Source organism: Temnothorax americanus, unplaced genomic scaffold (assembly GCF_048541705.1).
Source record: "Temnothorax americanus isolate GAGA-0224 unplaced genomic scaffold, ASM4854170v1 Scaffold24, whole genome shotgun sequence".
Classification (NCBI taxonomy): Eukaryota; Metazoa; Arthropoda; class Insecta; order Hymenoptera; family Formicidae; genus Temnothorax; species Temnothorax americanus.
In genome coordinates this window covers 2,257,753-2,491,466 of record NW_027509381.1, presented here as the reverse complement: position 1 = coordinate 2,491,466, position 233,714 = coordinate 2,257,753, and the positions used below count along the sequence as shown (strand labels likewise).

General features: G+C 37.9%; 16 protein-coding genes and 3 pseudogenes across 27 annotated transcripts; 1 reads left to right on the top strand and 18 right to left on the bottom strand.

The window, feature by feature from the left end:
• Positions 1-428: 428 nt before the first annotated feature.
• LOC143898736 (insulin receptor) lies at positions 429-81,677 on the bottom strand. Of its 5 annotated transcripts, none has more exons than XM_077408410.1 (9): positions 81,187-81,677; positions 62,420-62,560; positions 21,301-21,691; positions 20,086-20,612; positions 18,481-18,913; positions 17,708-17,870; positions 17,390-17,567; positions 16,633-16,795; positions 429-16,540 (listed from the first exon to the last, which is right to left on the bottom strand). In XM_077408410.1, the coding sequence occupies exons 4-9, from the start codon at positions 20,361-20,363 to the stop codon at positions 13,481-13,483; spliced, it is 4,275 nt and encodes a 1,424-aa protein (XP_077264536.1). In that variant the 5' UTR covers positions 20,364-20,612; positions 21,301-21,691; positions 62,420-62,560; positions 81,187-81,677; the 3' UTR covers positions 429-13,480. The 5 variants fall into 5 exon arrangements, with proteins under 5 accessions (XP_077264536.1, XP_077264537.1, XP_077264539.1 ...); XM_077408411.1 differs by lacking the exon at positions 81,187-81,677 and adding an exon at positions 79,845-79,984; XM_077408413.1 differs by lacking the exon at positions 81,187-81,677 and adding an exon at positions 78,917-79,264.
• A 2,511-nt stretch (positions 81,678-84,188) lies between these two features.
• Positions 84,189-92,149, bottom strand: Ugt50b3 (UDP-glycosyltransferase family 50 member B3). Its single transcript, XM_077408321.1, has 7 exons — positions 89,009-92,149; positions 88,202-88,468; positions 86,952-87,150; positions 86,621-86,800; positions 85,823-86,140; positions 85,296-85,524; positions 84,189-84,892 (listed from the first exon to the last, which is right to left on the bottom strand). The coding sequence occupies exons 1-7, from the start codon at positions 89,252-89,254 to the stop codon at positions 84,751-84,753; spliced, it is 1,581 nt and encodes a 526-aa protein (XP_077264447.1). The 5' UTR covers positions 89,255-92,149; the 3' UTR covers positions 84,189-84,750.
• An 8,277-nt stretch (positions 92,150-100,426) lies between these two features.
• Positions 100,427-111,144, bottom strand: LOC143898750 (rhodopsin). The gene is made up of 6 exons (XM_077408436.1): positions 110,942-111,144; positions 107,717-107,811; positions 106,647-106,757; positions 104,043-104,302; positions 103,719-103,834; positions 100,427-103,334 (listed from the first exon to the last, which is right to left on the bottom strand). The coding sequence occupies exons 1-6, from the start codon at positions 111,140-111,142 to the stop codon at positions 103,083-103,085; spliced, it is 1,035 nt and encodes a 344-aa protein (XP_077264562.1). The 5' UTR covers positions 111,143-111,144; the 3' UTR covers positions 100,427-103,082.
• Positions 111,145-114,122: 2,978 nt separating this feature from the next.
• Positions 114,123-115,483, bottom strand: Prosalpha7 (proteasome alpha7 subunit). The gene is made up of 4 exons (XM_077408437.1): positions 115,302-115,483; positions 115,128-115,210; positions 114,554-114,945; positions 114,123-114,471 (listed from the first exon to the last, which is right to left on the bottom strand). The coding sequence occupies exons 1-4, from the start codon at positions 115,320-115,322 to the stop codon at positions 114,203-114,205; spliced, it is 765 nt and encodes a 254-aa protein (XP_077264563.1). The 5' UTR covers positions 115,323-115,483; the 3' UTR covers positions 114,123-114,202.
• An 810-nt stretch (positions 115,484-116,293) lies between these two features.
• LOC143898752 (uncharacterized) lies at positions 116,294-119,544 on the bottom strand. Its single transcript, XM_077408438.1, has 4 exons — positions 119,371-119,544; positions 118,892-119,003; positions 118,541-118,694; positions 116,294-117,912 (listed from the first exon to the last, which is right to left on the bottom strand). The coding sequence occupies exons 1-4, from the start codon at positions 119,542-119,544 to the stop codon at positions 117,768-117,770; spliced, it is 585 nt and encodes a 194-aa protein (XP_077264564.1). The 3' UTR covers positions 116,294-117,767.
• On the bottom strand, positions 119,445-124,867 carry LOC143898755 (odorant receptor 13a-like; annotated as a pseudogene). Its single transcript, XR_013257287.1, has 4 exons — positions 124,413-124,867; positions 124,022-124,121; positions 123,706-123,828; positions 119,445-119,582 (listed from the first exon to the last, which is right to left on the bottom strand). The product of XR_013257287.1 is annotated as an odorant receptor 13a-like (transcript).
• On the bottom strand, positions 124,842-127,374 carry LOC143898870 (uncharacterized; annotated as a pseudogene).
• A 1,562-nt stretch (positions 127,375-128,936) lies between these two features.
• LOC143898869 (odorant receptor 13a-like) lies at positions 128,937-129,970 on the bottom strand (annotated as a pseudogene).
• Positions 129,971-132,502: 2,532 nt separating this feature from the next.
• LOC143898748 (odorant receptor 4-like) lies at positions 132,503-137,440 on the bottom strand. Of its 2 annotated transcripts, XM_077408431.1 has the most exons (7): positions 137,351-137,440; positions 135,886-136,155; positions 135,223-135,694; positions 134,690-134,789; positions 134,396-134,515; positions 134,188-134,343; positions 132,503-133,826 (listed from the first exon to the last, which is right to left on the bottom strand). In XM_077408431.1, the coding sequence occupies exons 1-7, from the start codon at positions 137,364-137,366 to the stop codon at positions 133,773-133,775; spliced, it is 1,188 nt and encodes a 395-aa protein (XP_077264557.1). In that variant the 5' UTR covers positions 137,367-137,440; the 3' UTR covers positions 132,503-133,772. The 2 variants fall into 2 exon arrangements, with proteins under 2 accessions (XP_077264557.1, XP_077264558.1); XM_077408432.1 differs by lacking the exon at positions 134,396-134,515.
• A 229-nt stretch (positions 137,441-137,669) lies between these two features.
• On the bottom strand, positions 137,670-143,129 carry LOC143898747 (odorant receptor 4-like). Its single transcript, XM_077408430.1, has 7 exons — positions 143,001-143,129; positions 141,409-141,678; positions 140,793-141,273; positions 139,536-139,635; positions 139,227-139,346; positions 139,010-139,165; positions 137,670-138,192 (listed from the first exon to the last, which is right to left on the bottom strand). Exons 1-7 carry the CDS (start codon positions 143,014-143,016, stop codon positions 138,139-138,141), a joined length of 1,197 nt encoding a protein of 398 aa, XP_077264556.1. The 5' UTR covers positions 143,017-143,129; the 3' UTR covers positions 137,670-138,138.
• Positions 143,130-144,403: 1,274 nt separating this feature from the next.
• On the bottom strand, positions 144,404-149,655 carry LOC143898744 (odorant receptor 4-like). Its single transcript, XM_077408426.1, has 7 exons — positions 149,567-149,655; positions 147,924-148,193; positions 147,277-147,757; positions 146,263-146,362; positions 145,958-146,077; positions 145,741-145,896; positions 144,404-145,127 (listed from the first exon to the last, which is right to left on the bottom strand). Exons 1-7 carry the CDS (start codon positions 149,580-149,582, stop codon positions 145,074-145,076), a joined length of 1,197 nt encoding a protein of 398 aa, XP_077264552.1. The 5' UTR covers positions 149,583-149,655; the 3' UTR covers positions 144,404-145,073.
• Positions 149,656-152,260: 2,605 nt separating this feature from the next.
• LOC143898746 (odorant receptor 4-like) lies at positions 152,261-156,984 on the bottom strand. The gene is made up of 7 exons (XM_077408429.1): positions 156,891-156,984; positions 155,211-155,480; positions 154,576-155,056; positions 154,065-154,164; positions 153,696-153,815; positions 153,225-153,380; positions 152,261-152,478 (listed from the first exon to the last, which is right to left on the bottom strand). The coding sequence occupies exons 1-7, from the start codon at positions 156,904-156,906 to the stop codon at positions 152,425-152,427; spliced, it is 1,197 nt and encodes a 398-aa protein (XP_077264555.1). The 5' UTR covers positions 156,907-156,984; the 3' UTR covers positions 152,261-152,424.
• Positions 156,985-157,088: 104 nt separating this feature from the next.
• On the bottom strand, positions 157,089-165,696 carry LOC143898743 (odorant receptor 4-like). 3 transcript variants are annotated; one of them, XR_013257286.1, is made up of 8 exons: positions 164,958-165,692; positions 163,388-163,657; positions 162,746-163,226; positions 162,230-162,329; positions 161,881-162,000; positions 161,405-161,560; positions 160,544-160,663; positions 157,089-157,205 (listed from the first exon to the last, which is right to left on the bottom strand). XR_013257286.1 is itself a non-coding variant. In XM_077408425.1 (7 exons), the coding sequence occupies exons 1-7, from the start codon at positions 164,971-164,973 to the stop codon at positions 160,610-160,612; spliced, it is 1,197 nt and encodes a 398-aa protein (XP_077264551.1). In that variant the 5' UTR covers positions 164,974-165,692; the 3' UTR covers positions 160,469-160,609. The 3 variants fall into 3 exon arrangements, 2 of the variants coding, with proteins under 2 accessions (XP_077264551.1, XP_077264550.1); XM_077408425.1 differs by lacking the exon at positions 157,089-157,205 and having other exon boundaries at positions 160,469-160,663; XM_077408424.1 differs by lacking the exons at positions 157,089-157,205; positions 160,544-160,663 and adding an exon at positions 160,678-160,952 and having other exon boundaries at positions 164,958-165,696.
• A 1,485-nt stretch (positions 165,697-167,181) lies between these two features.
• On the bottom strand, positions 167,182-171,111 carry LOC143898745 (odorant receptor 4-like). The gene is made up of 7 exons (XM_077408428.1): positions 171,050-171,111; positions 169,521-169,790; positions 168,884-169,364; positions 168,321-168,420; positions 168,017-168,136; positions 167,800-167,955; positions 167,182-167,343 (listed from the first exon to the last, which is right to left on the bottom strand). The coding sequence occupies exons 1-7, from the start codon at positions 171,063-171,065 to the stop codon at positions 167,290-167,292; spliced, it is 1,197 nt and encodes a 398-aa protein (XP_077264554.1). The 5' UTR covers positions 171,066-171,111; the 3' UTR covers positions 167,182-167,289.
• A 1,324-nt stretch (positions 171,112-172,435) lies between these two features.
• On the bottom strand, positions 172,436-183,005 carry LOC143898740 (uncharacterized). Its single transcript, XM_077408419.1, has 4 exons — positions 180,566-183,005; positions 176,769-177,838; positions 174,864-176,522; positions 172,436-172,577 (listed from the first exon to the last, which is right to left on the bottom strand). Exons 1-4 carry the CDS (start codon positions 180,578-180,580, stop codon positions 172,454-172,456), a joined length of 2,868 nt encoding a protein of 955 aa, XP_077264545.1. The 5' UTR covers positions 180,581-183,005; the 3' UTR covers positions 172,436-172,453.
• Positions 172,443-203,034, top strand: LOC143898741 (uncharacterized). Of its 2 annotated transcripts, none has more exons than XM_077408421.1 (6): positions 172,443-172,579; positions 198,931-199,425; positions 199,609-199,856; positions 200,345-200,936; positions 201,178-201,398; positions 201,848-203,034. In XM_077408421.1, the coding sequence occupies exons 2-6, from the start codon at positions 198,931-198,933 to the stop codon at positions 201,954-201,956; spliced, it is 1,665 nt and encodes a 554-aa protein (XP_077264547.1). In that variant the 5' UTR covers positions 172,443-172,579; the 3' UTR covers positions 201,957-203,034. The 2 variants fall into 2 exon arrangements, with proteins under 2 accessions (XP_077264547.1, XP_077264546.1); XM_077408420.1 differs by having other exon boundaries at positions 201,173-201,398.
• On the bottom strand, positions 190,646-194,492 carry LOC143898673 (uncharacterized). 2 transcript variants are annotated; one of them, XM_077408300.1, is made up of 4 exons: positions 192,425-194,492; positions 191,515-191,622; positions 191,223-191,441; positions 190,646-191,124 (listed from the first exon to the last, which is right to left on the bottom strand). In XM_077408300.1, the coding sequence occupies exons 1-3, from the start codon at positions 193,348-193,350 to the stop codon at positions 191,255-191,257; spliced, it is 1,221 nt and encodes a 406-aa protein (XP_077264426.1). In that variant the 5' UTR covers positions 193,351-194,492; the 3' UTR covers positions 190,646-191,124; positions 191,223-191,254. The 2 variants fall into 2 exon arrangements, with proteins under 2 accessions (XP_077264426.1, XP_077264425.1); XM_077408299.1 differs by having other exon boundaries at positions 191,259-191,441.
• A 218-nt stretch (positions 203,035-203,252) lies between the features above and the next one.
• On the bottom strand, positions 203,253-233,072 carry LOC143898738 (uncharacterized). 2 transcript variants are annotated; one of them, XM_077408415.1, is made up of 5 exons: positions 228,749-233,072; positions 227,909-228,166; positions 213,762-213,841; positions 212,555-212,657; positions 203,253-207,096 (listed from the first exon to the last, which is right to left on the bottom strand). In XM_077408415.1, the coding sequence occupies exons 2-5, from the start codon at positions 227,929-227,931 to the stop codon at positions 203,934-203,936; spliced, it is 3,369 nt and encodes a 1,122-aa protein (XP_077264541.1). In that variant the 5' UTR covers positions 227,932-228,166; positions 228,749-233,072; the 3' UTR covers positions 203,253-203,933. The 2 variants fall into 2 exon arrangements, with proteins under 2 accessions (XP_077264541.1, XP_077264542.1); XM_077408416.1 differs by lacking the exons at positions 227,909-228,166; positions 228,749-233,072 and adding an exon at positions 219,050-219,696.
• Positions 208,855-212,543, bottom strand: LOC143898739 (uncharacterized). Its single transcript, XM_077408417.1, has one exon. It carries the CDS (start codon positions 212,377-212,379, stop codon positions 209,395-209,397), a length of 2,985 nt encoding a protein of 994 aa, XP_077264543.1. The 5' UTR covers positions 212,380-212,543; the 3' UTR covers positions 208,855-209,394.
• Positions 233,073-233,714: the final 642 nt, after the last annotated feature.

The following is a 233,714-nucleotide window of genomic DNA, read 5'->3' as shown; positions in this document are numbered from 1 at the left end:
CAGGATGCCGTGCCACCGGGAAACAATAGAAAGATTCCGATGTAAATTCTATGCAAGTTTTTACAACGTAATATGGAATACAGTCACCGATATAAACGACCAAGAAATGTTACATAATAATATAAATAATGTTACATAATTTCTTTATCATATACTGAACGATCAGTTTTTCGAAACCGTTATAGGATTAAAGTTAAACAATTTTGTTGACTTGCGGAACAAATGTACTGACTCGAATCGGTAACGAAAGAAGACGATAAAATCACTAAACAACAATTAACTCGAATCATTTTATATAAGCATGTAGTTAGCGGCAAATTCATGGACAAATACGGTATTACGTTGATCAGCAACGTTTCACTGCTATCGGTTTCATCGAGGAACGTGGGAAGGCGAGAGCGAGAAGGTCGAAAAGAAACGCCATGACATTCTTCAGGTTTTTCTTATCTTCCTTTATTTTACAAAACTGAAAAAAAGAAAACTTCTGCGAGAGTAACAAACTTTTGGCTTATGTGACTAGTTGTAATACTTAGCGGCAATACTAAATTAGTGCAGTGTAAGTATGTACATTTGTGTTTACAGAGTGTCTCCGACTGCGAGAAACCACGCAGGCTCAGTTTACAGAGCGATTACAGCTTCGACGATAATTTCTTATCCTAGTTACAAGACTCCGTTTACGAAGTTGTGTTCTTATACGTGATAAAAGGAGAAACGCCAATTTTTTTTTCTTATCTCTCTCGTTCGCGCGGAGAGCGTCAGCGAAGAATTTAATACGACAAGGGAGGACAAAATATATCGCGAATAAAATCGGCAAATCTCGTTTCGTCCTCGTAATTTATCCGCCCTGTATATACGTCGGGATTAATTTTTCTAGCCTACAGGTATACAGAATGTAGTAACAAGTTATATGCGTGTACGCGTGCACCGTCGGTCTTGGCGGATGAAAGCGAGCGGATAAAATTTCGACATACACGAATAAACGGACGACACACACACGCGCTTTCACTCGGCACATCCCGTACATTTCGTCGATCTGCCCGACCATCGGTACATCGTACGCGTCTTAAACGGGATAATGAATAATTTAACTTACGGATTACAAATGTTAAACTATTGTAGGATAACGTTCATAGTCTCTCTCGTGGAAGACGCGGTATGGCAGGATTTTTTTTCTTCCTTTTTTAAAAAAAAGTTTTTTTACTCGTTTATTTATTTAGGAATAAATCTTTCTCTCTAGCGCAGGCCGCGATCCTGGCTTTCTTCGTCGCAGAAATCGAGTGCCTCGAATAATTGGGTTCCTGTCGAGTCGACGTTTATTTCATTTTACCGTCCGCGAAAGAATGATTGACAATTTCATTTGATAACCCGAACAATTAGTACACGTATACCGGAAAACCACGAAGGCCTGCCACGTAAATGCAGTAACGTTTACGTATATATGTGTATAAGAATTATATTTAGAGAATATAATGTATTTATTTATCGAAGAACGTTTGCGATAATAGTGGTATACTTTACAGACCTATGTCACTATATTTCATAATTTTTTTATTTGCCACTCTGTAGCAATGCATTACGAATTTTATTTTATTGATAAAGTATCTCAAACATCGCTAAAGGAAACATCGCTGATTTGTCGAAAGCATTTTTGCATTAAAAAAATAGTGACGCAAAAATTCTACATTTGATGCGATCAAATATTAAAAAAAATTGAGTTGCATTCCGGACAGCGTGAATTGTATATGGGCATGGGAATTGTACGGTGAGAGGAAATGCACACGGGCACGCAATTGCGTGTGAATCTCAATAAATAATTCACGCGAGAAATTACAAGGACGAAAGCTCGGTGCGTTTTACACGCAAATTTTTCCCTCTTTCGAAACCGCGGAATCGCCTTCGTTTCCGTCGAGGAGATTCGTTTGTAAGTCTTTGTCAACATCTGATGCAGACAAGAAATCATCGTAAATTTCAAGCTCGTAAAGTTAATCGAGAAATCGGACAGGCTCGTAAATCAATTTGCAACCGCTTATACGAGTCTCGTTGCTCGATATTAAAATTGTAAGCTGCGTAGTTTTTCCCTCCTTAGAATACGAGATGTTTTTCTGCCTGTTTCGCGAAGTTGACGCGCCTCGAATCTTCTTTCGCAAGAAGTTAAATAACTCCTGTTATTCGCCGGGTGCTTTGTACGGATGTATATAATCATGAGGAAATGTGTTCAAATGAAAGTAGATACTTACTTTTGCGACGAGATCACCGATTGCGCGGGCGCGCGACAGAAGTATTACAACATTTAAACGAATATTACAATGCGCATCAGAAAAAATTGTATAATTGTCCCATATTTCAATATATTTTTATAATTCAAATGCCTTTTGAGCACGAGTAGTAGTCTGGCGATCGTAAAATTAAATTTTCTTATTACAGCTTAGAACTATAGATTCGCGGGTCAAGTCGAATTAATAATTCAATTAGCGAAATAATCTTATTCAAATACGCGATCTACATAATTACGTCCGTTTCGTCCTCGAATTTTACAAATGTAGGTAATTCTACTTAAAATTAATATATATCTCTCCCTTTCTCTCTCACACACAGACACACATTCTCTTTTTCTCTCTCATAAAATTTCTTAAAGCCATCATATACATTTTAAGATAAAACTAATATGCGTATACATGTGTGGAATATATTTCTAACAATTAGGTTGCGTAATTTTATTAGCAAAATATTAACAACAAAAAATTAATTCGAAGAAATTCGCAGAGTATATATCATGAGCTTTTATGAGCAGTGAGTGTTTCACGGTGTTTTCTAGGAAAATATTAATAGTGCAATCTGACTTTTCTCATATTCGAATCTTTTTTAACAGTTGTAACCGCCATCAGTATCATTACACGATTTGCGACGAAAATTAAAATTGATAGGTACTTTTTTATACAAAATCAAAAGACAAAGTTCTCTTTACAGAAAAATTCATTAGCAATTTGGACAATTTAGAGACAAATATGTGTATTAAATGTGTATCAATAATGAGTGAATTCAATTTTTGCTCCGTTTTTTGAATTCACGTTTACTATGGGGACATAATAATCTATTTTCAATATATAGAACAAGCCACATAATTTTTATAGTTTCCGTAAATTCGTTCCTTCGACAATTTTTAATCGAATCTACAATAATAATATTAAATACGTTACAAAAAATCGTGTAATGATTTTTATCAGTTTTTCAGTATTACAAAAACTTATTACCGTGACGCTAGTGATTCGTCTCACACGACATTTACGTATGTCATTCGGTCAGGACAACCTGTATATACATAGATTTTTTTCTCGCGCGTTTCGTGAGCAGGCAATGTGATCGATGCGAGGAAGGAAAGGAAAGAAACCATCGAGGACGATGGCGACGGCTAATTTAAAGCTAAAGTCTTCAGTATCAGTCCATTGAAGTTTTCATGCGCGTATAAATTAGGACAATTAGGTACATGGTGTGCACATGTGGTCGTGCAGTCAGTACTGCAAGTAGAATGGTAATTAACCGGAACTATTTCGGACTTGCCACCTCGCGCAGTCCCTTTTTTTTTGTAGTTCGTCGCGACCGAAGAATTCCAGCCGATCTAATCCCGACGGAATTGATTCTGCCTGTTACACAATATGTATAACGTTCGCGGATAGTAAATGCAAGAACTGTTTCTTCTAAAACTCAATTAGTTAGTTTGTTCAAAACAGTTCGACTGTTTTCTGAATCAAGCGTTCATAAATTAAACCTTGAACGAAATAAAATATTGAGCGGAAATGTCAAAATAATCAAAAAATTTGATTTTTGAAGTTTCTTTGAAGGGATATATTAAATTCTATTAGGAGATCTAGCAATTAATTGTACAGTTTCGAATGTATGTTCGTTACTTCCTTTTTTATGATTTTTTTTTGAGAATTATACATAAAAATGTATCAATTTGATTGATTTGACATTCAGCGATGTAATCGTAGCAATATCCCGTAATTCAATGACGATATAAACGCGACAATTCGCGTACACGTTATCCCGTTCAATTGCGGAGAAAATCGAACTCGTCGGAAATAGCGGTCTGAATTCTGGTAAACCATTCTGGATGTTAATGTTCGCCGAAATGACGCCATTCGAGAAATTCGGACGTGCCATGACAAGAGTTAAACGTACGCTCGATATAGGACGCGACCAACGACATATATACATAAATCGAGCATTCTATTTATAGAAAACGGAGCCCGGCGTCACTCGAGTCGGGTTTTAAAATTGAATGAAATTGTTCAGTCAGTGCCCTTTTCGTTCTGACAGCAAGAGCATCGTTTTACTCGCTCTGTCGATTGTTCTCGTCGTCTCTGTTATAAATGCACAATAAATACAACTACTTTGTAAAAATGAGATAGAATGTATAAAAGAATTTAGTAAATATGCAGTATTGTCAAGAAAGGAAGAAAAATAGAGAAAACGGGACGAGAGAGCATCGGATTTGCTCGTGCGGATTCAGTTTTTCACAACTCGAGACACATAAAGGTGGCCTGGTTTCACATTGACGCTCGACCCTCATTTTCAGCGAGCAAAAATCTTCAGAAATAATATTTTTTATTTATATATATCTGTAAAATATTACTACAAAGATATTACTTGAAAATAATTAATATTTTACGTACTTCGAAGTCAACGTGAAAAGGTACCTTAAAATGTAGAAAAAAACCTACAATGTGGGGAATGTTATATATATTATTATCAAACATCCCGTATTACCTTACTATGTATTGTCAATACCGCACTGCACATTTACCGAGGATCTTAGCAGGCTTAAAAATAGTGGCAGTTTGTTTGTTGTATATATGTCGTTGCGGACGAAACTGATCTCGTTGGGAATAAAAATACAAAGTAACGACGACAATGCTATATAATATATGAAAATAAATTAGTCAAGTTTCTTCTTTTAAATATACGCGCAGTTTGTCGTGCGGCTACGGGGCTTCGTGTCATCCTTGCGTCATGGCGTTGTTCAAATTATATATCGTTGCACGCACGCATTATCTCCCGAAGCAAATAACATTAACGAAACCTGGAGAACGGCGTTACTCCGCGACTCGCTCCGATTAAATAGCGCGATTAATTGAGCTTAAATATAGCTATCGTTAATTATACATACCTAATTACATACGGGTAATTAACTAATTTAATTAATTAATTAATTAATTAATTAATTAAAGTGCTATACAGGTGACGATGGCGCGATGCGCCGCGATGGGGAGCTATGAGGGTGAAGAGTTTTTTCAATAAATACTCCTTAAATTACAAATCTTGCGCGGGGGAGGGAGGGTTCCTGGCATATACTTAAAGTTAAGACGTCTTGGAGCGACAATTATACAGATTGCGGATGCTCATACGCAAGCTCATACGACGCGCGCGTACAATACAAGTGTAACGTTAATACAGTGTGTTATGTGCGCACTGTTAATATGTTATCGATAGTGTTAGTCGTGATTGGACCACTCGAGACTCGTAGTCAATCAATAGGTGTGCAATATATTAATCAGTTGTTAATTCTCTAACTAAACGTCCCCCTGAAATCGCCGCGAAATCGCAAAAGGCAAATACGACGGCGCGGGCGAGGCGGCCGACGATATGCGCCTGTTCCAATCGGTGGCGTTATTTTATCAAGGGAAAGAGAAACATGAATCGACGAGAATAAACGAACGAAAATGCTCCTCCTCTTCGCTTTCCTTCCCCTCTCGATATCCGCGCGAATTTCGAGGAAACTCGCGAAAATCGACTTTTCCTCCATCTCTCGCCTCGTAAGGCAATATATACTAAAAAATGGTCTGCAAATATGAATTATTTCTTTATACTCGGCTAATCGACTATATCTATTCGTCCAAACGTTTCCTAGTTTCCTACATATGTACAGGCTTGCGTTGACGCGATGGCAAGGAGTTCGGATAACTTGTATTCCTCCCCTTTTTTTTTCTTTTTACATAACGTAGAAAATATATATAAGCCACAACGATATCGCGCTGCTCCTTTCGACGTCCGTGCGGGATACTGAGGGATATACGATGAGTGAGACGAGAGTCGCAAGTCTTTCTATTCTCTACCACGCGATCTCGTAATTACTGAGCCGACTTCTTACGACTATATGATTAACTGGAAAAAAATCCGATATTTTTTTTTTATATAATATATAATACTCTCCGAGAGTATTTCATCTACGCTACGTTTTCGTGTTCGTGGTGATACGAGGACAAGAAGCGGCGATACGTTCGTGGCCGATCGCGTGATTGCTTGGGGATTTGTGGCTTTGAATATATTTGGCTTCGCCAAACGGCGGGTCCGCGCACGAATAAATATTTCGCTTTTATTATTACCACACTTCGACTAGCCGAGGTCGAACAGAATGATTTTACTATCGCTGTCGGTGAAGCGGGCCATATGAAAACCGGAAAAACGTGCGTCTGGATGAATAAAAATACGCCTTGTGCGTAACGAGGATGGGAGCGGGGCCATTAGGATTCTCGACATTCTCGATTAAATTATACTGAAATTATATCGGGTATATGTCATAACGCTGTCGTCTATATTCAGTTAGATCGATCGCGATCAGCGCCAAAGAGTAAAATTACGAAATCTGAATTCTTCGAAATTTACTATTTATATTGTTAAGCAAATGATATTCCTATAGATTCAGCGATCGTTTCCTCGTTTTGTTCGTCGACACAGCATCACGGAGTGATTTGTGTTCAGCTGTGATCGTGAAAATTAGGATGACGCATGTATGTACAACATGATTAATCGCGTTCTACGGGACTGACTAGGTGTATATGCGCGCGTGCTTCGCAGGAACAAAATGATTGTAGCGGCAAGCGGGTGTATACATACAACGAGAGACGCTGAGTCGACGCGAATCCTTGAATCGTCAACCCGATGATTCATACGATCGACGTTCTTGCTATCAGCGCGCGCCGTTGGTTATCCCTTTCGCTCTTTCTACGCTTCTCTTTTCTTCATTCGACGCGCGTCGCCGCGCCGCGCCGACCAGCTCACGGCCTTTGTGGATTTTTCGCGATCAGCTCTGCGATTAAACGAGAAAAACGGAGCAACTCTACGACGCGAGACGTACAATTTCGATAAATATCTATGCTTAACGGGCAACCGCGAATAAATAATTCGGTGACTCTAAATACGGCGATTGGCATCGAGCTTTCCTGATATCCGGTTATCGATCTGCTGGAAGAAAGACGAATCTCTTATCGGGAGAGGATTTAAGAGGGAACTCTGACCTCTCAATCGACGTGCTCCCTTCCCCCGAGGGGATCGATACTCCCGTTCTTAACGATTCGAGACTTCCGGGCGAGCGAGTAACGGAACGCTCGATAAACGATAATCCATCCTCGGGGTACGAGAAAAAATATTTCTGAAACTTCGTACGGCACTTATTAGGGTGACGCATGCACACTGAGAAAAAGGTTTCTTTGGACCAAATAAAACTCGTTAACAGATAATAAATGGCATGGTTGGATACCGGCGAATCGAATATTTTGTTGAATCAATGGAATCGTTGGTTTGTGATAATAGTAAATATTCTGTTGCCCCAAATTAATGTACTTTAATAGTTAATGAATCTGATTTTGGCACAAACGAATATTTTTTTGCATCAATTGAATATTTCTTAATAGTTAAGGAATATAATTTTGGCACAAAGATATATATTTTGTTACATTAACGGAAGATTTATTATTAGGTAAGGAATTCGAATTTAGCACACAAAATAATATATATCAATTAAATATTTTTTAATATTAAATATTTTTATTTTGCTGTGAAAATCCGCGCCAACGTTTGTAATTATATATATATATATTGTATATATACATTTGGTTATGTCAGAGGCCCTCCTAGTGAGCACGCTCTGGCGAACTAGAGAACGCTGGAGAAGGAGAAGTCCCGCTGGGGGCTACCCTTTATATAGCAGTCGATGTCGAAGTTTTCTTACGAGAGAATTAGCCGGCGATGAGCCGCGTAGCGGGCGCGCGCCGAACTTTCTCGCCGCGCGAACCCGCGCTGTTTGGTTGTGCTAGCAAGATTTCTTATCTATTAAGAAATATAGAGTTGGCTCAACAAATCGCATTCGTTTCATTCAAAAGAACGAACTTTATTTGATCCAACATCTACACACATTTGTATGAAATAAATCATGTCAACTATATCGCCGAGTTGACACAAATATGAATGATAAAGTAAATTAGCAATACCAACAAAAAACGTTCATTTATATTAAATATAATTCGATTTAAATTAAGTATATTCGGTTCTGCTCGTTATGCCACCAGAGCGCCGTTTGCTATCCGCGGATTACGTTTGACGACTTCGTTTCGACTTTGACTGTCTTACAGTTCGGACGTTGTGCCTCGATATGGCTGGTGACGTTTTGATTCCACCGTTTGTTTTGGAACGCGTAAGAATTGTAAGCTTTTAACTAATTTTTACAGTGTTATTTGATTTTATTGTTTTTGACTAGCGCGATATTGTAATGATTTTGTATAGTTTTTTATTGTTAAATGTATTATTTTCTCTTTTGTTTAGTTTTGCGTTTGTCTTGGCGTTGTCAGGACACCACGTCAACGATGCAATTAAGTTTGTTACGCGGATCGGTGTAACTTGAATTAAAGCACTTGATAAGGACCGGAATTCGGTCGAAACGTCGTGCAATCTTGTTTTAATTGGCCAGTCGGGTCGAAAATAAAACGACTTATTTGAATATTCGCTGGCGACGGAAATTGTTTTGTTTATTTAAATATAATTCGTTTGCTCTTGAAATAAATATTTTAGAAAAGTGTCAATCAAATATATTTAATTGGCATAAAAAAACCTTTTTCTCAGTGCAGTAATCTCGGTTATATTTATTTGCACGTAATTCTCCCCGAGCTTCGTATTGCTGATTGCTGCCCTACCTTGGTCAGCAATACGACACGATTACATATTCCCGCAAGCGCGAACAATAAATTTCGAGCTATTATTTATCCAGGTCAGCGCGGCTCTCGTTCCCCGGGAATCCGATATTCGACGTAAAATGCTTTCGTTATACTCCAGCGATTCAAGTAGCTCCCCCTTCGACCGGTCGAAATATCTCGACTGGGATCAATCTTTAGATGAAAAGCGTATAATATAAGGTAAAAAGATCAGCGACCAAAAAACCTACGAAATTACTTTTACGTTCCTCTAATATCGCTGAAAACGCGTCGAGGAAACGTGCTTTTTCTTCGCGGAAAGAAGGCAGAAACATGATGCATGTGATATCCTATTTCCTAAGACCCTGGTAATTATAACGGTGCGCCTTCGTTAGTGAGAGTTTCATGGAGAAAGCAAACAGTCGATGCTAAGAGTATATACGTTATTACGACGTAGTGTACGACGCGTTTTGCTGTCTCGTGGGAAAAGTGAATCTAAGTCTAAGAGCGCGTACAATATGATATAAAATATAATCTCTAATAGGAATAAATATATATACTTAAATATATGTGTATATTTATATATGTATATTATATATTACTTTTATATAGCGACGCTGCGGTAGGATTATAATGTTACGAGGGCGTTGATAAAGTGTTAACGTCTCTTAAATATTTAAAATGACGTACATGTAGCATAAATAATTTTTTCTTATCGAGCAATGCGACAGAATGATTATCGTTATATCTAAACGATGTGAGAGAGAAACGCGTCGTCGTACCGCGCCGTTTGAAGGATCTAGCCAGCTGGGCGAAACCTCGAGATGAACATTGGGAGCCGTTCTAACTCTCGTTAAACGTAACTGTACAATCGTCTAAACTTTATTAACGTCGTCAATGGTACCTGCTATTATTCTCGTTATGCGCGGTAGAAGCATTATTGTGTAGCGAGACTGCTAATCGTATTGCTATAAAATTTTCCGAAGAGCAAAGCCGTGTTCGAGTTTGCGCGAACGTCAATTCGTTCCTATACGCTCGAGATACGCGTATTACGTAACGTTTTTACACAAGCAAATTTTATCCCCGCGGAAAGCTGCGGAAATATCCGCTCCGAATTGCAAGAACCATTTCATTCCTATTTGCGCGCTTATCTCGCTTACGAACGCGCCTCAATACCGACAGTTTACGAGTCAGAAACGTGATACGTTTATATACGTGGTTTTATATATAGTTTTCGATTTAACTACATCGTTATAAAAAACGCTCGCTACATCTTCTTTTATTTTAACAATGCCGAAAGAGTTGAACAAGCAAGCGGAGTAAAATCGGATTCTATGCGCTTTTACACGGCTCGTCGTCTTTTTACTACAAGCCGGTTTGCCTGTCGCGCCGGAGACAAAGAGAGATTCAGCTGATACATGTATCACTCGCGCGACGTTAACGCATGGACATTCGGAGAATTCCGTAATTGGAAATTTAGAGTTCGGAATTCGGTACTCGGGGAGGGGACCGAATCAAGTTTGCCCCCGTCGGCGTCGCGGTCGCGCGCGTCGCAGTTAAACCGGTCGTTATCACTAATTACTCAGTACACTCAGCCTTGCGCGCGACCCATTATTACTCCGGACGAAGGGGTATAACGAAACAGTTGGAAAGCCTATTTGCAAACTCAATCCGGGAAGTCCGTTCCGCGGAGGAGAGTTCCCAGAATTTCGAGACTCTTCGAAGTTCCGCAGACATACAATCCACTTCTAGTTATTGATGAACTCTCTCAAGTCTCGCAATTATCGGCGGTCTAGACCGATCACGTCTCTCTATCCTCGATCCTTCAAAACGTCTTTACGTATCGAGATTTTTATTGTATCAAAATACTTTAGATTTGCCATATTTTACACAGTTAGCACTTTCGTCAACCAATGCACCCAATGCACATGTTTTTTTAAAATATTTTTTCTCTCTCTTCAATATTGATTTCTCTCCTATTAGCGAGACGCGATCTTCCTAAATCACGCGCTCGTCTCCGTACTCTCTCTCGTTATTCCGCGACACGCTTTCCGTTACCGTTAAATACCGAAAGATTGGCTGCTCCCTTGCCGGGATAACGAGATGATAACTTTTTTTACTATATAATCACCTGGGAACGCGGATACGATATATATCGTAAAAATATTCGGGGTGTTATACTTTCTTTTGTCTCAAAAGCACTTCTCTATTATTTCTATACATGTGACATGCTCTCTCTCTCTCTCTCTCTCTCTCTCTCTCTCTCTCTCTCTCTCTCTCTCTCCCTCTGAAATCTCCAGAAAGATGGATAGATACTGTCGAGCTGGAACGAATCTTGCATCTCGAAGATATGAAAAATATTTGTACTATGAGGCAAGAAAAGAAATTAAGATTCTCGCCTAAGTGTAGATAGAAATACTCGCGATATGGATAGCGATATACGGAATAAGTATTAATTTTGATAACCTTCTTTTAACTATTTTAATTGCTTTTCATAAAATAGAAGATACTTTGTGTACCTTCCTTTTTAAAGATTAAAATGCGATATTCAAGCAAATCTGATTTATTACTTGAAATTGTATTATTTATTCGGATTAGTTTCGCGCTTGATAAACTTGCGAATCGCATGTTTGGCTTGCCATTCTTATACACTGCCGAAAAATTTGTTTGACGAATTTTAAGTCAAATTTCACGCGAATGAGCGAATTGTTTCGTGATGTTAATTAATCTCCACTCAAAATGTTTATTGAATCGTTCGCGTTTCAAGGTACGAAACCGTTAACGAGATCCAAATTGGAGCAAACGAGAGCGCGCGATTGGATACGAAGCGCATTGCGCTGGAACAATATTGACTTATGATGAATAGGACAGACAAAAGAAAAATACAGAGATGAGAGCTGAGAAGTGCAAGAAGTGTAGATTATCTCGGTGCCCGACAAGATCCGTCCCAGAAAATCTCAATGTATTGCGTTTATACATCACCTACTTTAGTTTGTCGTTACTACCTACTGATTGTTTACGTCACCCGATTCCGTATCTATAATATTCGAGGCTAAAATGTCGAGATCTACGATATCTGTGCCGAGTAGGAAACTGAAACGTGATCAGGCTGGGGCTAGGCCCCTAATTTGCAACCGTTAGTCTTCCTCTCTCTTCCCTTCTTCCTCCTTTCCTATCCGTCACGCTAATTTTATTGTGAAGATTGTGTGTGGCTCGTGGATTGTAGACACGCTCTTATTGCAATAATTTACCTACAAGGTACCCGCAACTCTTGAGGAAGGGACTTGTGACTTTATTTACATGCGAGGGTGAAGTTTGTCTTTTTTTTTCAACACACACATTCTCTCTTTCTTTCTCTCTCTCATTCTCTCTCTTTCATTCTCTCTCTCTCTCTCTCTCTCTCTCTCTCTCTCTCTCTCTCTCTCTCTCGTTCATCTTTTTCTCTCGATATAAATTAATATGTGTTACAAGACTATTCGCGGCATATATTGCATCCAGTTCTATTTTAACTTACCATATACGAACTGCAAGTTAGAGTTAAATATTTACAATCTTGAGATTACGCTGTAATGTGCTACAGGTGTGTATACGCGTGTGACAAGGAACTCTGGTTTATAGAAATCATTCTTCCGCTGTGTGTCTCGATTTGGTCCTGAAACAACATTTCCCGAATTCGAAACGATAAAAAATAAGAGCGTCTCTAAAAAAAATTGTTATTTAATTTAATCAATTAACGAAAGCAAATTCGGAAATGCAGATTTTGGATAAGTGACGTTTTTTTACATTGTTCATCAATTAACAAAGAGGGGGGGGTTGTTATAATTATTCTTAACCAGGATTGTCTAACATGAAATCGAAAAAGATCGAATTCTATCGAGAGAACAGAGATGAATATTTTGCGATTATCGTTAAATGCTGAGCAAAGTTCGGGAATAATTGCTTCAGAATCAATTCTCTGTACGAAGGACAAAGAAAAGTAATCCCACAAGGAAGGAATAGTTGATACATGGCAGAAAGAACTTCGGGCGTGTTAAAGAAAAAGAAACACGGGTCTATGAAGCCACGGCTTTCGATTATCGAAATATTACGCGTCTACGTTTATTTATCTAATTGTTCGACAGCTTAGCTTCTATTACGAACACTATTTTTCCCATACGCCGTCGCGATGATGCGCGCAACGAGGTCTTCTCTCCGCTATCCACCGTCAAGATCTGATCACGTTTGATCCGTAACAAGAGAAGGACATGAAACACTTGTCGCCGCGCCAGCGAACGAATGAGTGCACGAACGAACGAGAGAGCGAGCGAGCAAGTGAGCGAACGAGCGTGCGAGCGAGCTTGGTAACATTTTAACATATTTTTCAACAGCTACGTCAGACCACTTGCGTATTGCCCTGAGTATTGTTTGTACGTTAATATCTATCATGTCCTTCTCTCTTTGTGACTGAAGACGGTTTCAAGTAGGTAATTACATCTCGTCCCGTTGAGTTTATCCGCTCAACGGCACACCGACTAATCTCATCGATCGAGTGGAACGTCCTCGAAGTTCGTTACATTACCGAAGTGCTGGAAGCCGTTCTTGAAGATCCGCCCCCGGCTGGTGCCCGCCTTCGTCTGATCGAGCAACGTCACGTTGTCCTCGAAGTCCTTCACCCATTTCGCGGTTTCGTGGCCCCAGTGAAATCGTATCGGCGCGGCGTTGTGATAGACCTTCTTGATACCGAGGCTACGTATCTCGATGCCCTCGTCGGAGTGGTAGAACGACTTCTCGCAGAAGTCCTGGCCCAGGAACGGCTCCAGCTCGGAGACGATCTCCATGAAGGTCGGGCGTTCGCTGGGCCGCCACTTGAAGCACTTCTCCATAAGCTTCTGTATGGTTTCGGGACAATTTCGCGGTATATTCAGCATGCCTTTGCGTAACACATGATGCAGCACCTCCTCGTTCGAGAAACCCTGATACGGTATCTCGGCGAGGGTGAGTATCTCGTAGAGCACGACGCCGAACGACCATACATCCGAGTCGGACGTGAATACGCCGTCGGAGAGATTCTCCGGTGCCATCCAGCGTATCGGTAGCAGGCCCTTCTTACCGATCTTATAGTAATCGGTCTCGTAGATATCTCTCGCCATGCCAAAGTCGCCGATCTTGCAGACCAGGTCCTTGGACACCATGCAATTGCGGGCGGCCAGGTCGCGGTGCACGAATTTCTTCGATTCCAGGTAGGCCATACCGTCGGCGATTTCCGCGGCCATTCTCATTATCCTGGATGCGTTCGGCACCATCTGGGTGTCACGTATCCTACGCAGGTACGTCTTCAGATCGCCGTTCTCCATGAGCTCCATGATGACGAATGGCGGATTGCCCATGGAGACTACGCCTAGCAATCTAATGATGTGCCATGTCGAAAAGTTCTTCATGACCGAGGCCTCGTTCAGGAACTCGTTTTTTTCCCGCTGGCTGGCAGTCTCGGAGATCGTTTTGATGGCTACTTGCCCGGTGCCGTCCAGATATCCGCGATACACCATGCCGAAGTTACCCAGACCAAGCTCCTCCAGGATTTCGACGTTCTCCCTGGGTACTTCCCAGCTATCGACGACGTACTTGGTCTCGATATAATCTGGATTTACGCTGGCTATCAATCGTTCCTGCGTCTTCTTCTTCTGGTGGCTCCTGATAAGGAACACTATCGCGGTCACAGTGACAAACAGCACAACTAAAGTCAACAGCGTTGCCACCATTATTCGATTGTTATCCGATAAACCAATTGAGAAGTAGACCACATTGGTGAAGGTGCCATCACCCGCTAGCGACGTGGAGCGCATTCTCAGGCTGTATCTACCCGGACTGAGGTTTCTGATGTAATGATTGATGTACTTCTCCCTGCGGCCGATGTACGGTATGCACTCGGTGCTCCTCTTCGCATCCTTCACGTCCAGATTCGTGTACTCTATGATGTATGAGACAGTGAACGCGTTTGGATCCTTGACCGATTCCCAGGTGACTTCGACGATTGTATCATTAGTCACGTGGACCTTCACGTTGTTAATATCGTCCGCATTCGGTCGCTTCAGCGTCCGGACATTCGTATACTGAATGGTCGAGCACATCGGCGCATCGCTGTCCATCTTGACGCCGCATGCGGCAATCGTGATAGTGTACAAAGAATAATGGCGCAAGTTCTTCAAAACGTACGAAGTATTTTGCGCACTGACATTGTATATATATCCTTTATCATTCGGATGGCCGATCGTGGTACCGCTACCAGCGTCAGCTAAACCGTCTCTCTCAGTTTTCTGCTCTTCTCGTGTTGCGGTGGATAAATTATTCGTCACGTCATAAAACTTATTCTCCGGCGAATTGTAACTGTTAAAGACGCAGTGATCCTTCCAACCGGGCGACAAGTAGCTGATGGTCATATTCTTGTGACAGAATATCTCGAACTGTTTAGAGGTCTTTGCGTCCTTGAAACAGCAGGAATTGGGATTCGAGATCAGCGACGTCTTAATCGTCACCTCATGTATCTCCTTCTTGGCCTCGCTGACCAAAGTATCGACACAGTAATTCCGCGTGGCGACCAGTTCCATGTCGTCCGGTAGAATCGTACTGGAGATCATGTAGTAGCCTATGGGACCGTTCGTATACACCGGCGGGCCCCATTTGAGTAGAATTTTGCTGTCGCTTATCGCGGTTGAACTCACATTCGTCGGTACTGAAGGTATCGCGTTCTTTGTCTGGAAGAAGATAATTTCCGATTGCCCCACCGGAGTTACGAAAGAATTTGAAGAATTCTTGTTCCTCGCCGTGAACGTTTTCACATAGGCGGCATACTTGGTGTACGGTTTCAAATTCCCGATATATTTCGAAACGATCGAATTCGAGTTCATACCGACGTCCATGATCTGCCACGTGTTATTACCGCAAGCGTTCGCCTCGTACGTTATATCCTCATTCTCAGTCTCTATGTAATTTAGCAGATAGTTGAGAAGTTGTTGGCCCTCCGGCGGCTTATAGCTGTCCCAATTCAGAACCACGTGATCCGCGTCCCGCTTTTTTACCGTGATGTTTATGTTAACAATATTGCAGGCAACCTTATCGCCGTTCGATTCTGGCTGAACCTCGAGATCCGTGAAGTTCGTAATATTTACCATTTTACCGAACTGCTCTATTTTCGAGAGGCAGAGCTTGGGATTGTAATGAAAGAACAGCCTGCCGTTCTCTATCGTTAGGTTTTGGGATTGCGGGAAGAGGGAGGAGAGATTCGGATTATCCAGGACCACCAAACTCGCGTTATTGATGTCCAAATTTTCACCATTGATCAATTTGAGTTTCTTGAAAAAGTTCAATGATGTGATCGGAAAAGAATGCGTTATCTTCAGGTATTCGGTTATCTCCTCGATTAAACCAAACGCGTCCGCCAATTCATTCATTATATTTGGGTTACCATTTCTTATTTGAAACTCCAGAGCCCCTTTCACTACCGTTATACCACGAAAACTCTGAGCGTCCGAAATGTGGCGTATGATAGCACCGTTTGCGATTTTACGGCACCGTCCTTTGCACGTCCGACAAGCTGTTACCTGTAATGTAAAATAAAAGAATATAGAAAGAAAAATCAATAACAGATAAATACGGATGTATGTGTAGTAGTGAATGCAAGAAGCTATCGTACATTTTTTTCGTTGATGAAATCCTCGAAACCATCAGGACATTGAGTGACACAGGCGTTCTGGAAAGGTCGCCATGTCTGTATTTCCTCCAATTTAGAAACTTTTCTGCGATTCATGTATAGGCATTCGTCCTGGCTGATGCATCGTCTCGAGAGATATGCGAATCTGCGAACAGAAAAACCGTCGTCACAGCAGAACAGATTTTCCAACCCATAGATAGGATATGCAGCATATTTATCATCGGATATTCTAGAATTGACAAGTCGCAAGAACTTTGAGTGCGTTGCGTCTAAAATGTAATACGCAATATCGTATTGCGACATATTTCGACATAACGTTACAAAACGTCTTGTTTTGAATTTAAAATTTTCCAGGTTGCCTCTTTCTAAAATCCTTTAATTTACAGCTTTGTATATTTCGAAAACTTCAATTTAAAATAAAATTTATTTGAACACATATTTAATTTTTTAATAAGACGTTTAAAATTGAACATAAAGCTGCAAAAATAACGATCTCAAGCAAATGTTTGCTAAGAAAAAATTTAATTCCAGCGTATTAAAAACTCGATAAAAAAGATTGGTAATCCCCTCAAGGTAATCTACATAATTCAAATTAAGTAATTTTAATTTTAAACTACAGAGCTGCATTATTCATGTTACATTTATGTAAGATACATGTATAAGAGGAACGTATATAGTATCTATATAATATACTTGTTTTCTTATTCACGTCATACGCACTCTCACAAAAGTTACTCACAAATTGTCCGGACAGCTTTCAATGCATCTTCCTTTGTGCCGATAATGCTTGCACACGTAACAATCAGTATCATTTGGACCGTAACATTCTCCGAGACATTGTTCGTGGCATCTTGGTCTCTCTAATTTCTGGCAATGTTGGGCAGTCCAGCAATAACTGCCAGGACACTGAGAGCATCCTGCAAAGTATTATTTTTAAAGGAGCATTATTTTTTGCATTACCTCCTTAATTCTCTGGGAAATAATGTTTAATTATTTCTCAGCACATTTCTATCTTTGTTATGTGTTTATATTTGGAATTAAGACTTGCATGTATCACCTTTCACGTGCGGGCAATTCTGCTCGTTTCTGTTATCTTTGATGAAGTTCTCGCCGGCCGGAACAATGAGACTCCAGTTCACGGTATTTGTAAAACAGAGAGTGGGATTCTTCTCTATGCGTACGCCACCCCGGGATATCTTTGTCAGGTTGGTGAGGCCGATCTGCGAAAATGTTTCGCAGGATTAGCCGTGAAATTACGAGTCAAAGGTCGAACGGCCGGTTAATTTGATTGACTGATTGATATCACTTGACCCGAACATTTGACCGGGCCCTAGGCAGCAGACTGGGCCGTATACTCTCAAACCGAGACACGACTTGATTCGGCGTGGGAATGACCGATTGTGATATAGATTGTACGTGACGAACGTCATGTGCGCGCGGATAAAAATCTTTTTCACCATTCGCACGGTAACGAAAGTTGCACTCGATACAATACCGCTTGTTTTAACACGTCAACATTGGATTCGATAAACTAAACATCAGAAACTGTTGATTTCTCTATTGGATCTCTTACAATTTTTCTTTTTATCGAACAATTCAATAAATATAAAGCTCGAAGTCTATTTTCACCACTTATTGTTAGATGAAAGTCAACGTTGTCGAGATAACGTTAAAATTACACACAGACCGTTATGACCCAATTAAAATCTCGCTTGGGATAATTTTATTATTCGAGAAAACAGAACGCAAAGATAAGACAGCGAAGTTAAGAAATAAGAAGTTAAAGAAGCAAGCAGCAAAGGAACTGCACGAAGCTCGAATGGATCTTACCTCCTGCAAGTTCTTCATTTCGTAAATCATGAAGGCATAGTCCGTGAGGAGTATATCGCCCCTGATGACCTCGAGATTCGGGAAGAGTTTGTTGAGGCTCTTCAGACTGTCCACGCGATACAAAAGGAGGTAGCCGGTGATTTCTCTCAACTCCGGAAAGCTAACATTCTCGAAATCCGCCTCGGTGTTGTTCTCGATCAGTACAATTTGCAGAAAGCCCTCGATTACACGGCACGGATTCAACTGTTTAAAGCTGGCAACGTCATTTCTGATGTCTATGCTCGGACAAATACCGTCCACGATCGTCATATTCTTGTATTTTCGTCCTTTCTCTCCCTTCTTTCCTACCTCCTCGCTCGATTTCGTGTGCGACTTGGGCAGATTCGACGACTGACTAGACTGCTGATTGTTTTTAGACCCGACATCCGTAGATCTGAAACAATCAAGTTTTATAATTCGTTTTACAGTTTCGAGTATTGACAGACGTCGATGGAATTCTTCCAAAGCGAGATAGCTTCTTCACTTTTTTTCTAGAGAAGTCAAAAAGGGTTCGCCAATACAAACAAATTTATCGATCCTCTTTTCGCTTTTTCCTTTTTTCACGAGTATTTCACGGGTTTTCGCGGCGAGAATCCTCAAAACGTCCATTGGAAGCGTGTAATATTCCTCGAAATAATAAAAAATCGAGCTTTTTCAATAACTTTGATTATTTGACTCGATACAAATCGCAAATTTTATTCAACGATAGTAAAATGAAAAATGCATGCATTTATTTTCCGCTGAATTTTTAGCATTCAAGTGTTTCACTATTCAGAAAAGATTCAAATAGAAATACGGAGGGTTGAAAAGGGCCACTTGCGTTTAAATGATATCCTTTGTACGCAGTGCCATTCGTTCAAAGTAAAATTAGCAAAGCATTTAAAGGCCGCTAATAACTCTAAGAAGATCAAAGAGAATTTTAACAGCGACGGTGCGCAGAGACATCGCAATCCCGACCGGCGATACTCGGCGATAACAAATTTGAGGGGACTAATTGGTGAAAATAAAATAAAATCATTTAGTACTTAATTAACGTCGGAGCGCGAAAGCTTACACCTAAAATCCACCACGCTTGAGATGTTTCAACAAGGCGATCAGCAATTTTCGCATACGTGGACGTCTTCCGCGTTTCGAAAATTTGCAAACGGATATCGCGTACCTCTTTGATTACGAAAGAATTTGCTGATATATCGGGTGAACGCGCACAAAGGTTCAGTTTACATAAAGGATCAAGCAGTTCGTTCATAAGTAAAATTATTTATTCAATCGATCTCCCAATAAGCTCCGCTCTTTCCTAGAATTTCTCGTCAACATTCTTTAACAATGTACATTAGCCATCATTCTTTAGCAATATATATTTCACCTATTTAAAAAGACTATATAAGCACTTTATAGGAATAACAAACAGTATTCAGCAATACATTTATTAATGTTTGAAATACCAAGTTTATATGAATATCAAATTCCGTATCTTTATAGATATATTGTTGCGCGATTATAGAAATGCCAAAAATATCAAGAGGACCGACAAATTCATACATATCTCTCGATTTTTGGATGACATACCTGGAATTATCGATCGCTCTGTTGCTTCTGTTAGCGGCCAAGATGTCCAAAGATTCGGAGTCATAGTAGCCCTTGGCCGCCGAGCTCTGATCATAGTAAAACTCCGCGGAGTCCTCCTCCTTCGTCCTGTCCGCGTAATCAGGGTCGTATTTGCCCTTGGCGCTTTTATCCCGGTGCTTCGTGGCCGTTTTCGGCCACCTTTTCTCCTGGCAGAGCGCCAGGCCCACTACCGTGACGCACAACAGAACGATCGGCAGCAGCGATTTCCTCGTCCTCATCTCCTTGTCTCATTGAACACCGCGCGCTTGAAAGCCTCCCGTTAAACGTTCCCGATCGTCGTATCCCCACGTGCCGCCCCGACCACCACTTTCGTTTTCTTTGATTGATCGACGACTGATAGTCGACCCTGCGAGAACTCGTCCCTACTCTCCTTCGTCCGCTTGTTCCACCCCTCGCCCACAGCCTCGATCGCGTCCGATTGTTTGACCTTTTTTTTCTTCGGCTTCTCAAAGGCGCTAATTAGCAGACTGCAAAACGGATCGTAGTTGCCTATTCAGTTCAAGGAAGGAACGCTAATCGAAACTATGCGCGATAATAATGTTTTGTCTCGCTACCGTTTTTAGTTTGCGATTTAAAAAGAAAGGTATATATATATATATATATATATATATATATATATATATAGCAAGCTAGAATATTAGTCGTTTATTGCGAGTTATGCCGTGTGAAAAGGAATGAACAAATAAGCGCTATATGAGTTCTGTAGTAATTGACCCTTTTAACCCACGAGTCCTATATTGGAATTAAATGCTTAAGCAATTCATAAAGTGTTGGAAGGAATGTGCACAGCCCTATTCCTCTACTTTCCTATTTCCGAGGTTTAATAATGAAATAAATCCGAGTAATATATATATATATATATATATATATATATATATATATATATATATATATATATATATATATTACTCGGATTTATTTCGGTCTAATATATATATATATATATATATATATATATATATATATATATATAGTGCGCGTAAAAAAGAAACGTTTCTTTTCTCCTGTCTGGAATTATATCCAAAACTCATTAAAACTGGTTGGCTAAAGCGCTATCTCGTTAACCCGAGAAGACATAAAAAATCCGGGTTAGATTTATATTCCGTTTTATTTTAAATGAACACCACTCGTACACACAATTCTCCTGGCGCGTACCTGCGGGATTAAAAGCGATGCGGTTTTTACCGCGAGAAAAACACTCTGGTGTTACTCCCGCGCTCTTGTCCTGCTTTTCCTCCTCCTCCTCCTCCTCCGCCTCCTCCCCTCAAGAAGGTAATCGATCGATCGTCCGCGTTCGTCCAGGCTCGCGTGAACCGATTCTCCCTCCCCAGTGCGGGCTCCGGTTAACCCGGTTTCAAACTCGCGGGGGTGTTTCCTTTCCCGGAAGAATCAGAAGTCTTGAGGCCGCGCGAGTTTCCGCAAAGGGTTGCGTACAAGTGAGGCTGACCACAGAGCTGACGCCTTCCAAGTAGCTTCACAGTACCTTATCGAAAACGACGTACATTTCGGCCATCATAATTGCGTCGTCGTCGCACGCCGTAATTATCTGTCGAAACAAAAGTCGAAACGTAACGTTTTAGCATATGGTATAATTTCGATCTGTTCTTGCGAGAAATTGAAAAAACGATGAATGAGATTGTCACCTCAATAAACTTAATACTACAGGTAGATTAGCACTTTTAAGAGTGCTAGAAGCTTAAAGTATATAACATTTAGCAGACCCTTCAAATTTATTTCCTGGACGTCTTTCTCATTTCTTTTTATGTATGTCCAATAAGTGCCAAGTAAAATATGTATGTACGTAAGAACCATACTGTACATGCATATGCATATATTTAATTAAATAAGGTTATTTGCATAGGTTGCTTGAGAGGATATTTAAACGTATACGCTAATTAAAGTTACATAAAAAGACGACGTCGAGTTCTAAACTAAACTAATTCGCAAATTAATGCCGAGGACACGCACAACTGCGCTCGATATAATTTCTTTTTGACTGGTGCGTTTTGCAACTGAACATTCCCTTGATACCATCAAATAAGCTATTTAAATAAAAATAACAATATTAATTAATTAAATAACATAATTAATTCTGTTAGATAATAAAAAATAAACGATAACTTGATTGAATGTAAAATGTAAAAGCGGAAATTTCTTTGAAAATATTGAAACGTTGAGTAAAAAAAAGAGATTTAAATTCAGGAAAACATGAAACCTGCGATACAATTAATTATAACTAATTATACGTGATATAACCAATATAATTATAATAGTTTCGCTATCGATCGGTTTTAATTAAATGCCGCGGCTTAAATTGCTAGTGACGCGTAGCCACAATAGAAATGCGTTACATCGAAAATGACGTCGGCGCTATGTGAACGCACACATATCATTTTACTTTAAACATAATGCTAATAATATATATTCTCGGATTTTCATCTGTTATCTCGCGTAATAACTTTCATTGTGCGTTTGTAATCTGCATCCGTTATACGTATACGCACACGATGTAATTATCATATTTCATATACGCAAAATAACTGCACTAGCTACCTAGCTATATTATATCACAAATAGAGATCTGGTTAATTATTAACTCAGGTGCAAATGTGCACGTTGTTGAAATTTAAATCTAAGCGCGTCTATATCAGTCGTCACGATCTTTAACGTCTATATTAACATTAATATCAGATATCCGCGACTCTATCGTGGTGAAAAATCGCGAACTTTTCAATAAGGAAACGGAGGGAAATCCAATTTTGATTTTTCGTGAAAACCAGTCTGGATTATATTTAATATTAGCGTCGTTGCGCAACATGTTGCAACATGTTGCAAATACTAGTTTGCAATATTTTATCGTACACGAATGCTTCTTCATCTCAAAGTTCCGGATCCAATTACAGTAAATCAAACTGATTCTTTCTTTGGATTGCCACCGATGCTCAAGTGTGCTTGCTAATTACAGTTAGGTAAACTTACACATAAACGACCTATTCGACATTTTACCATCGAGAGTTCTTGCTACTAAAAAAGCAACGAGAAATTAAACAGGAAAAACTTTTATCTGCTTCTGTTGTGCATAAAGTATAATTTTGAACTAACAAGGAAAAGTACGGAAGTGTCCTCTGATTTTGATGAGCTTTCACCTTTTTGTTTTCTAGCCGAAAATAAGAGACACGTATTTTTTTATACGTGCCGCATATATATGCCATGCATGTTCAGGGGCTGAAACACCCTTTTGAAAAAAATCGACTTTTCTCTTTTGGGTCAAATATCTCTGAAATTATAAAAGATAGAAAAAAAAACTTTTTCAACAAAAGTTGAACGGTTTGAAGAGTAATTTAAAAACAATAATAAAATTTTAAATTTTATTTTTTAATAATAGAAAAAATAAAATAAAAATTATTTTGTCATTATTCTAAAGTGCTCTAACAAACCATTTATCTTTTGTTTAAAAAAATTTGTTCTATCTTTTATAGTTTTGGAGATATTCGACCGAAAAAGAAAAACTGATTTTTTTCAAAGAGGTGTTTCACCCCTTAAACATGCGTATAGGCACGCATATAATAGAGACGCGTATAAAAAGAATATGTGTCCCTTATTTTTGACAACAACATATTAAAAGCTCATTAAAATCGGAGGGGGACACTTCCATACCTTTCCTTGTAAGTAATTTTGAAGCAAGTATAATTTTGAGCCTCATAACGCGAAGCTCTTTAACAAATTAAGAGCTCAAGTTTTATTAGACTAATTTGCATACAAAGTGATTCTAAAACAGAGGTTGTTAAAGGCAAGACGTGCTCTTTGACACGTTCGAGGACGCTGTTCCTCAGCGCGCGTCCTAAAAGCCACGTTTGAGGACGCTCCCTCCTCGCGATCTTTTAATTTTCATTATATGTAACTTCGTGGCAGTCTCAAATTACAAATCTGTTCCTGCTAAATTCTGTATCGCAATTTTACTTGAAATCAAATCAGGAATAACGCCTTTTACATCCATATCCGAAATATAATTGGCGAAAAGTGTACTTTCTGCTACGTTTACAAGAAAGGTCGTTAATGCTTCTTACTTCTTAATAACATTAAGAAAAAGTCAACTCAAGATTGGAGAAGATATACGATTGACGGCAAAGTTTAATGGCTTGATTTCGAATCACGTTAGACTTCCAGACCCCGGAGTTTGATTCGTTTCTCTCATTTACCCCTCCTTCACGTCTTATAAGTTAGAGGAACAAAGTGAGCAGAATCGATTCTAATTAATATTTTTATTTGTTGCTCATTTGTTGCTAAAAAGTTGCCAAAAAAAAATTTGTTGCTTTGTAAGTGTTCTTAAAAAACGATGTTCCGCTAAAAGAAGATTAAGTTAGCGTGACAATGTTCATATAATAACAAAATTACACATAACAATAACGTAAGATTTTGTTGCTAATTTGTTGCTTGCAAAATAAGTATAAACAATAGCGGAAAACCTCAGCGTGCAGCTAGTTACAAGAGTAAAGTATTGGAAAAAAATTTGTTGCTCGTTTAAATTTGGTACTGGGTATTGTCTGAATTTGTTGCTCTCAAAATATCCGAGTTCCGAATTTGTTGCTTGCAAAATAAGTATAAACAATAGCGGAAAAACTCAACGTGCGGACAGTTATAAGAGTAAAGTATTAGAAAGTTTTTTCGAGTTTTTTTGTAACTGCATGCTGAGATGTTTTCCGCTGTTATTTACATTTATTTTGCAAGCAATAAATTCAGAACTCGGATATTTCGAGAGCAACAAATTCAGACAATACCCAGTACCAAATTTAAACAAGCAACAAATTTTTTTTCTGATACTTTACTCTTATATAACTGTCCGCACGCTGAGGTTTGTCGCTGTTATTTACACTTATTTTGCGCGCAACAAATTAGCAACAAATTAGCAACAAATCTTACGTTATTGTTATGTATAATTTCGTTATTATATGTACATTGTCACGCTAACTTAATCTTCTTCTAGCGGAACATTGTTTTTTAAGAAAACTTACAAAGCAACACATTTTTTCTTTGGCAACATTTTAGCAACAAATGAGCAACAAATAAAAATATTAATTAAAATCGATTCTGCTCACTTTGTTTCGCTAACTTATAAGACGTCCCTCCTTCGCCACCCTTTGTCGACGACCTTTCGGTTTTTCTCTATATACTCGGTTTCGCCCGCTCTTCGCTCCGGCAATACCGAATACTTACACCGTCTATTTCGGATTACGTCAGCAACGAGAAAAATCGTGCGGACAGTTCTTGGAATTTAACGTTCGTGAACAAATGGTCGGTCGTCGATGAGGTATTCTCTTTTTTTTTGTTCGATAAAGCAGCCTCATGAGAAACGCCGTAAACTCCACCCGTGTAAACAATTACTTCAACGTATCGTATTAACCTAGAGTATTAGAAACCGTGTGGAAATTGCAGTTACGACGTCCGGATCTCGGATCGTTAGCAGTCACGACGGCCGCGTATCATATTTCGTCGTTCTGCCGCATTTTATAAGACCGTTTTATGAAACCAGAGTGATTCTTTGCTCGAGGAGGAAGTTATTCGTGTGAACGTTGCGAGAATCGTAAGTAATATTCTTGTCGTCGTTTCTGCCGTTTCGCTCGCGTCGGGCGGAAGTCGAGACACACACGACTACACCGAACGTCGATTACTTATTTCGTGAATCCTCAGTGGACTCCGACGATCGTGAGACCGTCTTCTATTTCTTGATTTCCAACCCGCAGAATCACCGTATCGCGGTTTTTCTAATATCTAATTAAATGTATAGATTGTAATACTTAAATAATTCTCAAAGGTATTATATTCCAGCATGGAGAGCTAGAAATAAAAGCCACACATAAAGGAAGTTCAATTAGGAATTTAAATTAATTATTATACAATAAGAGAGAGTGTTCGTGGATTAAGTTTTGATCCTTCTATAAAAGAGCAAGGATACATTTAACTATTATAAAAGCCACACATAAAGGAAATTCGATTTATAGGAATTTAAAAATGATTGTACAATAAGTGCTCCTTCGATAAAAAGAAGTAAAACTTTATATTTTACCATTAAAGTTGCTAAATAAGTATTCTCCTCGCGACGGGAAACGCGGAAACTGATAGTTTAGAAGTTATTCTGGATTCCGAGGGGGTCTTTCAACAGCTGCGGTCATTATTCACGGTTCTACCGGCAATACCGCATCTCGAAGGGCGCCCGTTTAATAAATTTTCGAAAGTGGTTTCTCGTCGACGACGAAAGGCGAGTTAGGCGAACGATTCTCTCGCGCAAGAAGAGGCAACTCGCGAAGACCGCGATGATCGTCGGCGCGAATCTCCGCGCTTCTGACGTCATAATCTTACTAGCCAGTGGTTGATGCGTAGATAGACGGATATTGGCGACGGACAGAAATCTCAGGAATAAGGGGAAGGATATTTAATGCCGAAAATCGAAGAAGTTTGGAAAGAGATGACGCTTGGACGAATGTTTCTCACGCGGATTCTCGTTTAAATCACCACTTGAGCCGCCTACCTAGGAAGATAACTATGTCGTCGACCACTTAGCCGCTCGCGCGACTCGAGCGAATATCTTAATTCGTCGTATAAATATCGCGATAACCATCGCAGAGAAAAGGCAGGGAAAGGGACGAGAGAGAGAAAGGGGGGGAAGGGGAGAGGCATCGTCGTCGGCGGCGGTGCCGATTAAAAGCCGGATACACGTAAAACACGAGAACTTGTTCCGCGATAAGCCCGCACCTGAGAAGCGGAAGAATCTCTACGTCCGTAAACTTATTCTTTTGGGAGAAGAGGCGGGGGTAGTGGAAGAAAGAGAAAAAGAGGGAGGGAAAGTGCGGAATTATGAGCGGCTTTCGCGATAAGTTAAGCACGCGTTGCATAAATATAAATTCAGCCGGTTTTATGCTCGTACGTGTTGTGAAGTAATGTGTATCCTTTAAGTTAGGTCTTATTTAAGAAAAAACAAATTGCATCTTTGTACAAGATTACAGAGATTTTTCTTTATCGTATTTTATGCCGCGAGCCGAGCGCGCTACGCCATTTATTTCATTTCTCGAGTCCGGCTTGCTAAATGTGAGCATAATAAAAAAGGAAAGGACAAAATGATGGAAAAAAGGAAATAACGAATAGTGAAAACGAAACGACAATACTGGAGTAGAGTACATTCGTTTCAGCGCATTTAAACGGCAGAGTTATACCGATCGTAATCATTTGTTAAAAACAAATAAAGGCGAAAGTAAAAATATGCGTCTTTAATTTCTCGAGCCTTTTCAAAAGTAAGAAATAAAAATTTGTTGAAATAAATTAAAATTTAAATTATAAATCAGCGTGATATTTTTCGCGCTGAGGAGCATATATGGGTTACGTAGAAAAAGTAAGACGGATTAATTACAACTTATTTTTTTCTGATTACAACGACGTGGTGGTGTCAAAACCGACACCTGCAAGCGGATTCCCCGCCGTATCGGAACAAAGTAGTCGGAATCCAAACGCCGCGCCGCCGTGCACTTCACCTCTTTCTTTTTTCTCCTATACGATGATCTTCGTTCGAACACGCGTAAGCGAATGAAGTTGGACGTTTTTTGCTGGCCGATGGAATGCTGCCGCATCGCGCCAGCGAAATAGACAAATCCCGCTGGCGACCCAAGATCCGAGAGAAGACGAATGGTCCGCCTCACAAAAGTCCGACGAATGCTTTGAATACGTATCGAATAGATCGAATACTTGGGTAGCTTCTGCAGCTGGCCCGACTGTGCGCGCGGCGAAGTCAAAAGAAGTCGGGGCCGCAGCCGTGCTCTTCTGTGGTCGCACCGGGTAGAGAATGACTCACACACGGCACAACCGGATTCGCACGAAGTGTGACAGGCGAATAGTTCCAAATGGTTTACGACATGGGAAGTGTGTTTTTCGGATCCCCATATATTTTGCGTGAAGATCTCTAAGCATGTGCCTCCGCGCGAATCATATATTATTTACGAGTTGTTTACTATCATTCACCTTATATCACGGTCTAGAATGTGCGTCAACGAGTAAATGTATATTTATTTTCCTTCACATTATTTTCACACTCGATCACCCTTAACAACGGCCGGCCGATACGCGCGATATATTTTTTGTATACATATAACGCGTATTAATCATTCATATAAATTTTCATCGCTGCGTTGCCGCGATGAAATACGGAAATATTTCTCCGATTTTAAGCGACACCCCGCAATAACAATGGAACGAAGGTGTTGATTTTTACAGTTATATTTCCTTTCAAATACATTGATGCATGGATGAGTATAACAACGATTGATGGCAACCGCGCAAATGTTCGAAAACATTTTGCTTATTAAATTGATCGAAAAAAGATCATCCGGCTTTTACGTTAATGAACAAAAAAAAGAGGATCGCTGAAAGCTCGCAATATAATACTTTCGTGATGCACACTCACGCGTTGATCGCTATATACATTGTCGCTCTGCTCGTATTAATTTTCCCTGATACCGATACAGGAAAGATGGCGCGTCGACACCTTCCCCCGGGATCTTAAGTATCGATGTCCGTATTATACTTAAGTACTTAGCACGCACATGCTGTGCTGATGGATGGCTACGATGAGCGACCAAAATGTCGAGCGAAAAAAAAAATACCAATAACGGAAAAGGAGAATCGTCGACTGATATTGGCAATCACGCGATAAGATCGGCATCAACGCTATTCGCACTTTCGATGATAAATGACGGCGATTTTTGAGACTCGCGCTCGGTGCCATTATGCGACGTCCTCTCTTTGTCATTCTCTTTCCTTTCTACATTGTGGCTCACGCTTTTTCTTGCGCGCGCCCTCTCTCTCTCTCTACCTTCTTCGCTATCTCTTTCTCTCTTTCCTCTGTCTGCCCTTCATGTCGATTTTTCGCTCGACAGCCGCCAACACGCTCTCCTTTTCTTCATCCCGCGTAAGAACCCCCGGCTATTCCCTTTATCCTGCTTTTTCTGCACACTTAGATACGGCGCATCGATTAATAATGAACCTGCTTACAGTGTTGCAGCGCAGTTTCGACGCTGGTCGTTTTATTCGTGCGATCGTTATTACTATGTTGCAGCAGCCACCACCAGCGCAAAACCAGTTTCGATCCTGGCACTACGGTAAGTTGTGCCCGGCATCCACTCGCTCGTAAATATAACGCGCGAATATTTTCGCGCGCCCCTATATAAGAACGCTCGCGAATAACGGGACATTGTCTACATCGTTACGCTCGCGATCGCAATTTTTTTTTCTTTTCCTCGCTGTCAGCCATTTAGAGTCGACAATATCACAATAGAACACGCGTCTAGGAATGTCAGCGATATACTCCGCCAACATCGCGAATCCAATACTTACACTCCGACTTCGGTATACTGACAAAGAAACTTCGCTACAACTCGAGGAAAACTTAGGAACTTGGCACAAATGCTCACAACCGTTTTTCATGGCGCTTGAAAAACAATTTTACGAACTAGTGCATTTCATCTTTGAAAAATGGAACAACTTTATGACAACTTTCCACGCAGTATCTACGGGATTATCGTTGTTTACGACCGAAAACAATATAATTGCCAAAAGGAAAAAAATCAATTTTCAAGAATCTTGATTACGGGTTGCCGAACTTTCCCGTGTATTTTTTTGCACCGACACGGTACCTTTAATATTAATAATAAGGTAAGTATAGCATTAAGAGGCGCTTTTATAATGTAGGTATAATTTCGTCTTGATTATTCTGACAGACGCACCGCAATGGATTTCGAATATCGAAAAATATCGCTATTTTATTCGATTCGAAACATTTCTGTTCACGCGTTGGATGTTCATTTTTTGATCATTCGCCTCTCTCTTTTCCGCGCGCGTCATCTCCATTTCGTCGGAAGTTTTTCGCCGGACCCCTTTTACGAATCCGTTGTCCCTTGCTTCGAAGTAGAGATTGAATTCTGCATCGCGCTAACAAATGCGCTTCAACCGGCTGTTGCCTGGGAAGAAAGGGATCCAGAGACGTATGAGGAATATATGGTGCCCCGGAGCCAAACAATGTAGTTGAGACCCTCCCATTCCCGCGCACGAATACGATGCGATACGATGCGATAAATATATATTTCCGGAGTCAAAAATTAGACCGTAACCTTGATCTAAAATTTTCTTTTATTAACCAGTGTCGATAAATCTAATGTATTTTCTCACGTAATGAATTAACTGCTCCATTAATTATTATTTTTTCGACTTCCCGTACTGTGCTATACAGATTACTTTATCGGGGTTTATTATTATCGAGTCGGTTGACGAAAGGAACAACGTCGTTTCTCGTCGCATCGGCAATCCGGAATTTAATTACAATTTGCGAAGGCGATTAATTACCATTTCAATCGACAGCGACATCGTCGGTTTTATAAGAGAGAGAGAGAGAGAGAGAGAGAGAGAAACTCAAGAAACCGTTGCAAATGAGTATAAAATTAAAATAGCGACAAAAGGTGAAGAAAAATATAATTACTCGCGATGATATTCTTCTTATGCTTTTTTTCCAACTGGTACAAAGTAGGAGCAAAAAGTTTTGCCGTCCTTGCGGCATTCCCATAGACTGACACCCGAAGGCATCTGCGCGCCCTCCTGTCCCCCTTACAACATCTCTGAAGGGACCCACCTCCTTGCAACCTTGTAGCCGCCATGACGACCGCATGGTTTCATAATGGTCGCTGAAGTTATGCGAGATCGATAATTTTGAAATAACGCTTGACAATGTTTCAAAGCCACTTTGGCCGTCCACGATCATTATCTTCCCGGCATTTTATCGTTTAAATTATTGCCAAGCAATCTTCTCTCTGATATTATGCGATATCTTTAATTCGATTACTGCGCAATTTCATCGAAATTCTCGTCAGGCGATGCACTTTCGTTACGGTATATTACGGCATTCTTGTGGAATGTACCGAAACAAACGAAACAAACTTGCACCGCAATTACGACGTGTTGAGAGCGGTCTTATTGTTTTTGCATAAACTACTGTAGGACGCGTTGGAATTTGACGGTGGGAAGCCTTGACCGAAACTTTTATTATTACGGCTTTCTTTGTGTTCTTATTGCTGAAAATTCTCGGAACAGTTGGACGGTATATGGGGTGTTCCATACTTTCCATGCCATTTTTCATTTGTGTGTAACTCCCTGAGTTGCATTTTTTTTCTCTATAAAGTATCAATAATTTTTCTGTCCCAAACTAATTAAAAATAAAAGATCTTTATCAAGGATTAATTATTTAAGATTCGAACAATTGAGAGAAATAATTAAATTTTTCCCTGAATAAGTATCTTCTGTAAAACTTTTCTCTTTGTGTAGATGATTGCACAAATGAATTTTACTTGAATGAAGTATTAATTCGAGATTTATCGAAATAAAGTTTACCCAGGTAAGCTACAAAAGAACCACTCACATGATTTTTAAAATAAAGGTTCCTATAAATAGTTGTATTTATGTATAAAAGATACTTTAGAGAAAAATATGAAGATTATGTACCGTCTTCCATCTTATGTACCATTTCTTTGAAATAACTTCTTTTACAAATATAGGATAAGCAGATTATCCGTGATGCAACGAATTTACTTCGGTACCTACATGTATATTATAACAGTTTGAGTTTTGCAGCATTCGCTGAGAGAGAAAAAATATAAGGAGGATTTTTCAAGGAATAATTTACGTATTCAGAGCACACGCAGTAATGCTGAAAATAGGGAAGATAAAACACATTTTAATCCATGAGATTATATCATATGCCGGCCATACTTTTAATGACTGCGATGGTATTTAGAAAAAAAAAACACTGAACTAAGTAGATTCCAAGTGCTCCGTTAAAAAGAAAAAAGAAAAAATAGAAGTAATTCCTTAAATAATCCTAATGCACTATCCAATTAAATATAGAGCTCGTGCAATTAACGCTAATCTCTAAAATGACTTAAGAGTCAACGTATATATATTTTTAAACCTCGTAAACGCCACTCAGATTATAATTTATTTGTTTCTTCATCTGTGTTTGCGTGTCCGTGCAAATTTCTTATTTTCCATCGAGCTTAATCGCGACGTGCGTAATGTGTAAAATTTATAAAATACCTCGCAATAATTCACTCTATCGTATAAATCATGCAATAAGTATTATTAATGCGATGAGACGACTCGCGTCCTTTCTATCCACCGCGAGTCCCTCACCAAAGCGGGGACTCGGCTTCGTTTTTTCGTTTAAAAATTCGATCGGGAATTACCATTTGTCACGCTTTTTAAATTTTCGATATCAACACGCCGGGCGTTACATGGCCATCGGTGGGATATATTTGTTCGTCTCTGTGAGAGTCACCACCGGCGGGGGACATATGCATTTTGCCTTTAGCGCGTCATGGTCATTCGTGACCGTGGGTTTTATATAGTGTAACACCAGTTATATATATGGATTTCATGTACATCAATCAAACGTCTGGCCACTCGACGTAACATTAGTTACCAGACAGCTGGACCAGACAGTTCTGTCATGTTATACGTATTTGCAAGAAATTTTTTTGTAAAAATTTAAGAGAGCTCTGAACGGTAGAGGTTATTTTAATCAACATTGTATACGTGCTACGTCCAATCATCCGACCATTACATTTTTGACGCGCAAAATACGAGGGATATCACGATAGCATTTTATTTATACTTTTTACACTTTTACCACGAGATGCGTTTATTCCCAGGCTCGGTATCCAAAAATTGAAGCGCCAGATTAACCAAGAACCGTAATAAAGGAAACGCATTTTAAAAAGGTAAACACCGAGCAGTAAAGCAATGTTGCAAAGTAACATATGTAGCAAAGCTCTGTAATCAGTTCTTGAACCGTCTTGCTAAACAAGATTGTGTTGCATATTTAAATCTCGATTCGCTCTCTCTCCTCTTTTTCCTGCGAGCGCCTCAATTATGATCACGCTCTGTGTGGGACGGGCATCGAAATGAGTTTCGCATCACAGTGGCGAAAGCCGCCACCGCAAAGAGCCTGAAGTTTACTCCATCATCTGGGGAGATGAAATTATTCTACTTCGCTGCATACACGAATATTTTCTCCGGTTTCAAAATTATTTCATGCGTATTTTGAACGCTTAATTGGTCTGAAATGTAAATTTGCAAAAGTGATTGCATTTTAAAACGTTTGCGTCGATTTAGGCGATCACGCGATATCATATCCCTGCAGCCTAATAAAAGAAATAAAGGGTGTTATATTGATGTATTGCCGTATCGTACAGCGATTGAAGATTACCGGTTCAGTCTGGCTTAAAAATGCTTCACAGCGCTTTTAAAGGTATATTGAAATGCCAGTCATTTTTAAATCTTTTGAAAATTCATAAAGCGGAATGACAAATATTCGGAATTTGTGGAGCTCGGAATTGCGGAGGTAAAATGGACGCAACCTCTTCTGACATTTTGACGTATACATATTTTTACATATATGCTCGCACGTGTCCGGTGTATAATAAAATATGAAACAAGAGGTATTGGAAAAACCAGTCAAATTTTGTTTTCTCTTGTTATAGAATAGCTATAGCATGCTGCATGCAGTAATGCTTAGACATATGCAGCGATTAAAATTTTGCATGCATGCAAAAGGAAGCATTCTCTCTAATAAATTTTTAATCAGCTTTGATGAAAAAATGCTGCTAATATAAAAATATTATTCAGCAATGTAAAACTGCGTGGATACTTCATACTTTCATTCTCTTCTTCCTCCTCTCTCTCTCTCCTTTATACATTAAAAACTAAGAAATTCGGTTTCAGCAGAATAATTATTCAATCGTTTTTGCTTATGTCGAAAAAGCTCCGTTTTTTTTCGCGTCGGAATTCGGAGGGACGGAGCTCCATGTCCAGACAGCGATTCTCTCTCTCTTTCTCTTTCTCCCCTTTCCGCAAACTGGTTTTTTTTATCACCGCATATTCCGCCTTTTAATCCCACGTTTTAATGGCGCTCGGGAATACGTCGTCGACGTATCAATTAAAAAATTGTACCGTTGCATCCACGTTGTATCGCCCGCTACATGTCGCACGGGTTGTCGGAGGAAAGGTTGGAATTTCGAAGAGGGGACGCGAGAGTGATCTGAGTATCGGAAATTAAAAGTCGCCTTCGAGAGAGGTAACTGTATCGAAATATATTGTCTCCTCTTCGGGCCACACGCCTCGTTTCGTTGATATGAAATATAAATTCTCTTTTCTTTCCTTCGATAAGCAATTTGTTTTATCAGCATAGTTTTTAATCACGCGTATTTAAAGGTCCTTATATTTTTACGAATAACTCTTAGGCGTAACATCTTCTTCGACCTTAATTTACCAATTTGTATCTTAATTGCGCAAATAATAGCCGAACAATTCCTATTCATATAGTGTTTCTAAGCTGATGCGTTGTGTTTACAATTCCCCCCGTAATAAGTTGATTAATTAAAATCTCTTAATGCAGAAAAAACTTTTTTTTATGTATTTTTGTGTACCCGACAAAATGCTTGTAAGACAAAAATGTCTAATAACGATCATTAAGGGACTAAAAAAAATGAAGAATAACTTCGGTGTACCTCGGGAGGGCTTCATAAAAAAAAGCTATAACCACGGTTTTTCTTTTTTCTCACAAGAAGAAGAATACGGTGGTAAAGGAGACCCCCCGATGCGTGAAGTTCGCGAGTGGCGAATGTTTCAGACAGAGGCAAAATCTTACGCTTATTACGAAAATATTAACTGCTCGTAGCATACGTAATGCGTTATTATTCAATAATTCGTATTTTGTGATGTTGATTATAATACTGTTATGCGGAATAATTAACGGCAGAACAGGAGATTTTAGTCGGCAACCGGGCGAAGAAAAACGCCCAGATTTAGCGATTAATTAACGAACGGCCGTTTATATCAAAGCGATTATCATCATATCCGCTGCGGAAGTCGGCGATCGGTATCGCCGCTTAATTAACCGGTCTATAATAATAACGGGGGAGGGGAAGGCGAGAGATAATAGAAGGGAGAGAAAGAAAAAGGTTTCGTATTAAGAACGAATCGTCGCGCCGCGATAACAGGAGACGTTCCTTTCCATCGGGAGCAAATAAAGAACAAAAGTGGTCCCGTTAAAGAGCCGGCCCATCCCGTTTCCGCCTGCCCCATTACCTTCCCCCCCATCTCCCCTCCTCCACGTGGCGCTAATTTGCCGCGTACGAACGCGTCCCTAACGGAATTGATTAATAATCTATTTCGCGTGCCATCGATCCCGAGCCGAAACTCGGCAAACTCTAGCTGCTCTTCGGGATTATCGCAGACACACGCGCCACACGTATATACGCACACTTGTCGCTACCCCTCTCAGATGCTACCGGATAAATAAGTTGGGTACGTTGGGCACGTCGATTTATGGCGACGCGACGTAAAGCCTAAACCGCGTGGAACTCGAAGTTGTTTTCGGTATGGGGTTGTTACACCCCGAATGCGGCAGTTGAACGAGTTTCCCTGTTCGCGCTGACTATACTAATCGAACATTCCCCTACGGACTTTCTAAAAAGTTCACGCGTGATTTTTGGCAATAAAAGCGCCGGCGCGACATTTCGTATTGCGTGTGTATGTGTATCACACCGATCGATAGGGAGCGCACACATTCAGCGTTGCCTGTTAATTCGCAATTTTCTGAAGAGCTACTTCGATTATGGATATTCTGATTAGAGGGGTTCCTCAAATGAATTTCAAGTGAACATTATAGAATCTATCTCATTTTCAATTATAAAGTAACGAAGAAACAAATTAGAAACGTTGTATATAAAACTTAAAACACCAATTCGATGAAAAATCAGTATAATTAGATAACGTTCAAAGGACTCTGAATTTTGTTGAATTATGCAGTTTTTTTTCCAAATTTGCACTAACTTTGTCAATACCTTCGTTTTAATTGTCGTATATCTAAAAGCGAGATCCTAAGTATAAGCGATGAGAGATAGCAGGGCGTGTGAACCTCGAAGAATGTTTCGTGTGGCGAGACTTAAAGGGGCAGTGACCTCTCACAGACCTTTTCCATTTCTAACGACTCCAGGGGGATATACACTATCGGAAACATGCCGCGCGTGGATCAATTAATAAAAAAAAAAAAAAAATGCGCCGTCACCGCGGCAGCCATTGCGGATTTACCATCATTTGGACGGGAGGTCGCGGATTCTGCGCGCGGAAATAAACGCGCGCGGCCACAAAGAAGGTTCATAATTAACATCACATAGCCGTGGGCACGAAATTTGAAAACCTCTTACGGGCGCATTGTCACCCGGCTCGTTATGCTCGGCACTGCAATATCCGGAAGTACACTTGCAATCCAACTTCTCCCATTAAACGGCGGAAAAGGAACGTTGGAACGTAGACGAGCGTTCGCGCCTTTCCAATCGGCTGAAACGCTACGTCAACAACTCGCAACTTTGTTCGCAACATTTTCACGTCGTCCGTGAAAATGTATTTATTTGTACGACGTATAAGGATAACATCGCGACTACATCTCGCGATGCAACGACGCAGCTGGGTGCCGTGCTCCTTGACCCGTGCGAGTAAAATGTATATAAGTACGCGTTCTCGAGCGAAAAGAAAAAGTTCCTCCTTCGTCGCAGTGCGGCGTCATCTTGCAAATTACCTAATCCATCTCTATTCTTAATTCGCCGGGAGATATTACTCGATATTACGAAAGTTAGCGTTATAACTTTAGCGAGGCGTTATCACGGAATGTTAAAGAAAACTTTCGTCAGTGTGTGTGTGTGTGTGTGTGTGTTTCCTGCCAAAATGTTAAATAAATGAAAATGGAGCGTCAAGTTCGCCAGTGTTTCAAACTCGTTCGCGGCATCTTTTGCATAATTTACGAGCAAAATTTGCCAAAAGTGAAATCTGTTACGTTATATGGCGACGCCGAGAGGGATCGACGATGAAATAGGAAACGTTCAAAGTTTATCCCCGCGCTTCGGGCAGAGGCAATTTAACTGGACCACTATACTTCTATTGTCGCGAGCATTTAATTGAAACGTACTGCGTCGCGTCGCTCCGCGTCAAAATCGATGCGTAGTCCATGACATAAAGCCGATAGAGACGAGTTCATCCGTGAAATATTCAAAGACGGGACCATTAGGGGGGGGGGGAGTGATATAACGTACGCTACGAGACAGTCCTTTTACTCACCGCGCGGAGTTGGCCTGACTGCTGTGCGCGAAATCAATACCCAATATCGGAAATAAAATATCGGCGGTAAAAGCGCTTAATAAAATATTTTCACTCACTGAGACTAGAGATGCTTTCACTCCATCAAGTGTCTGACTGGTAATGCTCGATATTAATTAAAATTCGATTAAGATCAAAATTGCCTTGATCGACAAAACCCTTGATTTCTGAAATCTAACGTGTTTTTTTTTTGTATTTTTTCATTCGTAGCAGGAGAGAGATCGAGGATATATAAATTTCGTACTGAAATAACATTGAGAAACGATTAGTGTGCGTGTTATTCGGTGTACGCGTATCTAGCGATGCATGCATGTAGAAACCATTGGTCGACTGAGAAAATGAATACAGCCGAAGTCATGCAACGGTTATCGTCGTTGGATCCGCAACTTCCGGGAATATACCGTACACGTTTTAGGTTTATTTGCGTTTTCTTCGTTATACCTTCTTCTCCCGGTCGTTGCCGGAATTGATTAAAAATGCATCGATTCGGTCGCGCTTCGCGCGGCGTGCCCGTTTCATTCGCGACCGAATAAAAATATTCCTGACGAAGCAGAGTCGCCCGAGCAACGCGCGCGACCCCATTCCTCCATCCACCTGGAAAGGGTGGAAAAAAGAACTTTCTGTGCGTAAACGCTCCCGCACAAAGGGTGAGCTCAATAGAATAGAAAGTTTACGGTAATTCGATAAGAATGCAGCATCAGGCGACGTTTCCCTTTTGTCATCGTGAGCGTTTTTTTGACATTGATATCCTTTAAAAAATATTCTTTAAACGCTCATCGATGCCACAAAAGAATAACAATGGAGAGTGAAAGATAAGACTATTCAACGTATCTTTAGAAGAATGGAGTTACTTATTGAAAATCTAAAAAACGAGAGCAAATCGTAAACACAATTGGCAGTATTAGTCACGATAAAGTTCGTATACACGCGTTCTTTACGTGATAAACACTGGTTTCCCTTCGCGATGCACTTGCGCGATGATTAACGTTACACATCTCGCATAATACATACTCTTGGACATTTCCGCTTCGATCCTCTTTCTCTCAACGGCGCGTCGACAATGATGCTCAGACGTGTCAATTAATAAATCACTCTCTCGGTTGCGACCCACACAGAGGGTGCCCTCGTTCATCCGTGCAACCGTGCCGGTTGTTGCGGCAGTATGTTGCTGCTGCGACCGCAGGTTGCGGTCGGTCGGTCGGTCGGTCGGATCGGATCGGATCGATTCGGTTCGGGACCCGCGACACCAACAAGCTTCCAGCCTCGATGAAAGCCGAGAGATCCGGTCGACGATCCTCGGCAGCTTCCATCACGTAGCATATAACGGATCTGCACAGAGTGGCTATGACGGCGATACAAGTTGACGTTACTTGCGTGTCAGGCCGCCGGTCAACGCTGTACCCGCAATCTTTCGCCCGTCCCCAGCCCGTGCCCGCGGGGCAATTCACAAAGTTGCAATCGTTACGCTTCAATTCACTTCACTTCACACCCACGCTCGCTCGTAACGCGCCGCGGTCTACTCTCCTTCGCCTTATTTGCATACTCCCGGTAACGGTATCTAGAACACGTATATCAATTAGCGATTGTTTTATCCGTCGTAGACTACCTGTTATCGCGAACGGGTTGTAAATGTTGGGCAGCTGTTTCGGTTCTACCTGCCGCCGTTCCGATTGGCCCGATCGGTTGCTCGAGAAAACGGGCAGGAACAAGCGGGCGCGACGGTATTAATTTCAAGATAACAGTTATTCAGGTTGCGCCGTTATTTGCACGAAGTAAATAAAGTTGTACCCGCCTCTACAATGTAGGCGCATATTTTCTCCGCATATTTCTCTTCTCTCTTCCCCTATTTTTATATTTACCACACTGTGACAGGTAGACTCGTGATATCTAATCCTGATACTCGACTCGTGATTTCGTTTTTGTTCAAAAATTTAAACCAGATTACAGAACCAAGTATAAGTAGTAATCAATGTTCGATTACTACTTACTTGGTAAGTAATAGCTATTTCAGATATACACAGTAACGACATAGATATCTCCGGATGCGTCATTTATTAATCGTAATTATGATAAGCATAAAACTGAATTACTTCGCATAATGTAACGATAACGATAATCTCGAATATTATCCAAAACTTTTAAAAAAATTTCTTGAAAATCTAAAAAGTTTTAAAAATAAATTTTTCTTCTGTAATTTTTTTTACCCTTTATCATTACAATTCATTCTTTATTTTACATTTTTATTTTCAAAGGATTTGAGTCTTATTGTTAGTTATTCAAACGTTTCTAAGGGAAAATTTCCAAAGACTCAGAAAATTTGACTTTCAAATAATATTCGAAGCAATTTTAATCTTTGTATAATGATTGAATTGTCCGAAAGTTTTAAAAGTAGAATGTAAAAATTTCTAGTCGTATTTGTAGTATTCAATGCCAGAACGCAGCAATATAAAATAATAATAATAATGCTAATAACTTCTGAGACACTATGTATATCTACAAACTGACTTCTCCATCTGGATTTTTGCTTCCATCGCTCTTAAAGTCCTAAAAGTGCAGTGAAATAAAATTTCTTTCCTCCCTCAAGATGCAAGCCACTTTCATGTGCGGATTGAACTTACGTTTTTTGAAAATTCTTTTCCTTCTTTTTTCCCTTTGCTACTTTCTGTCGAGTGTAGCGTGGGATTAGCAGCGCATTCGGCGCGGACGACAACAGCGTCGCGCCTTTAGAAGCCACTCTTGCACTTACGCCACATTCTTAGCCTTTAGAACTACCGATGGAATTCGCTGCCTCAGAAAAGAAGTTGAACTTGTCACGTTTCCCCAACTATCTGTAAATGTCTGCGCGAACGTGTGTGTATGTGTGTGTGTGTGTGTACGTATATGTATGTATGTCTGGTTTCTCCAGCCGATAATCAACGCGTTCTATCGGGCTGTGTAGCGCAGCTTACATTCAGCTTCTTTGAATAGTAGCCGTCGTACAATTAACGAAGCATTCCGCTGGGTCAAGGGAGGCATTAACTATCGATCCGGTAACTTCTCGCATTCCGGCGACAGCCTCGATCGCCCGTTAACCATGCGAATTGCGGAGATTGCGATTATAACGTCGCGGCGCTGACTTATCGCCGGATTCGCCCAATTATCCGCGTGCACACACAATTCCAAGCATCGAAAATGATTTGTTAATCAATTGTGGCCCGGGCGCGCTTTAACCGAACATACAAATCTACGACCGCGCGCGAACTATGTACGTACATACATAAATCTACCGATTCGCGTAAAACTGTCGTCATAAAATACCGTGTCGGATGCAAAGCGCGTAAAGATATGTTGTCAATCTTACATACAAGCAAAATAATATCGCCGCGCATACGAAGCAATGAATTTCAATAAAATCATTTGGTAAAAATGGTAAAAATGGAAAAATGGTATACACGCAAATGTATACCATAAAAATTTCAGACAAAGAGATTTCGTCGTGTGGATTCCGAGAGTCACGTATAGAGTCGCAATAAAACACTCCCTGTAAACGATACGAAAATGATTGTGCGGAACAACCGAGAACCCGAACGCCATTAGCACATAGATTGCCACGTTTGCATATTCTACACGCACGAGAGTTCTACGCATAAGTAGTTCTACGAGAGGCAATGTGGAAAACAATCTACGGCGCGCTCGAGAAATCTACAGGGATTTCTCGGAAGCGATTGACTCTGATGGCATTATAACTCCATTAGCTTCCGCAGACTTTTTATAGATTTTATCTATTAAAAATGTATGTATATACGCGTGTACACATACATACGTATTTAAATTTTATATATTCTAATTTTAATTATATATATTCATATATGAAGAAAAAATTATATATTATTAGTTTAAAATAAGAATAATTTGGATGAAAAAAGTGAAAGAACGGCTCGTTCAAAAATAATGTCTCATATGCATTTTGCTTATAACTTAGTAGAGATGCGTTTAACAGGCATGACAAATTGTTTTACGCAAAGATACAGAACCATTTCCGGATACGATTAAGAGTAAACACCGTGACAATAATAAGGCGAAGAAGAATATGACATTAAAACGCACGTTATCTCATTAAATTATATAAGATTATAAAAATTACGCAAAAAAACTTTTCAATTTTATCTTTTTTTCGGTAATTTTATCTTTTTTCATTCAAAAGGAAAGGAAAGAGGCAGGTGTCAGGGTATATAATCTAGACAATTAAACTCACATTAAACTACGACCTCAAAATTACCAGGAATTTTTCTCATTAAATAATAAAAAAAAAAAAAAAAAAAAAAAAAAAAAAAAAAAAAACGATTACGCGCTGTATTTTAAAGCGGCACAAGTTATAGAAGCTCTTTTTCAAACTTAGCGTCATGTGAGTGTGCTAAACCGCAAATGGACCGATTAAGAGAAGCCTTTACGGCCGCAGCGTAGCACTTGCGCCGACGTAGACCGTAATTGTTCACCGCACCACGACCCTTCGTGTTTTTATTACGGCTGCACTTCCTGCGCGTCGACAGTCACTCTCGCTTATAATCGCAACGAAGAAGATGCGCACACGAGACGCACTTGAAATGAAACGGCAGACGAGTTTCGAATATACGGCCTACACACGTTCACAGGATAAAAGAGTACACTTTACCGTCGACGTTTGCGACCACGATTATTGCTTCGGTCGTATTGCGGTATTTCCTTCTCGAATTACGTTAATTGCACCGGCAAGTAATACCGTGCGATAATATATGGCCACCGAAGATATAACATAAATATCGCACGAAATTAGAAACCACAATGCGCGGCCCCCCCTCGATCGGTTCGCAACACTCCCAAGTAAATAAAACATTGCATGTGAAAAGCGCGATTGCTATTATATGCCTGTTTATCCCGCACTTTGATTCCGCGCTCCGTAATTACTTATTGAATACCGCTAATTAATCACTGAATGAAAATAACACGTTGTAATGCTCTATCATAAAATTTCCTGGGTGAGAGAAATATACGAAAGTGTAATATATATAATTCCAAAACTCGATAAACTCGATTATAGTTATATATAGAATAGAAAATTAGGAATCTTACATGTTAGAATTAACATTTTGAATAACGGTAGAAAAAACTGTTTGTCTTCACAATAAAACTTTTGTGTTATGTAAGATGACAAGAATAACGAGTTAACGAAAAGACCAAGAGACGTGGTATTTTCCATAACGAGAGAATTCTATCTAGCTCCTGAAGCATTCGCGATATCATATTATTTAAGGCGACGCACGCGATGCCGCAATATACCGTGACCGCGACGGAGTAGCGTTGCCATTGGTTGCCATCTCCAACGTGTAAATAACAACAGATTCAAGAAATCGTAGCAACAACTCTCGTGGAGATTCGCACAAGTAATTGACGGTAAAGTGCAAGCACGAGCCCTCCGGAGTGCTGCACGCTGGCCTTTGGTTCTTACCTCGTTCCAACAAGTTTGTTGCCGCCGAGCCCGTCTCGCTTCAACCGTGCTGTACGTCAGCCGTAATGCGCACACTACTTCTCTCGTAGCAAAACCTAAATTATGCCTGACAATATTTCAACGCTGAGAGTTATCTCGATGGCGTCAGACTCTCACCGCGACGCGGCGAGCGCACGTATTCTCCGTTCCCATCCTCTCGTCTCTTTCGTTTGTGTTTGCGCATCTCGGGGGAAAACTCCGAATATCGAGTTGCACGGGTAGCGCGAAAACGTCGCACGGAAAATGAGGAAGCAGACGAAGGAGACGTGAACAAGAAATCCCCGATTTATATTCTCCCTCCGCTTTTCCGGTAATGGAAAAAAAAAAAAAAAAAAAGATCTCCGCGTTGAATCTACAACTATTTCAACGCGAAACTGTCCGATATTCGAAATTTACTTGATTTAAGTTTCAAATTGAACGAATTGTATCAAGAAACGACGAATCTTTTTCCTGCAGTTTGTCGCAATCTCGAATGCACTTTAATCGATACGTGATTTGAGAGGTCAGCGTGCGAGAAGGTTTAACGTTAAAAATTCAAGACAAATTGCCGCGGGATAATCAGCTTTAATTATATTTTCTTTAAGACGTAATCGGCTTTATAAATTTGATATACGCAGGCTAATTATTTTATTATGCTTTTATCTGCGTCCCCGTATATTATTGAATTATCATTTTACGCGTCGTAAAAAGAAATCAGGAGTAACGCGTACGCATATGCACCGCGATTATAATACGGCCGGTGCATGGTTAATCGTGGTCCTTCAAAATAGCGGGTCGAAAGCGGGCGCAATTATCAGCCGACAGTGGCGGCGCGCAACGTTATTTCTTTTTTATAATTTCGTAGCGAAATACGCTCGTACGTTATGAAAGACATTCCCCCCCCCACCCCCCACCCCCCGAGTTGCACAGTCGTGGCGCGTCGCGATCCCGCCCATTCATAACTCGGCGCGATAACGATAACAAGGTGATAAGACGGGCTTCGCGCTCGTGCCTCGCTTGTCCGTTATCGTCGCCGAGAAATCGGGAATGACGTCGGCAACAACACAATTCTACCTCTCCCACGATCGTTCCACTGGATATAATTTTTGGGAGCTGATTACCATGCGTTCGATAAGTGACATGCGTAAATGGAATGATCATGCCTCTTTGAAAAAATTAAGATAATCTTTCTCTATCGAAGCTCGATCGAGAGGCAAACATCTTTTCTTGCGATTTTTAAACGCTTCTGTTCAGTTTAATTGTTTCCAAATTTAATTATTAAATTGAATTTAATTAACAACGTTTTTATAAATCAATACAGAATAATTGTTTTAACAATGACATTTGAAAATAATTATACATATACATTTAAAAAAAATTAATTATGAGAAACATTGTTTATCGATTAAAATGCTCTCTAATTAAATAACAAATGTAATTATATATATTTTTCGTATATTTAGCAATAAATTACGTTTATTGAGTTAATTACATTTAACAAATTTTAAAAACGAGGTATAAAGGACGAGGTATAAAGGAAAGAAATACATCTTTGTGTGTGTGTGTGTGTGTGTGTGTGTGTGTGTGTGTGTGTGTGTGTGTGTGTGTGTGTGTGTGAAAGCTAGTTCGATCATTCTATATTCTAATATCAAAATATGCTCCCCCGATTTCTTTACAGTGAAAAGAATTGCGAATTCTATCAACTTTCACGAGTTGCAAATTGAAAAGGTTCGAGAATACAGCTGCTTTTATGAGTTCTTCCATTACATTGGCTAACCTTTCGACGCGAGTGCTGGTGCTTTTCATCGGTAATATACACACATATATATACGTACGCTCAACACACGTATATGTACATAAAATTACATTAGATATAGATATATACGTACATATACATATAGATTACACGTATACATTTTCATGCAGCTTTACTTAGCATAAATTTATGCGCACTCAACAGTTAATCTTCTTGCGTTTATAGCACAATCGGGCATCTCCTTTAATTTTGTTGCAAGTCTCGCACGTAGAAACGAATTAATTACTTAGGTATGTGAAATAAAGAAACCGCAAATCGGAGAACTTTCCAAACCGTCCTTAATTCCTATTCGAAAAAATGAAGATTATGTATCGCGAAGTTATGGGGTGATCGTAATAACTCTACGAAAGTGCGCAAATTAATATTCTTTGGAAGTCTGAGAACGTATCGAGGTTAAAAATCGGCTTGGAACTAAGCTTCTCAATCGCAATTTGATTGAGCGACCAATCAAATTTTCGCTGAAAGGTAAAACGATAGGGATAATCCAAGGTAATCCTCGTGTAGACTGTATTATCAGCGGCGTATTACAGCGTAGAACAGCGAAGTGATCTAAGAAGTGCTCCCTTCGAATTGCAGACTTCAATTTAATTTCGACAATGGAACCGCAATTGCCTTCGATAGCAACCGAGATAGAAACTAAACTAGCTTCACGTGTGCATTAAAAAAACAAAAAAAAAACAAGCCACATGAGAGAAACGTTACTTCTTTTTCAGAATAACAACAAATTTTTTTTTACGAGACTCGTCGAAAATTTTTTTCAAATGAAAAATGTATCGCGCTACCGAGTTGACTGGGCAAGTGGAGCACTTTGAAGTGAGAGTAAAACACAATAAAGCTAACGTACCTCTTCCATCGATACTTTTTTGGGACACAGTTTCACAGAAATTCAGAAAATGTAGCCGATACTATTGAGTGTCGCGTCAAAATAGGCGGAAATTCTATATCGATTATTGACGACAGATTCTGCTGCAACTAGGCAACTATAATAGGCTAACGCGAATTAGAGATCATTAATAACGTGTTTGTGCGCGTTTAAACGTTTATCATCGATTCTCTCGTTGATACTGAACGTCATTCGATATATTCGATACGTCCAATGTATGATAAAACGTTATATTGAAGATATCGCAATACAAACGATATGAAGTTTTGCATCTTTTTTTTTCTCTGTCACGGGAACGATACCTCCATCACTTGATGTACTTTCTTTGCATCGTGCGTTTTCCGTTTCTAAATGACGGGTTTCAAAATGGATAAAAATATGATGACCTGGTTTCGCGACCGCCTAGGTCACGAGTTTTAGCAGCAAGGGATTTTTTTTGCGGAATAGCGTAAAACATCCAGTAGTGATTATTGGATATCGCATTAATTTGTTGAATTATTTTGCGAGTTAGCAAAGCATATCGGAAGCTATGTCGTTTCCCGGCCATCAAATCGACTTTTCCCGTTTTTCACTAACCATTAAAAAAAAAAACCGCGTCGCTATAGTTCACGTTTCAATAGGTATTATGACACTCGACTGCGCGTCACGAACGTCGAGAATTTACCTGTGACTAAAACACTCTTTGATGTCATCAGTAAATATGAGAAACGATTGACGCAAACGCGCGAAAAATAGCTGTAATTATCGCGAGTAAATTTGACGTAGAGATAATCGACAATCCAACTGGGATTGCCTAACACTGTAGACAATGCTACGTAATTTCGAGGTCCCAATTAATAACAGCTTTCAAATATTAAAGTGCAAAAGAAAATAAATAGAAATCAATATAACAATTCAGCGGTAAATTTAATAAATAAATATATTTTCCACCAGTAATAGAGTTTTGATAAAGTATTGAAGAAATGATTCTTTTGGTAAAACATGTAGACGTTGAATATAATAAATTCTAAAATAATTTTACAATAAAGCGTTAATAAACTTCCAAAAACACTCACTTTTTAAAGAACTACGTTAAGGTTTCTTTTTTATTAAAATAAAATGTAACCTGCGAAAAATTTTATATCAGCATAAATTTAAATTAAGTTTAATTATGTCTCTCCCTCTCTCTCTCTCTCTCTCTCTCTCTCTCTCTCTCTCTCTGAGAAATATTAACGTTGGAGAAAAGATTTCCTTTAAAATCAATACGATTTTTTCAAAAAGAAATAATCCGGAAAAATTAATTAATTTTGTAGTGCTTTTTGCACAAGTTCCGACATAAATATCGGAATGTGAATGGAAGACCGGCACAATTTGGTTTTAATATTTCAATGTTTCACTTTGTTGCAAAGCATTACACGGTATTTCTGCGTGTTTTCGCAGGTATTCGAGGTATTATCGGTCGCACTTTATCAATAAAAATAATTAATTGTTCCGCATGCGAGACCGGTCAAATCAAAGAGATCATCCACGACGAGCGGTCGAGGGCGAGCGAGCTGAAAATGTCACGAAAAGTCATCGGCGGTTAGCAAACGCAATTGGCTATATATATCGCGGCAAATAATTTAAGTGTATATAGCGCTTGCGAATTATAACCCCGTGAAATTTCACGTCAACGGAATTATAGAGCGCTTTTGCAAGCAATTTATAAATTATAAATTCGATTCCCGAGCCCTGTTTACAGTGGCGTTAAACGCATCAATTTATCAAAATTCGCTATGTACGATATTAGTTAATATAATATTACGACCATTAATTATTTTTCGGCATCAAATATAAATTCTGGTTGAAAAATGTTTTGATTTTCGCGGCGTGTTGTAACTAACACCATAATTAACGGAGTCACAAAATCACAATCAAGTATACAGTGTTTCTGAAATGTTCCGCGTTGCGTAAAGCATTGTTAAGAATGCTTAAGAAGAAATAGAGAAAATTCTTAAAATGAATACCGTTCTTTCTCCCGTGTTAAGAGAATTGTTGAAAATAACCGATCTACCGAAGCACGTTTCATATCCGATCGACATTTAACAGACTGATAATCCACGCACTTACTCCGATATCCATTGCTAAACCATAATAACACCAAGCGAACTTATCGAATCATAACAAGTACTCTTATCATTTATTCCAACGGAAAAGAAATGATAATAGTATTTACAATATAAAGTCTCGCCAGGCAATGCTCGCAAAATCTTGTCGAAGACAAAAAACAGAAAAAGAGAAATCGTGAACGTACCTCTTTTTATTTTTAACCCTCCGAGAACACACCTATTTTTTCATTCACGGAGAACACTCTGGGTCAATCTGACCCTACACACATTTTGATCGTCCACCATTTTAAATTGACGAGTGTGATCACCTTGAAAAAATTTCCAGATGTACTTGTGGAACATTGTTAAATCAATTGATATAAATAAAAAGTGCCGTTGAAATTATTTACATATTTAAAAAAATCAAGTTTTTTTTTTGGAAAAAAAAACGTAATTTACGAACAAAATTTTGTTTTTTATTAAAAAATAAAAAAATAAAAAACGGTCAGATCGACCTAGTGTGTTCTCGGAGGGTTAAAGTGAATAGAACACATTGACCTGACCTATTTAAGAGCACGCTTGTTACATGATTATCGTTTCTTATAGTATTCCGTAGATAAAAGAGAACAAGACATCTCTGATGTCATCACATGTGTGACATATTCACAGCTAGAGCTAGGGTAAAAAAACAAAAAATCGAAAAATCTTTAAAAATAGAAAAATGTCTAAAAATAAAAAAAAAAAACTAAAAATTGTGTAAGGCCGAAAGCTTTCGTGAAATAACGTTGTGCCGCGTGCGGGGAAATTCTTCCATAAATATTTTCACCGAGCTTATCTTCCGTGTATCAGAGATTCATCTAACTCAGCCTTTGAAACCGCCAAATCGTGTTCTCTTTTCATATTCAAATATGGAAACGAAAGATTTATCTCGCCAAGAATATCACGCTACTCCGTGCGATCCATAATACCAAAATTTCGCCTGGAAAAAATAGAGCTTATATATTTGCATTATAAAAACCTCAAGTCACGGCTGGAAACTATCGGTACACAATAGTAAGCTTCAAAACCAATTTCATCTATATCGAGGTAGATTTAATCGAAAGACCACGGCAAATATTTATGCAATGTAAGCGAGACACATCCGTCGCAATAAAATGCCGCCAAAGCCTCGCACAAGATTTGAATCGAGCTCAAGCAAGATAATCTTTTGGATCGTCCACCGTTCCAAAATATTTATAAATCTCGCGACAGTACTTTCTATATTCTCTCAGTGTCTAATGTCAAAGGCAAAGTAGCGAGAGCCCTCATTGTCAGATCGCTCGGACTATTACACAGACGGTGCCGAAGAGTATCACAAGCTGTCTTCTATACTCAACCCGATCGAAGTACTTATATTTCCAAGTAGATGCTTCTACTATATAGTGGTTAGCAAATAGTTGGTCTCTCGGGGAGGAGGAAACCCAAGAATCTGTTTACCGCGATTGGTGGCACGTACACGCACGACGGTCCCGAAATGCGCGACGGCCCACTGATGATACACCGATACACCGATACACCGCCACGATTTCGCGCGTTCCCGGCGCGCGGCGATAGCGCGGAATATATTTACGAAGCCGCGCTTTCGGCGATCCGTGATCCGTGACATCGATTTGGCATTCCATTGTTGTTATTGTCAGTCGACCGGATTGACCGACCCATCCGTCCGATATCGGCGGGGCAAGGCAAAGGCGCCCTCGAAAGAACGTCAACAGTTGACTCAGAAAGATAGATAGAGAGAAAAGAAAAGGCGTCGATCGTGCCGCCGAGAGAGTTAATAACACGACGCCTCGCGCGCGAGCGCGTACGGAGTGTTAAGACCGACCCATAATTAGATGGACGTGACGTAAGACGCGACGCCGACGGCTCGATTGAACGCGACCGAAAGCTTTCGATCGTCGTTTTCCGTACGCGCAAACAGCGCGAACGGAGAACGCGCGGCGTGTTGTTGCGTCATCCATGGCCGCGCCGCGCCGACACGCATTTTAGCGATACGTCGTAACTTGCGCAGCCCGGCTGTTCGAAAATTGCCCACGTCGTACATAATCGTTTTTATGTCCCGTGTCGGGAAGGGTAAAAATATACGTCGCGACGCCTTGCCGATCGCACGTCGCGCCGATTAATGCGCGACGAGAACCCGGGTAGAAATAATTTTCTTACGCAGACGATTTTGCGAAACATATTGTCTCGTAATCTACCGAGTGTCTCTCTCTTTGATCATCCGCCGCAGGGCACATAAATACTGTATTTAACCCTTAATTAATACACTTTCACATTGACCGTCGCGCGCCTTTGTTCCATGCCTCGTCCATTCTCCTTATCCTGCCGGCTTGTAAAGGAGGGTCCACATTATCGAGCCAAACCGCGAACCGAGCCCCGAACCGAATCTCGAGCAGAACTTGCAGACGAACCTCAAATCGAACTCCATCGCGAACCGCGAACATGAGTTAAAATTTTTTGGAGTTAAATCTCGTATTGAAATTTATAATAAAATTTATATAAATTCTTAATACATGTATGCAAAATGCATATTTATATTTACAATCGTATTTTTTAACATTGCAATATATATATTATAAATTTATTGCGTATTTATCACAGGTTTAGAGTATGTTTATGCAATATTAATTCTAAATTTTGTTTTATGGTTTGAAAAGGAATTAAGTTTTGAATACAGAAAAATAATAAAAGCACATATACATATATTCACTCACCTCTTTTCCTGTTTCCATACATTTTTAATTTTTGCTTTTTCTTTTTGCAGAGATGCCAATATAATGTCGTCATCTTTTTGTCACTATCACATGTCACTATCACATTCGAGTTCTTTACTTATTTCTTCTTATAAAAAAAGTATGAAAACAGGAAAAGACGACTAAATATGTGTATACATATGCGTGCTTTTATTATTTTCTTGTATTCAAAGCTTAATTCCTTTTCAAACCATAAACTATATAATTAGAGTGGTTACAACTATATTTAATATTGCATAAACACATACTCTAAATCTATGATAAATACGCAATAAATTTATAATATATATTGCAACGTTAAAAATACGATTGTAAATATAAATATGCATTTTTTTAATTGTTATAATGTTCGGGATTTTTAGCGTCCCGTATATAATAATCTTTTCTGCTCATAATCACTAATTAATTTTAAACATTTTTTATCAGACCATTCCATTTTCTCTATCAGTAGACGTGTAGACTGCACATACGTGGATAGAATCAAATACAGCGACTGGGCAATTACTCACGTTTTCTTTCATCGTTCATTTTTTGTTTTTTGTCATTATTTGTCTAGCTCGAAGCTTAACTACCAGTCTACCACCCGACAAAGCGTGTAATCTGATCATAAATAGCATCTTTTGATGTTTCGTCGAAATACCGACTTTTGGTGGGACACTGCGAGCCAAACCGCGTATCATCAAAATCCTTGTAAATTCGTGGGGTGAGTACGCGATGGTTCGCACTGATGTTCGATTCGAGGTTCGCGAGCCTCGCGCGAGCCCGTTGGCTCGACAATGTGGACGCATGATCGGCTCGCGACGAAGTTCGGCTCGCGGTTCGGCTCGATAATGTGGACGCATGATCGGTTCGCGGCGAAGTTCGGCTCGCGGTTCTGCTCGATAATGTGGACCCTGCTTAAACCGTATCCCATCGCACCCATCTTTTACTTTGGTACTCTCTCCTCTCTTCTCTGTCTCGACAAGTTTCTTTCCCTCGTAATAATCACAGCGACACGACAGAGAGAACTAGGCCATGCCGGTTAAACAGAGAGGATTAAAGCACGTTAATTAGACGCGAAAAAAAGTACGCGGACGCTTGTTACATACTTTTATACCAAAGGCGAAAGGATACTTCTGTTGAATGACTTTTTTCTCTCAGGGAAAGTTTGCAAAAGTTCAGAAATTAGTTTAGAAATGTCGAGTCGCGAGATAAATTAGATTTATAAATATGAAATCATTTCTCAATGTAAAAGCTTGTAAAACAACATGGATTTTTTATCGAGCACATTGCATTCAATTCGCTACATTGCTTTCAATTGTTTGGAAAGAGCTTTCATTGAATTCACTTTATTCCATTAATTACAAAGTTGGCGTTCTCTCGATTGAAATAATATAAATTATTCCCTCTCCTACTCGAATATAGGATATTGTCACTTTAACTTGAAATATGCGACACGAACGTTATTCTTTCGTTTTGCCGTGGAAACATAAGAGATGTATCGCCGCGACAATCTCGTTCAAACGCGACCACCACTATTTTTTTCCATTTGCAGGATAATCGATCGGGTATCTTGTTTAAATTGTAACAGCACTGAATAACTGTCGATCACGAAAGCGAATCGATTGTTTGACTAATGAAGCGCCGCGTCCGTGATTACCATTATTACGACGGGTAATTCGAGCGCGTAGGTGCCCCAGTCCCCACCGACAATGTTCGGTGTCGTATGGTATACGATAACGCGATACGAGTTTATTGTTGCGCGCGCGACCAATCTCGAGTCTCGAGTTGCGAACAATAAGATACGTAGACCAGCACTGGCGTGGTTATTGTATAAGATATATGTGATTAAACTTGGATTCAGTTCAAATTCGTCGCGCGAATCCACGGCGCTTCACGGCGAATTGAATAACGGGCGACTCGAGGATTCGGCGAAACGCGTCTCTCTCCCTCTTAAAAGTAGACAACGCGCCAAAATGGGCTGTTACACGAAGCGGTCTCGCGAATGAAGAATCGAGTTATCCCGACGTTCGTCTCTTCAATCGCGATAAGCGGTTTTCATACATCAGGCCAAACATCTCGCTCCTATATAAACCCACATTTATAATTCAATATCACAAGGTGCAAAAATTGACATTCACATTTATTTTCATTAAATTCAACTCGCGTGCGGGAATGTTTAACTCTTGCTGATATAAGTTGCCGTGAAAAAAAGAGCCGTTTTTTTTTTTTATGTCAAATATTAAATTTTAGCTTTCCGTATCCACGAATGCATACACTCTTTACATTTGCTGCTGTGATTTTTTTCTCTTTTTGCGTATATAAAAGGGAAAGGGATTACACGGGGGGAATTAAAATGGCTTCTCTTTCAGCTCTCGTGATTTAAAAATCTGTTCATTTTTTTTCTAGGCATCTACGTCGCGAAAGGGCTTTAATTAATAATATTAATGTTGCAAATATTCCTCACTCGCGCGGTCAAAACCGTGGCGAAGGTTGAATTGAAATAACATATTTATCACATTTTTCGCTCGTTCGTATAACGCGCGTTGCGGAAACAAATAGTTTAGTTCGTGCCTCCTTTCTTTAAAGTAACCGTTCGAATACGAGAATCATCAGTCTTAACAATAAGATCGATCTTTCAAGATAACGTCGTTTCGTCGTTTTAAATTTAGAGGCAGATTTATGAGAGGAAGATCTGGCGAACGTGCGGTCATTCGTCTCAATCAGCATACTATTTTGAGAACCGCCAAACACCGAGGATCGAAAAATAGATATTTAGGCGCGAGACAACGCTGCAAAAAAAAAATCGATAATTGACACACCAAACAGGTTTCTGCCGCTGCAAATTTAAAGTGGGCTAAAAAATGTACTCGGGTTTCAGATGTCAAATTTATGTTATATACTCGTATTGTTTTTATCGGAAATATCGACAATTTATTGAAACTCTCTCGTTTATCTTTAACCAACATATCGTATTAACAGTATCAAAATCGATATCTCTCTAAAGCCTCTTTGTTATTTTCTCTGTTCTCGAAATCACGTTTAGCGCAAAAAAGATAAAACGAATCACAGGAACCGCTAACTTCATTTCGATATTTTCGTGAAAGCGAAGCAGTGAATCATCACGAGGATTATCTTCGAACCCGTCATCATATATCGGCGTCGACGGTAAATGAAAAGCGAACGGGGGCTTGTGAATACTTCCAAAATTATGCCGAGGTGATTTGAATGGTTTAAACGCCGCGAACCGAGTGTGCCGAAAACAAACGTGACGGTAATAACTTTCCGTAAACAAGACGGACGGCGGGTTGTATGTGGTGCAATTTACCTTCGCGAGAATTGGAACAATTATAGAATTTAGGCCGCCGTGTTCGATGCGAGAGAGCGAGATCGCGACGCGCTAGAACACACCCCCGTATGACCTTCCCGAAACGAAAGAGCGAATCGTATATTGATTCGCTGGCGGTATATATACCGCGGTAGTACGGCGATAGAGCACGTATAGCGCGAGCGTTTCGCGCGAATTGCATGTGCCATGCATAAGAAAGCGGGAGACTCGTGAAATGACAATGCGTTGTTTCGCGTTCTGCGCGCAGCGATAGCGGAACACGTCGGATCATTTCGAGGAACTCGGCGGTCGTTTCAGATAATGAAACTATAGAAGGCTTTTAACAATTCTGAGTCTTGAATATTTCGAAAGTTTCAAATTTCGAAAACATCTTTTCCTTTTATATCTCATGTCATTATTTCATGTGATTTTTTTCTAGAATTTCTGATTTCAAATATTTTCTCGGAGCAATTCACACACACACACACACACACACACACACACACACACACACACACACACACACACACACACACACACACACACACACACACACACACACACACACACACACACACACACACAACCACACACACACACACAACCACACACCCACACACACACACACAAACACACAACCACACACACACCACACACACACACCACACACACACACACACACACACACACCACACACACACACACACACACACACACACACACACACACCACAACACACACACACACACACACCACACACACACCACACCACACACCACACACACACACCACACACACACACACACACACACACACACACACACACACTAACACACACACACACACACACACACACACACACACACACACACACACACACACACACACACACACACACACACACACACACACACACACACACACACACACACACACACACACACACACACACACACACACACACACACACACACACACACACACACACACACACACACACACACACACACACACACACACACACACACACACACACACACACACACACACACACACACACACACACACACACACACACACACACACACACACACACACACACACACACACAAATTTTTAAATATATAATTAAATTATTTAGAAATTTTCTCAAAAACGAAGTTCGAATGTCTGAAAGATCCTGTAATATGCTTGTAGATAAACAAAATACGCGTAAGAAAAATAAATCAAGTTATGTATCATTAAATGATAAAGTTATATATTGACTGTAATAATTTAGTAAACTAATTTAGTAAGTTAGTGTGCAGATAAAAAATAAAAAGTAAGTTTTTATTATTCTATCCGCTTTAAAAAAAAAATTGCATTTTTCGTCACATTGCGTGATAAATGTTATGTCTATAAAAGTATCGGCGAATAATCCAAGGATTAATTTCAAATAACGTTATTAGTAACCGGAATTAGTGAGGTAATTAAGAGGAATACTGTTGTATAATTTAATTATTCTGCTAAATGAGAATTATTAATTCATTAGTATAGTTACCTACCTTTTTAGAAAATTGCATAAAGCTTAAATTTTCAAAAGCTGTTATTATCAAAAGTTTATACTATTTGAAATTAATAGATAATAACTAGTGAATATATTCTACTTTGATTTGTAAGATAAAAGATACAGTTATCATTCACGTACGTTCACATTGGTCCAGGATATATCGAAGGTAAACAACCGATCAAATATTTGTACATTAATACCGCAATACACGAATACTAAATAATTTCCATCAATACTGTTATTTCATAAAATAACGATAATATGTAGAACTGATAAATAAAAAATCAGATAAAATAAAAAACAGATACGCGGTTCCAAGTGTTTTATATTATACTTTTAAGCTATACCAAATATTTTCTTAAAATCGAAAAAAATTCAATATGCAAAGCTTGTAATAACAAAATGAGTATTACTTAAATGCGTACTATATAATATGCCAGAAAAAATTCTGAGCGATTTTTGCCAATAATCTTGTTACCCACGTTCAAAAAGAATTTAGTCAAAAGACTAAGTGAATGAAGGCAGACACGATTGAATAATAAATCGCCAATGCAATTATCGATCGAAAAATCATTTTCGCAAAAATTTGGCTTTCGAAGTCGAATAAATCAAATCATTAAAAAGATAAACGTATTTTCGGTTAATGCAATTAATAGATTTAATCGTCGGTTATCGAATTTCCGATAAATTTGATGGAGCTCTGCGGTTTCTGGCGCTACTAAATATCGATGAATCGTCGTCATGACAACCGCTGTGCAAACAACCAAAGCATACCAAAATTAGCCAAATACTATGGTTAAATTCGGCTCTTCCCAAATCTCGAACCGCGTGCGAAACTCGAGCGTAACAATAAGTCGGAGTGCATTTACCTCGTTATTTCGAATATGGGGATATAAAAGTTCGTCTAACTTTCAAAACGCCCTCCATCGAATTTCCTAAATAAAAAAAATAAAAATAAAAAAATGGCGCAAACTGACAGCTTTGTTTGCCCTCTAACTGGCAGCGTTGGCCACTTTTTAGCAAAAACCGAATCGGATATCGGATTTAGTTGAGCAATCGCAGAAGCAATAGAAGAATTGAGTCACTGTTGCAACGGAATTAAGCGCGTAACTGCAAACGGCAAGGTTGCTGGATCGTAAATTATACCGGTGGAAATGCGGTATAAGGGCGCGTTTCACATCGAGCGACCAAAAAGGAAGCAAACCGCGGTGGAACAAGCTCGAGAATGTCGCGCGTCATTAAATTTATTTAAAGTACTACGCGCCAAAAGAGAGTTGGAATTAACTATACAACACTCACCGATGTTCATTCCTTTTGCATTCCGGCTTCCAGTTTTCCGCTGTAAACGTGTACCAACACCGTTAACGCTATACGGGAACCGAGCGCGTATATCGCAAATTCGTTTCTCCGATATCCCAGCGTCGCTCTCGAAACGCTTGAATATCATCTCTTCGAATGCCTGTAAGTATCTCTTCTGAAACGATCGAACATCGTTTTCGAAAAACGAAAACTCGAGGATCTCTCGCGAGATTTTGCATTGTCAGCGTTATCACTTCCACCATTTCGAACTATTTTACACGTCTATAATTTTATTCCGTTCTTATCTTTTGAAGGAATATATTTTTTACTAGCGTAAATGTAATCACAAAACACACGCGCGCGCACACACATATACATACGTCTCTCTCACCCAATTACAATACGCGGAACTTTCCAGATACCGAAGCCTCATCGTCTCTCTATCGCGCAGTTTTCAATAGGCGAATCTCTTATGAAATACCAACGCGTTATATGAATCATGTTTGTTTATATTCATTCATGCGCGTTCATGCGCGTTCTTATATATCGTATACACGTTGGACTGATTTGCGACGTTCGCAGATGTTTCGCGTGGTTAAGTTCGTTTCAGCTAAGTAGGTTATATTTTCCTATACGTGATTATCAGCAACAGGAAAACAACAGGAAAAAAGCTGGGATATTTGCAATTTTTAAACGAGAAGCATAACCGCGATGTATTGATATTTCCTTGCATTTTTAGTGATTTATTTTCCTTTAAGTCATTTTATGGTTGACTATCCTAGCCGCTACGTTGTAAGCACACAGTTTTTTTGAGCAAATTTAAAATAAACTCATAAAAACTAGAACAACGTACATGTTATCGGCAATAATTTAGAATCTTGAAGGTTTAGTGAGCAAAATAATAAATGGACTGAAAAATGTCTCTTGTGTATTATAAATATAAAACCCCATCGTAGAACACATATTAAAAAAAAAAAAAGAATAAAAACGCCTAATATGCTAGAAAAGTATATGCAACTCGTATATGCATAAATATATGGACGTAAAAAAGAATTGTTCGATTAACTATCAACGTTGCACGAATCATTATCTCGAGCGAAAAACTTCAAACTATACAATGATGAAAGATGCGATAAAGTTATATTCCTTTATAAGTTCTCTTATTTGGCGAATCATCCTAGATTGCAACATTTGTTGTGGACGCACCTTAACAAAAAATCCAACAAATCAATCTTATTATCCGTACTACATTGTGGCAACATCGAACATGATAAGGCTACAAAGCTGAATAGGCTGATCAATACCATTATCAGATTGATTTACACAATATCCGAAGAAAGGGTAATATTTTTAGAGATTTATTTTTGAAGTCTCTTTCCGGGTAACCTATTTTTTTCAATAGTCCACAAATGTCAATCTATTTTCCAATGTAATTACATCTTCTAGCATCAGCAAAAAAATGACTGGATTGAATTGAGTAAATAAAATGGAAAGGAATGAGAAGAAATAAGAAAACTTATATTGAAATATATAACTTTATCGTATCTTTCATCGTAGTTTGAAATATCGTTCGAGATAATAAGTCGTGTAATATTGAAATATTGATATAATTAATCAAACAATTCTTTCTCACGTTCACTTATTTATGCACGCGCGAGTTACAACGTTCGTTGCAACAATAGCTGGTACTTCCTCGTTGCTGACGTTCGCGCATCGTCTATTTTCTTGATGGCTAGTTGTAAGTAGACGACCATTTACGATAAGGCGAATTAAGGAGCAATCTTCGCTAAAAACTTCCAAAATAACGCAAGTGAACGGTTCCGGAAGAGTTTTTTTATGCAACAGCTTGTTTCAAACTGCATAAATATTTTAATGTCACATCAAGCCGCCCGTACATGTCTTTCTAAAATGAAAGTTGCCATGACAAGTCGCTGTTACTTCATTAAGGCTGCAATATGTGTCGTGTTCAAACAAAGTTTCTACACAAACAATATGTGGCTGCAACTTTTTGATGAATAACTTTTTAGTAAATTTTTTATTAATCCTCACGGACTAAAAGATAAACTAATAATTTCTTTCAGTAGAAACGAGCAAAAATTGAGTATAAAATACAACAATGATGGAATTAATAAACCTTAGACAAGATAATGATTTCGTTATCTCTTATCGGCATTCTTTTTTTTCTAAGCATCGCTTATAATGCTCATTACGTCGATAAATATGGCTGATAAGCTAAATAAGTCGTTATCTCGCTCCCAGTCATCGGCGACAGCAAATTCTATAGGTTCGCAATCTCCGGGACCCATTGCGGTATTCCTTGACTTTTTCCACTTTTACGGTTTTCCGAATTTACCAGCAACTTTGCTGCTGACAGTGGCAAACCTATCGTAAAAGAATCTCCTATTATTGCTTACGATCGCGCCACGTCTGCAAGGCCAATGATGTTCTCTCGATCGCATCGCATGTATATGTTTAACGATCGTACAGCGATACATACACGCTTCGTTCTTATCTCGATTGCGCAACATTCACAAACATGCGAGTCGCTTCCCATGTTTCTCGCGACTCCCGTTTTTCGCATTTCCGATTTGTTCCGCTCATTTTCAGGAGTGACAAGCACCTCACGTTCGATTACGACTCGCTTTTTAGCAGGGCTGTTTTAGCGACGTCAAGTGTAAATCAAAGGTATCGGTGTTAGAATCAACGTTTCCTTCGTCATACGTCGTTCCGATGTAAGCTTTCTACTTAAATGCTATCCACGTTTGAAATTCAAACGAGTTCTACGATCGAGATAGGACCGTGGAACAAAAGCATTACATGTTTTTTCCTGAAGATACGATGGAACATTAATGTCAAGAAGTGTAAAAAAAAAAAAAAAAAAAAAAGGGGAGATATCAGCGAGCGCGTAGATTGGAGATTCTCATAAAATGATAACAATAACATAACATCTCATAAAGCTTTTGTTCGTAATAAAAATTGCAAGAATATAATTATCACGGTTGAAATATTCGTAATTAACATATATATACATTAACTTTATCTGCTTTGATTTACATTTGTTTTTAATTAATATTCATTTACTGCGCATAACATGTATACATATATATAGATACATATATTTGTAACGCGTATCGGTAGAATCGCGAACAAGTCTGAGCACAAAACCGGCAAATCGATTACACGACTGAACGCTGAACCGCGTCAACGAATTTCTTCACGATTGCGCTTACGCTAGAACTGCGAGCGTTCGTTCGTTCGTTAGTCACAGCGCAATTCTCCACCTTGTCAGCAAGATATTTTTGTATACACATGACGCAACGCATTGACACAATACGGCAACACAGATTTCCTGTTGAACATCAAACAATCCCAAAATTACTACGTTTCCCCACAAGTAATATCGTTATATCGAGCGATGGACTTGTGTGCATAAGCATAACGAAATGGAACTTCGAGCGATATAATTCCGTCGAATGGCTTAAAAGCCAGCTGGCGCTCCGTTTATAACTATAACGTAAAAACGACCGTACTCAAACGACAATGATAAATACTATATATGCTAATCATTACTGCACCCCATCGGCAGATATCGAATTCACGCGAAATTCTGGAAAAAATAGATTTTTTTCCGTCACAGCGAGACCAGGCCAGCTTCACTTCGATCGGGGGTACATACCCCGCGGTATTTTCCAATCGGAGGGATTCCGCGGTAAACAATGAGTTTTTTTTGTGCAAATAATTGATAACGCGCGTCGCAATCACGCTGGCGGATGTTTTCCGTTTGCGCGTCCGCCGTTAAAACGCATTAACTTGCCGTCGTTCGCGACTAAGACGCCGCGCCGCGACGAAAGGAAGGTCGAGAGCGCTTGGAATTTGGGAAATAATTGGAAGATTACAGTGATCCGGCGTAAAAGCAGCGGACTAATGCGAAGACAAACAGGTGAACGTCGCAGTCGCCGATAATCCATACTCTCTTATTCCGCATACGCGAAGTATACGCTGCGTGTTTGGAGGTGATCATTACGAACGCCCGTCCGAAGGATCGAATTATATACCGTCGATTTTCCAGTTTCTTTTTTTGTCCGCCTTTTACCCTTAATCTCTGTACGTCGCGTATACCAGTAAAGTCTCTTCCTTAAGCCGATATTATGGAAGTCGTGTAGTATATTTATGCCGCTCATTACCATTCGACGTCGGTAATTATTGAATTTGGCAGTAATTATTGGATCTCAGCGATATATTTCGAAATCTCTCGAGGATTTGTATAAACTTGCAAGGATATTAAAGAATATCTTCAACAATTTCTGGAGTATACGCGTGTCTGAAATTGCGCGGCTTTTCGCCAAACCATTTTCTCGGAGGTACCAGCTAAGTAATATAAGGCTTCGCGTTCTGTATACACAATTTCGAAACACGGATATTATTTTAAGAGAACTTTACTTCACCAGAGTCGGTAGTGGATATACCGCAAACTGCCTGCGGGCAATCGGTTTGGCCATTATTATAATAGAGAGTTTTAAGAGCTGAGAAATCTCCTGGAGGCTTTTATAAGTTCTCTATCCGATAATCAATTAACAGTTTCGATAAAAAAAAAGTTTCCGTATACGTCAAACGTATCTCACATTCCAAAACAGCCGAGTATCTCGAGAACGTCGAGAATATAATTTACGGACAAGTCACGAAACACTGTTGGTTCGAAATTAACAACAATCCTGCATTGAAAAAAATATGATATTTTGCGTAAAAACCAAAGAGGACCTTCTTTTTTCCTCTTTGAGTCAAAGTTATGGGACACAGACCGCGATATTTTTTTTACGCGCAGGCGTTCGCAAAGTAAATTGTTTGCTTTTAAAACAGCGCTGCGAAAATAGTTCGGATGGCATGTTTACACGCGATCCTACGGCGACTGACTGGTAATCGAATATCAGCGCCGATTATTCCATGGGCATTCATCAGTGACACGTCATGCATGAGGTGTACTTCATGCGCGGCATAAAGAAGTCGCCGGCGAAGTCTTGCGTACTTACTCACGGCATATTCGATTCGAGTTTAAAACTTGGGACAAGTATCGATCTTGCAGGAAATGGATATACAAGGTGTACCGTGCCTAGCAGAAATTTCAACCGCGGCGACAAATATTTGATTCGTCGTTACATCCTTCAAAATTTCTCTTTCAACACTAAATGTCGCAATTAACTATAAGTAACTTTTAGTTGATCACAAGCGAAATAACACGTTAACACTATGCGGACACCTTTTAAAGTACAGTCGATTTTTAATTTATGATTCCCATGGGAATGGGGACAAAAAATTGCAACAATTTCGGCTCATGTAAGTATAGAAATCACTTTTTGAAACCTTAAAGATGATACATGAATTTTTATAGATTTTTTGTAACACTGAAACGCTTTCAAAAACCTTTTGGACTTAAAAGTTCCAGGAAGTCCGGGTGAGTGCTCCAAAAACACGGTGCCCGCGCAGTGTTGATGAATAATTCAAAAGGATTAATACACTGACATTGATAAAAGTATCACTTTAATAAGTATAAATTTAATAAATTATTAATATAAACTTTATATAGCCTTTAATAAATCTTTAATAAGTAAAAGATATCACACAGATATTGTTCTCTATTCTTTCCTTCGAATGTCTGCCGAAAGTTTTGTTCCGTGATACTATCCGATGATTTCGGAACCACCCTATATAAATTCATTGGCCATTTCCTCTAATAAGAGGAGATAATCAAGACGAGCGCGTCCCCAAAGGAACGACGCGGCTCATTGGGTACGAAAGGGTTTCATCCGTAGAAGGGTATTCGGGAAATGTTCGTGGAGGTACTTACGTGGGCCGTAGGTACAGCGTCGTTCCTCCGGCTGAAAGTGGACCTAGACGACGTCGATGGCGCGTCGATAATAGAATCACTAGAGCACTGCCACCGTTGCCGTGTCCCACATTACTTGCCATGCTGACAGTCCCGAAATCACTGCGCAAAGAAAAAAAAAGGCGTGTACAAAGGCGAACTGTCCCGTTGGTGCGTAATATAATATCTTGGGTAATTTACGTGCATGTTACGCAACAACGGTATATCGATGTCGGGCTTGTTGCGCCGTCTTTTTCTTCGGAATTGTTTTCCACAACGGACTTCCGAGAAAATGATGACGATATTTATAAAATTGATATTTACAAACGTTATATTACATCATATATTTTCACGTTGGATATATTTGATGAAAATATTTGTTTACCGTTCCGGTAGAGAGTTACAGTCTAGTAATGTAATACAGCAGCGCTTGCGAAATCAGTCGGTCAGACAGACTTGTGCGTGTTGTTTTTCAATTCGTTTCTTTTCGTTTAGCACTATTATCAATGAGCGACGACACGTCGGCACCGAGCGTGCGCGTGCGTGCGTGCGTGACGCGTGAGAAAAAAAACCTATTTTGAGAGCGGATTGTCAACAATTTTCTTTCGTATATAATCGCTACCTCGAAAATTCACTACATCAAAATGCGATCAAATAAATATCTAAGCTTCTTTATGTTTTAAATTCTTTTTCAGAGTTAATTATTTCGCGCGTTTGATCGATATGCATAGATATGCATGCGAAAAACGAATATGAAACGGTCGATGATAATATCTCGCAATTAAGGTCGTCCTTTCGTGAGAACAAGTATTAGATAAGTACCTAACGTTGATATATGTTAAATATACAGTAATAAGGGACATGTGCACGAAAAATCAAGTGAGGTTACCGACACTTTACAAGAAATAAGTCATTCTAAATGTGCGTTCGCGGAGCGTGCCATTGTCATTCTATCCTTGTTTACATCTAACGAACGAGAAAGATAGAACGATGCAAATCGCCACGGCCGAGGTTTTCAACGAATAATACATGTACTTAGCGATCAGATGAATACATTATTCGTGTCTTAAAATATTCCCTGAAGTTTCCGGATTTCGTACATACTTTGAAAATAAGGGCTTGCCGAATGTTTTGCTCCGATATATGAGGTTAAATAAGTAGTGGATCCTCGCGCATCGTGCTTTACTCGTACTGTCATGCCTGACCTAACCTAAATCGAGTCCAACCGCACTACTAAATAATTAAATACGATTAACGCGTGCGTGTAAAATCATGTTATATTATTATAATTATTGGGATGTTGTGTAATGTTTGTCATTGTTTGTTTTCAATTACCTCATGACGGACTGTTACTTGACTAACTGGGTCCGCGAAAGGACCACCTTTAAGAGTTAAGTAAATTGACTTACTATATACTTGTATCCTGATATCATTGCGCGAAACGTATAATCAAATAGAATCTGTTTATGCTGTATTAGTTATCACATATTTAGTCGTCTTATCTATGCGACGTCATTTGAATTTTCAAGTTAAATTGATCGTGGAATATTTCACATTCGTGTTCTAAATTTTAAATTTTACTGTCGCGTTACATTTTGTAAAACTCTATTAGCAAGTACTTGTGAATTTAAATAAAAGTGCCTCTTGCGGTAGGCTTTTTCCACCGTATTGTTATGCATGACGAATGAATTACGTTTGAATATTGATTTATTCACGGCAAACTGATAATATTTGAGATTGATTTATGCAAAAAAATTTTGCTGTCGCGTCGTATTTCGCTAAACTCTATATATTAGCAAGTACTTGTCATTTTCTAAATAAATTAAAAAAAAAAATCTATCTAGCGATATATAAAAAGCTTTTCCCTTCGTATTAAATTTGTGGCGGACGAATAGCGTTCAAATATCGATTATTGATTCATGGAAAATTGATAGGGTTTATGATCGATTTATGTATATAGGTAAAAATAAAACGGTATAAAAAAGGCAAGGAAGATAGGTATAGGTACGAGATTTTCTAAATATCGCAATAAATTCGACTGTTCTGAATAAATTGTAAGTGTAACGTTAAACATTTCATATCACGAAGCGCGTTTATCGTAAACGTCTATCTAATACGTCTAGTTTTTATATTACAGAACTTTACAAAAACCCAGAGCCCAGAGTGAATACACATGTACACATATTATTCTACGTGAGTTGTAAGTCTTTTAACGTCCAATTGTTTAGCACAATCGGACCTGATTGAAGGTAATTGGATAGTATTTGCGAGATGAACATTAGATCGTGTTGAAATATTGCGCATATGTATGTATGCTGTCATCGCTGTAGATTTTATACGACGTGCATATACAATTTCCTCTCTTCCTTTTGCTCTCTCACTCGTGCGTAAAAAGTTTATCCTATAATTATGGGATGAATATACGTTCAAACGAAAGCAAATTTTGCTAGATGTATATATAATTTTGGTGCTCAAGGGCAGCCTAAAACGTGAAGTACATATTCCATTATAATCAAAGTAATATTATATTACTTGTACATTGTTTGTAATTATTATTCAATAAGTAATAAAACCTTGAATTAATTATTCTTGATAGTGCGTAGTTACATATTTAGTGAAAACCTTGTGTGTATATACCTATGTATTGCGTCTATTAAAATGAGAAGTGCGAGATATATAAAATGATCATTAAAGATTATATATGTAATATAATCTAATTGATTTCATTAGTCGACCAGACATAATTTTATGAAAATATATGTTACAAAACCACATATCGCACGTGCGTAATATTAATCACCAATTAAATTCGAATAAAATTTAAAATGTTTTACGTGCTTTTTTATAACAGTTATAAAGTTACAATGATTAAAAATAATGTAGTTTCTATGCAATGTAGTAATATAATGTTTCTGTAGCCGCATTTAAAAAAATGCGATTTAAAAATAAAAGAAGGCACAATATTTATTCAATTATACTCCCAAGTGAAGTATTTAATGTTATTTTCGTAAGTTTGTTGGCATTTTTTTTTTTTAAATCCGATAAGTAAATTCCTGATACGAACAGATATAAGAAAAGTCTTGATATGAAAGCTCTGATATCTTCAATCCACTATCCAAATGAAAGAAAATATTTTTCGTTATCGTATAATAATCGATCCAATATCGAGAATTGCTGGAACTATTTGAACTTGACCACGATAAGTTGATTCTCGTGTAAAGCAATGTTAAATAATTCAGATACCCGCAACTCTCTCGATACCTTGTTCTTTCCCGTTTCGGTTCATTCTTGATGAGAACTACGCTTCCTTTCACGAATGTTTTGCTCTCTTACTACGAAGAGCGAGGGCGACGTGTTCTCGACGAAACTAAATTATGGAAGCTCGACGACGGCGGCAGCGAACAAATGTCCGCGGCTTATGTGAGTCGCCGAGCCGACCACGCGTGTCCGCTCGTTTACTTCGTCCCACATTCAAGCAGGTTGTGCGCACACTTTTGCGACGGAATCCCAGTTATTTCGAAGGCACGCATACGCGCGCACAGCGCGTTCCCGTTGTTCCAGGTTCGGCGTGCGCGCGTTGATCGTGCTCATCTGCGCTACGCCCGGGGCCCTATATAGAGCGGCGCGTCGACGAACGCGCGACATACGTTCGGCATCGCGCGAATGCATCTTCCCTTTATTCCCCGAACCAATGCGCGCTCGCGCACCTCCGTATACCCTCGTGCATTATGCATCGATTCGTATTACGCGTCAAGTATTGGACCTGCGGGAATTTTAGGGCGCTTCAATGATGCAGACATCCTCTGGAAAATGGAGCTTTTGCATACTACCGTATATAATTTCAGACGCAGGTGACTCTTCAACGGCTTCGCAACGTTACAACGACGACTCGGGTTACGATGGAGCACGCACAGAGAATTGAAAAAGACGTGCAAAGTTACCTTTAAAAAATGAGACGTGACGTGTTACAGAAATACGGCGCACCGCAGAATTTTCACACTTGTAAGAAGAGTCGTGACGTAAGAAAAATGGAGGTATTAGAATACAAAATTTGACATTCGAGAAATAAGAATGCAAATTTATTCGAAATTCTCATCTTTTTTCTTGTTTTTTTTTTTTTTTTAGTTTAAATTAAAGTGAGATTATAAAAATCGACGCCATCAAACCACGAATTTTCTATTGTTATAATAACGATTGACGAAAAAGTTTTGATATAATTATAAAATACTGTAACGATTTTCCCACGTTTCTATGGAAACTGAAATAAAATATTGAATAAAGGAAGAGAAGAACGGGGGGGAGCAGAGAAGAGAAACAATGATATTGTATTCAAAAATTTTTTCGCCATAGAGCGTATTAAAACCCGACGGTACATATGTGGTTTTGCGAATAGAAATTCCCTGTGTGCCATACCGGAATGTAAACGAAACTCGATGGGGTGAAACGACGACGCTAAACGTGGTGCGTATACACGTATACGAATATCCGTATATATCGTTAGAACTCCACTTTGCAACGAAGAGAGACACTTCGCGATGTCCCGCGCGAGTACAAACTCAAACTTTGGAGAAGTCCAAAGCCTTATCCTCCACCTGCAGCAGAGTGCAACCGCCGTCACGGATATTTGTATTGCAACCGTTCGCTCGAGGATATAGACGCCGCCGCGACAATATTTCGTGTCAACATAAGCACGGTTTCGAAAATTTCGCCCCGCGTCGCGTATAATATTGTTGCCGAGTACCCCGTCGACCCTATCTTCGCGACGGGAGCCATTTCCGAATCGGTTCGCCCGGGTGCATCCGTTTTCAAAAATTCATCTCTTTGCGGTGATATTCTTGCCAGTGCAGCGCGGGCTAACTAGGGCGTGGCACCAAAGTGGAAGCTCCTATAAATTTCAAGTCTCGCGGCTCTCCCAACTACTTCAATTGAACTACCAATACTACCATACGTGCGACAAGATATTTATGACAAAACATTTTTCACGAGATATCCCATACGTAATTCAGTCTTTCCATAAAAAGAGCCTAACGCCAAAAGTGTCCTCGAAAATAATTTATCTCTTCAGAGTGTGATCGATAAATAAAAATAAATAAAATGTTTTTGACATCGTTACTATTAATATTTCAAACATCAATTATATCTTTATATAAATTCGATTGCTGGACATGGAAATTTATTCGCGTCACGAACGCAATCAGTCCACAGACGATTTCTGTTATGGCTTTGATTATTATGTATTGCCGCACGATTCTAATTTACAGCAGCCAATTCTCTCTTCTGCAACGCGACAATATCATCTTTAAAAGTGTTCTAGGTGCCACGATATTGCACATTTCATCATAAAATTTCTTCTTTTTCAACTTTTTCTACTTTTCATCTTTAATTGCAAAATATGTAACATAGTAGTTACAAAGAACAGTCCTATATAAAAAATAAACCAGAATATTCATGCAAAATGTATAATAATATACAATTATTTTTAAAATTGAAATATTTTCAATTATTATTTACTTTGTCTGAATAAAGTATTTTTTGTGATAATAAATTTTATTTAATATCATTGTTTAACCCGACGTTACTAAAATGAAAGTATGTAGCATGATTATTGAGCTGGCATTTATTAAATCTCAGCTAATATTAGAGTTTAATAACATAAAATGTTTAAATTAAAAAGTTTTAAATTAAGTTTGATCCTTCAAATCAAATTATACCGATAAAATCGTCAAAGTTGTAAATCATAAAAAAAATTGTATGGTAAACATGAACGTTATTTTCTGCAGTTGTAAAAATAATCTTACTATGTTTATATAGTATTCGGAATTTGTCATAGTAATAAACTGCGTCTAGCACTCAAATATATCTATGTATCTAACTTTACGGATAATTTACACAACAATTGTATATAATGTATTTATTGTCTTTGGAACGTAAAACTGGCAGACGTTCGACGAAGCGTATTTTGACACAAAGGGCTTACGAATATTTGTTTCGCAACGCGAAATATCTATGTTTAACAAAAGGCGAAACATTCCGCCGACTCGATTTAGAAGTTCTATTAATGGAGTAGCGTTAAAGACGCCGCGGCCAATGATAAATTCCGTTTCACCCAACTTCATTCACGAGACCGGCCGGCTATGTAGAAATGACATTTTACGGTGACATTTTCGTGACATATTTATTTTCGGGGCTGCTGTAAAACTTTTTGAAATAAAAAGGAAAATTTTCCACATATTTTCATGTTCGACACATGTGTAACCGCTTCAAGCGTAAATATCAAATGAGAGAACTATTTCAATTTCTGTTTGTGCACGAGATACCGTAAAAATATCATCTGATTTTATTTTTTTAATTTACACGTTTGAATGTTATTTCCTTGTTTAAATAAAATGTCAAAATGTGTAAAAATGACGCGGAACTCGCGCGTGTAGAACGGGGTTCTCTTGTGTGTGATTTAATGCAACACCTGTCTGTCGATCAACCGGATTATTATCGGCAATTTAAATTATATTATAGCGTATCGTTTTACCGATATTTTTACGAGAATTTCATATTTATAGGACTTTAGCGGAAACAGTTATTTGTAAATTCGTGCTATTTATTTCATGCTGCAAAGCTTCGTGTTCCGAATTTCTTTTTATAAAACAAATTGTTTGAAAATACGAGGACTATTTAAAATCGACCGGGAATATGTTATTTGAAATAGGAAAACGTTAAACATGCGTTACCACAGCACATCAATCTAATATTTAAGGAGGTTCGATGGCTTCATCGGAGGGAGTAGTGGGACGCGGAGGGTTCTGGAAACAGCGCACTAGCGTTTGAAGTAGTGGGAATGAAGGGGATTGCTCTGATTGGTCGCCGCGTGCGTATAATGCGTGCTGCTGTTCACGTCGTTCACGACCGTGGCAGTCTAGCAGACGAAAAATCAAGCAATTTATGCTTTAATAATTAATTTTTCTACGAAATGTGCGGTAACCTTCCCCTTTCTTTCGCTCATTTATTTGTAAATTATTAAGTTACACGTGCATATTTTTCTTTCCTTATCATTTGCATTTTTTCTTGCACTTATTTCATTCTGAAGGTATATATGCAATATATCATTTCCCATAAAAACCTATGTTAAAAATGCAGCCGTTTCATGAAATTTTAATATGTTGTTTTGGAATGCAAAATAGAATTATGTGAATTTTTTGGGAATTTTTTACCGTCCCGTTTTGAAAAAAATCTAATCCAAAAATTGTACTCTTTAAGTTTTTGGAGTAGATTTTTTTCAAAACGGGACGGTGAAAAATTCCTAAAAAATTCACATAATTCTATTTTGCATTCCAGAACAACATATTAAAATTTCATGAAACACTCTGCATTTTGTTGTAGCCATCGAACCTCCTTAATATACATAAACGTCAGAATAAGGTAAAATATGTAAATTGCTACCGCGAGAAAAAAACAAACATTAATTATCTAATTAAATAGTGATCTTGCGATCGATAACTTTAATAATGCTAATGCAGGGGAAATCATTAGTCTTCTGTGTACGTTTAACGCGCAAAAACGCAATTGTTTCACCGCTCGATACCATTAATTTAAAATATTCAAAATTGATTTATGCATCGTGTGGAAAAAAGAAAAGAGATCTAACCTGCAAGAGATATACGATTTAATAATGATTCAACTCGCGTAGAATATTTAACTAGGCGTATTCTCTCGCGGGACCGTACTCTCTGAAAAGCACTCTCGATTACAAGAAAGTCTGGAAAACAGCTACTCTCCCCCCCCCCCCAAGGGACATTTGAGTTTTACCGAGAAATTACATTCAACGAGGAAACAATCTGGGGGCCGTCCCTCTGTAATTTTACCGAACTGCGTACACGTCACGGAGTAATTTAAAATAAGAAACGTATAAATGCTCTCGCTTTTTCACCTCGCCGCTCATAACTTGAAAGAAATGTTCGCAGCCTAGGCTTCAAAGAGATGGCGAAAAAGAAGGGCTGCAAAAAAAGATACTCCCCTCCTACTCCGCCCGCTGAGCAAAATTGGCGAGTGCAAATTCCGGCTGTTTTCTTTGGAAAATGACTCTCGACGTCAAAATTCTCAAGTGGACACCTGGCTCGACACAGCTTGAATTCGCTATGTAAACAAACGATTAAGGCCGCGTAAGCTCATAAGCGACGTGTCCTCTCGTTTAGAATCGACTATATATAAACCGAAGGTTTTTTCGTCTCTATTTACGTCGGTGTCGGTATCGTATAATTAGATCTACGTGTTGGATTTTTACGTTTTACGTCTACGTGCCATTCTCGTACAATGCCTATATGTGTCGTATCTGTTCCGTACGTGACGTAGACTCGTTTTTCACGTAAACCGAGAGCTGTACCTTATATAATAAATGAATGAGTCGCGTGTTATTTTTACGTTTCGCCGTGGCGTTATAGTCAGAAAATAAAACGCGTCAGAAATATTACTAGTTTAGATAAAAAGCTTTTTAAGTGGCAGAAAGCTAATAGCGAATTTTTCGTGGTTAAGGCCCAGCTTCACAAGTGTCGGTTAACTTTTAATCTTAGATTAGCTCATTCTTCGTCTCTTTCTAAGGAGGACGTTAGAAGGAGACGAAGAGTGAGTTAATCTAAGATTAGAAGTTAACCGACACTTGTGAAACTGGGCCTAAACGTCGGTTCTGCACAAGCCTCTCGCACGGTTTTAGCGAGACATTACGTATACTACAACGTATAAAGATTATTAATTGGACGCAGCTCTGTCAACTCCAAAACCTTACTTTTTTCGACTAGAGTAACTTTCGCGAAACGTTAGAAGGAAAATTATTCTGCGCCAACGTTATCTCAAATATATTTCCCGTATTACAAACTTCCTGAAATACAATTCCATATGTATATGCGTTTTTAGAAAATCTCCCGTCCTCTTTATGACAATTTTGCGATGCAAAACTGAAAATAACGAAAGTGGCGTTTAGTTCCTTATTGCACAATGGCATTCAATTCATAGAAAATCTCTCAACGATTCACCGACATCGAGGTCAAACGCATGAATAGAAATCGAATATTTCGTTAGATCCGCGGCCAAGACCTGAAGAAAAACCCCGTCGAGATAAATTATGTTAACGAGAGACTTATAGGCTGTTTATAATACACGATTCTTAAATTACCATATATCACGCGAGGGATCTAATTCGCGTGTATAAAAATCGCGATCTCGCGTATAGTGCCGCGTTTTTATCTGAACCATGCAGTCGCAGTGAACCTGCGACATTTCGCACATTCGCATACAATATACGTACGGTATATCAAGAAATACGGTGTCTCGCGCCAAGTACACGCGGAGCGAGACCGACCGTGACTCTTTTACGCGATGCGACGGCCGGGTTGCGAGTACCCGAGATGTTGAGATCTCGATAACGAGTGAACGGATCAAGTTCTATAAAGATATACGAAATCTCAACAAGGAGTAAAATGTGTGGCGAAAAGCAAGAGAAAACCGCTCGTTGCTCCATTCTCCCATTAAATTCGCTCCAGACTATGCGCGATTAGTAATTAATGACTCGCTATATATGCGATTCGTAGTAGATTCGCAGAAATTCATTATTCGATACGTATCTACAGTCTCTACACTATATTACTCATGGTTCACTGTTTGTGCGGTATAGTTCTACGCAAGAACCACATGAATCGATTTATTCGTGGTGACTCGCGCTCTTTAATTCCGGAAAAAAAAAAAATGCTCCATCGATCTGCACGAATGGCAAACAATGCAGATTCGACGAGCGGACTGTCACAATTCGCGCTGTTCGCGAGTAGTGGAAACTGCCGCAGCATCTCGAATCACGAATCGAGCATAATCTGGCGTTAGGTTTAATCAAGAATTGGCGCACCGCAAGAAGCGAGATTATAGTTTCGTGTGTTATATACGTTACTTAAACGCCCGACGCTATCGTAGGCGCGACGATTCTCCGCGGTAAACAATGTAAACATGAAAACAACACGGGGCAACACACCTTCCACGGCCGTATCGCACGTGGCGGATCGGCGCGCGCTCCCGCCCTCGCTCTCTTACGCACACGTCAAAACAGGAAGGCCACCGCTTAGCCGGCGTCCTTAGTCGGCGAAGATAAATAGCGATACTAAAACACATAGGCGCGGCGCGACTCGGCGGTCGCCTTCGGAGAATTCCCTACTATTGCGAGACGAGCACGCGCCTTTCGTCGATCAGAGTCGCCATCGACCGTCGACCGTTCACCGTTTTCATCCGTCGCGTCGTTGAGAAAGAACACCGAACGGCGGCGCGGCGCGGCGCGGCGCGGCGGCGGGACGACGGTCACGTGTGACGCGGCGTGGCGCGACGACGCTCCCAATCTATACCCAGCAGCAGGGAGAAGAAACGACAACGACGACGACGACGACGGACGACGACGACGGCGGCGGCTCTCGTCCAGATCGTAGATACTGCGAACGCTGTCGGCCGAGCCGCTGGCTCGTACCCGTTCGAAAACACGGCCGCGCCGCACGCCGATTTATGTCTCTCCACCACCGCTCGAGATACGAAGGAACGAGGAGAGGGCGGAGGAGAAAGAGAGACAGAGAAAGAGAGAGGTGGTAGTGGGGCGCGACTTTCCGGCCGGGAGCGACGGATGGGGGAGGGATACGGCGCGAGGGTCGAAAGCGCGGGCGCGTGGTAGGGGGAAATCGACGGGACCGGGAACCGGGGCTACGCACGACGATGAGAGAGACAGAGAGAAGCGTAGCCGGGAACAAAAGTTCCGCGACGCGTCGCTTGGCACCATAAAAATATTTCCGTGTTTCGGTGTGCGTCAACGATCGTCGGGGCACCACACTGGGACGATACGAAGCGACGGGGCATCCGCCTCTTTTACACAGTCTTGGCTTCCTCACCTGCCTCTCCCTCCCGCCGTCACCCCGCGTGCTCGGTTGTCCTTTCGTACACTTACGACGAGGAGCCGAACGAGGGAGCGCGCGCGTAAATGGCGGAAGGCGACGACGGGTTGGACGGCACAATGAAGGGCGGCGCGAATGGAAATGCTAACCTTTGGACGATTATAAACCATTGTACAAACGCGTATCACGCGCGTGCGATATCTCTTCTTTCTCCTCATCGAGCTTGGAGCGCGACTTCGGACTTTACACGCTGCATCGCGCAGTTTTCGATCGGCCACTACTTATCGTAAACGGAAACGCGAAGTAGCGACATGTCACGAGGCGCACGTGATGCGTTCACGCGCGACTCGCGGTATCCTCCTTAAACATTTCACTTCCTCGAAGGATATTCTACACTCTACAGCCTCCGAGAGCTATCTGTACAAAGTGCCCATAAAAACGTCTCCCTTTTCCCGTAACGTAAACCCTCTCGGCAAAAGAAAAGCGATGTGTACAACCATATGGGATCGGCGCCAGTTAATAGAAGGAGAACGGAAATACTCCAATGACGTGGAAACGCGAGATTACCACGTATGAAAAAGTGGTGGATTCTGTCTACGATTCCGTACGCAAATGACTTTATCGCACGCGACGCAGAAGCACATTTTTAATTTTCGAACGACAATTATAAATACGGCCCCGTTCACACGGTACTCAACAATTTTTATCGGTAAATTTTATAAAGAACGATCTCTTATCGCATGTAATAGTTTATTATTTATACCTATTTGTAAGGATAGCCGAGTGTATTCGAAATAAGGATGGAGTAGAGTAAGAATGCCAAGAGCATAAAAACTTTCAAGCACGTCATTTAAAAGGTTACGAGGTCACTGAAAGTTAAAAAATTTACATTGTTCACACATTTTCTAAAATTTTCCGTGTGCAATTGAAAATATATATGTTACATTTGCTATATTCAAAATCGCAATCAAAAAATCGATTAGATTATTAAGTTTGTTATTTAAAATTTTATTCTTTGATGCTAAATTAGGACTAATCTATATTTTTTTCTTCTTACTTTCAAAAGTCGATAATTTTGGTAGCTTTCAATTTTTGTGCGGAATATGTAAAGATAATTAATGAGCTTTTAATATCAAAACTCGGTTCGGATTTTCTAACTTCTATATACAGAGATCCTAAATTAACTTATTTTTATATCATTATAGTGGCCCAATCCTTTAATACAATTTCAATGATATAGTTTACGCAATTCAATTCAATTTAACGCTTCGGTCTCGAGACCAGCGCGTCTTTGACAGTAGGTATTTACACACCAACGTTTAACCTCGAAACTTATTATTAAGCATAGAACACTTTACATACGCCCGATCAATTCGCCCGATACGTAATTAACACGCATGTAATCTGCCTTACGTTTGTCGAGTACGAGCCTTCATGTTTGCCGATACTCCACAGGTTATATATATCTTGTGTCCCGCGTGCTTCGAAGTATACGAAAATGTATTTCGCAGATCCATGAATGTGAACACGTGAACGCCACATAATTCCATATTGCATAACGCGAGGGGAGAGAAGGAGGGGTGGGGGAGGGGGAGGGGGAATTAGAATCGAGCCGCTTCATTCAATGCAAAACGCGCATTGTCCGTTTCGTACCTCACACGGAGTTGTAAATTACTCCACTCCGTATACCGCGTATACGATATTTTTATCGCGCATGCCGAGATAGTGGCTTCCTGGGGCCTTTAATTTACTCTACGCGGTTATCAGATCGCGCTGCGCGAGGAATATACACACCGCTACTTATCGTTCTAACTTACACGAGCCGTTTATTTTGACGGTTGCGCAAGTGCAGTCCCGAAAAATCTCGCTGAAAATGCGCACCGCTCGATATTCTCCCTCACCGAGACTCTGTCGTGTCTCGGTATCGCATCATTCACACTCTGGCGTTTTTAAAATAACCGACATAAATTATTTATAGTCTTGCGATAAGTGTTAAGAGTTAAGTGGTGCGTTAAGCTAAAAAGGAATTTTTATGTCTTTCTCAAAGAAAGAGAAAGATAAATAGAAAGATAAAGAGAAAGAGAAAGAGAGAGAGAAAGTCAGGGAAAGTAAGCTTAGTCGTATTTTGTACAATTAAAAAGACTGTAATGCTGGATGGCAGTTATTGAAGCAATTATGATGAACGATACCTTCCGATCTTTAATCCATTCATGACATTACAAAAATGACCGATTGTTTGGACGAGAACGCACCATTTAGCGTAAAATATGAAAAATTATGCGCGGAAACTCAAACAAACGTCGATTTGTTCGGTTATTATACAATTCTTGCGATTATTAAAACGGAACACATCAGGGTTGAAAATAGTCGTGGAAAATTTGAACGATCGACGGCGAACGATCGCGTTTTCATGCTGCGTGTGGACACGTAGCGACAATACGTTGCAAACTCTCAGGCAACTCGGGAATCCGAATGGCACATCCCAATCAACGCCATTGTAAACGGTATGCCGTGTTAGAAACACATGAAAACGTGCCGTTTTGGGCCTTTCAAGCTTCGCTTTATATTGCCCCCAACAAACGCGGAGAAAAAGTGAAAAAATTTATATAATGCAAATGATGGGAAATATGAAATGTGAGTAACGTTACCCAGCGTTGAGAAACGTGGCTGTCACGGTTGTTAAATGTAATTTTCTGATTCTAGTGATATACAAAGAGCGCAATTTCTAACCAACACGTTGGAAACCGTGTATTACAAAGTAACGTTAAATATAGAGTGAAAGTTGCAACGCTGAAGATTCGTGAACGCGATATAACAGATTTAGATAGTAGCTTTTCTCGCACGCTTCTGCTTAAAATAATCTCCTAAATCTTAAATAATGTAGGTATAAAATCACGTTTCTTATAATCTGTAATTTAGAACCAAAATCAATTAAATATCGTAAAATTGTACTTCTGTAATTTCTACAAGAATTTGAGATAAAATTTTGTACGAGAATGTGAGATAAAGTTTTATCACTTTCACTTTTAAATTACAATTATCTAAGAGCCGTAAGAGCGTAAAGTAACGGTATAACGGTCGAGCATAATCCATTAACTGTTCCCTTGGCCCCTTTTCTTTCATACCTATCGGTACGGTTGAATGTTTACGCTCACCTATCTTTGTAAGTTTCAAGATAAGTTGTCGTCTGTTGATCGATCGTATCGGTATAGTACGTCGAAACTTTCCGAATAACAAAGACCGACGACGAACATCGTCGATATTGCAAAGTAAACGTGTTAAACGTTCTCTACGTAACTCCGAACGCGAAGCAGTTGAATTTATCGCGGTATAATTTTTCTTTCTTTTTTTTTTTGTTAAAAAAGTAAATTATACCGAAATGCATCGACCCCAAAGTCAACGCGGCGAACATTACATTACATACAAGTCTGAACGAAGCAGACAAAGTTTCCCGACGAAATTTTCTGCCATGCGGTCAATTTACCCTTTGGAAGAGAAAAAGAAAAAAAAGAAGGAAACGAGTTTTCGGACTTGCGTACCTCCGCTGTGCGGACGCGGATCCGCTGTTGAAATACGTCGTTAAAATCAACTCGCGATTTCCACATACAAACCTGAAGCAGCTAACCTTGTCCATCAAAATTTTCCGTCAGTTAATTTATTCTTTTAGAAAAAGAAAGAAAGCGAGAAACCCCGAGTTTTCTTCGCCGTTGAAATGCGTCGTTGAAGTCAACGCGACGGGTATATTACTCCACCAGATCTGCGCACCAAGCAGCTGAATTTGTCCGTCAAAATTTTTCGTCAGTTAATTTACCGTTTAAAACCACTTTCTGGCTGTTATGCTAAAGTTAATAAACTATATATATTTACCGTTTAAAAAAAAGAAAGAGCTTCCCGATTTGCGTTTCTCCGTCGCGCGCGCGCGCACGGATTCATCGCTGAAATGCGTCGTTGAAGTCAACGCGACGTGTATTATACCACGTATGTACAAATGAGCATAAAACAGTTCAACTTGTCCGCCAAAATTTCCTGTTAATTTATCCGCGAAAAAAAAAAGAAAAAGAAAAAGAGACCGCGATTCTGGATTTGCATTATTTTTCGCAGCGCGGACGCGGAAACGCGTTGAATGCACGGATATTATTCCACATTACAGTTGAGCTTGTCCGTAAAAATTTTTCGTCGGTTAATCTATTCTCTTTGAAGAAAAAATTAAAAATAAAAATAAAAGAAAGAAAAAAGGGTGCAAATTACAAACTTGCACATTGCTTCCTCATTATTACAGCTCGCTACCATTGCTCCTATTTTATTTCGCTTATAAAGCTTCTTGAGGAAGCTTTGTGAGCAAAGGGTTCTACTTGCACACTTAAAAACTATAAAGAAGCAATGTGTAGTTTCTCAATATTTGCGTTAGAGTAAATTTACCGAAATTTCTATAACTCCAGAACTAATCAACCAAATCTTAACGATATATATATGAAATATAGGGGTAGAAAAAAAACTGAAAAATATAATAAAATTAAAAATAGATCGATATCTCCAAATTTGCGGAAATTAAAGCATAAACAAACATTTCTGCAAATTCAAAATTTTATTAAAAAAGAACCCCTTGGTTATTAGCAATTTTTATTAATTCTATTATATTCTTCAGTTTTTCCTACCCCTATTTCATATACACGTCGTTAAGATTTGGTTGATCAGTTCTGGAGTTATAGAAATTTCGGTAAATTTGGCACATACATACATACATACACTGACACACACATACATACATACAGATATTTTTTAAAACTGCAATTTTTCGACGTTTTAGAACATTCTAAGCACATTCAGAAAAACAAAAAAAAATATTTTTTACGAAAACAAAGCTTCCTCTATGAGGAAGCAAAAAGAGAACGAGTTTCCGCGCGCGCGGAATTTACGCTCCTCCGGCGGCGCGGACGCGGATCCGTCGAAATACGTCGTTTAGAATCAGCGGCGGTGTGCCGCGTGGGGTAGAGGTACGGCGATCTTACGCGATGCCGCGCAATAGCATCGCACACCATACCTTGCCGTCGATTGATTCCTCCGCAGAACGCGCAGCAGGAAACCCGCTCGCTCTCGGTCTCTACACCTCGTGTGCTCGCGAGTCACTGCGTATGCGAGTCTGCGACGCGAACCGCATACTTACTCTCGTTTACAAAAGCGCGTCGCGTGCCGCGCGGCGATACGTCGATCATCACTTAATTATCGCCCTACGCGACATATTACGTACGCGAATAAAATGTTGCGTAGCGCGATAATTAAGTGATCGATATACGTATACGAGGTGGTACGTACATGTATATATATATAGCCGAGAGACTACCTATACGATATTGCGGCAAATGCACGCTAATCGGACGGAGGGCGATACCGACGCGAAACTGCGTCGTCGAAGACGTCACACAAAAGTGCCTCTACTGGGGACTTTCATCAGACCCGCTTTCGGAAAAGAACGGGCGTGACACGCCTACGCGACCCGCTCGCGATAGAAAAATAGACGACGCTGCGCAACAGCCACGTACGGCTAGGCGTACACGTCATCCCGAATAAATCTCACCTTTGACTCGATGAGAAATCAACATTCGTCGAACGCTAGTCGCTGATCGTCAGATTACCTGACCTCCTCGCTACGACGTGCGACATAGGTATCGGTATCGGTATACGCGGGGCGGATGAATCGAATCGAAGCGTCGCGTCGCTATCCGAGAGGCTCTCGCGTATACGGCTTCTTCACGCGGAATCGATCTTGTCGCGCGAAAGTGCGTGTTTGTAAACACGTCGCGGGGAGCACTAGCACGTTTTCCGCGTCGAAGGGAGACGGACGCGCGGCGCGGCATCAGTGCGTGGCATCACAAAACCGACTGCGTCGCACATTTCGTAAAAGTGTCCACAACACAGACGCGCACGGGCGATCCGTCTTGCCGGACAACACTCGTACACCGTCTTCGAACGGTGGTCTAGGAATGTGACCGTTACAGGGGAAGAAAGCGTGCTACGGAGCGAGGGAGACAGAGAGAGAGAGAGAGAGAGAGAGAGAGAGAGAGACAAGGAGAGAGAGAGAGAGAGAGAGAGAGAGAGAGAGAGAGAGAGAGAGAGAGAGAGACAAGGAGAGAAAGAGGGATAGAGAGAGACGGAGGGAAAGGGAGGAAAAGGGAAGTCGAGGGCGGATCTCACGAGAGAGACGCTGCGCTTCTTCTCACCGCATATTTAGCGACAAACGCGTTCGATTCCCAGCCTATACGCAACCTACGCTGACGTTGACATAATTCTCAATTTACGCGCGGCGTCGACAACACGGTTGCGAGCGCGCGGCGCGGCGGAGTGAAATCGAAGGTAAACAAAGTCGAGCGAAGTCAGTCATCTCATTCATTCGATCAATCAATCGGGCGTGTATCTCGGTGTATGTGTATACTGTAATGCGAACAAATGAACGAACGAACGAGCGAGCGAGAACGGTTGCAGGTAGCGCAATTGCCAACACCAACCTTTCGATTCCTCTCGCGGCGCATTTAAGCGGGCGTGCGTATATATATTCGTCGGATTTTCACTCGGCGTGACACGGTGCGTCGTTATTTCCTGCGCCGAATATAGGGAGGAGAGAAGAACCGGTGGAACGGTTGGCGCGCGGCGGAGACGATGCCCCGCGTCCCACGTGAAACGGACTCGCGTCACTTTCTCGCGCTTCATCCGTCGATCGGTCTCTCCTCGCTCAATCGCGCGAGCACTCTGCGCCGTCGGCGAACGATCAAAACAGAGGAAGGAGGGCGCGCCGCGCCGCTCCGCATGGCTCCGCGTCGCGTCGCGTAGCACTGCGTCGCGTCACAGGACTCACGGGGAAGCACCGAGAGGGTTGGTGGGGAGCCGGAGCGGAGCGAGCGCGCGAGTGAGCGACGGGGACGAGCGGGACGGCGCGGCGCGGCAGGAAGAGAGAGAGAGAACGGTCGCGTCTCGTATATTGCGTAGTAAGCGCTTGAATGGATTACGTCACGCGGCCGACTCGGCCAGCCAGAGCAGGGTAGAAACGCGCAGCGGACGCGTCCCGCCCGACCGACGCGACGGCGGGCGATGGCCGCGCGCACGCAACGCGCACAATAGGCGATGGGGAACTTGTGCGGTCGACAGCCTGCCCGACTACGGCGATGGACGACGACGACGACGACAGGCGGGGAGACGAGACGCGACGAGACGTGGCGTGCGTAAATCCGCACAAGGGTCGACGCTGCTCCTTTCTCCAACGCTCTACCTCGAATGCGGCGCGTCGCGCGCGGGCCGCGGATCGATCGCCGCTCGTACGTTACGCGCTGCGTCAAAGTGTGCCGGTTCGCGCCGCGGATATATAGCGGTGCGAGGACGCACATGCTTTCCCGTGGTCTCTCCTTCGTCCGATACCCACGTGCGTTCACACGAGTTTCTCCGACGCGGCGTCCCCGCGTTCTCCCCCCGCCCCGCTCCCCGCTCTCTTCCTGTCTCTTTCGCATCGACGCGCTATGTATATATATACACACACACACACAATGTATAAGTTTCAAGTTCGTATGTGTGTACATATGTAATATACACATGGTATATATGGGTATATAAATGCTTGGGGCTGTGCTCTCGTTCCTCGATGTCTCCCGTGTCGCATCGTCTACATGTAATCGCACGCAAACTCGGCCACGTTCAGACCTTTCCTAACTTCGGTCCGTTCGCTCGCTTTGTTTTCGCGCGCGCGACGCGACGATCGGCGGAAAGCGGAAAGCTATATACTCGTCGCGCGGAAAAAAGGCGCGCGTGGAACGAAGCGTGGGTCGCGGGATGCGGCGTGCGCTTTGCGCTCGCTCTCACCTCGTAGTGCGTGCTCGTCACGGCGGGCGCACGATTCACGCGCGCGCCGTTCGTCACGCAGTAGCTGATGGCGGTGGCGGTGGCGGTGGCGGCGGCGGCTGCGACGGAGGCTGCGAACGGCATATCTCACTCGTCTTCCGCTTCTTCCGAGAACGTATACACGGTATATACGCACACGCGCGCGAGCGCGAGCGCGAGCGCGAGAGAGACACCGGTACCGCGCACGGGGCACAGAGAAAAAGCACTCGCGCGCGCACACACACGCGCGCACACCGGACACAGGGCCGAGGCCGGCCAGGCTTTGGCACGCACGACCACGCGCGACAACGACGCGCGCACTATCTCTATCCCGGCTTCGGACGACTCTCGTTTGTACGCGAGTAAACTCTCTCTCCTCGCCCTCGAACCTCGAACGCGAGCGGTCGGCGGTCGGACGTCGGACGCGCGCGTGCGCGGCTCGCTCCTACCGAGTAGGCGGCGCGACAACGTATACCTCGACCTCGACCAGCGAGTCAGCTGCTACTGATCGAGCCGCCGCGCCGCGATCGCGGAGTACACCGACGCGCGGCCTGAACGTAGCCGCGAACGCAGCGGCACACAGTGAGGGACGTCCCACGGGCCCGCGGGGAGGAGCGTCGACGCGAGCGTCGCCGCGCGGTCGTCACCATGAATCACCTCCGGCGTTTTTCTTAACAATCGTCGATCCGACGGACGCTCCCGGACTCCCGGCTCCGACTCTCCGATCGCCGGATCGCCCCGGCGAGGACCGGAGGACGACGAGGGGGAAATCGAGAGGACTGGTAAACGCGTCGTTGCGTATTTACGTCAAAAGGGTTGGTACGAAAGGTTGTTCGTCGTGCCTGTTAAAGTCGAGAACGAAGTTACGGGTCCACGGTCGGCATCAGCGTGCCTCCTTTTTTTTTTTTTATCCAGATAAATATTTCTCGATTCCCTTCGGCTTTTTAGCTTTATCCGGTACGAAACTCGTGGAATGGAAAAACGATAATCCTGTTTGCACCAACCCTCGTATATACCTTTGAAAATAGCCCGTTTTAAAAAGATTTTTAAATCTGCTCTTTTGAGAATATATATAATAATGGAGGCAGGCTCGCGCGTACCAATTATCGTTTGTTTAATAATTTGATGGTTGTAGAATTTATCGCTTAATAATTGTTGATTTATTTCACGGAAATTAATTTTGGTAATAAATTGATGTTTGGCCGAGAGAGACGATAAATTGTCGCGCCAAAAATTAAGACTCCAATTGAAATAAACTCCGTTTCTGGTGAAACGAAAAATTCGTTTCGTCATCGTTAACGTCCGAATAAATTGAACTGCGAGATATATAAGAAACTGAAAACGTTCGCTTTATAGTCGTATCCTCCCGTAAGTTTCCCCCCATGATTTTCCGAACATAATCGGAAAGATAAATTAATACGATTGAAATTAAAAATCGTTTAAAAGGTATAAATTCTGGTCGAGAGGTAATATGCGCTCGTTCAGAAAAATCCGACCGACAATGATTTTCTGATCAACGCGCTACTTCTCCTTGTTGAGAGCCACGGTCCTTGAATCTCGCATTCGCGATCTATTCCGTTTATCGCGCCAACGCGCAACGATGTTGGCGAGATAGCGATTATTTTCGTTGCGCCACCGCGCCGCAAAATCGATAAAGCCGATCGGCATACCTGCGTGGCGCGAGGTGGCCGCCGCGATAGCCTGGATATCTCGCCCGTATTTTTAGAGATAAAATATATTCGAGCAGGCGTAAATAAATTGACGTCGTTAAGCTCCGTGGCGAACATATCTGGTCTGCCTTCTTCCCCGAAACACCTCCGCTCCGATCCGTCTTGCTCCCTTTTCCCTCGCTCGTAACTATATAGTTTTCTTTGAAAACGCGACGGCATTTCCTTCCTCCTTCGCCTACCTGTCGCAAACTCGCTCTAGGCCGGCCTGGCGGCCAGTTTCTGCTTTCTGCGCGCCTTTGCGCACAGATCGCGTGAACCAGGGTTGGGCGTAAAATAAATCTACATGTATAAGTGTAAACTATGTTTAACGTGTCACGCGAACAATGGGTATATAATCCATGGATTATTCATATTTTGTCAGATATATCGGAAATTTATATTTTGTTTGCAATTTTATTTTCAGTTACCATTATTTCTAGTTTAGACGACACAACTTTTAGCATGCCAGGCAAATTAAATTAACAGATTAGGTTAGATCGGATCAGTGTAAATAATAATATTTCTATATTAATATCACATATCTTTTATATCGCTGTAAAAGTTAATTAATAAATTATAGCTGAAGTGCATCAAATTTAAAATGCATTTAGTTTGAAACTATTTTTAATTTTTTAGGACTGTTTGTGAAAATACAGTTTGAAAAATTAATGATTTGATCAATCAGTTAGGTTAGGTTATATGCAACTCGCAACAATTTACGTTGCTTACGTTGTCTACGTGAAAAAGATTTCGCACAAGCATGAACAATCCATGTATAATAGATGCAATCTTGAAATTCATGGCGCAACACTCTGGTATGCTTGCTGGGTTGTCGCACCAACGTGTGTATTTAGGACGAAGCTACGCGCGCGAATCCGTATGTTCATACATTAACGTTACTAATTAATCATTCGAAACGCTTCTCGTCTATAGACGCGTTTGTCGACCTTTGACATCCTCCTTCATGTGTGTATTTGCTTCCGTCAGACATTCCGCATACTTGTTATTTTAAGCGCAACAAATTTTGTCAGGAACATTCTCGCCGTGTCTTTCTCATTTGTTTTCAAAATATTGAATAATTTTGTCGGAGACAATACAGCGTTCGAACGTACCGCATCCCGCTGTTGTATAAATAGCTCCAAAAGTAAAATGTATATTTTACCTGGCGCTCGTACGAATTATTGTTTATTTAATAATTTGATGGCTGTAGAATTTGTTGCTTAATAATTGTTGATTTATTTCATTAAAATTAATTTTGGCAATAAATTGTTTGGTAACGATAAATTGTCGCGCCAAAGGTTGAGATTTTAATTAAAATAAAAGGGTTCGCGATTTGTGAGGTCATGAGGTGTAATTTATTATTTATAAGATATAAAATATAGATAACATAAGAAATGATATCATCGTCACGATAGTCACTCGGTAACATCGTCCTGAAAGTAGATTCCTATTATATCAGCGGTTAATGAATTCCTCTCCTCTCTCTCTCTCTTCTCAATCTCTCAATAAAAACACTACATACATAAAAATATCTCTTATTTTATATACATTTTTCTAATTTGTCATGTAGACATGTTACAGATGATATTCAGATTGAACGAATTTATCCTGAATTGTAATTATACACCGATAGCGTAACAGCTGAACTATAATTACAAATGACTTATAATTATATAAAAATATATTAGATCTTTAAAAAGTCGAGATTATCCTTCGATTTACATAATCTCTATTTTGTCCCAATTAAATGTACTTATACGTATATGATTAAGAGATTAGATCCTATTTGCTACAATAAATAAAATTAATTTGGCGAAGGGTTTCACGGAACTATCGATCAGTCTATTTTCTTCTTGAAGACATCCTGACCGATTACCGCTCGCCAGCATAGTTTCTTGAGCCCATACATTATCAGGATTAAACTCAGTATATAAAATATCGCAACGTCTATGCTGTAATAATGGAACACGCTCGTGTACCTGAAATATTATATTTAATTTACTTAACTTCCTCACTTTATCACATTTCATCGAGTACGTCATTTGATAAATGTATCTACTATCTAATAATGATATAATTTAAAAGTTTACGACGAATTTAAAAGTTTGTTTTCTCTCGTCAAATGTTTGCTGAGAAATAATAAATTTCTGTAGAATCTACAGTTAAAAAGAACTTCCAACAGTTCTAAGATATTATGTTTAATCACTAAATATTTAAGTAATTACTAAATGTTTTCAAATTCAATTGTCGATGAATCTTTCCGAAACTCGTTAGCTGAATTGTTTGTACAGTACTATATACTCAAACGAATATTTTTATGCATGTTTATTACAAGGAATCCGTATATCTTGTAATAATAATTATTTGAAAAAGCGATATTACCTGATTGAGCTTTTCAAATGGTCGGCTCCGCCGTGCTTGGCAACGTGTTCTACCCACCACGTGGCCAATTCTCTGGGACCGATCGGAAGGTCGCGTAGCAACTCGCTCCTCTTCTTTGCCGCCTCTCTGTACGAGTTATTGTGAAGTGCGGCGACTTTAATTATACCTTCGCGAAGCGCACTGATTGATATCCCAGCCAGATCCATCACCAAAGCGTAACCCAGTTTCTCTATGTCAAACAAGTACACGAAAATATAGCGATCTTGTCGTTCGCTTCGCGTGCAAGTTATTCCATCTAAGATTATATACAGTCTCCATTTTCGAGAGACACTCAAATCGGAGAGTTTTCCCCATCGCTCATATTCACTCACTGTTTTAACGAACGATCAATCATTTCTACTCGACTTTTCCATCATTCCTTTCGAAGAGCGAATGCTTCTCAAAAGCTTCGACCATTATTCTCGGTAAGCCTGGCACAGGCGTAAAGGCCAGCGAACGCGTTTTTAAATACGGGAGAAAGGATTTACCAGCTTGTGCCGCGTTTCCATCGTGATCGCAGAATACCGGCAGGACCAGGGTCGGCGCGCCGTGATAAGCCGCCTCGTGCAGAGACAACAGGCCGCCGTGGGAAACGAAGGCGCGTAACTTAGGATGGCCGAGCAGCTCCTGCTGCGGCCACCAGGCACCCGTCCTCACGTTCGCCGGCAGATCCTTGATCTTGCCACCGTCCCACTTCCACACGACGTTATACGGAAGCGTGGAGAATACCGCGACAAAGATCTGCAGCAGTGCCTCCGGCATTCCGGAAGCCCGTACCGACGATCCCATCGAAACAAACGCGAAACCTGCAAGAGTTCGACGTTGCGATACATTATTGCACATTTACTTGAGTGACGCGAGTCATCGGAAAACGGAAAACAACCGATGCAAAATTACCGTCAATCCGTTTGCTACGGTTCCTATACGAAACGCCAGAAGCATATTGCTAGGCTTAAACAATAATATTTTACACCTACTTGATATCTTCGCGTTATAAGAAGAGTCGTTAGATCTGATAAAATTCATTATGGAACAAACACATCTACGTAACAAGATTCAAATTAAAAAAAAAAAAAAAAAAAAAAAAAAAATACTTGTACGAGGGAAAGCTGTAAGGGAAAGAGAATACAATTATGTGGTACCATAAAAGTTTCGAATATCGTCGTTTAAACAATTTTGCTATGCGATGCGAAAGTTTTTAGCCTCTCAACTCGATTAGCGACTAGATGTAAATTAAGAATGACGTAAATCTCTCGCGAAAGAGAAATGGGAAATTATGAAATTACCGCGTCGCAAAAAGGATTCTAAGTCGGAACTTAATTGCATCGCCGGCCTGCAGTGAAGGCACGCCACGTTTACGACGTTCGACAAGTAGGGCACGGAATCGCCCACGCTGTAATGACTGTTCTGCAAAGTCAGGGGGACCTCCGCCGTCAGGCTGTGCAGATCGTCGGGTATATGATTGCCTGTCAAAAAGCAAAATATGACACGGTCATTTGGGCTATATAATTATCTGATTATAAATAAAGATATACGACATTAGCATACAATTAGCCAGCATCGACATAATTCGACGGATCAGCGGGACGCGAAGACCGTGGTTGATTTAATGCTCACCGAGGTATCTCTGGAGCGTCGGCTGAAGATAAATCGAAACCGTGAACCAGTGCATGATCTTTAAAGTGAACAGGGCCGCTGTGTTCAGGACTCGCTGAAGGAAAGTCATGTCCTGCGTGATCGCTTTACCGAAATACGGAGTCACCGACCACGGTGATGGATTGCCCTGTCGCATAATGGATCCGCTGTACAGTGCCACCTGCAAGATAACATCGCGTCGTTCTCATTACTCGTTAGCTGCAATGATGCAAAGCGCAAGCAAGTGGCTTTAATGATGCAAGGATATCGGCTTTCAGAAAAGGAAGAAATCGGCGGAGATCCGCTCCTTTTCAGCGTCGGTCGGTGAGGGACCTCGTTGCTCCGTTGTATGTACAAGCTCGTTTTATCATTACGCGTCATTCACGTCACTGAACGAATAAATGAGAGAAGGAAAGGATAGGAGAGAAAATCGATAGAAACTGGCCAACGCGTTTTGCTTAGCGCTTTTCTAAGATAGCTTTAGTACGAGAGACATGTAGGGTTCAAACGTGTGTTTGAAGATGAGATAACTTTACACTTTGTCGTATTAGTCACACACGAATGAACAACATGATGTTCCCGGTGAACCGTTTACTTCTCAATTACTCATACGCGGAAACATTGGGATACGACAAATAAGTATATTTTTTTGCACTTTGCAAATATATATATATATATATTTATATATATTTTCCTTGTTATTATATTTTTATAGAAGAGACTAATTGTAAGAAAGAAACTTTATGCCATTCTTCCCTTGAGAATTGGTTCTCGTTTATAACAAGAATCCACTTAGAGATATTTAGAACTTTATATTCTAGAAATTTATATGAAACTTCTTTCAAGAAATATGCAGCTATTTAAATATTTAATTACTTACCGAAAAATACAAACTAGTTATGCAAAAGTCAGTTTTTTATTTATATTTAAAAAATCACGAAATCTAGGGCCATAATGGCAACCGACGCAGATAAAGTATAATATTGTGATAACTGAAACACACTTTAAGCAAACACTTTGACAAAACTGCGATAGAGCTTTGCGCGTGACTCTCTATCGCCGATGTGATTTTTACACAGGTCGACCTAACACAATATCGTTTATCCACTCGAGTAAAAGTTCGAGTTGACTGTTATCGCGGCGAGAGAACCGGGACGAGTTGTAACGGGAATTCGGAATATTGCGTATTAGGGTCCCATCGCGCTTCTCGACTACGGCCAAAAGCATATTACCGTGTTCAACATTATCGTCGGCACGTTCTCGGCGTGGAGGATTCCCAGCATGCATTCGGGATAAGCGCCGTCGAGGACCGCGACGTCCCATCGGGCGAGCGGATCGCCGTCGGGTCTTCTCATGCTGGCTATCGACGGCGCGTCTTGCAGCAACGCCTCGCAGGACTCCCAGGCGTATCTCATGGCGTCCCACGGTGATACAGGAAGCTCGTTCCGGAACCTGGCGCCCACCAGGTCCCACTGAGCCGTGAAATTCTCGACATAAGCCTGTGCCGCAAGAACACGAGAGGTGAACACGCGCGTGCGACGCAATATACATAAATCTATTGGCGCCCGCGCGATTGTTGGGTCAGCCCGGAAACTTTCGACTTCCGCGTCACGATATTATATCGCGAAACTTGTTTACCCTCTGAGCCCCGAACCTCCTCTTCAAAGATTAATTGTTTACCGAGGAAAGAGAACTCGTAAATATTATCGTACGGTTTTGCAAGTCTTTCTTTTTAGCGTAAGCTTCTTTGAAGGACTAAACTCGAGCAGAAATGAAACGGGTAGACAGAAAAGGAAGTTTAAATCTTAAAAACAGAGATTTAAAAAGAGTCTTATTATCTTAATGAATGCAGATGGTACAAACAGGCGGTTCTGGTAAATTATTCAGTGTGCAATAAAATTAAATGTGGGTTAAGGGCTAAATTGGACGCGGGAGAAAGAAATTACACGCGCGAGGTGCAGTAAAAGTACCGGCCGCGAAGCGGTTCAGAATCCTTCGGACCATGGGGAGACGGGCGTGCGTGGTGGATCGTAAATCACCTCGAGGATCGACGGTACCAGTTCGTGAAGACCATTATTTGCCGCGGGACCGGGGAAAGCGCTCAGCAGCGTGACGTTGTGCCCTCGCGACCTCAGACTCGTACCAAGGGCGACGAAGGGTACCGTGTGGGACTTGGTGCCACCCATAGTGGCCATCAAGACGTTGTAACCCAGCAGGGGCTCGATCAGTAAGCTGAGCCCCAAAAGGAGGTGGTGAAGACCGAGTCGATACGCGACGCGCGTCATCCTCGAAGTATCAGCTTGCCGTTTAACGATTTTCGATTAACGGAGATTCTCTTCCTCTTGCGCGCCGTGGCACTCTTACGGCGGAGTCTCGAGATCGTCGATGATCCCTCAACGGAAAAGGACAATCGTCTCGCGACCCGGCATCGTTTCTCTTTCTCTTACCTTCTCCTTTCTTCCTTTTCGTCTCTACCACGAACGATTCTCGTCACGTTTGAACGCGCGTCGCCTTCGTCACGAACTTCTTTCGTGCATCGGCGAAGCGAGAAACGGCCTGAAAAATCCACGACGAATTCGTATTCTCCTCGGAACTTTTCCGGTCGCCGGGTAAACAGGATGATGCTCGGCGGGAGAACGGATCCCTTACGCTCCAGTTCGCGGCGGCGAACCGATGAATCGTCGCCGTTGCGATGATCCGTGCGCCGTTGATCACCCCGCGATCGTTTTGCGAGCGTGTCGCGTCTGGTCGCTGCTTGGCTGCGTCTTCACGATTGCGGCCCCTCGCATCCTTCGTCACGTATCTCTCCGCGTTTCGGGAATCAACTCGCTTGAACCGCGCTATAGATCGGAACTGCTAAAGTTCGGTAATTAAAGCGCACGTGGTCTTTCGAGACGGATAAATAACGGAGGTCAAGCCTTATTCGAATAAAAGGCTCATTGTCATTCTAATGCACACCGTCGAAAAGAAAAACACTTTTTTTTTAAGTCTGTAATTAATCGCGCACGTCTCTTTCAATTCTCACTCGCGGCAAGCAAATGGCTTCGAAGACGGCTCTCCTGTTTCTCGTTCACAGTCCGTTAATTTTACTCATCCATCAATTTACCGCTGGTATTCTTCGCAATAGCCTTCTCCAGCACAAAGTTCCCGTCAATGGATTCTTTTGATATTCGGGTGAAAGATTAGCCGTAGATAATCTTTTCTGATCTTCTTTTTCACTCGAGGAAATATAAATTATTATCGATCATGCCAACGAAGCGGCTTTGGTCAATTTCCATCTCTTTCTCGAGATACTTTGTGTAAATGCCGTAAATGAACTTGTTTGCTGTACGCGAATCTGCGTAACAGAAGCAGACCTTCAATATCTTTCCAAGTATATACTGAAAGCGTTTAACGAAGCGTTTTTAATGAAGGAGTTAAAGTTTGCAACAGGGAAGCTTTACAGAGCTTAACAATCTCTTTAAATTTTTACTTACTCTTTTTAATATCTATCCGACAATATATATATAACGGTTGTCAAGTATTAAATAAAACGAGAAAATTGTAACTTTATAAAGATAACGCTATCGGATTTGCTTCGCTGTTTTTCACAACGGTATCACGTCGCTCTCAAAGGAGACGAAAAGGAATTTACGTCTGTGATTGTTTTGTTCCGATTGTTTCATATTCGACTTCGATATTTCCTTTCTAAAGTTCTGCCGAGTGCATCTCACTTAAAGTATCTTCACTCCGCGCAGAGCATCGTGAAGTATTACTCTGCGAAATTTCCGTTTGTTTTCCTAGCGGTCCTTTATACCTCTCGCGCAGCCTTGCGAAGCGCCGTCGTAAGAGGGACGGTTCAACAAAGTACGCGACTCGACGATTCCTCTTGAATCTTTTTGGTCGTAATAACTCGACAGGAGCTTCTTACGTCGTGCCCTCTCGCAGTCTTCTTCTCTTCGGGGATCCGTTCCTTTCTCTCGAGAAACTCGCTCAAAGTGCTCCCTCCGATCCGATAATCACTCGAGAAGAGCAGCCAGCAAAGAGAACAATGACACACAACTTTTTGCTCGGAGGACGCTCGACTTTTTAAACGTTGTTTTACCAAGTTCTCACGAAGTCGTGTGTCGAAATTCGAATGTCGGCAAGAGACCGCCCGTCATTTTGTTCAATTATATCTTTCCCTTTCCCCAGCCCAGGTGAGGATGTCTTGATCTTTCCTTTTCTTCCTGACCTTCTTTGCCCCTTCGCGCAATTTCTGGCGGGAATATCGTAGCCGTTAGTCTTGATCCTCGAACTGTACAGGCGCGGACGACTTTCACTAATAACGCGCGACTCGTATGCACGATCGCGCGTCGCGATAATCCGATTCTGGGAGTCAACAAATCGATGCCGCCTCTCGTGTTAGGTATTATTTGTCTTCATTCAAACTTTCGAGATTGAGATATTTCTTAGCGATTCAAAGTGCTCATGCGCCATGTAATATTTTATGAACGAATCTCGATACCCTCCAGATTGAGTTGTGTACAGTTAATTTGTTATCTCTTTATTAACCGTCGGTTTATCCAATAAGCAGAGAACCTGTACACATAGTTATACTTTAATTTTTTCTTAACGCAACAATTTAGAATACACTTCTACCTGCAATAACTTATCATTGAATCCATTCGCGTCTCGCAAAAAACTTGCTCGATCGCACCACGCAATTTATCTGTCAGGCTGTTCGAGTTATCTCTTTAATTAATCAAATTATCGATTTTAATAACTACATATTTGCTGCAGGCATTAACGATACGAAAACTTTCATAATAAGGTATCGCGAGAAGAGCAAAACCTTGATATGCCGTCAATTGGCGAACAAGTTCAGTTAACAAGAACCGCACAGCCGCGATATCCGATGTGCCTGGCCGACTTTTCATCGGCCTCCTTCACTTTTTCCGTTCGTCGTTCCGATCCGTCGGCGGATTTTCGGCTCGGCCGTCCAGCGACTCCTCCGTTCCGTTGCGTATACGTTTACCGCGACGTGCGTCGCGATTTTCGCGATTCTCGCCCCGGAATCAAAGCGGAATTGGGATCGATGATCGGGTAACTCGGAAGCGCGGACCTTGAAAGCGGCGACGGGCACTACTCCTCGCTCGCGAAGCTCGCGTATCGCCGAGCGTGAAAGTTTGACTGTGCCAGCAGCAGCTTTAATAATCAGCTGAGCTCTAGAGAGAGAGTTTTGCCTCCCACCAAAGACGACGTTCCTCGTCGTCGGTCGCGCGTCCGAGGATGTTTGGGCGCACCTGCCACTCGGAGAAGTAGACATCCAGTAAACATCTCGTTGACCGCGACATTTTATAATTGTGATGTGGTTTGCGAAACGCTTGTCAGCGAGATAACGAAATGGGGTTGTCGTATCCACAAAATTACTTTGTTAAGTAATGCCTATAGTAGCGTTTCCAGAATGACGCCGAATCATGGACAATGCAAGCAACTTACCGTTAAAGATTATTTGTTATATAAAAATTAATTTTTTATAATTTGCAAAACAGAGATTTGTTACCAATTCTAATTGAGTGGGAAATTTATTATCTCTTTCGGATCTTACGTCATTCATCTGAATTTCTCATCTCTGCATGCTTTTGAGATGAGATTCAGCAACGAACGAACCGTTCGAATCGATAAAAATACGCATGGGCCTTAGATTTTGTTGGATATGTGGAGCCTTTATCAATTTTCATTTATTTTTTCAAGTTAAAGTTCCATTGTTTATATGATAAAGTTTATATTTAATGTAAATTTTATAACCGTGATCGAATCTCTTCGAATTAAAATGCAAGACAGAGATTTATTTCAAATTCAGATTTGTTTCCAATTCGATACTTATTTTAATTATAGAATATATATTTCAATTGCGCGCTACGATTAAACGCGCATAAAGAATAAATGCGCAATTAATTCGCGTACTAATGGAATTATTATTGTTAATTATTGTTATTGATAATTGTTGAATTTGTATTTAATTAATTTAATTAATGTGATGGCCTTTTCGCGACGCGTTCATGTTTCGCGCATCATTAAAAAGCGTACGATCTTACGCTTATTGCCGGCGATGATTAGCCGGCAGCAGCAGAAGTATTTCTTCTGACATTATTTGTTCTATTTCAGAAGATCGTGAAATTCATAAAACTCTCCCACGTATATCGTATGTATATATCTATTAGAGAACATTGTTTTTTTTTTGTTTATTTGATGATCACAACTGACTCACCAGAGCGATGCGCCTCTCTCTTTCTCCATTCACCCGATTCGCATTGACTATACATCGCATTTAATTAGATGATTTGGTCATTTTTTTTATCTCGAATATCTTCATATTACGAGTTCGGTGTTTTATCACTTCTGCTGGCAAATATATCGAGAAAAATCAATTCATTTAATGACAGGATATGATAAAATCGATCTTGTTTGTATAATTTAGAAGCGTTCGTGTTCTAATTAAACGTAATTTTATTATCGACGCTATAATATGAAAAATTTGTACAGTTTATAGATAATCTCGCATGACTATAATTTTACTGATCTGACGTAATCTTCTACTTGAAATTTTCCGATTTCAATACGTAACGTCTCAATATTACTTCCGTTGCTATTCGATATAATGCGGAATTATGATAATTTACTGTTATGCAACTCGTGATGCGCTCGCGATTCCGTCATTTCGAAATCAACGGTCAACGATCGTCTTTGACCCGGAAACTGTAATATCGGGAGTGTAAGTGAGCGATATTGCGACAAGGATCTCGCAAACAGGAACAAAATAGCAAAACTTAAAGAATTAGGACAGATTTCGCTGGTTCGGTTACACAACGTACCGTGTACCCTGTAGGAATAAATTTCACTCAAACGGTGATTTGTGTGCGATATCGATTTAATTCAAGCAACATCTAAGATTAATCGAACTTTATCGACATTGTCAATTAATCAATTTTGAACACGCCACTAGTAAAACGAATTTGTCCGCCCGACATAATTTTATATTATTACGTTATTAACAATTATTGATCTTATTAGAGTATATTTCCATTATTGTACTTTAATATATATTCTTATATTATTATTATTTTTTATAATTGTTTATTTAAATAATAAAATGCTGTTCTGTCGGTTTCCAATGTGCTTTGGTGCGTCCAGCGATTTTTTCTAATCAAGCTACATATAAATCAGCGAACATCCTGTCATATCCCATCATTGATCAGATTTATCTTCTACTATCTCTTTGCACGCGTAACGTAATTATCAGATCGCGCGCGCGGCGCGGCGTGATGCATCATCGCGTGAATCCGTGCGATTAGAGCCACGTAATTGGATTCGCTTCGCGAATTAACCTGCCAGAGTTCTCGCAGCCTCCCCATACCAAGCCCGCTCTCACATTTCTCACGGCTCTCCCATTTTACCATTATATTTATTTGCGAAGTAACCGTGTTCCCTTCAAGGCTAATTTTCACGCGGACTGCGGAGGGCCGTACGGTCGTGTTTCACGGATTGTTAAATCGCCAAATTGCCGCAGAACTCGATTTTATGAGGGGCCAGGTCTTGCGCGCGCACACACACAGCGAACTGAAAACTAAACGGTCCTGCGCTCGTTGAACGAAAGGAAACGCTGTTTTTCTTTTTTTCCAACTTCGAGCCGACGCGCGGACGCGACGAGCGCGTCGAGATATTCGCTGATCTGGACCGTTACGATCCAGGAAGTCGATGTGATGCTGCCGCTATTTACTCTTTCTACGCTATTCTTTCTAGGCAACCTCGTGCGAACGGTATTTCACGTTGTGAATCGAAGCGAGATTTAGAGTTATGGAAAAAAAAACAAAAAAAAACAAGTTTGGTTTAGCAGGTTTATCGCAGACATTATCGATAAGATCGTGGAAGAAAAAACAACAAGGCATGGCTAACGATTTATTTCGCAACATTTGGTAGGTTTAATTTGTATCCGTAGAAGAGAAATCATCGATGAAAGCATTCTTGAAAGTTTCGCGGACTATACCAGAAAAAATTGAATAACGTCGTATGTTAGTATAATATGCAATTTACGTCATATGCACTGTTACGCGATGTGCGAGTTGTTACACTGGGAAAACCAGGATATTTATAGACAAATATAATATTAGCTTAATGTTCTAGCCGCATGGAAGGCGAGGTAGATAGATGCGAAATATTTGTGTGATTCACTATCTACATAATTTTATTCCATGTCTTCCCGAAACATTCGTTTTATTATTCGAACCTTTACAAATCGCCGATGCAAACACGAATCTTAAATTAAAAATTAAAAATCCAGTTTTAGATGGCTCATTAATATTAATACGCGAGGAACACTATATTTTAGTCCTGATATCCTGGTTATTTGTTACATTACCTATATACAATCATCTCGTCAGTCAGATGATTCAGTCAGATTATTCTCTGATTATTCCTATTCTTCGTTATCTGCATTTTTATGCACACCGCGTCCATTATCGCTGCATAAAATTTGCATTATTACACTCGCCACATCCAGCGCCGCGTAAAATCGTAACGACATATATCCGCTGGTTTACGTGGAGGATCAATATTCGATTACCCTCGAAATCTGTATTACGCGTATTACACGTACGGTCGCCACTTTTTTTTTGTTACACTTTCGATGGAATTAATAAATTGGAAATGACATTAAAATTTCACGTTGAAATTTGTGCTCTGGCGAGTGCTCTGGCGAGTGCTCTGGCGAGTGAGAGTATCCGATAGCGTCACGACTCTATGAAGTTTATTATGCATTATTCATGTTACGATATTCCCTATATGACGAATATTACTCACATTTAATATTTTTTTATATTTTATTTCGCGCGCGGGATGCTTTTTGAGAACTATATACGATGACCGGACAACACTAGGTCTTTGATTTTAGCTCTTTGACGGCAGAAGCTGTTTGACGTGTTTGATCGGCCGAAATTTAATTAACATTCCGTGGAATCGGCGGTTCCGCTGCAACAGACGGGGAACGCCTCTGATCGAGGCAACTTTCTAAAATATCGGAACCGCGCGGGAAGAGTATTGCCGGAATATCGTAACGAAAGAAAAAAAAAATAAATTTACCGACACTGTTTGCCACTCACTGCACAATTTCCGTCATCAACTTTGTTTTCAATTTTTCGTACGGAATCGAATTGCGCGACGGATTGAATTTAAATGGCCAGGGAAGAAAGTCTTCTCTCCTTCCGCGGATGTTCACTCGGGCGTTTTATTGTCAACCGTGGCGGATCGCGATTTTTGTCTGTCGCTTCACCGCGGAAAAGCCGTCGACGCGCGGCTTGCGTAACGAACCGGACTTTCCCTCGTATTGATCGGCAATTTCCGAGTAGACAATTCATATTTGAGCGACACGTGGTACGCAGCTTCCGTTTATATTGCATATCGAATATTGTTGGTAACTGCGTGCTCGATATACCGCGGAACGCTGCGGAAATACTTCGATACACCGCGGCTGAAGATTGTCCATATTCTGGTACATTCACGAGATTACCAGCGACGTTGTTATTATATTGTCCTGCGATTGCTATAATATTTTAACGTTAGTAATCTCGTTCGACATGATGTACCATTATTCTGTACCAGTCATATATCTTTAGTATTATAGCCTCGCTATACGCTATTTGGTGAAATTTATATTAATGATGCAATATGAAATATGCTTGTTATGAATATATAAGTTGAACGTGAAGGAATTTTTCAAGAGCGGATTTAAAAATGGACTTTCCGAATCCCTGATTTATGTTTACCTCGTAAAAAACAGAAATAAAAGAAGGACGAAATACAAAATAAAATACAGAGAGAAACGAGGGAAATATTTTCCTTTCATTTCTTCTAACGTGAAAACATATAGCTCAAATATCGTTTGTAAATAAAGTGGAAATTTCGTCGATATTCTAGCGTTATCTCTATGATTTCTCTGTAAAAACTTTCTCTTCTTATAAATGCAATTTTACGCGAGATTATAAAACATTTCGTGCTACGTAATATATATTTTATTGTCATCGATTATTTACACCGTCTATCAACGGGATTAATCGCTCCTTATCGAATCTTGGCGGAATTAGGCGCGGCGGCATCCCCATATTTCATTACAGCGCGCGCAGCGCCTTCGTTAACCGACGCCGCCTCCGAAAACACGTTCTTCTTTCCTCGTTTTATACATTCACGTTCGCTCTATCTGGGTGATATCCGGTTTCGGATATCGTTTTCTCGCGCGGAGCCCCGTCTCGAGTTTTCGGCGCTTAACCGTAGAAAGTGACGCGCGCCGCGGGCGACTGGTGTCGTGAATTCTTCCACGTGCCCACTTGTTATACATGCTCTCTCGAACGCGACGCTAGGTACAGGTTGGACAATAATCAACTATAGAAATAGAAAAAATAATGTTTTCCATACCACGATCGTTAATCGAGATTGAAAATCTATATTTTTCAATATTTTACGTCACGTATACTATATAGATTTTCAGTATTGATAGTTGCTAATAGAAAATCGGATCGCAGCCTTAAGCTTCTAGTTCTAGTAATAAATGAATAAATCCAAAAAGTTGGAACTTACTAAATCGTGGGTTTTTTTTTCATTCAAAAAACGAAGTAGCTTATATAGTAACCTGTTTCTATAATTTATACATGCAATAATCGTTTAACCTATTGGCGGGTATATTCGAATCTAGAACATGTATATTAATAATCCGTTATATTTTTTCTCGTCTATATTTCTCGACGAATTAAATCACCGCGAAAATCTTTCATATTTATCACACTGAACGACAAAATGAAATGAACTAGGCCATGTTATTACCTGATATAGCAATTAGCGATTCATGAACTTTTATGTAATAACGAGGTAAATCGATACTTTCGACTTACGGACTTAATGAAGCCAAGCTTAATGAAGCGAAACTTTAATATAGCATAACATTCGCGGAACTGGATTATTACTTTTAGAAAATAATTGCTCGGAGACTTTCGTCGAACTTATTTGTGTTGCTCGTTACGGATTATCAATTCTTGCCGCGCTCGGCAAAAGTGTGTCGTGTGTAGCGGCGGCCTTCAACGTTCGCTTGCAGTTTTCGAGGAGATCAAATGAACAGAATTGTTGATCAGAGTTATATCGAACTTCAATCAGTTTTAACGAGTTTTGTTCGGAAACGTTAATTATATTTTTCCTATATACAAGGTTTAAATTTATCCTGTTAAAAAAACGTGGTCAGAAATACCTTAGCGTTATAATGAGTTATCTGAGTATTTGGTAAATGAAATTTACCTGGCTACATCGCGTTTCGAACGGAGATGCGTGTTTGACTTCGAGTTTACGAAGCCCTGCGAGACACGGGGCATATCTGTCGAAACGAAACTACCTCTCTTTCTTTCAAAGTGTTTTCGGCACGTAGACGGTTGAATATTTTAACGAAATGTTCTTTGATTAACGCGATTATTTAACTTCGGCAACTCTTCCCTGAAACCACTGCGGATACGGCAGTTTTGTAGATTATCTGTACTCTGTTTGATGATTCTATAATGTTCGTCGAACCTGTGTACATGCTTAATTCTCGGCAATTCCGCCGACGCCAGTCGCGCGTAAATATCGACAAAAACGGATTACCTAAGATCCTCATTCGTGCGATTATTACCGAGGGAACTCATATCATTATAAGCAGTGACAGCGAACTTGAACGTCGTAAAGTTGTTGTTGTATAACTTATTCAAATCTGTTACGAGTTAATGCGTTAATTGACTCATTAAACATCGCGTTTTGCGATTTTTAAGGAATGCGTTTTGTACTGTTTTTTCGTACGAAATTTTTACATTCTTTTCCGAATATTTTTTAGTCTTCAAATTATGTTTTTAAAATTTGACTGTAATTGGTTGAGATCAGAATCGGAAGAAGTAAAAGAGTAAAAAAAAAAGCAAAAGAAAATTTTTTTCATGAAGAAGACTGTAATACTTCGTAAGTACGTAAGAAAATTTATTGAAACATTTAAACTCTCTGAACTACTTAATGCGTTTCTCTCAAAATCATATTTTGTAAATTCGTATAAAAATATTTTCTAAATTTACGATATTTTAAGAACGGATTGTTTGATCAGTTTTAAACTATATATATATGCCAAAAATAGATAATCCTCTTTCGCTCTTTCGATCAATTCCAATCCTTAAAACTCTGATGTTGTACTGTAGTTATAAATTGCAAAATGCGACTTTTTTTTTTAACACCGCCATTCTGTTATTTTCATCTTTTTTAAGTTGTCTTTTAATCGTGTTTTTTAATAGTTTATTTCGGTAGCCATATTCATAAAGAGGAAGAAGCACTTTGATCTTTCGCTTCAGATAACTGCGATACGCAACTGTAGGCACACACACACCGTTAAAAGAAGATTCCTTTCGCATCGCATTTTATTTACACATTCGATTATTATCAGCCTTACACTAATAAAAAGATTCTAAACTGGTGTTTGAATTTAATAAATAAAAGAAGTTTAGTTGTAAAGATTTTCCCGATTAAAAAGAAATGTATGAAGATTACTTATTTTTTAACGCTCTGGATGAGAAAAGATTCTCTTAATTTTTTGTTAACAAATTATTTTCCAAACTGCACTTTCAAACAACATTCAGCGTATTTATACAGATTAGACTGGATTAAAATTAAAGATTGACGGATCTTTTTTTTTTTGTTGGACATCATGTATATATATTGTATTGAATCTTCCATTTAATACCCGCGTGTCACGCATATCATGCAAGACATGTAAAAACATGACCGTGACATAAACGCGACCATGCAGAAATAGTTACAAATAGACGGTTATGAAGTGGTCGATTATTGTATCTTATAATTAGTACAAGCGCGGCCTGAGTCATGCCGATACTTTCTCAGTCTTGCACTTTTTCTTGGATGCTCGTGCAACTGCTCGCGTTAATCTACACTATATGTTTCCTCATCGCCTGGGGCTAGGATAAGATCAGTCATGGTAGACCGCCGCGTTAATTTTTTCGGTTACTGCACGCGAAGGGACCGCCAACAGCTTTAATTTTAATCTTAAGCTCTTAGGAAGCATGGGAGCATGATCAAATTATTCTTAATAAAAGAAAGTTGCGATATAATTATATCATCTGGAGTCGAGAATTCCTGCAGAGTAAGTTCTTTCTCGCGATCGCGATAAACGATGGCTCTAATTGAAGGCACTACAAAGAGAAAACATAAATCCAGCTTGGATTGCACGGTCATAAAATTTGATTAACAAATGATGAAACTGTGATGAAAGTGACAAAATTGTTAAGAGATCCGTTGGAAAAAAATTAAATCAAATTGTAATTAAGTACTTAATTAAGCCATAAGTTAGATTATATTAAACGCGTTAAATGCTTTTATATTAAATAAAAATATCTAAAGTACACAATGTACATCAATCTTATGAGATTATTTGATTCTAAGATTAAAATGCATCACGATAAATGAAGATTGGCAGAAACAACAAGACTACTACACGTTTTGCAAATGTAAACTGATATAATCTCATCTTACGTCGTTATAATTATTGATTATGGACAAAGGATAATTGCACTTCAATTACTAAAGCATCGCTGCAACTAAGCAAACGCTATATAATTATCTGTGTCTAATATTGTAGCTCGCGAGAAAGAAGGCTGTGTTATTCGAATCGCAGCTTCACACATTGAAAAGCGTATTCTATCATATTCTATTAGCATTTTTATATGACCACGCGAACACATCGATCCATACTGTTCATGCCTATTTTCACTTTCCTAATTATATGGTTGGACAATAGAAACTACGAGATTAAAAAAAAGGAAAACCATTGTCAGGGGACGCTAATTAAAGAGTTTGGAGGAACAGCTTAATGAGACACATTTTGTGAATTTTTCAGTAGGATGAGACATTTTTAAAATCGTAATTCTGACGCTTGATGGTTCAACAAAAAATAAACGGACTTTTCCGGTCCGATAATAGAGACGTCATCGGCATGCGCGAAAGTTCCTCAATCTCCGCGCGAGAGACGCGGATCGCGGATCGCGGATCCCCGCTAAAAGCGGCTCGTCCAGAAAATGTTAATAAGAACTCGCGGGGAGCAGGGGGGATGCGAGTGTGTCGGTTGCCCCGCGGCAGCCGCACATTTTCCTTGCGATTTCACTTTCTCTGATGTGGCATAATTGCGCGTGTTACGAATCGTAATACTCGATTCCGCGCTGGTTGCTCATATAACGCAATCACCCGATCGTGTTTCAACAATGTAGGACCTGCGAACCTGTCAACTGCCTCTTACGCACATTCACGCGCACACGCGGCATGCGCAACCTGCTCTATCGGCATTTCAACAAATCATGTAACGATAGCCACTGGATAGATATTATCTCGGCGAGAGATAGGTATACGCATTATATTCACTGTCATCGTTCACTGTCGAAAAAATCAAAGTGATGAATATTTTATCTTTTCTTACGCGCTTGCAATCGCGAACACTTGTGAGCGAATTGCGATACTACTTAATTGGCACTAGAGTTTCCGCGATATTCTGATTTTATCGAATACAGATTGCGTACAAATTGCGTATTTCGAGAGACGATATACAAGGTAACGAGTTAGAACTTTCCCTTTTACGGAAAGTTGGAAGTTTCTTTCGCGTGAGTAGGTAAACTTGTTCTATAAACAAATTTGTTTTCGAAGACTTAATTTCCTTCAAAAGACAGGTGCATTAGTGCCGAAATTGGATGATACAAAGTTTAGATCAACCTCTACGATCGAGTATAAATCTTGAGATTTTTAATTTTCACAGCACACAGTCAATATATGCTAAACATACAGCTTATTTCTACTCTTCGCGATTTTATTTTACATAGATTTTTGTTTGTTGTTGAAGATAAATCGAACTCGATTTGCGCTGGAATGCTGGAAATGCCTGCGTATCTAAAGTCATGTTAAAACTTTAGAGTTCTTGAAGCGAAATCGCGTTTCACACATTAAACACTTATATTTTACAACGGATCCGTTGAAGAATCGGCAGATATGTAGCGAAAGCGATATTAGCGCAAAATACAATGATTTTTAATTCTTTATACACGTTACATTAGCATTTCTTCATGAATGAGACTTAATCTATATATAACCTATGTCTGTATATTTATTTATTTATCGATTGAAGAACATATTACAATATTTCAACAGAGCAATACAATATTCAAATATACAATATGTAGACATAGCAAATAAACCGTAATTTATATCGCGTTGAATAACACCCACAATAATTTGTATGCTATATCCAGGCGCTTGGTCGGAATTAATTTCAAACGCAAAATGCACGTCCAGGGAGAATTTCCTGTCACGAACGGTGTTAAATTAAGATCGAAAAAGAGCAAAGAGAGAAAAGTATACATATTTACAAGAAAGAAATCGATTTGCACGGAAAAGCCGAGCTACTGTTCTTTAATAGTTGAAAATAAACAATGAAGTAACGCGCGCTCTTGGTCCCCTACACAGTAAAAAGATTTTGTTAAATATAACATAAATCACATGTCCCCCAAACGGTCCACTCAAATTTTTGTGTTAATTTAACATAATGTAAATATGTCAAATTATGACACAAATATTATGTCCATAATTTAACACAAAATAAAGAAAAGTTTGATGATATGTTAACAAAAATTTTTTGTACAACATACATCTGTATAATGTTAAATATTATTGAAAACCATGTTAATTTAACATTTTTGTATGTACAATAGACATTTGTATAATGTTAAATATAAATGAAAAGGATATTTTTTTTAACAAAATTACATTATTTTTATGTTAATCTTACAATTAAATATAAAATGTGTTATTTTAATATTTGATTTACTTAAATATGAATTTAACACAAAAAAATCAGATAACATAATCAAAATTAGTTAAATTAACACATAAGTATGTTACATTTTTAACACAAAAACTTTAACAAGGTCCATTTTTAACAAAAATACACAAAATAAAATTTTTTACTGTGTAACAATATTCTTCTCCATGTATTGTTTTTCTTTTCTTTTTTACTTTAGCTTTGCAGTCACGTAGTAATGTATATTATTATGTCTTTCCATTCAATTGAGTTGAAAGGCGGTTGGCACTCTTTTTCTCTGTCTTGAGTTCGAGGTTCGCTTTCGTGTTGCTTCCGTGCTCCTGTTGCTTATTCTTAAGGTTATTTCTATTGCTGGAGAACATCTTCTTCCAAATATTAGGAAATTGGACAGTCATAGTCGCGTATATTATGGGATTGTAGCAGATGGAGGATTTCGCGAGAAGCCCTGGCAGCACCGCTACGATATGGGAGGGTTGTACCTGCAATCATATACGTGCCTTTCATGAGCTATAATCCTTCACAGCCTGCTGTTAGTGGGGAGAAATTAATCGAGTTATTAGGAAGCTACCGGCGTGTCAGTCATTAGATTGGCATTCTGATATGACTGCTCAATCATGAAGGCGTTGACCTGATTGCTTGGATAAAAAGATTTTGCTGTTTAAGTATGTATGCTGTAACACTCTCGCTATTTATTTTATGTCACGCAGCACCGTCCAAGATTACTGATTGCAGCTTGCGAATTATAATTTGAAATAATTAACTAAAATAAAACATTAAAACTATAGAATTTCGTATAACAGCTGTTTTTAAGATATTTAAAAAGTATCTTGAACCTTTTTTTCGTAATTAATGAGAGTACTTACGTTGAAATATTGAGTTGCGAGAGCAAGAACGGCGTATGGCGACCAAGCAATTAAAAAAGCAAGAATCATTAAATATACCATTTTAGTGACTTTCTTCTCCAGTCTGTTTTTCGTACCTGGAACGAGATAAATAATCAAAATTAACAATACTATCAATTCATCAATCGGAATCATTTTTTTTCTTTCATCAATTTGGAATTATTTTTTTCTTTTTTTTTTTTACAAAAAATGCATTCAACATCATCTTACAATTAAACAAAGAGGAATTACATGTGGCTTAATTTTTGTACAATTATTGTTTAAAACTGAAAAAGTGTTACTTACTAATTCTTTTTTCTATTTTCTTCAACGTCTTTATTATGCCGCAGTAACTACTGATGATTATTATGATAGGAACAAAGAACCCAAAAATGAATAAAAATCCGATGTAGGTGTCATTGTGCGTTTCAGGATCGTGCATTTCCCAGGATACGCTGCAGGATATGTTACCTGCCTCCGGGCCGTAAGTTCCCCAATTGAAGAATGGCGGTAATGACAAGGAGAGCGCGTATATCCAAACCAAGAACGCCAATATGTAAGCATGCCTATAACAATTGATTTTTCACAGTAAAAAGTAATCTACTTAGAACTGCTTAAGAGAAATATTAAATTATACAAAATTGTATCTTTATTGGGAGATGGAGCTCAATTTATGTTAATTAAATAAAATTCCGTATTTTTACTTTTCTCTTATTTTGTCTGTTCTATTTATCATTAATTGCAGAAAAAATGCTTTTTGTTGAGAAAAAGAAGAAACATAGAGAGAATGTAGACCAGAAATAAAGATAAACAAAAAGTCAAACATAAAGTATAAAATAGACAAATAAAATAAGTGAAAAGTGGAAGCACGGAATTTTTCGGCTTTAACTTTTTTCTACGTGCCTAAGTTTTTCTAATACGTAAACGGAAATTTAGTGTTCGCATATTAAAGCAAATAGAAATAAAAGCTATGCGTATACAACACCGGCTTGTTTGTCGTTTTAATTTAAATTAATTTAATTTCATCGAGAAGAGATTTCATTATATCGACAATGTAATAAAGCACATAATTGTACGAATAATAAGATAAAAATCAATATCGGTAATGTCGTCTTGTGACATAATCGTTGTTTTGATAATTACTATAGAATATATTGCATTTGATTAATAAAGTAAAAATTCTCGAGTCTTTTTCTCAATTACCGAGTTTTAATTACATTAAAAAGGCAGTAGATTAATAATAAAAATTTTTATAAAAATATTAAAAAAACAAATTAATAAACAGCGATACGAGTCAGGCGCGGTACGTGGTGCGTAAGTAAAGAAATTAATAGTTACAGAAATAACGAATTACGGTGTTATATAATATACATATACATATATTCCAACTTAATAAACTGCACGCGCCGGTTATTTGTCGGACTTGAAACACGTATTAAAAAAAGTTTGCAGATTCAAGAATATAATCGTCGAATACTTTTCTCTCTGGATACCATTTTTTAACTATTTCTGATTTTTTAATGCCAAATACTTCGGTAAGTTTAACAGTTCAAGTTTAATTCAAATCATGCAATTAATTAACAAACGCATTTTTCAATTTTTAAAAACTTGTTTTTTTATTTAATATTGCCAATTTAATGTGTGTGTGTGTTATATGTTTATAAATTGATTATAATGAATATTTTTGCTATTAATGGTTTCGATGTTCACTTAATTCACTGCCAGTACTGAAAATCTGTAGTATACGTGACGTAAACTACAGATTTTCAGTACTGGCAGTGAATATCGAAACGCAGCCAATGTCTCTCTAAATAATTTTTATAAAATCTCAAAATATTTCTATTTGTCTATTTTGTTACTATCAACACGTAAATATTTACCGATAATTGTTAATGAATAACTAGCGTTAATCATGATGTAACAATGTTCTAATAACAAGTTTTGACTCGTTAGTGAAACGGTTAACTCGTTAGTGAAATCATGTGGATTTACTGTTAAAGCGCGGATTGAAAGTCCGCTCTTTTGCTTGGTTATACAACCACTTTTTCATGCGTATGAAATAGGATTCCATCGATAACAAGGAGATCATTTTTAAACCGTCCTTAATTATAAAAGCCTGAGAAACAAATGACCTTGAAACGACAGTGTCAAGACGATGATATTGCGTTTCTTTTAATCAAAAAACGATAATCCACGACGATGTCCTTGGCGGATAAACGAAAGGCGTAATTAATGCTATATGATATCGGTTGACATTTTATCGAAGTGATTTATACTCAATATATTGCTTAACGTGCGCGAATTGTATGCAAGTCGCCTTACGGTCTACGGTGAAGAAAATAAGATTCCTATGCAACGCGTTTCACAATAATTTCGTAGTGCTACTTAGACCTAACCAGTCTTTTGTCATTTAAACGTGCTTTGTTACTTGCGTCCGTCTTTCATACATGGTATACGACAGGAGAAATGGAAAATGGAAGAGTGTGATGCAATTAAAATTCATCGCAAACCTGTGCAAATTACATTTTGAAGGTGTTAATGATCGCCTCGTAGATGTGATGAGTAACATCGCTTCCCGGAGAACGTTGCGATGAAAGTGTGCGATAGAAAGTGCGAGGAATGCGCAAGTTAATCATTTCGCCGTATTCACAACTTTTATATTATAATCGTTACGTATTACCGTGAAAAGCAAAAGATTATTTTTCGGAAGTAAAATTTAATAAGGAGAGCAGAAGCGTTAACATGCAACACGTGTTTCGTATGTTGGTCATAAATCGAAGAGATTCATACATTTTTCAGAGCGTTCTGAAGATAAATTGATTAGATAAGTATAAATACATATATATTTTAGCTTATATATAGTTTCTATTCCGAAAAGTGTGTATAGAAAAGAAATTGACGATTTCTTACCTTATCGAGAATGTTTTCATCGGATATGTGACTATTAGGAATCTCTCTATTGCCATTACTGTCAGATTACCGATACTGGCAAATCCCATGGTAGTCATGAACCACGCGTACCTAAAGTTAGAGAATTTATTTGATTCTTATAATTAAATAAATTCGTAATATTCGTATAATTGAATATACAGAATTTTCTATAAGGTAGGTTGTTTCCAGCAAACGCCAAGTAACATGTAACTTACATGCACGTTATAATTTTTTACTCATGCATATTAAGTACACTTACATTGTTAAGTAGGAAATTATAACTTGCATGTGAGCTGTATGTTTATACTTGGTGCTTGCTGGGTTCATGAATTAATTTTGAATTAATCTTCACGTCACATAACTTTTATTATAACTCGAGAAGACTCGACACGTTAAGCTTATTGCTTTATCGAGCTTCTCAAAAGCCAAACTGATCAACTTTACTTTTCATAAATTATTCAATTTTACTTCCAGAGCATCGGATTAGTTTAAAACTTCATCATTTTCTATTTCTTAGTTCGTAGAGTTGATCAATTTAGAGGCTCGTATAATAGTGTTATGTACAGAGATTTTATTTATCCGCATACTTAAATGATAAATAGATATTATTTCGTTAATAAACATGTTTTTATGAATCCATTGTTTTAAGTACGACGGAAAAAAGTTTATACATTTCACGCACGTATGTATATACACAGTATATGATTTTTCAAGCGCGTATTATTTATAGAGCAGACAAATTTTATTGACATTTCAAATAATTAACTAAGTTGATTAAAATGCTTGAAAACATTACAACAAATTTGACGTTCGATTTTTTGACATTTAAATTGTTTCGCATTTCAGTTGAACTTGTTTAGCAATTTAGTTCTTACAGGCACGCGTGTATACTTTTATTAATCATGCCTAAAACTTACGAAACATTTACGTACACACTTGAGATTAATCTGTAAGTAAGTTTTACTCAATTGAGAAATAAAACTTAGTGCGTTTTGACAAACGATTATTTCTTTATATAATAATAATAATAATAATAATAATGCATATACCGTAGACACATTTCGTGACTCCAGAACCATGAACCTGCGATTGCCGATGTCAGTGCGAAAGGGTTTCCCAGCGCAGCTACTAAGAAATCTCCAACCTGTCAGAATAAACGTGTCAAGCATTACAAGTACGCTTGCAACTTTTTAAATTAATCGAATGGCATAATTATGCATTTAGAGCCGCTACATCTCTTAAGATTACAAAATACTTTGCGTTTTTTTCCTGTCATAAATACGAATTACTTATCATCAAATATATTGCATTTTTAATATTTATATTTATTTCGCAGAAGTTCGGAATTCGGATAAAAAACAAACAACGTAATTTTAACTAACATTTTCAAATAATCGAAATTGAATTCAAAGGCAATAAATAAATAAAAACACGCGTATAATCTAAAACATATACGCTTAAAAAAAGCAATCTTACTTTTTTGCGAAAAATTGTGTATCTCCTTTCTATAGAATAGAAGATGTTTCTATGTTTGGATTTTTTTTTGATAACTTTTTATAATTTCACGATGTTTTATGATTTTTTTAAACTTTATTGTTAAGCAATTTTTTATAAGAGCATTATTAAAGTGTAGTTATAATGTAACTACATTATTATATATTTTTGTAGGGTCAAAACATAATTTATTTTTTAATTTAATGTTTTAGATGAAATTCGTACACAGGAAAACATGCTGCGCTTGATATTCATAGCTTGCTATACTATAGTTCTCAACAACTCTGCATTTTTTTACCCATTTGTATCATTAATAAAGTTACTAGTTTTTTTCCTTATTTTCAATTCATCGTTTGACATTGTTGAGAAAAATTCATAGCTGTATGACGAAATACACTGATTGTCATATAAATCCAACCGTTTTATGGTCTTTCATCTTTATTTCGTAAGACCTGACATTTCGAAACATGTTTTTTCTAATGCTTAAAAATGTCCGCTTAAGTAAAGTACCTTATATTATTTACTTGTAAGCATTTCTAGAAAAACTGCATATAATAAAACTAATCGAACAAAGAGGTTAACTTTTTTGAAAATTAATAAGATAGGAAAGACGTAATATAAAAAAATACCTTTGTATAATATATGTCATATTTTATACACAAAATTTTGTGCAAGTGATAAATTGGTAATTTAAGATTTTAAAAATAAAATGTATAAATGTGTTATATATCATAAAAAATGTGCCAAGTTCATAGCAACCTTGAGGAAAGGAAGTTTTATAGAATTGCAATTAGTAGTAGTATTTTGGGAAAAAAATATTATAGCTTTTTTTACTTTTAAGAAAATTAATAATTTTCTAAAATTTTATTGTGCAGAATAATTAAGTATGTACTAAAATTATTTATGTTACTATATTCATATGTTACATTCATATATGTTACTATATAATAATTGAATGTGCGCAATTTCGAAAAGAACACGTCTCTGAAAATTAAAATTTTTCAAGAATTTGCACAAAAAGATGTGTAGACGTAATTAAAGTAAGTATATATTAGTGAAAAAACGTATAGGCCAAAAAATGCGAGATTCGCCCTCTTCGAAATTGCAGATTTATTATTTACTGCAATAATTCGAAAACGCAATTTGTTATTGATCCATCGTATCATATTTCGCTTGATCAAGTATTCGTTCCTAATTTCATTTCCCCACAACAAGTTTATACCTATTTTATTATCAAGTTTACATATCTCTCTTTACAAACAGTTGACGTAATACCACGCTTTTATCATAATTATTTTTTAATTTAATTCTTTTTAATATTTTAATATATTTCTTCAGTGGCTTTATCAAATATTCCAGTGCTAGATCTCATCCATATTTCATTTGTAAACTTCTAATCTTCATATTTTTACATGACTTTTTTAAATTTTTAATAAATGAAATATAAATTGAAATAATTATGTAACGAAATTTTACCAGTTTTAATGAACTGTTCATGTAGAGGTTTAAAGTCTTCAAGTATCAGAAAATTTTATTATCCGAAAGTAAATTATTGTAAAGGACGATTTTGAATTCCAGATGTATTTAGATACTTGCATGAGAATGCACAGGTCAATACAGTTTGGTTTTAAAATTTATCGGAACCGAGACAAAGGGAAAGAGAAAGGGAACGGGAAAGAAAAGGGGAGAGAGGGAGGAGAAAGAGAGAGAAAGAGAGAAATAATGACTTTTCTTTATTTAGGATTTAGGACAGTCTATATTATAACTACTAAATTGTGAAATTTTTCTGTTTTTTTGTTTTTTATAATAATAGTAAAAAATTGGATGACTGCCTTTCCAGTGAATTTCCTAGTGAGCAGAAAAAAAATAATATTGCATTAATTGTTTTATCATACTCCATATTGTTATGTTGTAATTTTACATTACGGAATAATTGATTAGATTTCTCTCGTAACTGTATAGCCGCAAGTGTAAAAATTACCAATATTAATTATTAAATTGGCGTTGACTTTGTTAATTCACGATGTAAATCGCATGACAAGAGAATTAAATCCATTTCATACCGCTGTAAAATACCTAATTAGAATTAATCATATACTGTTTTGAGTAATACCATTTTCGCATTCCCATGGGGCAGTGTGCTTTCACATTAACGTACATACGTGAAATTAGACTGAGCAGCAGTTTTAATTGAAGAACGAACGTGGATGCGATTGTTTTTGTACGCTTTGTTTTTGTGCACTCTTTTATACTGTAATACAATTTTTTTTCTAGAAACTGACCTGGAAAATATGCAGAAACAATGATTCTTCGTTACCGAATTCATTAAAAGTTTAGCTTTGAAACTTCCACAAAGCTTTTTATTTGAGTTCTTTAGAGTATTCACAACAAGCATATTAAAGTTCCACTCAATTCTTCATTTATTTTACTCCAATAATTAAATTTGATATAAAAATGTGTTTTATATTTGTGTTTTAAGATATTAAACACGCGGATATTACATTCTTTAACGAACGCTAAATATCAATTTGACAAAAATATCATTAAAATATACATCTGCTTATCGGTTCTCTAATATTTTTTAAGACATCATATACAAATATATATGAAAGAAACAGAATTTATCAAACACAAGAAATTGTGAATTGTCATTAAAGTCGCACTTCGGTATTCGTACAGATTAATTTCGATTTTAATCATTATCCGGAAAAATCAAATTTAATTATTAAAATATATGAAATGTAAAAATAATTAAATTTATTTTCTATAGAAATACTCACGACCATGTTGACGAGGACCACGTTGGTAGGTGTCCACAATACATTGGCGTTCTTCACGATCGTTACTACGATTAACAGATTCAAGACGAAACCGAAAAAACCGATAAAGAGAAGCACGATCGCCGCGAAAGTGTAGATATAGGTTTGTTTCTCGAGGATGAAAACGTCGTTCGGCAGATCAGCGCTCAGATTCAGTGGCATACTTCTTGTCGACGGATGAGACTTTTGGTGTCAATTTCTGGCAAACGGAAATCTTCACAGCAGGAAGAACGAAACTTGATTGATGAAAAAACAGTAGGATCAATACGGCTGCGCTCTCGGAGATCCGCTGCTAGAAACTCGAGGGAGATGAGCAACGACAAACGCGGCAGGTCCGTCCTGATTGTATTAATCAAAACTAATGGCTGAATTTCAAAGTCAGGCTACCGTTATATAAAGCATAAGCCGCTCTCGCTGCACACCCCTCTGGCCGCCGTCCAGCGAGAACCAACCCCCAACAGCGTAAAAAAGGGTCATGCGCTGTCAAGCAAGCCATAAAGCGCTGATGTGTTCCCCAGCACGCTCTTTTTGGTAATTTATAAGATTTACTTTGATGCGACGGGAAGGGGGGGTTTCCTCGATATTCGCAATCCTCAAAGCGGATTTCAACGATCCTGATCAATTTTAACTTTTAAATTCGTTTCTCTTCGCCTTCTAATTTTAACTGACTTTGGAGAAACGAAATTTACCAACGTGATAGTTACATCGCGGTTTAATCCGTTATCTTAACTAACGTTTACCGGGAGTTTGAAGTTTGACTAATTTACTTGCAGTTTTATTTGCCCTTTGTCTGTCTGCGATTTTAGCCGAAAGAAACAAAGGCTTTAAAACTTGAAGTTTAATATTGGTAAAGCTTGTAATCTTCGTTATACGTCGGCTGGAAAGAATTTCGCTTTAAAGATTCAAAGTCTACGTCTTCTGGCGGAACATTTCTCCGTTTGTATTTACGTATATAAGATACTGCCACTACTGTGCAGTTATTGTGCAGAATTGCGCGTCTTCGTGCAGTGATTAAATTCTATCTATTTTTCTCGAGTTACAAGATACGACATTATCTTGCAAAATAATCTGCGGAAGAATACGACATTTTTTGATTCTCCTTATACGTGAATTGATTTGACATTTTATGGACAGAGCATAAAATATACACATGATAAATGAAAGAGATATCTTTCATTCCTCTCTTTTCCATATAAAAGCTTTAACATTATCGTAAAAAATTAAAACTTCTAAGAAATGGAAAGACTTATGTATACATTACACGGAATCGGTGTAATAATAATAGTAATAATAATAATAATATGTTATTCACCATCTATACATTGCACATGCTTTTAGTCATAAATCTTACATTACTTAACTTTCTATAAATTATTGCATTCATGTTTACTCATTACTCTTTATAATTCTGACATTCTACGCTTCTTCTTTTCGTACTCTATCTTTTCATACATCCTTGCGTATTCGCATGCTACATTGATATTCATCCTCAGCATTTTTTCGATCACCGTCTACACTTCTCTTTCCTTGCCTAGCTCATCTAACCATTTCTTAATCTTTTCCCTGTATCTCTCATTTCCTCGCACTTTCACACCTTCTCCTCTCTTCTATATCGTACGCCCCTCTCTCTCTCCTACCTATTTCCTTCATTTCCAATATTTTCGCATCTCATTCTTGCCCATTGTACCCTATCCTTCCCTTTCACACTTTTTCTCCAATACGCGTTTCCTGTCCTATTTCCTTTTTCCTGTCTTTATACTCCTTACAATATCATGATTTATCTATTCTATTCCATTTTTCCCTGTATCTCCTGTCTAATTAGTCTAATTTAACTATTTACTACTCTTTTTATTTTCCCTTCAATTACTTTTCTTTCTCATCCTTACCTTATTACTTATTACACCTTGCATTATTAATTTTAATAAAGGAAGATAATAAGTAATAAGGTAAAGAGAATAAAGGATCCATTATTTCACTTCTTTCTACCTTCTCGATCATACCGAATAATCTTTTAATGCGATAGACAATTAAAAAATTTTAAAAAGCAAGGCTTTGGCGCCAATTAAGAGACCATTTCTTATTTTGAATTATTTGATTTTAAAAGGTTTTTTCTTTTTCAAAAATTTCATAAAAAATTTCTCGACAGGTATAAATGCTTAATTAAATTATCGTTAATAATCGACCTCAAATTGAAAAGGACCTTTAAAAAAAAAGATCTCTAAATAAAAAAAAATGCATTTACGTCACTCATTGTTTAATTATTGTCGGCTAAAGCTTATCGTTATTATATAAAGAGATCACACTCGATCGATGGTGAAGGTTGCATGGTATCACGATGGTGAAGGTTAATTGCTGCAAAAGTTCTCGAACTTTTTTATAATTTTTTATAATTTACTTACAACTTATTCAGCCCTATTTCCTTCGAAATATGTTCCTTCTCGATCGATACATCACTCCCAGCGCTGTTTCACTTCTAGAAGCAGTCCTGGGGCCCGATTCTCTAACGAGAAACGATGAATTGTCCCTTGGAAGGCAGAAATTTCCAGACAGTAACGATAAATAAGGTCTAAACGGGATAATTACATAGCTCTGTGTGTGTGTGTGTATGAGAACGACTCATAGTTAGAGAGTCCCGAATCCTCGACCTTCATTTCATTGTGGTCGCCGCATGTGCCTTTACTATAACAGCAGCCTGACACCACACTAATTAGCCGCGCGTAGACAAACGCACTTTCTCGCTCCGACTAAGTTTATAAACATATTCAGCAAAAGTATTCATTGCCTTCGTCGGTCAATCGACCCTCTCATCAAGAGTCGAATCGGACACATATGCATGTATCAGTTTTGTAAAAGAATAATTGGAGAATTAAAGGATATGAGAAAAGGTATGAGGTGAGTGGATACCAATGCCAGGAATTTGTTTCATTCTATAAAACTAAGTGTACGAATTGTAAAATTTAAAACAAGCTCAATTCTCCAAAGTAGAGGTTGGAGCAAGGAGCTTGCAACCCGTTTCCATAAAAATTGCAATTGTAACGAAACCAAAAGAAGCCATGGCTTTTCAGAAACCATAGCATTTGTAAGAATAGTATAATACATTCTTTACTCTTGCTTCGATAATTTAAAATCACAAATCAGTGCGTATAATTGTGTGTATTAATGTTATATTTAATATTATCGCTTACAATACAAAGAATTTTAACGGCAGTATTCATAATCGTTTTACATATCCTCGGTATCGCTGTCCGAATCTTCCGCCATTGCTTGCCGTGCCTTCGTTTCGGCCTCAGTTTTTAGATCAGCCGGCACACGTTCATGCCTCCCGTCAGTATGCGCACCGACCCAACTCATTTCCAATTCGAATTGTTTATCCTTTAGCTCGTCGTGGACAAGGTAAATGATACGCGCAGCTTCCTTAACCAAATCTTTACACGTCATCTCTGGTAACTTCAATTTTTCAATTTCCGTCTTTGCCGATTGTTTCGCTTTGCCTAGGACAATATATAACCACAGAATATATATAAATTTCCGTCTATACTTTCCAATTTCTTTTACTACATATATTTCACTTACCTACCGCGCAACCGTAATAACCATACGATACTCCCGATGGGTCGATCATATACAACGCTGGACCGTCCGTCTCGTAAGCACTGAGCAGGATGGAACAACCGTACGGACGTACCGCGGAATACAAAGTGTACGCGTGCATGTACATGGATACTCTTTCGTTCAAATACTTCAATGGAATACCGACTCCGTACTGTGCCTTGTAACTGGCAGCCTCTGACCTCGCCGTCTCCGCGATCTGTCTCGCGTCGGATATTATGCCAGATACCGCCATGCCAACGTGCCGATCTATGTTAAATATCCGTTTATTAGCACCCGCCTCGTAGAGCTTCGACGTTACTATCTTCTCGACGGCGAACACCACGCCATCCTTCCCTCGCAGGCCAATAACCGTCCTGCAACGGGAATATAATCACACGCATAAAATGTAAAGCATACGCGCGTGTATTCTTCCTCGTTAATATTTTAAGGTATTCCACACGTCGCATGTCGCATCGATTTCCGCTATAACGTTGTTATACGCGAGTACCGCTTCGCGATCGATTTTATGTGAGAGTCCACGAAGAACAAAACTTACCCTCCATTTTCCACGGCTTTCTGAGCGTATTCGACTTGAAACACACGTCCGTCTGGCGAAAATTGCGAGGCGGACAGATCGTACTGGAACGAAAGTCAGGTTAGGATCTCGAGCGTCAAGCGTGTCAACGCCACATTTCGCAATCGCGTATCGAGCAACGCGCGGCATACTCACTCCTGTGCCAATAGAACTCATCTCTCAAAAGGAACTGTATCGGAAGCGACGATTAGCGGCCGAAATACGAAAAATTGTTTGCGCGTCCGTCTCGACGTGACCAGGCGAAAATCAAACAAGTCAGCAGTCAGCAGTGTCAACACCTGCGCCAATCTGTGGTGTGGCGGTGGTGGTGACTAGTGACTAGTGGAGTGGTCACTCACCGCGACTGTCAGAATAGGTTAGGCTGGTTAGGCAGCCGCGCGCTCTCAGCGTCGTCTGGTGACAAAAATTACAAGCAAATGTACGAGATCCATACGATACGAGATGCTCGGCGCAATAAGAATAACGAACTCCGTCTTCGTCGAAGTTCGTCCAAAGTTATCAATATCGTGACACAAGTCATTTCCTTTGTGTAGTAAGTAAGATTCTCCATCAAATCTAACCGTAAGTTTCTTTCGTGGTATTGCTATCTCTGCTTTTCGGGGAGGCAAGAATTTTAAGCTACCGAAATGCGCAATGCGATGTTAATTGCAAACGCACAGCTCCGGTTATTCGCGCGATAAAAATGGAGTTCATTTTTTTTTCTGTTTGCGTTGATTATATTTGACTCGTTTAAATTGAAATTGTGAGAGTCATTTGAATAATTAAGAGACTATTCGAGTCTCAAGTGGTTATGTATTCCAGTGTAATTTGAAAGTCCGAATTAATATCCCAGATAACAGGATGACGTCTAAAGACATGTTATTAAGACGTTGTTGATGCGTCATTTAATGTGTCACTCTGCTACCTAGGTCCTAGGATATAGCAACACCGAGTGAGCAATTAAGGGGATCCTAAAGCCGTCTGTAATACCGGCTTTTTTTCTTAGCACTAATCTTTTAATTGGGCTTTATAGAAATGCAAAATTCTTGTCTAGAATTAAAGTACGCATCAAAATCTAGGTCATGGTGATCGAATTTATATCGAAAACGAGAAAAAATTAATATTGTTGTTAATTTTTGGTATACGTGACGACAATATTTGCTTTGTACAAAATTTCCACAATAAATATCCACAAAATTAGACCGGCATGACCTAGGGACAACATTTAAGAACAATATCGTGCAATTAGATCTAAGATTGAAAGCCTAGAAAAAAAAATTAGTTTAAATAAACTTTTATATGTCTAAAAGCACATTCAGGTTGACATTGCGTGTAGCGAGAGATGGCGCAGCAACCGAAACAAGGACAGATGCCTCTCGTTAGACAAGGACAGATATATATATATGACATAGAAAACAGGATTAGAAATGTTGACATTACCGACGTCGAGGAAGTTCAGCCTTCACTTTAGGATCCCCTTATTAAGGGAGGGACAGAGAGAGAGAGAGAGAGAGAGAGAGAGAGAGAGAGAATATTTAACAAATATAAATACATGTACTATTATTATATTTGTATAATAAAATGTCAGATTCGGGAAAAAGTTAAAAGTTTTAACAGTTGAAAGTTTAATCTTTAAATCATGTCGTTTTTTATGACAATTGTACATACATGTTATTTGCAAATAATTTTTCTATATCTTCTGTTATATATGCGCCCAGATAGCTAAGCCTGCGAAAATAGATTCTGATGTCAGTAATTATATTAGGTAACAAAAATTACACACAGAAGATGCTTTATCAGACGATGTCAAATTGTTATCAGTCTACCTCATATTACCTATCGGCAGGTTCTGTCGACAGAACACGAGCTTAATTTTGATGTGGGATTTTGATTGTATATACAGTCATGTAGTCACATTAAATTATGTGTTCTCATATGCAAATTAGAAGCCATATTGCCGTGCTGACCACATTGATTTAATTACATTCTGCATATCGTTAATTATGGAGAAATATTCGGATATAATTGATAATATATATAATTGATCATTCCCATTTCATTATTTCCTATTGAATATTCAACACATTGCAGTAACGTTAAATATAGTAATTTAAATTAATAATGAAAATATATATCTATATATATATATTTGTAGCATGTAGAAACAATTGTAAAATTAAAAGTTTTTTGAATACGTTATTGTTCGAAAAACAGTATTCTTTTTTAAACATATTTCTTAGAAGTTTATACGTTTAGAAAGTCGTGTTATTGTGGTATTAATAATAAAAAATATTTTTACATGTTCGATAATAATGATTTAAAAGACGCGCGAAAGAGATTATATAATAACTTTCCGGATTTCATATTTTTTGTATAAAAACTTAAGGTTATCAAAAATACAAGTTATAACTTTAAAAATAATCTCTATTTTCTCTTACTATTCCAATTTAATAAAAATGAAATAATTTCTGCGAAAAATTAATATATATAATTCTAAAATATATATAAGATATAAGATAAAATATTGTTTGTAAAACATCATCCTTATGTGCGATTTTTATAGCTTAACCTAAGAAAATGAAACAGAATTATACGAAATGTTTGATAAATACGACATTTGTCTTATCGTTTTTCGCTTTGCAAGAAATTATTTATATTCTCTTTCTTGCAGCTATACTCCGGAGGACAATGCTCGATAGTGCCGTATTCAATCGCCTTCCGAAACTCTTCCATTGTCTTCTCATAGCTGAGCTCTGCAGGTAAGCTCCTGCGGAAATGCAAATTTTTCCTGACAATATTCGTTGTTTTGTTTTCGCAGTAACGTGTTGCACATTATTTCCATTTTCTAAGTATGGCTCTTCTTCAAAATAACGTTTAAAGTAAGATATATTAAATCACAATTGTTTGATCAATTACTATAATATGTCAATTTAATTTTAACGAAGGTAGGATTATTCTCGTATTAATAATAAGAGAATAATTATTTTATACGAGAATTATTATCTGATCATACCTAGATAATAAAAATAATTAACGAAAGAAAAGGAAGGTACCCCTACATTCGAATATCTGAATATATATCTGAATAACCCAAGTATTATATGACTTCTGGTCTAGAAAGTGCCCAGCGTTTCTTGATAATGACAGTATGGTGTTATTTTGAATACCATAAAAGTACCGTTTTATACCACAGAATATTTAATCACAGTCTACAATAGGTGTTTCAAGCCTTAAGAAATTGTCCAATTACGGTTGAATTTGAGGAAAATTATTAACTGTGACTGGTCAATTTCTTAGGGCTTAGGGTTTAAAACACCTATATTATTGATGTAGACTTATTTTATTCAAATGCCCTATTTTCTAGAATTTTCTCTTTAACCATTTCGTATACGTACTGTGGCATCAACTTCATTGTTTGCAAGAGCATTTCTGCCGCGCCGAGATACTCTCTCGCAATGTGTGGCTCTTCGCAAGCTGCTCTGTACAAACAGGTGTCACCAATCAGATATCCAAGCGCTAATGCAAGCTCACCCTCCGACACGATATTTTCTGAAATTAGTAGAAAAAAAGTAATTATGATCTTCGTGATTTTTTTCTGCGCATATTGACCGAGCTTTTATTCCAGAGGACAGAGAGACATTGATATTGCGCATATGCAATGTAGTCAATTATTGTTAATGCAATTATCATGATACAACAAAAAGCGTGTTCGAATGAATATTAACGGTTTTATATTTCGAGATTACCATCCTCTAATTCACGTCCCTTGTAACCATGATGTCCTATATAGCCGGCACCAAACACAACCGCTTTAAGCACCAAAAGTAGCAGCAAGTTCGAGAGATTTAAATTCAGCACCTGCAACATATCGCGGTTACCTTTTAATTTAGTTTTGGATAGTTTAACATTCAGCGTTAAATGTCCTCGTAAGACGTATAGCTTCCTTTTTAAATGAATGGCATACAAGTAAAATCCATCTTAAATTATTCGCAGAATACACCATTGTGTATATTGCACATCTGTACTTCTCTGAACTTCAGTTTATTAAATACTCGTTTAATAAATTATCTCAAATAAATAAAATAATACTGACACATTATTGCCAATTAAATCAAATTATACACACTATTATTGAAGAATTTTCCATTTGTTCTCCAGCATTCGATTGTTTGGAAATGATCATAACGTCGGAATTCCTTATATAATAACATTTAATTTTTATTACCTGACTACTGGTCGTTGATCTTTGTATGAATTCCTTTGCGATATCAGCCAACATGGATCCGGCATAATTTTTATCGTTAGTTCTTTTGTAAGAATCTCGAATGTCGGCAGTATGAGCGCACACGCCGTAGGTTGCCAGTGCGACCAATGCAAGCACTCTCGCGTTAACTATCATCTTCTTTGTCGACGACACACGTGTAATCGACAAGCCGTCTTTAACAGAAGATCGTAAATCTTAACAATCACTTAAATTGCGAATATCATTTTCGATTTGTTACGGAAAAGTATTAGCCAATATTTCTTGCGATATTTCTGTCTATTATATCTTATGTAGATTGATATCTTTAATTCTCGAGATATATATTTCGTCATTCACAAGTCGAAATACCAAGGAAAATAACGAACTTTTAACACAAACGCGTTTAAGGTCGAAGTAACGTTGCGACCTGCGCGGCAGCGTACTTTTATATTGTGGACGCGCACGTTGCTCTCCCGACAAAGCGTAAAGTCGCCCGCCGGTTTATCCGCGTCCATCTGAGCACGAAGTCAGCTAACTGTCATCTTCTGATTTTCTCCATTGTGACGGTAGACCACGCAATCGTTAATGACACTCATTAACCGCTCTCCAGGCTCTTCGTCGTATAATATACTCTCCGCGCGCACTTTCCTCGCGGGTTTTGACGGAAATAAGCGGTGAAAGCACATCACTCGCGCAAACTTTTACCCGAATAAAATGCCCGACGGATGGAAATAGGCGATGCACCTGTGTAAATTCGTTCGAGTGTTTGATCTGCTCGACGGCCCCTTTGTTTCGGACAAACGTTATTGGACCTTTTCTCGGGGAGAAAACTCACACGCGATGCTGTTTCACGGAAATATAATTTTACAGCGTTCTCGCGAAACACCACTGTTACAAATTCTCAAAGTAAAAACATTGATATGATTGTTAAAATATCAAAAATTTAAAAGCACCGCTCGCAATTCTTGATATATTTCTCCGTCACGAAATTTCGGCGATGTAGAACGATGAGACGTAAAATATAGTGAGCGGGAGCGACGAAGCGCGATCCGCCCCGAGGATCGTGCACGTTGAAACTGCGAGTTATCGATCGAACATTTGCGACAGTATAGAATTCGCGAGTTTCGTATATTCAGAGAACACCGTTTTGTTATACATTCTCGAAACACCCCCACCGTGCCACCGTCTTTCCGTCGTAGATGGAATAATAGTTGGCCGAACTTGTAACGTGAACTGTTGCGCGTAATCACAGGATCTATATAGACTCTTTCATGAAATATGCACGCGGCGGTGTGTGGCACTTTGCTCTGGGTAATTCGTCCGTGGCGGATCAAGTTGCTTAAATATGCACCCGGCCGAGACCGGACAGTCTGGACGGAAAAACAAGCCGGCAAAAAAACGAGGAAAATGTTTTCCCTCAAGCTTCCACTGCATACTTAATGTGAGATCCGGCTCCTGCACGAGGCCTCATTAATAGTCACCGTTGCGCCCTGCTATTTTCGTTTCGTCACGTCTCATTCCCTCGTCTCTCTTCCTTTCCATGTAATGCGCCTTCCACATCTCTTATTCATCGCGATCGCTTTCTGCGCACGTGCAGAAGTTGTAGAATTTGCATATTACGTCCCGAGGAATCGGTTTTTTTTCCACGTGCAATGACACGCTTTAATGCGAGATAAATATTACTTTGATCGCTCGATGGATTTATGTCATACCAGAATAGAATAAAAATTCAAGCTTTGCAGATCGCAAAACACAAATATGATGATGCAATGAAATGATTTTGTATTCATGTATATGCAACAATGCACAATTGAACAAAAAACACATTAGCATATTAATAAACAAGTATAAACATTCTATTTAAATTCTTTTACCCACGATTCTTTGCAAGAATTGAAAATTATAAAGGAGCTGTAGAACAGGGAGGAGATATTTTAGTTTGTATTGCGTATTTGCATGTAATGTGATTATTTGATTATTTAATAAATTATTTCTCTCCGTTTATACATTAAACTGATAAAATGAATTTTACGGTTCATGAAATGTGAAAGGTTTTTTAGATCTTGTTATCACACATTCATTATATAATTAATAGAGTTTATTTAGTATTAATTTATCAGAGCATTCTTTTACAATCTGTTTCGAAAATATACATTCTCTCTCTGTCATAAATGATATAATTTCATTAAACATATATCAGACATGGCATGGATTATTACCGTTTCACTCAAAGCTATTCATTGCATATGGATACATGACATGTAAGCCACCGATGTCTTAAGGACCTAAAATTGATATCGATTTTGCATCCTTTGAACTTAAACTCTTTCACATTCTGCTATCAGTGCAATTATATATATAATTCTTTATTAAAAAAAAAACTATCAGACATAAACAATTATTTCTTCACAAAATCAAAACAGTATTTAAATTTCTTATAATACAAATTAAGAATGTACGTACGTTTATATTTATACAAAAGAGAAGAACATATAAATACAAAAATTAAAATAATTAAACATGTGATATATTGATTTAATATATAAACGTGAAATTAAATTTATTGATCAATTTATTGATCTAAAAAGGAAAAGAAGTAAAATCGATTTGATTGTTAGTTGTAACGATTTATGATTTCATTCCTCGCTATAGAGCTCCCGGTTGAAAGAACAGAATCGGCCTGCGGTAATATGTAATCTCGACCGAGCATATATGCCGCGTATGCTATTTTCGTGCTCCGGAATGTCAGATTTAAAGAATCCCAAGGGAAGCATGAGTCGTAAAACACACGTAGCTAACGGCAAAATGTGAGAACGGTTACATTAAATATAATGGATAATAATATAATCAGAAGATGCATGATGAATCCTGTGCACGAATTAATCGGAAAACCCCACATATTAATTTTTCTTATAATAAAGCTATTTTCTTTCTTTCACATTAGACATTAGCATTTTGGATATGTGCGTTTAACACATATTATAAATTAAAAGCACGAAAGATCTAATTTATTATCTATTTATTAAACACATAGTTTTTGATTTTTTAATTTATATTACACGCGCACAAACTGAAATTTAATAATAATAATAACTAAAGATCCCATATGAGATTCTATAATAATACTACAAAATAATGCATATTTTTGAGAACAATCGATCAATTAATCAATTACATAAGCCTCCACGACACCAAAGTTGTTTATCATAATTTTTATACATATAATACAGGTTTGAAAGAAATAATTAACTAATTATTACATAAAAGAAAAAACAAATGTTACAAAAAGAAACACGCATTTCTCGCTTATTAACGCTTAAGGCATCATGCGTCATGCAGATTGCCTTAACACGAAAGCGTGTACCATAGTTAATGACTACACTATATTCTAAAGTATAATCATATTGTCGTAACGAAGCAAATAGGATCGCTTTCTAGGATTGTTCAGCACTAGAGAATTCTAATGTCTAATTCGTGAATTTGTAATAAATTAACAACATATTTTATTGCTTGAAATAATAATATTATTCACCGATACAGAATAGATCTCATATTGTCATATTGTTCTTGGAAATATGATCTAAAATGTAATTTCGACAATATGGTGTCGTTATATCGAAATGTCGGGATTTACGCCAATAAATTAATCAATAAGTTACTAGTGTACTAGTGTACTACTATAGTTCATATTCGTCTGAAAATTCGAATCTTGTTCTTGAAAATGTGATCCAACATATTTAACGTAGTTTCGGCAATGTGGTATCGATAAATCAAAATATCGGGATATAGCATTTGTATTTATCTGAAAATTAAATCTTATTCTTGGAAATATGATCCAAGACATACGTAGTTTTGGCAATATTGATAGATCGAAGTATCGGATTTTAAATCAATAGATTAATCAATAAATTACCAGTTTATATTTGTCTGAAAATTGAATCTTGTTCTTGGAAATATGATTCAAATAATACGCAGTTTTGACAATATTGGTATTAATATATCAAAATATCGGTTTTTAAATTAATAGATCAATCAATAAGTTCATATTTGTCTAAAAATTGAATATTATTCTTGGAAATATGATCCAAGACATACGTAGTTTTGGCTTTTGGCAATATTGATAGATCGAAGTATCGGATTTCAAATCAATAGATTAATCAATAAATTACCAGTTCATATTTGTCTGAAAATTGAATCTTATTCTTGGAAATATGATCCAAGCTATACGTAGTTTTGGCAATTTGGAATCGATATATCAAAATATCGGGATTTACATCAACAAATTAATCAATAAGTTATTAATGTTTATCGTATTACCTCGATAAGTAGTTTTTCACCGATGTAACAGTACAGGTACAATTGCAGCAACACGTAAACCACATAGCACGACAGGAAAACGAATTTGAAGATGAATACTTTGTCCATTTTACCCATTATTGACTACAAAACAACGAGAAATTAACGACAGAGTGATTTATTTTCTTTTTCTTTTCTCTTTATTTATTTTAAAGAGACATAGACTATAGACTACGTTTACACGGCCCGATTTACGCCATTTACATCGATGTTATAACTTTAACGTAAATCGAGCTGTATAAACGTAGTCTATATCTGTCATTTTTTCGTGGCTCACCATAAACGCCTGCAAACACTGAAAACAAAGTTGCATCGAGCATCCCAACATTTGCATCAAAAGCATCATGTTGAAATAGTCTTCGATTGTTTCTGCAAATCTTATGAAAAAACGTCACTATCACAACAAACATTCCTTATAAAAGTCTTTTATAAATCACGTTTGTGCTTTCAACGATTTATGTCTTCGTAGCATTTCTATATAAAATCTCTTAAAATAATTTGACATTTGCTTATTGTGCTTTGCACATTGTGTATTTACCGAAGCAAAATATCAGAAATAAGATAATTATAGCCGAAAATTTCGAGCTCTAATCCCTCGATATATATTGCGAGATAAATAATCCCTCACTTTGATCCTTCTACATTGCTTCTCGCTTAGCCGACCTCACCTGTTGAGATATACGTGTTTTCTCACGATCTTTCCCAGCTTCGTCTGGAAATCCGCCTTTGTGTAGGTGCACAGATTTGTCAGCTCGCGACGCAGATTCGAAAGCTGGCCGCGTACGTGGAGCACTAAGGTGGCAATGAAAGTGTCCACTGTCGTGTAAGTATAGTTGCCGCATACATAGTGCCCGCGAATTGGCCGAAAAGAGTCAATTCGTAAGAAGGACTCTTGGTCATGTTGTAAGGGAAGTACGCGCGATAGAATAATAGTTGGCGACCGGTTTGTCGGATTACCACGTATCGAAATGCGACGTAGATTATCACTACGATGTAAACGAACACGGTGCTTCTTATCGACAGTTTCCTGGTGACGTTCGCTATGTCCAACATCGTTCTGCGGTCTCGTTTATCCACGGTCGCGCTCCAGTCCTTCGTCATGTATGATATAAGCTTCCTTAGGGCTTTTAAAGAATGTTAATTGAAGAGATTTATGCCAATCTTATATACATATTGTAAAACTGATTCCGCCGCGTAATCTTGAGACAACTTCTCTGTTTCAATAATTTTATTATTTGCATCAATTATACGAAGTATAATGTTCAAAAAGATTTCGAATTTTGTCTTCATAATTTTTGGAGGTTTACTTACAAATTTATTCAATCTTTTTTTTCGAAATATGTTCTTTCTCGGTTGATACACCACTCCTAACGCCGTTTCCACTTCTGGAAGCAGTCCTGGCACGCGACCCCTTTCGGGATCACGCATAAGAGTCTGTCTACGAATTTTCCTTGACGTCTTTAAGTGTTGAATTCTTTCAACACTGGATTTCGTTTTGAAGAAAAAGTTTGCGAGAGTCAGATTCAGAAAATGTCAGAAAAAGGCCTGCGAACTGTAGAAAGACAATTCATGGTTCCTTCACCACGATATACGCGCTCGTGTACGCATCGCTGCTGATTCATCATTTCTGCACCAAAACAAAGATGATATTGTGCTTCATCAGCCTTTCTACTTTCACGACCTGGCCCTCGCGGACCTTTTTTTTTCTAAAATTGAAATCCACGTTGAAAGACCGAAGATTTGACACAATTGAAAATATCAAGGAAAATTTGCAGACGGACTTGCGTGCGATCTTGAAAAATACGTACCAGGACTGCTTGCAGAAGTGGAAGTGGCATTGGAAGTGGTGTATCACTGAGAAAATACATATTTCAAAGGAGACAAAACTGAATAAATTGTAAATAAACCCTTCAAAATTATAAAGACAAAGTTTGGAATCTTTTTGAACAGACCTCGTTATTATTCGTAAAAATTACTTCAGAGCTGGAGATGCACAAAATACGCTCTAACTACAAGTATGAAGCATGATATTGAATAAGTTATGATCTTTAAACGAATTAGTATTTGTGAGTTATTAGAACAAGTATATTTTATAAACATTTCAGTGATTATATTTATTTTAGTATATTTATTGCAAAAAAAAGAAAAGAAAACTACGACTGCTTGTGTGAGCTGCAAAACTCTGATTATATTTGTCTTGCTAGAAAATTTATAAAAATATACTCCATACTTTTGCGATTTTACTGTTGAATCATTATGCGCGTTACATTGATTTAAAACAAATGGAGACTAATATTTCTGTCGTATATGAAAATTGACATAATGAATATTTACGTCCACCGTTAGACCAAAATATAATGGTCTTCAACAGCGCGATTGTAATCGTTATGTTTGCCATGGACAAGTTTTCTACCACCAAGTCAAAGTCGCCCCAAATGAGCGGCAAATTGGCCGATTGCGGTGCACAGACGAAGCAGAACATCGTAGAACAGGGACCATCGCTTTGTAACTCGAAGCTTGACTGAGACTTCTATGTTTTGGCCAAATGCCCATAAACATCATTGTATAACGGTTCCATCCGTACGCGTGCTCCAAATCTGCCTTTTTTAGACAAAGATAAAGCGAGAGAAAATTTTTTTCTTTCTTTTCGCAATCATATGTGACATTTCATAAAACGCTTTTTTCATTACATATTTTGATGAACCGTTAGAAAGGAAAAAGTCACGTTAACATACTAATAAATGAAGTAACTCTTGTATTAAAAATAAAGTGAAACTAGCGAATATAAGAACGATAAGCAATTTAATAAATAATTTTCTTCAAGATACACTCTATTTCTCCGAGTAAACTTTAATAATCTAAAAACTAGAGAACACTAGCATTTTTATTTATTTCGCAGAATTCTTAAGCATTAAATATTTTATAAAAAGAATTATGAAGTATTTAGACTCAAAGAACTTAGACAAATCTAAACCGACCTCGATTGACATCCCTTGAGGTTTACGCGACGACGATGTCAAAGTAACTGAAAGGACCCCATCTTTTACAAGCGCATGAATGCCAGTCTTGACGACGCATGCTCTTCGAGAATATTGTATTGATGTACTATAGGAAGCAAACTAAGCATAACAATACAGTTATCTCTCTCCAATCCTCCCCCAATATGTAATTGTACCTCAGTTATTAGCAAATTGGAAGACGTATAAGACATTACTAATATATATTTAGACATTTTTTTTCAATTACAATTCCTGTAACATACAATTTTTTAAATTTTAAACGCTGCGTGTAAAGATAACGATATAAAAATAAGTAAATATATAAGTAAAAATAAATTAAATAATATAGATATCTATAATAAATTTTAGAAAGTCAGATTATTTTGTGTTTTTGAAAAGCACTTCCATTACTGATTCAAAAAGTTATTTCGGAATCTATTTAAATTGTTGTACAATATGCAATGATTCTTTCATATTTTTGGCAACTATCAAAAATAATGATTAAATTTAAATAAAATAGCATATAAGGTATGGTATTAATATCGAGAGAACGAGCTACTCACTTGCAAAGGTTCCCTCTGTCGAAGAAGTTTGCAAGCGAATGGCAACGAAGAATATATGAGGCTCTCATGGTCACTAAATATATTCTTTAACTATATATCGCGGATTTCGATGTTAAAAATAATATTAAACATATTTCGAGAAGTCATACATGTTGTTGCATACATTATTATACATGTAAATATCTATATTTTTTCTGGTATACAACTTTTACGAAGATTTATCTTCTTTTTTCCTGAAGAAATTAATAATCGCTTGTTAAGAAAGCCATAGGTATTAAAATTTAGGAGAAATAAAAAGAAATTTCAGGCTAATCAAATTATACGATCTAATAATTAGAATTCTTGTTATATGTGCCATCCCTATACGAGAAAGTGACTATAATTTTACATATATAAATGAGTTCTTAAATCAATCTTCCGAAAGACCATGTACCAACATCACGTGCATGAAAACATGGAAGGCATAACGATTATCAGATGACTCAGGCATTTTTTAATATCACTTGTTTCTCCACTTTTGTCGTCCAGTCGTCCAATATTTCAAGCGTCAAAGCGTGATTTTTTTAAATATACTTTGTCGTTTACGTTGTAACTCGTTTTATAAGGAAAATTTATGAGTGCATGAAATGTTGCGGTAATTAATTTCATTAATTAAAATGTTAAACACCGCGTCTTTCTCTCTTTCTTTCTCTCTTTCTCTCTTTGTTTAATACTAATTAATAAGAATTACTTATTTAGTAATTTTAATTAGCTTTTTAAAATTATCTCACGATTTGTTTAACTTTTTTATCTCAAAATCTAAAAAGAATTTGTCAATTCTTTTGAGCACACTTATAAAATATAATGCAAACAATTTGTTACATATTAAAAATGGAAGTTAAACACTGTATTCTCAGTGCCGCAAATTGGTATTGTATTACTTAACGATAACAGCTGTATAATTTATTATAATCATAACATTTTAGTTATTATTAGTTATTCTTTTTGATCGGTTATAGTGAGTAATACTAAGAATGAGAAATAACCAAGTGAAGAGTTTTTACAATCCAGAATAAAATAAACATTTGACAGAACAAAGTTCAGCACACACACACACACACATATATATATATATATATATATATATATATATGTATATATATGTATAATTGCGATCGATCGCGACATGTTTTATAGGTCGGATATTAAATAATTTACGCTTTATTATTATTCTTACCTTACTGAACATCTGTAAAAAAAAATGTGCTGAATTTTCCAGCAGTTAAGCAAACAAAAGCGTTGTCGATCTGTATATGATAAATAGAGATTTTCTCGCTTCCTTTCCATGACACCATTAAACCTGTTCTACTCGTACGCAGAGAATTCTATCTCAGTACTCTTAAATGGTATTAATATTTAATACAGTGATATACATCTAGATTCGTATAATAATTTTGATGTGCGGTTATAATTTTCTACAATACCATAAATATATTTTTTCTTAATTTACTGATTAATAAAAAACACAACAGATTATGCTTTTAAAAAGATTTGAAAAATTGATTAATGATTTGAAATAATTGAATTTGAAATTTATTTTAATATTTAATAATTATATCTACCGCAGTGTGTGTGTGTGACGCAACTGTCTTTAAGAGTGAACTTGTTTACACGAGGCAATTTTGTGTTCTTTAGCGAAATGGATAAAAGTGGCTTAATAAAAACACTTGTTTCCACAAGCAGTTATACAAACCAGTTCAAATGTTCATGTCTCTTTACGATTCGCTTCAGTTTACTCTTGAACTCCTCGGACGTTTTTACTCCGCTCGAATCGTTAGCGAGATTCTTGAGCCTCCCACGCATAAGTTTTGGAATTGGCCGCAGGCGTAGAGTATTAGCGTGGAAGTGAAACTGTCGCTATCGGTGTAAGAAACCTAACCGTTGCGCTAAAAGTTGATAGAATCTGGCACACACAAATCAAGTAAAAAATCGTGCTACGGGTTGCGTCGTAGGGAAAATAGGCCCGCGTATAAGGTATAGGACCAGCTCGATCACTACGTGGAAACCTGAGGATCATCGAGATCCTTAAAATGATGTAACTGGTCACCATAGTCTGCGTCAGTATTGTGCACCAAATGGTCTCCTATCTCTTTCTCACAAGTTTGGCGCTCTTCAGGATAATCGTTCATTTCGTGAGACGTTTTTGGCATATACAAATCCTGGTAAAAGAAGTTAACCAATGCCTTCAAAGCTTCGAGCAAATATTGTATTTTGGATTTTTGAATGGAAATTTATTCAAGCAGAATCAATTATTTTATCACTATATAGATATTACACTAACAATTTGGCGATTAGAACACGTTTATTAGAATGAAATTTTTGTTTACGAAACGACTATAAAAGATAATTAAGGATATAAATAAGAAGAAAAATGATTGTACTGCCATGATGTCGCTGTTTCATAAAAATAAAAGTTACACGTAATTCTAAATGCATAATAGTCGTAAAAATCGAGGCTTTAAAATGTTCACTTTGTATAAGAGATAATGCGATTGATCAAGAAGTTATTTTTCGCTGTTTCTATCATTCTTTACGTTCTATATCTTTTCTTTGAAGCCGGATGGTGAATGCTTTCATGAAAGCATTTGCGATCGGAATATTGGCAGTCGCCAGATTTTCGGTCATTATATTTACGTTATCTCAAATAAATATCAGATTCACCGATTGTGGTATATACATAAAACCTAGCATGAAGAAACTGTCGTAAAACGACCCTGGGAGAGTTCTCTCTTTAGGATTTTGTAGTGAATCGGGCTAGGTATCGACGAGGTTCAAATTGAATCAATTCCATCCAACCGCGTTCAAGTCTATGCACATTGAATTTTGCATCAAAAATCAACGAAGGAAGCAATTAATTCGATCATTAATCGATATTTGTCGATAAATTGTCATTGTACTGAAATTACATGGGGAAAGTATCGATGCGATTTTGTAAAATACTTTTGCTTCTGAAGTTTATAATTACAAAATAGAACACATATATGTTTCTTAATTATTTTAAACTCAAGTTGCACCATATTTCGCAAATTACGTGATAATTCTTTCTAAACAACTTTACACTTTCTTCTCTAGCATTATAGACTTAGATATGAGTATCTCTGGGGATGACGATTTTGTTATCTAGTAATTCACTCGAACGCATGAACGTCGCTATCTCTGCGTATCTCAATCATCCGTCGATATTTAACGCATGTCGATGATACAACGACTGAAACATTTTTGCGGTCGACTTTTTCCCATCTCTTCTCTTAGGATCGCGTATCCTCTGACGCAAAAAATTATCTATCTTTCGTACAAAAGACTCTAGTCAAGCCAGAGAAAGTTGTTACTTCGTATATCGAACACCTGATGGCGACATTTCCAAGTCGATTTATGTCAGAAATCTATTGTAACTTGTTGACAAAATATGTAAGTTCTAGTTATTATGAACTGTTAGTTATGTTTGATAAGCAAGAACGATTACTTAATTGTTTCACAGAAGCACGTATTATTGCAATAACAATAAAATTGACAATTTTTATCCTCTAAACATATAATTTGAGAATTTCAAGTCCTTATGATTAATTGCTGTACGGAGGCAAGTAAATAATTAAACTAATAGTTGAATGATAGTTTGATATGCTGCGCAAAAATGTATATTTTTCCAATTCGAAAATTGGATGTTACAGGCAGTGCATATAAACTGTTTATTCGTAGTTAATTATATAAAATTAATTCGTTATCATCCTTTTAGTATCATTTTCTCTAGTCTCTCATTGTTAGCAACACAGATAAGTATCCCATTGATGTTTTCAGAGCCTGAACAGTACAAAATACAGACAAAATACAGTTTTATGTAATCATGATGGATGTCACAAACATACGTAATAAAAATGTACTATATATTATAAAATAGAAAAATAAAAAATAATTTAATCCTATTTAATTATTCCAAAAAGGGATTTTTTTTATACAAACGCTAACACAGACATTAGTCGCGTATAGACAAAGTGACATATTTTTTTCTCCTAAATATATCTTACCATTCCGAACATCTGTAACGAAAAGATTCCGAATTTTCCAGCTGTCAACTTAAGTGGTACCGTAGATCGATGTATAATGAACATTAAGTTCTTTGCGTCTTTTGGCGGTATATCGTACCATTTGCATTCAAACACTCCGTACGCTATTTTGGTGCTCTAAAAATTTCAAAATTTTGCACAGATTTTCTTTTCGTACATCAGAAAATCGATCATGAATCTGTCGAGAATATTTTTACCTTCCAGTTTCCACTGAAGAATTTCACATTAATAAATTTACATAAAAAAGTGAAAAGAAATTGTTGCCTTTTGTAATATAGTGCGTATTTAATGATTTACTATTTCATACACGATACAACACGAAAGCACATTATGTTTTGTGAAAGTACCATTGTCTTAACTATTTTAATAAATATTATCTCATAAATATATTATCTAAATGTTATCTCTCTAACATGCATTCTCGACACATCAAATATTTCACGTAAACCTTTTCACGTAAATTTTTAACACTATGATTGAAAACTTGATTTTTATATGCTGTACTATATTACAGCACAACTATTTGGTACAATGAGATTATATTTTTAAAGAATATCACAATGCAAACATTTTTGCTATTTCTCTTTCAAGATATATTCTACCTTTATTGACATTCATTGATGTTCACGGCGCGAAAAGTATCGTTTAACTGAATCGTTCTTCACGATTGTACCAAACCATTGTGAGTTTGCGCTTGCTCAGTGCGTACAAAGGATTTAACCGTTATCTGTGAGTATCTTCATAAACCCTTTTGTGTATAGTAATCGGTAGTAACACGAGTAGCATGTACATTACTGATAGATAATAGTTGAATGTTATAATAGTTATTTGTGCAACAAGTGCTGTAAGATGAAAATTCACGGGTGCGGAGTCACGCACGGCTTGCATACCCTATTTTATGTTGCAAGTGCGTGGAAAATAGTCTATCACGCACGCGTAGCGTGCGTAATGGGCCACTTTCCATGCACGTGTTACATAAATGGTTTTTTTTATATTATCTGTTTGATTAAAAAGTTAAGTTATGACGTTGCCAAAAAGTCGTAAATAATTTATTTTGTTGCACAAAAACATGTATTTGTTCAGCAAAAATTATATATATATAAACAAACAGGTAGAATCTGTTAACAAAGAGTTAAAGTAGAAAATAAATAGTATAATCTCAAGTACGCACAATTAATTTATAATAGATTATTCCAGCATTATTTTCTCTAAACTGTTATTCAGACAATGCAGATAGGTATCCCATTGATGTTTTCACCGCCTATATGGATTAAAAATAAAAATATATATTAACGTATGTATTAACGCGAAAAGACAATGTTACTAAAAAATTAAAATATTCTTAAAAAATTAAAATATTTAATATATATTGAATTTTTTTCTGTTGCATAAGTTATACGAAAAACGAAACAAATCATCTCACACCGTCAAAACTTGAAAATACAGCTGAAAGATAGCGGTTGACATATACGCAATTACTGCGCTAAAACTGTCTTCGCATTTTTTTGAAAAAAACATGCATTTTTCGACTATTCGATTATATTATAATTTTATTATTTTAACATTTGAATTTATTTAATTACTTATATAATTACTTTTTTGCATTTATTAAATCAGAACTTACGCCATCAAATGCGAAAGGAAAATCGAGCATATTTAATATAAATATACACGGAAAGGACGATTTTGTTGAAATAAACGGTTTGTTACACATGAAAATTAGGCCAGATGCAGATTTGAAAATAATTGTTAGACCATCAAAATAATTATATAGAACACCAAATATGATGATGTGCTGCAAAAAGTGTTCACATACTAGCAACTAGCTTCAGCGTCCAATATGATTATTTAGAATTTAGATGACCCATCAGAATTATTATTAAATCTGTATCTAAGTTTTAAATACTTCAATAAAACCATGTGTAAAAAAATACATAAATTTCTTGTAAAAATTATAATTTTTATGGATTTTTAAGACAAATTATTAAAAACAAATTATTTAATAAATAACGGATATTTATGTAAATATTATATAATTGTAATACTAAACATACTTTATTAAAAAAACAATTAATGAATAACGTGTTAAATAGCAAACAATATATAGTTATTAATAGTTATTAATTAATATTTAATACACTACTTGACTTATATTTCGTATAAGTTGTTGATGTAAGTTCTAATGGTCATAAACTGTTCAACGTGCGCAAGAATGTGTATAATATTTTTTTTAATTTGAAAGTGGTGTTACAGACAGTGCATATAAATCTGTTTATTCCATTATTCAAAAATCGATATCGTAGTCAGTCATAAGAAGTCTGTCTGTTCATGATCTATTTGATCATCTCTCCACAGCATCATTTTCTCTAATCTCTCATTGTTAGCAATGCAGATAAGTACCCCATTGACGTTTTAAGAGTCTAAACAAGAGTATAAGATATAGATAAAATACAGTTTTATAATTATGATGAATGATATACAATATACAAACAATATACAAAAAAAATATATAGGTATATACAACAGAAAATGTCTATAATAGAAGTATTTGTATTGAAATGTACACACGAACATTTTGTAATTATTAAATTGAATATTGTTCTTTATTTTTATTTTTTATTTTCTATTATATACATAAAATAAAAAATAATATTTAGTTTAATAATTACAAAATGTTTGTATGCATATTTTTATACAACTATCCATACAAGCATAGACTCACACAATAGTCACTATATAGATAGACAAAGCAATATATCTTTTTTTATAGGTATATCTTACTGTTCCGAACATCTCTAACGAAAAGGTTCCAAATTTCCCCGCCGTCAATCTAAGAGGAATCATAGATCGATGTACAATGATCATTAAATCTCTTGCATCTTTCGCTGATAGATCGTACCATTTGCATTCGTACACGCCGTACGCCATATTGGTGCTCTGAAAATTATTTTTTTGCATAGGTTGCATTAATGTATATAATTTATTTTACCTCCGTTATAAGTCTTTCAGCTGCGTAGCAATATGTATACAAGTGCGTCAACATACAGGTGATATAAAACGAGAGAAAAATTATTCTGACAATAGGCATTTTCAAATTATCTGTTATTATCTGGAAATAATATGTTTCAATTGTTGCATGTGACAAAGTAATACGCTGTGCAAATCTAACGCAATATATTATACGTTGTTATATAATAAAAAAGTATAATGATTTAATTAATATTTATTAAATTCTACCGCTTTATAAAATACACGGGAAGGAACATGTATAAATCTCACGTACCGTGAAAATCTGAAAAGTTATAGAACACATCTGAAAAGTAGCGAGTAACACGTTTACAAATAAGACTGTGCTGTAGCAACCGTCGATCATCTTTGCGTTCCTTGAAAATTCGTACATTATTTACTTATTATAGTTATAGTTATAACATTAAATGTTAATGACTTGTTATTTGAATCTCATAATGTACAAATATTAAAAAAGACTTTCAATTTAAATTTTCTATCTTGAACTTATAAGAATTTGTTTTAATTTCACACTTTTTATCATGTTGGTATTTAGGTTTGATAATCCCAAATTTCTTTCCGCCGCTTAAAAAAACACGATATATTTTAAAAGAAAAAAAATATAGATATACATAAATTAACAAATATTTTTATATAATTACATTATATATATTATATGTTTTTTCTTGTGATATAAGAGGGTAGAACGTTTTTAAAATTTATTTTAAAAATAATCTACTATCTGAAGAATGTTTATAACTTTACTTTATCAAGAATATCGAGTAATGCATCAGAAATTTTCCGACGTACCTGATGAGATGCTCATGTCGTACAACGATCGCTGCTAAACCTTTCCTAAATCTCGAGGAAGATATAGATTTGTTAGCTAATTTGTTGACTAGATTGTTAAGTATCGTCCGCAGGTTTATCAGCTGTGCGCACACGTGCAGCACGAGTATCGAGACAAAGCTGTCGATGGAGTAGTTAGCAAGGACCGTATATGCGCCGCCGAACATTTGAATCATATATGTGATTTCGTAAGTCGGACTCTTTTGGATGTTTTCCACCCGATAGGCGAGGCTCCGATGAGGCTGGTGTATATTTTTAAAGAATTTCATCAGATAAAGAGAAAGCGAAAATATAATCAAGCCCGTTGCGGATACGCAACATCTAAGAGATAAGTTTCTGCCGCGTCTCGCAATCTTCAACATAGTATTTCGTTCCCAGTTGCTCGTCGAAGTCACCCAATCGGCCATGATCGATCCCATCAGCAGTCGAAGTGCTTCCAGGTTGAACACAATATATCAGTTCGAACATAAATTACCAAAACAAGCAAATTTCTTTACATAAAGATTATCGAACAATCTGGGTATTTTGTGCTTAATTAAGGAGGCTATATATCTGATATTTCATATCATGGACAGCAGAAATCAATTTATCCGACATTTACGTTGTCGCGAAAAGTAAACTTACTTTTACCGTGATACCAGGTAACGAGCAATTTGCACACTGCTAACAAACTGTAATTCGCGGCAGCAAAAGTTTCCACCATTCGAGTCACGTCACCCCAAGCACGGATCACATTCATCATTTGAGGCGCGGATACGTACAGGCTTACAGTACACGTAACGATAATGAATCTTATGCTCGGCCGACGAAAATCACTCAAAGAGATATCGGGATCGGGCCATATGCCAAATATCCATAGCCATTGGCGAGTCAGGGTAAACATGTAATTCAAATCTATAATAAAATTAAATTTTTTTGATAAATATATATCACTGTATAATTTAGAATAAACATTAATCTTTTGACATTATTTTTTAACACTTTTTTCTCGTTTTTTTGCTATGAAGTAATCATCTACTTTATTAGTGAATGTATATATATATATATATATATATATATATATATATATATATATATAAAAGCTATTTAATTTTTTACTGTTTTATATAGCACTCATAGAAGAATTTACTTCATTTATATAATTTCTTATATAATTTGTTATAGATTATTATAGAGTATAGCTAACACTTCTTTGGGCTTGTGCATATAGCAATTAATAAATTAAAGGAATAAATAGTGGATAAAGTGAAGTAGATGAAGTAAATAATATGTGTGATTTTATCAAGACAAAACTAAAAATATTTTTTGTGATAACGTTTCTTTAATATCGTACTAATTTTATATGCACGGTTACGTTATTTAATCTTCAAATTTCTATTTATACAAGATCTCTTTGTGCAAAATTTTGTATTATTATTGCCACGGAAAGTTGCTGCTGTAATTATTCTTTGGTTTCCGAGTTGTTAAAACTCTAGAAAATTTCCCTCCAACGTAACTCTTTCACTTGAAACAGAGAACGATTTGTGCACAACCAACCGTATATTTCATGCACCACGTTCAACTTTGCCACTCAAGAACACCGTAAAACCTATCGTCGAAAACGAAATGTTTTTTGCCAGTATCCAAAGTTTTATTCCTATTCCCGCAAACTCTCGTAGACTATCAAAGTTCTAAACTTCTATAGACTGCAAAAAAATAGAATTGTTTCTTGCAAATTTTTGCAACGATTTATTGAAGCACGTAAAACATTTATTAATTATACTTTTTCTTTTATTTAATAAACAATTGTTAGTTTTATTATATATTTGTTGTGCTCATTTCCTCACTAAATATGCCAATAAATATGTTAAATGAGTAACATGTTAAATGACAAACAGAATATAGTTGTTTAAAAAAATATTTTTTTTATGTTAATAAAATAAAAATAAAATGACACGTATGGTAAAGCAGCAAGACTAAAATAAAATTAGGAAAATATTGAAAACTAGACACAATTATTGATCATTATGTTTCTACGTGCGTATATTTTTAACAGCATATCGCAGTGCAGGGATTTTTTATTATTATTTTCTTTCGATATATATTCTACCTTCGTTGATAGTCATTGATGTTCACAGCGCAAAAATTATCGTTTGACTGACTCGCTCTCCGCGATTATACTAAACCGCCGTGATTTTGCGCTTGCTCAGTGTACAAAGGATTCAACCGCTACCATCTGTGAATACTTGCACAAACTCTTGTATAGAGCAATCGATAGTAACATGAAATTATCATGTCACTGAATCAAATATTTTAAACGTTATAAATATTGCTTTTTTTAAATATATATAGTATTATCTTCTTAATTTTAAGAAATTAAGTTTTTTGACGCAGAAATGTTAAATAAGTAATTCGTTTTGTTGCACAAAACCTATATATTTATCTAGCAAAAATTATATTATAAATAACATATATAGTCTTATTAACCCTCAGTTATCTTACGTTTTCGCTACCCGTTATTACCTCACCAGGGTCTGAGAGACCCCTGTCGTCTTCTTCAGCTTGCATCTTTAAGACAAATGCATCAATTTGACGTTTTTTTTTTTTTTAATCGATACATCTTTTAAGACTTAAAGATCTACAAGACTGTGTAAGTTAGATTATTCCAAATTAAAAAATGTAAATGTTATTTAAAAAGAAAGAAAACTTGTTTTTCTGAAGAAGCAAAAAAATTTGCTTTTTTTCATATTGACGTAGTACTGACTAAAAAAAGATACAAGGGTTTTATAAATGTTTTAAAAACCCTGCACGTTTTAACAACTCTCAGACTCTGGTGAGGTAACTGAGGGTTAACGCAGCACATAGAAAATTTATAATTGTTTCAGCATTATACTCTCTCTAATTCATCATTGTCAGCAATACAGATAGATATCCCATTGACGTTTTCACCATCTATATATAAATAAAGAATACAAATAAAATATAACTTTCAATTTTTATCATAGGTTATAATAAAAATGATACTATTCTTATACATATATAATATATTTAAAAAGCACAATATTCAGCATACAGAGAATGACAAAACAAATTTTATTGACCAATTCTTGGAAATTTTCTCCTGTTTTAAAGCGTCTTCGAGTCTTCTCATATCTTCAACTTTTTTCTCTCACAGTTTTAAGTAGCTCTGTTTTAAATTACTAAGACATCACAGGCGCGCGCTACGCGCGCGCTATTTGACTTTAATATTTCACTCTGTTACTATTACACTATTAACCACACAACTGTCAAAATATGTCATGACAGCCGCTCATGAAGTAAGTGCAACAAGAGAACCAATCGGCATCGCGGAAAAGCGACAACAATATTTCGATAGATTTGAGAATCGATGACATACCCTTTTTAGAAGAGGATCTATCGCGGCTGTATCTGGAGACTTTGAAATCCACTTTAGAAATGCTTGTTTCACATGAACTTCAAAGTCATTTTTCCATCACACCGTTGTGCTGCAAGTGAACTTGACGCGAGATGCAACCGTGTTTCGGTTTTATTTTAAAAGTTGTAAAAGTACTTTCTTTCAATTAGTGTGATCGAAAGAGAACATTTTTAACTTTTATAATAAAATAAAAATTACTTTATAACGCAAACAATAAAAATCTTATTAAAAATTAAAAGTGTTTATCATCGTGTTTTGTCTTTCTCTGTAAGCCAAAGATAAGATTTTTTATTGCGTGGAAATAAAATGTTTTTTTTCTCTTAGATATCTTACTGTTCCAAACATTTCTAATGAAAAAACTCCAAATTTTCCAGCCGTCAATCTAAGCGGAATTGTAGATCGATATGCCATAAACATTAAATTCTTCGCGTCTTTCGATGATATATCGTACCACTTGCATTTATACACGCCATATGCCATACTGGTGCTCTGAAAATTAGATTTCTGTTTTGCACAGAAAAATCGCGTTTGATATACATAACTACTTTACCTCCGTTAAAAGTCTTTCAGCTGAGTAACAATAAATATACAAATGTATCAATACACCAATGACGTAAAACGAGAGAAAACCCACTTTGGCAGGAGGTACATTCAAATGATTTGATATTATCTGAAAATAATACGTTTCTGTTTCTAAGTTCAACAATTTATAACAATCAACCGTACCGTAAAATTCTTATCTATATCTCAATTCTTTATCAAAAAAGCATCACTACTAAACTAAAAAATTAAAACACTTAACATATATTAATTTCTGTGTTGCTTAAATTATACAGAAAACCAAGTAAATGTCACTTACCGTGAAAACTTGAAAGCTTTGAAAACACAGTTGGAAAGTAGCGGCAAACATGTGTATAAATAACACTACGCTATAACAGTCGTCTACTGTCTTTGCGTTCCTTAAAAATTTTACATACCTTTAACAGGCCTAAAACTAGGTCAAAACTAACAAATTTTTATCGTGGGTAAAATTATATTAAAAAAATTAAAATACATGTCTTGTGTAGAGTAGTCTTTCTATAGAATATCTCCCAAGAATTTCATTAAAAATACCAAAAATTGAGGTACTGGCTATTTTCTCGAACGGCGGTGTTTGTAAAAATGACGTTTACGGTACCAGAAACACCTCCGCTCCCTCTTATGTGAAATAAAAAATAAAAATTTACCGTTAAACTAAATAAATGAAACTATATAGTGCTAGTCATAGCCGATTTTGTAAATATTAATTTTTTGAAAAATGGCAGCGATTCATAGCGAAAAATATAACAAAATCGGTTTTTTCTTATTTATAAAAAAAACTAAAACTCGCAATAAATCGAAAAAATTTTATGACAAGCACTAGATTATTGTATTGAGAGTAGCTGTAAAAAATTTCATATAAATCGGTTTTCTATAGTCTTCGAAAAATTTCTGATACCGATTTTTAAAACACTGTTTCGCGGAAAAATAGCTACCCAGACCTAAATTCTTGATACTTTTTATTGAAATTTTCGGAAAATATTCTCAAAAGATTACTTTACAAAACATGTATTTTTATTTTTTAATAAAACATAATTATACCCACAACACAAATTCGTTAATTTTGACCTTGTTTTGTACAAATCATAAGATTTAATTTAGGATTTTTAAAGTAAACTAGTATATATCTGACTCTTTCTCATTGTTTACATTTAAGTCTGATAGTCTTTAAAGTTTTAAAGTAAACTATTTAGAGAATCATATTATAAACAAATATTTTAATCAAAAATTTTTTTTGTTTATGTTACATCGTAGGCCGCGTTCAGCAGACACAACTGTTGAGTATCGTCTTATCAACACGCTACGCTAATCTGTTAGGTCTAAAAGTAAGAGCCAATCACGTTTGATTGCTACTGAGTGGTTAGTTCTGCTAAACGTACCCGGCGTATATACCCTTCTTATACATATAAAAAAGATATAAAATTTTATTTTAAAATTTTATAAATAATCAATAATTATATCCCATGAATGAATTGCTGTAAATATTTAGAGACATTTTGCACTATTAAATAATCTGGCTCGAAATTTGTCGGCATACCTGATAAGATGTTCGTGACGGATAGTGATCGCAGCTAATCCTTTCTTAAATCTCGAGGAAGATATAAATCCTTCGGCTAGTTTGTCGACCAGATCGTTGAGTGCCGTTCGTAGATTTATCAACTGTGCGCATATGTGTAGCAGGAGTATCGAGACGAAACTGTCGACGACAGAGTTGATGAGGCCCGTGTATATGCCGCCGGAAAGTTGAGTAAAAAAAGTAATTTCGTAGTTCGGACTCCTGTGAATGTTGTAAGGATAGGTGGACCCATACACGAGGGTCCGTTGAGATTGGTGCATATTTCGATAGAACTTCCGCAGATTGAAAAAAAGATAAAACGAGAGCGTGCACACGGTGACCACGTAACAACTAAGAGATAAGATTCTGCCACGTCTTGCAATATTTAGCATTGTATTTCGTTCCCGGTCGTTCTTCGAAGTCATCCAATCGGTCACGACCGATGTCATCAGCGTTCGAAGTGCTTTCGGATTAAACATGATACGTCAGATCGTTTTTATATAAATAAAACTGTTGTACAATATTGATGTTAAAATTAAATAACGAGTTTTCACAGTTATATCTCTCACGATAACAATATATCGATGCAATAACTTACATTCACCGTGATACCAAGTATTGACTAATTTGCATAGTGCCATCAAGCTGTAATTTGCGGAAGCGACGTATTCCACCATCCGTGCCACATTACCCCATGCAAGAATCATATTCGTCAATTGCGGCACGATCACGTAAAGGCACAGGATACACGTAACAATTATGAATCTTATGCTTGGTCGGTGGAAGTCACTCGAAGGCGTGAATGGATCGGGCCATACGCCGAATATTCGCAAACATTGGCGACTCAGCGCAAAGGCGTAATTGAAATCTAATCATAAAATCGGATTTCATAAAGAATATTTCAGTTTAATGCTAATTCAGAAAAAACATTATTTTTTTAAACGTTATTTTTTCAATTTGTTTTACTGTCTTTTGCTAGAAGTAATCACTTCATATTTCACGAATGTTTTGTAGTTATATAAAGGTATCTCTAAGTAGCACTTATAGTAAATTTTACTTTATTTATATTATTTCTTACAATATTTGTCATGTATTTGTCAATATTACAACTAATTAGAAATGCTCAGGAGAAATATAAAAAAGAGATGAATAATAAAAGTAAAATAACATATCAAGAGACACGGTAGTGTACACGCGCAGCGCGAGACCGCCCCGTGTATCTTTACGCGAACTCGTTGTGAGTTATACCCGAGATTATTAGATATTATTTTACTATAAAACTAAACTAAAAGTTAAAAGTGTTCTTAGTGATAGCATTTATAATAACTCTCTTTAAAAGGTTCTTCTTCTTTTGTAAAATTTTGTATTTTAAGAGTTAAGATTTTCGACAAACTCTTTGTCTATAACATAGAGAAGTAAGAAATAAATCGTGCACACATCAGCAGAATTAACCGTTCAATTTATGCACCGTGTTCAACCCTGGCACTCGAAACTCACTTTGAAACAATCTATACGCGTCGAAAATACGAGCTTCTGCAAGCGTATCGAAAGTTTTGTATCTTTTTTCGCAAAACTTTCGTGGAACACGAAGTTCCGAACTTTTATGACAGATGTATACGCACCAGGCAAAAAATAAATGTGAATTTTTGCGACAAAGTGTTAAAAGCGAATTATTCCCTTTATTTAATGAGAAATTTTTATTTATGTAAATTATCTATTTATAATATTGAACGTCCCTTATATATTAAAGAATTAATTCATAAACAACACATCGAGTAACAAACAGAATATAATTAAGAGAAGAAATATCTTTGTAATGGTAAGAAAGAAAATATAAATTGTAATATAAAACAATATGATTAGTTAAAATTGGAAATTAGAAAAATATTGAAAACTAATCACTATCATCAATATAAATAATGATATTTTATATACGAAATAAATCATTTAATACCTAATATAAGGATTTCATTAATGTATTACTTTACTGATAATAATTTAGTTATAATCAATTTTTGAAAAATTTACAGAATTATGCCGCGGAATTAAAAGTTCTTATTAACACACGAATGATTGAAAGTATAAGTTTTATATTATATTGTATCATGTTTCACACGACGCGCTTATTTATAATTTTTAGTAGAATATCGTGGTGCGAACTTTCTGCTACTTTTTCGAGATATATTCTACCTTCGTTGACGTTCATTGCAGTTCACGGAGCGAAAATTATCGTTTAACTGAGTCGTTCTTCGTGATTATATCAAACAGTCTGATTTTGCGCTTGCTCAGTACACGAAGGATTGAACCGCTACCATCTGTGAGTGTTTCTGCAAACCTTTTTGGCTAAGAATCAATAGTAACATGAGCGGTACGTGGTCATCATACGTTGTATCAAATATCGAGAATGTAGTGCTTGCTTTTGGGCTATAAGCAAATTGCTTGCCCGACGAGGAATATTCGTTAACATCGACCACTGCCTAATTTCCAGCGGTTCAAAACGTACAAAGAGATGTCACTGAAGTAAGAATGAATAGGCTTGAACATTTTACGTCGTACGACATGGTGTGTCGTAAAAATATCATTTATTCGTGGTAAAGGGAGAAATAAAACATATTTGCTTAACGGCTGGCGACGTTTTCTTTCTAAAATTAGTAATATTTAGTAACGTTTCTATCGTTTCTGATTTCTCAACGCATCGAGATAAATTAGACTTCACGCATGGCGCATAATTTCGGACGGAATGCGGGTATCAGAAATGAGACGAGCTAAAGTGACAGACAGAAATATTCACCAGAGGATGATTAAGAAATATCGGGATATGATGATGAAATTGGAAACATTCGGAAAGTACAGAGGATGCAACTCACTTACCGCAAGGTTACATCTTTTTTCTTAAAGTCTAAACTTGATTGTCTAAATTACAAATATGAGTGCGTATTAAATAAAATCGTCTCGATTGCAAATGTGCACGGTTTTGGCTCGCTATTGACTCAACGTACTTGATGAAAACATTTAATTACAAAATCATCTCAAACCCAAATCAATGAAGTACTTTTCTGACACGATTACGTTGAAGATTTTAAATGTAATTAATTACAATCACGCGATACTAGGTCAATAGATTAACAGTAGGTATTCATTAATACAATTAGTAAAAGTCAACACAAGTTGTATGAAAGATAAATAAATGATATTGTGTTGTTAATAATAAGCATAGTTTTATTAGCTTTAAAATAGTTTTACAATTTATGTGTAGGGGAACTGTTACGTGTTGCATTCTGTCAGTGAGCAGTGGAAGCTGTTGAACAACTCTGCTTTGAATGATCTTTTGTTTTATTTTAGTTGGAAATGTGATGTAAAAAGTAGCGTGGCAGTTCACACTTCGTTGTATACAAAAAAGATACAGACTAAGAACGAATTTCTGCTGAAAACATGTGATATTGTATCTAATTTTATTCCTAAATTAGAGATATTCGTGACTAACTATTATTTTGAAGCTTCAATCGGTTATGTTTCTTTCTTGCGGTATTCCTAATTCCGCCCTCGAATGTTTATATTATACCACCCATTTTTCCTAATTGGTTTGCCTGTAGAATACCTCTGAAGCTCCCTCAGCCTCCAATGAGTAACAAGATCTTTTTCCGAGAGGAAATCGGCCAGACAGGATGCTGACCACATATCACTTCACCCTATAGTCCGTGAAACCCCATGGACTTTCTTAGTCGTTAAAAGAGGGTATTTTTTTACCAACATTTTTTTATGTTTTATTTTAAATTGTTTCTATTTCCAACATACATTGCGTGTCATAATTGTATTTTTAACAAAAATAAGGGTGTAAGGGTGCGATATTAGAAACACTTTTTTTCGATGTCGAAAAATGCTACTTTTTTTTCTTTCAGAAAAAATAGTTAAAATAAACTTTGAACACATTCATGCTACAGAGATCATATTATGATAATCCTAGAATAAAATGATGCGTTTTAGTTACATTCTTGTAGAAGTTTTTAATCAAAATTTTGGTTTTTAAAAATGGGGTACGATATTAGGCATAGTTCCTTTATAGCATCATTTTCTTAATTAAGAAATTAAGTTGTGTGACGCCGAAAAATGATAAATAAATAATATGTTTGTTCCACAAAAACATATTTATCCAGCAAAAATTACATTACAGGTAATATATGTAATCCTATTAACACAGTATACGCAACATAAGTAGTAATCAAGTATCGCAATTAATTTAGTATCATTCCAGCATTATACTCTTTAATCCATCATTGTCAGCAATGCAGATAGGTATCCCATTGACGTTTTCACTGTCTGTGTAGAATAAAAATAAAATATAATTTCCGATTTTTGTCTCATTGGTTTAATAAAAATGATACTATTCTGATATACCCTTAGTTTATATAGATATAATATATTTAAAAAGCACAATATTCAGCTTACAGAGAATGACAAAGCAAATCTTATGGATCAATTCTTGGACATTTTCTCCTGTTTTAAAGCGTGTTTGAGTCTTGTCATATCTTCAACTTGTTTTTCCCTCACAGTAGCACTGTTTTTAATTATCTATCGCGGCTGTATCTGGAGACTTTGAAATTCACTTTAGAAATGCTTTTTATATTGTTTTACATGAACTTCGAAGTCATTTTTCCATCACACCGTTGTGCTGCAAGTGAACTTGACGCGAAATGCAACCGTGTTTCGGTTTTATTTTAAAAGTTGTAAAAGTACTTTCTTTTAATTAGTGTGATCGAATAGGAACATTTTTAATTTTTATAATAAAGTATAAATTACTTTAGAACGCAAACAATAAAAATCTTATTAAAAATTAAGTGTTTATCATCGTGTTTTGTCTCTCTCTGTAAGCCAAAGATAAGATTTTTATTGCGCGGAAATAAAATGTTTTTTTTTCTCTTAGATATCTTACTGTTCCAAACATTGCTAATGAAAAAACTCCAAATTTTCCAGCCGTCAATCTAAGCGGAATTGTAGATCGATATACCATAAACATTAGGTTCTTCGCGTCTTTCGATAATATATCGTACCACTTGGATTTATACACGCCATATGCCATACTGGTGCTCTGAAAATTAGATTTCTATTTTGCACAGAAAAATCGCGTTTGATATACATAACTACTTTACCTCTGTTAAAAGTCTTTCAGCTGAGTAACAATAAATATACAAATGTATCAATACCATAATAACGTAAAACGAGAGAAAACCCACTTTGGCAGGAGGTACATCCAAATGATTTGATATTATCTGAAAATAATACTTTTCTGTTTCTAAGTTCAACAATTGTTAATAACAATCAACCGTAAAATTTTTATCTTTATCTTAATTTTTTATCAAGAAAACATCACTACTAAACTAAAAAATTAAAACATTTAACATATATTAATTTCTGTTGCTTAAATTATACAGAAAACCAAATAAATGTCACTTACCGTGAAAACTTGAAAGCTTACAAAACACAGTTGAAAAGTAGCGGCAAACATGTGTATAAATAACACTACGGTATAACAGTCGTCTACTGTCTTTGCGTTCCTTAAAAATTCATACACACATTTCATATACTTATATTGTCGACTAATTATTTTAAGGGGTTACATATTTTTAACAGGCCTAAAACTAGGTCGAAATTAACAAATTTTTATCGTGGGTAAAATTATATTTAAACAATGAAAATACATGTCTTGTAGAATAGTCTTTTTAGAATATCTTCAAAGAATTTTAATAAAAATACCAAAATCTGAGGTCCTGGCAGCTATTTTCCCGAACGGTGTTTGTAAAAATGGCGTTTGCGGTACCAGAAACACTTCCGCTCCCTCTTATGTGAAATAAAAAGTAAAAATTTTATTGAAATATTCGGAAGATATTCTCAAAAGATCACTTTACAAAACATGTATTTTTATTTTTTAATAAAACATAATTATACCCACAACAAAAATTCGTTAATTTCGACCTTGTTTTGTACAAATCTTAAGATTTAATTTAGATTTTTGAAGTAAACGAGTATCTCACTTTCTTATTGTCCACATTTGAGTCTGATATAGTCTTAAAGTTTTAAAGTAAGGTCTTTAGAGAATCATATCATAAAGAAATATCTTAATCAAATACTTCTTTTTGTTTATATATATATATATATATATATATATATATATATATATATGTTACATTGTAGGCCGCGTTCAGCAGACACAACTGTTGAGTGTCGTCTTATCAACACGCTACGCTGATCTGTTGGGTAACAGTAAAAGTAACAGCCAATCGTGTTCGATTGCTACTGAGCGGTTTGTTCTGCTGAACGTACCCGTATATACCCTTCTTATACATATAAAAAAGACAAAATTTTATTTTAAATTTTTATAAATAATTATATCCCATGAATAAATTGCTGTAAATATTTAGAGACATTTTTTGCACTATTAAATAACCTGGCTCGAAATTTGTCGGCATACCTGATGAGATGTTCGTGACGGATAGTGATCGCAGCTAATCCTTTCTTAAATCTCGAGGAGGATATAAATCCTTCGGCTAGTTTGTCGACCAGATCGTTGAGTGCCGTTCGTAGATTTATCAACTGTGCGCATATGTGCAGCAGGAGTATCGAGACGAAACTGTCGACGGTAGAGTTGATGAGGGCCGTGTATATGCCGCCGGAAAGTTGAGTGAAATAAGTAATTTCGTAGTTCGGACTCCTGTGAATGTTGTAAGGATAGGCGGACCCATACACGAGGGTCCGTTGAGATTGGTGCATATTTCGATAGAACTTCCGCAGATTGAAAGAAAGGTAAAACGAGATCGTGCCCACGGTGCACACGTAACAACCAAAAGATAAGATTCTGCCATGTCTCGCAATATTTAACATTGTATTTCGTTCCCGGTCGTTTTTCGAAGTCATCCAATCGGTCACGACCGATGTCATCAGCGTTCGAAGTGCTTTCGGATTAAACATGATACGTCAGTAGTGTCAGTATACGAATAGCACGAATGGACGATATCGTTTTTATATAAATAAAATGTTGTACAATATTTTGATGTTAAAATTAAATAACGAATTTTTACATTTATCTCTCACGATACTAATATCGATGCAATAACTTACTTTTACCGTGATACCAAGTACCGACTAATTTGCATAGTGCCATCCAGCCGTAGTTTGCGGAAGCGACGTATTTCACCATCCGTGCCACATTACCCCAGGCAAGAATCATATTCGTCAATTGCGGCACGATCACGTAAAGGCACAGGATACACGTAACAATTATGAATCTTATGCTTGGTCGGTGGAAGTCACTCAAAGGCGTGAATGGATCGGGCCATACGCCGAATATCCGCAAACATTGGCGACTCAGCGCAAAGGCGTAATTGAAATCTAATCATAAAATCGAATTTCATAAAGAATATTTTAGCTTATTGCTAATTTACAAAAAACAATATCCCTTCACATTATTTTTTTCAATTTGTTTTACTGTCTTGCTAGTAGTAAATCACTTCATATTTCATCACGAATGTTTTGTAGTTCTATAATGGTATTATCTCAAAGTAGCACTCTCATTGTCAGTAAATTTCACTTTATTTGTATTATTTCTTACAATTTGTTATAGAATATTACAACTAATTAGAATTGCTCAGGAGAAATATAAAATAGAGATAAATAATAGACGTAAAATAACATATTAAGAGACATGGTAATGTACACGCGCAGCGCGAGACCGCTCTGTGTATCTTTACGCGAACTCGTTGTGAGTTGTACCCGAGATTATTAGATATTATTTTACTAAAGGTAAATTAAAAATTTAAAGTGTTCTTAGTGATAGCATTTATAATAATTCTTTTCAAAAGGTTCTTATTCTTCTTTTGTAAGATTTTGTATTACTGTTCTGACGAAAAAGACTGCTATTTTAATCATACTTTGATTTTTAAGAGGTCAGATTTTCGACAAACTCTTTGTCTATAACAGAGAGAAGTAAGAAATAAATCGTGCAGACATCAGCAGAATTAACCGTGAATTTATGCACCATGTTCAACCCTGACACTCGAAACTCACTTTGAAACAATCTATACGCGTCGAAAATACGAGCTTTTGCAAGCACATCGAAAGTTTTGTATCTGTTTTCGCAAAACTTTCGTGGAACACGAAGTTCCGAACTTTTATGACAGGTGTATACCACCAGGCAAAAAATAAATGTGAATTTTTGCGACAAATTGTTAAAAGCGAATTATTCCCTTTATTAAATGAGAAATTTTTAGTTATGTAAATTATTATCTATTTATAATATTAAACGTCCCTTTTTTATATTAAAGAATTATTTCATAAACAACACATCGAGTAACAAACGGAATATAATTAAGAGAAGAAATATCTTTGTAATGGAAAGAAAGAAAAAATAAATTGTAATGTAAAACAATATGATTATTTAAAATTGGAAAATAGAAAAATATTGAAAACTAATCACTATTATCAAGATAAATAATGATATTTTATACGAAATAAATCATTTAATACCTAATATATAAGGATTTCATTAATTTGTTACTTTACCGATAATAATTTAGTTATAACCAATTTTTGAAAAATTTACAAAATTTAAGCCGTGGAATGAAAAGTTCTTATTAACACACGAATGATTGAAAGTGTAAGTTTTATATTGTATTGCATTATGTTTCACACGACGCGCTTATTTATAATTTTTAGTAGAATATCGTGGTGCGAACTTTCTACTATTTTTTCGAGATATATTCTACCTTCGTTGACGTTCATTGCAGTTCACGGAGCGAAAATTATCGTTTAACTGAGTCGTTCTTCGTGATTATATCAAACAGTCTGATTTTGCGCTTGCTCAGTACACGAAGGATTGAACCGCTACCATCTGTGAGTGTTTCTGCAAACCTTTTCGGCTAAGAATCAATAGTAACATGAGCGGTACGTGGTCATCATACGTTGTATCAAATATCGTGAATGTAGTGCTTGCTTTTGGGCTATAAGCAAATTGCTTGCCCGACGAGGAATATTCGTTCGTTAACATCGACCACTGCCTAATTTCCAGCGGTTCAAAACGTACAAAGAGATGTCACTGAAGTAAGAATGAATATGCTTGAACATTTCACGTCGTACGACATTGTATGTCGTAAAAATATCATTTATTCGTGGTAAAGGGAGAAATAAAACATATTTGCTTAACTGCTGGCGACGTTTTCTTTCTAAAATTAGTAATATTTAGTAACGTTTCTATCGTTTCTGATTTCTCAACGCATCGAGATAAATTAGACTTCACGCATGGCGCATAATTTCGGACGGAATGCGGGTATCAGAAATGATACGAGCTAAAGTGACAGACGGAAATATTCACCAGAGGATGATTAAGAAATATCGGGATATGATGTTGAAATTAAGAACATTCGAAAATTGCAGAGGATGCAACTCACTTACCGCCGGGATTACATCTTCTTTTTTAAATTCTACATTTAATTGTCTAAATTACAAATATGAGTGCATATTAAATAAAATCATCTCGATTGCAAATGTATATACAGTTTTGGTTTGGTATTGATCCAACGTATTTGATGAAAACATTTAATTACAAAATCGCAAACGAAAATTAATGAAGTACTTTTCTAAAGATTACGTTGAAGATTTTAAATGTAATTTAATTGCAAATCACGCGAGTTGCAAATTTCTATTAATTGGAAAATATCTTATGTACCGAGTAATTTGCATATTGCCGAACCTAAAATCGCAGAGGCCAAATTTTCCTGCACCATTGTCATTTTAAGCGCGAATCACATTTATCATTTGAGACATGGATACGGATCACTACGGAGAACTAATCGATAGCTTGAGTTTGAATTATGTAATAAAACTGTTTTAATTTTTCGTCTACGTTCCATGAGCAGGGATATTGCGATGCAAAATCCGAATCGGCAAATTTATATTTAAGAAACTTTATTGTCGTCGTCTATAGATACTGTTGGTTTTTCCATTTTTGGATGCCATAATTTCTCGGTTGCGTTGCGTTTAAGAAAATTATTGAGAATATTCCGACAAATTTTTATGACAACTTTTTTACCACAAAGATATGAGTGTTCGCATTTTAAAACTAGCCAAACATCACGTATTGTTATTGATATTAGGTCAATAGATTGACAGTACTCATTAATACAATTAGTAAAATTCAACAAGTTGCACGAAAGATAAATAAATTATACTGTGTTGTTAATAATAAGCATAGTTTTATTAGCTTTGAAATAGTTATATTTTTCACACAACTTACATTGTAATTAATAAAAGGCGTTTGTTTGAAGTTAAACACAACTTGTAATAACTTCACAAGTTAATGCACATATACATATATACAACAATTTAACATAGTTACTTAAAAACGGCATGATATATATAAAAATTTAGTTTTTTAAAAAAAGGGGCCAAGTATATGCGTCTGTCTAACCACAAAAAGAACAACATTAGAAAATGGAATCAAGTAGGAACAAATCTTTGGAAAGAAACTGTCGTATATTTTTAAAAAATTTAATCAAATTTTTAAAAATATTTAATGTAAAAAAACTTGACGTTGACACATTGAATAACTTAAATTTATGTTATTTTAATATTATTTATAATATATTTAATATTTTATATTAATATACATATATATGTATATATTAATGTGTGTATATAGATAATATTAAATTAAATTTGATTATTATATCTATTCTATATGTACACCTTTTTTTTTTTTTTTTTTTTTTTTTTTTTTTTTTTTTTTTTTTTTTTTTTTTTTTTTTTTTTAATTATTTTTGAATATTATCAGGTGTAGCAGCGCCAAGATTTTTTGCATTTAATATTTTTGCATTAAAAATTTTGATATATTCTAATTTTTCAAACAAAAAAAACAACGGCTTTTTTCCAAAGATTTATTTATACTTGGCGCCGTTTTCTGATATCATACTTTTTGTAGGTAAACAGATATATTCTGCTTTCGTCGATAATCATTTATGTTTACGGCGCAAACAAATCGCTTGAATCACTTTCTCTGATTACACTAAATCGCCAATCTTGTAATTACTTAGGGAGCTCTCCAGCAAGCGACACAAGTCGACACAAGTCGACACAAGTATCGTTTTATCTTTGTTATACTCATTATCAAAAGAGAAAGGTAGAACGATGCTTGTCTCGACTTGTGTCGCTTGCCGGAAAGCTCCCTTAGTATACAAAGGATTCAATCGCTACCATCTGAATACATGATGTATACAAACTCTTGTGTGGAACAATTGAGTAGTATATAACATGTAATTATCATGTTACTGAACCGAATATTGTGAATATTAAAAATATTCCTTTTTCTATTTAATATAGCATTATCTTCTTAATTGAGAAATTAAGTTATATATATATATATAACGTCGAAAAATGATAAATAAATAATATGTTTTTTCGCACAAAAATATTTATCCAGCAATAATTACATTACAGGTATATATGTAATCCTAATATATGTAATATATGTAATATATGTAATCCTAATATATTAACACAGTACCTATGTAGAAAATAAGTAGTAATCAAGTATCGTAATTAATTCAGTATTATTCCAGCATTATTATCTCTAATCCATCATTGTCAGCAATGCAGATAAGTATCCCATTGACGTTTTCACCGTCTACGTAGAATAAAAATAAAATATAACTTCCGATTTTTGTCTCATAGGTTATAATAATAATGATACTATTCTTCTAGTCTTAGTTTATATAATATATTTAAAAAGCACAATATTTAGCATACAGAGAGTGACAAAACAAGTCTTATTGATCAATTCATGGAAGGTTCTTTTCTGTTCTAAAGCATGTTCGACTCTTGTCATATGTTTAACTTTTTCTGTTCAAAGTTTCAATAAGTAGCTTTGTTGTTGTAAATTATCCATTGCGGCTGCATCCAGACTCTGAAATCCATTTTAGAAAAGCATTTTATTTTGTTTCGCATGAACTTTAGTGCCGTTTTTTCACTTCGCCATTATGCTAACTTGAACTTGGCACGAGATGCGACCGCGTGTTTCCTGAATATTCCTGATAGGTGTATCCTACATATATAATGATACAAATCTTGAACCGTTTTGCGCAACTGTTAGTTTTATTTTAAGAGTTGTAAAAGTACTTTCTTTTAGTTAGTGTGATCGAAAGAGAACATTTTTAATTTTGACAATAAAGTATAAATTACTTTAGAACGCAAAAAATAAAAATCTTATTAAAAATTAAAAGTGTTTATTTTTCATGTTTTGTCTCTTTTTTCTCTCTTTCTCTCTCTCTCTCTCTCTCTCTCTCTCTCTCTCTCTCTCTCTCTCTCTGTAGGCTAAGAATGAGATTTTTGTTGCGCGAAAAATAGTGTTTTTTTCTCTTATAGATGTCTTACTGTTCCGAACATTTCTAATGAAAAAGCTCCAAATTTTCCAGCGGTCAATCTAAGCGGAACTGTAGATCGATACAACATAAACATTAAGTTTTTTGCATCTTTCGATGATATATCGTACCACTTGCATTCATACACGCCATACGCCATATTGGTGCTCTGAAAATTATATTTCTGTAGATCCAAAATTATTTAACGACACGACTGGCCAAAATTAATTTTTTATTAAATCACAACGTTTTGTCTCTAATCGGATCCTTATCAAGTGAGATATTTTTAAACAGTTTCAACTCTCACTTGATAAGGATCCGATTAGGGTCGAAACGTTGTGATTTAATACAGAATTAATTTTTGCCAGTTGTGTCGTTAAATAATTTTGGATTGTTTTGAATATTTACTAGCGAAGAGAAATTATTGTTATTATATTTCTGGTTTGCAGAGAAAAATCGTGTTTGACGTACATAATTACTTTACCTCCGTTAAAAGTTTTTCAGCAGAGTAACAATAAATATACAAATGTGTCAATACAAGAACGACGTAAAACGAGAGAAAACCCACTTTGACAAGAGATACATCCAAATGATTTGATATTATCTGAAAATAATACTTTTCTATTTCTAAGTCAAACAATTGTTTGTAATAATAACCATAAAATTTTAATTTATATCTCAATTCTTTATTTAAAAAAGTATTATTATTAAACTAAAAAATTAAAAACATTTAAATTAAAAATTAAATTTAAAAAATTTAACATATATGTGTGTGTGTGTGTGTGAAATTTTTTTGTTGCATAAACATATATATAAAATATAAACTATACAGAAAACAAATCATCTTACTTACCATGAAAACTTGAAAGCTTTCAAAACACAGTTGAAAAGTAGCGGCAAACATGTGTACAAATAACACAGCGCTATAGCAGTCGTCAACTGTCTTTGCGTTCCTTAAAAATTCATGTATTTCATATATACTCTATTTATTTATTGATTAATTATAATTATTTTAATGTACAAATTTTAAAAAAAATTTAATTTAGGATCTCAATTTTTGAAAGTAAACATTTCATTTTTTTATTGTCCACATTTAAGTATGTTTTAAAATTTTTTAAAATTTGTAGAATCTTTGCTGATATTATGTTTAAAAAAATATTTTGATCAAAAAAATATTTTTTGTCTATGAGACATTGTATACACTTTTTTTTATAAATATGAAAGAGAGAGACACATTGAATTTTATTTTAAAAAATCATAAATAATTAATGATGATATTAATGATCGCATGAATAAATTGCTATAAATGGTTAAAAATATTTTGCACTATATTAAATAACCTGCTTTGAAATTTGTTGGCATACCTGATGAGATGTTCGTGACGGACAGTAATCGCAGCTAAACCTTCCTTAAATTTCGAGGAGGATATAAATCCTTTAGCTAGTTTGTCGACCAAATCGTTGAGTGCCGTTCGTAGATTTATCAGCTGTGCGCTTATGTGCAGCACGAGTAAAGAGACGAAACTGTCGACCGTACAGTTGATGAGGGCCGAGTACATACCGCCGAACAGTTGAGTGAAAAAAGTAATTTCGTAGTTCGGACTCCTTTGAATGTTGTAAGGATAGGTAAACCGATACACGAGGGTCCGTTGAGGTTGGTGCATATTTCGATAGAACTTCAGCAGATTGAGAGAAAGGCCAAACGTGACTGTACACGAGGAGGCCACGTAGCATCTAAGAGATAAGATTCTGCCACATCTCGCGATATTTAACATTGTATTTCGTTCCCGATCGTTCTTCGAAGTCATCCAATCGGTCATGACCGATGTCATCAACGTTCGAAGCGCTTTCGGATTAAACATGATACATCAGTACGAATAGCATGAATGATCGAGACCGTTTTTACATGAATAAAATTGTTGCACGATATTGATGTTAAAATTAAATAACGAATCTTTACACTTGTCTCTCACGATAAAAATATCGATATAATAACTTACTTTCACCGTGATACCAAGTACCGACTAATTTGCATAGTGCCATCAAGCTGAAGTTCGCGGAGGCAACGTATTCCACCATCCGAGCCACATTACCCCAAGCAAGAATCATATTCGTCAATTGCGGCACGATCACGTAAAGACACAGGATACACGTAACAATTATGAATCTTATGCTTGGCCGATGGAAATCACTCATAGGCGTAAATGGATCGGGCCATACGCCTAATATCCGTAAACATTGACGACTCAGCGCAAAGGCGTAATTTAAATCTAATCATAAAGTCGGATTTTATAAAGAATATTTTCACTTATTGCTAATTTAGAAGAAACATCATCTCTTTACGTTATTTCAAAAAAAATTTTTATTTTTTTGTTCGAAGTAATCATTTATTAATTTATAAATTTAAAATTCGTGTCCTATTTCAAGACTGTTTCGTAGTTAAAGGTATCTCTAATTGTAAGTCGCACGCATAGTAAATTTCACTTGTGTTATTTCTTACATATTGTCATGGAATATTATAAGTTACAACTAATTTGAATTGTTAAGGGAAAATATCAAAAACAGATGAATAGTAGAAGTAAAAAAAGAACAAATATTTTACTAAAACTAAACTAAAAATTTAAAGTGTTCTTAGTAATAATAACATTTAAAACTCTTTTTAAAAGATTTTTCATTTTTTGTAAGATTTTGTATTATTATTCTGATGAAATCGCTTGCTATTTTTTAATCGTACTTCGGTTTTCTAAGAATTAAAGTTTTAGATAAACTCTTTGTTTGTAACGGAGAAATATAAAAACGATTTGTGCACACATCAGCAGAATTAACCGTTCAGTTTTATGCACCATGTTCAACTTTGCCACTCAAAAACACTTTGGATCAATCTATACGTCGAGAAAGCAAGGTTTTGTTAGCATTGAAAGTTTTGTATCTGTTCTCGAAAACTTTCGTGGATCACGAAGTTCTGAACTTTTATAACAGATGTACAGACACCTGGCAAAAAATTAATGCGGATTTTTGCGACAATTTGTTAAAAGCGAATTTTTCCTTTTATTTAGTATATGTAACAGTTAATTATGTAATTTAAATTTATATATATATCTATAATGTTGTACGTTCCTTATTAACCCTTAGAGCAATTTAATACTATAAGTGATTATTGGGCTAGTGATTAGTTACTTATTTTCAGTATTAAAAGCATTAGAAACAGTGCTTTTAATACTCAATATAAGTAATTAATTACTAGCCAAATTACCACTTACAGTATTAAATTTTTGTGAGTGAAAGAATTATTTTATGAACAACACATTAAGTAACAAATAGGATATACAGTCAAGAGAAGAAATATCTTTGTAATGGTAAAAAAGAAAAAATAAATTGTAGTATAAAACAATATGATTAGTTAAAATTGAAAATAAGAAAAATATTGAAAACGATCGAATCTCACTATTATTAAGATAAATAATAATATTTTATATGAAATAACGTATTTTATAATATAAGGATTTCATTAATTTATTACTTTACCGATACTTATTTAATTATAATTAATTTTGAAAATGATTGAAAAAGTGTAAGTTTTATACTATATTATATTATATTTCACTTGACGCGCTTATTTATTATTTTTAGTAAAATATCGTGATGCGAACTTTCTGCTACTTTTTCGAGATATGTTCTACCTTCGTTGACGTTCATTGCAGTTCACGGAACGAAAATTATCGTTTAACTGAGTCGCTCTTCGTGATTATATCAATCCGCGTCTGATTTTGCGCTTGCTCAGTAAACGAAGGATTAAACCTACCATCTGTGAGTACTTCTGCGAACCCTTTCGGATAAGAATCAATAGTAACATGAGCGGTACATGATCACCATGCGCTGTATATCAAATACCGTGAATGTAGCGCTTGCTTTTGGGCTATAAGCAAATTGCTTGCCCGACGAGGACTTTTCGTTCATTCACATCGACCAGTGCTTAATTTCCAGCGGTTCAAAATCTGCAAAGAGATGTCACTGAAGTAAGAATGAATAGACTCGAACATTGCACGTATGTCGTAAAAAATATCATTTATTCGTGGTAAGGGGAGAAATAAATATATTCGCGTAACGGCTGGCGACGTTCTCTTTCTGAAATTAGTAATATTTAGTAACGTTTCTATCGTTTCTGACCTCTTAACGCATCGAAATAAATTATAGACTTCACGCATGGCGCATAATTTCGGACGAAATGCGGGTATCAGAAATGAGACGAGATAAAGTGACAGACAGAAATATTCACCAAAGGATGATTAAGAAATACCGGGATGTGATGATGAAATTGGAAACATTCGGAAATTGCAGAGGATGCAACTCACTTACCGCCGGGATTACATCTTCTTTTTTAAATTCTATACACTTGATTTTCTAAATTACAAATATGAGTGCATATTAAATAAAATCGTCTCGATTGCAAATGTATATACAGTTTTGGCTCGGTATTGATTCAACGTATTTGATGAAAACATTTAATTACTAAATCGCAAACGCAAATTAATGAAGTACTTTTCTAAAGATTACGTTGAAGATTTTAAATGTAATTAATTACAAATCACGCGAGTCGCAAATTTCTACTAATTGGAAAATATCTTATGTACCGAGTAATTTGCATATTGCCGAACTGAAATTTGCAGAGGCAAAATTTTCCACCATTGTCATTTTAAGCGCGAATCACATTTATCATTTGAGACATGGATACGGATCACTACGGATAACTAATCGATAGCTTGAGTTTGAATTATGTAGTAAAACTGTTTTAATTTTTCGTCTACGTTCGCCATGAGCAGAGATATTGCGATGCAAAGTCCGAATCGGCAAATTTATATTTAAGAAACTTCATTGTCGTCGTTTGTAGATACTGTTGGTTTTTCCATTTTTGGATGCCATAATTTCTCGGTTGCGTTGCGTTTAAGAAAATTATTGGGAATATCCCGACAAGTTTTAAAACTAACCAAGCATCACGTATTGTTATTGATATTAGGTCAGTATTATAGATTGACAGTACTCATTAATACAATTAGTAAAATTCAACAAGTTGCACGAAAGATAAATATACTGCGTATAAATAAATTATACTGCGTTGTTAATAATAAGCATAGATTTATTAGCTTTGAAATAGTTATATTTCACAACTTATATGTAATTAATAAAAGGCGTTTGTCTGAAGTTAAACACAACTTGTAATAACTTTATAAGTTAATACACATGTACATATGTACAACAATCTAACATAGATACTCAAGAAAGGCACGATATATATAAAAATTTGGTTTTTTTTTTAAGGCGCCAAGTATATGCGTCTGTCTACCACAAAAAGTACAATATTATTAGAAAATGGTATCGAGTAGGAATAAATCTTTGGAGAAAAACTGTCGTTTATTTCTAAAAAATTTAATCAAATTTTTTAAAATATTTGTTTGAGATCGCAACAATTAGCATCGCGAAGAAGTCGCGTTCGGCTGCATGTCAGCACATGCACGCTTGCAATAAATTAATATTCGCGTAAAATGTCGCATAAGAGTTGTCACGGGAATATTCGGTATAGCATGGATCTTTCGGGATTAGCATTCTAGAAATTTTCACATTGTTATCGATAATAAAGTCAAACAACAACGCTAGAACAAAGGAACGATCCATGTTATACACAAAGCACGTGAAAACAGGTGACGACCCCGTCGGGTCGCCACGTAAAACCGGTGACGTCAGCATCATGACGTAGGGCTCCAACGGCCAATCACCCTTCCGAAATTCTGGGAAATCTGCAGGGAGGGAGTTTCGCCTCGGAGGTGTTAAAAGGACCGCCGCTGCGCCGCGGAACCGATTTCGCTCGCAGATCACCCGCCTAGTATTCCGATACGACCGCTTTGTACCGCTTCGCGCCTTGCAATCCGCACTTGCTTTCGCACCCGCGATTCGCTTTGCTTCGCTGATATAGCTTCAGTGCGCGCTGTCTCACACGGCTTCTGATGTAAATACGTGTATATACTTAGACATTAAAAAAGACCTTGTCTTATTGTACTGTATTTTTGGACTTACTGTTTTTTTGTGGTCGTCTTCTACCTCGGGCTTTCTCGCGCTACCGCGCGCTCTCGAACAATATTTAATGTAAAAAAAACTTGACGCTGTCACATTGAATAACTTAAATTTATGTTATTTTAATATTATTTATAATATATTTTTAATATTATATATATATATATATATATTAATACATAATATTTAATTATATTAAATATTATATTAAATTATCGTATTATTATATCCATTCTATACATGTACATCTATTTCAATTATTTTTGAATATATTCAGGTGTAGCTAGCAGCGCCAAGATTTTTTGCATTAAATATTTTTGCATTACAAATTTTGATATATTCTAATTTTTCTATATTTTGTTTAGGTAAACAGATATATTCTGCCTTCGTTGATAATATAATCATTTATGTTTACGGCGCAAAAAATCGCTTGAATCACTTTCCGTGATTACACTAAATCGCCATGATTTTGTAGTTATTTAAGGAGCTTTCCAGCAAGCGACACAAGTCGACGCAATAAGTATCGTTTTACCTTTTTTATACTTATTACCAAAAAAGAAAGATAGAACGATGCTTGTGTCGACTTGTGTCGCTTGCTGGAAAGCTCCTTTAGTATACAAAAGATTCAACCGCTACCATCTGAATACATGTACAAACTCTTGTGTGGAACAGTTAACTAGTAACACGAGTTACATGTAATTATCATGTTACTGAACCGAATATTATGAATATTAACCCTCAGTTACCATACGTCTTTACACCCCGATATTACATCACCAGGGTCTGAGAGACCCCTGTCGTTTTCTCTAGCTTGTATCTTTAAGACAAATGCATCAATTTGAAGTCCTTTTTTTTAATCGATGCGTCTTTTAAAGATCTACAAGACTGTGCAAGTTAGATTATTCCAAGTTAAAAAATGTAAATGTTATTTAAAAAAAAGGGAAGACGTGTTTTTCTGAAAAAGCGAAAAAGATTGCTTTTTTTCAAGTTGACGCAGTACTGACTAAAAAAAGATACAAGGGTTTTATGAACGTTTTAAAGACCCCGCACGTTTTAACAATGTGGGTCTCTCAGACCCAGGTAAGGTAACTGAGGGTTAAAAATATTACTCTTTCTATTTAATATAGCATTATTTTCTTAATTGAGAAATTAAGTTATAACGTCGAAAAATGATAAATAAACAATATGTTTTTTTGCACAAAAATATTTATCCAGCAATAATTACATTACAGGTAATATATATGTAATCCTAATATTAACACAATACCTATATAGAAAATAAGTAGTAATCAAGTATCGCAATTAATTTAGTATCATTCCAGCATTATACTCTCTAATCCATCATTGTCAGCAATACAGATAGGTATCCCATTGACGTTTTCACCGTCTACGTAGAATAAAAATAAAATATAACTTCCGATTTTTGTCTCATAGGTTATAATAATAATGAGATACTATTCTTCTAGTCTTAGTTTATATAATATATTTAAAAAGCACAATATTCAGCATACAGAGAGTGACAAAACAAGTCTTATTGATCAATTCTTGGAAGGTTCTCTTCTGTTCTAAAGCGTGTTCGAATCTTGTCATATCTTTAACTTTTTCTCCTTAAAGTTTTAATAAGTGGCTTTGTTGTTGTAAATTATCCATTGCGGTTGCATTTGAATCTCCAGACTCTGAAATCCATTTTAGAAAAGCATTTTATTTTGTTCCGCATGAACTTTAGTGTCGTTTTTCCACTTCGCCGTTGTTCTGACTTGAACTTGGCGTGAGATGCGACCGTGTTTCTTGATATGTGTGTATACATATAATGATACAGAATTTTGAACCGTTTAGCGCAACTGTTAGTTTTATTTTAAGAGTTGTAAAAGTACTTTCTTTTAGTTAGTGTGATCGAAAGAGAACATTTTTAATTTTGACAATAAAGTATAAGTTACTTTAGAACGCAAAAAATAAAAATCTTATTAAAAATTAAAAGTGTTTATCTTTCATGTTTTGTCTCTTTCTCTCTCTCTCTCTCTCTCTCTCTCTCTCTCTCTCTCTCTCTCTCTCTCTCTCTCTGTAGGCTAAAAATGAGATTTTTGTTGCGCGAAAAATAATGTTTTTTTCTCTTATAGATATGTCTTACTGTTCCGAACATTTCCAATGAAAAAGCTCCAAATTTTCCAGCGGTCAATCTAAGCGGAACCGTAGATCGATACAACATAAACATTAAGTTCTTCGCGTCTTTCGATGATATATCGTACCACTTGCATTCATACACGCCATACGCCATATTGGTGCTCTGAAAATTATATTTCTGTAGATCCAAAATTATTTAAAACGACACGACTGGCCAAACTTAATTCTTTATCAAATCACAACGTTTCGACTCTAATCGGATTCTTATTAAGTGAGATATTTTTACACAGCTTCAACTTTCACTTGATAAGGATCCTATTTTAGGGTCGAAACGTTGTGATTTAATAAAAGAATTAATTTTGGTCAGTTGTGTCGTGAAATAATTTTGGATTGTTTTTAATATTTACTAGCGAAGAGAAATTATTGTTATTATATTTCTGGTTTGCAGAAAAAAATCGCGTTTGACGTACATAATTACTTTACCTCCGTTAAAAGTTTTTCAGCTGAGTAACAATAAATATACAAATGTGTCAATACAAGTACGACGTAAAAAGAGAGAAAACCCATTTTGACAAGAGATACATCCAAATGATTTGATATTATCTGAAAATAATACTTTTCTATTTCTAAGTCGGACAATTGTTTTTATTAATCAACCGTTTGTAATAATAACCATAAAATTTTAACCTAGATCTCATTTTTTTATCAAGAAATCATTATTAAACTAAAAAATTAAAAACATTTAAATTAAAAATTAAAATTAAAAAATTTAACATATATTAAATTTTTCTGTTGCATAAAAATAAATTATACAGAAAACAAATCATCTTACCATGAAAACTTGAAAGCTTTCAAAACACAGTTGAAAAGTAGCGGCAAACATGTGTACAAATAACACAGCGCTATAGCAGTCGTCAATTGTCTTTGCGTTCCTTAAAAATTCATGTATTTCATATATATTCTAATTATTTATTGATTAATTATAATTATTTTAATGTACAAATTTTAAAAAAGATTTAATTTAGGATCTCAATTTCTGAAAGTAAACTTATATTTCACTGTTTTATCGTCTACATTTAAGTCTGATTGTGAGTCTTAAGATTTTTTTTGTAGAATTTTTTGAATCACATTAATATGTTTAAAAAAATATCTTAATCAGAAACATGTTTTTTGTCTATGAGACATTGTATACACCCCTTCTTACAAATATGAAAGAGAGAGACACATTGAATTTTATTGTAAAATATTATAAATAATTAATGATGATATCTCATGAATAAATTGCTGTAAATGTTGAAAAATGTTTTGCATTATATTAAAGAACTTGCCCTGAAATTTGTTGGCATACCTGATGAGATGTTTGTGACGGATAGTGATCGCAGCTAATCCTTTCTTAAATCTCGATGAGGATATAAATCCTTCGGCTAATTTGTCGACCAGATCGTTAAGTGCCGTTCGTAGATTTATCAGCTGCGCGCATATATGCAGCAGGAGTATCGAGACGAAACTGTCGACGGTAGAGTTGATGAGGGCCGTGTATATGCCGCCGGAAAGTTGAGTGAAAAAAGTAATTTCGTAGTTCGGACTTTTGTGAATGTTGTAAGGATAGGTGGACCCATACACGAGGGTCCGTTGAGATTGGTGCATATTTCGATAGAACTTCCGCAGATTGAAAGAAAGGTAAAACGAGAGCGCGCACACGCTGCACACGTAACAACTAAGAGATAAGATTCTGCCACGTCTGGCAATATTTAACATTGTATTTCTTTCCCGGTCGTTTTTCGAAGTCATCCAATCGGTCACGACCGATGTCATCAGCGTTCGAAGTGCTTTCGGATTATACATAATACATCAGTACGAATAGCATGAATGGGAGAGATCGTTTTTATATAAATAAAACTGTTGTATATACAATATTGATGTTAAAATTAAATAACGAATTTTCACATTTATATCTCTCACGATAAGAATATATCAATCCATAACTTACTTTCACCGTGATACCAAGTACCGACTAATTTGCATAGTGCCATCAAGCCGTAGTTTGCGGAAGCGACGTATTCCACCATCCGTGCCACATTACCCCAGGCAAGAATCATATTCGTCAATTGCGGCACGATCACGTAAAGGCACAGGATACACGTAACAATTATGAATCTTATGCTTGGTCGGTGGAAGTCACTCGAAGGCGTGAATGGATCGGGCCATACGCCGAATATCAGCAAACATTGGCGACTCAGCGCAAAGGCGTAATTGAAATCTAATCATAAAATTGAATTTCATAAAGAATATTTCAGCTTATTGCTAATTTAGAAAAAACATTATTCTTTTACATTATTTTTTTCAATTTGTTTTACTGTCTTGCTGGAAATAGTCACTTCATATTTCACGAATGTTTTGTAGTTATATAAAAGTATCTCTAATAGCACTCATAGTAAATTTCACTTTATTTGTATTATTTCTTACAATATTTGTCATGGAATATTACAACTAATTAGAATTGCTCAGAAGGAATATCAAAAAGAGATGAATAATAGAAGTAAAATGACATGTCAAGAGACACGGTAGTGTACACGCACAGCGCGAGACCGCCCTGTGTAACTTTACGCGAACTCGTTGTGAGTTATACCCGGGATTATTTGTTATTATTTTGTTAAAGTTAAACTAAAAATTTAAAGTGTTCTTAGTGATAGCATTTATAATAACTCTCTTTAAAAGGTTCTTTTTTTTTTGTAAGATTTTGTATTATTGTTTTGGACGAAAAAGACTGCTATTTTTATCGTACTTCGATTTTTAGGAGTTAAGATTTTCGAGAAACTTTTTGTCTATAGCAGAGAGAAGTAAGAAATAAATCTTGCGCACATCAGCAGACTTAACCGTTTAATTTATGCACCGTGTTCAACCTTGGCACTCAAAACTCACTTTGAAACAATCTATACGCGTCGAAAAAACGAGCTTTTGCAAGCATATGGAAAGTTTTATATCTGTTTTCGCAAAACTTTCGTGGAACACGAAGTTGCGAACTTTTATGACACATGTATAGACACCATCAGGCAAAAAATAAATGCGAATTTTTGCGACAAATTGTTAAAAGCGAATTATTCCTTTTATTAAATGAGAAATCTTTAGTTATGTAAATTATTATCCGTTTATAATATTGAACGTCTCTTATTAAAGAATTATTTCATAAACAACACATTGAGTAATAAACGGGATACATAGTCAAGAGAAGAAATATCTTTGTAATGGTAAAAAAAAATAAATTGTAATATAAAACAATACGATTAGTTAAAATTGGAAATAAGAAAAATATTGAAAACTAATCACTATTATCAAGATAAATAATAATATTTTATATAAAATAAATTATTTAATAATATAAGGATTTTATTAATTTATTACTTTACCGATACTAATTTAATTATAATTAATTTTGAAAATGATTGAAAGTGTAAGTTTTATACTATATTGTATTATATTTCACTTGACGCGCTTATTTATTATTTTTAGTGGAATATCGCGATGCAAACTTTCTGCTACTTTTTCGAGATATGTTTTACCTTCGTTGACGTTCATTGCAGTTCACGGAACGAAAATTATCGTTTAACTGAGTCGCTCTTCGTGATTATATCAAACCGTCTGATTTTGCGCTTGCTCAGTAAACGAAGGATTAAACCTACCATCTGTGAGACCTTCTGCGAACCCTTTCGATAAGAATCAATAGTAACATGAGCAGTACTTGATCACCATGCGCTGTAAATACCGTGAATGTAGCGCTTGCTTTTGGGCTATAAGCAAATTGCTTGCCCGACGAGGACTTTTCGTTCATTCACATCGACCTATGCTTAATTTCCAGTGGGTCAAAATCTGCAAAGAGGTGTCACTGAAGTAAGATTGAATAGACTCGAACATTGTACGTATATGTCTTAAAAAACATTTATTCGTGGTAAAAGAAGGAATAAATACATTCGCGTAACGGCTGGCGACGTTTTTTTTTTCTTCTAAAATTAGTAATATTTAGTAACGTTTCGATCGTTTCTGATTTCTCAACGCGTCGAAATAAATTATACTTCAAGCATGACGCATAATTTCGGACGGAATGCAGGTATCAGAAATGAGACGAGATAAAGTGACAGGCAGAAATATTCACCAAAGCGTGATTAGGAAACATCGCGATATGGTGAAATTGGAAACATTCGGAAATTGCAGATGATGCAACTCACTTACTGCGGGGTTACATCTTCTCTCTTTTAAATTCTATACGTGATAGTCTAAATTACACAAATATGAGTGCATATTAAATAAAATCGTCTCGATTGCAAATGTGCACAGTTTTGGCTCGGTATTGACTCAACGTACTTGATGAAAACATTTAATTACAAAATCATCGCAAACGCATATTAATGAAGTACTTTTCTATGTAACTAATTACAATTACGCGAATCGTAATTGTCGGCAAATGTACATTATTTATGAAACGTCATTTTCGTCGTCTGTACAATTGGTTTTTTTATTTTTGAATGGCGTAATTTTTCGTTAGCGTTGCGTTTAAAAAAATTATTGGGAATATCCCGACAAGTTTTCATGACAACTTCTCTACATCGTTGATATACAAGCGATTGCCTTTTAAAGCAAGCATCACGTACTGTTTCTTATTGATACTAGGTCAATAGATGATGTTGCACGGAAGATTTGCACGAAAGATAAATAAACTATATTGATAATATAAATAACATAAAGATAAATAAAATAGTTATATTTTACAACTTATGTGTAGGGGAATTGTGTCTAATATTGCTCTTGTTCTTCATTCCGCACCCTACGATATTGGTACTACGATACTGTTACGTGTTGCATATTCTGTCAGTGAGCAGTGGAAGCTGTTGAACAATGCTGCTTTGGATAATCTTTTGTTTTATTTTCGTTAGAACTGTGATATAAAAAGTAGCGTGGCAGTTTATAGTTTTAACGAGATTTCGAAATTCCGAAAGAGGTAGTATCTTTTACGTTATTAATGCAGCAAATATGTGCTAAGAACGAATTTCTACTGAAAACATGTTATATTGTGTCTAATTTTATTCCTAAATTAGAGATATTTGTGGCTAACTACTATTTTGACGCTTTAATCGGTTATGTTTCTTCCGTGCGCTATTTCTAATTGCGCCCTCGAATGTTCATTATACCGCCCATTTTTCCTAATTGGTCTACCTTTGGAATACCTCTGAAGCTCCCTCAGCCTCCAATGTGTATATAACAAGATCTTTTTCCGAGAGTAAATCGGCCAGGCAGGATGCTGACTACGTCACTTCACTCTGTAGTCCGTGAAACCCCATGGACTTTTATAATCGTTAAAAGAGGGTATTTTTTTTACCAACCTTATGTGTTCTATTTTAAGTTGTTTCTATTTCCAACATATATTGCGTGTCACAATTGTATTTTTAACAAAAATAAGGGTGCGATATTAGAAACACTTTTTTTCGATGTCGAAAAATGCTACTTTTTTCAGAAAAAATAGTTAAAATAAACTTTGAACACATTCCTGCTACAGAGATCATATTATGATAATCCTAGAATAAAATGATGCGTTTTAGTTACATTCTTATAGAAGTTTTTAGTCAAAATTTTGATTTTTAAAAATGGGGTACGATATTAGGCACAGTTCCCTTATAGCATCATTTTCTTAATTAAGAAATTAAGTTGTGTGTGTGGTGTGTGTGTGTGTGTGTGACGCCGAAAAATGATAAATAAATAATATTTTGTTGCACAAAAACATATTTATCCAGCAAAAATTACATTACAGGTAATATATGTAATCCTATTAACACGGTATATAGAAAATAAGTAGTAATCAAGTATCGCAATTAATTTAGTATCATTCCAGCATTATACTTTCTAATCCATCATTGTCAGCAATGCAGATAGGTATCCCATTGACGTTTTCACCGTCTGTGTAGAATAAAAATAAAATATAATTTCCGATTTTTGTCTCATTGGTTTAATAAAAATGATATTATTTTGATACCTTTAGTTTATAATATAATATATTTAAAAAGCACAATATATTTAGCTTACAGAGAACTTGGCACGAGATGCAACCGTGATATATGGTATATAATGGTGCAAAATCTTGAGCCATTCTACTTCGAGCAACTGCAGCTCGGATTTAATTTAATAAGTTGTAAAAGTACTCTCTTTCAATTAGTAGGATCGAAAGAGAACATTTTTAATTTTTATAATAAAGTATAAATTACTTTAGAACGCGAAAAATAAAAATCTTATTAAATATTAGAAGTGTTTATTATCGTGTTTTTTGTCTCTCTCTCTCTGTCTCTCTCTCTGTAGGCTAAAAATGAGATTTTTGTTGCGTGGAAAATAAAATGTTTTTTCTTTTAGATATCTTACTGTTCCGAACATTTCTAATGAAAAAGCTCCAAATTTTCCAGCCGTCAATCTAAGCGGAACTGTAGATCGATACGCCATAAACATTAAATTCTTCGCGTCTTTCGGTGATATATCGTACCACTTGCATTCATACACGCCATACGCCATACTGGTGCTCTGAAAATTATATTTCTGGTTTGCACAAAAACATCGCTTTTGATATACATAACTACTTTACCTCCGTTAAAAGTCTTTCAGCTGAGTAACAATATATATACAAATGTGTCAATACAAGAAGGACGTAAAACGAGAGAAAACACACTTTGACAAGAGGTACATCCAAATGATTTGATACTATCTGAAAATAATACTTTTTTATTTGTAAGTTCAACAATTGTTTATAATAATCAACCGTAAAATTTTAATCTATATCTCAACTTTTTATCAAAAAAATATTACTATTAAACTAAAAAATTAAAACATTTAATGTGTATTAAATTTTTTTGTTGCATAAAGAAAACAAAATAAATCATCTCACTTACCGTGAAAACTTGAAAGCTTTCAAAACACAATTGAAAAGTAGCGGCAAACATGTGTACAAATAACACTGCGCTATAGCAGTCGTCAACTATCTTTGCGTTCCTTAAAAATTCATATATTTCATACACTAATTAATTATTGATAATTTTAATTATTTTAATGTACAAATTTTAAAATAGATTTTATATATAGAATCTCAATTTTTGAAGTAAACTGATATCTCACTTTTTAATTGACTATATTTAAGTCCGATAATCTTAAATTTTTTTAAAATTTGTAGAATCTTTAGAATTATATTGTATTTAAAAAAAACTATCTTAATTAGGAAGTACTTTTTGTCTATGGGACATTGTGTACATCTCTTCTTATAAATATGAAAGAGAGAGAGAGAGAGAGAGAGAGAGAGAGAGAGAGAGAGAGAGAGAGAGAGAGAGAGAGACATTGAATTTTATTTTAAGATATCACGAATAATTAATAATGATATCTTGTGAATAAATTGCTGTAAATGTTTAGAGATGTTTTGCACTATATTGTAAATAACCTGCCTTGAAATTTGTCGGCATACCTGATGAGATGTTCGTGACGGACAGTGATCGTGGCTAAACTTTCCTTAAATGTCGAGGAGGATATAGATCCTTTGGCTAGTTGGTCGACCAGGTCGTTCAATGCCGTTCGTAGATTTATCAGTTGTGCGCTTATGTGCAGCACGAGTAACGAAACGAAACTGTCGACGGTACAGTTGATGAGGGCCGAGTACGTACCGCCGGAAAGTTGAGTGAAAAAAGTAATTTCGTAGTTCGGACTTTTTTGAATGTTGTAAGGATAGGTAAACCGATACACGAGGGCCCGTTGAGGTTGGTGCACATTTCGATAAAACTTCAGCAGATTGAGAGAAATGTAAAACGTGACTGTGCACATGGAGGCCACGTAACATCTAAGAGATAAGGTTCTCCCACGTCTCGCAGTATTTAACATTGTATTTCGTTCCCGATCGTTCTTCGACGTCATCCAATCGGTCATGACCGATGTCATCAGCGTTCGAAGCGCTTTCGGATTAAACATGATACATCAGTACGAATAGTATGAATGGACGAGACCGTTTTTACATAAATAAAACTGTTGTATACAATATTGATATTAGAATTAAATAACGAATCTTTACATTTATCTCTCACGATAAAAATATCGATATAATAACTTACTTTCACCGTGATACCAAGTACCGACTAATTTGCATAGTGCCATCAAGCTGAAGTTCGCGGAGGCAACGTATTCCACCATCCGAGCCACATTACCCCAGGCAAGAATCATATTCGTCAATTGCGGCACGATCACGTAAAGACACAGGATACACGTAACAATTATGAATCTTATGCTTGGCCGGTGAAAATCACTCAAAGGCGTAAATGGATCTGGCCATACGCCTAATATCCGTAAACATTGACGACTGAGCGCAAAGGCGTAATTTAAATCTAATCAATTAATCAAATTTTACAAGAAATATTTCTACTCATTGCTCATTTAGAAGAAACATTATCCCTCTACGTTATTAACAAAAAATTTTTTTACTGTTTTGCTATCATGAGAAGTAATCATTTATTTATTTATAAATTTAAAATCCGCGTCATATTTTATCTAATTGTAAGTAGCACTCATAGTAAATTTCACTTTATTTGTTTTTTACTTCTTATAATTTGTCATAAAATATTATAAGTTACAACTAATTTGAATTGCTAATGAAAAATATTAAAAACAGTTGAATAATAGAAGTAAGAAAATAATACATATTGTTTTACTAAAATTAAACTAAAAATTTAAAGTGTTCTTAGTAATAACATTTATAACTGTCTTTAAAAGATTCTTTTTCTTTTGTAAGATTTTGTGTTATTATTCTGACGAAAACGCTTGCTATTTTAATCGTATTTAGGTTTTTTAAGAATTACAGTTTCCGACAAACTCTTTGACTATAACGGAGAGAAAAAAGAAATGGATTGTGCACACATCAACAGAATTAACCGTTCAATTTATGCACCACGTTCAACTTTGCCACTCAAAAACACTTTGGATCAATCTATATACGTCGAGAAAGCAAGGTTTTGTTAGCATAGAAAGTTTCGTATCTATTCTCGGAAACTTTCGTGTTCTCGGAAACACGAAGTTCCGAACTTTTATGACAGATGTATAGACACCCGACAAAAAATAAATGCGGATTTTTGCGACAAATTGTTGAAAGCTAATTATTCCTTTTATTTGATTAGTAACCGTTAGTTATCTAAATTAAATTATTAGATATTATAATGTTGAACGTCCCTTATTAATGAATCATTTCATAAACAACATATATTAACTAACAAACAGAATGTGTGGTCACTGAAAAGAAATATCTTTGTAACGTTAAGATAGTAAAAGTAAATTGTTATATCAAACAATATGACTAGTTAGAATTGATTAAAATTAGAAAAATATTAAAAACGAAGCATTATTAACATAAATAATAATTTATATGAAACAAATTATTTAATAACATTTCTTCTTTAACTTGTTTCTTTACAGAAAATTTTATCCATTTTTAGTCGGAATGAAAAGTTTTTATTAACACACAAATGATTGAAAACGCAAGTTTTATATTATATTGTATTATATTTCACTCGACGGCGGGCGCGCTTATTTATTATTTTTAGTAGAATATCGTGGTGCAAACTTTTTGCTACTTTTCCGAGATATGTTCTACCTTCGTTGACGTTCATTGCAGTTCACGGAACGAAAATTATCGTTTAACTGAGTCGCTCTTCGTGATTATGTCAAACTGCCCGATTTTGCGCTTGCTCAGTACACGAAGGATTGAACCGCTACCATCTGTGAGTACTTCTGCAAACCCTTTCGGATAAGAATCAATAGTAACATGAGCGGTACGTGATCACCGTGCAGGGTATCAAATACCGTGAATGTAGCGCTTGCTTTTCGACTATAAGCAAATTGCTTGCCCAACGAGGAATATTCGTTCATTCACATCGACCAGTGCTTAATTTTCAGCGGTTCAAAATCTGCAAAGAGATGTCACCGAAGTAAGAATGAATAGACTCGAACATTGCACGTATGTCGTAAAAAATATAATTTATTCATTGTAAGGAGAGAAATATATAAATATATTCGCGTAAACGGCTGGCGATGACGTTTCTCTTTCCAAAATTAGTAATATTTAGTAACGTTTCGATCGTTTCTGACCGCTCAACGCGTCGAAATAAATTATACTTTACGCATGACAATTTATATTCGGACGTAATGCTGGGATCAGAAATGAGACGAGATGAAGCGACAGGCGAAGATATTCACCAGGGGACGATTAGGAAATACCGCAATACGGTGGAATTGGAAACATTCGGAAATTGCATTAAAATGCAACTCACCGCCAAGCTTACATCTTCTCTCTTAAAATCTATACTTAATTATCTAAATTAAAAATATGAGTGCATATTAAATAATATCGCCTCGGTGGCAAGTATGTACAGTTTTGGCTCGGTGGTGACTCAACGTGTTTAACGAAAACATGTTTAATTGCAGAATCATCGCAAACGCAAATTAATGAAGTGTTTTCCTGGAAGATCTCGTTGAAGATTTTAAGTGCAACTAATCACGATCACGCGAGTCGCAAATTTCTATTAATTGAAAAATATTTTATATACCATGCGAATTTACTACATCCGGCGAGCCTTGGAAGAACGCATTAATTCTATTTATTGTTGGCGCATCAACATGTTTGAGTAAACTAGTTTTATGTAAAAAAAAATGTTTCGTGCTGATTTGTTTGTTGTTTCGTTAGTTATTTGACGCAGTTAAGGAATTCGCGCATTGTTAATAATTTTATATGATGTCCTGTTGGCATTTTTGACGCAAGAATATTTTCCGTCGACAATCGAAATAATTGTCCTGTAATAGAAACGTCGAGACGGGAGCAGTTTGTGCATTGTGTCCGAGAAAAGAAGGGGGATTTAACTAATTAGGATCCTTTCCGGGATGCGAACGCAACAAAATGCTAAGAGTAGAATATCTTTTTTTACAGAACTGAATTAGAGTTGAAAGTGCCAACTTGTAGGAGGATGAGTCGATGGATGCAATTTGAGAACTACAGGCGTGTCTAAAGGAAGACGTTGCCGGGTCTTGCCTGTGGGCACAGGAAGCTGGAACAATCGTGTCTTCTGACAGCGTCCATGACCTCCTCGAAGTGACTGGACACCTGTATGGCCGCTCCAGGTTGGATTCTGTAAGTACGCGTGAACGTCGATTAGTGTAGGATAGCGAACCATTAGAAAGTCGGAGACACACTTCGACAAATGACCGGCACCGCGGTTAATTACTAATTAGGTGTGCGCTAGATTGCGAATCTTTAATCTTCTCACCGTGTTCTCCATTAACGATCGCTCGCTCCAATTAACTCGCTTTCTTTAGGGCGCGCGGCGCACCGATTCGGGATACATAATCTGATTTAGGAAGTATTTGTACTTTCATCCTGAGCTAAATTAAAGACTAATTAAGTATTTATTAATTATAATGCATTATAATTGTATGGAGTAAAATTTAATTATGCTTCTTGAATATAAACGCGACGATAGGTTAATCTCGAACTAAGCAAAGAGAAGTAAAATTTGTTTTAGTAAAATTTTATTTCAATATTTTCTACTTTCATTTAATATTTATCGACTAATTTTTTAAATGCACGAAATTGAGAGAAACGGACTTGACGTTTTAGAGAAGTTTTAAAATCTTGGAGGCATAATGTATGTAACCGTGAGCAGAAAACTGGCAAAGGAAGTATATTGTCCTTTTTTCATTGGACATTGCAATTCTCGCTATTTTTAGAAATGCGGTTTGTCCCGCAAATTCTCGTCACGTATGTGAGAACTACTTGCTCGGGAATAGTATGCATTACAACATAGTACATGATATAATGCCGCTCTCTCATCGGTATATGGATGCACGCGTTTGCAGTGAATCGAATTGAATAAATAGCGTGTATTTCGGTACAGGAAATGCCATATTTGTCATTAACAATCCATTCGTATATATAACGAACGCGTAATATAGTTGGAATTACTCGCGAAAAGCTCTCTTATCCCACTTTGAACTTATCTCAAGCGATACTTGTCTTTCTTAAACGAGACCTTGTAAACTCTTCGAAGTTTTCCGAATTCTAACTATTTCTAACTTTCGAAACTGAAAGACATGTGAAACGGTCTTCATTACATTGGAATGATATTAATAAAAAGGTGTGTGAAAATTTATTTGTATCCGTTACGAATTAATTAATTTATAATTATGTGTTAATAACTACGAATAGAAATATTTCCAATATGCAAATTTTAAACAGGGTGAATTATTTAATGACACGATACATTTCGCTTAATTACCATAACACTGATGAAACCACATCAGAACGCGACTCAGTAGAGAATTATATACACGGTTAGGAAGAACTGGAAAGAGAATCGAACGCGACGTAGTAAGTAAATTATCATACAGCTGCACGCGAGTTTTCTCTTTGTTTTTTCTTTTCTTTTGTTTTCGTGATAACATGTTTGAGTCTCTTTCTCTCTGTTTCTCTCTCTCTCTCCCTCTTTCTCTCGCCCATTTTTTTTCTATCGTACATGGCCAGCGCGATAGCGGACAGGGGGCAGAGTGCGCATATACAGTGAAACTGTGCTAAGAGGTAAAAGTCGAATCAGTCAGTAGGACGTCGTCGGCGAAAGCTGGAAGAAAGTTATACACTCGGGCTATAGTTCCGACTGTTATCGGTGTCTCGTTGACGCTTCGAGTGCCCGATAGTTCTGGTCGATTAAATCGGCTTGTACGGTTTCGTGAGAACACGGCGAGAGTCGATGCGATAGTTCATTGTATTTCGAGAGTTACCATTACCAACAAATAACGGCTTGCAAAATCTTTAATAATGCAAGCGTATAAACCCTAATATATTTATGTGCATATTATACGCGTATTATTTTATAAATCCTAACAGTGAAGAAAAACTGTCACGTTATTAATTATGACATCTTTAATAAGAAATTTTACTTTGATGTAAGTAATACTGCAATCAATTATTGTTATATGAGAATTTTGAACAAATACTGAAATAATATACTTCAAAAATAAAAATAGAAATAATTAAATACTGTACTTAAAAAAAAATAAAAATTATATTAATAAAAATAAGTGAGAAAAATGTGAAGGATTTAAATGCAGTATGTATCTTAACAACGATCTCAAAAATTTTAAGTGAAATAATCAAAAGACAAACAAATACCTAACAAAAGAACATAATAATTTCTAAATAGAAATGTAAAAGGCACAATTGTAATAATTTTTTATTCCACCGAAATTTTTTCAATTTTAAATAATCTATTAAATTTACATAAATCACGTATCCATCCGATTATATTATAATAATTATGTTCTAAGGTCATTTTCAACGATTTCCGAACGTAAAATAGTAAAATAGAAATGTTTCCGTCTCTTACAGATAAAAAAAAATGTGATAGATCGAAAGTACTCACAGTCTCAGTAATGCTGCCATCTTTTTCTCCATTAGCACCGAGGCATCGGAACCTCTTTCGATCATCGTGTCGCAAAATATCCTCTTGGCGCAGGGCGTATTTGTCCAATCGCCCGGTATGTGAGCAACTTCCGCGACTTCTGCATTCTCCAGATTCTGCAACGTGTCCAGAAGCTCCTGGTCACTTTCGACATTTCGCTTTCGTCTCCTGTTTGTTGTTTCCTTCTCGAGATCACTCCCGAGAACTTGCGATCTGTCCAACACGAAAAAAGCACCGTCGGCTCTCTGATTTCTTCTTCGTCCGTTATCTTCATTTATCGAAGCCGCGGCGTTTTTCAATCCGTTTTGATTCAACATATCTACTTGAAGATTTTTTGATGGGATTTTCAAGCTGTCTTCGACAATTAGAATAGCATTTTCATTCAGATGTTTCTCTTTATTCTTCTTTGGAATTAAGAATTCGGTGATGTCGACGCGATCCGAGCCAGCAGGCAGATCAATTTCCACGATCTCGCTGATGGAATCGGCCCCTTTCCTCTGAAAACGCTTGCTGCGGACCAGATTTTTCATGTCGGCGTCCGTCTTAAAGATATCCAGATAGTCGAGACTTCTCTTTTTACGTCTATGAGTCTCCACGTAATCAGCTTCGTCCACCACCTGTTTACTCTCCCGATTTTCAATCCTCTCGGCGTTACGCTTGTCCTCCTCCAGGACCAAGAAGATTCCGTCGCTTTCCGCCGAGTTCGTGCCCTCGTTTCCCGTTTTGTCGTCCTGGGCGACGTTTTGCAGAATGTACAGAGTCTGCGGCGTCGCTTCGTTCGATCTTGCGCTCTCGTCCTCGAGCGTTCCTAAGTACGCTCCAGCTTCCAAAGCGCGCTTGTGCTCTAAATCGGCGTCGTCCACGTTTGATCGTTTCAAAACGTCGACATCGAGATACCGTCCGACCGCCACGGCGCCTATGCCGAGGGCGGCGCCAGATGCGACGAGACCTAGAGCCGGTATTAGGATACTGGTACCTGACGCCACCGTGTCGATCTTGTCCTGAGCCTCCTTGCCCTTGGACAGACCGAGATTCTGCGAGATCTTGTGAGTAGCCTCCACCAAAGGATCGATCACCGGCCTGGTAAATTGCGAGACCCTCTCGACTCCGGTGGAGAACTGATTCTTCAGATTTTCGGAGATTTTCACCCAGAAAGGCGGCTCGTACGGTCGTTTCAAGCCGTAGAAGTGCTGATTCGGATAGTAGTTCTTCGTGGTGTAGCTGTCCACGATGTTCTTATTGTTCAGCACGTACTTCTTTTTGTGACGTTGCTCGGTGAACGAGTGTTGATTCTCCGGGAAATTGTCCGGTCGGCGTTTCTCGTTCTTCAGGATCTTAGCCGGTTGCACGCCCAGCTCCGGATGGGCGTACTGGAGAACCGGCGCGCGGGCGCCGGCCTTCAGCGCTACCGGCGCGATGGTCTGACTCTCGGGGGTGTAACGTTGAGAGATCGGGTAGCTCGCGACGCCGTCCGGATGCAGCATCCTCTTGTGGACACTCGCGCGGTAATGGTCGTTACGTGGCTCGTACACCTCAGCCTTCAAGGCTTCGTTTTTGTAATTTCTCGGATCCCACTCGAAGTACACGTTGCGGGCTTCCTCGTCGTAATTACGACCATACCTGTCGGGCGTAAGACAAAATGAGAAAACTGTGAAGAATATTGTCAAATATAACAATATAATAATCTGTAATTAATAAATAACTAAAATGATTGATATAGTTATTACATTTTATCAGCATCTATGTTTATGTGGATGTGATAAGTAGTTGTAATTAGCGAGTCTTTGTTTTAAGCATTCTAAAAATTTCTTTGCCGATACTCGAGCAATATTTGACTAATTTTCTACAAGTCGTATCTTTCCTTACCTTCGATTAATATCCTTAAAGAACTTTTCGAATTTCTGCCTCTCCGCGTTATCACCGAAAAACTCAACGGGAGGATCCGCGGTAACCGTCGGACTGCCTTCAGGAGTTATCAGCTTGTTGTTAATAACTCGAGCGTTTCGCCAGGTCTGCATCTTGTCGATAGGCTCGTCGGGCACTCTCGTACCATGAATTACCGGCGTGCCGTCGATGTCCAACGACATAGGCGATCTCTTCGGCACGGTCTTCACGTTGATCTCCGAACGAACAGTCACCTCCGGAGGTACAGCTTTACCATCTCGATTCTTCAACAGGTTGGCACCAATATTTGTCCTCGTAGACGTTATATGAGGTATATACATGTAATGAAACCCATCGTTCGCAACACCTTGATCGTTAAGCTCGAGGTTTCTCTGAGCTCGGTCCTGGAAGTTCCTGGCAAACAGGATACTGCCGAATCCAGCCTCGCCCAGCCTGTCGTAGTTCGTTCTTTTCTCGACGGTGGACTCCAGGTTTGCCGGCAACGGTTTCCAATTTCGATACTCCTCTTCTTCCGGCGTCTCCTGTTTCAAGGCTCTTCCCTCCGCGTCCAACGGTGTCCAACTACCATAATCGATTACACTGATGGGTTGACTTTTCTCAGATGCCGGCCTCTTATCGATTCGATCGATGTCCGGCTTTTTATTTTTTGATTCCGAAGATCTGGAGATCGTCGCCCTGATCTGTTCCACTTGAGCTACCTCGAGTCTTCGAACCTCATCCTTCCTTTTGGCTTCGTTTTCCTCATCATTGAGCACTGATTCATTCTGTGCATTTATCGAAAAATTTCTTTTGTTTTCTAATATAAAATTCGAATCTTCTCGAGCAGGCTTCGAATCATTGAACGATGATTTGTCTCGTCGCTTGACGATCAAAGTGGCCACGTTGCCTTCGCTCGTTCGCACTTTCAGCTCTTCCGTTTCACCCGGAAGACTGCGAGAGACCTTCAACATCGTCCTGGCATAGCCTGGTTTGGGTAACTCGCCATAGCATGTGCCAAGGGTCAAGGCCACGAAGAACAGAAGAGAGATAATCTAAAATAAAATTTAATTGCGTAATATAAAATCCATCATATAATTCTTGAGACTGTCAAATTATATTTTTTATACTGACTTTTAGTTTTTCCAATCAAAAATAATTGTCGCAATAAATTAGTTATTCTAGATCAATAATACCTAACATTAAAAATATTATAGTAAATTTCTTATCCAAATTTTTCAGTTCTCAACTAATAGTGGCCAAGATGTAACATGAACGAAATTTAGAAAAAAAAAACATGATTGGGAAATGTTACGGGGTGACGCGACGCCTCATCAGAGATACTGCGCGCGCTGTAATTCTTGCGTGAGCGTGTGCATCTGATGTTGCGTACCATGCGTGATTGCGCCTCGACGATTGAAGAACAAACGGAGACGACCGGAATGCGAAATGAGTTTAAAAAAAAAGGTTTTTGAAAGTCGGCCTCACACGAGTCCCTAGAAGCCCCGCAATCTGCCCGCAAACAAATACACCGGCAAACATTTAACTGCCGTGGTTTTCGAGTCGCGTCCCGCGAATTCGCGTCAGCGCGCATCTCGATTTATATATATATATATATATATATATATATATATATATTCGTAACGGATGAATCGGCCGAGTCATCGGAGCGGCAACGCTCGAGCGGTTCGGCGCCGAGAGAAATTTAATAGCCCCTCGAGATTGCGCCGGCATTCTTTCCCGGCATTAGAAAATAGCAATGTAGTAACCGAACGCGCGCGGCGGGTTACTTTCTATTATCTAAAATGTGACGATTACCCCTGATTGGAATTACGCGCAGCTGACAATCGCGCGATTGCACCTGTAAATTTGCAGCTGACACATTGCGTGAATTATAAAATATCATCTCGACTTATCGAAACTAGGTGATAGAATCGTAACACGGAGTGCTCGCGAAGAAATACGAATATGTAGATCAATTAAAGTAGATAGCAGAACGTCCGCCTTCTCGGGGAAGGGGGGAGGGGGGGGGGACCGATGGTCGCGCCAGTAATTAATTAATAAAAATTTGTGCTATTAGTCTCGTTTCCTTGGAGATTGTCATTATTTGGAGTGCAACCTTTTGAAATCACTCAAAGTCCTCGTTAACGAGAAAACGTCCGAACATCCGGTCGTTGAAGTACGTGCACTTGAAGTTCGACGTGTACGTGTTACGGCGGGGAAAAAAATACTTTCTAATCGCACGCGTGCAAAAAGCGGATAAAATTAAATAAAATCGTGAAAGGTGGCTCTGGACCGAGCGCGCGCTCCGCCAACAAGTGAAATGGAACGACATGCTTTCCCCGTGCACGTTTTGCGCGAAACACGCGCGTGCGTTAACTCGTCTACTATATGGCCGCGTATACGTATCGTGCCATATACATATACGTCAGCAGGGAGTATGCGAAACGATCCACTTTTTCCATTCCGATGACTTTCGATAGACGATTGACAACTATTGATAGTATTGATATCTGATATTGATACGTGGCCGAAAGAGTATACTTTTTGCAATCTCTCGTATTAATTTTGATAGCACATGCTCATTTATTTGTCTCATACACATTCAAGAATTAGGATTTAGTCGACTTGACTAGAAATTACACTTTTAAGAGCATTTCAAGAATGAAAGGTCGATTATTCTCCCAAAGCTATAGATACGTTTAAAATAATTTGGAACCCTGCGCGAATGTAAATAGAAATCCGATCAGTAATTTTCTTTTTATGATTTTATTTTTATGATTTGTATGTTTTTTTTGTTTAAACCTAAAACCTTATATCAACATTCAAGACCTTACGTTTAACAATTAATCATTTAATAATTAATAAACCGCTTAATAATTAATAATTAATTAACTATTTATTATATATTTATTTTTGAAAAATGATGTATACATTTTCCATTTGAAGAACGTAAAAGGATCTCGGTTAGTTTAACGCTATACGCATTAAGGCGAAGACGCATGGCACACTGATGCATGTCACTCGTGGTTTCCGCTCCAGAAAATCCACGGGTCGACATTAATTGCACGGCAATTAAGCCTAGATCTAGTTTTTTTTTCCCCGATGACCGTCGCGTTCACTCGTCTGGAAACCGCCCACGCTCTGTCGCCGATCGTTGATCGTGAAGATCGGGTTTCGTCACGCGTGCCGATCGATTAAGCACGGGCGTCGTGAGATGATCGAGATTAACCCGCGATCAACCGTGCGGTATCGTTCACGGCTCATTATTGCACCGATCACGAACAGAGATAAGCCGCCCCGTGTATATATTTACGTAATCGACGGAAATAACAGCCCGCATCCGCACTTTTTGCCAATTAATTAATCATTATTGCTTCTATCCTATTAATGTTTCATTCATAAAAGTTTTTGCAGGTGAGATTGTTAAAATTTTCTAGATATCACGTAAAAGAGGTAAAGTCACACCTGGTTGTTGAAGCAATAAAGAATTGCTTACTTTAGCCTGGAAAGGCAATTTCTCTAAATAGGCGTTAATTAACTGTGTAATGCTGAATATTTTACGATTGAGAAACTAATTTTTCACAAAATTGCTTAAAAAAAAATAGCATACAGTTTGGCCGCGCAGTTTCCACGTTTCTTCCTGTTTAACAACTTATTGAAACGCGCACGATACAATTCGCAGAACTTTCTAACGAAAATAACGCCATCCTATAAACTCGCGACGCGTCACATGATATATTTAACGATAAAAGTAGAAAAGAAAGAAAGAGAATATTTACCTGGGATTTCCTCATCTCGTCGCTGTTTCCTTGAATTTCCCAGCAATCTCTGCGATAAATAATAAAAGATTACGAGGCGGCGCGGAGAAACGTGCACGAGATCTCCGCGGGGGGAAAAACACGAAGATACTTTCTTCAGGACTGCATTGATATGCGGCTGTCACCGGTTTTCGTCGCGAATTGAGAAACGTCGCGCGAATCGCGGTGTCTCTGCCACCGGCTCTTGAAACGCGTGACGAAAGTGACGAAGAAAGAGGAGAAAAAGGGGGCTCTCTCCGGAGGCTCCCTATCGCACCTGTTGACTCCCGGAATATCTTCGCGAGACTGACGGAGCCGCTCGACCGGCGGCTCCTCGTGCGCCCGATCAACGTATGAGCGAAACTTCTCTCCGACCTACTTATCGCGCCCGCCTTCGTCTTCTTCCGTAGCGACGCGAGACGTCCGCATTTAACCCTTATTCCGGTGAGAGAGGGGAGGCTGATCCTTCTCCTATCGTTCGGTATCCGTGAGATTTAAGGGAGACATTTGAGGTGATTAAAATTATTTATATAAATTATATTAAATGTCATATTATAATATATTAATTTGTCCGTCATAATAAATGTGTGATCACAATGTTTAATCTTTCCGGAAGGAAGTCCACTCTTTTTCTATTTTTACGATTTATTTATACGAGCGAAAGAAAATACACACCCAACTGAAGACGTTTCTGTACACAATTCACAAGTGTTAAATGGAAGAGGAAACTATGCCATATTTATATAACAAAAACGGGCTTCTTTTCAGAGAGTTCTTTTTCAGAATTCTTTTAACCGTTCGAGATACTCGTCTTTTATTTTCTCGTGGTCCAAAAATATGAGACGTATTTAATTTGTAGTTTCTATATGCAAATTCCAGTTCTCAGTTTAAATGTCGGAGATATCGTTTAGCAAAAAAAATTCATTAGGTAGCTTGAACAACTTTTAGGAGAATACTATTTACATGAGTTACCGATAATATGTTATTGATCGACTAGAGAACAGAGAGGGACAGAGAAAGAGAGAGAGAGAGAGAGAAACAGACAGACGTAATGGTATAGAAGAACGTGTTGTTCATCAGGAAATAAAAACAAATCAAATCTCTTTTCGGGTTCTTTTACAAATTAAAGCAACTTTTATTTATGTTGCATGACGAAATTAATTTATGGCAATATAATGCGTTATTTCCGTTTGTTCCAATTACCGCGCCATTGCCAAGAAGGATTTACACATTCGAGACGACGATTGGACCACGTCATTACATCTTTATCTCTGGTTTCCTCTCCTCTTAATACTTTCTCAATACTCATATTTCGGTCTTCATTTCTTTTACATCACTTTTATTTCGTGTTTTCGGACTTGTATAATTCCCATCAGATTTTCAAATCATATGCGAATATCTCATATAGCGTTATTGAATTGTAAGACATATAATCTCATAAATTTGTAGATCCTTCGATTTTTTAGAGAGTCCGAGATTTGCAGATTTCTAAATTTACCTTTTTTCTTCATAAAGAATAAACATTAATAAAATTAGTTTCATTATATATAAATTAATTATCTTATAAAAAATAAATAAAAATTTCTAATAAATCTATTTTTCTCGACCTTAAAGTATTTTAAAAAATCTAAAAAAATTTATGAAACAACTGTCTACATTGTAGTTGACGATTTTACAGTTATTTTGATAAACATCGTTTATTTAATATCTTCTGACAGGCTCTTGCAAGTTTTACAGTTACGAGCAGATATCACTTTGGCTCGGACGCCGTAGACCCACCTATGCAGCTTAAAGGTTAAACACTTTCGTTTAACTCTTAAAGAATGTGGATAAAGGCACAACCTCATTCTCTATAGCTGTTATGACGAAGAGATTTGTTTCTCTAAGTCTAAATTAATCCACTTATTATGAGCCTTACCCTAGTTTATGCTGTCGTTGTATAAACTGGAAACAACGGAGTGGAGATTCCATGGCGATATTCTTAATGGCAATATTTGCACCGATTTGTCTTGCTTTGCGTGCAGTTCCAAACGCTTCTTCTGTTTAATGTGCTTCTTCATCCATATTGCATTTAATAATTTTCATTAAATTTAAAAATAAATACTATTTATATATCACAATAGCATCATTACCACAATAACTTAAAAATTTTCCTTGATATTATAAATTATTACAAAGTGTATCACTGCAAAAATTTCGGAGATATATTGCATTGTCCCTTCTTGCCTACTTACGGATTAAATAAATTGTGTCAACCATAATTGTCCTTTTCCGTTTAAAACGACTTGTCAGAAAAGTCGCAGTATTTACTGCATTTTCATATACGTGTTTCGTTATACCATTGTTCCGCTCTGGCTCGGTCTCTCTCTCTCTCTCTCTCTCTCTCTCTCTCTCTCTCTCTCTCTCTCTCTCTCTCTCTCTCTCTCTCTCGTGCAAGCAAGTTTTAATTATCGGGTACAGATCTTTATCAACGGGATTCCGGAGACGCGCGAAACTTCATCGACGGCAGCCGGTTTAATTTTCAAGTTCACGAACGAGAGGCCGGTTCGGGACAAACCGGAAGAAGCGTTCTTCGTGAGAGGCCGTCAGTGAGTTCAGAGACCCGCCAGTGAAAGTCGATCGGTTAAATGACGACGACGACGATGCACACCTGTGTAATGTCCTATTCTGAGCGCGGGCCGCAAGTACCACGTGTTCCCTTTCTGACGAAATCTCTTTGATCTCTTTTTGCTTCAAATCAACAATCGGTTCTTCCTATCCGCAGCAGTTGAACACCTTTGGAATAGTGCATACGATCGAGATATTAATACTATTAATAATTTTCTATTGTCGCTAAGTGCTCTCTTTCTCCGAATGTTATTTCTTTACGATATAAATTATCTGACATGCAATTTTAATTAATACGATCAAATTACATTAGCCTGTAACAGAACAACCATTAAAATCAAATTTTAAAATAATTTGCATTTATTAAACAAGTGTAGATATGTTGATGTTTGTAAATATGTTAATGTATACATAATTATTGTGGAATATTGTGCGGAGTATTCTTTGTAGAAGAAATATATTATATATTATATAGAGATTCTCTCAAATATTTTTCAAAGAATCTACTTTCACTTTTTTAGAGATTCTGGACAAGTAACGGGCGGCGGGGAAAATAACAAAATATTTTATTAATTATTTATATTTATATATTTAATTATTTATAATACAAAATTTATAATACAAAATTATGTTACTTTTAATAATTAATTAACATGCAAAAACAACAATATGCTTGCCATTTATTTTTATAATTTCTATAATAGATTCTATTAATATTTAAGGAAAATATTACTAATACAAATATATTTCTTACATTATACATTTCTGATGTAATCGATCAAAAATTTTTATTACGTTATCACATTGAATAATTACTTGCATATTTTAATGTCTTATTATACAACAGGATAATAAATACATGAAATTAAAAAAATGAAGATTAGGAAATGAAATTAAATGAAAAATAAGGGAAGCCACATAGATAAAATTATAATTAAAAAATAAAAAGGTTAAGATTAAAGAAAGCAAAAGAACAGAGAAAATAAAAATTATTTGTTTGATGAATAGATATCTTAAAAAAGTAAACTTTACTTTACATTAAAGTTTTCAGGACATACAATATATAAATATATTTCTGGATTTAATATTAAATTTAAAAATTTAAAAACTGATAAATTTTTTCCAAATGATTCGAACTTTTAAATTTCTCACGATCGTTTGAGTACCGCCGCTTGAGTAATATGGATCAGTAGGTAAGTGTGGCCCATAGTAACGCATAAACGCGAGAGGAGAAAGAGAGAAATTGCAATTCTCCTGAATGCAGCACGTGACTAATACAGCATATTATCGCAGCTCGTATTTATCGCAATTGATCAAATTGCTCGTGCATTAAATCCCTCTCCATCGCCTGCAGTCGTCATGCAATTTTTTTTGTTTCTTCTTTCTCTCTGGAAATTGCACTCACGGACACGTGATTTAGTATGCACAGACATTGGTTTCTATAACGCACAGTTTCTATAAAACACATTTAAACGAACAGATATGGAAATAGATATGTTCACGAAAGATGAGGATCAGAAAAGAAGATTTATACATGCATTCACCAGTAATTCTTGTCAAGCAGCAAATTATCGTGACGTGATTCATATGTTTGCTTTGTCATTGTTTTATCGTCTCTCCGCAGGTGGAAAGTCCATCTTAATGTGAGCGAAGAGAGAAGTCTCGGTCGTGATCCATGTAGACATCATGTAACGAGTTTCTCTTTTCAGCTCCGAAGGGTCAACATCCGGCTTTCGGCGTACCTGTTATGGAAATCTAATATGAGCATTTTAAAATACGTCTGTCGGCTAATTTCTTTTGAAAAGTAAAATGATCCTAACGTGCTGTAATTTGTCTTCATTTGTCCAACAACTTGTGAATTAGACCCACCACATTCATTGCCTCTTAAACGTTGATGGTTACTGGTTATTGCTATAATTAACTTTTTTCAATATTCATTTTCACACACCATAAATGCTCGTTGTATCTTTGTAAAATTATTCTCGAGATAGCTCTGCAGCAATAAATAACAATTAAACGGAAAATAAGTGGTGTGTTTGTGTTAAATTCAATCGTTTATAAATCCTACAGTATTTTTTTATATATGTACATCTAAATATAAATAAATTTATAATAATAAAAAAGTAATAGGTAAATATTAAGTTAATAATAATAAATACAAGAATAAAAGAATTTAATTTGAGATTAATATTAATTAATAATTAAATTTTTATATAACAAGAGATTACATAATAATTGTTAATTAATTGTTAATAAATTTTTCTGGTGTTTCTGTCAGATTCAACCGTTGTAAATAATGATTTTATAAAACAAATGGAAATGATTATAAAATGAGAAGCATGCAATATCGTTGCATCTTAAAAATAAAAGTTATTTATGAAATTTAACGTATTTTGTAAATTATTTGACAGGTTTACAGCTCCATTAATTAGCAGCAAACCTCAGGCTAAAGCGCTTGACTGTCTAAAAACTCACACAAGGTCTCCATAAATTATATATTTTTCGTCTTCGATTTCGATGCACCCATGTCAACCGTCGCGAACTAATCATGGAGAGAAGAAAAATGGACGTTTACAGATTATACGACCTTGGCAATAAAAGAAACGCGAGGCTCTTCTTAAGTGTCTCGGATTTTGAAAGGACACAAGTATTCTCAAGAAGCTTCGAATCGTGAAACATCTCTCTGACATTCTCTTTTGTCATTTTGCAATCAGATCGCCGATCAGATCGTACGAATGTTTCCTTAATTCCCACCTTGTTCTCGACTTTCGAGGAGCGTTCGCGTCCTCAAGGTATCACGCTGCGCCAACAATCAGCGAAATCATTCGGCATTGTGCTCACGTTGTGTGTACATTGTGTGTATCCCACGCGTATCGCGATGCACAATAAAGGCCTTCGCGACATTTTCCAATATCGCTCGGCACACTCGTTTTCCTTGACATACCTCGAAGATGAGCCCACGTATCGCCGAGAGCATCCTACGTACACTTACGTATCGCGACAAAAATTTTCAGCACAATGAATACAAAATTTTCAGTTGCACAATTATTATAAAATAAATGATGGATGCTAAAACGTGTTACTGAAATCTTGATAATTGCAATAAATCGCGCATCGCAAGATGTAATTTTTAATTTTATATTTAGCGAACGAATTTAATTTGTTCTTAAAAATGTTACATGTCTATTTCAATAGTAGTTTTCTAAACATAGTCAAATATTTGCCAATTACACCGATATGTTTTAAAATACCTACATATCTTTTTACAATATTACCATCATTGTAATGATTATCATCATACTATCTTATTTACTAATGCAATCTAAAATACGCTTATATAGCTGATTGTCAATTTTTATATACCAATAAATTCCATAACATTCCAGCTTTTACAAAATGCTGTAAAAAGGAATTTATTACAATTTATATTATATTAATATAATACAATTATATACAATTTATATTTATATTCATATTTTCTTCGTATAAAAATTATATTGGTCTAATAGTTCGTGGGAAAAAATTTAGCAGCTCGAATCGAGAATTGTCGGCGACAATCCTCAATGCATGATCATCCGTGGAAATAAGCTCGCCATCCGCATACATTATCCGCGATATATGCGCTTTCACACAGTGCTGCGAGCCGCATCACTTCCGTCGTGGTGAAACTTACCGATATTAAAAAGAGCCTCGCACATCGAGCATCGAGTCGCCGTGCGTTTAGCCGTGCATTTAACGCAACGGAGAAGACGAGAGCCGTTCGTGATAAACGACGACGACTTGCATGCCGCGACGCCGCGCCGACGGTATGCCGTCGTATGTGATATTTATCTTCTATCTGGCAATGACGTAGAGCGGACAGGTTCAAGTGTAAAATTGTGAAAGCTGAACATGCACGAGATGCCATGCCTCAGTAAATTTATGAAATGATATCAGATAATATTCCGTACTTTTTATGCAAAGTTTCTCTCTTATTAAAAGCGAAACTGAGACTGATTATGGCATTATTTAACGCTGAAAATATATATTGAGAGATTCCAATGAATTATAAGTTTGCGCGACGCGCAAGTACGTGAACATAATTTTGTTTCTCTCAAATTTAGTTTATTTAAGCATCAGTTTCTCTTAGTTTATTCAATATTAAAGTTAAAAAAAAAGCTTCTGAAAAAAAGGAGGCGACATAAAATATTCAGATTTCCCTTCGATCCGTTTCGATTAAATTTTTCTTGAGATAAAATGAGAACTTAACAAAAATACAAAAATAACATCCTTTTATTGGTGTGTTCCGGTATCCTTAATACATTTGGGGGACACATTTATATACATTTATATGTGTTAAGTATGACAGATCATTTTCGCGTAACGTGGCTGAGATTGCCGTCCCGACAATTATTCTCTCGCCGACTGTACGATTTAATTGTTCGTGCACAATCTCTCCACGGAGAGAGATGCGCCTTTGCTCGTCGTTTATCTGAGATCGCAGGTAGAAATAACGTGAAATTGTCGCACTAATGTCACAAAGTGAAAACGGATCGTGTTTAAATTATGAGTGTTACGACGATCAAAGGCGTTTTAAAATGTCGGTGCGAACCGTCGGAAAAATAATTATCTTGCATTTTCCCAACGCGATAGAAATCGATCGGCGAACTTCTCTAATCTTCTCAGAGCGAATCTCACGATGATGATTAGAGAATTATTCAGATCGTGAGAAGAAACGGTGAAAGTTCTTTTTTTTTTTACACGGTATCGTTAAAAGGAGGGCTTCTTTTTTAAGCGGATGTAGGAAGAACCGCGACGGCGCACGCTTATTTATTTGTGTTTATTTTCCGGAACGCGAAACGTCGCCTAGTCATTGTAATGTGCGTGTTTTACTTGGGCGCGCGAGGACGCGGCGTTCCTTTGGCACAATTTCCTCGGACGTGAAAAGGTATATCGAAGAGGCGGAATCTCGGAAGCGTTTGTCGCGAACGCGCGGCGGAAATGCGCGCTCTTCCGTTTTACGAGCGATCTCGTTGCTCAACTGTGCGCTTGAAACTCGCGTCGCTCTCAGAAGTAGAGGAATCGCCGCAAGAAGTGGCTCACTTTCGATGCCGAACTCGATGAGTACGATTCTGGTATTTTGCTTCAGGTTTGAAACGAGACTCATCGATTTCCTCGGACTTCCTGATCGTCCTTGAAATATTCGAGTTTTGCCCAAAACCAGACGACACAAGAAATGCTATCGAGCGAGTATCGCCTAACGGAGACGTTTTATTCTCGGGGTGTCTCGCTCGGTGGGAACAATTTTCTGCCGAGGACAATGTGATAAATGGCCCAGAGAAGAACGAATACTATTATCATATGCATTAATACAGAAATGTGGTGTGGATATATGGCTTTTAAACGAGTCGTTGAACTCACAAATAAGCCGCAAAAGCGAAATTTAGATATCTGTTCGTATATAAATGTATTTTAGTATGACAAAAAATTTTCAAATTTATCTTATCTCTAAAGAGAGAGAAAGGGGGGAGAGAGAGAGGGGGGGAGAATGTCACAAAGAATATATTCCAATAGCGGACTCGCATTAAGTGGTTTCACAAGTTGTTTCTCGTCTTTCCAAATCTGGAAGATATGATTCGCAGCACTGTTTTGCTTAATTAGTCAAATAAATTCGAATGGGTGCAATAACGGGACGCAAGGAAACAGACCTTTGGGAATGTCACACTGAGATAATTTGTTTCCTCCTCGTCGTAAGACGTTAAGATTTTCGAGTGTTTTCGTGGTGTTTAAAGAATTCATTCGGGGGAGTCATTAAATCGATTTGAAAACGTACCGGACGGTCTTGACTGGGTTATCAACGCGACTCGAGACTTTCCTGCATTCCTAAAGTGAAAATGGAGAGAAGTTTGTCCGCGACCCGAAATTCAACTCCTATCCGGCATTCGTCTTTACTATACACTTCTTCCTCTTAATTGCCAATTATCCTCTTATCGATGCGCATCTTTGACGTCTTGAACTTTCGCCGCAAAATGATATATATATATCGATGAAAAATAATATTTCATTATTTACTGTAAATTGACGTTTTTGATGCCGCTACAGATACCGCGTCACCTGTAATAAAGTAGTTCGAACATCATTAATTAAATAACAGGGCCTAAGTGACGGGAATAATCGAATAATAACGGTGATTATGCACTTGACAGTTCCGGTAGCGTGACAAAAAAAAAAAACATTCCAAATATGTACTGTCATGTGGATACCGTTCAAGAAACTGTAATACGTTCTACATGTTATATAATATCGCGCGATTAAAAGTCGCGAAATAATTTTATGTTACGTTCACCGGTAAACTGATTGTAAATCTTATATTACATTTACATCGTAAGCGACGAATTGAACGGATTCTTTCAATAATTGAATATAGGCCGAAGTAAATAATTCCGGTGTTCTATTTCTAACGTATTATTTTCTCAGATTCTTTGAGCAATTCGGTGTCATTTCTTTCCTTAGTGAAAATGTCGGGAGAGATCGTCATTTATTTCGACTTTCTAGTTATTAGCATTATTTATCTTTACATCTAAGTCTCAAATTAACGTTCTGTTAAATTACAGTTCGCTTAAAATTGAGTGAAGGGTATGATTGTTTTATTCTCTCTCTCTCTTCCGAAGTTTATTTCACCAGAAAACTCTTACTTGCCTAATCGATTTTGTTTTGTTTCGACTGATTTCTCTCTTTCGTTCCATATCAATTATTTGATAATAACAGATGTCTCATTTTTGTTTAGGAACAATTAACTGCATATTTCAATCATAGAATTTATCTTTAAAAAGTAATGAATTACAAATACATTTGTAACACACAAGTGGTGTAAAATATATAATACAATATAGTTTTTTACATAAATTGCACCGGTGAAATATCGAGCGTCAATTAATGTCGAGCACGCGTTGTTACGTTAAGCCACAAAATTATCTGTTAACCCGTTTAATCTCGCCGGCAGCTTGTTAATTAAAAATTGCCGGCGTGCCTCGTTGCCGCTTGGCCGCTTGTAATTATTGTCAACGGTAATGTACGGCGTGTGTGCGCCGGATAATTGGTCAGCCCCTATTCGCCGTCCGAAAGTCCGCTGCATCCGTAAATTCTCGGGCCGCACTGCCATAGAATAACGCCGCGACCTACTTTTATACCCTGCGACTACTTTCACTTGCGAGGACGAGGTCGGCACGGATGCACGGGCGGAACGAATTTCCGAATAACATACCTTCAACGTGCCTCGGCATTTCGTTCTTTAAGCCCCAGTTTTTCGTCCCTTTCTTCATTCGTTACTTTTACGAAAGCTTTCGCGTCTCGAGCGTAACATTCATTTGTGTACGTAAAAATGAGACTCACTAATTGTTGCAAGCATAAATGATTAGAAAAATCATCGTTCTAATATATTGACGGTATTAGGTTTTTATTAAGAATCGTCGTTAATAAACTACAGGACGTTTTACATATTTTGTAACAATTAAAGCTGAATACCATCATGAAATAAATGAGGTAAAGCTATTCTTCTTTTCAAATGATTTCTTAATTTGAAATGGATAATAATGATAGCTAATATAATATCGATATTATCTACATAATATAATTAAATGCTACAATTGATGCTGATATTATAGATAGAATTATTATATATATATGTAAAATGATAATATTATATGTAATTGATGTAGTACAATATTTCACCGATTTTTATACTCTCGCTGTTTCACGCGTAAAGCCGTGAAATTTGCATAATGCGCGAACATTAACGCCATAAATCAACGGACACGAAGGAGATATCGCGTGCGTACTGATCCTCAGGCTTCCTAGGCAGTCATTAACAGCTGATTGCCGTACAGTCTTTCTTCTTGACGGCGCTGAACACTTCACGAAGCTGGCCATTTCTCTTTACGACGTCGTCCGGAGTTCTGTCTCAATACAAAAATAACGCGTGTTATTATCTTTTTTAAATTATTAAAAAATATATATTCAGGCATATATCGCGGTTAATATAATACGACAGAACCTTATGATAGAAGATGTGCCTGGAGAAGTCGATTACCTGGTGGCCAAGTTCCATAGGATGTTTTGGAGGATGGTGGACTGTGGCTCACCGCCGGCTAAGATCAACTCGCAGATAGACTGATCCTCGCAACCGATCGACTGATCGTCGAGTATGCGTGCTTGCTTGTGTTCGACCGGCAGATCGACAGATCGCAGCTTCGAGAGAACGATGCTCGGCTGGCTAATGGAATTAATCGTGGATTAAAAATATAAACGGGTGTTTTGTGTTAATCGAGGAAAATATAGAGACTTACGTTGTCGTGTTATCGATCCGTATGACGTTGGGCTTTAACGTCGCCAATAGTAAACCCAGCGGCAGGAAAGTACCAATTAGAGTAATGATTTTCTTCCAAGGGAACGGTCTGTGAACGACATATTCTGGTTTTATATTTGAAAGAAAAATAACTTGAGTCTTTTGAATAGATGTTAAAAAGATGAATCGTTTCGTTACATGATTCCAATGGAACGCATTATAAAGTTGTACAAACAATTCGAGATAATATATATAAGTTAGATTAGATAATTAAAAATTAAAGTATAATCAGAAATAATGTAATTATTTAAAAATCTAAAATATAATATTTTGATATCAGATTATTATTTTTAAACACATTACATTTATGTCTTTTTCAAGGAAATACAAATTAAGTAATTATGTTAAATATGATCGTAATACAAATTCAGCTGAAGAAAGTTTTTATTTATTGCTTTGCGTGGATTTAATGGGTATTGAATAACACATTTCTTGCATTTTCTCTCTCTCTCTCTCTCTCTCTCTCTCTCTCTCTCTCTCTCTCTCTCTCTCTCTCTCTCTCTCTCTCTCTCTCTCTCTCTCTCTCTCTCTCTCTCTCTCTCTCTCTCTCTCTCTCTCTCTCTCTCTCGACATGCATATACGTATCAAACAAATATGCTATTTAAATACGCAATTAAAAAATGATAATATTTTAATCAAACTTGAAGCAATATTTATACGGTTGGCTGCGTTACGTAATGCAATTAACGCATAAATGTTAAACGAGGTAATATATCGAGGAATATACAGAAAAGTGAATATCATGCAGAGACCTAGATAGATAAATAAATAACGTTTAATATCATCTCTTTGGCATTGTTGCGACCTATTTTTAAAGCAAACATATCAATGTCATATTTACGAGAGCTTACCTTCCTATTCGCGGATAAGCGATAGTCGAATGTGGGTCCTCCATAAATTGCACATCGTGATATTCGCCACCCGGTTGATAAAACGGATAGGGAAACTTCCGCTTTCTCGTGTAAGTTGACTCGTGTTGCTGAACTACCATAACACCGTTACTCTCCGGTCTCTTCACCTCGATCGCTGCCTCCTGCGACGTCGGCTGATAACCACTCTGACTCTGATCGGCGTAATAATTGACGGCGTACGGTGACCTCGAGGCGTCGTAGTAAATACCGGTCGATCGATGATCGGTCGTCGTTTTCCCGAATATCTCCTGCATCTCCGGCTTCGCGACGTTTTGGACGAACGTCTGATCGAACACGTGGCCAACGGTACCTTCCTCAAACTGCGATCTCGTACTCTCCGTAACGGTCTGCCGATCGTCGAAGGAATGACGGATGTTTGACGTTTGCACCGCGCCGTCGTCCTGGAACTTAATTCTGCTCGAACGCGTCACCTCGTCCAGCAGACTGGTGATACCTTGAGACGCGTCCTGAAGGATATTCTGAAACCGCTCGTGCCGCGCGTCCAGGTGAACATTGTTGTCGAATCTCACGGGCTGCACATTGTTGAAGGGATTTGTCCGGACAACTGGTTCTTCGATCTCGCCCAAATGCTTGCTAGGCTTAAAAACGTTGGAATTGTTCCGAGAGCGGGCTTCGGTCAGCGATGTTAATTCTTGATTAGAACTTTCGGTGACCGGTCTTAATAACGAAACGACGGCCGTCGTTGTTTCGTGAACGAATTGATTCGTCGTCGAGGAAGTCTCCTCGAAGATGACTTTTGTTTCGCGTATCTCTTCCGACGCTTTGAGAGTCCTCGAGAACGTAAGACCGACGATCAAAAAACGAAGCAGAAGGAAGCGACACATGGGGATCTTATGCAACCACATGTTTCTCGTTCGATTAAGTCGGCAATCAGTGCGAATGATGTTTATGCGTCTGCGATGACGAGCGGGTGCGGAGAACAGTTATTTCCATTGCGTGACGTTCGCCGTACTAAGTCATTTGGCAGGACGTCCTGCGACTTTAACTCGCGAAAAAAAAAGGCAAGAGCAACGATGGACGTATTTTAAAAAGCGTGAACGTGAGAACGATTTCTTAATCACCGCCACGCTTGTCGCCCGCACTCCAATTGTAGTTGACAAAGTGAGCGTTGCGACGTTTAGTTCAAGCAGCGCGTCATAAATGCATGACACGCCGCAACGAAGCAAGATCGTGTGTTTGAAAGCAATTTCACATAAAACTGAGATATTAATCAAATCGGTAACAATTAATCAAAGAGAAAGTAATCAATTTATTATCCTTCTTTCTCCTTTCGTCTCATCTTCGAGTTCGTTTTTTGTCTTTTCGTTCTTGCAACTGTAGTTTTCTAAAATGGTAGATTTATTACAATTGTGCAAGACACATGAAAGTTAATTTGTGAATCTTTGGTCTAATGTAGGAAAAATATAACTTGCAAATAAGCCGGAATTATATACCCTGGTAGAAATTTGTGCAATTTGACCGAACACCCAAGCAGTTACTATCTGGTATTTACTGATATATGGAAGAACTTGGACGTTATCGCTTTTCTGCATTTTTATTTCACACGACTTCGTGAAAGAAAATTCCGGAGAAATATTCAGCGGCACACACAGTAGAATGGAAACGAGCGAAACGTACCAGACTGCTAAATTGCATAAGTATAAGATACGAGACGTTACTTGCTCCAGCAGCGTTCGCGGAACATGAGTGTAATGAGCGGAAGGGGTGAAAAGACTTTCTAAGCCAAGTTTTATCGCCGAGCGGTGAGAGTCTGACCCTGTTTCGCGGCGAGGTCATATACCGATATGTTCTATATGCTCCGCGGTGATCTTAACATTTTCATATTTCACAATAGAGAAGTAACTTTACACAAGCTGTTTAAATTTCTTTCAAACAGCTTTGCCTCGTACAATTGGCTTCACATTTGTATGGACAATTTCTACTGATATTTTATTAAATTATCAACAAATATCGACAATTCATTAAAGATAGAAGCAAACAATTTACAAATCGAGCAAAGACAATTTATGAAACGTCAAATCGAGAATTTCGATATTTGATTATATACATATTATCTTTTATTTTCTATAATTTTTCTTAATAGATATTTTTATGTACATAAAGATACACAGTTTCAAATGTTTTTTGTGTACTTAGCGTACATTTTTTTACCTTTATAAGGTTCTTTTAAAGGTTTTTTTCTTTTTTTATATTTTTTAAACAAATGTATAAAACTGATTTAATTTGAAATATATATTCAAGAAACTATCTAACAATTATCTAATATTATTTGATACTAATCCACACAAATACTTTCCTTGAAACTTTCTATCATTGCGTGTCCGACATCTGGACTAGATCTCGGCGGTGATCTTTTCACCCCTTTCAGTTCGTCTCATATCGTTCTCGTTAATAACGCGACTCTCCCTCTAATACGACCGACAATGAAAGTAGACGTTTACTGCATACGCGGACTGTTCTACCCTTTCTTCAGCGTCGTCACAATTGTTTTCGCGGTTAGGTGTCTAGGCTGACCTAATTCCAGTTTCGAGTAAGCTTAGCTGACCGCCTCGTAACCGGAATTGGGAGTAAAAGAAATTCGTCTCACGTCTCTGTAATCCCGAAAACGTGCCAATTTATTTTTATATTTATAGTGAAAGAAAGAAGAACCTGTTTTACGTAATTATCCTGATTTCGCAAGGTAGCCAAAGATCGATCCGTTATACTATCAACCGACCAATTGGATAAACTCATACCCTGATGGCTTTCGAATATTTGAAAAGAAATGCTGGTAACTGAAATTTAACGCTCTAAGTTTACATTCAAGACTTTCCATGCAAATTCTTGAGCTATCGGCAATAAACTTCAGAAGATGAAGAATATACGATGACATAACGTGGACACGTCTGTTGATTTTGTTTGGGACGACGCGTAATGCGTTGCATACGCAGATATACGCGGAAATCGGTGGAAGAGCGTAGGCTGCTCGACGAAGACGAGAAAAGAAATCGTCCGTTTCTGGGTCGGCGCCAGGCAAAAAAATCCTAGATCGGTGAAAATCTGGCGGAAGAATCGGAAGCTGCTCGTAAAACGGAAACTGTTAAGAACGCGTTTCACTCGCGCGACGAGCAGGAATCACCATCGGCGACGTGAGAGGTAAAGGTATACGAGCAAAGGGGAAAAAAAGGAACGACGGAGGTTTCTGGGCCGCGAAAGCGCAAAAATCGGTAAACGGCCGATTCAACGATTTGTTCGCCGATCCGATTCCGTCTACTGTACGTCGAAGAAGGCCAAATCGGCGATTTGCCGAGCATGAAAATCAACGACGGCTTTCTTTGTCCTTCACGCCGGCATCGTGCCGGCGTGTCCTTAATTGTGCGGCCATTTAGCCAGAAACATCATTTTCTGTACTATCGCGATACGCATGCATTTGACTTGCAAATATATAATACAATATATCTATTAATATGATATAGTATAATATATTATTATAATACATATATATATATATAAATAAAGGAAAAAAAAAATAAATATAATATATTAAATAAATAGTTTCTCCTATATTTTTTAAAAAACAGTAATATTTACTTATGCCAAAAGAGATTATTGTATTATAATTATTTAATTATAATAATACTAACAAGTCTTAGTAAATTCGTATACTCCACTACAGAGAAAGAGAAAGGGAAGAAACTAGTAACTGAAACTAATTAATAATAATTTTATATATTTTAATTCTTTTATGGGCATATGTATATTATAATTAACTATAAACAGTACCAACATTTTACACCACGATAAAAGTAATCTATAAATAATTATTTAAATAAGCACCGTTATAAATCATGCAAATATCAATATTGACTATATTGTATATTCTATTTCGATGTGTTTCTGCAAGTAGAAGATAGATCATGAAACTAAAAAGAGAACTGTATGTTCTTTTGAATAAATTTTAGAATTTCTTTACAAACGTGTTTTACACCTCTATCGTAGGAATCGGCAACGGCAAACAAAGTAGGAAATCAGTCTCGAAAGGATTGAGATTCCTGATATTATAGATTCCCATATACGCGATCTCTCTGATGCTGCGCCGAAACTATACTCGCGGTGCCGCGCCTATAGAGGAGGCCGCGGCATAGAAGAGAGAGCAACTCCTTCGTGTCCCACGTCAGAACGTGAGTTCTACCGTGTGAACGGTGAAAGTAGCGATTTGACAAAAGGTAAAACTCACGTGAAAATGACACTGTCGATGGTCGGGGACGCGACACAGAATCGGGCGACAATGAGACGCCCGTCTTGTCGTCACCCTCATTGTCACGAGCGCCGCAATTAGCGCGTGACACGAACGGTCTGGGTCTGTTTCTCATTGTCGCGTTGTCTTCAACGTCGGCGAATACGACTCTCGCCGAAGCGAGGGAGGAGGACAATGCGAGTACAAGTAACGAGACGAGTACGGGAAATGATCGGAGATCGGCTACGCGCCACTTGAGTTTTCTCGGTCAATCACGGCAACGTCCTCGCTCGCTCGCTTCGCTATATCGCTATGCGGCATGAACAATCCCATCAAGAGTGGCAATTAAAATCGCCGCGGAGATCGAAGACAGGGCAATTAAAATCGCCGCAAGATTGAAGACAGGTTGCGTACGATCGTTTCGTTGCTCCTTCGTCCGGATGCGTTAGACGCGCGTCTCGAATTACTGTCCGGATTTTTGCAACGCTGTAAGTGTGTCTGATTAGAGATGCTGATAAGTGAGAAAGCGTATTGTAAATAACTCGTCGAAGTGATTGTTTTAACGTACAAGCGGATCGATCGAAGATTCGTTAACGGAGATCTCAGTAATCTCGACGAATAAAAATATAAGAATGTTTAGGAATTTTATTTATAACCGACAAATAAATTTTAATAGTGCAATATACATACGTAGTGTATTTGTGTCTAAGATCGTAGACTAATTAGGATATATTAATATCTAAACGTACCATAATATATATTTGCCATGCATGTAAACAGAATTAGAAAGACGTTTCAGCCTCATTTGAGAGAACTTTCCATCTCCATCGTTTTACTCTAGTCATCCAGCGCTCGTTATTCCTACAGAAATTCACGCGAAAGCGAGGCATTCTGAAATAAATAAACATATATCTGTCCAAGAATATGAAATGTTTCGTATCTCAACCATTCTAGGAGGCTGTTAGAAAAGCGAATGCCTTGGAAACCGCTAGACGTCTCGCGGTCCTACATAACGTACAAACAGTGTGTCTCGCGCAAAAATACAGACATCGCTCACTTGTCGGAGGCCAGAGTGATGGGCTCGATCTCATCGATCATCGATCGTGACCGGCATGACTGACCTCGCCTCCCATTGTTGTTTCATTGTATTCCAAGAACGATCGTTATCCAGGAGCGAAAGAGAAAAAATCCCCGTGGGGAACCGCCGGCGTGGGATGGAGCGGCTGGAGCGAGAAAGGAAGAAACCGCGAGATGGGAAGAGAGAAAGGGACACGCGCGGAAATCGCGGGCGAGAAGGAGAGACAATGTGGCGCCCGTTCTCCAGGTTGACCAAGCCAAGGAGGTAAGACGCGGAATAACACAACGGCCACGGGGAACGGAGGAAGATGCAAAATGGACCAAGCACCGACGAAGTGGGGATCTGGATTAAAAGCAAACGAGGGCAACGTCTCAGCAACAGAGCCATCTCGGACCTTGAGGAGTCGAGGTCGCCGACGTACTCCACTTCCGCATTCGTAACGTCGCTCTGTTGTCGTCGTCGTCGTCGTTGTTGTTACTGTTGTTGTTACTGTTGTTGCTGCTGCTGCTGCTGTTACTGTTACCACTGTCATTCCGTACCCCGACGCGCGCGTTGCGCGGCAGTTCCTGCTAACGGATCTCCGAGCGGCGACACACGGGCCTAGTTGTTCATGTAATTGAAGGCGACTCGGACGACTAATATCGACACGGTCAGTGCGACACGTAGTGCACGCGAATTGTTCGTTCTCCTTCGGCGCTCTATCGCGTTATAATCACATAGTAGAATTCCGTAGAATTAAGTAAACGACGCGTGCGAAGTCACGGGGCGGTTATCTGAGCCGGGTGCGATGACAGTGATCTCGACGAGAATAGTAATTCTCTAACTGTTTCTCTAAAACTCTAACTCCGACTAGTATACGACTTCATTGTGATTCCGCTGATTATTTATCAATTTTTATAGCCGTCGTTTCCCCTCGTTATATTTAATGCCATTTTCAGAATTATGTAGCTTTGACAGTTATGACAGTTATTAATACGCGATTTACTACTCTTCTTCTTCGCGTTAGAGATGAGGCTCCATAAAAGCATTTTTGAACAAATCTATTGTAATAATATTAAGTAACTAAAAGCGAGAATTCTGTTAACAAAATCCTAAGAGATGAGGTACGAAATAAGGTTCCTCGTGTTTCAGATGACGACAAGAGGAGCGGTATGCCTGCTCCTGACGATCTTGACGTCAGGAGGTTCGCTGGCTAGCACAAGGTACTTCGTGAAAATGCGAACGAACGCGTCCGAGATGTTTAGAACGAAGGCGGACAACTTGAGGATTCTTCAGGATCCGATAGCGATCACGCCGAATCCTCTGTACGATAACGCGGGGAACGAGCACCAAGCCGAGGACGGGAGAATGACCAAAGAGATATCGAGCGATCAGTATAATCGGAGAAATTCCTTTGTCGAATCTTCGACCTTCAATCCGGACGTGCTCAATAAGTTTCTCGAGGAATATGCGAACATAGTTAAAACCACTACCGAGAGGAATTTCAAATATCCCTTCAGAATCGTGAAACCACCCGCGGAACCTCTCGTTCTCGAAATCGACAGCGAGATCACCGAGACCACGACCAGCCACGAACAGGGCGAGAAATTTGATCAGATTTCAAATGCTACTTCAACGGATGATGCGGTAAGAACCATATATTTTAGATAAAATAATATTATCTTTCGTCTTTGGAATAATTGAATTTAAAAAAGCCAAGAAAGGATATTTTAATAATTTTAAATTCCGTGCTATTTATAATATTGTATAATTTGTTGTTAGATAATGAAGAATATGTTGGTTAATTTTTCATTATTTTTGCTGATTTAGTTAAGCGAGGCGTTGAACGATACCTTGAAGAGAAACAAGTACTACGGCACGAACAATTATGAAGATAACAGAAACGGCTGGGTGACGCTGGAAGCAATTCCGTGGTCTAAGAGCAAAATTTCCAAGTGGCAGGCCAATCCCAGCACGCAACGACCTTGGCCAGAGATAAAGCCATGGGATAAACCGAGCATGAAACCATGGGCCAGTGACTTTACCATCAGACCCACTTATGAAAACAACATACCGTGGTAACACAACCATTAATTTTCCTTTCATTACGCGGTCTTATGTACAATTTTTGAAAATAGGTTTCGTGGTTATTATGACGAGAGATTTTTATTGTTAGCGTCCAATTGAAACTTTCTTTCTTGCAAGCTGTTTACAAAGTTCAGCGATATACCTCATTTTACGCGATACTCTCTACATTAATATTAAGAAGTGTATAATCAGAAAGTCTCGTAGAAATTAATTCACTTCTTACTTAATCTTTATTCCTTTATTTGCATAACAAAGCCAATTTGTGCAAAAGATGCAAATGAATTTTCTTATTTCTTAACGTCTAAAGATCTCAAGACTTAATTTTTTTTTATTATCAAAAGAGTCTTCCAGACAATAATTGCGTTATATAACAGTCTATTAATTAGATATTTTTTTTTTTATCTTATATTATACGAAAGGTGTTTCTCGGCGAAATATCGGCTTTAAGCAAATGCAAAAATATACGATCGTATCCCAGGTACGACAAGCCAAAACCCAATTGGCCCGAGAGCAACGAGAAGCCGTGGCAGAAACCAATTTCACGTCCCCCATACCGCCCTGACGACGCGTCTAATCAGGCGCAGAAGTGGCCGCCGGAGAGACCGTCCTGGAACAAGTACGACCCTCATCGTCCCAACAGCGATATCATCACGGACGACAGACCGTCCAATTTCCCCAGCAGCACTTGGTCCAGACCGCAGACCGCCTCGTATCAATTTATCGATAGATATTCGGACAAGGACCAATCGGGTGACGGAAGCAATTGGCACGATTACCACCCGTCCAGATACGATCAGGCTCGACCTCGGCCCAGTGTGATTACCGAGAGGCCGAATTTCTCGCATTATCAGTACGTGGACAATCATCCGCCGAGTCATCCGGCGAGCGGCGACGGCCAGTGGGTCCTCTTATCGTCGAACCGGGGATATGCGAAATCGAGACAGAGATCGATCAAGTTCGACGCGATAAATTCAGCAGACCCGTTCAAGAGGGTCAACACGACAGGTCGCGGAAACGGAGGAAAACAAGATGAAGATCCTGCAATAGCTGTGATGACGTCGAAACGCCAGGTTAGGCTAGATGATCAAAGAGAGATCAAGTATTGATTGTAATTTAGCTAAAGTATGGCCCCTACCTCGCGTCAAGCAGTTTTTATTTTTTCAATTTGACGAATCTGACTTTATTTGAACAATAATTAAAATGTCATGGATGATTTAAATTCGCGAAGATAGTTATTGTTAGTGACGTGGAGATTTGTCAAAGGGGATATCGCTGACGGCCGCTTTATGAAAGATCGTTTACCTAGGTCAGATTGACGGTGTTGCCATCGATCAACGGCACGAACACGACGACGTCCCACGGAGGTCTTCTGGAAGTCGAGAAGACGTTCAAGAGCGTCGAACAGAGCCGCAAGGAGTACGAGATGGAGAAGCTGTCGACCGTACCGAATATCCTGAACAAAAGACCAATCAGGCAGCACACCCTAAGCACACAACCGTCGAGTTCGGCCGTTTTAGCAGCCGTCGGAGCAGGTACGGCTGTAACAAATCAACTTAAAATATACTTCAAAATAACTTAAAATGTACTATAAAATATATTAATTGCTTGTCCCTGACAAGATTTACATATCGAGTTAACGTAAAAAGAGATATACTGGCTTTAAATTCTTTTGACATTTAATGAGATTGATTACTTAAATATTCGGTTTAGTCAAAAAATAAAAAATCATTAATATGTAAATAACAATATATGTATACATAATTTCAACGTTTTTATTAAAATTTTCAATTACATATTGCAAAAGTGAATTTAATGTTATTTAAATTATTCCTACATTATTCACGTCAACAAAGAGCAACTTTTCGTGATAAAAGTACACTTAATCCAATGTGCGTAATATCTCGAGAATTTAAATTGCTGAATATTAGTATGTTTATTTAAATTAATTTTGTTAATTATCATACCATTTGTCCAACAACAGGTATGCTTCCGGCGACAATGGCGATGATGCTGCCGATAATGCTGGGTCGTCGAAAGAGAGATCTGAGACTGATGGAACACACCCTGAACAACGATCTCGAAGTGCATAAGCTCGCGAGGGAGTATAACGTTCAACTAAAGAGACCAGTAGGACCGTAGGAATTATGATAGCAGAATTCGCGTTCGAAGAACTCATTAGGAACGATAGAGTAAACGATAAGGAACGCACGACACGTGCGAATTACGTTGGGATGCAGGACAAAACATTGAGGGTCCAGAAACGGAAATGGTTCACCCGGAAATTGATTTCGCGTCGACTACGCATCTGTTCCGTGTCATTAAATTGAACGACCAAACGGTACATTATATATATATGGCATGGCAGTATTATTGGAACACTTATACGTTCTCGTATTTTTATAGGGTATATTTCTCAAGTCTATTGAAAATTAATTTCAATTCCGAATTATGAAGAGATAGAGCCTACATTTCGATCGCATGTTGGATCTAAAGTCGAGTGATGTATTTCGCAAACCATTTTCCAAGATATTGCATTATATATTAATCAGTTAGACTATAGACAGCGTATTAATACTGAATACGCTTCTGAATAACCAATGTATCCCTATTACAGGCGAGTGTATAAGCACGATCGATTTAGAATACCTGTTGCTGTTCTCGTAGTCACTGGGGTAAAGCGCGAAATTAGGGGTAAAAAAAGTTTATCGTAATCGCGGTTGAAAGGAAAAAAAAACAATTTCCGAGCGCCACTTTGCTAGTTCTTCGTTTTGGATTACCGCATTTAAATTGCCGTTGGCACAGCGCGATTGTATAAAAGGAAACGTAATACGTTCCGACTTTTATCGCCATCCGCATGAATATTTATCATCTCATATTTTACGCTTGATCGCGAACATCGTCGCGTCGGCGAATGTAAATTCCCGATTTATTCCGCGATGCGATAAGCGCTCTATCTGCAACAAATTAAATTGCGTCATAAATTGTCGAATTTGTGTTCGTTTATGATCCAACGGCATATCGGACGGTTCGGTATTTCTCCCAGATACGACTCGAAGTAATCGCGGCAACTTTCCGCTTCAAAGATCAATGTTACGAGAGAGACACAAGCGGTTCACATTCTCCAATATTTATTTACATAGCGCATATCAGGGTATTATACATAGAGAGTTTGCATACTTATCTATTTATTTATTTATTCGTTTAACTCGTTTTATTTATTTAGTTATATATAGCGTACTTTATACAGTATAAGCTGCCCAATAATCGGCTCCACCATATGTCTTCGCTCGCCCTCCAGCGAGAGGGTAAGAGAGCAGCGCGCATATATTATACCAAACAATTGTAGAGAAATTAAAAAGCGACTTTCAATAAAGATCCAATCGATCCCGTGTGTGGAAGAGAGAGAGAGAAAGGAAAAAATCTCTCGAAACCCCTCACCAATCCCGCGGCTATCTCGATCGTTCTGGTTTCGACAAAGTACCCCTAGAATGCATCTTATCACGCTGTATAGCGCGGGTCGAGGTACATTCCGTGCACGCTTACCAGGACCCGAAGACTAAAGTTAAGACACTTTGTGTTAATCGAATGAAGTTTTTTTGAACAATGATTGTGTGGAATAGACGTTGAGGCCATCACCGTCGATTGTCGATCCCTCGCGCGTCGAGCACCGAGAAAAATCCTAGAAGAAGATACATTTCGCGATACCTTGAAGAGGACGACGCCGCGCGTTCAGTGATCGTAACAGTAGTCTATGTTCCTCTTCGTCGTTTTAGCTTTCTAAGTGAAAGAACGATCGCGTATCGTATCGCATCGTTTACGGATGGACAAAAATGATTGTCCGTAAAATCGCGTCTTAAATCGACTGCGAAGAAGTCGGGGAGGGGGAGAGTCGCTTCTTCGCGTTCCCTCTGACTACCGTTACTAGGACTACGGTCGTCGTCACGCTACTATCCGGCGTTACACGGTGGACCCGCGTGTCCACCGTATTGCGCCGTGAAACTGGGAAACGCGTGTCGTCGTATGACGCGAGAACTTCCATCGCTGCTCCTCCGAGTTTTCCCTTCCCCTCATTCCTCGCCGTTGATCCTCTTCTGCACGTGACCTAGATACCGCGCGAAGCCCTCGCTGGCGTGCTTGAGAATCGTCAAACCCAGTCTGAACTTGATCTCGGCCACCTTCTTCACGAAATTTATGAGACTGAAGCCCTCCGAGGGTTTCGTCGTGGTCGAGCCGTCGAACCACTCGACGGTCGTCGCTTCGGGACTCTTCAGGTCCGTGGGACGCGTCGTACCCTTATCGGAGGAATTCTCCGGAGAGACACTGCTACCGTCTTCATTTATTTTTCCAATCGCGGGGGTCGCGGGGTCCTCCGTGTGTTCCACGCTGGTTTTCAAAGTGGACGCCTTCACGCGAGTGTTAGCTTCCTCCTCCTCCTTCCTTTTCTGCCCCTCGAGATCCTCCACTTCGTTGTTCTCGTTGCTGCCCCTCTTGTGCGGCATCCCGCCACCCGGCAGCGCCGAATCGATGATGTCCAGAATCTCGTTGCTCAGATCTTCTTCCTTCTCCGCCTCCTCGCGCTCCTCTTCCAGTTCGTGCTTCGACGGTATTATCTGTATTACCGAGTCCCTCTTCAACCTCGAACTTCGCCCTCGACCGCCCTCGGCCTCGTCAACGGCGGCGCGTTTGACTTTGAGGGATCGCGGCCCGTGCTCAACGGCCACCGCGGTCGGCGTTATCTCAATTTCCTCGTATCCGTCGTCTGGTCGGGCAGTCGATACTGCCAGATGCGCCTGGCCATAGCTGTGCAAGGCGGCCGCGTTCGGGAAATCGAAATCCTGCGCAACGTCCCTCTCGAACTGCGTCTGTCCGATCTCCGTAGACACGTAACCGACGCCATTCTTGTTGTCCACAGGCAAGTTCGACACTTTCACGTCGAACGGATATTCCTTGGGTACGTTGCCGACCACGAATTGCCGATTCGCCGCCGAGCCCGCGTTGACCTCCGCCGAACTTCCGAGATCCGGACGCTTGCGATCGTAGTAAACCGGAGTAGTTTGCGCCTCGGGATACCGGAACTCTGTGTTCCGATACTTCACCGCCGGCTTGGTGTTTTCCACTGTTTTGTAAACGGGAGAAGTAGACACCGGCGGATATCTCGAGTCGACCTTCTTCGTCGTTTGAGTGTCGTACGCGCCATCGTAATGCTGATATTGATAGTAGTTGCCGTTGTTGTAGCTGTCCTTCCCTCCCGAATATTTATTCTCGTAATTCGTCATACCCTGGAACACCTTGGACAACATCTCCTCCTCGCTCTGCCCGTAATTACCGCCGTATTCATCCATATTATACTTGTAGTTCGGCTCCACCTCATAGTTCCTACGGTTGATCGTACCGCCGAAGGGATACAGGAAATACGAGGCGAGACCGAGACCCAGGCCTACCAGCGACATGACGCCGAAGCTGGGCATCACTTCGCGACTGAGGAAGTTGTAGATCTGAGTGCCGATCGCCTTCTGCGGCTGCTTTTTCTTGGTCTTCGTCGAGTTCCCGACCTTTGTATCGGGCGCGATCTTCGATTCTTGGACCTCGTTATCCACGTAGGTGGAATCAGTAACGCTCTCGCTGGTCTCCATCTGGATAGGCACCATCGCGACTGTCGTCGAGGTTGGCATCGAGGTCGTGGGCCTGCGCCTGCGATTCTTGTTCTTCTTCCTCTTCGAGCTATGCCTCGGCCGCTTCGTGCTGGTCGACGCTGTCGTACTTGACGCCGATGTCGTCGCCACCTCCGTTTGTGTTTCCACATTAATCTTGGTCAGCTCGGGATTAAAGTCAAACTTTAGATCTATTCTGGAACTGTCAAGATCTTCCGTGTCCTTCAACACGATCTCATCCATTTTGTTCTTGTCGACCTTCTCGATCTTCAGGATCGGCGCGTTTACCTTGATCGGTTCTATCTCAATCTGCGTAGTCTCGTCCACGGGCTTCTTCAGCTGCACCTTCAGCACGTTGTTCCCCTTAGTGCCGATCGGCTTCGATCTCACTGGCACCTCCACAAGATCCGCGCTGAACAAAGTCGATTTCAACGTACTGGCGCTTAGGGTGGACGCGGTAGTAGCTGGGAGCAAAGTGATCGGAGTCTTCTGAGTGTCCATGAGCACCGACGCTTTTATCTTCGTAACGAACAACGGCTTCTCGGTATTCTCCTGCTTGTTCTGCGGGGTCGTGATGATCGGGACCGGTTTAAAGGTCACCTTTTCGATCTTACCCGTCGACGCGGAAGTCTCATTCTTCGCTGTTTCAGGCTTGATCGTGGTTTTCCTCGTTGGCTTCGGTCTGGCCGGTTTCGTCGTTGTCACCTTCGTTGTCGTCGGCTTAGAATGCGAGGTCGTTCTCGGCGTGGTGACTTTCGGCTTAGAAGTGGTTCTCGGCGGTGGACTCTTCTTCGTCGTGACGACAGTCGTCAACGTTCCGTCGCTCGTCGTCGAAGTGCTCGTTGTCGTGGTGTGAGTCATCTTCAAAGTCGTGCTCGACGAGGTTTCTACCTTTCCTGAATCTTGAGTAATTTTCTCCGGTCTCAAAGTAGTCGCGATCTTCTTCATCGTCGTCGCGGTCGGTTTCTTCGTGATCACGGTCACTTTCTCGGTGGTTATAACAGGCGTCAACTGTGGTGTGGTCTTCCCCATGATCTTTTCAGGGATCGTCTCCACTCTTTCGACCGACGAGCTCGGTCTCACCGTGAGTCGTACCTCCGTCTGGAACGGCTGCTGCGTCTTCGTCTTCTCGATCTCCACGCTCTTCACAGTCGTGGACGGCGGATTTAACAGAATCCAAGTGGAAATACCGCCGGTGGTCGTCGGGTAATTTTTGTAGGCGGTAATCAGCCTCGTCGTGCTCATCTCCCGCTCGAGCTCCTCTTCCGTCATCGCCATCGCTTGGCCCGGATGGCTGGTCTCGAAGTAGCTGAACTTGGAATTGATCGGCCTGCCGAAACTCACGGGCTCCAAATTGCTGGTCTCCGAACTAACGTCCCTTATCAACGAAGGGGTGTTCTTCTCCGAGGATTTCGGCGTAGTCGCGACACTAGGTTCGGCCTGGACGAGTTTCTCGTTATTTACCTTCATCACATCCTGTGGATTTGTAACGTTGAGGAGTTGAGTGGCGACGGTTCTCAGAGATTGATCCATATATTGCAGATCCTTCAAATCACGGTGGGTGTCGTTCAGTTGTTCGCTGAAATAAAATTTCACCATTAGATTTGTTGAGGAGCAATGAAATATAGATTCGCAGAGTATTTCCAATTTTCATACAATAATCATCGCGTTATTAACGCGATGTAGTATCAGATTATATATATATATATATAAAACTCGCGTGTTACATGTTATCATATCATATTGCGATAATTATTGTATGATGACATTCCATTTTGTTTTAAATCACGATTTTAATAATTTATAAAATAATAAGATAAATGCACACATATACACTCTCTCTTGCTCTCTTTTTTATCTGTTATAAATAATTTGTATGAATATCTTTTTTGTGAATAATTTTGATAAATATATTTTTGTAAATAATTTTTGCAAAAATCTATATGGCTGGATGAACCAAAAGATTAGCAAAAATGCCTAATGTTATTGAACATTATTCTTACCTTTTCTGTGCAATAATTAAGGCTTGATTCGCACAGTAAAAGACTGACACCACTGTCAAGCTCCATGAATATAATTAAATGTAAAATAAGAAAGCAATAGTGTAATAAAACAATGTAGTTTAGAATAAATTATTACACGTGTCTACAATATATGTATTTTACATAATAAATGAATTAAAAAGATTAACCCCTAAATTGAAACTTCTTTATTATTGGATTAAAGATAATTTTAAGTTGTTTTCTGTTATCAGAGATATCTATAAGCATTAATAGTTTTTAATTAATTGGCAACTAAAATTTAGAGATTTTCGTAAATCAAAAATTTTTGAAGAATAAGAAATAGATACCATAAAACTGTAATCTTTGGTTTATTTCCAATTTTAGTTTGAATAAACTTTAGTGCGTATATAGTCTCAAGCATATAATAAATGTTTTTAAGCTATAAAAAAAGGTAGCACAAGATTAAACTTGATAGAATAAAAGTTATTTCTGTTTTTGATGCTTAAGAAATTAAATGATTAAATAAAGTGTAAATGTAATCATCACAAATATCGCATAATTTTTTATTATAAGTTTAATTTTAATTAGCGTTCTCTTTATGATAAATGTTATTATATTTTTATGGTAATATATAATAGATCAGGATTTAGAGGGATGGTATAGGTACAAAAAGATAGGAACATATATTTTTATATATAACATACATAAAGGCGTAAAAAATTATATGATCGCCCAATGGAGTATTAATTTTTTGTTCTGAATGTTTTATTAACATTACATATTCGTTGGCACAAATACTGTTAATGCCCTGAAATACTGTAAAATTCAATTAAGTTAAAGTACCAATATAATAGGAAACGCTAATCATAACTCTTTGCAGTCTTATGTCGAGCTGGACATAATTTTGCGGTCTATAATATCACGGTAATTCTCTAAACATTCGAATCGATACACAATTATAATTAGCGAACTACATTTTTGCGACCTCCACAAATTTTTCTATAAATAATAAAAATTCTTTGATTTAAATTAGACTCGCCAGTGAGATGAAATTATGAACGAGATAATTGATCTTCGCTCATTTGCGAGAAATTTGGACCGCAAAGAGATAATATTAAATATTATAAACAGAGCATCTTTTTTTAATAGTATATATAGAATTTATAAATACTTAATACGATAAAATAAAAAGCGCAATACTCTCATTATTATACACATGATCATATTAGCGATAAATAAATAGTAATATAACATGAATTAATAATTATTAATAGTAACATAATAAAATAAAATATTAAGTTAATGAGATTGCATTGATTATCTTATCTCTGTAATTATAATAAATTAATTAATTAATTAAATAGCAAGTATTTTCTTGCCACGCTACTTTTAGCGTAAGAAAATAAAGCTATTGAACATACAAAAATATATTATTTTGCGATATAATCAATCTTAATTATTTTACATAAATTATATTATATTTATGAAGGACGGATGTGAGAACTGTTAATTATTATATTTATTTTAGTTATTATCTTATCCACTCCGGATAAAGTAAACTTCACCCTTAATGAAGGAAAATACCATACGATTATCCTGCATTATCATTATATGCGCTACATCAGCATATAATGTTTTAAAACAAACATAATCATCTACCTATTTTCTCTCTTTGCTTTTCCTACTAACCACGCATCATTTTCAATCCGTTACCGCACTATGCGAACGGTCATTACGGTATGTCTTGTAAATTTCATCCAATTTAAGGTAACTCTAAAAACGGGAGCGTACTTGCTTCATACAAGCTTTATGCCATGGCTCTCCTACTTATCCGAAGATCACCAAGAGCGTTACAAGATCAATCGAAGTGCGATTCATCTTATGCGCTTCCTACGTCTACTCTTCCACTCGTTCAGACGATCGTACTTGTGCACGGCTCGCCTGACGAACTCCTCGAGATTCGGTGCGAAACTGATCGTCTTGTGGGCGGAACGCCCGAAGTCGAGGACGCTCGGTATCGCCCACGGGAAGACGACCGCGGCTACGCCGAGCACGCCGGCTGCCATTGCGGCGAACGGCGCCGCGGCGAGACTAAAGAAGCCGTAACCCACCGGATTTAAGAAGGAAAAGTACGTGAAAACTGAAGCCATAGACTCCAGTACACTGCCTGGCGACAGTTCATCATCATCGTCGTCGTCGTCGTCGTCGTTGGACGACGATCCCGAAGAGCCTGAAGTCGACGACGAAGCCTGACTAGCAACGCTCGATAAAGCGGCGGGATTAACTGCGATACTAGGTCGACTGGGAAGACTCGGCAATTGCAAGGTACCTAGACCGCCACTGGCCTGACCTTTCACCGGACCAGGTTTCACTAAGTACACGGGCAAGTCCTGAGCGGGATTTTCGGAGTCGAGACTCCCGGCGACAGGTGGCCCGCTCGCGGAAACGTCGGGACCAGCAGCGGGACCGTCGACGGACGATCCGGCGGGGCTCGCCGTCGCTTCCGCGTCCGCTAACGGAACGCTCGAGCCGGACACGCTGATCTGAGTGCCCTGAAACACCTCGACGGTCGACAGTCCCGGGGACTGAACGGGATCGTTCCACTGGGCTGGGATCTCGCTGGGATCTTTCTGGGAATCGTAATAGTTATGTTGGCCCGGTCGCGGCGTCTCGAGCGGGCCGGGGTTGTACGTTCCAGTCGACGCGGTTACGTAACTGTTCAGAGAATCCTCATGGAAGAGATCGGTGAACGCTTCGGCGTATTTCTCGCTCTCGTCCGCGCCGCCGTAGCTCTGCGTCGCCAATGAGGTCTGCTGATCCCCCGCGATCGCCGGTGTACCACTTGGCGTGAACACGTTCGTATTCGAGACGTGCGAGTTGACAACTATGTTCAGATCGGTGCACCCTTCCTTGCTCTGAATCGTATTGTTCACTCGAGTGTAAGTGTTTATCATGATCGTCGGGCAGTTCGCGTTGTCGGTCGAAGGGAAAGTATTGTTCTCCTGCTTGGGAGGTCCCTTATCTTCGTCCTTCTGAGAAGTGAACGTTATGTGAACGTTGGGTCTTTGTGCCAGTCCCGAGGACCCCGAGGAAGATCCCGAAAAAGCCGCTTGATCGGCGGCCGCCGTGTCTGTTTCGGGCGTTTTCAATTGCGTCACGGTCACATTCGGCTTCTTCAAGCCGTCGTTCAGGATATGAACCACTGTATTCTGCGTCACGTGTGTCAGAGGGTTAAAAACAGTCTTGTTCCGCAGCGACGCCACGTCGGACCAAGAGGAAGGAACGAAAGTAGCGGAGGAATTCGAAGACCCTACGTATTGGGGACGAACGACTGAACTCGGGTTTGACCATTGGATCGGATAGTTCGCGTGAGAGTCTGTTTTATCGAGAGCTTGATTCGGCGGTGTATCCTGAAAAACGACGCTCTCATAATTGTCGACGTAATCGCTCAACGGACGATTAGGCTCCAAGTTTTCGTAGATCGATTCGAAGACCGGCTCGGTCGTTTTGTCGTCATTGTAATTCAAAAATGGTGTTGTACTGTTCGGAACGATCGCCGGTACCTTCAACCAGTGAATGATTTTCTTCACGCTGGAGTCGAGGATCGGGTCCGTGTCAAAGTAATTATTCGACGACAGGATCGGCGTTCCGTCAACGTCCGAAAGACCCGACTCGTGACTCGTGTCCTCCAAGGACGCGGTGTATTTCTCGTAATTGTATAAATCCTCCATGTCCTGAAGTGCCTCGTTCGGCCAGTTCTTCAAGTGCGCGCTGTATTGCACGGACGTACCGCCGTGCTCGTCCTTTATTTTGTTCCCACCATCGACTTCCTGACTCGGCGACTTCTGAACGGACGAGGAATGACCGTTCTTCGTCGGTTTGGGCGTCGCGCGATTGTTCGAACCGGGCTTCTTCGCAGCTGTTCTCGTTAAATGGCCCTTCGCTGGCTGTTTCAGTTCGATACCGGTAGAATCAGCGTCGTTGCCATTCCTCAACTTCGTATTCGACACAACGTCGCTGGCGTTCCGCCGACTCGAATTCAAGTACGGATGCCGGAGTTTAACGAAACTTCTGTGAGTAACTGCGTTTCCGTGAGGCAAACGACTGTGACCGACGACTTCAGATTTCGAATGTGGGACCAAGGACGTCTTCGTCCCGTGTGCCGATCTTTCTGAATTATTCAAACCGTTGCCGCCAAAGTGGCGGAGAGAATCAGTGATGACACCCGATTTTGAATTTTCGCGCGAAAGTACGACCGGGTCTGTATTTTTACGAATCGAATTGCGATTTTTATGAATAGAACGAGTAACGGCGTCTACCTGTTGAGAATTACTCGGAACGTTCGTCCTTCCTATTTGCAAGATAGATCTATTTACACCCCGCTCTGACGTCCAACGTGACGTCTCGCCTTCGATACCCTTATTCGCGAATGAATCGGACCTAATCGAGCTTGACTTCCGACGATTTCCTACCGCGACAGAGATATCGTCATCCGTCTTCTCGGAACCAGATGCACGAGTTGCCAAGAAATTGTTTCCTGTCGGGTACGAGTACCTCGTTCGAGCGACCACCGATTCGAGATTTTCATTCGCAGTCACTCCAGATTTCGATCTCTCTAAATTCCCATTATTCATCGTTCCGGAATAATTCGTTCGAACGACTCTTAAATCGGGACTAAATCCTGCCCAGCCTATTTTTTCGTTCTGAATTGTTTTAGAATTGCTCGAGGAAACGTGAAGCGAAGATCCTCGAAGAGCTGCCTCGCTCGAGTTTCGAACAGTGGCGATCCTCGCGATTTTACCTAACACATCCGTCCTTGAAAAATGTGGAGGAGCGATTATCGCTCTGGATTCAGGCATCGTCCAGATGTCGTCGAGCTTGGAACGACGAGCGCTAAACAATCGCGCCGCCGTCGCGCTCTGAGCGAAATCGCTCGCGTGTGAACCGACTGCGTTATGCTCGCGCGACGAATCAGCACTATCGCGGAAATATGTGATATACGACTTTCTATTACTTCCGGAAGTCCCTGTATACCTGCTATCGTCTCGAACAATGTCGTGTGACTTGCTCGAAACTTGGATGCCTCTCCATTCCGCGTCGCTCCTTTCTATCGTCGTCGTCGGTTGCAAATCCACGCCTAAAAGGTAAAAAAATAAGGGAAAAGTTATTATTTTGGATTTTGCACAGAAATTCTAATGACACGCAAACCTGCCGACACGCAACGTCGACAAAGCTCGCCAATAATGCGTTAATAATAACCAAACACGTAAAGTCACTATTCCGTTGCGACGCGAAGATTTCTCAATGCCTTAAATTCAAGCGACTGCCAAGTTAAACACTTCCGCCTTAAGAAATTCGATTTTGCAAGAAAAACGCGGATTGGTAACGTTAACGCACGACAAGCAGCGGCGTAATTGCGGCTCTACGAAGAAGACAGGTTGTTATCCGACACGCTACAAGAATTGATGCTATTGAGTAATTACGCGATTGATGCCTCATACATGCGTTTTCTCCATAATTGGAACATTGAGCACACAAATTCAATCCTTCGGAAGAGGAGATGAATAACTCGTTATTACATAGAAAGAGCGAGTAATGCAATTGTTACATACTTAAATACAAATCACTGCCGAGTGAATCACAAAGTCGCAGTCGGCGCGAACACTATATCGTATCTACTAATCACTAATCGCTATTTGATCATTCTCAGGCTGCCGCAATTAATAGCGTTTTTCACTGGCAGAGCCGGTGCGCACTCAGTGCACATTAAAGCCGTCGTACACAAACCAACGTAAAGTGTATGTTTAATATAATCGGGTTAAATCATGAAATCCTCAATATTCTTTATTGCACTATTTGGTAAAATATGTACTGAGTATTTTATCAGTCGAAATATTTGCATTTTACTTTAAATATTAGAGACTTAAATCAGTGTACAACGGCTTTAATGTGCACTGAGTGCGCACCAGTTCTGCCAGTGAAAAACGCTATAAGATATATTAAAAGATAACAGATCTGCAATTGAATAACCATGGTTCATTGGCTACGACAACTGCACCGCGAACAAAGCATCAATTTCGCGTTTATAGAAAATTCGCGTTTCCTGCTGCCAGCTTAATCGTCACGTTGCACGGTTTCATTGCTAAATCATCGTTTCATTGCACCGATCACTTCCGATCGCGTTATAACTCGAAATATACATTATCGTCGTATGATTCTCCGTGTGCAATGGGATACCCACCATTCTGAGGCCTGGCATCGCCCGATCCTGCCACCAGCAGGACCACCACGGTCTTCAGCAGCTGCATCCGCATTTTCGCACTGAAACAAAAGTCAAGGAAAAAATATTTTAAAATGAGATCTAAGAGACCCCGCGTCGAAAAATTTTGTTCAACTTCTTTACGAATTCTGGGAACTACATCGTTGAGGATGATGCGCGACGAATTATAAAAAGGCAAGATCGTCTATCTCGCGAATCTCGATTCGCGAGGCTATAGAGGCTGTCCTCGACACGATGACCTACACTCAAACGCCTGAACCTGATCTTGAGCAAACAATCTAGATCTCGGATGGATTTCTCGTTGCCCCGCGTCATCGAGAGAACCAGTCAACAGGAAGAGAAGCCACCGGTCGCAAAAAAAAAACGATCTTGCGTGATCGCCGAAAGGAGCGATTGCGAGGGAAGAAGCGACGGTCGGAAGCGGTGGAGCAAGCGCGCGGAAGTCGTAGGTTTTAATTTTATGACCGACAAAGATGCGACGCTTGCGTTAATATTCATGCGGACGGATACGCGTCAGTTATATATTGCAAAAATTCGTATCTGCGTATACTGTGTACTTATGTTTCAACAGTTGTTCTTACGATAATCCGATGACGATACAAGTGCTTTATAAAGTGTGCGAATAAATAATAACTGAATGTTATTCACTAATTTATTGTAGTATAATTTAATTCCCTTTCTTTCTCTTTCTTCGCTAATTTACCTCTTGTTATTTCACAAATAAAATCATGTACATAAACGGTGATGTAAGAAATAATTGTTCTCGTGTTATTTATATACATATATATAAGACGCATATTAATATTTGATATTAAACAACGTTAAAACTGACGTTGCACTGTCATGCTGACTCTGACAGAGATGGATATCCGAATCAAGTATTCTTTACAACCATTATACATATATGAATTTTCAGTGACCGTAGATATGAGAATACCCTCGAATACCAAGATGAGTTTTTCGTTATCGGGCAAAATAATCAAAAAACTCAAAATGCATGCGATCGTTAATGGTTACCACTGACGCAACTGTCGAGACGGTTGACTCTTGGCGAGTTTACACAGACTGCGTGACGTGAATTTCTGATCACTGATTTGTCAACTAAGGTCTCGATTGAAAGTATATTCGTATTCGATGCTCATTTCCGATTGTTCCAATCGTCTATGCACGCGGAATGCGAACAATAGCATTACTTTACCATTGACGTAAGTTAAGCATTTTATCTACGCAATTCTAAGTTTCTAAAAAAAACTTTTATCCGCGTTGCAGACGTCACGGCACGAAATTCGCGTATAACATTTTGTTCCATGACGTCTGCAACGCGGATAAAAATCTTTTTCAGAACCTTTTAAAACTCTAGTAATAATTGTGACAATTGTCCCCTAAATAAGAATTGTGTATAATCAAAAAATATAAATTAAATATTTATACAAATTAAATGCGAAAACTGCAATGTACATCATGCAAATAAGATTTTAAATATCGTCTGGTATATAGCGGTCGCGGACGCGTGACGACGCGCGGCAGGGGGCTGCACGATCATAAACGAACGGAACGTTCTTTCTCCCGCGTTGAAATCTCCACAACCGAAGGTTTTAACGAAGGCTTTCAACCTCGGCCTGTGAAGGAGCCCGACGCACTGTAAACCCTAACATTAACATCACGAATGGAATTCTCTAACGATCGCAGCTGATTGTCACGCGGTTGTTTCTTTTTTTTACCGTTGCATTTTTTTCATTTTTATATTCGTGTCCGCTAACGGTACCGAACGGGCGTCGATCTTCTTCGGGCGTCCATCGTATGTGACGCCAGCCGCCGCGTCGTGCATCTCGAGGGGAAGCGTGAGCGGTCGAAGTGTGCGAGAGGTCCGACAAGACATTATTCTATCGGCATAGAATAGCCGGTAGAATCCGACGCGCGAATTCTACGAGCAAAGGTATACCGTTAACCATTTGAATGTTTCTTCACGAACCAGAAAACCGCTCGCAGGCGATTCTGCCGAGTTACGAACAATCTTGTCAAGAGATTTATGATTCTGAACGAATTTATTGAGTGATATATTAATCAAGCATATATTATCAATTATTTCATTGTTAAGTATAAACATTAGAATTTTAAGCGTGTCGAGTTGGGTTTAATTTTCAAATATCATGAACTTTTCGGGGGTGTTGCGCAAAAATACATGATTTAAAATTAATAATTTAAAAAATGTTAAATAACGAGATTATTATTTGTCACGCTTATAATAACTTTATTATAGCGTGTGTAGTATAATTGCTATTTAAGATAATATCATCACGAGAATCGGACAAGAATTTTAATTTGGATATAATTATTTGAATACAATTGATAGTTTTATCTCTCTTTTTAATGAACAGAACCGTTGTACGCAACAATAGTTATTATTATTCATGCTCCTTTTATTTACGCACTGACTATTTTCGGTGGCGAGCACGCGTAGCAATTTTCCGAAACGTTCTACCGTAAATAGACGCAAATGCACTTACAGGGAACTACTCTCCCCTCCCTATAACCCATTCAACTCATTCAATAGTGAGCGGAATTTAATATTTAACAAGAAATAAATTAACAGATTATAACTAAAAAGGGAAATGGTAACGCAATATCTTGTAAACTCATTAAATGCATCAGCAAAATATTATTTCCTTAAAATCCGACGATTATCATAAATTTTATAGGAGATGTTCAAATGAAGAAACAGGAGTACTTCGAAACGTATCGATCTCCAAGCCGACGCGACGGTTTGATAGAGGGAATCGCCGAAGATTATTCGTGATATTCCCGAGATCGCTGAAAGAACCGAGATCCCCGTTTCCGGAACGCTGAACGCCAGCGGAAAAGATCGCGCGCGCAATAAAGACACGCTATTTATAACAAACTGATTTGCGCTCTGACGAGCGCCGAACATCCATCGCCGCTAGAATTAGATCACGGCGGATAAGAAACGAAACGAGACAAGGCATGAAGAATGGTATAAGAACGATCGGCTGAGAGGCACGTCTCTCGATCCGGGTCAGTAAAGCGCATTAATTTCAACGCGACCAGATCGGATCTCGTTCAGAGAGAGGTGTAGATAAGCGGCTGTGTTATGAAAATCAGATACGCCTCCACCGTGACCGTTTCGCGCAACGCACGGTTTTTTCACGCAAAAGTGCCTCTTATTAATCTTTAATTTAGCCTACATTAATAACGATAATATGCTTGCTGTTTCGTTATCGCGAAAGATGCAACGGCTATCTTTTCATCGGCATGAAGCTTTCATTATGAGAAACAGTTTCATTGAAGCGTGAAAGACTAAATAATTCAATGACAGAGAGATAAAGGAAGCGAAAGAGAACGAGCGAAAATTGAAAGTATTTATACGAAAGTATTTATAAGAGAAATGTAACTATTCACCCCCTTTTTTGTATATGAATATGAATATAATCTTTTGCCGGAACATTAATAATTTCAAAAAATGTGTTTAAGATAATAAAGTATTCTGCGATATACAGAAGTATATCCTTGGACCCAGTGCTAAAACAGCTTTAGCACATATATATAAAAACAAGAAAATATCTAATAAATATACATGAATGGTTTCGGAGTTATAAGGTATTGAAGTTGCTGTTGTAAGGACACAAATTAAAGTAAATATTGTTTAATGTTCTTCATTCTGTTTAAAGCTTTACAAAATGTGATGAAAAATTCCTCCGACTTCACACCACACTTTCTAGCACGAATTGTTTCGAACCTCTTGAAAAATGTTCAAAGTTTCACGGATGACAACGGCAGCATTAAGTTCAGTTGCCACAGTTCTGAATCGTGGATCTATGAAGTCGACGAAGGAATTTTTTAGCACTTTTTGTAAACCTAACTCCAAAACCGTTCGGATTTCAAAATGTGTTTATTAGATATTTTCGACTTCTTTTCATGTGCTAAAGCCGTATCAGTTTTAGCACTGGATCCAAGGATACTCATGTATTTAATGCGATTTTGTTGGAAATCGGATTGAGTTTGCATTAGCAAAAACACATTTCTATATTGATATTTTACAAATTATGATAACATGAAAGAAAATGTTTAAGAACTAATTAAACTTTGCAGATGTAAATACAGATAAATAAAATTTTAATTTTCTGGTTATTTTAAATTTATGGAAATTATATATAATTTGACGTTAAAAATCGACAAAAAACTTTAATGATAAAAAGATAATTCCAAACTTATTTTCAATAATCAACGTTCGATCCGATAGAAATAGGTCACGAGCATATTAAGATAATCTGTGCATTCATTTTCAGGCCTCTTTTGGAGCGTGGCGTATAAATTCCAAAAATGGTCCCATTACCTTTAATCACCCAATGAGACAATATAGTAAGACATCCGTGCAACACGATTCAACAAGTGTAACGCGTAACGTAATGATGCAAAAAAAAAAGGAGAAACGGGAAGGAGAGCAGCGTGCTCTTCACGAGGAAGTGACTGCGAGCTGTGGCGCAATGAAATAGATACAAGTGTAATTTATCAGCTATAACATATCTTGAATCCTGAGCCGTGCGATGCTTCTGTTCGTTTTTGTATCCTAACGTCGTTATAAATGTTATAATGTCTCTCATTTACATTTCTCGATAATCGGGATAATATCTTCGCGCATCCATTAAAATTCGCAACCGTTATATAATTATAAATGCGGAAATTCATTATTAATTATTTTGAACAAATTCCGTTATTTTTGTATCTGTTATCTTTAAAACGAACTTTTTATAATATCGTAATATCGCATTTAATAAGCGCAGATAATATTCGTTCAGGCGGTTGCATGTTGCAAAATGCAATTGATATTTTTTTCAAGAAAGGATATTTATGGACCAATGCACGAGCCGGCAAACGCAAACAAAATTCATTCAATTAATAATCAACATTCGATTGAGAAAAATTAAGAAAAACATCAATCGAGACACACTACCAGCAAAGATATTATATAAATATTAAATTACATTTTTGCTCATATTTTTGTTTGGATTTTTCTATTAAAAAAACCAATTATTATTTCATTTATGTGGTACATTTTAAAACAATTTTATTTATGTAGTACCTTTTAAAATAATTATATTCGTGTGAAATATTTACAAAAAAATTGACGATAAAAAGCAAATGTTTAAGCAAATTCGCATGATTCAATAAATCAAATATGCTATACTTAACAAAGCACATTTAATGATCGTCATAAATTATCAAGGTCTTACCTTGTCACAATCAGTTAATTTGATGGAGCATCGAATCACTTCAAACGCGATCGCTATACACACACCCGACGATCTCGCGGAGCGCCCGATCGCGAAAATAAACCGTGAAACGGCTTTTACCGCGTGCACCACCGAACCCGCCCGAATCCGCGCGTTAGCCCTTTGACGATCACCTGTTCGAAAGAAAAGGAAAAATACCACCGGAAGAAACTCGAAAGCTCAGAATAAACTCCGGAATCCGACCGGGTATCGCGATATTCGGAAAATTCGCGACGAGAAGAAGGAGAAGAACAGATCGCGCGATTGCGGACTGAAGCGAGGAAGAGTGTCGGAAGACGCGTGTCGACTACCCGGACGATCTTTCGACAATGGTGCACGGCTGACTGACTGTCCGACAAGTCGTACTCGCGCGTACCCAAGTTGGAGAAGGTTCGTATAGCGGGCCGAGGAGAAGAGGGTATATGTACGGTGCAAGCGCGCGCTCGCTCGCCTAGCCGTGAGGAGGCGAGCCGAACGAAGGTGGAGCGTGCCTGGCCGGCAGCGGGCCTTAGGACCCGTTATACCCGACGGTGCTACAAGATCCGCCCGAGTTGAACAACCTTCGCTCGTCGCCCGTTGTCGCGTTACCGCCGAGATATACAACGCGTATATGCTAAGCGCGCGAGCGAGAGGCTCGTTGCCGCTGCCGCTGCCGCTGCCGCCGACGACGATCGATGCCCGAAGTGGGTGAACTTGACGTACACGGTGGTCACGGTGCACACACGGGCCGGGCGGCGCGGCGATACGGTATATCTCTCGAATGCCTCGAGCGTTCCCGCGTATCCGCGGGGAGGGACGGAAGGGCACGAATTTAAATTCGATTTGTTTCCTGCGACAATGGAACCGGAGTGCACTTTGAAGATAAGTGCTCGACGAAGCACTCTGGGAGAGTGCAAATTCAGTCATGTTGAAACTTGCACGTAAAACGATTCTCCAGCATTTATACTTCATCGTCATTTTACTCGATTCAAAATGACATGATACAGCTCGATAGAAAGTTATATTTTCTATAAGTAGTAATTACGTTATAATAATTATGTATAATAAGTACGTAACGCGAACGCAAATTGAAAAAAAAAAAAACTTTGGAATCCCATTTGCATAAAATAGAGACTACAAACCGTAATAACATTGATGTTTCAAGGTTCGTAATTCTAGAAGAATAGAGGAAAAACCGGGCATAATTACAGGCAAAATGGCGACATCGAACTAGATCAGGAAGTCGACATTCGTATTAGATCAGGAATAAGAAAAGTGAATAGCCGAACTTTCACGAGTATGGATGCTGATATCAGTATCAGCATCTATGCGCGCCCGTGAAAGTTATAATATTCATTTCGTTGTTACGGTGCAATAAACACCGCGATGCTCCAGATCGAATTGATACGTAACAACGGCGAGCTGCGTGTTTTGTTGACTGAACAATTTTCGGCACAACGTTGGTCAAAAACGAGAATACGATTAGACTTTTCAGACTGAGAGCAAAATTTATATTTTTATGAAAAAATTAAATTATTTTCGAAAGTGCTGTTTCTATCTTTTCAGTATTTTACTTTTACATAAAAATATATTACGAGTAAAAAATTATAATGGTACAATAGTTTAATACAAAAAATATTGGAATATCTAAAAATTCTAAAAAATAAAGAAGCTTCTCTTTTCGTGCATCTAAACGGGATTTTCTTCTTTTCTATCCTTTTCATTATATCGAATTACCCAATGATAATTTACGAGGCAATTAAATAATAGTCTCACAGAAATGTGCGCAGAGTTCGGATTGGATAACGTTACCACGAAGAGGCGCGAGTCAGATAAAAATTACTGTTAGTTATAATGACGTCGAGCAACTTTGTTCCAGCCCATCCTTTAACATCCCGCACACATTCTGACAGCATGATGAAGGGTTCACGCTATCGGTGACGAGGCGATGCGTGATGCTAACCGATGGTTAATTCAGGAAGTAGTTTTTCCTGAACGCGTTGGAATGCGAGCGGGTGTCGCGCACGGAGAGGAGCGCATTCCGAGCGACAGCCAAAGCCGAAGAACACGATCGATGTGCCGCGACTTGGAACGGGATCCCAAAAAATCGGTGCGGGAGGAGAACCGACGCGCGAGATAGAACATCTCCCGGTCGACAAAGACGCCGTGGCTCTGTTCTAATAGCGCCAGAAGTTTCCGGTGCGTGCCAGTGATCCACTTGTCGCGTCGTAACGCATAATCAGACAATTCCTTGGTGTACGCGGGAAAAACATTTGCTTCCGTCTCGCCACGCGGACGCGATTCTAAAATCGTCGTAGTAACTTTATGAAAAAAAAAAAAAAAAAAATTCGCGTAACACTCTGCACTCGTATAATCACGTGTACGGGGGCTTTTTCATCGTAATAACGACAAAAAACGGCGAATGCGTTATCTCAGTGAGCAAGGATACGCTGAATTGCGAGTTAAGTGGTTCAACCACCATCTGCGGTCTTGAAGTAGAATAATAAGCAGAGAAAGGACAAGTCATGGCATTTAGTGGCAAAAGAGCTGCTCGTAAATCTTCTCTTATTTTTTTCACTTACTTCTAACACACTACTCTATGATTGTAGTTCCGAAAGTAATTTTTAATAGGAAAATGTCCATTGAACGCTTCGCGACTCTGCTAAATTGTCATTCCTCTCGCACGCGGTCAACACAAACTATATATATTTCAAATAAAGGAGAAAATTTAAATTAGATTAATCTCAAATTAAAAAGTGGAAATTAATTTCCGCAGGAGTTTTACCAAATCGATAAATAACAGACCAATTTTCAAAGCCAACTCATTAAAAAAAATCTGTACAAAATATCTATACGACTCGTCACACGGAAGCAATTTTATTCTTTTCATATAAGTCTATTTTCTTTTCTTAATAAGTAAAAATAAAAATATTGGAATTTACCGAGTTCGTTAAAGGTATCAGGTTTAAGAGCCGAAAAGAACCAACGGCAAGCCGGACCCGGAAGGTACGTAATAACCGAACGCGCCGGTCGGCTGTCCCAGAATCATCCTCCGCCGTCTCGGCTCTTATGTGGGACATAGCGGCACTTCTTGCGGGCTTAGATACCTTCGCCGGCTGACAGCAAGTGGAGTCGCATCGACGTCATCGCCATGGGGAACCATTTCTGAATTAATTCCTACGCGAGCGCGTCTCGGGCCTAGATTAATGCCCGAATGTCTCTCGCGATGTGGAAAAAAAAATGATCGAATCACCGGTCGGCGGTAGATGACGAATGCTAATATATGAATTGCAAATAGCGAGCAGTTTTAATTCATCGCTCGAGCGCTTGATAAATAAGATAACAGCTTTTGATGTGCAACAGAACGTTGGACGGCTGGCAAGGCGTTGAGGAACAGTGAAATAGTAACAATATGATAATTAGAATTTGTAATAAAGCGAACTCATATTGCCTTTAGATTTCTTCTTTCTTTTTTCATGACTCCCATATATTCTCATTATCAAGCCGGTGACTGCATTATCGCGCAATTAACAATTAATCACGATTGAAAGCAGGCTTCAAGTGATTGTGCGAACATCTGATATATTGACAATTTCCGTATTGCTTCCTAGTTCGTTGAAGAATAAATGGAAATAGATTATTCCTTTCTCGCTTTCCTTTCTCGCTTTAGAAAAGCATCTTATATACATTATCCAAATCACTACCTTTGATTACATTTTCCTCGTCGATATAGACTTGGAGGAATTGCTTCATGCTTTCCAATTTTCATCGAATACACATTCGTCATACGCCTACATAATTCAGATGTCCGATGGGCCTATATAAAAACAATGAATTATAGTGACGGTGAATTATAACGCGATCTCGTGGTTTGTTTTATATTTGCCGTGCCATCGCACAAAATCGCACGTAACACTTTAATAATGTCACTGTTTGACAGTCGGACGAGGCAGTGGTCATTTAAAATCATAGCTGTTGAATGCATCATTGTCTCAATTGTAATAACTACCTCTACTTATAAATTGCATTACTTTTAGATGTTTTTTTTACCACGCCTTCGATGCTCATTCTTGTGTTCTCTATAAGCTGGCTGAGTGAATGACTTCACTTCTCTTTGTTGTTCAAGTTTTGACCCCGTCATTTCTGTTTCAATTATACCACAAACTATGATTAGCCAAAATTTCACTTAGATATTCTCACGAAAAATTACACTATCTGTAGATCACCCAACCTAGGAAGTATTCACCTATTACTCGTCGGAGACGAAATTATTCTGATTTAACTGTTACCGCATCATTGATGAATTAAAGATTGTTATAACGTTAACTTACGCACTGTACCTTAACTTAATCGCGTTGTACTCTCCAAAGTCCAACTTTTACTTTGCTCGTTGACTTTAATAATAAATTCGAGAGATATAGAGATCGTAATAGTTACGATTATAAATAGTTATATTTGCAAAATAACGGTTGTCTTTGTCCCGTAATAAAAAAAAATAAAAATTATATAATTTCTTATTATGATTGACCTCTTTCGGATCTATACGTTCCGCAAACAAACAAAATTGCGTGATTCCAAGACGTTAAAAAAAAATCACCACGCTTTTCACGGCAAGTAAATTTTATTTTTTTCATTAATTAAAGAAAAAAGAAAAAATTCTTGATTTATTAGAAAATCGCGTACTCTTATTCCTCTTGGAACGTAAAAACTTAACATAAAGTAGGTAACAACGAATTATTTAACAAAAATACTCTCCCGATCTAAAAACAAAACGAAAAATGTAGTCCTGAAATAAATATGTTAGATTTGTAACGTGCGATAATCAGTCATTTATCGAAATTGATAAAAAAAAAACGGAATATATTCGATATTTATCGTACACGGCACGCGAAATATTTCATAGCGACAAGAAATCAGCTGGCGCGTACGGCCTTGGCGCTTTTTCGTGGCGTTATAGCCGACCGCACTCTGTACATACACAAGGTCATAGTGCTGCCATTCAAGCCGGTACGTAGCGGCGTTCGCTGCGTTCCGTGTATCATCGTGTTATTAGCCTTTCGAAAGGAAAGGGGATGCTGAATAGCTCAGTGGTAGATCGAGCGGTCGCCTGTCGAGCGAGAGTCTCCGCGTCCCCGCCCCCTGTGCTATCCCGCTATGTATAGTAAAGGGAATTTTTAGAGTGGAAATTTATTCCACCAATGTAATGAAACGAGAACCACACAAAATCCCAGTATAACTGAGTAATAACATCAATCTCACAAATTCATGGTACTTTGCATTATAGGGAACGGATTCCCCCGCAATAAAAGAGAAGGAGAACAAGAAAAACCCTTCCCGAGATGAAAAAGTTCGTCCCGTCTATGAAATCAGCAATTATCATTTTGCGCAATTAATTAAAACCCGTGATTAATGATTCGACATCGTAACAACAAACAATTTGTTTATCGAAGCAAATATTTCATGCGATTTATTATTTTATTTTAAGAAAGACTCGCGAAACACACGATATCAAATGGGGATTAATTATTTTATTTGATTTTCAATCGAGTGATTTAATTAATTAACGAAAAACCTAATCTTTTATTGATGATATGTAAACTGCGCGGTATATTTATACGTCCGAAATGCGTTACGCGTCGTGGATTTCGATTGTGTGTATATAGGTATATGTCCGGACGATCCGTCGCATCTTAATTAGCCGTTAACTCGACTTTATTAACCGCGTCGTATCGGACGGTATCAGAATGTTATTTTTAAATTTTACGCTTATTAACAGAACGATCGAGGATGCGGAACGAATCGGCGCTGAGTGTGGCAGCAATCGCGACGCGTTTAATTAGCAAGTATTGTCGCAATTAAGTCCATACTTTAATATCTGTCAGCATACAATCGGCATTTATATATCGGTGATTTGTTAAAATTCTTTGCTGTCCTAGATTTGTCCGGATTGCTGTATTACGAGACGTCGTGTGTGTGTATGTGTCGAGGAGATCGTGCTTAATGCGATCGTACTTTTTCAACATTACTCCTCTGTCACGATGTAGTAAAGTGCATATTGCGTGCGAGTAAGGTCGGAAATGCTACGTGTTAAGTATGGTACGATTATCGTGTTCTAATGATTAGTACGAACGATCGTAATTACCCGTGTTTTCACGTGTGAGTGTTGTGCGAGTACAGTGAGCAAAGAAACAGCAATAGAGAAGATGAAAGACATATAGGGCGACGATGGAACAAGAATGGAGTAAATAATATATTATTTATTATTTTCGTTTTCTATCCGTGAAATTAATCGTTTATGTATTCCAATTCATTGGAATAACTCATATAATAATTGATAATCATTTAGAGAAAAAATAACTGTTATCTACGAAATTTTATTACGAATTTTATTAAGAATTTGTACTTATATAAAAATCAATGTTTGTTTAAATTAGGTAATTATCTCTTATTAAATGTCTGCTTGAATAAAAAATGAATGAAAAATGTTATGCGCAATAATTATTTCTTAAAATATTGATTATTATGGACGCTGCTATAATTTGGATTTTATGTTTGTTTTTACAGGTCAATGTAATGTTACAACTCCGCGTTGCGTACAGATGAGTGTCAAATTATCTCTTTGTTAATTAAAGATAATGAATTTATGAATATCATGCACAGATAGATATAACATCTCTAAAATCAAGCTCATACAATATTGTTATATCAACATATCATTAGTAAGGTATATCGTTATTATTATAGTCAGTTTATATTCGTACATTTCACTTCGTAAGAACATTTTACGTTTTAAACAACAACGGAAATATATAGCTCCAATTAATTATTATTAGCGTCAATTACAAAACGCATAAATCACGTGAAGTAATTGTCGCGTAATTGATCTTGACACGAAGCTATAACAATCGCACTCAGAACTATCGACCGTGGATCATATTATCGCCACGTTGATCATCGTCGAACTAATAAGGGGTTGCTCGTCCCGGTGAGCAAAAAACAAGACCAAACGTAGAGCATCATCTATTCCGAAAGATGATATCGTCGGAATTTCTGATTACGATAAGCGTAATTCGTGGAACGTATAGATCGCAGATACAAATCGCGGACGTGATGCAAGATAAGATATAGCAGAAGCGCGAGGAACGATCAGAGGTACCGGTATTTGAGCAGAAGCGGTAATTGGCAGCACCTCGACTATTGCGTGTTGTTATCGTGTGCATGTATGTACACACATAGGATAAGGAAGAAATTCCGATCAGAAACTCTCCAAGTACGTCGAAGCATTTTGTAAAAATCGATGACAGAAGACGACCAGAAGCGAGCATCGTTTTGACATCGACATTGATGAGAGATGTGAATTGCGATGAATCTAACTTCTAACTTGTATACAAATGCTTTTGAAAAAAGCATTTTGAAATGAAGAATAGAGAAACCAATGCGGCTAGTATAATCTTTACTTATTAAATAATAATTATTACAACATTTTAGAAATTCCAACGTACTTATTTAAGTTAGCAAAATATCTTATAGATATATACATATTCGTAATGTAGTGTTGATAAGATCAAATAAAGAATCGAATTTATCATCAGTCATTAATCCTAAAGCGCAGAGTGAGTCGTGAAAGTGATCGTTAATTATCGAGTTTAATAGCTATTTAAATGGCTTGTTTGTAAACAGTCATCACAGCGTAGAGTCATCTAACAGTGATTTCCTTCATGAAATTCAAATCAAACGATCCACTTCGTTTCCTCTAACGGACTCTGTAGCATATCCTCAATCTTTCCTCCGTGTATTTCATTCTCCCACTACAATGCAGAAATTTATGCTACATCATCGACGTTTCATTTCTCACGTAGGATTATAAACTGCATGTAAATGCGCGGTATTACCGATTATTCAAAGGCATTTTGCGTTTGATCTTAGAAATAATATATGGGAATATATAGATGATACATTTGAGGTAATTACGTCAAATTGAGATAACTAAAATATCTAGCAACTACAAAATCTTTTTTTTTTTTCATTCTTATCTGAATGAATATATTGTCAAAAGCGTCGATATCATGTTGAAACCACAAACACGACCCAATGAAATTAAAAGCCATGAACGCCGTGAAACCACAAATATCGCAAAAAGTAAAACCACGAAGAACTAAGACCGCAAAAAATGAAATAACACAATATCAGGGCAATAAAATAAGCACGAAGCTTGATATAAACTCGATACAAAAACAACTTCAACGTCGATGAAACTTGTCAGTATCAGGTTATTCAGGTTGCTTCTCACTGATAAAATGAACTGAAATGTTCACGAAACGTCGGAATTAAATTGATAATTCACGTGGCTCCAACTCGGAGATCAAATTCAATTGTCGATGAACCTGCTCTGCATAAGTCACCATATTACGTAGAAGAATTTGTGCTGAATGTTTCAATAGTCAAGACATCTTCCCTATGTTTTTTTTTCTCACCGAAAATTCGATGATCTAAATGTATAATAATGTTTATTACACATTCAACTGAATGTGCTAATTGTCAAGTCCCTTTTTAGGTAAAAAATTTTGTCATTGTCTGCTGTGCAGATTTCTTTGTGCAGAGAGAGAGGAGATCGCAGAAAAACCATAAACCTACAGAAGAAAAGAATATATTTTAAAAATTAATATATTATACCTATACTAAAATTATTTAAAAAAACCCTAATTTTTATCAGATTTTCAAATCTTCATAAATCTTTTTTAAAGAAAAAATCCTGTTTGTAAAAAACCACCCAAAACACATTTCATTCAAGCGATCAATATTTTTTATCTTCAATTCTTATATTAATTATGATTAGCTTACCCCTTTCGTATAGTGCGAGTCATTAATTTTCACGATCAGCTCTTGCTGGTAATTTTTCGTTGTTCAGCGATTCTCGGGAATGCAGAAAAAAATCCTGTAACTTCATATCCCAGTTCTTTCCGCAGTCCGCGATCAGGTACGCTGATTCAGCTGGCGGGAAAACGATCGTACGATGATACGCTAGCAGCCAGGGTATTTCTCGTATTTCAACGGGACGTTTACATGGCCGGCAAATTTTTGTGAGGCGAGACATCCGATCTGAAAGGCAAGCCTGGCATGAAATATCAGATTGACGGGCGTTAACCTGGAATACACAAAAATGCCGGAAAATATTGACTGTTTCGCGAAATATTTGTAATTTTTATGTGACAAATTAGAATCGATCGTCATGTTAATTAGTTTTTCTTCATACGCAAATTACTGTATGTAATCGCGATAAACGTCATCTTCAAATAAAAAATTTGTATATACATATATGTGTGTATGTGTGATGCTTTATTTTATTATATATTATATTATACTATGTTTTATAATATTTTTTAAATGTAAGTTGAATATTTCGCAAGAGAAAATAGAGTGATAACAATAAATAACGAAAATAATACTATTAGATACAAAAAATTCACGTAACATATCTTAGCAACATTTAATTAAAAAATAACTTTGTTTTTAACGAGCGTTTATTCACGATTGATCTATTGTTGTGACATTAATATTACTAATGAATTTAAACATCGCGATCTAAGACTCGATATACTCCAATGTCATTTTCGAAATTCTTGTACCGCGAGCTCCACATCTTGGTTACAATTATGCAAATGTTTTGCGAGTACAATATACCTTCGAGCCCTCGATTTTTCCACCCTGTTTCTCGTTCGTTCGATCCAGGACGCGGAGCCTCCAGTTCTAAGCGAAAATATCCCGTTCCTCCTCCCCAATAAGATCCCAATCTCCTTCCTCCGCTTAAGCGTTATTCAGATGCGTGGAGTGGCGCATCGCGATTAACGTCAGGCTGATTTATCGCCGTCTCAGCGCGAAACCGTGCTACGTCCATCAACACTTCATTTAATAGTTCCTCTTGAATGACCGTTGTAGACACACAAGAACTTAATACCCGCGACAAACCGCTTCTCCACACCTGCCCACGGGTGTCCCAATAGATTTCACCATAACGCGCGTCCCGGCACTTTCTGTCCCGGGAAAAAAATCAGGATCGTTCGACGATCTGTGCGCGCCGTAGATTCATCCGATTCATCGTACGTTGTAACCCCCCCGTTGTAACCCGTTTCTCCTTTATCGCGCTCGTATAATACGGCGCCGACACGTTGACGAGCGAGAGACTCTCAACGCGTCATTCGCGCAATTTTATTCTCCAACCCGCCAGTCAATCGCGAGTGTCGAGTACCAATCAGGTTGATGCGCCTAAGATCTTAATATCAAGCTACCGCTTTTGCCAGATAATCGTACGTTCTATCAAGCGACACACGGCGGCAGATGCGGGACATGCTTGCGCCGATCTCGATTTTATTTTTACCGCGTCGCGTAATATAGAGCGATACGCTTATCGATCTCCTTTAGAGAGCTCTCTTTTATTCCTTTAACGTGATCCGAATTTCCTTCGTCTTTGTGTCCCGTCTACTCGCCCGGATTTCCCGTCAGGATTTTTTCTTCGAGCGATCGTATAATCGGACGCAGATCGCTGCATATCCCGTTCGATTTTAAATCGTAACGCCGATCCGGCGCGTCGAGATTAAAATGTACGCGCGATCGAAATATACGATAAGAGAATAAAGGCGATGAAGTTCCCTCGGCGTGATATACAATATCAACAGTTGCGGCAATTATTGTAACTGTTGTTGCGCCTTTGTCGTTTCACACGACTGGCATCGCGCTGTAGCACCGCTCTGTGAGAGGTCATTCGTTCCGTAAGTGTATTCCCATTCTTCTACGGAAATCTACCTGCTCTAATATATACCTGGCCTGGCCTTTCATCGAGCCGTCATTAGTCGCCGCCGCCGGGCCGCGCTCCATCGCGATCCGCGGCCCCGCGCTCTTTTTTCGTCCGCTTCGCCCCCTTCGAGCCGCTTTCACGAGTGGCGTTTCTTGCTCTTGCTCCGTCCACGCTTCAGTTCATCGTGTTTACGACGGCACTTCCGGCCCGGGGGATCCGCGCCGATCGCTCCAATTTTCCGCGTTAAGCGCGAATTTCGCGGATGCTCGTTATGCAAATCGAGATCCGTAAATCGAGTAACGAGCAGACGAATGATATTTCCCGCCTCTTGTGTCCACGAGCCGTAGAAATAAATTTCCGCGGGATACGCCCCTCTTTTCCAGCGATTTGTAACTCCTTATATCGGTATCCTCGCGATATCCGCGCGCCGGCTTTCTCCGGAGGTATCTTCGGGCGCCTCTTAATTTACATCGCGGCCGGGGCAATAGGCAATATTATTCTCGTGCCTAACGCGCTTTATACGAACGCGCGCCTCGCACGCTTTGTTAGGATAACGGAAATACCTTCGGGCGCGATTTACCTGTTGTTATATTCTCTCCCTCGACTTGTGCGGCACGCGCCGTTGAATCGCCGGTTATAGTTTCTCGTTGCGGTCTCTTCGCGTCTCGTTCAGGCGTCGCTCGACGATACCGCGCGGTATAGATATGTATAATCCCTCGTGAAAACCCGGCGGAAGATATATCTCAATCTGACAATGACGCGGACAATTCTCTATTTCTGTCTCTTTTTCTTCCTTCGTCTCGATTCTCGTTGTATTTTTACACGATAAAAACAGCGCGATGTTTTCTGAGCTCCTGAAACTCTTCCTCCGATCCGCGCCTAGCAATCGAACCGCTTACAGTTTCCCGTCTCCTTCGTTTAAAAAAAGAAGACCTCTCTTTAAGATCTCAGCCTTGGCGTCCGTTTTATTATTCGAGAAATCGTAGCGACGATTTCACGACTCGTCGTAAACACGATCTACGAGAGCTCTTATTACACCTGAAGCAGAACCACTTCGCGCCGCGGCCCGTCGGGGCAATATCTTATTCGATATCGCGAAGATTGCCTCTTCTTCGCGATACCTTCTCGCCGCATGCACGCGTCGCTATAATACCGCGCGTTAAATTCACCGCCGACGTCCTACGTACATTTTACAAAGTCCGCTCCAGACAATTTCTCTCCGGCTCCTTCTCTCTCCCTCTTCGCTTCTTCCTCTCATGAATTTACTAGACCCGGGACGTTTATCGCGCTCGCCGTGTCGACAACGTTCCCGGATCCTCCTCTTGCCTCGTGATGATATCCGATATCGGTTTCCCTTCGCGGTTTCACGTGATGGCTTAGCTCGCGGCGGTTACCGATACAACAATTCGACGCAGTCCCATGCGATCGATACCCGATACTCCTTACCGCGCCTCCCTCGCGTGCGCGCGCGCGCGCGCGTTCCCGATATCTCGTCTCTCGGTACGGTTTACTTCGGCCCTTTCTCCTTGCTCTTACCGGGTTATCCGCCTCCGCAACGCGCGACGATATATATCATCTGCGTCTCTTATTAAAAGCTTCCGCGCCGGCAAATCGCGCCGCACGTTTCGACCTCCGACCGCCCCCCGGTCACGAATCCTGTTCGCGGCGTTTCGCTTCGCCGCGGTGATGAAGCGTCGCTGTATTTCCCTCCGACAAGCAAACGTCTCTTCCCCTCATTGTCCTGCCGCTTACGGAGTTGTACGTTACCGTCGACGTGACGGGCGTAGCCTCATCAACGAAGTTACTCTTCCGCGTTTCTGCGTCCGTTCATATATTATACACCACGTCGAATGTGTTGTCGTTCCTGGGAACCCTTTACGCGCAGCTTCCCAGAGTGTCCCAGTGGGTTCAATTCAAGATCTGATTTTCATGCTTACCGGTAGCTTCGTGATCTTCAACCCCCGGCTTTGCAGCCTCGCGTCATGTTTCCGTTACTCTCGCCATCCAGTAATTCTCTCGGCAATTTACACGCGGATATAATTCACGAGCGGAGTTAAAGCTATATATTGTAATTCACACAGAGACGAAGTAATGTAACAAAGATATCATAAGATTAAACAATCGTTCACTTTCTGATAGAATTCTCTATGAAATTCTGAAATTCTTCCTGAATTCTCCTGAATCCTTATTATCGCGGCCTCGTAATCGTTCTTCTAACTTCGTATACGGCTGAGACTATAAGAGATCGATGAGTAATTGCACTCAAGTACTTCGTTCTTATTCCGCCGGTTTAAGGATCGATATTACTGTCCGCGAAGCGCGGAGCCTCTTGCCTTTTGTAACTACTGTCTAACTCGACGAACGCCGAGATACTACCGAGACGAGCCAGAGATTGCTTCTCTTTTGTGGTGCAGACAGGTGCTTAATTGTGAGAACGCGGCTCCCTTTTGCCTACATCATTCACGGCCTCGTTCGTTTAGTACTTATTCCTCCTCCGTGTCATTATGTCGACGCGGACACTTTCCGCATCCGATCTCTCTCTCTCTCTCTCTCTCTCTCTCTCTCTCTCTCTCTCTCTCTCTCTCTCTCTCTCTCTCTCTCTCGCTCTCGCTCTCGCTCGCTCCTACCTTCTCTCCCTTCGCACGATTCATTCAAGGAACAAAAGTCTCGTATTATACACTGGCCGTCTGAACAATTACGCGGAGTAATCCGCGGTTCCCAGAACTAAATGCGACTTTAATATTATACTTCTCCACGACGGTCTTGAAAATGCAATCCATATATACATTCTTCCCCGCCGCTTAATTACAGGCATGGAATAAATTAACTTTTTTTTGCGCTCGAATCGTAGCAAGAGCCGACATTACACGATCTTCAGTGTAGAGTGGTATTCAAACGAATTGGAACGAACTTTCTTCTTGCCATTTCTCAAAGCCGTCCACACCTATGGGACGAGATGTCTCCTTCACGCTATTCCGAACTACGCAAGGTCGAGGCACCAGGATGGTCGTTCTACGATGCAGGGATAAGCTTCTCCGTGCTTGAACCACCGTCGCGTGCCAACTTCATTAGCTTCCCTTTCGACTCGAGCTCTCCTCCGTCCGCGATGGGATCTCGAACTTTGTTCGGAACCCGGCGCTCGTTTCTCCCAGTACACTCTTCTCCAGTATCATCTAACAATCTAACTAAACTTCGCGGATGGTGGAATTACACTGAGGCTAGATGGTGTCGAGCCGCCCCCGATGTAGCTCCTTCTTGGCGTTCGCTGCACAGTCGGGCCATTTAATAGTGGGGATCCGGATCCCTTCTTTCGCGCTGGCCGGCGGACCTGCTTGCCTCCTCGTGTCCTTGCCCCAGCGCGATCGTAATCCTCGATATACCAGGCGTGTTTTCCTCCCTCCTTTATCCCTCTCATTCTCACGATCCTCGGCGCTACGCTCCGTTTCTGGCTTAAGTGCGAATCCGTGTCGGATGAAATTTTCACTAAATGCTATTAACGTTTATTTAAATGTCCCTCCACCAGTTTAGGACTTTCCCCGTGTATAATAACCAGGTTTCCTTTAACCTTATAAGAATTAAAAGATGTTCATTTCTACGTGTAAAACGACGCGAATCTGCAGAACAGCTAAATTCGTCGAAATTACATTTCGAGGTATTGCCATCGAAATAATTGCTTAACCGTATTAAAACTTGCATACCAAAAATTGACTAAATTTCCGAATATATTTGCATTGCCAAAAATTACATAATATATTTGTTAAATATCTAATATTAAAAGGTACTTACAAATATGTATTTAGAAAATAAATTCTAAATAAAAGTTAAACCAATTCCGTTTGCAGTCTGCATATAAAT

Excerpts from the sequence above, each read along its gene's own strand:
- LOC143898736 (XM_077408410.1), bottom strand. The coding sequence starts at position 20,363 with ATGAGGACGAGGAAATCGCTGCTGCCGATCGTTCTGTTGTGCGTCACG. Across the intron at positions 18,914-20,085 it reads AGAGCGATCGATAATTCCAG|ATCTACGGATGTCGGGTCTA; the intron begins GTATGTCATCCA and ends TGATTGTTTCAG. Across the intron at positions 17,568-17,707 it reads GAATTGCCCGCACGTGAAAG|GATGCTCTCAGTGTCCTGGC; the intron begins GTGATACATGCA and ends AATACTTTGCAG.
- Ugt50b3 (XM_077408321.1), bottom strand. The coding sequence starts at position 89,254 with ATGACGCGCGTCGCGTATCGACTCGGTCTTCACCACCTCCTTTTGGGG. Across the intron at positions 85,525-85,822 it reads TGGAAACGCGGCACAAGCTG|AGAAACTGGGTTACGCTTTG; the intron begins GTAAATCCTTTC and ends TGTTTGACATAG. Across the intron at positions 84,893-85,295 it reads CATTTGAAAAGCTCAATCAG|GTACACGAGCGTGTTCCATT; the intron begins GTAATATCGCTT and ends ATAATATTTCAG.
- LOC143898750 (XM_077408436.1), bottom strand. The coding sequence starts at position 111,142 with ATGCCACTGAATCTGAGCGCTGATCTGCCGAACGACGTTTTCATCCTC. Across the intron at positions 106,758-107,716 it reads AGTCACGAAATGTGTCTACG|GTACGCGTGGTTCATGACTA; the intron begins GTATATGCATTA and ends CTCTAACTTTAG. Across the intron at positions 103,835-104,042 it reads GAAAATAGAAAAAAGAATTA|GTACGAAAAACAGACTGGAG; the intron begins GTAAGTAACACT and ends ATCTCGTTCCAG.
- Prosalpha7 (XM_077408437.1), bottom strand. The coding sequence starts at position 115,322 with ATGAGTTCTATTGGCACAGGA. Across the intron at positions 114,946-115,127 it reads AAAGCCGTGGAAAATGGAGG|GACGGTTATTGGCCTGCGAG; the intron begins GTAAGTTTTGTT and ends TTCCCGTTGCAG. Across the intron at positions 114,472-114,553 it reads TTATTACGGTTGCGCGGTAG|GCAAAGCGAAACAATCGGCA; the intron begins GTAAGTGAAATA and ends ATATTGTCCTAG.
- LOC143898752 (XM_077408438.1), bottom strand. The coding sequence starts at position 119,544 with ATGATAGTTAACGCGAGAGTGCTTGCATTGGTCGCACTGGCAACCTAC. Across the intron at positions 119,004-119,370 it reads GATCAACGACCAGTAGTCAG|GTGCTGAATTTAAATCTCTC; the intron begins GTAATAAAAATT and ends GATATGTTGCAG. Across the intron at positions 117,913-118,540 it reads ACAATGAAGTTGATGCCACA|GAGCTTACCTGCAGAGCTCA; the intron begins GTACGTATACGA and ends GCATTTCCGCAG.
- LOC143898748 (XM_077408431.1), bottom strand. Across the intron at positions 134,790-135,222 it reads CGACATGAGCATCTCATCAG|GAACGCAAAGATGATCGACG; the intron begins GTACGTCGGAAA and ends CGAATTTTCAAG. Across the intron at positions 134,516-134,689 it reads TAACTTTTCAGATTTTCACG|ATAATAACAGATAATTTGAA; the intron begins GTACGTGAGATT and ends TATTATTTCCAG.
- LOC143898747 (XM_077408430.1), bottom strand. Across the intron at positions 141,274-141,408 it reads TACTTGGTATCACGGTGAAT|CACTTCGAACGCTGATGACA; the intron begins GTAAGTTATTGC and ends TTAATCCGAAAG. Across the intron at positions 138,193-139,009 it reads CATTAGAAATGTTTGGAACA|ATGGTGAAAACGTCAATGGG; the intron begins GTAAGATATCTA and ends ATTTATATATAG.
- LOC143898744 (XM_077408426.1), bottom strand. Across the intron at positions 146,363-147,276 it reads CGTCACGAACATCTCATCAG|GAACGCAAAGACAGTAGACG; the intron begins GTATGCCGACAA and ends TGAATTTTTAAG. Across the intron at positions 145,897-145,957 it reads CTGAAAGACTTTTAACAGAG|AGCACCAGTATGGCATATGG; the intron begins GTAAAGTAGTTA and ends TCTAATTTTCAG.
- LOC143898746 (XM_077408429.1), bottom strand. Across the intron at positions 155,057-155,210 it reads TACTTGGTATCACGGTGAAA|CGCTTCGAACGTTGATGACA; the intron begins GTAAGTTATTAT and ends TTAATCCGAAAG. Across the intron at positions 154,165-154,575 it reads CGTCACGAACATCTCATCAG|GAACGCAAAGACAGTTGACG; the intron begins GTATGCCAACAA and ends TGAATTTTTAAG.
- LOC143898743 (XM_077408424.1), bottom strand. Across the intron at positions 162,330-162,745 it reads CGTCACAAACATCTCATCAG|GAACGCAAAGACAATTGACG; the intron begins GTATGCCAACAA and ends TGAATTTTTAAG. Across the intron at positions 162,001-162,229 it reads AAAGCTTTCAAGTTTTCATG|ATAATATCAAATCATTTGGA; the intron begins GTAAGATGATTT and ends TATTATTTTCAG.
- LOC143898745 (XM_077408428.1), bottom strand. Across the intron at positions 168,421-168,883 it reads CGTCACGAACATCTCATCAG|GAACGCAAAGATAGTTGACG; the intron begins GTATGCCGACAA and ends TGAATTTTTAAG. Across the intron at positions 167,956-168,016 it reads CTGAAAGACTTTTAACGGAG|AGCACCAGTATGGCGTATGG; the intron begins GTAAAGTAGTTA and ends TATAATTTTCAG.
- LOC143898740 (XM_077408419.1), bottom strand. Across the intron at positions 176,523-176,768 it reads TTTAAGGATATTAATCGAAG|GTATGGTCGTAATTACGACG; the intron begins GTAAGGAAAGAT and ends TACGCCCGACAG. Across the intron at positions 172,578-174,863 it reads ATGGCAGCATTACTGAGACT|AATCCAACCTGGAGCGGCCA; the intron begins GTGAGTACTTTC and ends GCGTACTTACAG.
- LOC143898673 (XM_077408299.1), bottom strand. The coding sequence starts at position 193,350 with ATGTGGTTGCATAAGATCCCCATGTGTCGCTTCCTTCTGCTTCGTTTT. Across the intron at positions 191,442-191,514 it reads CGGATCGATAACACGACAAC|CCAGCCGAGCATCGTTCTCT; the intron begins GTAAGTCTCTAT and ends TAATTCCATTAG. Across the intron at positions 191,125-191,258 it reads CTATGGAACTTGGCCACCAG|AACTCCGGACGACGTCGTAA; the intron begins GTAATCGACTTC and ends GTATTGAGACAG.
- LOC143898741 (XM_077408420.1), top strand. The coding sequence starts at position 198,931 with ATGACGACAAGAGGAGCGGTATGCCTGCTCCTGACGATCTTGACGTCA. Across the intron at positions 199,857-200,344 it reads TATGAAAACAACATACCGTG|GTACGACAAGCCAAAACCCA; the intron begins GTAACACAACCA and ends ATCGTATCCCAG. Across the intron at positions 201,399-201,847 it reads TTTAGCAGCCGTCGGAGCAG|GTATGCTTCCGGCGACAATG; the intron begins GTACGGCTGTAA and ends GTCCAACAACAG.
- LOC143898739 (XM_077408417.1), bottom strand. The coding sequence starts at position 212,379 with ATGCCTGAATCCAGAGCGATAATCGCTCCTCCACATTTTTCAAGGACG.
- LOC143898738 (XM_077408415.1), bottom strand. The coding sequence starts at position 227,931 with ATGACTCGCACTATACGAAAGGG. Across the intron at positions 212,658-213,761 it reads CGATGCCAGGCCTCAGAATG|GCGTGGATTTGCAACCGACG; the intron begins GTGGGTATCCCA and ends TTTACCTTTTAG. Across the intron at positions 207,097-212,554 it reads ATTGTTCGAGACGATAGCAG|CGAACAACTGAACGACACCC; the intron begins GTATACAGGGAC and ends ATTTTATTTCAG.